Source organism: Podarcis gaigeae (assembly GCF_964106915.1).
Source record: "Podarcis gaigeae genome assembly, chromosome: 15".
NCBI lineage: Eukaryota > Metazoa > Chordata > Lepidosauria > Squamata > Lacertidae > Podarcis > Podarcis gaigeae.
Genome location: NC_139692.1, coordinates 30,687,646 through 30,918,803, shown reverse-complemented (window position 1 = coordinate 30,918,803; position 231,158 = coordinate 30,687,646). Strand labels below are relative to the sequence as shown.

The window sequence follows — 231,158 nt, the reverse complement described above, 5'->3', positions numbered from 1 at the left end:
TGCCCTAAAAAGCCTGAAGTCTTCCTGCTAGGAATTATGGATAACGAAATTCCAAAAGAGTTCAGGAAAGTATGTATGTTACAGTTGCTGCCAGAATTTTAATTGCAAAAGGCTGGAAGGGAGAGGATATCCCATCTAAATCTGACTGGCAACATAAATTAAGAGAGTACGCTGAACTGGCGAGACTATCAGCAGGGTTACGAGACGTTACAGATGAAAAAAGTATCAGAGAGTAGGACACATACAGAGTTTATGTAGAAGAACGTTGTCAAAATATCAATCCGTTGGCAGGTTTTGATTGAACTTCTGTGTGTAAATAGGATAATTTTATAAAATTTAAAGTTGAACAACATGGAGAAAATAAAGTTAAGTGCGTATTCAAGGAATCTAATTTGGGAACATAATGGGAAGATCGGAGGTCATATCAAATTTAATTACAAAATCATGTACCAGTTAAGGAATGAATGACTGTTTATTTTTTATTTTGTCTTTAACATCTATTGATCATTTTTGTTATACAGTTTACAATCAATAAAGCATTTGAAACATTTTTTTTTTTTAAGGAAAATGCTTCATTCCACACAAACCCACTCTCTACACACCCAGATCTGTGGGCTGCTGCTTCTCAGTACTGTTTGAACAGCACTTTGTACATGCTTGGTTGCACTGCCTGTATGTGGAGGAAAAGTGTATGTGGAGGAAAAGTGGAGACTGAAAGCGAGAGATTGAAAGAGGGGTAATAGGATGGCAAAGACCCTGGTATCCAAATCTGATATTTTCCTACACTCCTGCAAATCCTCTGGAGAGCTCTTTTCTTCTTTCCTTTGGAAAGGAAGAGCGTGAACTGCTTTAAATATGAAATTTCCTTGCCTTTTCATTCACTACATGTGTGTGTGTAGATGTATATATATTAGGACCCACCCTATTTTTGTAATTTTGTTTAAAGCTGTTTTTAATATTGTGCAATTTTGTGCTTAAATATTAATGTGTTTTAATTGTTGGAACTTGTCTTGGGGTTGGTGTCTTAGGGTAAAACAACAACAACGACAACAACAACACACATATATCATGCGCTCTGCAAGCTTTTGAATTGTGCAGCACTTTTCACGCATATATGTATAGATAAATGCCAGCTTCTGAAAGACAGAGCATTCTTTTATTTTAAATAGAGGAGGAGCGCTGCTCGATTCTGAAAGCTGCAGATCACTCAGTCGCCAAACTGTATTAGACGCCCTCTCGCTGCTCTCTGGCTCCCCCTGGCGGCGCATGCCTGCATCCCTTCTCGAAGCGACACTAGGGCAGTGTTTCCCAACCTTTTTTGGGCAAAGGCACACTTGCTTCATGAAAAAAATCTCGAGGCACACCACCATTAGAAAATGTTTAAAAAATTAACTCTGTGCCTATATTGACTATATATAAAGTAACTCTCTTTAATAGGCATCAAATAAACACAAAGAAAGTATTTTATAATTACTTACTGTATCTTGCAGGATACAGATTCTTCTTTAACTCTGCAGGTGGCGAGATTCCTGAATGCAGTTATCTCACACACAAAAACCACCAAAAAACAACAACAACAAAAACTAATCGGACAGTTATGATGAGAGTGCACGACGGATCTCGTCTCCAGTTCTCCTTTCTCTGTGAACCGTCCCTCGGAACTTTCTGGGCCCCAAGCTGTTATTTGTCACTGCTCAATGTCCCACTCTTGCATCGTGGTGTTCCTCTTCTGTCGTTCGATGTATTGGTTTTTATGCTTCTGTGCTTTTATGTTTGTACATATTTTATGGGCTAATAGCCGTAAATAAATATAAGATAAGTTACTTAATTATGAAATAGTAAGTAAACAGAAATATGAAAAATTATAAAATACTTTATTCAGTGCGCAACCTGGGCCTGTTTGGCTGAACACAAAGCTGATATTCTGGCTGGAATCGAAGAAAGACACACACGTAGCTCTTCGTCAACAGCTCTCAGTCTCTCTCTGTTTTTAGTTTTTATAGCAATCATGCTTGAAAAGCTCAACTCTCAGAGATATGTAGTGGAAAATGGGAGCAATGTCAAAATAGCTTTGTTTGCCAGAAGGGGGAACTCCTTGGCAGTTTCCAACCAAAAACTGTCCAAAGGTAGATCAGCAAATCTTAGCTTGAAACCACGATTTTGTCTCAGTTCAGTTAGTTCCTCCTGCTCCTGTAAAGTCATGTCCTTTCCACCAACTGATGCTGAGCTATAAGGGTCCCTAACCCAGTCAAGGCATTCAGTGGAGACTGAAGAGAAATAAAATGACAACTTCCCCTCGAGAGTTTTTAAATGTTTAGCTATTATCTCACACAGTGCAGCAGTGTGAACACCTTGCCATTGCTTGGTGAGTGTGAACATTTCAAGATTGCCACTTTCCACGTGTTGATGCCAGAGTTGCACCTTTGCACGGAATCCATTTATTTTATCTGTACTTGTAAGCAGGTTTTCATTTCGGCCTTGCATTCGTGTGTTCAGTTCATTCAGATGATGAAATATATCTGCCAGGTATGCCAGCCTTGCACACCACTCATCACTTGCAAGCAGTTTTGCGTAATCTGACCTCTCATTTGTCAGAAACACTTTAAGTTCCTCCCGCAGCTCATACACACGAACCAAGACCTTGCCACGCGACAACCACCGGACCTCCGTATGAAACAGCAAGGTTTTATGCTTCGCTCCCATCTCCTCACACAAAGCTGCAAATATGCGACTTTTCACGGGTCGTGACTTTACAAAGTTTACCATGCGCACAACATCATCAAACACATGAACTAGGTCTGCTGGTAAAGTCTTGGCTACGAGGGCCTCACGGTGCAAAAAACAATGCGTAACAATCACATCTGGATTTCTTTCTTTCACTCTGCTTACAAAGCCTTTGGTGTGCCCGACCATGGCTGCAGCTCCATTGGTGCAGACACTTGTGCAGTTTTCCCACTTAAGTCCTCCTTGTTCAAGGTATTCTGATGTGACCCGAAAAATTTCTTCTCCTGTTGCTTTTTCTGGCAATGCCTTGCAGAAAAAGAAGTTTTCTCTAATTGCATCACCATCAACAAAACGCACATTGGCCAAGAGTTGAGCATGTCCGCTGATATCAGTAGACTCGTCAAGTTGTAATGCAAATTTCTCACTGCTATGGATCTTTTCCAAAACCACACTTTCAATGTCTGCAGACATGTCATTAATACGTCTGGAAATTGTGTTGTTTGAGAGAGGGACTTTGGCTATTTCCTTAGCTGCTTCAGGTCCGAGCATCTCCTCTACAATAGCTTTGCAGGCGGGAAGTATTAATGTCTCTGCCACAGTGTGCGACTTTTTTGACTTGGCTATAAGTTCAGCAACGTGATAGCTAGCTTTAAGACCTCTTTCATTTACCTTTGAGGTTTGTCTCATGAAAGTTGCCTGTTTCTCCGTGTTTTCACGCAGGCGAACAAAATAGTCTTCATTCTTGTTTTGAAGCAAAGGGTGCTTCGTTTGGAGATGGCGTTTAAGTTTGCTTGGGACCATAGCACTGTTAGCTAGCTTTTGACCACACACCACGCACAGTGGAATTGGTTGGCTTGCATCTCCGGTGAAAGTAAATCCAAATGAAATATAGCTTTCGCTATATAGCCTTGTGCCAGAGGATTTGCTTGAGCTAACCATCTTTGCTTTCTTTTCATGCCCACTCATACTTGGGCTCTCATCTGGCTCCAAATTTTGTTCAGAGTCCAGTTCTTTTCTTTTCAAAAACTTTTCCATCACTGCAGTATCCGGCCTCTCTGCAGTGCCGACTCCCGCTGAGTCCTGGTCTCTGTGCTCGGGAAGGAAGTCGGAAGATGATGTCCTACTGTGATAGGTCCAGGCTGGAGTCCGGACCTCAATGCAGCGGCTCCTTTCTGCAAAGGAAAAAAAATGGGTTTAGATGGGGGGGAGAGGCGGGGTAGTCGTTATACAGAACAGTTTTTACTGCCTGTATTACGGGCACGAATTATACATGGGAATGGCGGGAAGAGTGACGGCAGCACACGCAAAAGCGGAAGCCACGAGGTCCCCGAGGGCCTAGTGTGCCGCGGAACAGCGGTTGAAAAACACTGGATTAGAGAGGGCAAGAGCAAGGCAATTTCCATTGAGCTTCATGGCTAAGCAAGGAATTGAACTTCCAACATGGATGTCTTCCCCAGTTTACAGAAAACCTAAAAAGGTTGAAAAACACTAACAGCGGTTGAAAAACACTGTAATAAGGCCACTGTCTGTATACGATGTTAAGTTTGTGAGAAACAGTTTTTGCTATCAAGCCTGCTTGGACATACCTAAACCATCTTTCCCAAATAAATTTTATTTATACCCCGCCCTCCCCAGCCAAGACCGGGCTCAGGGCGGCTAACAACAAATAATAAAAAACAAGTCGATTGAAATATAATAAATAATAAAAAATAAGTCGATTTAAATAAAAACAATAATAAAAAACAAGTTGATTGAAATATAACTTAAAAACAAGATTAAAATACAACATTTAAACATCAAAATGCGGTTGAGTTGAAGAATTCTGCAAGCAGAATAAATTCCACAGCCCCGATGCATTGGCACCTCGTGCCGTTTGAGTGGCAGAATTTATTCAGCACGCAGAAAATGGCCTTTTGGGGGGGTGAATGTGGATGAAGCAGGAAGAGAACTTAAGAAAAAAAAGCTTGCTGATTTCTCTGCACTGTTGTTCCTCGATCCCAGAGGGCACCCACCCGGGGATCAGAAATCCGTAATGGGAATGGCACATGCCTTACACACGCGCATATATATGGGCCATGCAAAGCTTGAGTGTATCTGAAGTGTGCATGCACACGAAAGCTCATACCAAGAACTGACTTAGTTGGTCTTTAAGGTGCTACTGGAAGGATTTTTTTTTGTTTTTTTAAAAAAGGCATGCATGAAATCTAGCCCCAAACACACACATGCACACTTTCCCACATGCTTCTAAAATGCACATTAAATAAAACGAGAGAGAGAAGTGCACGCATTTACCTGCCAGCCTCGGAGCTGTGGAATGCAGCGAAATGAAGCAATCTGTGTCCTTCCAGGCGCCAGCTCAGACCTGCCGTGCTGTTTCGGTAGAGGCAGGACGGCCCCACTTCCTGCTGCCGCCCGACTCGCCCGCTCCGTCCAACGGCACAGCAAAAAGCAGGGAGGTAGGCTGCTAGGCGCGAAAATGTAGCAAGCGGTGATGGGAAGCGCGAAAACTTCGCGCATGCGCAGGCCCAGCAGCGAGCGGCAATGGGATGCAGCCGCTACACACAAAGGCTCGGAAGCACACAAAGGCTCAGTAGCGAGCGGCGAAGGGAGCTCGCTCGCCGCCCCGCGTGTGCTCGCCGCCGCCGCCCCGCCTCTCGCCGCCCGACTCGCCCGCTCCGTCCCACGGCACAGCAGGGAACGTCTCGCGGCACACAAGTGTGCCGCGGAACAGGGGTTGGGAAACGCTCCACTAGGGAGCGGAGCCTCCACACAAAGCTAGAAGAGGCGGGACTGCTGCCTGCCACTCTTCCCTGTAACCGTGGCAACAGACCGGAAGTGATTCTGTGGCCCCGCCCCCTCCGCTTATTCGCCGCTCCCCTGTCTCCTTGGTGACCGCTAAACCCGCCCAAGGATGCTCCGCGCTCTCTCCTTCCCGAGTTTCCCGCCCCGCTGGTCCCGGCTCCATTCTTTTCCCCGCCGCCGCACAGGCCCGGCCCGGGAAAGGAAGGGCCTCGCTAGCCACGCCGTGACGTAAGCGCTCCGGGAGGGGGAGGTGAAGGCTGAAGGACGCGGCGAGGGGGGAGAGAGAGCGGCTTTACGTTTTCCGAAATCCTCCGCGGGGGGCCTAGCCGTTGCTCGAAGCCTGCATTTGCCCGGATGTTGAGACCATAGAGTTGAAAAGCCTAGGTAGGCGCTGCGTGTCCCCCGTTGGCGCTCAGCTGTGGGCTGTAGGTTCCCGGATGGAGCCACCATTAGAGATGTGTGCGCTCCATATTTCTGGATAGTCTCTATACAAGGAACTGAAAGACATCGCCCCCTCTTGGGCCGATGGAAGCAAGACATCCATTTTTCGTGCTTGAGCGCGAACACACTCAAGATAGGTATTAAAGGCTTAGGACAGGCATCCCCAAACTCGGCCTTCCAGATGTTTTGGAACTACAACTCCCATCATCCCTAGCAACCCTACCAGTGGTCAGGGATGATAGGAAATGTAGTCCCAAAACATCTGCAGGGCTGAGTTTGGGGATGCCTGGCTTAGGAAATGGTGTGTTGCATAGAGAAAGCGGGTGCAGGAGAGAGATCCCCACTTTGCTTAAAATTTGCTTAATAACTTCTCCACGCTGCCTCCCATGGCAGCGAGTTCCATAGGTCATATGTGCTGCGTGAATAAGTCCTGTATTTTTTCTTCCCTGAATCTTCCAACGTTTTGCTTCATTGGATGTCCACGAGTTCTATTGTAATGAGAGAGGGAGAAAAACGTTTTAACCACTTCCTCTATGCCAGTGTTTCCCAACCTTGGGTCTCCAGCTGTTTTTGGACTACAACTCCCATCATCCCTAGCTAGCAAGACCAGTGGTCAGGAATGATGGGAACTGTCGTCCAAAAACAGCTGGAGACCCAAGGTTGGGGAACACTGCTCTATGCCATGCATAACTCTATAAATTTCTATCATGTCACCTCTTACTCACATTTTCTCCAAAATAATAAGTCCCAAATGCTGCAACCTTTTCTCATAGGGGAGACGCTTCACCCCTTTGATAATTTTGGTTGCCCTTTTCTGAACCAGAAGACGTCAGAATAACCTGCCACAATTTAGACAAATTTAAAACATGATTGAGGAGCATCTGTGGCCCTCTTCCAGCTGTTGCTGGGCAGCAGCGCCCAGCAGCCCTGGCAGCCAGCATGGCCAGTGGTCAGGCTTCATGAAAGGTAGGGTCCAGCAACATCTGAAGTCTAGGATGACTAAATTTGCTCTGATCTAAGCAGAGCTCTTTTTACAGCCCTATACCAGTGGTGGTGTTTTTCAGCCTATAGCTGTTTGCTGACACTTGTGGCAAAGTCCAGACATCCCTTTCTTGGAAGGAAGGCCTTGAGGCTTTTTCCTTCACATGATCTCTCTCTCTCTCTCACCTCTGTTTGTAGCCCGGTGCCTGTGTCGTACGCAGTGTTTGATGGACCCTCTCCCGAGCCCCCGCTCGTTTTCCTACATGGGCTGTTTGGAAGCAAGACTAACTTTGCCTCCCTGGCCAAGAAACTGGTGCTCCAAACTGGCCGCAAGGTGAGTGAGAATTGGTTTTGGGCTATATTGGGGAGGTGATTGCTGCTTGTTTGCATGCAGAAGGCCCTAGTTTCAACCCCTGGCATCTCCAGGTAGGGCTGAGAAGGACTCCTGCCTGAAACCCTGGAGACAGTGTTAGAAACAGCTATATAAGCTAGGTGCCAAATGGCACCTTAAACCTAAGTTATGGTCTGCACAACAGACCAGGGGGTTGGACTAAATGACTCTCGTGGTCCCTTCCAAAACTACATTTCTACAGTTCTATGATCCCAACTGCATTGCTTGACTATGGCTTGCTCTTACGACAATTCACTTGTCCTGGTATACAAGAAGGAGAAACACACACCATGGAAATGGTATTAGCTATGAACTAAGGCAGAGATTTTTAGACTGTGACCGCAAACCTGGCACCCAGAAATCTCCATGTAGTCGCGTTTGGACCCATGCCAGTAGCAAAACGTGCCTGAGGGATTTTGAACACTGCTTGGAGAACTGCTGCCAGTTGATGTAGAATAATACTGAGCTAGAGGGACCATTGCCCTCACTTAGTAGCATCTTTTTGCCATCTGGCCGGGCCTGCTTGGGGGTCATTTTTATGTAGCCGGGTAGAAATCCTGGGTGCTCAGGATGAAGCTGCGGGGCCCCTCAAGATTTCATATTGCATCATCCAGAGCCTTTGCAAAGCCAACCTTGTGCCAACCCACTGCTGTCCCTCTTCTCCTGCCCAGTTAGGTGCTGACGGTGGACGCCCGTAACCACGGTGACAGCCCCCACATCCCACTCATGACGTATGAAGCCATGAGTGCCGACATCCACCTCCTCCTCCGCCAGCTGAACCTCAGCAGGTGTGTCTTGATCGGGCACAGCATGGGCGGCAAGACAGCCATGGTGATGGCGCTGCAGTGGGTAGGTGGAGAGTCTCTTGGTGGCCCTTCCTGTGTTCTGTTGCCGGATTCCTGCCGTGGGAGTGGGGCAGACAGTGGCTTAAGGAGCAAGCGCATCTCCTGGGCTAACTGGGAACTGGTGGTGGGGACCGGTAGCTCAGAGATGGGGAAGGTGTGGTCCACAGGCATCCCTGCTTGTACCTGCACCTGATGCTTTTTCTGACCCCTTGGCTCCTTTGTCTTTCCTCTGCACCCCAGCCAGAGTTGGTGGAGCGCCTGGTGTGTGTCGACATCAGTCCTAGCGAGACGACAGCCATTTCAGGCTTTCAGAACTTCATTGCTGCCATGAAGGCGGTGGACATCCCCCGAGGCATCCCTCGTTCCACCGCACGCCGGCTGGCAGAAGAGCAACTGCGCCCAGCCATTCAGGTAATGCCCGATCACCACCACCTCGGAGGTCCAACATCACATGGGCCAGACCCCAAGCCCCGTCGTTCTTGGACAGGGAAAGGGAGAAAGCAAGGGCCACCAACCTAGATGGCTTTAAAAGAGGTTTGGACAAATTCATGGAGGAGAGGCGTATCAGTAGCTTCTAGCCACGATGGCTGTGCTCTGCCTCCACAGTTGGAACAGGGTGGGGTGGCCTTTATGTGATTCTTTGGGGGCTTCGGTTTAATTTTGGTGGTGCATCATTTTTTCAATTACATTTTTATATTTTGTTGTTAGACCTTATTATAAATTACAAGGCAGGTGTTTAGCTTTATTTAACTTTTCTTAACAAGAAGTTTTCATTAACTTACTGATTATTTACATTTTGTTAAATTTCCTAACCCGTTAATGAGTCTGCTCTGAGCAAGGCTTAGTTGGGCACAGCTCTAGCTAACTGCATTATATGAACTGTAAATTGAAAGAAAGGGACGCGGGTGGTGCTGTGGTCTAAACCACAGAGCCTAGGGCTTGCTGATCGGAAGGTCGGCAGCTCGAATCCCCGCGATGCTGTGAGCTTCCATTGTTCGGTCCCAGCTCCTGCCCACCTAGCAGTTCATAAGCACATCAAGTGCAAGTAGATAAATAGGTACCACTCCAGCAGAAAAATAAACGGTGTTTCCGTGCGCTGCTCTGGTTTGCCAGAAGCGGCTTAGTCATGCTGGCCACATGACCCAGAAGCTGTCTGTGGACAAACGCCGGCTCCCTCGGCCTATAGAGCGAGATGAGCGTGCAACCCGAGAGTTGTCCGCGACTGGACCTAACAGTCAGGGGTACCTTTACCTTTACCTTTAACTTGAAAGATAGTGCGCTTGAGCTTGCTTTCCCCTCCTCCCTCCCCTTCCTTTATCCTTATGTGCTGTGTCTTTTTCCAGTTATGAGCCTGGGGATAATAACTGTCTTAGCAATATATTTTGTTAGTACCTCTGAGAGTTCTTTTTAACAGAATGCCATAGATAAGAAATAGTACAGTGATGGACCGCAACGCTCCAGGGTTTCAGGCAGGAGCATACCCAGTCCTACTGGTAGATGCTGGGGATTGAACTAGGGCCCTTCTGTGTGCAAGGCAGTCACTCTACCACTGAGCTACGGCCATTCCTCTGGCATACCTCGGGGGTTGGGGCAGGGGTTTCTGGGGCACAGTCAAAAGGGGACTTGCAAATCCCAACCCCAGATTCCATGCTTACAAGGTACACACAAAGTGCCTGTTGCTGGATCCTGTGTTTCCCCACGAGCCCCTTCCATCTTCTTTGCTCAGGAGCCGACTATCCGCCAGTTTCTGCTCACCAACCTGGTGTATGCTGAGGACCGGTTTGTGTGGCGCGTGAACTTGGATGCCATTTCCCAGCACCTGGGCGAACTGATGGGCTTCCCTCGTTTCCAGGTGGACTACCCAGGGCTTACTCTCTTTCTCGGGGGCTCCAAGTCCGGCTATATCAGGTGAGCTCTCGCAAGCAGAGGGGTCTGCACCATCTCCTGTGCAAACCCTTTGGAGAGCCGAAGGGTCCCTGCCGTGTCCCCTTCTCAGTGTAACATGAAGCAAAATCCTGTACCCAAACTGCCTTGTTTCCTTTTCCCATCCCTCTGGCTGAGCTTTGCCTTCCCTCCCCTTCTCTGCAGCTCTGACGACTACCCTGAGATCGACCGGCTTTTCCCGGAGGCAGAGATCCAGTACGTCCCTGACGCTGGACACTGGGTTCACGCGGATCAGCCCCAAGAATTCATTGCTGCCATTTGCAACTTCCTTCGCTTTCTTCCACTGTAGTTTCCAGCTGGCCTCCCAGAAGAGGAAAGACAAGCAGGTCCCTCTCCTGACACTAGTCAGGATACCCCTCCTTTTTTGCCAACTTTACTCCTGTGAACGGCTCCCGTTCTCCAGAACTGGCTTCCCCAACTCAAGACTGGCACATGCTCTTTGTCAAGAGCCCTCCTGCCCCAACCCCCGGGAGGCCTGCATAGCTGCCATGTGGAAATCCTCCCACTGGTGGCTGGGATGCCACTTAACTCCATGCGGCTCCTTCACTGTACAGTATTTAATATTAAATAAAATGGTGTTTCCTTTTAAATGGGTGATCTTTGACCTTCCAGAGAGCCAGGAGAGAAAGAAACAGCCAACAAGGCATCTGATCCAGAGAGGAGTGGGAGCCTGGTGAGTGCTAGTGAAGGGCGATAATATTGGTTTATTGTCCCAAGCCGGTTTGAGGTTTATATTGTGATAACAGTTTTGTAATGTCTGACCTGGCAATATATGGCAAAATGTGTGTGTGTGTGTGTGTGTGTGTGTGTGTGTGTGTGTGTGTACTATGCAAAAATCACAATGTAGGAAAAAAACCATGAAGCCAGCCAACGCCTCTACATAGCTCCATCCTTATTTCAGACATCGTGATATATCGGTATGTTGCTTTTTCCTTGCTTTAATGTGTCCTTGGTGATGCCTCTTGTTTGCTTGGACGGAGGAGGGAAAGGGGTCTGAGTGTGCAGAAGCCTCTTGACTTCTGCATGGCTGGAATGCATCCTGTTCTACAAAGGTAGACTCCACACCTATTGTTCCACCTGGTACTGGCATGCACTCTGCCCCCTGCCAGATGGTTGCCCACAAAAGAATGTGGCCCCCATCAAGATGAACAAGCTTGTAATAGAAGTAGGAGAGAGAAGTGGAGGTTGCAGATAGGAATTTATTTCTGTTCCAAGGACTTTGGCCAAGTTGCAGGAGGAGATGGGCACCCACCCAGCAGAAAAGGCAGCGGGTTCTTTTGAAGGAAAAGGGGTGGTGTGACTGTGGAGGGGTTCAAAGGCGCGGTAAAGGGAAGGTGCCTCCAGACTGCAGCTGAACATGATCTCCTGTTCACAGCAGCAGCCAGGGCCAACGATCGCCACAGAGGACGCTGGCAGAAGAGAGAAAAGGAAAAGGAATTTAGAAATGCCTGTCTTACCTGCCACAGTCTCTTCCCCACATTAATACTGAAGGCGCAACATCTTACTCAAGTGACCTTGAGGGTTCTACCCTGTATGGCACTGGCAGCTGTGGGGAGCCTCTGCCCCTCCAGATGTTGCTGCAGGCAACTCCTGTCAACCTGGGCCATTGGTCCCGCTTGCTGGGGCTGGTGGGAGTTTTCATTCAGCAACATCTGGAGGGCCAAAGGTCCTGCATAGCTGCTGTTACGAGGACAACAAACCTGTATACCCCATGCTGGGTGCCTTTGTGGTAGAGGAGAAATTGGAACTGAAGGCTTCCAGATTTGTCACTCCGAAAACTTAGAAGTCTTCTTACCAGCAGATGGTATTGAGAGGTTTCCTACCTCTGGCAATGGAGGGATGCCTGCCCCTTTTATCGTTTTAAAAACTTTTTTCAAGCTCATAAAGCTGAAAGTGCACAAGTTAAATGTGTGAAAGTTGTGGGCTTGCTGTATTCCAAAAGGATCAAGACATTCCTCGCATCCATGCTCTTCTTTCTGCACAGGATGGACTGGATATACAGAATATGCCTTTGGTAGCTGGTTCACTTTTAGTGTCCACTTTCCTGTAAAAGTTTGAAGTGACAGGAAAAGAGTCTTTAGCAAGGTGTGCTGGGAAGTGGGAGAGATGCCTTGGGCTGCACTGCTGTGGGGGACAAGCCCCACCTGAAATGACCATGCTGCAAGATCTGGACTCCCTCCATGCAGACTGAAGATGTAAATAGGTGAATAAACCATATACACCCCCCAAAAAAAACTGTCACTGGGTTTAGCTAGAAAAACTCTGCTCATTCTCCCTGGCTGGCTCTATGATTCTATGACAGACTCACCCTTTGAAAGGATAGTTTATGGAGACATTAGATGGGTTTAGCTGAAAATGAGTAGATTCCTTGCTATCACATTGCACAATGTTTTGTGTGAGTGTAGATCTGGCAGAGAGGATTTCCCTCTTGCACAGTCTACCTTTCCTGGCAAAATGCTTTCCACATAAATGAAGCAAGAATGAACCTTTGGGGTTCATACCTATTAAGACATAACATGGGCAAGACTCTGCCCATTCTCCTTTGCTGGTTCTGAGGAACCTTGGAGAAGATCTTACTGCTTAAGGAAGAGTGTGTAAAACATCAAATAACTTACGGTAAATCCCAAGATACCACTATTAGGTTTTTTTTTGCAAGACCTTAGTGAAGGTACTGTACACCGTTGCTAGTACTTGTGCATCACAACTCTTCCGTTTCAGAGGCCCAAATCCCATACTGATGGCAGTTTCCATATGCTTCATGGTTGTGACAAATGGAATGTTGCACATGGCTCTTTCCTGCCAAGAAACCCTCTCATATTCTAACCCTTCAAAGCTTAAAGGTCCACTGGAGTCAGGAAGAGCTGAACCTTCTCGTTCCATATCTAAGAAGCACCACCTGAGCTCCCATGAACCTGATCAGCAACCTGCTTACTGAAGTAGGTTTCTCAAGTCAGAAGAGGACAATCCCACCCTTGGAATCACTTGCATGCTATATTATGGCCCTCTTTCCTTAATGCTGTTTGCAGGTCCCACAATCCAAGCACAATGTGTTTCTGAGAAATGGTTTGTTAGGCAAGCATTCACATTATAAGGTTATGATTTCCATTTAGGGAAAACCACAATGCGTTCCTGACCAAGAAGAAATGACAACATCAATAATAAATATATGGCTCTCGGGTCTCGCTGCTTGCCCCTTTCCCCAATTGCTTCCTTTAAAGTTGCCATTTTTTGCTCAGATCAGCATTCCTTACTGGGCTTCTTTCCACAGTTGCAACTCCATTTGGCTGTTGACCATTCTGCCTTCGTTGCTTCTTGGGTGCTCAATCTCTTTCAAGAGCCACACTGGTTGAGCCTCCATCAGGTAGGAAAAGCAGCAGAAAATCTCCCTGCCAGTTTTTCCCTTCTCTGCAAGGAGCTGTTAAACTACTGAACCGTGCTGCCATCTGGTGGACTTTTGTAACGCATTATGAACAAATAGTAGTGATGTATGGAAGTGAGAGCTGGACCATAAAGAAGGCTGATCGCCGAAGGATTGATGCTTTTGAATTATGATGCTGGAGGAGACTCTTGAGAGTCCCATGGACTGCAAGAAGATCAAACCTATCCATTCTTAAGGAAATCAGCCTTGAGTGCTCACAGGAAGGACAGATCGTGAAGCTGAGGCTCCAATACTTTGGCCACCTCATGAGAAGAGAAGAGTGTAAGCTCCGTTGTGCAAGTGGAAGTCATTCTGCTCACACAATTATTTAGTTGAATATGGCCCAATAGTTTCATGTTGCCACACCTGTTCATAGTTTATATCATCATCATCGACTTTTATTGCACAGTAATTGTCTCCTGCACGGCATAGTTCATAGCTTCTCTGAGTTATTCAAGCCCCTTCACCATGGCAAGGCAGTGATCCATAGTCCCATGGACTGCAAGAAGATCAAACCTATCCATTCTTAAGGAAATCAGCCCTGAGTGCTCACTGGAAGGACAGATCGTGAAGCTGAGGCTCCAGTACTTTGGCCACCTCATGAGAAGAGAAGACTCCCTAGAAAAGACACTGATGTTGGGAAAGATGGAGGGCACAAGGAGAAGGGGACGACAGAGGACAAGATGGTTGGACAGTGTTCTCGAAGCTACCAGCATGAGTTTGACCAAACTGCGGGAGGCAGTGGAAGACAGGAGGGCCTGGCGTGCTCTGGTCCATGGGGTCACAAAGAGTCGGACACGACTCAACAACAACAAAATGAACACATAACGCCTGAAACCACTTCTTCCTGGTAAAAATCACTATAGTGGGCAATATTAATAATTTCCAACTTCACATCCTTTCCTTTATTGAGTTCCCGAGATACTCCCTTCCTGATGTATTGCCTTCTGCTTTATCGTCCATGCTTCTCTCCTTTCTCCTTGCCGCTCCCTCTGTGCTGACGGCATGTTTCAAATCTAAACACATTTTAAAAAAATTAAAAAGGGAGAGAGAGACACATCAGCTGCATCTTCCTTCTGGAACGTACAGCGGGCACAACTATTTGCGCGGAAAGCATCCCAAGTCCCACAACTGGGCAAGCAAAGGGCCTCTCCTCAGAGCAGGCTGGCTTTGCAGAGCTTGTTTGGGTGATGCTGATGCAGATGTGCTTTTGGAGATTGAGTGGTCAGAGCCGGCATCCGTCAATGCGTCATGTGATCGATTATGTGGAGTGGGGCTTATCTCCCCCCTCCCCGCCCAATATCTTATTCAAGTTGGTACCTCTCTGCCACCAGCTGCATCTTGTGCTTTAGCACCCCGGGAAACTGCCTGGCCCCTGGGATAGAGAGGCAGGCCGGACCACGAAGAGACCTCCCTGTAGGGCTGCTTTAGCCCGGGGGTGCCAACTTAAATAAAATATAGTGTGGGGGGGGTTAAGCCCCGCCCCACAAAATCAATCACATGATGCGGCACAAGCATGACATTTGAATGGCAATGCCCATCAACTTGGGGTGGTGCTCAAATATTTTAGGGGGGGGCGAAGGGACCTCAGTCCCAGGAGCTGGTTCCTATGTTTCATTTTTTAAAAAAAATAATATTTATTAAGTTTTACAAAAAGAAATTTACAAAACAAAAACACACAAACAAACAAAAAGACAAAAACCAAAATTTAAAAGGAAAAAATAAAAATCTCTTTCAAATATTGTACCACTTATTTTCATGACTTCCTCGCACCTCCCTTTTTTGTCTTCCATTTGAAAATTTGTTCAGCAAATTCATACCCTCTTAATTTACCCTTAATTATTTATCCTCACATATTATAACTTCTAACCATATCGCTAGAACCACTTCGTTTCATTCCAACGTCATTAACATTCAAAAATTTTGCAGTTTCTGTAAATAGATTTTAAATTTCTTCCAGTCTTCTTCCACCAACTCTTCTCCCTGGTCTCGGATTCTGCCAGTCATTTCCACCATCTCCATATACTCCATTACTTGCATCTGCCAGTCTTCCAGAGTGGGTACATCTTGTGTCTTCCAATGCTTTGCTATGAGAATTCTTGCTGCTGCTGTTGCATACATAAAGAAAGTTCTATCCTTCTTTAACACCAATTGGCCGACTATGCCCAGGAGAAAGGCCTCTGGTTTCTTAGGGAAGGTGTACTTAAGTACCTTTTTTAGTTCATTATATATCATCTCCCAGAAAGCCTTAATCCTTGGGCATGTCCACCAAAGGTGAAAGAATGTACCTTCAGTTTCTTTACATTTCCAACATTTACTGTCGGGCAGATGATAGATTTTTGCAAGCTTGACTGGGGTCATGTACCACCTATACATCATTTTCATAATATTCTCTCTTAAGGCATTACATGCCATAAATTTAATCCCGGTGGTCCACAACTTCTCCCAGTCAGTGAACATAATGTTATATCCTATATCTTGTGCCCATTTTATCATAGCAGATTTTACCGTTTCTTCCTCAGTATTCCATTTCAACAGCAAATTGTACATTCTTGACAATATCTTAGCATTGGGTTCTAACAATTCTGTCTCTAACTTTGATTTTTCCACCTGGAAGCCCACTTTTTTATCTTGGTTATAGACCTCTCTTATTTGGAAATAATGTAGCCAGTCTCGCACCTTATCTTTAAGCTTCTCGTAACTCTGCAATTTCAATTTGTCACCTTCCTCTTCCAAAATTTCCCAATACTTTGGCCATTTAGTCTCCATATTAAGTTTTTTCAAAGCTTTCGCTTCCATAGGTGAGAGCCACCTTGGGGTTTTACTTTCCAAAAAATCTTTATATCTCGACCATACATTGAACAATGCTTTCCTGACAATATGGTTTTTAAAAGCCTTATGTACTTTAACCTTGCCGTACCACAAATATGCATGCCATCCAAATGCATTATCATAACCTTCAAGGTCTAAGATATCTGTGTTCTCAGGAAGTAGCCATTCCTTCAACCAGCAAAAGGCTGCTGATTCATAATAAAGTTTCAAATCTGGCAGGGCAAATCCCCCTCTATCTTTAGTATCCGTAAGTATCTTAAATTTTATTCTGGGCTTTTTGCCCTGCCAGACAAATCTAGAAATATCTCTTTGCCACCTCTTGAAACAATCCATCTTATCAATAATTTGCAAAGATTGAAACAAAAACAGCATTCTCGGCAATACATTCATCTTAATAACAGCAATTCGGCCTAGCAAGGAAAGCTTCAAGTTTGTCCAAATTTCCAAATCTTTTTTCACTTCTGACCAGCATTTTTCATAATTATCTTTAAATAAATTAACATTCTTAGAAGTCATATTCACCCCCAGGTATTTTACCTTCTTTACCAATGTTAAATCTGTCTCCTTCTGAAACCTTTCTCTTTCGATCGGGGTCAGATTTTTTTCCCAAACCTTAGTTTTTGTCTTGTTTAACTTAAATCCTGCCACTTGACCAAAGTCCTGGATTAGTTCTAATGCCCTCTTAGTGCTAGCTATTGGCTCCTGTAATGTCAAAAGCTTTAAGTTTGTAATGTTTAACTCCGACCTGAATGCCTTGTATCAAGGGGTCCCTTCTTATCATGTTAAGCAAAACTTCCAGGGCTGAAATAAAAAGTAATGGGGAAATTGGGCAGCCTTGTCGTGTCCCTTTCTCAATCCTAAACTCTTCTGTCACCACATTATTAGCTATCAGTTTAGCCTTTTGCTCAGAATAAATCGCACCTATACCGTTTTCAAAGTTTTGTCCTACCCCCATCCCCTGAAGATTTTTCTTCATAAAACTCCAAGAGATGTTGTCAAATGCTTTCTCCGCATCTACAAATATCAAAACTGCTTCTGTATTGATATTCACTTGTAACTTTTCTAAAATATTAATTATATTCCTCATATTATCAGATAATATGTTTCAGTCACTGGCTTTCCCGGCATCTCCTCCACCAGGAGGCAGCCGCTCGTCTGGGCCAGTCCCTTCCCCGCCCCTTGCTAGCAGGACTTTGTTTTACTTTCACAATCGCGATCAGAAAAAGGTGCGGTTCCTTCTCGCAGAGGCGCTGCCCTATGTGTTGGCTGAGCCTTGAGGGGCCATGGCGGGTAAGATCGCGCAAACTTTCCCCCTCTTTCCTTCTGCTAAAAGGGGCGATCGGTCACTACGGAGGGAGGCAGCGTGGGGACCAGGCTGACTCCGTTTTGTCTTTCCCTCCCTCCCTCCCTCGGCATCCTCCAAAAGATGCTCACAGCAGGAAGGAAACTTGATCCGCTGGATCCGTTCCTTTCCAGGTTTGGCGAACGGCGGCGTTGCTCTCAGCCTGGACTGACAGCGCTCTCTCTCTCCCTCCTTCCCCCCTCCCTCATTTTCTCTCTCTCTCTCTCTCTTTCTCTGTGTGTGTTAACGTTAACCTCCTCTTCCTTGTGCACCTTTCCCCGTGTTCCTGAAACACATCGAGGCGATGCTCTGCTAGGAAGGGACAGACGTGTCACACGTGTCATTTAACTTTCTCGTTTCTCCAGTCTTGGCTCACCCCATTTCCCCATACATTTTGCAGGTCAAAGCAAGAACCAAAAAAGCCTTGGCATGAAAGTACATTTCAGTGCATGTTTCCCCCTAATATTTTCTGGGGTGTTGCAGCTGGCCAGGGTGGGCAATACTGAACTGCCTGGACCAGCGATCTGACTCAGTATAATGCAGCCAACTTTTAAAAGCAGCCGTTGATGTAGAGTCATGAGCAGGGGCATAGTGGGAGGGGCAGGCGGGCTGTAGCCCTGATAGCATGGTTTGGGGGGGCACAAACCAGCCCCCCCAGTAGGGATTCCGCCTTGCCTGCTGCCAGGGGTCTCTGGGCCCTGGAGCCTGGCCTTGCCACTGCATCCTGGGTCCCCTCACTGAATGTCCACCCAACCAGCTTTGGTGGGGGGGGGGATACACCCACCAAGGGCTGCGCAGCCCCATGAACCTTCTGTGCCCCAAGTCTGCCCAGTGGCTGCGAGAGTTAGCCTGGCATGGTGGTTTTTTTACCCTGGGGAGCTGCTGCCGGCCAGTGTAGACAGTACTGAGCTAGAGAGCCCTATTGGTCTTGCTTTATACAAGACAACTTCCTACGTTCCTGCACCTCGGGCCAACTTTGGTGACCTGATTTTCCTTGCAGATGAGAAGCTGAAGAAAATCCGCAGAGAGTTTGTGACCTGTGCTAACAAGTCTCTCATCAGCCAGCTCCTCGATAGGCTTCTCCAGGAAGGAGTCCTGAACGAGGAGGAGGCGGATGAGGTGAAGGAGAACACGAAGAAGCAGGACCAGGCAAGGATCTTGATTGACCACGTGAGGATGAAGGGGCCCAAAGCCAGCCAGATCTTCATCCAGGCCCTCCGGTGCCAAGACAGCTTCTTGGCTGAAGAACTGAGGTTTCAAGACCCTCTGCCAGGTGCTTATTTAAATAACCAGTTTCGCAGTTCATAGAATTGTAGAGTTGGAAGGGACCCTGAGGGTCATCTAGTCCAACCCCCTGCAATGGAGGAATCTTTTTGCCCACAGACATCCTTGGGTGGGCTTGAACCACCAACCTTCTGTTTTGTTTTTTTAAAATAATTTTTATTAACAGGCCAATCACATCACATTATTCAGATCACATTGGTTCCGAATTATACAGCCAAATTTTAAATTTTTGAAGATACCCATATATCACGCTCCGCACAAGTCCAAAATTCCGGATAAGTCCAGACATCACTCATTTTACTGCATTAATTAATCAGTTCTATCCAGTTCAATCCGGATAGTCCTTTATTACTTTCTTTCTCATCTTGTTGTAGTGATATATTCCTTTCTTTGCGATTAACCACCAACCTTCTGGTTAACAACCAGACGCGTGAACCAACTGTGTCACAGATTTCTCTCCTTAGATTGTTTATGCAGATATTTAAATTTTAAGAACTACAGTCCAACTAAATTCAATTTAAATGCATTGTTTAAACCAGTGGTTCCCAAACTGGGTGGTGGTGCCCCCTGGAGGGAGAGAGGATTACCCAGGGGGGCAATAAGAGGCAAGGGGGGGGGGGGAGACTAACAGACTTTGAAAAGGATCAACCGGGTCAAGTTTACCCATTTAGTTGAATTAATTAAATAGCTTTAATTGGATTTTGAATAAATGCGCAATTGGTGGTTACTGTTTGCATTTTATTGCATTATTATCTAGTGGGTCATGTAAACTGATGTCCTGCATAATGCTTTTCATAGGGTAGGAGGCATTGGGGATGAGTGTATGGAACTGAGGGGGGATGGTCCAAAAACATTTGGGAGTCACTGTTTAAATAATAAATAAAGTGTGACTTGATTTATTGATTTGATGATGACATTTATACCTGACCCTTGAAGTCCAAAAGGCTCTTGGAGTCACTTTCAATGTCCCAATTGAAAAAGGCATGATGCATGAGGAAAAAGAGAGGAGGAGGGAGGAGGGGAAGAGCAACCTCACGCACAAGTTCATAAACTTGCAGTTCATGCAGCTGATGCGACTGGCAGTTCTGGTTCTCTTGCCTTGGATAAAGGCCAGACATTCCCCCTTACAGTGTATTTCCCCAGCCACCCTCAAGTCCCTTCTCTGCCCCAATTTTCTTAATGAGTCTGGCCAGTTTTGGGGTGGGGGAAACCGATGATCAGTGTGGAAAGGAAACCTCAGCACAAGTGACATTTCCTTTTGGTCTTTTCTGTATAGCTACTCGCTCTTAGGAATGCACCTCTACCTATTGAACTATCGAGTCCCAGTCACACGAAATGCAGCCGCCTTCCCTATTTCAGTTGCTTGTGACACATCGTCTCATCCTATAGGTACTCCCTTTTATTCCCCCCACCCACAGATGGGAGGCACGAAGCAGCTCTGCATTCCCCCCCCCCCCAAAAAAAAAAACTCTCTAGTGTCACTGACAGGAAGAGGCTCCATCTGAGTCTTTGGTAGAAAATAAACCTTGGGAAATCAGCCTGGTGTTTAAGAATAGAGGGGGGTGGTACTCAGACTGGGCGTAAAAAAGCACGCTCTTTCTCTCTCCACACACACACACACACACACACACACGTTTGGAACCAAAAACCAGGCAATGTCACACCAAAAATCGTGTTATAGTCCACCATCTTGATCCAAAATGGCACCCAAACGTTTACAAAGACCACCTAGCTCCCACCTCAGGAGCTCTGATGTAGAGTTTGATGGCAATATCTTGAGAGGGGGCCAAATCCATAGAGAACAGATGGCCAAATAGACAAGCCACTTAAAAATGTATATAGTAGATTATTATTATTATCACTATTACTATAATCTATATTATTATAATTACTATTGCATTCTGTTCTCCTTCCAAAAGGAGCCAAATGATGTAACCAAATTCAGAATATTTACAGATACTTTCTGTGATCCTCAACAGCATCCAAAGGTTTAACCCGGTACCCAAATTTCTCTTGTCCCTAGAGCAACAGGCTCATTTGCCAAACCAGGAAGTCGGCCCAGGGGCTGCCGCCCCAGCAAAAGCAGCCCAGCTGCAGGAGACCAGCAATGGGCTCACGCTTTGCCCCCTGGACCACTTTCAGAAAATACAAGCTGAGGAAAAGGATGAGGTGAGAAAGGACCAAGTGCGCAGTCACAATGAGGTGTGGGCAGACCTGGCTAAATCCAGGTGCCATTTCACTCCCTGTGCTCTTGCTGAAGGTGAGGTTTGTGGGTTGGGGGACTCAGGCCAGAGAGTTGAATGCGGCCCTCGAGGCCTCAGACTCTCCCCAGGCCCCTCCTCTCACCAGCCCTGCTCTGTGCTCCTCTTGAGTGCTTTGGCCTAGCTCGAAGTGTGATAAGGCTCCTTAACCCAGATTTCAGTGAGCCTGACTTTTCTTCCCTGGCAGATCTACCCGATCAAGGACAAAGAGACACGTACCCGACTGGCCTTGGTCATCTGCAACATTGATTTTGAGCACTGTAGCAAAAGGGAAGGAGCCGAGGTGGATCTGGCCCAGATGAAGCTTCTCCTGGAAGGGCTGGGATACAGAGTGGAAACCGAGACCAACTTATGCTCACAAGTAGGTGGTTGTGGTGGTGGTGGGGGAGTTTTCCAAGGCGCTTTCAGTTTCCATCCTCCAAAAAGCCTGTTAACCGTCTCTTTACCCCAGAAGCCTCTTCCCTTTAAATCTTTAGGTTTCATTTCCCTTTAGCCATCAAACTTCCTTCCTGAAAACTCCCTGAAATTCCTGCTCAAAACAGCCTCCAAAACAGAAGCCAAACATTTTATAACAACCAAATAGCACAGCAGTTTTGTTCTTACACACACAGAGACACAAATCCTGAGGCCCGACGGAGAGTCAGAAACCTTGTGGTGATACGCAGAGCAGCCAGAACAGAGATGCAGAAACGGTTCGTAATACAGTGGAACCTTGGTTTTCGAGCGTCTCAGAAGCTGAATGATTCGGAACCCGGACGCCGAAAACCCGGAAGTAATTCCTTCTGTTTTTGAACGCGCCTCAGACGTCGAATGGCTTCTGAGGTGTGTTTCTCCATTTTTTCAATGGATTTTGCTGACCACCCATTGATCCTCTGTTTTCGAACATTTCGGAAGTTGAACAGTCTTCCGGAATGGATTACGTTTGAAAACCAAGGTTCCACTGTATATATTCTATTAATATATTCTAGTATGTCACAGAGCTGGAAAGTACCTTAGATACCACTCAGTCCAACCCCCTGTTCAATGCAGGATAAACATAGTAGAATAAGCACATTAGGGTCCCTGTACTTAAATCCTGGCAGTGTGGTGTAGTGGTTAGAGTGTTGGACTAGGACCTGGGGGAGAACCAGGGTTCAAATCTCCATTTCACCTTGTAGCTCACTGGATGACCTTAGGAGTCAGTCACTGCTTCTCAGCCTAATCTGCCTCACAGGGTTGTTGTGAGGATAAAATGGGGGCGTGTGTGCCGCTTTGAACTCCTTGGAGGAAAGGGGGGGGGAATATAAAAAACATACACATAAATAAAGGAATAAATTTTCAATCCCGCCTTTACTCCAGACATAAGGCAGGGATGATCAGTGTGGTGCATTAAAGATATTATCTCACTCCCAACTGCTGAGAGTTGGAGCCAAGCAAATCTGCAAGGCAGCCTTGGTCACTTCCCTGGACATGGGGGGGTTTTCGGGGAGTAGAAGCTGCCCCTCTTCTTCCCTTTTAGCTAAGAAAGCTGCCCTTTTGCTGCCGACCCAACACCCCCTTCTCTCTGCTTGCAGGACATGGCCACGTGCTTAAAGAGCTTCGCAGCCCAGGAGGAACACAAGACGTCCGACAGCACCTTTGTGGTGCTCATGTCTCACGGCCTCCGGGAAGGCCTATGTGGGGTGAAGCACGAGGACTTGTGCCCAGATCTTCTCTCCGTGGACACTGTCTTCTCCACCTTCAACAACAAGAACTGCCCGGCTCTGAGGGGGAAGCCCAAGGTCATCGTCATCCAGGCCTGCCGTGGCGGTACGTGGGGGGTGTTGAACCCGGGATTCCCTCCGCCTGCCTGGGATGTAGCGCAAGGCACCTCTGTGGTTAAGCAGGAAGTAGTGGTGGCCTTTGGGACTGGTAGGGTGGAAGGTAGGGAGCCAGAGGCAATAATGAGCAGAGCCAATCCCTGATTGGCGGCCAGGAGGAAGGTGGTTGGCTGAGGGCAGACTGGGGTTGATGGGACAGCAGCATGTTTTCTCTAGCAGACCAATTCTGTTGGGGGGCACTGACTGTTTTATTGGGTCCTGGTCAACAGGATTGAAAGAATTGCCCCTGAGTCCGTTTCTGTTTCTGCATGCGGTAACGTGGGGAGTGGGGGCCTGTATTAACTGGATTTAATTAATTTATAGAATAAATAGCACCATATCAGGAAAATTAATGCAATGAAGCCATTCTGAATCTCCCCTCCCCTCCTGTAATAGGGAAGAGTAGATAGATTCCGGGGCAATTCCTCACATGTCTCTCTGGTCTCACTGAATGGTCGCCAATAAAAGGCGCAAAACCAGCAAACAGGAAGCTTTTGATTAAAGGCACAGCAGCCCTTCAGCACCTTAGCAGTGCTCCACGCTGCACAAGCCAACCCCGCAATTGCATTCTGTCACAAATAAACCGCTGACAGGGCCAGTCTGCCCATGAGGCAAGATGGCAGGATCCACAGGGACAGCTGATCCGGCCTCCAGGGAATGTTTCGTCCGCTGCTGCTGTCGCAGTGCCAAGAACAATTTCAGCAAGGCTCCTTGGAGGCCCCCTTCCTTGGCAGCATCCCCCCCATGCCGCCTCCAAACCAGCCTTTTGGTGAATAGGAGGCACTTCTGTTCTCCTCCCGCTCCCTGTTACTGACGTAGAACTTTACTCCCTCTTTTTTTTTTCCTGGTGGAGAGAGCACCGTTTTGTGGTTCGCCTCAGAGGACCAGGTGTGGAAAGAAGTCGGGGTGTGGTCAGAACATGTAAAACACTGGGAGATGACCTCAGGATTCCCTTACGAAATTTGAGCAACAGGTGGTGATGATTCCAGAAAAGAGGGGTACTGTAGAGTCCTGACAGAGGCTCTTTCCTTTTGTTTCCCCAGTGAATAAAGGATTTGCATTTGTGAGCGACTCACCAACACCTTTGGCCACCCCCCTCAGCCCTGTCCAGTGGCAGGAAGAAGACTTTGAGAGCGATGCCATTCACAAAGTACACATGGAAAGCGACTTCATCTGCCTCTATTCCACAACACCAGGCAAGCGGCTCTGGTGGTCTTGTTTTTTTAGTTTCATAAATACACTGCTTGATTGAAAAACACCACCACCTCTCACAGAGGTTTACAAAGAATACAAAAAAATACAATTACCAAGAAGAAAAATTAAGAACAATAACTTAAATGCTTTTGAAGAGTTAAAATAACAAATAGACTAAAAACAGATGAAGCCCCGCATCAGCTTACTAAACACCTGGGTAGATTTGTGCAAACAAAAATGTTTTTAGCGGGTGCCGAAAAGAGTACAGTAAAGGCGCCTGCCTGATTATCAAGAGGCAGGGAGTTCCAAAGTGGAGGTGCTGCCATACTAAAAGATCAACTTTTTACAAAGGGAAAACAAGTATTATGTAGCACTTCTCTAACAGTGCCAGTTCCATCAAAGCAGTGGAGTGGGCAGATAATGGGGTAAGGTGATTTTGTAGGTAAACTGGTCGCAAGTTATCATCTAGCCCTGTTCATTGGCAACTGGATAAGCTGCCCTGGTCAGCCTCAGATGCTGTGTTAGCATTAGCCGCCCAGAGTTGCCGGCTGACAACTCTTAGGAAAATGAGGAACTGAGATAAACCAACAGTTCAGAGATTCACCTAGCCCTAAGCATCATACGTTCATGTTTCCTCACCAGATAACGTATCCTGGAGAAGCCCCCAAAATGGATCTCTCTTCATCATGCAGCTGATCAAAGATATCAAGAAACATGCTTGGAACTGCAACCTGGAAGAGATCTTCAGAAAGGTATGCCCTGCTAAGGCCGTGTCCTGCTCTGACCCCAGGCAAGGCAAAGCTCCCTCTTCAGGGCTCAAGCCGGAGAGCAAAGCTCTGATGTTGCTTCCGCCTTTCTTAATTCTTATTTTTCAGCCAGCCTTAATTAATTCTTATTTAATGTAAAATAAATAAACTAGTCTTTTTGCAAGAGTGCATGGAAATTCTAGGAGCTAGTCCTTTCTCCAGCTGGACAGGGATACTATTCCCCCCCCCCTTTTCATTTCTTTATTATTATTGTTTTGGAGGAATGACCTGCTGTGAACTCTCTCCACCTCTGCATTGCAGGTCATGCAGTCCTTTGAAAAAAAACCGTACCAGATGCCCTCCAAGGACCGAACCACCCTGACCAAAAAGCTCTACCTTTTCCCGGGGCACTAAAACTTGAGTAAGTGCCTCTGCTTCCCCTCTTGCTAACTGGATTTGCCAGGGTGGGTGGGTGTGTTGGGGCAACAGTGTGAGGGACAGGCAAGTCTGGAGGCTTATTAGCCAGTATGGTGTAGTGGTTAGAGTGTTTGTTCTGGACCTGGGAGATCAGGGTTCAAATCCCCACTCCACCAAGAAGCTCACGGGGTGACCTTGGGCCAGTTGCTGTCTCTTACTTAGTCTAACCTACCTCACAGTGTTGTTGTGGGACTAAAATGGGGAGAACTCTGTATGCTTTGGAGGAACGGGGTATAAATGTAGAACTGAATAAAACCAAGTAAGAAACATTTCTGTAGTGTGGCGAATAGGCAAAGGCTGTAATCCTGACCCTATTTACCTAGGAGCAAGACTCATTGTATTCAAAAGGATTAACATCTGAGTGGGCCTGGTTAGGATTGTGCGGTGTGCTATATAGCAGGGGGTCCCCAGTTCCAGTCTCTGCCCTGACATCATTTGGTGTATTTAGCCAAGCCCCCCTATCTCAGTCTGAGGAGTCCCCATGGGAGGATATAACACTGGCCTACTTTGCAGGGTGGTTGTATCCACACAGGGCTGCTGAGCACCCGGAATCACCTGACAAATGTTGAGCCTTCTGTATTATTGTGGAGAATGGCTGCAGAACATCAGGAGGTGTTCCTCAATTTCTTTTTCTTCTCTCTCCTGCAGGCGATGGGGCAGCATTCTGAATTGAGTCCCTCCCAGCTGCCGTGGACAATCATATACAGTGGAACCTTGGTTTTTGAACATAATCCATTCCGGGTTTTGAGAAAGCATTTTTGATGTGGTTCCTAATGTTACAAGTCCATCATAGAACCCAGATCTGGCTCTGGCCTTCTGTCAAGTGACACAGATCTAGACTGTTCCCTTATATCCATAAGGACCTCCTTGCCTTGCTGCCTGTTTTAGAAATCACCTCACAAGTTAATTGTGATCCTTTTGACCAGGTCGGGTTCCCATATCTCAGCTATGGAGACGGAAGCGATGTCAATATTAGGCTGACTTGCAGAGAAGCTGTGTCATGGCTGTTTGGTGATTCTTTCAATGGTGGTGTCCCTGCTCAGTTTTTCTTTTTGCTTGTGTCAGGAACCGGAGATAGGTCAGCAATAAAACACCCAGCGTCAGTGAAGTTAACTCTTTATTCAAAGAAACCAAAACAGTGCAGGCCTAGTGATCACAGCAACTTTTCCCAGTAGGTCTTGCTGCACTGAGGCAGTTGTGGGGACATCCCAGCACTCTCTAAGTCTCCTCCCTAGGTCCTTCCCCAGCAACCTGAGACTCCTCCGTCCTACTTCTCTTTGCTCTGCTCTTTTCATTCCTCTCCATTTTCTGGGAGACCAGCGGGGAGGGAAGCTGGTGACAGCAGGAGGGGGAGACTTGATTTTTCAACTACCTCTTTACCCCTCTCCTCTCCAGCCTCTCCTTCAGCCTCAGAATCTGAACTGCTCTCTGCCACAGTCTCTTCCTGCTCACCAAGCCCTGTTACCTCTTCAGCTTCCGATACCTCTACATCCCAATCTGCTCCGTCTTCTCCCTCCAGCACATGTGACTGATGTAAGCCTGACACACACTACAGATTTTGTTGAAATTGATCAGTGTAACTTTATTATTAAACCAATAAAACATTCCACAAAAAATAATTTTTTTTAAAAAAAACAATTTTTAAAAGCACAATTAAATAATTTTTATTAAGGTTTATAAATACAACTTATTATCTCTTTTACTTCTTTTTAAACCAAACAAAGACTTTTATATAGATACAATAAAAACACAAAAGGTGTGGGTGGGTGGGTGGAGAAATAGAGAAGGGAAAAAGGAAGAAATAAAAAAAAAAGTAGAAAAGAGGTTAAAAGAGAAAGATTGAAAAATAAGATTCAGAAAGTAAAGAACTTCCCATTCTTCAACCGCCTGCTATATAAAAACAGTATTCACTTTGTCCGATCCAATATAACACCCCGCAAAGCCACTTTCTATAAACAAACATTATCTTCAATCCTCAAATCCAGATGTCATTATTTTATTTTACTTTTCATGCAAAAAGTCTATGAGAAGTTTCCAGTCGTTAACAAAATTAACAATGACTTTTCTCTGATTATACGTATGAGTTTTACCATCTCAGCTAAGTCCGTTAGTTCCAACAGTCGTTATTCCATTGTTGGTAATAATCTTTGTGCATACAAAAGTCCCGCAGCCGTAATTATATATTGTAACAAAGTTCCACCGTCCTTTTCTAACTGTGTATCTATAAGTCCCAACAGAAAGCATTCCAGTTTCAGTTGAGTATTTTCCTTATTTCTTGACAAACTGTTTGGTTTGTACCTGTGGCCATGTCTTTAAATATCTTCCATGATTATTTCATGGGACTGAATTATTCCACATATTTATTTCCCACATTTATAGCCCATAGGTCCCATGTTGGAAATGCATAACAAGAACAGCATTTTGAATTGGGCCTGGAAACTAATTGGCAGCCAGTGCAGTTGCCCCATTCTCCTTGCCCCGTTCTCTTTGCCCCATTCTCCCTCCTCCCACTGCTATTCCCCACACTCAGTTTATCCCTGAGTTCCACCCTACCACCACAACCCCCATCCGTTAGAAGAAACACAATTCACCTCAACTGGAAGAAGGCCTCAAGTGACTCAGGTGCCCCCAGGATGTCCTGAAAGAGCAGATGAGAAATCTCAGGTCCCTCTTAGGGCATCAGGAGAATGGTCCCAACCCCAAACTCCAGGCTTTGCTTTCCACAGAAATGGGCAATTCCATGCCCTATGCCTGCATGGTCCTCGTTTCAGACAGACCCACAAAATGTTCCCCAAATCCTATCCCTGGCCCTCCCACCCACCTCACCGTGAGGGTAACTTACACAACTTTGCACTCACTAGAATTGCCTTGGCAGCCAGTTGTTCTGAGCTTTCTATGTTCCGGAAGCTCCTCTGAACATCTGCTTGACAGTTCCTGATTATCTGGACCAAGAAAAGCCATGGCAGAAGTCAGGCTGACAGAGGTGAGGGCTTCTCCGCATCAGAGACTGCAGAATTGGGGGCAAAGACCACGGGCAGCGGGTCTGAGGAATCCAGTCCCTACTCTTTTGTTTCCCCCAGTACTAACCTCAGGCTCCGGAAAAGCCTTGAAGAGCTGTGGCACAACTGCAACAAGAGAAGGACATGGGGATAAGTTAGTTCATTCCTTAGCAGCTTCCAAGATTATTCCAAGAGGCTTCTCCTTAATTTCCCTGCTTCTACTCTTATTAAGTAGACACCTGTAGACACACAATGGACACCTGTAGTTAGTGGCTTTTAAGGGAGAAGTGAGAGATGTCACAATGGAGGGCAAATCATTGTTACCACGGCAACCCACCCACTTTGACCCTGGGCCAATCTTGTTTCTTCAGAACTTTGAGGCACCTGCTGTTCCGTCTGCAGGTTTGCTGAATTGTCTCTCTTCAGGGTTCATTTCATATCATTTTTCATTCAGCCACATATCTAAAGGGAGACAATCCCAACACCCCTTTAAATGTAATAGAAGACTCCCAAGTCTAGGAATGTCCATAGCACAGGATTAGACAATCTGCTTGAGCTGTGATTTCCTGTGTTGCGGGGGGCTGGATGGTGACCCTTAGAGGAGTACATTTCTGCGATTCTATCTACCATTTTAACCAGGAAAAATGATTTTAAAATGTATTTTTTGTGTGTGGAACTATTTCAGAAGGCCTCTCAAAAGTATAGGAATAAATTGAGCATGCTTTGCTAATTATTTTACCCAGGAGCAAAATGAACTGGAGGCGTTCTAACAACATAAGGCATATTCCACCAATTTCTTCATGTTCCTGGCCAGGCTGTTGCCATATAATTATCACTGCCAAACTAACAGTGCTGAAACTTTGCTGCAAAGAAACTGCAGTTTCATGAAATGAGGACACATTATTATAACAATTCGGGGATTTGCTAAGTCTTCATTACATTGATAACCAGTTATTAAATGTCTTTAAGAAGCTTCAGTTTTTCACGAAAGATTCCAATACTTTGAAAAAAATTGCTTATGAGAACTCGCATCACTTAGAAACCTGTGGTGGGCGATGGACTTCTGAACCGGAGGCAACGTGGAACTGAAGAGGAATTAAAAATGAGGAATGGGAATGAGAAAGGAGAAACTTAACATTTTCAATTTCTGAAATAAGAAAGGCAGGTGCTTAGCCGGCAATGGAATGTATGTTTTATTTTAGAAAATGTCTGTTCCACCTTTCAATTCAAAAAAAGCCCCCCTCTCGTTGGTGGTTTCTAGAATCCTCTCCTACAAAAATACAGTTAGAATAAGATAAAAGTGATTAAGAATTATAAAAACAGCTGCAAGAGGGGCATGAAACAATTGGGTCTGTTTCTGAATACAGCGGGGACGTGGGTGATGCTGTGGGTTAAACCACAGAGCCTAGGATTTGCCGATCAGAAGGTTGGTGGTTCGATTCCCTGCGACGGGGTGAGCGCCCGTTGCTTGGTCCCTGCTCCTGCCAACCTAGCAGTTCAAAAGCACGCCAATAAGTGCAAGTAGATAAAAAGGTACCGCTCCGTCGGGAAGGTAAACGGCATTTCCGTGCCCTGCTCTGGTTTGCCAGAAGCAGCTTAGTCATGCTGGCCGCAAATGCCGGCTCCCTCGGCCAATAAAGCGAGATGAGCGCCGCAACCCCAGAATCGGTCACGACTGGACCTAATGGTCAGGGGTCTCTTTACCTTTACCTTATGAATACAGCAGCCTTGACAGATTTAAGGCACTTCAGAATAAAAAATATATATGTCAACCCCCCAAAATCAAGAGAGAGATGGTAGCCCTCTTTCAGAAACTGCCTGGGTGATGCTACCAATAATACCCCCCTTTCTGTGTCCTCATCAAGCTCATCTCCAAAGCTGGTGTTAACAGAGGAGAGCTTCAGATTGTTATGAGTTTGCAGGGTCAGGCTGGATCACAGAATCATAGAATTGCAGAGTTGGAAGGGACCCAAGAGTCATCCAGTCCAATCCCCTACAATGCAGGAATCTCAACATTCTGCTCCTTGAGCTTAGGAACCATGATGCAAAATTTGGTTATGTTGCCTTAATTCAAATGCATAGACCCAGATCCTGCCCCAAATCTAGACGGAGGTCAGCCCTAATGTTTAGAATTCAGAAAAGTGCAGATTTAAAAGGCTGGTCATATTTCGTTTGATGTATTTCTTGGAAACTGTGACTTAGGTTGGTTTGCCTTTTAATTCACTGAATTGTAATTATCCCCACTTAGAGTAGAGCCACTGGAATTAATGGATCAAAATTAGCCATGTATGTTAATTTCAGTGGATCTACTCTGTGTCTGACTAACGAGATACAACCTAAAGATCGCTTTTGTTTTGTCAATAAATATATAGTGTTTTTCTTAAAAAATGTTTAAGGGTACTCTCTTTTTCCTACTCATATTGAAATACAGTGGTACCTCACAAGACAAATGCCTCGTAAGACGAAAAACGCACAAGACGAAAGGGTTTTTCGTTTTTTGAGTTGCTTCACAAGACGATTTTCCCTATGGGCTTGCTTCGCAAGACGAAACGTCTTGCGAGTTTGTTTCCGTTTTCTTAAAACCGCTAATACCAGGGTGCATCCGTGCTTCGCAAGACGAAAAATCTGCAAGACGAAGAAACTCGCAGAACGAATTAATTTCGTCTTGCGAGGCACCACTGTACTGCCCCTCAATGAGGCCAAACTTAGATTCACAAAATGTTTTGGGGTCTGTGTACCCCTGTGTACCCCCAGAAAAAAGCACTGAATATATATGTTATGGGGGAAAGGCAAAACTTTCCTGATGAATTTGGGAGCATCTGCATGCAAAGTGCTAAATCATCAAGCACCCATCCTTTGCTAGGCTAATATTCATGAAATATTAGCTTATTAAGTTCCTCAGTCATTATCATAATCATTTCAATTTTTTATATACTGTATGTGTTAATACTATAATACTGTAAATTTATCTTTAAATTATACTGAAAGTTGCTTGGAGACTGCTGAATAACAAGAACAGTAATAATATAATAATAGAATCATAGAAGTGTAGCGTTGGAAGGATCCTCAGGGGTCATCCAGTTCAGCCCCCTGCAAGAATAATAACAAATAATTAGCATTGTTGCAATTGTTGAATACCCGTTGTTATTACTGCAGCTGTTGCGTTATCTGAACTCACACCAGGGTTCATGCCTCCGATTAATATGCAAATGAACGAGGGCACGGGCCCCACCCACGGAGGAGCACCACCTGGAGGGCAGAGGTGACAAAGGAGAAAGGGAGCGCCACTCTCACGCTTCCTCGTGCTCCGATTGGTCCAGGCAGAACAGCGCCCCGCCTCGTCCTTTGATTGGACTGAAATGGAGGCGTCGCAGGGGCGTGGCGAGGAGGGCGCGCGGGCGTGGCCAATGCTCTGAGGCGCTAAAACAGTTCCGGAAGCGCCTGCCCGCCGAGAGCTTCCCAGGCGCGCCTCCCCGTTTCAGCCAATCAGCCGGCGCCTCACTTTCCTCCTCCTTTTCCTCCTCCCTTTCTTTTGACAGCGCCGAGCAGAAAACGGACGTGGGCGCGCCTTTTTCTCTTTTCCCCTGCTCCTATTGGACAGCGGGAAGGACGCGCTGTGATTTCTCATTGGCCGCAGCGGCCCGCCCTTTCCCATTCCTGTACGTCCCTCCCCCTCTCCTCTGTCAGGCAAGCAGGTAGGGAGGGCGGAGAGCTGCGCAAGGGTCGAACGACGGGAGGGGGCGGGCCAATCGGGGCTTGCGCGCCGAGAAGGGCCCACCCCCTCCCTCAAGGCGGGGCGAGCGCCTGCTTCAGGATTGGCCCTCCACTGCGTTCGCTGATTGGCTGCGAGGCGGGAGGGGGCGCTGCGAGGCCGGTGGGCGGGAGCGGCGCGCGGCGGCAGCTGAGGTGGGAGCAGCGCCGTCGGGAGGGAGGAGCGCAGGTGAGGAGACCCCCGCCGTCGCGCCCCCGCCCCGTCCCCGCCCTGAACCGCCCGCCCCGGCCCCTCAGTCGCAGCAGGCCCACGGGGCAGGCGGGCCGGGTGCAAAGATCGCAGCAGGCCCGCAGCAGGCCGCGCCTCAGGCGTAGGAGGAGGCCCAGCCCCAGCGCCGCCAGCCGCCAGTGGGCACGGAGGGAGCGAGGGAGGGGCCTCCACATACACACACGCACCTCCACACCCGCGCCAGGCCACGCATCTCCCTGGGAGCCCCCCTCTTAAGCCCCGCCCATTTCTGCCCTCTGCACATGCTCAAGGGGCGTGCGTGTGTGCGGAAGTGCTGGTCGGCACAGTAGGCATCGTCCTCCTGCGAAACGGGTTACATTTCCCCTCCCTTAGAGCATGGGCAGAGTGATTTCTCCACCCACCAACGTTGGCACTGGCAGTTTCTTAAGATGCATCTGCAGCCCCCTCACTCTGACCATGTGCCGAGTGATTTCTCTCCCTCTTGCCCCTCAACAGCGGTACTACCTGTTTCTAGGAAGGCTCTGTAGTCCTTACTCTGAGCATGTGCAGAGTGATTTCTTCCAGCACCCCCAGCATGTGCAGAACGATTTCTTATTTTCTCTCTCTCATCCTCCTACTAAACTGGTTATATCCCTTCCCTCTAAGCACATGCAGAGTACTCCCCCCAGCCAACTCATCTCTTGTCAGTTTGTAAGGAGCAACTGTAGCTATCCTTTTCCAAGGGAGGTTTCTGGACTCCCAACCCTCTGCAGCCAGCATAGGGCAGTGATTAAGGGTGATGGGAGCTGCAGCCCAAGAACATCAGAAGAGCCTGTGCCTGGATCAGGCCAAAGGGTGTCGCTTTAATCCAGCATCCTGTTTCCCACAGCAGCCAACCAGATACCCCAAATGGGAAGCCTGGAGGGTCACAGATTGTCCCTGTCCCTGTCCATGCAGTGATCAGCTAAAAGGAAAACTGATTCTCATATGACTCAGCCTTATGGCAGCCTGATGTGCCCTCCAGATGTTTTGGGCTCCAACTTCCATCAGCCTCAGCCTGAGTGGCCTTGCTCCCATCAGCCCCATCATCACATGGCTGTATTGGCTGAGGCTGATGGGAGTTGTAGTAAAAAAAAGTATTGAGAACACTAGGTTGGCAAAGGCTGATTTAACTGATACATACAGAGACATTTGCCTGTTGGTTCTAGAATGCCACCAATGCCAGGCCCCAAATCTCCAAGTGTCCCAGCTCCAGGGCTCTGCCTGTCCTGGGCACGATTCCAACATCAAGGGAGAAAGTAGAAGGGGCAGAAAGTAGAAGGTCCAGCATCTTGGGGAGAGATGTTGCCCCATGTCCTTTTGAAATGTCTGGCTATACTTCGCTTTTAATGGCCCATAACCATAGCTGTCAACTTTTCCCTTTTCTTGCGAGGAATCCTATTCGGAGTAAGGGAATTTCCCTTTAAAAATGGGAAACGTTGACAGCTATGCCCATAATCCCTGCCACTCTTGCCCCAAATACCACTTGGAGTGGGTGGGTGAGTGCGGGCGGAGAAAGCAAATTTAGCAGGTGGATTCACAGTCTGGGTTTATTTGGTCTCCGAGCTTCGGATTGGTTTGGCTACCAGCTGAAAGGGGTGCAAACATTAAAAAAAAATCCCATGGGGGTTCTCTGAGTTTGGAGGTAACACTGGGGTGGGGGACATCTGTGGCCCTTATATCACCCCCAGCCAGCATGACCAAGAGTGGGGGCTGTTGAGAACTGTAGTCCAGCAGCATCTGGAGGACCAAAGACTTCCTACCCCTGCCATAAGGTTATTTCTTAAAGCAAGTAGAGCTCGTGTCTCTTTTGGTCCTAGGAGCTACACCATGTCCATGGCACACAGAATTCTGAGTAAGCCCCAAGGTGGAGGGAGAAGGTGTTTTGCCAAGCAGGCATGGGTTCCATTGTTTGGTCTCCCCCACCCCCACGCCCCATACATTTAAATATGTTACATCTCACTCAGCATGCTCAAGGCAGTTTTGCAATGTAACATAGTAGCTTTTGGTTAGGACTGCAAGTTTTAGGTGATCAGTCTTTAAGCAATCCATTGAGAAAACTTTCAATTGAGTCCCAGTTAACTAGGCCACACTTTTAAATAGTTAATTGTTTTTAATAATTTTCCTTAATGTTTGTGTGAAACTTGCTGATGTCTTTTTCAGAAAGAAACATTTTTCCCTCAGAGAAGTGAAGGCCTGTTGTGATATGATTATTTGCACTCCACTGTTTAAAAACAATGGGGGTTTGTTGTTGTTCTAAACCGTTATTTTATTTGTATGCAAATTTAGGCAGATTTAATTGAACAGAAAACATTTAAATGGCAGTTCTAAGGATGTTTACTCAGAAGGCAGCCCCACTGTGTTTAGTGGTGCTGCTCAGAGCTGAAAAGATGAAAAAAGAAAGCTGGCATGTCAGGGTAAATGCCTCCTTTTTTCCATGGGATGATGTTAGTTTGTGCATGAAGGCATAGTTGGCAGTGTGAGCTCCCCACATTTGCTGTCTGAAGTGGTGGGGTACCAGAAAACAATATTTTGTCATTCTCCTCCTCTCCGGTTTGTGAGAACTAGACCATGGCTAACTGACTGAGAAATACATGTTTGTATATTTCTTACATCACCACCATAATCACTCCTATTACTGATATTATTACTACACCCACCCACCCACCCACCCACCCACCCACTCTTTCATTTCAAGAAGAAATACTTCATGGTGCAAGTACAAACAGGAGTATAAGGAACAACCAATACAGTGTTACCTCGGGTTAAGTACTTAATTCGTTCAGGAGGTCTGTTCTTAACCTGAAACTGTTCTTAACCTGAAGCACCACTTTAGCTAATGGGGCCTCCAGCTGCTGCCAGAGCACGATTTCTGTTCTCATCCTGAAGCAAAGTTCTTAACCCGAGGTACTATTTCTGGGTTAGCGGAGTCTGTAACCTGAAGCGTATGTAACCCGAGGTACCACTGTATCTACATTCTGCATGCACCCAGAGACTTCTTTTCACTTGTTGTAGGGTTGAGCTGATGCTGTAATGTCACAGGAAGCTAGCTGATACCAGAACAGCACTCTGTCTAACCCGATAGTGTCTGCTGCTGTAGTCTGGCAGTTTTGGACTGAGTCTTTTACATCATCTCCTCCCTGATACCTTCTAACTGGAAATCTTGGGGGATGAATCTGGGACCTTCTACTTCCAATACTCAGCAGTGCCCCCTACCCTTGTACCCTTGTCCAGGTAAACTGTGACACACACTCAGCTTTCCTGGTGCAAATTATCTGTGGCTTAATGAGGGCCCTGTGGTGTGATGAGGGTGCACTGGGTGCTCACTTTCCAAAAGGAGAGGACTTGAAAACACTCCCCCCGCCTTTCCTTCCTCAATCCTAGATGCAGCTGTGTGGGAGGGATGCACTGTACACACTGTGAGGTGCTTCCACTTTCACTCTGCCATTTAATACACTCTTGGATTGAGCTACAACATTAAAGGGAGAGGCCAAGGCCTTCAGAGTGTGTGTCTGTGAGTATGAGCTTAATTTCTAAAATCAGTGGTAGCTGGGCAGGCCACATGCCCACGTTCCCCGAGGCATGAGGGACGTGGGTTTTGTATGGTTGCCTGCTCAGTGATGATTCAGGAAAATTGCTTCATATTCTTAGAGCTGCTTTTGCTATCGCTCTGGCAGCTTTCACTTCATGCGTTCCAGGTCTGATTCCATAGTGTTCAAAACAGATTCTAGGGTGGGGTCTGACTCTGTGTGGGTGTATGCAGAACTCTGTGCCTATTTTCTAAAATGTGAAGTGCTTGGAAACGACACAGTGGAATCCTTGCCTCTAAACACAGATATGTGCCTGGGACTAGCTGTATTTCTTGTGTTTATGAGGGAAAGGGTTCTTATTATCGTTCAGGGATGACCTTTTATTATGAGAATTATAGAACTGGTAGACTGGAAGGTCCTGAGTAGGCAATTCACATGCATCTGATGAAGTCTGCTCTATTCCAGTAACATTTTTGCCACAAAAGATCTGTTTTGTGTGTTTGCTGTAACATACTCTCTCACACACCGTAATGTATTCTACATTTAAAGACTTTGTTTCAGTTTCCAGTTTCTTAGCAAAACCTTCTGAATAATCCCGATCTTGCCTTACCAGATCCTTCACTGCTGCCTGACTTCCTTATCCCAACATCACTATTTATTGCCATCATCCACCCTGTCTTGTCCAGCTGTCAGGCTATGCTGTTTATTTTTTATTTATTTATTTACTTGCACCATTTATCCCACCCAGATAATTTATCTGGATGGTGAACAATACATTCTACAAGCCATGGTGGTTTGTGTGTGGGGACGCGGGCAGCGGGGGGGACGGGACGGACTTCACAAGCAAACAAATAATCAAAATAAAAAATAGAATTAAAGCCACGAGTAACAAACTTTATAAGGAGTATTAGAAAGCACTAAAATATGAGTTTAAAATGCCTGGAAAAATAAAAGGCACTTAACCTGCTGCAAAAAAGGATCCTAGCATTGGTTCCCGGAGAGCATTCTTGGGAGGACATTGTGGAATGTGGCACCACCACTGAAAAGACCCTTTCTCCAGTAGCCATCCATCACACTTCCTCATCTAGCAGGCTGCTCAGAGAAAAGGTATGGGTGGATAGATGTGGGAGGAGACAATCTTTCAGGTAACTTGTTCCCAAACTGTTGGGGCTTTAAAGGATAAATCCAGCAGATTGAAATGAGCTGGGCACCAGAACATCTGGAGAGGATGTTTGTCCCTTGGTATGCTTCTGTGCAGCTCTTGTCCTAATCCTTGATGGATGTGTGTGCATGATTGTGATTATTCATTGTAAGTCGAAAGCCTGTGCTTGCCGTGGCGCTCCTTCTTACTTCACATGTTCTGTTACTGAATCTGGATGTTCAGCCAAGATCCAGGGTTGTACACGAAATGAGTCTTGTGTGCAAATTCTTTACATTATTTTAAACACTTGAAAGTTTGAAATTCCCTCTCAAATAAAATTCATCTTCTATGCTTTGATAAATTATGCTGTTTTTCCAGCTCACATGAATTGCCCCAAGCGGCTTAAAATTCATATGTTAAAAGCAATCAAACACAATTAGAAGATAAGATATACGCAAGACAAACATTCCAGGAGGAAAAGAGAAAGAGAAGGAGAAGGACATGTCTATTTTATCTATTGTAGCTTTCATATCCACCCTTAGTGATTGTGTCTTCATGGAATCTTCTTGAAGGAAACATAGCCAATCTTTCTTCTTATTACAAATGGTTCACTAATATTCTTTAAGTAGTCCAGCAAATGATCCTGCAAAAGCTACTTGCCCAGCTGCCCACCAACCACTGGAAATCATTCATAGCACATTGAAAACATGAAAGGAAAAAAGGGGCATGTCTTTTCCAGTTTGTAAGTCTTAAGTTTTCACTTCCTGGTCATCTGGAGCCAATTCCTGATTGATACAGGTGACTTCTGTGGACATGCTTCAGCTTGAGAATAGCTTTTTGGTGAATCAGATGCTCATTGGGGCTTCTAAATTTCTTTTTACTGTGCCAGCGCCTGTTGATATGATGAGTATGCATGTTTCTCTACAGCAGCTGAAGTTGGCCCTGTATTCCATTTTTAAGTAATAGGTTTTTGTTTCATGCCGTCTGCTTATAAATTCACTTACCTGGAAGTGCTTTACGTATCAAGGCAGTGCATTTAGTATTGAGCTGAAAGTAGTGTTGACACCTCAATCGCACATGTTTCAAATGAGCCGGCCACCACAGGTAACAGCTTGTCTCTTATAACAAGGATTTAACAGTCAAGGTATTTGAAGGGGTTTTTGTCACCCACACTGAGCTGGACACATTGGGAGAGCATAATTAATCTTTGCCTGTGAAGATAAGCAGTGCTGTGGCACCTTAAAAGCTATGTGGCTTCTTGTGGTGTGGCCTTTCTTAGGTTGGAGTTGGTTCCACCAGATGCATCAATTTAGATTTGCAATCTGGATTTTCTGCCTGCACCTTTTAATCTTCTGCTGTATCAGGAGACGAAGCAGCCATCCACGTTTCTCCTGCATGGTTTCCCACCCCCAGGCCCCAGTCCTGTTACACTTGCCCCCTCCCACATAGCTGTATGGCACACAGAAAGTCTTGCTCCATATGGCAGGCTGAACAACACAGCCGGGGGGGGGGGGATGGAAAGAGATAACAGGGCTGTCTGCCTCATTTCCTTATTCAGTGGTAGATTTTAAAGGTGCACCGGGAATCTCTAGGCTGCAGCCTGACAACCCTCCCTGGCAAGCCACATTAAAAATAAAAATACACTGTGAAGCTGGTAAAGCTGCAGAAAGGCACAACCAAAATGATCATGGGGGTGTAGGCTGAAGGAGGAAGAGAGGTCGATATGGGAGAGATGGGGTGCAGCATTTTCAACCCCAGGGCCTCATTCCCTTCAGGACAACCTTTTGAGGTCTGCATACCAGTGATGGGCAGGGCCAGAGGCAAAAGTGAGCAGAGCAATGAATGCAGATTTTGCCTTTGTGCAGTAGGCTAGTTTCTGCACTCCCACACCCTTCTCTGCTTTCCATTCAGGCAAGCATGATCAGAGTTCAAGGAAACATTCCAGCCAGGTAAAAACACTCAAAGAAGGGTGCAAAGCAGGGGTTCAACCTGGGGTCTGTTCTGAGGACCAAACACAAGGGGTCAGAGGACTTCATTTGGCCTCAGGCCTGAAGCTCTCCACCCTTGGCTTATGGCAATTAGCCATAGTGGCTGTATGGAACCTCCATGTTTAGAGGGAGTCTTTTACTGTATGCTAGTTCTTGGGAAGCAACAGCAGGAAAGGGCTGTTTCCCTCATACCCTGCTTCCAGACTTCCTGGAAGTATCTGACTGGTCACAGAGAAACAAAATACAGTGGTACCTCGGGTTACATACGCTTCAGGTTACACACCCCACTAACCCAGAAATAGTGCTTCAGGTTAAGAACTTTGCTTCAGGATAAGAACAGAAATTGGGCTTCGGCGGCGCGGTGGCAACAGGAGGCCCTATTAGCTAAAGTGGTGCTTCAGGTTAAGAACAGTTTCAGGTTAAGAACGGACCTCTAGAACGAATTAAGTAGTTAACCCGAGGTACCACTGTATATGCCTAGGCTGAACCTTGGTCTGATTCTGTTCTTACGGAATTGGAAAGCTTTGCATATTGCACTCACACACTGATTATGGTATACTGGGGGGAAAATAACGCAACGAGAGCTCAGTAAAATGGGACTTTTAACAAACAGGCAAAACACATCCTGACAGAGGAAGTTGTAGGTGTGAAATCTTTATTTGGCCTTAATGTTTGCTGGAGCATCAAGGCATGACCATAAAAAGTTGATGTAGCTTCAAATGAGCAGCAACTCTTTTGTGATGCAGAGGGAAGGAACCTCAATTATAATATCATCTGACCCACTCTTTCGTGAGAAATGATGTCAGATTTCTTATTCTTGGTTCTGCAGTTTCTTATTTAAACTTCCTTGATTTTATTTTTATTTTTGGTTAACTTTGGTAAAGTTATGGACAGATTGGCTTGAATGTTTGTGGTAACTGAATTGCTTGGGGAGAGATTTGTGTGTGCCAATGCATCAACCAGGAATTTAAGAAGATGCTTTATAGTGAGCGAGACCATTGGCCCATCCGGGTATAGGGCTGTATATAAATTCAATAAATAATAATAATCTAGCTCAGCACAGGGCAGCTTTACGGCATCCAGTTTGCTGGACTCTTCTTTTCTCAAACCAGGTGGAGTGTTTCAACAGTGAAGGGAGTTGGTGTGGCATGATTTATTAGGGAGTTGCAAGGATAAAGCTGTTGTTGTCCTTTGGTATTCTTCCCCACTCCCTTGATTTCCATTCACTTTTCTTCCCTCAGGAAAATGTCTGTTTCCAGTACAATCGGACGCCTGCGAACCGAGGAAGACTGAGACTTTACAAGGTACTTTTAATGGCTAATGTCTTCAGTTCTACGTTTCATTTCTGCATTTGCTGAACAAAGACCCAGGTATAATTTCTCCTAGCATGTTGTAAATTAGCTCCATTTCCCTCAAACTAGGCATTAAGTGGCAAGCAATTATTGGTTCATCTTTTGGGGTAATATTTGAACTTCATCATTGCTAAGGGTAGAAGAAATATCCTGCTGGGAAATCCACTTAGTTCAGAGTAATCCCATTCAATGTACCGTTCTATCAGGCTGAGATAGATGTGGAACTTCAAGGCCTCTCTACAGGCTTTGCTGAAACACCTGCTGCATCAGGCCCCTTCCTCATCTGTGGCTAAGGAGGCGGGAGTAATCTTCCAAACTCAAATTCCAAAGTGGATTCATCTGATTCAACCTGGGAAAATCATGACCCGGATTGCATTGTGGGTCCTGTGGATTCCTTTATATGACAGTCCAGTACTATCTCTGTTCCTCAAAGATAATATTTTTCCTTTACAAAAAATATTAAAACCTGTCATCCACCCTGGAGCGGCTAGTGTGGAAGGTTCCTTTCCACCATGTATTTTGCATGCAAATACAGCAAGTCCCCCCTGAGAGTGACAGGGCCTTGCATTCCATCACCATTAGGGGGAATTGCACAGAAAAAGCATGCCTGTCCCAATGTCTACCTGGGCGTCTGTCAGATTGTTAGCCCAAGATCAGGGATTGTCTCTTCACTGATATTTCTAAACTGCTGCAGGAGATTTTTTTGGCTGAAAAGCAGGATAAAAATGCTAATGCTCATAATATGACTACACTGCCAGTTTTTTATTTATTACATTTACATCTGATTTTCCCCCCACAATTGATCTTGGGGTGTTAGAAAGCAGTTTCCCAGGCAGTCTCCCATCCAGGCAACAACCAGACCTGGATCTGCTTAGCTTTTCACAAGGTGGTTGCATCATGTGCCTTCAAGCCACACGCTGCCTTGTTGGAGTAATTTTGTGCTTCCTGCACAACCACTTTGAGAGTTCATATAGCATAGGTGAAAGTGCCTGAGTCCCTGTTTACATTTACTGTATAACCTAAATGTAGGCCAGAACTATGTCAAATTTGATTTGGCCTGTTGCAGTGTGCTGTTGTTAGCAGGACCAATGGTCAGGGATGTTGTAGGCCAGCAACAGCTGGGGACCCAAGTTTGAGAAACACTGACTTACAGTAAATTGAATACATCCAGGAACTGGCACAGGCACCATCAGAAGTGCTTTTTTTGTGAAATGCATCTCAATTCCAGAGGCTGCATTTCAAAATGTTTGAAAACTACAGCAATGATAAGAAGAGTGTAATTTTTATAAAAAGGGGAGCCAGAACCCAGTTATAAATGAAACAAGAAATCTGCTCATACACTTTCTCTGACATACACATGCATACACACCATTGCATAATAGGTAGAGACTACATATTTGGAGAAGGTGTTGGGTGTGGTTGATATGTCAGATGGGTCCAGTCAGCCTCTCTGTGATTGATTAGGAGGCTGGGAGGCTTCCTCTTTTCCCAGCATGTTAAAAACATAAGAAGAGCCCTGCTGGATAAGGCCAGTCTATGTTTCATCTTGTCCAGCATCCTGCTTTCAAATAGATGCTTCTATCAAGTCCACAGTCATGAAGGCAAAAGCCCTTCCTCACTGTTCCCTAGCCCCCAGAAACTGGTAGTCAGACATTCACTTCCTCAGAACATATATCCATATATATACCATGACTAACAGCCTTTGTGGAAATCTCCCCTAATTTGCCTAAAGCCCTTTGAACATAAGAGAGAGAGCCCCGCAGCTGGATGAAACCAAAAGCTCTTCTTGTCCCACAGCAGCCAATAAGATGCCTCCAAGAAACTCATCGGCAGGGTAATCAGACAAGTTGCTCTTGCAGCAGCCTGTATTCATAGATAGACTGCCTCTGAATGGGGTTCAGTTTAGTCATTGGCAAGTGATAGTTGTCGCCCTGTCCATGAATTAATCTTATTTTCATACAACCTCACAAGGCAGCCATCTCTGCACATTGTGGTGGCCATGAATTCCATGTTTTGCATCATTTGAAGAAATTTTCTTTCATGTTGCTATTTTTCTGTAGCCCAGCCTTTCCTTGGATAAATTTCTGGGTTTTTTTTTAAGGTTGTATCATTATTTTAAAAACAGTTGTACCTTGGTTTTCGAATAGCTGAGTTCTTGAACGTTTTGGCTCCCGAATGATTGAAACCCAGAAGTGACTGTTCCAGTTTTCGAATGTTCCTTTGGAAGCCAAACATCAGACGGGGCTTCTGCGGCTTCCAATTGGCTGCAGGAGGTTCTGCTTGGAAATTTTAAATATATACAGTGGTACCTTGGGTTACATACGCTTCAGGTTACAGACGCTTCAGGTTACAGACTCCGCTAACCCAGAAATAGTACTTCGGGTTAAGAACTTTGCTTCAGGATGAGAACAGAGATCGTGCTCTGGCGGCGCGGCGGCAGCTGGAGGCCCCATTAGCTAAAGTGGTGCTTCAGGTTAAGAACAGTTTCAGGTTAAGAACGGACCTCTGGAACGAATTAAGTACTTAACCCGAGGTACCACTGTAAAGCAGTTTACAAATGCTTTTAAATCAACCAATAAATATTTTGATACCAAATGTAATAACAATTCAAGATGATTTAAAAAATGGATGTGGAGGTAGAATCCTCCCAGCCCCATACTTGAACTGGTCAAGTATGAAACAATTTCCATGATAGTAAAACAACCCCGCAGCGCTACCCTTTCCTAGCTAGTTCTCTCTCAAATGCCTTGGACTGTGACTCACATCAGTCGTGACCAAAAAGCAGATGTTGAGTGCCAAGTATCTTGAAAAGAGAATCAATATTTCTCACAAGGTTACTCCAGGTCTGCACATAACAGACTGTATTTTCCCTGCTAATAGAATTTCCATTCTTGGCTTAATTTGTATAAAAGCCTTGCTTGCTGTGGTGTCCACCCGGTGTTTTGCAGTCCAAATCGCCCTCCCAGATTGGGCAGGGCTTTGCTATGCAGATATGGAAGACTAGGATTGTTCCCCCTTAAATCCTAGTTGTTAGTAGCCTGGATGGCAAGACTGGCTGAGCAAGCATTGGGCAGTCAAGGGCTAGGGGCAGTGGTTCCCAAACTTTTTGGGGCCACTGCCCCCTTGATTTCATAAACCTAATGGGTTTGCACAACCTGCTAAGGAAGAGAATGATGCAATAACATTCAAAACAATTCATTGCACATTTATTGAAAATGCATTTAAAACTATTTTGTTTAATCAATTCAACCAAACTGATGAACCTGATTCAGTGTTACCAGCTTTTCAAAGTCTGATAGTCAAATAAACCTCCAGCGCCACATTCCCTCCTCTTAGCATTTTAGGTAATCTTATTGCCTGCTTTGGAAACCACTGGGTTAGAGTGACCTGGGAAGCACCTCTTCATCACATCAGATTGAGACCAAAGCTTTTACATATACAAAAGGCACACAAAATGCATTCTATAGTGGACAGTGATCTTCTCTTTGCTCCAAGGCACCCTCAAGATTCCTCTAATGTTGCTTATCTGGGCCTGCAATGTCACGTTTCCATACCGGAAGCACCTGCTAGGAAGATAGGCTAATATGTGGACTTTCTTCTACATGGATTGTAAAACGGTGGCGGGGGTGAGGGTTCCAGGATAGACATTCACTCTCCTTGTGTGCTTTCTGAGGAAGCTTTGGTACTTTGAGTCTGGGTGCAGTGCTCCTTGCCAGCCTCTTCGCATTCACACGGTTTGGCACTTGGTGTTTTTGTGTTAAGGAGCATATGAAGGAGGCCTTTGTAATAGCAGGCCCAAGCCACCATTGCTTCTGGTTGCAGCCAACACATCCAGTTCCTACACAGGCTTCCTTTTCTCAAAAATATAGGTGGATCTTCAGCAGCTCCGGAGAGAGAACCGACATCTGGAGAACGACCATGGTGAGTGGGCTTTCTGTTCTACCTTGTCTCCATCTCACCCTGCTGCAGATTTGTTTTGAGGTTCACTCTGGTGGTGGCTGGAGGCTGCCGGTTCTGTGCCTGTATGGCTTCTTGCAATAAGAGCTGAAGGATGCAGAAATGCTGTGCAGAGGGCTAAGGAGAAGCTGATCCGAGATCAAGTGCTTCAGAATGGAGGCAGCTGTAGGATGCTTCTCTTTGCATAGGAAGGTCTTGCCCAGCTTTCTTGCAGCAGTCATTTATAGAGGGACATGATTCCTCTTTAAAGAGCTTGGGGGGCAGGAAGGGCAGGTCAGTCTCTACCTGGTTTCATGTGGCTGGAGTCCAGAGGGAATGTCTGTGTGGTGGGGAGAAGCTGAACTGAGTGGAGAGAGGAAAGAAAAAGGGGAAAGAAAAGTCCCTTGCAAGTGATCAGTTCACATGTCTTGGGGGGGGGGGAGAGGGTTGGCCCCACCCATTGCCACCTTTGTTCTGCCCACTGCCAGCATGCTTCTCTCCACATAAAAATGACACCCCCCCCCTTGCTTGATTGTCTTTTTAAGACAAGATGTAAGGAGAGACCAGGGGCTGGCGAGTAGAGGGCTTGGGAGGGACAGCTCTCTGCCCAAGGCCTTTAGAAGGAGGACCCTAGACTGTCAGCTTGTGGGCAAGACTCATTTTCTATCCTGGTACAGCCCTTCTCTATAAGTGCCTAGCCAATAATAATTCTTCTATTCTTAGGCCAGCTAGAAGCAGATGTGCAGGCTTCTTTGCTGCTATTCCCTGACCCGTACGATCGGACCCTGTTTTTATGTGTTCGAATCCCTTGAATTCCTGGTTTTGTTTTTTAAAAAATACACTTTTATATTATTGTTTTATTGGTTTTTACTGTGTGTTTTAGTGATATTGTTGGTTTTTTACATTGTATACTACTTAGAACATTTTCAACTATTAAGTGGTTTATGAATGCTTTTAAATGAAATAAAAAATGAAAATTGTTACTGTCCTGAGATCACAGGCAGGAGGGGAATAGAACAGGTTTTTCAGAGATAAAGTCCCAAGGTAAGGCTCTTGGCATCTTCAGATCTTCTGTTCCAAGCTACGTATGATGTTAATCCCGTGGTCTACCTTTTATTGGAGGTGTATTCTTTCCAATAAAGTTGGGGTGATTAGGAATTCTAGATCAGACCCTAGCATGTGGAGGAAGAAAGGGCTTTAACCTTTGCTTTCTGCTCTCAGTCCTGAAGGGGCTCCTGTGCCTGCTATTTGCAGCTGGGGAGCTCCCATTAGAATAAATGGCAGGTGGGAGGGGAGGGATTAAAGCCCTCCCCATCCCCTATAGAGTACCAGTCCAGATCAATGCTGGCTGTTTGTGATGAAGGAACCCACCACTCAAGGGCAATCTACCTGATGGATGCCAGGTATAGTTTGGCGTTCAGATAGCCAAGCTGGGAACAACCCCTGTCTCAAGGCCTCTGTGAGCCACAGGTGAGTGGAGATGGCTGCAGGTGGTGAGGACAAGTGACTTGATCTCTTCTAGCTGTAGAGGAGCTAGAAGAAGCACACTAGAAGTGTCATCACACCATGCAAGTTCTTCTATGGAAGGGTTTATGAGATGGGGGATTGGCATCTGCACACGTATGTGATGTGTCGTCGTCCCCCGCCCCCGGTGACAATGTAGGCTGGCTGTTGTCTGGTGGAGGGTCAAATTAGAAGTACGGGTGTGTTCAATGAAAAATATAAATCTATTTGAGGATAACTACAAAAAAATCTGGACTGAAGTAAAAAGTGATATGGAAATTTGGACAAAACTGAAATTAACATTATGGGGCAGAATATCGGTAATAAAAATGAATATATCAATATGCAATGAATGAAACTTATAGAGTAAAAAATTAAAAAGAAATGGGTATAACATGAAATAGTCAACAATAATATTGATAAGACAGCGAAAAGAAGAAAAGAAACAAAGGAAGCCACATCTAGGTGGAGGGAAGTCAAGATTTATGTCTGTATGTTTAGTTTCATTGCATTTGAGCAACTGCTAGGCACAAGCCCCGGTTACCTCTGACATAAGGGAGCTCTTTTTCCATTGTGCTTTGGCTTGTTGTTGCTTTAAATTGTGATGGTATTATGATTCTTTGCCCACTCTTTGCTTGCAAGATCTCAGGGCGGCTTACAGCAATCCAGGCACCTCAAGCAGGAAGCCTCTGTCAAGGGTTCTTTAGTGAGGTAAAACGTGAATTGAGGTGAAACGACATGTCTACCTTACGTTCCTAAAGTTCCCTGAGATGTTTTATAGAAGCCTCACCTTTCCTGGACCCAGCTGTGATCCCTGGCCAGTGCCACCCCCTTCCCAGTCAGTTTCCTCCTGCACTCTGGCAAGGCTCCAGGACCTGAAATAAAAGCAGTTGGGGGGTGGGAGTGTTTGCAGAGAGAACCAGTAGGCTGGTAAGAGTTCGAATGAGACAAATTGGAACCGCTTCAGAGGAGGGCAAGAAAGGAGGTCACTGGCATGGAAAATAAGTCTGATGGGGGAAAGATTGAAGTGACTGGGAATGTTCAGGCTGGAGGAGGGTAGGCAGAGAAGGGAACTTGAGTATAATTTTCAACCCCCTGAAAGGCTGTCCCAGAGAAGAGGACAAGCACTTGTCCTGGTAAGAACAGCTTGAGGAATGGTGGGCTCTCTCCCTTGTTGGAGACCTTCAAGGCTGGATAACTAACTCTCGGGGATTCTCTGAAGCATCTCCAGCAGATAGGTGCTTCTCCAGTTCTTAGAGGAGATTCCCTTCTCCGGTTCTTTGATTCTAAATAACCCATTTCCCCTGCATATATATGCCCCACTCCCACCTTGAAAGAGGCAAGCAGAGAGCTGCAAATAGGACTGTTGCATAACACCTAGATTTGTCCTCAGCACTGGGCTTGCGTTGCCTCGTGCTGGAGCAGGACCCTACTTCCCAAGTAAGCAATGCCTGATCTAGCAGGGGACCTGGAGACGAAATAACAAGGCAGGACCAACATAGTCCTCTAGTTATGTCAGCGGAGGACTCAGGCTGCTTAGCAACATCTTGATCTTCTGCCCAAGTTCTACCATTATTCAGCATTTAACCGATTGCCGCTAAGGTAGGCTGCAATAGAATCACTGTCCCCCAGATTGCCCCATGCAGAAGAATTGTGGTGCCTTTCAGTTTGGGCAGAGTTAATCTTTGAATAGGTGGGGTTTATATTTTGCCTGGCTTTTTTCCTTTATTTGGGGTATTTTTAGATGTTTTATAGTTATAACCTACTTGATTGCTGACAGTGTGTGTTGAGGGCTCATCATACCAATATATTTAAGAAGAGGATGGTATAGCATGTTGTTCTCCAGAAATGGGAGAGGCATCTACTCCTGAGCATCTGACTGAGGAGCTTAAGGTGGTTTGTCACCCTCTCACAGAATGTGGCTTTGTTAGTTCAGAAATCCCACCCCCCACCCCCTGGCAGTGTTCATAGATTAAGCGAGCAGTTATTTGTTTGTTTTATTTATCATTGCATTTTTATCCTACCGTTTTCTCCATGGAGCTCAAGGTGACTTACTTGATTTCCCCCCTCCCCATTTAATCCCCATAACAACCCTGTGAGGTTGGTTAGGCTGAGTGGCAGGTCACCCCCATTGAGCTTCATGGCTGAGTGGGAATTTGAACCCTGATCTCCCAGGTCCTAATCCAACACTCAAACCTCTACACCCCGCTTGCTCTCTCTCTTGTGCTCTCACCCCCACAAAAGCTACTGCTTTCCCCCCTAGCTTGTGACAAAATAAGATTCCCCTTGTGGCCCCTTGTGGCTTGGGCAGCGGTCCCCTCAGTTTCCACCACCTGTCCAGAGAACCCCGCTTCTCCTGCAATCAGTGCAGTGATCCCTGGGGAATTCCCCCACCCATTTTGTGCTGACTTTGTTGCCCAGCCTCCCTTGGGTGCTGAAGAGGGCAGCTCCTTTGGGGCCAGAACGAGGTCTAAGCACACTCCCTCCTTGCCTCGCTTTGGCCTGAGTCTCTTGTGTTGTTGTGCCTTATTGCGAGGTGTGCGTCTTCCTGAGATGTCAACCATGTAGTCTTTGGATCCTAGCCAGAGGAGACTGCAGGCCCCGGGTAGCCGTGCAGCAGAGCTGGCAGGCACGGCAGCGGCATGCCCCTTTTCTGCTCTCCTGCTGCTTGGCTATCCTGCATGGACTGGACGTGAGCTCCGAGCGGAATCCTGGCCGGGTCTTTCTCCTGCCGGAACACACAAAGCCAGGCTGCCACTGCCGCTGCTGCTATTGTTCCCTGTGCATTCCCGCACATGCCTCTTGGCCCCTTTCCTTTCCGCCCCTGTAGTCCCAGGACAAAGGGGGCGGGCAAGGGTTGCCGAGCCCAGAACCCTGCTGTAAGGGACTCCATTTTCTGTGCTTGGCTGTCAGGGAGTCCCCTGGCATGGCAGAGCCTCCTCTGGCTTCTATCGGAGAGAGGTGGAGTCTCTCTCCCTCCTCCTCCTCCTCCTTCTCCTCCTTCCCTCCCCTCCCCTCCATTGTCAGCAGCCACTGAAGCAGCCAGCGCACCTGCTCTGGCAGCAGCGGCGGCAGAGATGCTCTAGCCCTTTGCATGTCTTGGCGCGCCTGCCCGCCTGCCTGAGTCGTTAGGGGGGCAGGGGGAAGCGATGCCACTTGCCTGCCCCCCAGCCGGCGACCTCCCCGGGAAGCGACCATGACTCTACCGGGCCGTGTCTCATGCTCCATGCTCAACTGCTTTGTAAGTGGGTCTCTTTCCCCGCCCCCACCCCTTTTATTCTCCGTTCTGTCTGCCTACCTGCAAGGCTGCTTGTCAGTCTGGATTTTTCTCTTCGTGTCTGATATTGGGGGGGGGGCAGGCGGGAGGGGTAGGAGGTGTCTGGAAATGGAGCATCTTGTGAACTGCTTGTCTGAAAGCATCTGGCCTTTCCGTACAGCTCTCTCTCAGCCTAGTACTTGGGGAGTGGCTCTGCTATCCCACCTTCAATTCTTCACTCTCACCTTGATCCGGTGGGCTTCCCCCCCCCCCCCAGCATTTACCTCATCCTCAGCTGGAGGTTAGAGGTCACTGTTCCAACTGGGGTTGCAAAATGGTTGCATAGACACCCCCCTGCCCCCCGCTGAGCAAAGCAATAGGGGGTCAAAGATGCAGGCAGGCAGAAGTTTGATTTCCTGCCTGAGCGGTGCATCCACCCAGCAAGAGTAAATCTCTCTTTCTGGTGGTTGTGGGTACTCATGCTTTGTACTTATCTCTAGGTCATAGCCACATGGTGGCTGTTGAGGGGGCCTGGCTTGCTGAGACACCGGTCTTCTCCTTAGAATCCCCCTCTTCATGTTGATTGATACCAGGAGAGGCTCACACTGACTGCTGCTTGGTTGCAGAGGGGAAATGAGAAGGCGGCCTGCTTCACGCCCATCTTCTGCTGTCCTCTGAAAGAGATTCCCACTCCCCACCCTTCATGAGCAGCAGCTGGCTGCAGCTCCAAATGCAGTTACTCAGCATGGCGGCACAGTAACCTCCCTCCCGGCTCCCTGAGTGCATCCTCCAGCCTGCTGTCTCTTGAAGGAGTTCTGATGGAAAGTCACTTGGACAGATTGTCCCCGAGAAGAGTAGAATGTGAAGCCAGCCCAGGGGGTGGGTGTGTATGGTGGCTCAGAAGCCAGTTATCCCCATGTAGTATCATGCAGTACAAGTTGTGCAGCAGGGGTGCTAACTTGAGTAAAATATTGTAGGGGCCGAGGCAAGCCCCGCCCTGTGTAATTGATCACATGATGTGGTGCACACACACCATTTGAATGGGAATGCCCATCAACTTTGTGGAGGCCCGGCCCCCCTTAAATATTTTATTGTTGGGACCGAAGCCCCCACGGCCCCTAGGAGTTGGCTCCTATGTTGTGCAGTTTTACATGTTGTTGTCGTGACTGAATGATGCTTTGTTATCACACACACAGGTGCCTGTACCTTGCAGGTGTGTGTGTGTATGTGGGGAGGGCTGTTAGGTGTGCAAACATGATAACAGGTTAGTCCAGTGGGTCAAGTGCTTGCAGACATGGGGGCCTGTGCAGAATTAGGTGAATCACAATGTGCCTCTTGGCATATTATGAAAATAGTTGCACACAGACAACAGGGGGGAGGGGAGAGAGGAGAAGGCATTTCCTTCCCCTGAAAAGCTTGCAGCTTAAATTTCCCAGGACATGGTCCATGAAGGCACATATTGGTGTGAATCAGGGCCTGGATGGGAGACTACCTGGGGTGCCTAGGAGCATAGGAAGCTGTATTATCAGACCATTGGTCCATCTAGCTCACTGCTGTCTATACCGCCTGACAGCAGCTCTCCAGAGTTTCAGGCAGGAGTCTCTACTAATCCTATCTTCAGATGCTGGGGATTAAATTTGGGACCTTCTGCATGCAAGGCAGATGCTCTACTATTGAGCTTCCGTCCTCCCTCTGTGCACTGCCTTGAGTTCTGTGATAGAAGAAAGGCAGGCTCTCAATATAACAGATGATTTTCAGCCTTTGGGAAAGGACAACGGGGACAAAGTGAGCAAAATCAGCTAAGTGTGCTTGGACTTTCCCCAACTTAGTGCCCTCCAGATATACAGGGCTACAGCTCCCATTGGCCTCTGCCAGCACAGTTGCAGGATGCTGGTGTATTTCAAAACAACTGGAGGACACTAGGTTAGTGAAGGCAGTGTTAGGGAGCAGAATAAGGGTTTGTACCAAAAGCTTCTTGGAAGAGGTGGTGAAGAATGTTATATCCTTGATCCATGTTGTGAGAGCGCATGTGCACATGTACCTATAGTTGGCAGTTGCCTAGCACTATTCATCCTGTGGCAGACACTGGTGTGTGCATGGAGACAAGCAGGGATGAGGGTCATTCCAGCGCTAATTCCTAAGGATAGGGGAAGGGCAAGCTGGGGGGGGGGAGGGTGTAATTGCATGTATTGCATCTATATCCCACTCTTCCCCAAGTTGCTCAAGGTAGTGTACATTCTCCCTCCTCATTTAATCCCCATACAACCCTGTGAGCAAGGTTAGGCTGAGATGCCCAAGAGGCCCAGTGGACTTTTTTGCCGAGTGGTGATTTGAGCCCTGGTCTCTCCCAAGTCCTAGTTCAATACACTACCAATACACAGCACTGGCTGTTTGGTTTACGGGAGCAGCCAATGTTTGCTGTTCCGTACATTGCACTTTGCACTTAGCACTGGCAAGCAAATGTTGAGGCTACTTTTTTTCCAAAGCCATTCAGTGGTTTGTGCCAGTGGATTAATTTTTTTATAAGCCTGTCTATAAAGATGTATGTCACAGATTTCATTTTGGATCCCAGAGTCTTTAATTTGTGGGGATAAGCTGAATTCCCATTGATATTACTATCCATGTTCAGATTTTGCTGTTATAGTCAGGGCAAAGCGCTACTCACCACTGAGACCAAGATTGCTTGCCAGGTCCTATATGGGTGCATAGACCACCTTCCCCCTGCTATCATGGAATGACTTATGCATGAATTTCATAACTGGGCATCCTCTCCAAATTGTATGCTGCCCCATTGAACATGACCGCAGGTACATGGTACATGACAACCACCCTCTGTCTTCTTCTGGCTCATGTGTGCACAATGACCATGAATGGCACCAAGGATTATTTGACGCTTGGTTGTGGGAAAAATTATTCTGACTCAGAAACGATATTTCCTTATTTAGCTAATTTTTATACTGCTTTGTACTTTAAAGAAGCCGCTGAGGGGTTTACAGCATCTGAAAAAAAACACAAATAAGGTAAAATAAAAGTTCCATATTTTAGTGCAGCAGAAAACATGGAGTCGTAGAATTGTAGAGTTGGAAGGGACCCAAAGGCCATCTAGTTTAACCCCCTGAAATGCAGAAATCACAGTTAAAGATAGATAAGTTATCCTTAAATGTCAATATAAACCAAAACAATAAATACCGTAGATGGGGGCTGCAATAACTACTAGCGGACCTGAAATACAGCAGAGACAACCAGCCCCATCTGCCAAATACACAAGCTTTTATTTATAGGTAGCAGCAACACTCTCCTCTCTGCTCGCTCCCCACCTTAAGCTGGCACAAGAAGGGGGTGGGGTGGGAATGATACACTTCTCACCCCACCCTTGGAATTCCCTGCTGTCATCAGGGAGCACCTCTTTGAACACCAGTGAGGTGCAGTGTTTAGAGTGCTGGACTCTGACCTGGAAGACCAGGATTCGAATTGCCACTTGGCCACGAAGCTCTTACTGGGCGGCTTTGGCCAGTCACTGCCTATCAGCCCAACCTACCGCACAGATCAACCCAACCTGCCACACAGATGTGTTGTAGGGATTATATGAGGAGAGGGAGAACCATGTACACCTTCTCAAGCTCCTTGCAAGAAAAGGTGGGATATACATGTAAGAAATAAATAAGTTCCTACCCTGTTAAAAGCTTCGTTCAGAGCATGGGAGAAACTTCAGAGACTGCCTCCTCAGCCTCCAGACTGAGGAGGTAATAGCTCCATCTTGGCCTATATTTATCATGGGCTACATACACAGCCCTGTCTTTTTTTAGACTAGCAAAAAAAGAAGAAGTCATTTTCCAGGTATCTAATTTGAAGAACAGTATCTCTCTGGGAAACAGTGAATGCTCAGCCCCTGATTGAAGTTGCCTCTGAAGAAACTGTTAACTAGCTTCCCTAAAATATTTTTCTCCTTGTCCTATTAAACGTCTCCCCCCGCCCAATCACCACCACCTTCTCGGGGGAAGATAAAATGTGTGCTTGATAATAGGTGAAACAGCTCATATTGTGAAGTTTGAAAGCAAGCAAAACCTAGTTTGGTATATTTAGAAGAGCCTGGTGAACTTGAATGTCTCAGTGCTGAATTTCCAATGAGGGATGATGTCATTTTTCAAGGGAAGAAATTGTTTTAATGCATCCTAGAAATTCTGGTCTTTGTCAGTGTCTGAAGGCAGACCACAGTCATTTAGTAGATCAAGAATAGGTAAGGCTGTATGTCTAATTGGATCAGATGTTGGGGCATCCAGAATCAATATCTCCTGAGCTTAAAATGGATTTTTGTCATGGGGCCAAAACATTTTTGGGTGGGTGGGAGAAATGCTTCAACTTCACAAGGCTTTCACATCATTAAAAAGCTTCTCCCGTTTTAATTAAAACTAGTTTCACTGCAGTCTCCTTGAGTATTACTGTAGGCGGGTGGATTCTAGATTTGACCAATAGTATTGAAATATGTGAACATATGATAACTGCCTTTATGTGCCAGACCATCCTGGTATACATCAGGATGAAAATGCTCCCATGAACACAGAAAGCTGCTATATTCAGAGTCAGGTTAGTGGTCCACAATTTCAGCTTCTCCCGACCTGCAGTTTTGGACTACAAATCCCATCTGCTCCAACCAACCTTCATCATGCTAGCTGGGGCTACTGGGAATTGTAGTCTAACAGCTTCTGGAGAGCACCAGGTTGGGGGAACCTGATCTAGGCCAGTATGCCTTTTCTGACTATCAGTGGCTCCCCAAAGTCCCTAGCAGAGGTTCATCCTGGCCTGCTGCCTTATATCTGTAAAATGGCCATAGAACCTGAGACCTTCCAAATGCAAAGTGCATGTTCTGCCTCTGAGCTCTGGTCCCTTCCCAACATTTTAATAGGCTCAGTGCTAGGTCTGAAAACTCAGTACAGTGTCCATGACCCTCCCAGTCCAAGCTTTGAAACTGTGATGTGTACATGCGCCAGCCAGGCCCAGATCATGAGATAATATAAGAAAAACCTGGCTGCTGGGATCAGACCAGAGGGGGTCAATCTAGTCCAGCATCCTGTTCTCACAGTGGCCAACAAGATGCCCCATTGTGAAGCCCACCAGCAGGACGTGTGGGCAGCAGTGCTATCTACACTCATGTTCCTCAGCAACTAGCATTCAGAGTTCTACCAACTCAGACATTGACGGCAGAACAAAGCCATCATGGTGAGTAGCCTTGACAGCCTTATCCACCATGGATTTGTGTTATCTCCCTTTTAAAGCCATCAAAGCTGGTGGCTATGACTACATCACGTGGGAGCAAATTTCATAGCTTAGCTATGTGCAACTATGTAAGATGCCTTGGTTTATTGGTTTCTGGGGAAGAAGTTGGATCACCCTCCTGCTTTCTTCAGATTCTTCTTATGCTTCCAGTTGAGATGAGGGAACAAAACACAATCGGGAAAAGATCAGATAGAAAGGGTGGGGAGAAATACCCTCCATTTCTGTCTGATGGCCTTTCAGAGTGAAAATTAACTTTTACGACTGATAATGGCTGGGAATTGTAGCTCTGTGACAACTTTCAGCACCCTTAACAAACTACAGTTCCCAGGCTTCTTTGGCAGGAAGCTATGACTGTTAAAGGGGTATAAAGGTGCTTTAAGTATATGATGTGAAGAGGGAGTTGTACTGGCATTGACAAGGTCATTTCTAACTTAAAAAAAAGTAAGCTAACCTCAGGACCGGAAAGCCCACTTCGCCCTGTTTCTTCATTTCTTACAAGAATTTATGCTGGTTCCTAGGAATTTGAAATATTTTCCTCTTCTGGTAGTTCCTGACACTTAAAGACGTGGGCATCCTTTGTGTAAAAAATGGGTTTAAAATAGAAGAGGGGTCCCTTCTCTCAAGAGAATGTGGAAAAATTATTTATTGTTCAGAAAATGCTTAATTCCCCATTTCTTTTGTGCAGATAATTTATGGGTAGATACCTTGAAAAGGGGGGGGGGGGCTTAACTACACAGCAATCTTTATTTCATTTATTTACTTGACAGGATTTATATATTGCTTAATGAATTATTATGATCTCTAAGCTGTTTAATGGTCATTGCTTTGCACTGAGAGTCTGAGGCTGTTGTGTTTCTGTTGATCACAGTGGCTTTGTGGAGCCTCCATGTTCAGAGGCATTCTGCTGCAGGATTCCAGTTGCAGGTGACCCTTGCCTTTGTTCCCTGTTGATGGCCTCCCCCAAAGTGTCTTGCTGACCACTGCATGGGGGGGGGGGAACACTGGACTTATTTGACCTGGCCCTTGTGGTCTCTTCCAACTCTATGATTCTATGACCTGGCTTTTTCTTCTTATAACTCGTGATTTTTTTTCAGACAATTCTCAGCATCTGCACATAACTTCGTCCCAGATTCCCTGGGCCACTTTCAAACTGATTTAGTGAAGATGGGGCTGGAGAATTTTTAGAGACTGCATGCAGAATTTGATTCTAAGAATGCTGGGATACTGAGATGAGCCTGGGAGTTGAACAGAAGCTATCCAGACTGCAGAGGGAAATCAGGAGAGGTCTTATTTTTAAGAGAGACATCTCCCTGCTTGGTTTTAAAACAGGGGTGTGCTTAGTTTAGGAGGTGGGATCTAGATCCGGTCCATATCTTGGGAAACACACACTGGCTTGTGATGGAACGCAAGGACAGTGCTTCTATACAAAGGAATTAGGAATGTTTCCTCCTCTACATTTTTGGAATTTTTGTGCTGACCAGCCTATTCCTGGGCAAGGGGGCAAGGGGTCTTACTCTGATTTGTAGTGGTTGCTAACTGGATTGTGAGTGGTTGTATTGTCAGCTGTTTGCCCCCAAACTGATTATGTTTTATTCTATACCATATTTTAGGATACATTTTAGAGAATATTAATGGATGTTTTAAAAATCTGGTGCTGCATAAATCTACTGAGTAAAAAATAAATAAATTTCACCCTGGGCAGAATTGGGGGCAGCAGAAAGGGTTATTCCCATGTATTCTGAGTCCTGGACTATAGCAGATGGTTCAGTATCAGTGTGTCAGTATTATAAGCCTCCCCACAGTATGGACCCTGCCTGTCCTCTTCTTTGGCTCATCCCTGCACAGGAAATCGGTGTCGTTTTGTGTTCTTGCAAAGTTACATGCTGTATGTAGGCAAAAGAAAGATTGTTTTTGGCTTGTTGGGTTTTTTTGCAGGGGAGAGGCAAAGTGTGACAGTGTAGGAGGAAGTGTGCAAGGGGTGTATCTGTGTTGTGTTTGGGATGTGCATCCCGTGGCGTTTGGGCAAATGTCCTGTGCCCCTCTGAGCATTTGCTCTTGTGTTTGGCATCCAGGGTGAAGAAGGCCCGCCCAGTCTGGAATACATCCAGGCCAAGGACTTGTTCCCTCACAAAGAGCTGATCAAGGAAGAAGAGTCTTTACAGGTAAGCTACCTGGGGGGCTCTGGCAGGCTGGATGGTGCTTGGTGCGATTCCTTATGGCCGGGCAGGAGGGGTGAGGACTGCAGGTGTGTAATAAATCTCCCTCCAGACTCCTGGAAGTGAATGTTTCCTGCAGCCGGAGTGCAAAGCTGTGTCACAGCTGCTGCTGCAAGGACACACTGTTATCACTCTGGATTCATTCAGACCTCGGTGAGTCCTGGTCCTTTCCCCTGCTCCTCAGAGCTAGTTCTCAGTCCCTTCCAGAGCTGCACCATATTTCTTCTGCTTTGCGAGGGAGGGACGGGGACAGTCAGAGTAGCACACACAATCTGCTGGAATGTGCAATCTCCTGGAGACTTGTGACCACCAAAAGAAAAGAAATAGTGGGAAAGAAACTGAAAATTCAAAATGTCCTTAATGACCCTGAGTTTTTGTTTTTTAATGTGCCAGTGTAAGCCACTCCTGGCAATGAACTGGGACAGTGAACAGCCAGAAGCAGAATCTCTTTAAATGTTGCAAATCTGTCTATCAGCTGCTGATAGCCAAGAACACAACTACCTCCAGTACCTAAGCTGTCAGGCTGGGCTGGGCTTTATTATTACATTATAGCTATTGTCACAGTAAAAGTCACATTGGGCTCCCAGAATGAGAAATATGTAGCAACAGAGGTCACAAAGAGTCGGACTCGACTAAACAACAACAAAAGCTTTTACCTTATCAAGGGCTCAATCTTTGGGTTACAGAGATCTTTGTGAGTGTTCAAGGCTGAAGAAAACGGCTACTGGGCTAGACTAGCATTGACCCCAGACATGTTTGGTCACGTCTTAAAATAGTTGTACAGTTTTCTGTGCATGCCTTTCAAAGGGCCAACCAAGCCTTGGTTTCCTTTTGTCTGTAAAGGCGTTTGAGAAATTTCTATGTTGACCTGTGATAGTTCAGTTGGTAGATCATGAGACTCTGGCGATCTCAGGGTTGTGGGTTCGAGTACCACATTGGGCAAAATTTCCCTGCATTGCAGGGTGTTGGACTTAATGTTCCTCATGGTCCCTTCCAACTCTACAATTTTATGGTTCTGGGAGACTGTTAATTCACTGTCCAAGTTCCCTATGCATTTATAGACTGTAAGGTGTTGTGCATCTTAGAAAGGGGAACCTCCACAATAGAAGAGGCCTTCTGAGCGGAAGCTAATAAATAGAGAATGTAGTTGCACCTGGATTTCAACATGGGCTATGCAATTGGGCAATGTAATTGGAATGTCATATGAACAAGATCTTGTCTGGTGAACTCGGTGCAGATTTAAGAAAAATCCCAAAAATACCACTTCTGAACACATTTATTATGTATTGGATTAAAAGGGATTGGGGGGGGGGGGTGATAGCTAAATATCCTTAGGGAAACAGAGCCCGCACAGAGAGGAATTTTCTGTGGCTCCCCTCTGATGCCGCCTCCTTTCCACCCAAATACTCTGAGGAGGACTGTAATATTTTATTGTTTGGGCCAGCTATTGGCATGGGAGGATTACACTTCCAAATATGAGGCTGAATTTTTAGCATATATTTTTCTTTGCCTTGATTTTTAAATTGTGTGCATTGACACACACACTCTCTAGATCTTAGAATATTAAACTGAAACAACCAAGTAAAACAGAGGGATGCTGCATATGGAATTGGGGCTCCCTGTCTTCTGTGTGCTCATACATATATTTTATCATGGTTATCCATGGGGGCAGTGAGAACAAATTTCAGGAGGAGGCTTTTGAGAGTATGCCCTGTGATTTGCTTCCTGTGATGTGCCGGTGTGCCTTTGAGCCTTGTTCAATTTTGCTGTGTCAGTGTTGCCACAGAGAGTTGTAACGGGGGGGGGGGGGGGAGGGAGAGGCAGCCTGGGCATCCTGCTGCACGATTTCATATTCTCCTTCCCCCAGGGAATAAAATCACATTTCATAAAATCTCAGCGGTGTTTCAAAGACACAGGCAGCCAGCTCTGAACGCTTTCTTGTTCCTTGTTGAAGCCCAGAACTTAAAAGGCCAGAGTGAGGCAGCGAGGCGTCCCTTTTTTTATGTTGCCAGCTAAATTGCACTCCAAACCCTCCCCCTCTGATTTCCACAGTCCTGTGAGAATTTCACATCCCCTGCACAATTTCACACCAGCCTTCAGGTGTTAAGCTTCCCAGTTAACCAGCAGAAAGGGAAAAAAGAGGAAAGGAGGAGATCTATATTTAAGCATGGGAAGATACCCCTTGATGTTTTCAGGAGGAAACAAACACAATTTAGCAGTTCGGTTCAAATGCAGTACAGACCAACAGTTCAGAGGATCATCTCTTCCCACACCTTTGATGGGGGGCAGGGGAAAGGGGGGGTGGAGAAAAGCTCTTAAAATGTGGTTGTATGGTATTTGTGCAGTATGTATCTTAACATATTAGGGAGATACAGTAATTGGGAGGTAACTTTGGTTGGCTGGTCATATTAGGAACAAAGAAGCTGCCTTATATATAGAATCATCTAGTGTAGCAAGTGTAGACTTGTGGGGGTCTTGCTCAGCCTTCCTGAAGAAGCAGGAGTGCCATCTCACCCTCAGGATTGTGGCTGCCTGCTGCCATAACGCAAACTTGCAACATCACATGCACACGCCTGCACGTGGTGTGTGTGACATCACACACACAACATGCATCATTGCGTCACATTTTTGGAGGGGGGCTCCTCCAAAAATGCAACATGACGTTGCGTGCTTTGTGTGTGATGTCACATGCACCTCATCCAGGTGTGTGCATGTGATGTCATGCGGCCAGTGGCGGTGGCTTTTTCCTCCTCCTCCTCCTCTCTGCAGCCAGTGAGGTTTCTAACTCCTCATGTTCCTAACTCCTTACTTTAAAAGAAGAAGAAATGCGAGGGTGTATTTTGAGGAGATTGAAGCCACTGCTTCCATGCATCTCTTGGGACCTGTTCCCACTGCAGACACCCAGAAGAGTGCTGGACTGATGGCGGGAACTGTAGAGCCAGGAACAGGCTTAGTGACCTTGTACCTTGAGAATTTTCCAGCTTGTTCCCAAGTGGAAGTCCTCATGGACTGAGAAGTCATTATTTCTCTCTCTCTCTCAGTCGCCTGTTCAAGTCATGCTGGTGGGTGGTGGCCTCCTTGGAACTTCAGCCAGAAGGTTTTAACACTCCTCCTTTCCCCTTCCAGGTTCCATTTTCAGTGCTACAGGGAGAGGGTGTGGAATATTTGGGCCATGCGAGTGACGCCATCATTGCCATTTCCAACTACCGGCTCCATATCAAGTTTAAAGACTCTGTAATCAACGTACGTCTGGGGCTACACGTCTGCCTGTCTGGGCAGAGTCTGCAATGTCTTTGATTAGGTCGTTCCCCCCTTACCATTGGAAGAGTCCTTTATTCTCTCCTTTTCAACCCTGCTGCCAAAATGGTCCTATTTGGGTGCTCCTTGCTCCCCTGTCCCCCTGCATTCCTGATCAACCCACTCAGTCCGGGCTGTTTGTTCTTCAAGCAGCCCCAGGTGACTCAAGCAAAGGGAGGGAACAATCATACCCTCTGGAGGAAGATACATGCACAAACACCCTTAGAAAGATCACTACCAATCTGACATTTGTGGGTGAGGTTCATGGAATTCCCTCTTTAAGGATTCACTGAAAATTGTAACACAATAAAATGCAAATATAGGAAGTAAAAGAAACAATGGAAATGTGATGAAAAGTCAATACGAATGCCTTTGGACCACCTGGGTGAAACTTGTGGGCAACTGGTGGTATACAGGTAACCTTTGTGTTAGAATAATACAGATGTTGTTGTTGTTAATGCTGTGGGGACTCTTTAATGTGACATCCCTTTGGACCTCAGCATATCTTAATCTGGGATATTAGAAATGTGGGAAGTTTTGTTAGGTCTCTGCCCGCAGAGGCTGGCATTTGCCTGCCTCGTTAGTTAGTTAATTTACTTATTAATTACATTTATATCCCACCTATCCTCCAAGGAGCTCAAGGTGGTGTACATAGTGCTCTCTTCCCCCTTTATCCTCACATCAACCCTGTGAGGTAGTTTAGACTGTGACGGGCCCAATGTCACCCAGTGAACTTCATGGCCGAGCAGGGATTTGAACCCTGGTCTCCAAGGTTCTTGTCTGACACTCCATAACCACTACACCACACAACCTCACACTGATTCACTCATTCCTTGTCTTATGTTCTAGGTGCCTTTGAGAATGATGGAAAGTGTGGAGAGTCGGGACATGTTCCAGCTTCACATTGTCTGCAAGGACTCCAAAGTAGTCAGGTGGGTGCTACCTGATGACAACCTAGGGTTACAGCAGGGGGGTGACTAAACTAAATGAGGGGGTGGGGGAAACTCCTTCTGGGTGAAGGGTCACATTCCCCTTGGAAACCTGTTGTGGTTATATATTCCAGTTTTGGGTCAGACCAGACTCACACTTCTGTATGTTGTGTTGTGACCTGCCTTGAGATCATCTATGAGAAAGGGCAGAATATTAATGTTATTAGATAAACAAAAATTAATGCACACCATCACACAAACCTATTTCCCATGGAAACAGATGCATGTATTTAATTCTTAGCAATGCCACTCACGTTTCACGTTTTTCTTCGTCAGTCCTTTTTTTTTTAACACAGAGATTATAGAAAAAGCTCTTCGACATCCTTTATCCTGGCTTTGAAAAAGGCAAACTCAGTAAATCCCCTTGGAAGAATGCAAATAACTTCAATGCACACAGCTGAACTACAAACTCTGCCTTACGGTTTTTGTAAACTTCAGAATGCTGCTGCATCTCAGAAATTGCACACATGCAGTTGCAAAATGCATGGACTCCTTTTTGCATATTTGCAAGTGTTCTGAGTCTGCCAAGACATTTCCAGCATAGAAAGCCGCCTTGCACTAAGCCCAGACCTTTGGTCCTTCTAGCTCAGTATTGTCCACATATGAACTGACTGCCAGAGGCCCTCCAGGGTTTCAGACAGAGAATGTTCTCAGTCCCACCTGGAGCTGTCATTGGTAATTGAACCTAGGACCATCTGTACCCAAAGCAGATGCTTTACCACTGAGCTACGAGCCTTTCCATGCTTTGAACTTGTAATGGGCAGAGCTGCCATTGCACGCTGCATGGCATCAAAACCCTCTTCCTTCCTCAAAGGCACAGTTGAAATCTGGCTGTGAGCTGAATGCAGGGGATTCCCCACCACTCCTCTAACGTATGGTGTTGGTAGTGTGGTCTGTAAACCAGGTCCCCTCACCAAAACATAAGAATTGCCTAGGTGAATTTGGCCAAGGTTAAACTTGTCCAACATTCTCTTTCCAACGGGGAGCAGCCCAGAAGCAGTTCGTGAAGGCAGCAGTGCCCCCCCCCCATTTATTTCCTCCATCACCATCTTTTATTCAGAGGTAGACTTCCCCTGCAAATGGAAGTTCAGTTTTCTGCCCTGGTTAACAGCACCTTGCAAGACCTCTCCTCTACAAATTTGCCTTTGGGGCCGCCAACCCTGATGACTTTAAAAGAGGATGAGACAAATTTATGGAGGAGAGGGCTAATGATGGCTACTAGCCATGATGGCTATGCTCTGCCTCCATAGTCAGAGGCAGTAATGCTTTTAAATACCAGTTGCTGGAAGCCACAGGAAGGGAAAGGGCTCTTGTGCTTGGAATCTGTTTGAGGGTTTCCTACAGCCCTCTGGTCGGCCACTATGAGAACATGCTGAACTACACGGGCCTTTGGCCTGATTCAGCAGACTCTTCCTATGTTCTTAAGTGGTTTTTTAAAAGTTGTATTTATATGTATGTTTTAAAAAGCAACAACACTAGGAACAAAAGTGGTTAACGGAATGGGGGAGGTAAAGGAAAAAGGGAGTTCAAATCTTGCTGTTCTTAGGTACATGTCACAGGTCCAGTAGATGTATCATCCCATTATACAGAGTTTTTGTTGTTAAATGTTTTTATTGAGTATCTAAGCTAGTGGCCACAGGCCGTAGACATCAAAGGGATTGTGGGTGCTTATGTCTCCTTTCATTCCTGTAGTTCAGTTTGTCTGTCTTGCTTTTCTGAGTGTTACAAAGTGCACCTGTACTCACCTATGTCTTGCAGGTGCCATTTTTCTACTTTCAAGCAATGCCAGGAGTGGCTGAAAAGGCTGAGCCGAGCCATCGCTCGCCCTACCAGGCCGGAAGACCTGTTTGCGTTTGCTTACCACGCCTGGTGCTTGGGGGTTTGTGCTGATGAGGAGGACCAGCATGCCCACCTCTGCCGCCCTGGTAGGTCAAAAGGGACACCTTCTAAGGCAAATCTAAGAGGGGCCTCTAGCCGCCGTTTTTCATGCCTCACCATGCTGGGCCCTTTTAACCCCTTGTCACCAATTTAAGACAGAGCTGTGCTCTGACAGCCTTTGCTAACCTGGTTTCCCTCCAGAGATTTTGGGCAACAGATCCCATCAGCCTCAGCCAGCACGACTGTGCTCCCATCTTTTGCAGCATCATGTGGGAGTTTTGACAGGGAATGGTGGGAGCTGGAGTCCCAAACTTCTGAATGGCACTTGGTGCTTGAGCTGACTTTTAAAAAACTGCTTATCCGTTTGCAGGAGACCATGTGAAATACCGCTTTGAGATGGAGCTGACTCGGATGGGCTTTGACTTGCAAAATGTGTGGAGGGTTTCTGACATCAATAACAACTACAAGTGAGTCATCCATTAAGGCTTCACCATCTTCAGAGGCAAAAAGAATCTGCAGCCCCTCACCCGCCTTGTCCAAACTAGGCATTTCATTAGCTAGGCATCTATCCCTTTAGAACAGTGGTTCCCAAAGGGTGAGATTACCTAGGGGGGTGCTGGAGGTGGATATGAGTACTAAACTTGAAAAAGCTGGCATCACTGGATCAAGTTCATCAGCTTTGTTGAATTAATTCTTTAATTGGATTTTGAATAAATGTGCAATAGATTGTTACTGCTTTGAATTTTATTGTGTTATTATCTTCCATAGTGGGTCCTCCTAATGGCTATTCTGAATAATGCTTCATTTAGGGTGGGACACTGGGAATGAGTTTATGGAACCCAAGGGGGCAGTGGTCCAAATAAGTTTGGGAACCCCTGCTTTAGAATATAGGAACGTGAAACAAATAATATAGGAACAGAGACAATGCCTCTTGCTGGTCTGGATGGAGAGAGGACGTGTGTACACATGTGTGTGTGTGGTGTGTAGAAACCCACAAAAATTCCAGTTTTGTGTGATTGGAATACATCCTGTTGTACAAAGGTGAAAGTCACATCTTTGACCCACCCACTTTTGCCTCTAGCTCCGCCCATCACTGGCATGCAGCCTTTGGACGTTTCCCCAGGTCCGAAGTGCTGCCCTTGGGCTGAAAAAGGCCCCCTGCTCCCGCCCCACTTGTGACCACCTAAGATTGCCTATCCCTTTTCTTCCCCTTCTATTTCTATTTCCAGTTGAAGAGCCCGTTGTTGTTGTTGTTGTACATTTCAGAAGTTCTTCTTGGTGGTTCTCCAGACATGTACGGCCTTGCAGGTTTTTAAATAAAATTAGGTCTGGAATTTGCTCTCATTTCTTTCACTCCTGTCCCATGGTCAGCTCCCTGTATCTTTTCTTTCTTAGGTTGTGCACCAGCTACCCGCAGAAACTCCTGGTTCCTGTTTGGATCACTGACAAGGAGCTGGAGAACGTGGCTTCCTTTCGATCGTGGAAGCGAATTCCAGCAGTTGTGTATAGGTACGAAAAAGAATGCTTAAACTATAGAAGGTTGCAAATCCAGTGGCAGCTGAGGGGAATCACAGGGATTCTGTGGGTTGAAGGCTGCAAACCATGGTCCTGCTTACATCTTACCAGCCAAAGATTGATAAAATTGGATTATTTATCTGTTTTTAGATATAGGCTGTCCTCCCTCTGGCCAAGTAGACTAGACGATCTGTAGGCTCATGGCCTGATCTACAATTCTGTGTTAACCCTTACCATTCTTGTTGCTGTCTGGTTTGGTTCTAGAGTTGCTATGGGAATTTTTTTGTTATTTAGTTGGTGTTGTACGTACAGAGCCTTTGCAGAAAGAGAGTTCAGGGCTGTGTACCCTCATCTGCAGCACATAGTCTAGTCTTTGACACATAATTTACCTTCTTGATAATTTTTGCATTTTCATAACTCAACTAACAGGGAGGACCTTTTCCACAAGTTGCTTTGCAGATCTTTCTCTCTGTCTCTGTCCTACAACTCCCAGCATCCCCAGCCAGCATAGGCCATGGACAGGGATCATGGGATTTGTAGTCCGAAACATCTGGAGGGTACGGCATTGTGGAAGGTTGCTGCAAACAAAGGAATTGTAGAGTTGGACGGGATTCTGAGGGTCATCTAGTCCAGCTACTAGATCATACATGCAATATGGAATAAGGCTCCATATTCTTTCATGGGATCCTGGGAAATGCTACTTCTCCCTGACCCCCTGATCAAAAAATATCCTTATTATTTGGCTGAGAAGCTGTGGCTTCTTGAGATGGGTCCATGTACTCTGGGACTAGTGGGCTTCCTTGATTTCTCTTCCAGACATTTGCGTAACGGGGCGGTGATTGCGCGCTGCAGTCAGCCGGAGATCAGCTGGTGGGGCTGGCGCAACGCTGATGACGAGTACCTCGTAACCTCCATCGCCAAAGCCTGTGCCTTGAACCCTGGACAGAGGCTGGCAGGGGGGACCCCGCACTCTGGGCTCAGCGATGGGAACGAGGCCTGTGATGCTGGTTTTGGTAAGTAAGGCAGGCATGTTGTCTTCTCTCAACTTTTGCTGCTTAAATTCTGTATCGCCCTTCGGCAGATGGTCCCTTGACCATGGTAGCAATGGGCCTGGCCTTACTTCTAGTGTCTTCTTGAAGAGTGTGGTTAAAATTGTAGCCCTGGAATTCTCTTTAGTCCACTCCCTGTTCCACATAGGAATTGTGCAAATAAAGCCACAAGCTGGTTTTCTGCTGAAAGGTTCTAGGAGGGCAGCTACTGCCAGAAGCTGGAAAGAAAGACTCCAAGATTATGATCCCAGTTAGCCATCTAAAAAGCAAATCAAGAGAGCTGCTAAGTAGTTTCCCCCCCAGCTCTGCTTTGAACACACTGCAATTGGGAGTGTTGTGAGAGCACAGAGAGAAGGCTGCAAGCCAACCTCTTGATTCCCTATCAAAACAGCTAATGGCCAGTGTAATGCCATTAATGGTTGCGCCTACAGTTTTTGTTTAAAGAGTGTAGTTTGTTGTCATCTCTTGTTATGCCTCTGACAGACTTGTGGAGTGCAGTTATACCCTTTCCTCATTACTTTATCCCTGAAAGCTGCTCTCTGTTTGCCACCCCCAATTTCTGCTTGAATTTCTCCTCCTTGAACACTTGTTCACAAGGCCCAAACCAGAAATAGTATTCTAGATATGGCATAATGTAAGAGAATTATGACTGCAAAGAAGGCAAAGCCTGCTTAGTTATCCTTTGTTGGTGCTTTTGTTCAAGTTCACTCTGAGGCCGCTTTTTTATTTTTCTTCTGAATTCCATATTGCTGGGCAGGTTGCATAGAATTAGGACATGGATCGGGAGATGGGAGACTGAACTGTCCTTTTTGCAGATTCATCTCTGACTGCGTGCTCAAGTGTGGAGAGTTCAGCGACACCTCAGAAGCTGCTGATCCTGGATGCCCGGTCCTACACTGCCGCCGTCGCCAACCGAGCTAAGGGAGGTGGCTGTGAATGTGAAGGTACGAGGGGCATTTGAGCACACAATAGGGGCGCATGAGTCAAAGCCCCTAAGAAAAGTGCTGGTGCGACTTTCTGCTCCCCAGCTCTGTGGTTGACATGTCAGGAAGGGATGGGAGAGGAAAGGCGCATGTGCCCAGGGCGAATCCAACCTGTTTTGCCACAGCTGAGTCACAAGGTGTCCTTTTCAGAAAAGTCTCTGCTGCTATTCATTTATTCACTCACACACGTGCTATTCTTTGTGAGTGGGTTGGCTGTAAGGCAGGTTGGATGTGCTGATGTGTGGTCAGATTTTAAGCATTCCTCCCATTATTCATGCCTCGTTGTGGTTGGGTTATATAGACTCATGTTAAAAACTTTGATATACGTAATTGCAACTCTGTAATTTGTTTTTTATACCAAATATGTTCCGTGTATGGTTCTCTTACTGTTTACAGGTTTATGTGTTAGTTTGTCAATAACAAATAGAATAAGATTTTTTTTGCTGTGAGCTATTTCCTTTGACAGCCAGCATTAGCTTCCAGCTGACCCCCTCCCTTTCTGTGCTGTGTTTCAGAGTATTACCCAAACTGTGAAGTGGTGTTCATGGGGATGGCCAACATCCATTCCATCCGCAACAGCTTCCAGTACCTGCGGGCTGTCTGCAGTCAGATGCCAGACCCTAGCAAGTAAGTTCCAATCGGCATTTTCAGTTGGTTAATGGGACTGATAGCTTTTAACTCCAGTTTGGGGTGAGGTTTCTTCCCAGGGCCTCTTGATCAGGATGGGATAACACAGGGGCACAGCCCAACACCTCCCCACCTGTGTTCAACCAAAGGCAAACTGTTCCAGAAGCTCTGCAAACGCCATCTTGGTAGTTAAGATCACCCCATAATTAACTGGTAGTTGTTGTAACGGTGAGCTCATATATGTCTATATTCACTTGCTTTGATACAGGTTAATTGCCTTGCTTTGAAGTTCTCCTTATCTGGGCGGTTTGGAGTGCTGGGCTCTGAGCCCAGAAGGGAAACTTACCTGTAAGAGTTGGGTATTTGCCACCTATGCCCTCATCTGGTCAGGTGAAGTGATAAGAGGTCCTTTGGCACGGGCAAGGCATCTCCTTGCTGAGATGTCTGTCCCACGTCTGTAAAAGGTTGGGAGACCTGGCCGGTTGATTTGCTGTAAGTCTGCACCTTCTTTAATAAAGCCCTAGAACTGGCTGTTCTGTTGTTTTTTGACATCCTTCTTTGGCTATCCCTGCACCCAGCCACTCCTACAAGTCCTCCTTTGGGCTTGCAGTTCAGAACATCACCCCATTCATCCTTTCAGCAACCATGAGAATTTGAGAGGAGGTGATTGTTCCAGGATCACATGGTGAGCTTCATGGCTGAGCATGGATTTGAACCCAGGGCTTGACAGTCTCTCCAGTATGTCTCAGTGTCTCTCTGGGTTTTTTGTTGTGGTTTTTTGTTGTGTTTTTTTTGCAGGGCAGGGGGATCTGATCTGGCCACTCTCTTCCTAGCTGCTCCACTTTCTCTTGCCTCCTTTCCACCCCACAGGGCAATGACCTCAATATTGATAGCTGCTCTCTCTGCCCCTGCCTTTTCTGCTGTGTCTTTTTAGGCCAGCTTCATCACATCACTCTTCTTTTCCCCTGTTGCCATGGAAATGTTTCCTCCTAGCTTATTGAGGGCCAGCAGTCTGAAGAGCAAGAGGGAGCTTTCTCTGTTTCCTTGTGCTGCTGCTGGTTGCCAGCAGCTGCAGCAAGTGCATGCCATGTCCTTGGTAAGGAGCTTTCTCCTTGGAAAAGGTGGCATCTGCTGTTGATCTCTCTGCGGATCCTCACTTTCCAACCCTTGAAGCAGGGGAGGGAAGATTCAGGTTGGAAGGTGTGCAACCTTCCAAGGGCCATATGCCAATTGGGGGGCGGGGACAAATTGGAAAGTGGGTGGAGCAATGAATATAATTAATACCTTTGTACAGTAGGGAAGTGTCTAAACACACTTCCACACCTCTCTCCATCCTCCACCCAGGCAAGGCAAGAGGCATGAACAGGGAAGGGCAGGAATGGGCTAGGATAGCAGTTCAGGGTGTAGGTTGGGGGGAAGCTAGTTAAAAAAGATCAAGACTGGTGGATCTGATGCAAGGCCATTCCGGTCCTGCATCTGGAAACCCACCCCTGCGGACAGCCAACTTTGTGGGCTCTGATGAGGGTGCTACTGATTGAGAGAGAAGAGGAGGCATTTCTGGATGAAGCAGGTCATGGAGACAACTGATAGGACAGGGCTGAGGGGTGGTTGTCAGCCAGAGCGCCACATTCCCTTGTGAGCCACATTCTGGGGGTCACAGCCCAGTGGTGGCTGGGAGCAGAGGCAGAAGTGGGTAGGGCAATGGATATGACTCTTCCCTTTCTACACTAGCGGCTTCCAGCCATGCAACAGCCAGAAGCAGGATCCCAGTTCAAGGACATGTTCTCTTTGGGCAAAAGCAGCCAAGGAGGGAGAGGAGCTGGGCCAGTGATGGAGGGTGGCTGTGTGAGAGGGAGTGTGGCTGAGAAAGAGAAGGGGGTAGCATGGGGAGAGTGAGGGCCAAACTGAGGGGCCTGGAGAGCAGTTGCTCCCTGCCCCACCCCTGGTCTGAGGTTCCCCACAGCTCCCTTAGATCTGTCAGAAGCTTAATGTTCTCCCATTCCTGTGTCCCTTTCCAGCTGGCTGTCGGCTCTGGAGAGCACCAAGTGGCTGCAGCACCTTTCTGTCATGCTGAAGGCAGCTGTGTTGGTCTCCAATGCTGTCGACCGAGAGGGGCGCCCTGTGCTGGTTCACTGCTCAGACGGCTGGGACAGGACCCCACAGATTGTCACCCTGGCAAAGATCCTTCTGGACCCTTACTACCGGACAATGGAGGTATCATATCTCTTTTGCCTGTTGACATAAGATGAAAGGGCAGTTTTCAGGAGAACCTGACCTGGGCGGGTGGGGCATTCTCTTGCTTTGGCCTCTTTATATAATAGTCCAAAGTGGACAAAGCACAACCTATTCTCAAGCTTCTCCCAAGTCCTCTGCGTCTCTTTTTTCCAACTGATAGGGCAATCTCCCACAGGAGGCAATGAGCTTTCACCTTGTTATCTCTTCCGGAACAAGCTTGTGCCTTTCTGTGAAATTAAAAAGAGTGTTCTTTTTTTATTTTGGAGTGTTACCCAATCAAGAAAGTAGGACATCATCGGCCATATAAAGTTGGTCGGATAAATGGTTCTTCAAATTATTTTTAGATAGGCACACAGCACCTTACAGAATGAGAATACAGTAGTCAGGACCCTACCCTCAAGGAGCTTACAGTCTAAAACAAACAACATGGAAGACAAAAGGAAGCTGGTGGGGGAAGGGTAGATGAGGACAGCAAGGGGTGAAAGTGGGCAAATACAGTAACATGGAGTTAGACTTCCTACATTTCAGGGAGTTGGACCAGATGGCCCTTGGTGTCGCTCCCAACTCTACAGTTCAATGAATAGGTGAGTTTTGAGTTGGGATCTGATGAGTGAGAGAAGGCACTGCACAATTTGCCTGGGAAAAGTGTTCCAAGCATACAAAGCAGCAAGGAAGAATGGATATTGTTGTATATGGAATCAAGGGATTTTTCTGGTGGCCACGCTGGGACTAAAGGTCACAGGAAGCGATCTAATGGAAAGGAGAGCAGAAGAATGGGGTAGAGCAAGGCTGTGGAGACCTTTCAAGGTTGGAAGCTGCCCTATACTAAGTCAGGACACTAATAGTATTGTCTATTGGCAGTGGAGTTTCAAACAGGGAGTCTCATCCAGCCCTACCTGGGGATTGAACCTGGGATTTACTGTGAGTGCTCTATAGCCGCTGAGCTAAGGCAAGAGGTTGTGCTGGAAACACCAGTGAGGGGACATGAGGAGGAATGTTACAATCTGAGGAATGACTTTGGCAGCCCTAGAAGCTTCCTTCCCCTTTATTGCAGCCTGCCCAGTGGGTCTACGGCGGTGACATTTCTCTCCTTCCTCTTGCAGGGTTTCCAGGTGCTGGTTGAATCAGACTGGCTGGATTATGGCCACAAGTTTGGGGATCGCTGTGGACACCAGGAGAAGGCGGAGGATCAGAACGAGCAGTGCCCCGTTTTCCTGCAGTGGCTGGATTCTGTCCACCAGTTGCTCAAGCAGTTCCCCTGCCTTTTCGAGTTCAATGAAGCTTTCTTGGTAAGAGAGAGCCTGCAACAGCCTAGGGAGGGGCAAATCACAGTAGACCCATCATTTTATCACAGGCTGGTCTTTCTAATGGGAGAGTCAAGATGGCTCACAAGAGCTTAGTTTGAAGAATAAATCATGCATTCATTCATCATTTTATTTGTACAGCATCCTGCTTTTGTTGGAGAGTTTGGAAGAGAGATTTTTATTCTTTCATAGCAGAGTTAGAACAATGGTGATTGCTCCAAGGACGGTGAAACTTGCTGCCCTTATCCACCTTTAAATAAACAATCCCCATGAGAATACTTAGGCTAGAATAAATCAGACACTTGGCTTACAGAGTTTCCAGAAGGCCCTTCTCTAAGTCCCACCACCTTCACAGGCATGCCTGGTGGGAGGGAACTTTCTCAGTGGCAATTCCCAGGCTTTGGAACTCCCTTCCTAGAGAAGCCAGAATGAGTCTGTCATTGTCCTTCCCCAGCAGCTGAAGACTGTTCCATTCCAACAGTCCTTTGGGAACTGACTGGTTTTTCAGGAAAGGGCCTTCAACAGTGCTGTGCTCTTTTACTACCTGTATTTTAAGAGATTAAATGTTTATATTCTTTTAATTCTATTAGAGTTTAATTACCTTTTAACTGTAATTTATATGTATTTAGTTGCTTGTATTTTATCTGTGTTCTTTTCATTTGTGTAAGCTGCCTTGAAACCCTATCCGGGGAAAAGACAGGCTAAATAATAATAATCAAAGAATATCAGTTATTAATAATAAAAAATAATTTGAGAATGAAGAGTTCAAATTGTGTAAAATAGTACATCACAGTTTTCCCTTTCTTCATGCAACACACTTTCTCTTGCCCTTGACAGTAGGCAGGCTGGTCCAGTCATTAGTTTCAGTTATACTTTAATCATGAGCATCTGAAGTGTGAGCGCACAGGGCCAAGAATACTCCAGGTAGTTTCCAAATATAAGTCTATAAACATTTATTTCTCTTATATATTTATTTCTACTGACCGTGTCCTGAGACTCCTTGCAGAGTATAATATTTTTTTTAATAACACAGAAACATGAAAAGAGTTCTTCCGGAGATGGGCTCATGCAAGCTTTAACCCAAAGCCCTTCCTGTCATCTCCTCCAGGTGAAATTGGTGCAGCACACCTACTCCTGCCTTTATGGGACCTTCCTGGGGAACAGTCCCTGTGAGCGCGAGATCCACAACATCGCCAAGCGCACCTGCTCGGTCTGGTCCCTCTTGAGAGCCGGCAACAAGAACTTCCACAACCTGCTCTACATGCCTGGTAGCGAACAGGTGAGTGGGATTCCCACCCCTGGTGCTGGAGGAGGGGAAGGGGTCCTGCCCTGACTGAGCTGGCTTTTCTCCACCTTCCATGGCAGGTGTTGCACCCCGTATGCCATGTGCGAGCACTGCACCTCTGGACGGCTGTGTATCTCCCGGCATCCTCCCCATGCCCCCTTGGAGAAGAGGGCATGGACCTCTACCTGCCTTCTGGATCCCAAAGCCAGGAGTTTAGCAGCAGGTCTCTTGACAGGTAGGATAAAGTGCCCCTCGTCTTGTGAGTTGCACCAGGGTTTCTAAGGATGCCTGCTTGCATTAGCTGTGGTTTCTGCATTGTAAAGGGTGGGACCAGATGACCCTTTGGGTCCCTTCAAACGCTACAATTCTATGATTCTAGGTCTAGAGCATAGCTCAAATTTTGCCATATATTTTCCGTTTCCACTATATACAGAGGGTCTTGTCCAAGGGAAGGTTCTGGTGCTTTCAACCTACTTTGTATTCCATCACATTATCCACTTGTATATTCTGACGTTCCCCACTGTCCTAAAAAATCTTGGAAGAGTTGTTAATGTCAGTGCTTATCAGGAACCTGACATTTAAATCTAACAAACCAAAAAGGATGCTTCTACTTATATGGTGATTTCTTTACTGATTTTTTCAAAGCTTTGGAGAAAGGACCGTATAAGATATATTTTGAAATGCCGAGGTGCATCGTAAGGATTGAATGCCTCTTATCCAAATGGTTGCTGATATTCAGAGGGTCCCCTCAACCTGTTCAGGTTGTATTTCATTCTGAGATACACAGTCTTAATTGCTGTGTACTGAGCATTAACATCTTAGAAAGAGACCATTAGAAACAGTGAGGCATATCTAGGTTTTTCTCCATTGGCCATAAACACTTGACGTGGGGCCATAGACTAGTTGGCAGACTGTCAGGTAGTGGGGACAGGCTCTGGCCACTTGGCTGCTTGCGTCCATGCTGAACCCATATCCTGTTTCAGGCTCTACAAGGGCCTCCACAGGCAGAGAGAGATCATTCTCTCCAGTGCCTAAGGTTGCCTTTTGTGGTTCCAGATTACCAAAGACCAGATCCATGGACGATCTTCTTTCTGCCTGCGACCCCAGCAGCTTGCTGACCCGCACATCAAGCGATCCAAACCTGAACAACCACTGTCAGGATGTCAGGGTCAGCCTGGAGCCCAGGCATTCTGGTGCTGAGGAGACGGCAGCTGGCAAAGAGAGTGGGGGAGAGGAACTTCCCCAGGTGCCTCCACAGCAGCAGGAAGAAAAAGAAGAAGTGCACCCCTTGCCTGTTGCCAGCGATGGAAACTCTGACAACAACAGAACTGAGCAGCCACAGACATCACAAGACCATAGAGGGTCTCAGCAATTAAACGGTGTATCTCCCAAGGTAGAAACTGTAAGCAGAGCAAGTCCAGAAGCAGTGGAAGGTCCCTGCCCCGCTCAAAACGCTTCTCAGCTGAAGAAGCCTTTGGGGGACGTGACTGGAACAGATGAGCAGCTTGGAAAGTCCCTCTGCAACCATGCAAAAGATGTTGGCCTGGAATCTAACGGCCCCTTGGACCTTGCAGAGCCCTGCTGCCCTGACACCTCCCTCCAGCCTTCAGTGGGTGGCCCCCGTTGGATTCCACCAGCTCCGAGTGTTCCAAGGCAGGATGCTCCTGGATGCCGGAACGAGGAGGAGGATGGCAAGAGTGGCCGCGTCAGGCATGGGGAAGAGGGCAGCCAGACAGGGAAGGCTCAGCCGGAGTTGTGGCGGAAAGGGATCTCTCAGAGCCAGACAAGCGAATTTTCTTTCCTGGGAGCCAGCTGGGACAGCTTTCAGGGAATGGGGACGTCGCTCCCCGGAGGCGACGTGGGTCCCCGGCGGCTCCTCTCTTATGGCTGCTGCAACAAGAGGCTGAGCAGCAGGCACTTCTGGGCCTCTGGACTGTGCCTCAGTGGCCAGTGGCCTTTGAAAGAGAGTGCAAAGCCCCCTGGCTGCTCCAGCCACTCCGGCACCCACTGCACAGGCTATGCTGGGAAGTCCAGCAAGGTGTGGCTCCCTTGCCATCTGAAGCAGGCCCTCGGCTCCAAGCACGCACCACCGAGCAGCCCCTCCCCAGTGCCTCCACTCTACCTAGACGACGACGGGCTCCCCTTCCCAACAGACGTGATCCAGCACAGGCTGCGGCAGATCGAGGCCACCTACAAGCAGGAGGTTGAGCAACTACGCAGGCAAGTGCGGGAGCTGCAGCTCAGGCTGGACATTCGCCATTGCTACCCGCCTCCAGCTGAACCGCAAATGGACTATGAAGACGACTTCGTAAGTGACGGCTTGCGGGTGTGGTTTCTCCAGCAGCCCCTGGGGAAGGCACGCAATCATTTAATTGTAGATGGGAGGAGTTGAAAGGCCATCAACAACACACCTGCCTCAGAGGCATCTCTGTCTCCTAGTGCGTTCCAAGCAGAACATAGCTACAATGCTGTGAGGTTCTGGTGGAGCAGATAAGGTGTACATGCTGCCAGATTCCATTCATGTAGTTCTGAGAATCATTTGTTCCTTGCTTGCGTCTCCTCTTGTCTCTCCCTCTCTTCCTGTTTTCCAACAGAGGCATTCCAGAATTCCCCAGTCTCCCACTCTTCCGTTCTGTTGGTTGAAGAGGGTCTGTAGCTCAGTGGGGGAGCTCATGATTTGCATGTGGAAGTCCCGTCCTAGGTTCCATTTCTGGAAACTCCAGTTATAAAAAGATCAGGCAGCTGTTATGGGAAGGAGCCTCTGCTTAAGACTCTGGAGAAGTGCTACTGGTTACAGTAGATACTGGGGTAGATGGGACAGTTGGCTTGACCTGATACAAGGCAGCTTCTGATGCCCCTGTGAGAGTAATTATTCCCAACTCACTATTAGGGGATACTGATGTTTCAGGGGGAGGTGGAAATGTGTGTGGTATGTAACAGATTAGCTAATGGCTGTCGTGGCCTTCCTTGCAGACCTGCCTCAAGGAATCGGATGGCAGTGAAAATGAGGACTTCTACTCTGATCACAGTGAAGACTGTCTATCTGAAGCAAGCTGGGAGCCTGTCGATAAAAGGGAAACTGAGGTTTGTTGCATCTCCTTAGTTGGCTAGCATGACATGGGAAGCAGTTGCATGGTTGACATGGGTAGCATGACATGGGAAGCTCAGTATTTCTATTATTATTATTATTATTATTATTATTATTATTATTATTATTATTAGTGTCTGCTATTGCCCCATCCTAGATCTGGTGTTACAAACTCGCTTGCATTTCACTATATCTGGATGTATTAAGGGTTTAATGAACTGTATGTCTAGAAGTACCCCTTATTGTCTACTCTGGACTTCCTAACTGAATGTCCTTCCTATGTTTTGGACTGCAACTCCTATTATCTTTGACCAATGGCTGTGTTTACTGGGGCTGATGGGAGTGCTAGTCCAAAACTTGTGGAGGGCACCAGGTTGGGGAATGCCAGTCTACTCCAAGGAGCAGTTATTCTCTGACATCCTTTCTGATGCTTGAGAACTCAGCATTCTTCCTAGTTCTAGAGAAAACATTCATTTTATCGTTTGCTTTTCCCCATCTTAAACTGTCAATGTGGCCCCTTTCTGAATTGTTTCCTGTGTGTCAAACACTTTTCTGAAACGGAAGTGCTGGAAACACAGAACTCCAAGCAAAGCTATCAAATGTGCCAAGTAAATGCTGCTCCCTGACTCTGTATACGAATATCCTTCTAACTAACAGATACACACTGTGATTTCTCTGCAGGTCACTCGCTGGGTTCCAGACCACATGGCCTCACACTGCTTTAACTGTGACTGTGAGTTCTGGTTAGCCAAACGCAGGCACCACTGCAGGTAATGCTTATCATCTGCTATGACTTTTCCTTGCCAGTTGTCTGTTTTATTTTTCTTCTCAGTTCAGTAACTACATCTCAAATGTTCGTGGTGAATGGAATTTTGAGAAGGATTGGGCAGCAAATTCCCCACTGGAGAGCAGGAGGAATAGTTTCTTTCCTGGCAAGGATGGGACGGTCGGCCAGTGTAATTGCCAACTATTTGCTTAAATGCTTGGAAGAGTGTAGGGTGTTTGGCTCTCAGGAAATTAACAAAGATGTTCACTACATCAGTATTTTTAGATTACATCCTTTATACTTAAAACTTGTATAAACAGTTTGCCTGATGTTATGCTTTTACAAGGAAAATTTAGGATTCTGAGGATGAAAAATTGGATAATGAATATTCCTAGAAAAGCCATTCTTAAAACTCTGTGGGATTACAATCCACTAAGTCCTTTTTTTGTTTTTTGCTGATGACAGCATTTTCCTGAAAGTACTAAATCAGTGCCTTAACAAGACTGTAGTATTAATAACCAAGATAAAATAATAGGTATATAAGAAGGGAGCCCCGCTGGTTCAGACCTAGGGGTGGAGGGATGTCTGTGTCTGTTTTTCATGTGTTCATTAATAAGACCATTTTGTCCTTCTTTCCAAGCAGTTTTGTCTGCTGCTTTCTAGACATGGGTCCAAGTGGTTTTGCCTTTGCCTCACGGCTTCCCCCCTGGAAAACCCACTCCTTTAGTGTTAAGTTAGAACAAATGTTTGTTCTGATTCAGCGATAAACCACAAGTTTCCCTGGGGGGAAGTGGTGGGGCACACGGCTGTGTGGCTGAGCCCCTAGCACCAAATGTTGCAGCCTCTTCTCAAAGTGGAGTTGATCCATCCGCTTGATCAATTTGGTTTCCCTTTTCTGAACCTTTTCCAGTCCTTAAATATCCTTCCTAGGCGTGGCGAACAGAATTGTGCACAAGCGTTCCAAGTGTGGCTGCACTGTAGAATTCCATAAAGTATTACAATATTGGCAGTTTTATTTTCAGTCCCTTTCCTAATGACCCCTAACATAGCATTCACCTTTTTCACAGCTGCCACACACTAAGTCGACGTTTTCATTGAGCTATCTACTACAACGCCAAGATCCTTTTCCTGGTCAGTCACCTCTTGCTCAGACCCCATCAGTGTATATAGAATCATAGTATTGTAGGGTTGGAAGGGACCAAAGGATCATCTGGTGCAACCCCCTGCCATGTGTAGTTAGGAATTTTTTTGGCCCAATGTATAGAAAGTACAGGTACGTCAGCATACATGAGGAAGCGAAAGGCCTTACAGAAAGGGAAAAAAAGATGGAATTCTGTGAGGAGATAGTGGAGTACTGTAAGCAGAGCTGAAATGGAAAGCTTGGAGGACAAAATGAGAGTGGGGATGAAAGGTTTCTGAGCAGGAGTTGTGGGCTAAATCAGCTGTCAGTGCTTTAGCCCAGCTTTATGTGAACATATAAAGCGGAAGGTCTCTCCCAGCCCCACTGAGATGCCAAGGACTGAACTTGGCACTTCCTGCATTCAAACATGTCCTCTGCCGCTGAGCTATGGGCAGTCCCTGCAAGCAACTGTTCTTCCATTCCCACTTATAAGCCAGAAAGTAGTGCATAGCAGATGTAAGAAGCTCTGGTTAATTCATGCTATATTCCCAGTGCCCCCACAGGAGAGTCTGTTCCTTAGGCCACAGGGGCAACTGAAGAACCACAGTGCAGCAGAATACCTGGGGTTGCTTGGATGACATTGTCTGATCCATTACTGTGCCAAACAAGATAACAGAAGTCCCTTCTCTTTAGACAAGAGCCTCCCCACACGAGACCACTTTGGCTCCAGGGTCACAGCTGTCCTTGTGTTCTTTTACTCCTTGCCCAGGAATTGTGGGAACGTGTTCTGTGCCAGCTGCTGCCACCTGAAGCTGCCCATTCCTGATCAGCAGCTCTATGACCCGGTCCTCGTCTGCAACACCTGTTACGATCACATCCAGGTATCCCGTGCCAGGGAACTTATGAGCCAGCATCTGAAGAAGCCCATTGCCACCGCTTCTAGCTGAACGCCAGCAGAGGAAAACTTGTCAAGGCCTGGCCTTTTCAACTTGCAGACTGGAAGGAAAGGGGAGGGGCTGCCTCTGCTGCAGCTGAGGAGGTCGGGAGCGCAGCACTTGATCACCAAGCCTTGTATGCACTGTTGGCGATTTTCCCCACTTGGTGCCCCATGTATTGGAGATGAGGAAATTGGATTAAAGAGTGTGATATGGCCCACCTCATGGTACTGTTTGTGGTCTGAAGACCTGAGGCTAAATTGGAGACCGCGGTGTCTTTACTTCAGAGGGCTGGCGAGGGATGTGGTGCAGATTACAACTGCCTTGTTCCCAAAAGCAATAGGAAGGTATGATCAGAACCAGACCCTCTTCTCCCCCACCTCACAAAGGCAGGCAGGTTGACTTGTGCAAGGAAGAAGAAGACTGCAGCCTCAGAGTTGTACATCTGCAGGAGCTCACTCTGGCTGTGTCTGTCACGTCTCTGTTGTGTTCGGCTTGCCAACCACTTCCCTGAGTGGCTCAAGGCCAGCACTAGTACAAAAAGCAGGAGCTGGGGCGGGGACTTCCATACTAAGCAGAGCATCTCTCTCTGCCCCTTCCCTGTGTCCCTTCAGGGAGTAAGACTCTTTGCCCTGGCAGCTGGGCTGTTGCTTGTGGAAAGCAGTTAAGTTTGGCTTGCTATACACTTCCTGCCCTCTGTGGGTTTTGGGCAGCCAGTTCCCGCCTGGCGTCTTCGCAGGAGACACCTCGAGCCTCCCTCGATCTACACCACAGTGTGTCATTCTCCTCCACTCCTTACTGCTGCACTTGTGTCTATTTCTGGTTGCTCTTTTATCCTGAAAACCTGGTGCCTGGAGGGGGCAGTCTGTGTAGGTTTTCTTTACCTCCTGGAATGTGCTGTTTATAGTGTGCTTGAGGGTTTCAGTCCAAAATGCTGCTAATGTTATTTCTCTCTGCACTTAAAAACTGTAGTCTGGAGAACAAAAGTGGGGGGTGGGGTGGGAGGGAGGGAGGGAAGAATGCCAATTTCGCAAATGGGAGGCGGCAAACACTTGCAGACAGGGACTTCCTGTTCCTGTCACTCAAGAAGCTGCAAGGGGTAATATAAAAGGCCATCATCATCATCACCACCTTCACAAAACTGCTCTCCAGCTCATTCTGACATCAATAAACCCCCTTGTTGGAAATGTCTCTCTTGATTTATAGATGCTTCACTTCAGTGACTGTATCAATTACTTTTCCCTAATACTTTCTCTTCCATCCAAACGAGCACTTACATGCTTTACAAAAGGGGAGTGAAATGTAGCCAACATTTCCACAGCTTTTCATGAGCGCAATGTTCATGATCACTTTATCCTGAAGTGTAGTACATCTGCAGGGGGGGCTTGTAGAGTGAATAGGATTGTGAGGGTTTCTTCCAGCTGGTCCAAGAGCTCTCAGATGCTCCACAAATAGGCTGGGCCAAGACATAGTGTCTCAAGAATGTGAAAATACTGCCCTCTCCACACTCAGATTGCATTCTTGTCAGCAGTCTGTTCCTGGCTGATTTTTTTTTATATATAAAAAAAAACTTTCAGTGAAGTTGGTGGTTCTGTCTACCTTATTCTTTCTTCCACATTTCAGCTTGCTTTTGGTCATAAGCCTAAAAGCCAGCATCATCCTCTGACATTGGATCTCCTTGAGTTGCCCTGTGGCCTCTTTCAAGGAGCAAAAAGAACACACCACACACCTCATATTGCTAAAAGGTGGGATCTCCGATTTTGCCATATTCTGAGCTTTGTCCATGTGAAGTGATGGAAGTAGGAGGAAGAGTTCAGGTTTGGTTCCAACTCATTTGCACAGATGTTGAACAAAAATCCGAAAACAAAAGTAGAATAAGACCCTCCCAAGTCATGGTTAATCAAAACTGCTTTCAGCTCTCATGAATTTGTGTCACTGTCTTCAGGCAAAAAACAACTCCAAAATCAGATCAATAGCTTTGTGACAGGCAATGTGCTGTAAGAAATTCAATACAGTTGAATAAAATCTCTATATTAGTGCTGCTTTGTTGGACCGTTTTATTCAATCATGAGTGAATGAATGATCTTCCTTGAGGAGGATATAACCGGGGCTGCTCTGTTTCTCCTAGGTGAAAAAATGGCTTTTCAAAAGAAAAGGTTAGTGGTTAACAGCTTGGAGAGGGCCCTTAATTTATCTGTGTCAAGAGCAGGCTGGGGGCAGTGCCATTATGGACTCCACAGCACTTTGCAGAAAAATAATAATCACAGGACCCTGGCTTGAGAAATTTCCAGCTGAATATTCAACACATGGCAGGCAATGTTTTTATATGGCTTTTTGGGCAAAACAAAGCCATTTAGATAAAATCATTCAAACAGCCTTTGACAACCTGGTGCCCTTCAGATGTTTTGGATAATTGTTCCCATCAGCCCCAGCCAGCTGGTCCAAGGTCTGCATTCCCTCACAGGGCAACGTTCCAGGGGCTGTATGTATGCCAGTGTTGGGCAGGGCCACAGGCAAAAGTGGCTGGAGGAACAGATATGACTCTTCCCTTTGGACAGAAGGGAAGCCATGTAAAAGTCAGAATTTCCACACAGACACATGCTTCCACCCCAGCAAGCAGTCACAGTTCAAGGGCGTATTCCAGACATGCAAAAGCACTGGGAGGCCATTGCTGCAGCGGCATTCTTACAGGAGAGGTTTCCTAACCCATGCCACCAAGCCTGAGTTGACAAATGACTAAAGCATATTTTGGAAAAGCCATCTTAAAATATCCCCCTTTTTTAAAGTGTGGGGGCTCAGACCTACTTGGGAACCCTGCTGATTGTAAGGCCACCTGCAGGGCTCTGTGCATTTCATTCATATAAAGCACCTAGTATATTTTTGGCACTTACATAAATTGGGGTGACAATTCTAAGAGCATGGGGCAAGGTTTGTTAGTTTATTAGTGGAAAGGGGAAAAGCTCTGTACGTGCACAGAACTACATTTATTACATTTAATTATTTTCAGATTTAGGTGGCAATTACAGTTAAGGGTGGGTACCACTAATGTGATGTTCAGACACTATGGTTTATGTATATGCATTTTTTGCATAAGTTGGGAAAGTGTCCTGAACACATGCAGTTCTCCCTCAATCACCAAGTTTGAGAATGAGGAACATAGGAACCCAGCTGCTGTGTTTGGCCAAAGGGGACCCATCAAGTCCAGCATCTTGTTCTCACCATTGATGGTAGCATCCTCTAGGAAAAGCCAGCCAGCCACCCATTCACTGGCTCAGAGCACCCTTTTTAATTTGTAAAAGTTCTGGGACTCAGGCTACGTACACCACATTGAGTTCCTTGGAGGAAAGGGGATATAAAGGTAATAAAAATTGTAGTATCCATGTCAAGTTGTGAGCCAACAGGAATTTTATTCATGTGCTGTGTGTAGTGTATTTTTAGCCTGTTTATGAAGGTGATTCCAAGAGTGCAGAATCTTGTGCTCTTGAGGTGAGGGCAAAGCATCCTTTGTACAGAGGCTCATTTGTTACAACCTATACCAATTTGCTATATGTTAACTATTTCCATGATGCGCATTTGTGTTTATATAGCCAAGGTATATATTAATTGTTTTTGTTTTTTAATGACATTTGCACATGATCTCAGGGAGTAAAAGGGAACTCTGAAAACTGAGGTGATTATTTTAAAAGATGCACTTGTTCAGTTTGCAGAAATAGCACGCGAACGAAGCAAAGAACTGCGAGATGCGGATTTGGGGGCGAGGGGAGGAAATGGATGAGAAAATCCGTAAGATTTTCGCAGGTATCGTAAGACTCCGCAACAGGAACTTTTTGCAAGTAGCCTATCCCAAAGATAGCCTGGCAACACAGGAGGCGCGTGCCGCCGCGCGTGCGATACGTTATCGTTACTATTTATTGTTTTGTCAAATTATTATTGTTGTCTTTGTGTCTATATTTTTATGTGTTTGCCCAATCGCCGTTGTTGTGGGGGTCGGTTGTGCGGTTTTGGCGGGAGACGAGAGCAGCCTCGGCTCGTGCCTCGCCCGCCCGCCCGCCTCTGCCTCGACTGCAGCGGCGGCCCCGCGGGTGATTGACGGCGGCGGCCGTTGGGGGTGGGAAAAAAAAGCCGCCGGTCCCTCGCGCCGTCCGTCCGTCCGTTGGGCAGTCCTGAGGCGGGGGCCATGGGGGCAGGAAACGAGTGAAAGGAAAGGGGAAAGAAGGAGGGGTGTCTCGCTCTGAGGTGCGCGCGAGGCCTCGCCGCCCGTTTCTTCCTCCTCAGAAGCGCCATGGAGGACCCGCTGCTGTCGGCGGCGCCCATCAACCCCAACAACTTCCCGGCCAAGCTGTGGCGGCTGGTGAACAGCCCGCGCTTCCGCTCCATCCGCTGGGACGCCCGCGGCGAAGGGCTCCTCATTGACCAGCCCTTGTTCGAGGCGGAGCTCCTGGGCGCCGGGGGAGGAGGAGCAGGAGGAGGAGGAGCCGGGGGAGGCGCGGCGGCGGTGGCCGTTGGGGGAGGCGGCCCAGGCGGCGATGGAGGCGGCGCCTCGGCCTCGTCGTCGGGCGTCCCCTCAGGGCCGCCCGCCTCCCCGGAGCTATTCAAGACCACCAACTTCACCAGCTTCATCCGCCAGCTCAACCTGTACGGCTTCCGAAAAGTGGTGCTGGGGCCGCCCGGAGGGGGAGGCGGAGGAGGGTCGTCCTCGTCTTCTTCGGCCTCCTCGGCCTCCTCCTCTTCCCCGGCTTCGTCGTCGTCCTCGGCCCCCGGCGGCCCTCTGCACCATTTCCACAGCCCGCACTTCCGCCGTGACCGGCCCGACCTGCTGGTGCACCTCAAGCGCCTGACCAGCGCCAACAAAGCCAAGCTGGCCGCCGGGCTGGAGGTCACCAGCCGCCCTCCCAACCGCTTCCAGCGCCTCCTCAGCACTTCCCTGCACGGCGGGGAGGCCCTCCTGGCGCAGCAGCACCAGCACCACCAGCAGCACAACAGCCCCGCGGGGCAGGCCGCCGCCGCCGTGGCAGCAGCAGCAGCCGCCTCCGCCGCCGGGGCGGCCGTCAAGAGCAGCGACAACAAGCCCGGTGAGAGAGACGGCGCGACGCAGCAGCAGCTCCTGCAAGACCAGAAGGCTCTTGAGCACGTGCAGAGTAACCACAGCCTGCCAAGGGGAAGAGGGGCCGTCGAAAGAGCCTCCAGGGTTCAACCTCACACCCCCAACCACCCACAAAAAAAGCATTTAGTTTCTTGAACAAGGGCAGCAAAAAGCTTTGTGGCACCCATTTTATGGATCTCTTTAGGCAGCAGTCCTAGCTCTACTTACCTAGGAGTGAGCTCTGTGGGATTCAGTAGAGCTTACTTCTGAGTAGACATTTAAATTGCTTACAGCTTTAATAGTTAAAAATCCCAGTGCCCTGTGCAAAAGAATAAAAAGCATTCAATGCACGTTTTAAAATCCAATATAAAATAACAGTGTAAAATAACAGTTATCTGTCACCAGTAATATATAGGCCGTGTAAATATATTTTTAGCATATGTAGTTGGCATGTGCCTTATTTCCAAATATGAATTAGCTAAAGATGAGGCTTAAAATTGAAAAAAAGGCATAAACATTCTGCTTCAACAGAATCACCAAGTGTTATCCACAGTTGACAGTTCTGTCTGTGTGTAGATTACACATATGTATATGGTCACACAGGTTCGAAGTTCATGTCATAATAAATGTACTAGTCTTTAAGGTGCCACAAAACTTGGTCTGCTGCAGAAACAACACATAGTGACCCCCCCTGGTTCTTAGCACCCCTTGCAAAGCTGCTGCCACTCAAAATACATAGAATTGGACTGTATGTTCATGGCCCCTTACAGCAAAATTCACTTTCATTTTTACATGGAAACTCCTAGTCCCACATAACGGTTGATTGTGTGAATGTGGCTGCAGTTACTCAGTGCTGATGTGGAATGCATATGACAGGCGCGCACCAGAGTTTAGTTCTAACATTCAGATTTAAGCCCCCTATGAACACCTCCCACAAGTTGAAAGCACCTTGGTACCACATGTGGGCATAGTTCCATTCATACACTTGCCTCTCCCCAATTTCCTAGGGTATGAAAATAGACCCTGTTGAAATCCATCTAGCCTCTTTTCAAGTAATCATGCCATTCACCTCAGTTCTAACATTCTCTGAAACAGCCTTTTGCTCCAGATTAAACCTCATCCTCCGGATCTATAATCACAAAAACACTTGTTTGAATCTCTCACTGCGTCTGTATGTACTGACTCAAAGGGCAGGAGGAAAATCCATTTTGTTACCATCTTAAGCTATCCAGCTTCTGAGCACCATAGGGAAGTTCAGATACCTCCACAAGCATCTAGTTTATATTAACTAAAATTAAACACGCAACCTCAGAAAACAAGATCACAGGATATTCACAAAGTCATACTCCAGAAGGTTGCTGGTGGTAGCAGGTGCTCTTATCTGCTCCCCTCTCCCACTCCACGTGTTTCAGTTCTGTAATGCCTTAGCTGAGAAGACTCCTCCCACCACAAACTCCATCTACATTACTGTTGCATTCATTGCAATAGAGATGTGGGGCAGGATTCTCTTCTATTGCAAATCAGTGCAGAATAACTCCCCGTTCATGATACTGTCCTATTGCATAATGCATATACTGTAAATTTCAAGTTTGCTTTCCTCAAAGGACAATGGAAAATAAAGAACTTGTGATCCTAGTCAGGGCTGCAATTTATTTTTATTTTTTTAGGAGAGACAGGTGGTTAAGTGGACTGAATTATGCTTCGTAGATATGCCCACAAATATATTTTATCTGCTCCCGACCTTTAGGGCAAGTGTGCACCAGCTCATTTTGTACACTAGCTGTCGCTATATACTGCAATTAGCTGGTGCAGTTTGCATCTTATATCACGCGGTGTTGCCCCCCCACCAAGAAAAAGTATAGCACCTTTATAAAGAAGAATTGACTCCTACAATGCCCCATGAGCAAATCAGGTGTTGCTAAACAAATTGGACTATTTCTTATCCTAGCCATTGTCTCACTCTTCCTTTACTACTTTCCTCAGCCCAAGGAATAATGATATTTTTATAGACGCTACAACTAAGCAACATTCACAAGCCTCTCCTCTTTTGCATACCCAGTAGGTTCAAAAATGCACAGTATTTTGAGCCCTAGCCCCAAACCCAAAGAGGAGGTTGTGTAGCTGATGGTCTTACTAGGTTAATGAGACAAAAGGAAAGGAAACAGGAGGCAAAACATTGGGTTGGAGATTGCCCTTCCTCCATTTTTAACACAATATACATTTTTAATTGATATCTATCCTCCCCCCAGCTCAGCCTGAGGAGGAAATGTATAAACATCAATAATGGGTAAAAGTACTGCTAACCTCTGCAGGGATATAAAGAAAGGCTCACCCTTTAGAAGAGCAGTGCATTTGCCTGAGATATACATCTTATATACAGGGACTCTTCACACAACACACAATTCCTACACAAATATCACATTCATACAAGAAAAGCCCACAAATACAATAGAATGTGACAAATAGGAAACTGGTCTATGCAGCTCAGTATTGTCTGCACTGACTGGCAGGGGCTCTCCAGGGGTTCAGGCAAGGAGTCTCTCCCAGCCCCTTCTGGAGTTCTGGATGTTCGGTATTGAACTTGGGACCTTTTGCATACCACTGTGCCATGGCCCTTGTTATTTTCTTTTTAAACAAATTTATTTAAAACATCCACTTATCCTCAGTTTAGTTCAGGGAAGTGAACAACAATGAATTAAAGCAATGTTAGCTGTTTTAACTGTTTTAACAGTGGAAATGCTGAAGCAGCAGGATATAAAACAAATTGCCATTAAAAATATTTTATCTAGAGATCCTATAGGAATAAAAATAAAAATAGAAGGACAACTTCTCATGGTCAAAAAACTTTCCTGAAGAGGGTTTTATCCATCAGTAGAAGTCCATTAAAAAGCAGGAAAAACTAGCCTTTCAGAGGTAGTTCCAGGGTGAGTGCAGCCACTAAAAAGACCCTCTCCCTGGTCACAGCTAAGCAAACTGGGAATTTTGAGGTGAATACGAGGCTTGTGTAAGCAGACAGGTTTTTACAAGAGAAGGCAGTTGTGCTAGTCCCAAATCATGAACAGCACATTGATTTGGGTCCAGAAATAAATTGGAAGCCAATGCAATTGTTTCAGTAAAGGATTTATGCCCTCCCAACAGATACAATCCCCTTGCAGCCACCCCGGTTAACAACCTGGCCACAGACGTATGGTAGTTTCCATGCACTTCTCAAAGGCAGCTTCAATAATCTAGACATGATATAAGTAAAGTATGTGTCATCATGGCCAGCTCTGCAGTCTCAAGGAACAGACGTAGTGTATCAGCTGACAGTAATTTACCTATGGTTTAGACTACTATAATGTATTTTGTGTGCGGTTGCCTTTGAAATAAGTTTGGAAACTCTGGTTAGTTTTAAAAAACCAAACAGCTGTGAGTATGCTAACTGGGACAGGGTTATAATAAGAGCTCTGCCTCATGAGACTGAAAGCCTATCTAGTCCAGCATCCTGTTCTCACAGTGGCCTCCTAGATGCCTTTAAGAAGCCCACAAGCAGAAGATGAGGGCAACAGCACTTTATTGATTTGTGTTTCCCTGGCAGCCAGCAGTTGGTATTCAGGGACATACATAGTCTGAATGGCCTGGTCTGTTTCTAGACCCAGCTCTGCATACTGGTGCTTACCTTTAGAGCCCTTCAGGGTTTGAGACTGTAAATAATAATAATAATATAGCAAGTGGCAACCAGAGAAAGGGATGATAGTGTCCCATTTCCAAGGTATGCCTACTAAAGATGCTCTCCTGGCTTTCCACGCTGATGCTGTTTTAGTGTTAGTTAAAGCTCTTTCTTAGTTATTTTAATTGTGAATATTAATTTCTGGTTAGTTTTTTATTTGCTCTCCTGTTTCTTTTAGATTTTATTGGGTTTTCGTTTCTTAATTTTAGCATTTAATAACAATAGTGTGTATATTTGTTATAAACTTCCCAGGGATCTTTTTGGGGTGCAGGACACAAATACCTTAATATATAAATGAAAACTATGCAAGGAGCCCCCATCACACTGCACTCCTCCAGTTTCAATTTGCACATATAATTCAAAAGAGTTTGCAACAATGATGTGGCAGTAAAGTCAGGCTATTGGCATCATAGTCCTGCCTGCTATCTAAATGGCATCTTCTGATTCTGAACTGGAAATTCAGGCTGTGTATCCCTCTAAAGTTTAAACTTTGTAGTGAGATTCTGGGCGTAGTTTGATGCGAAAACAGTAAGGGCTCACAGTTAAATCCTGGATCAGGGCTGTACATATGGATGGATAAATATGTCAATTTCAGTTTCTCATTTTTCCAATCTTAAATCCAGTTCACATTTCTGCAGCATTTTTTTTTTATAATCCTCAAGAAAATGTGTCAGCTATTAATGTGAATTTCTCACAATAAGCACATTTCTGCATGCAGTTTTGACTATTTTTTGCAAGCAGTTTCCCAGATGCAGAATATGTTTTTTGTATGTTATTTTCAGTAATCAATGCATTTTTGTGCACACTTCCCCCAAACTCAGCAAATACAATAGAAATAAAAATCATTAAAATCTTTAAATCAGAAATAATTTAAAATGCTTGCTGAAATAAAAAAAGTCTTGCTCTCTGTAGTATTTTAATTATAGCTAATATTGAGGTAGCAACTGTTTTATGCTTGTTAATAATCCAGTGAATATTTTCTTTCCCTCCCCCTATGCAGCACCGCTGACTTTAGGACAGTTTCACCGGTCTTTTCGGCGAGATAATTTATCTCCATACTCATACCTGTCACCATCATCTCACAACCAAAATACCTTCCCACTGAAAGGTTCAGAACGGACTCCTCTTCCTCCAAGAACATGGCAGAACTCCCTTGGGATGCTCCCAGGGCAGGTGGAGACATCAACTTTTTCTGACAAAGGAGTTCCATTTCCTGTGCTCCAGAGGTTTCCAACTGAGGTAACTTACACTCTGCAGCCCAGCGCTACCTCAGTGCACATTCAGCAAGGACCACAGACGATTGCTGCATCATCCCAGAAATATACCAGTTACGCAGCTTCAGCACCGTACTCCCAAGCTTACTACCCAACAGGTAATCTGATCTAGGTATTTCAGAAAACAACAACATACAAGTGTGCTTTAATGCAGGGTGGGCAGAAAGCAGATGGTAGATAATGGATTATTCAGAATAGATTGGGAAGAGTTTCTGACTCCCAGTTGTTTAACAATAGCAAGAACAGACTGCCGCCCCCCTCACCTAAAAAAAAGCCTGTTAGAAGCTTTGATCTGTAGCAATTCAGATATAGAATGATACTTACATAGGGTATTCAAGTGTAGGGCTCATGGATTATAGGGTAGACCATTTACTCTGCCCATGGGCCACTATTTTGAATCTGGCTTCCTTCACAGGCACAGTTTTGTAACTTTATCCACTTGCAGGACATTCATTTGGTGGATTTCTCATCAAAGTAATTCCACAAGCCTAATTTCTGTCCAGGATGGATATATATTATATATAGTGGGAAGAAGAAAATGTGGATTATTTTTAATCTCATAGTCCCATCCACTGTCCTCATTATATATTTTGGAAGGAAATTTGTGACACTATTGTAGGGCATTTAGTGTGGAATCACCATTCCTCATTTTCTATTTTTTAGCTGTCCATCCACACACGTTACCAACCCACACGTTACCAATCTTCTTATTTTCCTGGAGGCTTTTCTTATGGCTATTTGAAAAATGGTTCATAGTGCTCCTTTTTCATCTTTTCAAAATGTGTGGTTTAATTGCTTATAGTGGGCAGAGGAATCTATCACCATTTTTCATATCTGCTGCAATTGTTTTCTGGTGTATGGGTTGGGAACGCTGTATTGGTGCTGCTTTCCCAGCAGGGAGACAAACTTCAACTGATCAGTGTTCCTGGATGTATTCAGATCTTACCACAATGGCGCACAACCAGATTCAGAAGAAGGAATATATAAAGTGAAGTGACCTCTGAAATGCAGTGGACATTATGTGAATAATGTTGTGCATATACAATATAATACGTTACATATGGGTAGAGAGACAAAAGTATGAAGTTAACAAAAATATCACAACAGAAGGACAGAAAAAAATTAGATACCTACTCTAAACAAAGTGTATGCCCACTAAGGAACAGGCATGGCTTATGGCTCTTCCTTTGTTCACCTGAAAATTATGTTACAGTACTTCCCACCTTTGCCCCCCATTGTTTAATTCATTCATTCAACATTGGGGGAAAAGTTTGTATGCACAGATCAGCTCTTGTGGGAACAAAAAAAGGATGCTTCACTTGGAAGAGATTCATCTGCTAATTGGAAGCATACATGCAGAACAATCTGGCTTACACATCCCTCTGCAGCAGGCTTGTTTGGAAGAGTCCCAAGAAGAGCAGCAGGTACGCAGCCGTCTCTTCTTGTGGCTTCCTTGCTAAGATTGGGTTTTAGGTACCATCACTGGAGCCAGGTTGGGACAGATAGATCTGACCTATGGGACACAATTTATTGTAGAAATATTGTGCAAACCAGCCCTGAGTCTGGTTAATCACCATTCTTGGGCTTGGAAGGTGATTTTCTGGGTCATATAGAGAGGTAACCCCCATGGGGTCTTTTTTGCCAATATTCAGAGCATGGTGCTTGGGCTATCTACATGAGGTTTTACCTGCAGCAGGCACCTCTAGCCTAGATTCATTGTTGTTGTTGTTTAGTCTCATGAGGTGGCCAAAGTACTGGAGCCTCAGCTTCACAATCTGTCCTTCCAGTGAGCACTCAGGGTTGATTTCCTTCAGTATGGAGAAGTTTGATCTTCTTGCAGTCCATGAGACTCTCAAGAGTCTCCTCCAGCACCATAATTCAAAAGCATCAATTCTTCGGCGATCAGCCTTCTTTATGGTCCAGCTCTCACTTCCATACATCACTACTGGGAAAACCATAGCTTTAACTATACGTACCTTTGTTGGCAAGGTGATGTCTCTACTTCTCAAGATGCTGTCTAGGCCTGTCATTGCCCTTCTCCCAAGAAGCAGACGTCTTTTAATTTCATGGCTGCTGTCACCATCTGCAGTGATCATTGAGCCCAAGAAAGTAAAATCTCTCACTACCTCCATTTCTTCCCCTTCTATTTGCCAGGAAGTGATGGGACCAGTGGCCATGATCTTCGTTTTTTTGATGTTGAGCTTCAGACCATATTTTGCGCTCTCCTCTTTCACCCTCATTAAAAGGTTCTTTAATTCCTCCTCACTTTCTGCCATCAAGGTTGTGTCATCTGCATATCTGAGGTTGTTGATATTTCTTCCGGCAATCTTAATTCCGGCTAGGGATTCATCCAGCCCAGCCTTTCGCATGATGAATTCTGCATATAAGTTAAATAAGCAGGGAGACAAAATACAGCCTTGTCGTACTCCTTTCCCAATTTTGAACCAATCAGTTGTTCCATATCCAGTTCTAACTGTAGCTTCTTGTCCCACATAGAGATTTCTCAGGAGACAGATGAGGTGATCTGGCACTCCCATTTCTTTAAGAACTTGCCATAGTTTGCCGTGGTCGACACAGTCAAAGGCTTTTGCGTAGTCAATGAAGCAGATTCATTACTTGCCTCTTATCTGAAGTGCATTTCAGCCTGCCATGCCAGCAGTGAACTGATTTTATTTTCATTTGGATGAGACAAGCAGTTCTTTAAATTTTAGAGCTTTTATTTACAACACAATAAGTTTGCAATTGCCACTCATTTGTTGGGAGAGTATGGATCCTGATATATCTTGAGGGTTTTTCCGGTCCTAGTTACAATAGTAGGAAAATGTAATTGCCCCTTGAGCTAGTACCACACTTGTGAACATAAGTTGGTTGCCAAATTACAGCAACTGCCCTGTGGGAAGGGGCCTCTGATGCCTGCTCCTGCTCCAGTGAGGCTGGTGTAGTTCTTGGGTCACCTCCAAACTGTTAGTTTTCTGAAGGGATTCAAGCACATACCAGAAAATTTTGGTTTGCACAAGTAAAGTGGATTAAAGGGCTCTCTTGCCCCAGTGAGAGAAATCCACTTAAAAAAAATAAATAAAGCTGACTTGTTGCAGTTTGAAAAGTGATGGGAAAATGTGTGGGATGAACACGGGATTAACAGGCAACACCTCACAAGCAGATCAGAATGAATTTTCAATGTCGTATAGCCTCTCTGCAAAATCAGAACTCATGACCAATAAACTTGATATAGTCTAGCCTCCATGTAAGCTTTGTGCAAGCAAATGTGGAAGAGCTCTGTTGTATTTTATAAGTGCTGTTAGGCACCTTGAGGACACTAGTGAAAAAGCAACTAAAAAAATAATACATGAGCGCAGCGTGGAATTTATTTGTTTAACAAAATTTATGTAAAACCAAAGAAACATCAAAGTGGTTTACAAAAGTGGAATACGGTTGCATGATTGTTATATACCTTTTAAAGTGTGCTTTGTAAGATCACTACGAAAAGCAGTACAAATCCATACTCACTCATCCCACTGGCTGATGTTCTAAATAAATTTTATCATTTATGTTCATGTATGGTGTGAATGTCTTCTAAATTAAGAAAGAAAACTGGAAACAAAATAAGATAGACATTTATTCATACGTCAAAATCTAGACATTGTTGAGCAGGGCCATATACTTTTCAGTAGAGCATGGGATTTTTAAAACGGAAATAGTAGCAAACATCAGCAAAGCTATTCTCTCTTTTGGCAAGAGTACCCTGCTATTTTTGAAACCCTGTGTTTTTGCTTTTTATGTACGTCTTTGCCAAGCTGCGCATTCCTCCTCTTTAATACCTCTCTGAAACCAGGCTGTTCCTTCTCCATTATGTGCAGATAGAATATTGCATTTTTGTGCTAGTTTGGAGCTAGTAGAACTATAGTATGTATTTAAAAATACAATCCAGAGAGGTTTATTAATGGTTGGGAAAGTTTATTATTATTATTTTACCTTTTCTTCCCCTTTCCAGCTGTATTACAGTGTTGCTCTCCACCTACCCACATGGATCCCTTAAGTGGCTGTGCTAGTCCTACTGCCTCAACCTATACACACTGCAGTTATTTTCAGGTGAGTCAAATGAGCAAGTACATTGGCCATGATCTAATAAGCCACTTCAGGCATACCTAATGCAATATTTGACTTTGAAGAGCAGACTCTTTTGATGTGCGCATTGCAAACTGTTTTTGAAGTTCTCCTCTGTTTCAAAAGTGGCTTGCTATATGCCAGAGAGGACCTGCAGATTGAGAAACACAAGACCAAAGCTTCCTTAGTCACACAGAACAAACTGAACATGTATTTGGATCATAGCCCATGGTTCGCTACTTCAGCTACATATCAATGCATAAGAAGCGTTGTTTTGCAAAATTGAAAAATAAATGGAAAGAAAACACTTCATATAGTCAGAGAGCTGGAAGGGACATTGTAGGTTATCAAGGCAATGGAAGATCTGCAATGGAAGAGACAACTACAGCATCCTTGACAGGCATCCATCCAGTCTCTGCTTAAATAATTCATAAATGAAAGAATAGCGTGTGAACTCTTTACATTGTTTTGGAGCCAAATGGATTGATATAAACAAGTACTCACAAATAACTATTTAAGTTTCAAAGAGAAGTAAAATTACTTTTCCTTTTAAAATCATTTTCTTCTAAAATCATTTTGCCTTACAAAAACCTTAACTAAAACTGTCTTTTGTTTTAGAAACATTTTGTCTGAGGCCTTGTTATTCACCCCATGTCTCATTGCCATACCACTTTACCCAGTATAGGGAGTAGGATGGGTCAGTTAAAGTCCAGAAGGCTAAAGGGCTGTTTAGTGGAGGCAGCCAGAATACACACACACACACACACACACACACACACACACACACCTGGAGGGCTTGGCTTGGCTTGACTGTTTACCTCTCTTCTCTCACAGTACAGGCCACAATCCTTTCCATCTGATGTGTTCATGGTATTGAAATAAAACATTTTTGTTTTTAATGAACATAAAAAATGCAGCAGCTCAGTGGTAGAATACCTCATTGAAAAGTTATCAGGTTCAATCCCCAGCTTCTCCAGCTAAATCTTTGTAAATCATCATCATCATCATCTCGATACACCAGGGTATCTGACATAGTATAAGAAGCTTTCCATGTTCATATGTTCCTAACCCAAAAGGCGTTAATAATGCTTCATGCCCCTTGTCTGCTCCATACTTATAAATTACACCTCATTAGACAAGGCGTATTGTTCATTTGGTTGGACAAATGGAAGTGTTTGAATTATTAAGCCAAACCAGAATGATAATGTTAACATGGTTTTAATGCATGTTTATATATGATTTGGTGGCATTTAACATTGTTTGTGGAGGGCCCAGTTGGCATTGTTGAAAGAGCATAACGTATATGCCAAAAACAAATAGATAAATGGAATAAATATATTTGTTGCCTTTACCTTGCCAGAACCCACCAATGCAATCTTCATACCCTGTTGAATTTCTACCTTCTAACTGGTCCTGCAACACCTCTGATGAAAACAAGAAGACAGAAGTAAACTTGGAGGCTGTCTTCCAGATTGTAGATGAGATGCATTCATCTCCCAAGTTGGAAATGGTGAAGGTGGAACCAGTGGAGAGCCAGTGTCCAACTTCACAGCCAAACCGAGGCCAGCAGTTACTAGTTAATCCGGGGAACAATGATGCACCTTCTTCAGGCCAAACTAGCCACCTAGAACCTCTGACACCTGTGGGCTCAGATATTACATCCTTTGTGGTGGAATCAGAGCAAGCTATAGCATGCTCCTTGCCGCAGTCTCCTGAGTTTATTTACACTATCCACACCACTGAACCAGTGGAGAATACTACAGCGCAAATAGTGCAGCAGCCTGCAGCCACGCAGCCAGCAGCAAAGCTGAAAGAACAGCTGAACCAATCTTCAACACAGTCTTCCATGGTGTTTGTACAGGAGGAAATTCCCTTCAGTCAGCCGCAGGTATGGTGTAATGCAGTGCAAAGGGGTACAACATTCTGCAGTGCTAACCTAGCCTGAATCTTTTTATGTGACAAACCAATATTTATATTACTGCCAGTATAACTTATATTTATAGCATTGTTCATTTTCCAAAGTTATAAACATAAATATTCCATACTGCATGTCACATAGACTATTTAGATCACTGTATAGGTTTTGCTGAGAGACGTAATTCAGAAAGCTAGTATGGTACAGTGGTTAGTGGGCTAAGACTGGGGAGACTTAAGTTCAAGTCCCCACTCAGCCAGAAAGCTCTCACTGGTTGACCTTAAGACAATCCTTTTCACTCAGTCCAATCTTGCTCACAAAATTCTGAGTACATATAAGATAGGGTGTAGGGAAAACGCTGGTCACTTTCTTGGTCTCCTTAAAGTAAGGGCAGGATAGAAATGTTTCAAATAAATAATATGGTGTAAAGTAACATCTTCAAGGGACTGTTAAAAGGACATGTGAACACTTCATGGGGGATTTTTTTGTGCATTTTTTAAAGGAGGATCCCAGTATCAAGTGTCAGACAAATCCATCAGAGACAGTTGTGTCTTCAGAGCAGATAGGATTCCTCCTTTCGGAGGTGGGTCCTCTCAGCAAATGTGCCAAAGATTCAGTTTCCTCCATCCAAACCAAATGCAGAGAAAGAAGGAGCAGTTCACAGAAGGGCAAATCCCCTGGTAAGAATGGCAGGCGTTAAGGATTTGTTGAAACAAATGTATTGTTATGCGCCATCTCAATCTCTGAGCTGTGTGAAATTCCTGGGCTTCCAGGTGCTTACCCAGGGGTTGTGCTTTCTTTTGGGAATGAGGCACAGCAGAGACTGAAGTGTCTTTATGATATATGGTTTATTTACACATATATACAACCAGAGCCTACAATGGAAGGGTTAACAGTATTAGCACCCCAAGAGGTTTTTGTTTCTCCCATAGCCACAGGCTTGGATTCAAACAGACACCAAACATTGCTTTGGGCTCTCTTACTAGCTTGCTGCTTTTCTTCTAGGTCACACCCCTCCTAAACTCTAAATTCATTTGCTGGATATAGGGATTAATGGGATCTGGTACCCATAAACTTAAAGCAGTTTTTATACTAGGAATGTGTACCAGCCATAAGATTTGACTGTTGCTTTGTGTCTCTCAGGACTGAATTAGATTTGTTAAAACTGAGGGTGTTGTGTTCTCCACATTCACTATAGTGTCACCTCTAAAAATGGCTATACCTTTCCCCCTGTTTTCATTGAACTGAATAAAATTTGCACGCATAGCAGATCATCCAGGGGTTTTGTGCAGAGCACCTTTAAACTTTCATTTTTTAAAACAAAGGGAAAGTCTACATTTTCATTTTCTGTCATAGTTGAATGCAATTTGCAGGTATGGTCACCCCTTCTGAGGGAATGGAGCCTGCCTAATTTCACAATGATGGCTGTAGTGATTCTCCTGCAAGGACAGAATTTACCATTTTGGGGCGGGTCCATAGGGGATGGAGTGGGATGGTGGTGGAAGAAAGAGCATATATCCCTAGGAATGGGGTGGGCATGTATCACACCCCAGCAAAGGCTCAGTATTAAAGATGGTTAGCACTAACAAGAGTTTATTCATAATCAAGGTGTGAAGTTGGTTCATAATCCTGGTTAGAGAATGCATCATGATTAACCTTGGTTCCAGTGTAACCTTTAACAGTGCTCAGAGTGACTGAGGAAGACATTAAACATGAGAGGCGAGCAGGTAGGGGAGGGAGTGTAAGATCTGCTGACCTTCTGCTGATCTCTGGACAATGATTAAGGGACAGAGTTAAATCTCTCTTCGCCCTGTCAGTAATACATTTTTAACATGAAGCACATTGTAGATGAGTAGGGGAGAACTACATGTTACATTACACACTTGTGTCATGAAATCCTGATCCTTTGCAGAGCAAACCCTGGAAGGCATGCACTGCACTAGACAAGGGTTTGGCAAAAAGGTAGAGCTCCATCATTCTCTGGGACTCTGCTCGTACAGAAGTTGTTGTTTAATTTATGAATGACCTTTTGCAAGTGTTTCAAGGCAGTTAATAAATATGCCATAAATACTGCTAAACAAATTTAAACCACACAAAACAACAAAATATAGATTTTAAAATAATACAAACTGGACAACTGGACTGAGATCTTTTCATTCAGAAACAAAAATATCTTGAAGTGTTTCTAGATTGTACAGACCCCGCGTACCTCTTGTGTGCTGTTCCACAGAACAGGGGCAGCCACCCTGAAAGCCCTGCTCTAAGTTACTACTGAGTGGGCTGGCTGGATAGCTCAGCTGGTTAGAGTGTAGGCTTCTGTTACTGCTGCCAGTGCTCTGGAACCATTTTAAATTTACTGACATGGGGCTTGAACCTCCCAAGGATAAAGGCAGGTATTGGTGGGTGAGTTTCATGTGGAAAGTAACTGCAAGGGAAGGCTTGAGCACTCATTTCTGCCTCTTAAGATGTAGCATGCATTTCCAGTGCCCTCCAAAGCAGATATTGAATTGCCCTTTCCATTCTTCCTAGATCTACATCTGCTAGTGGATGTGGCTTGCAAACAAGAACATTTTCCAAAGGAAGAAGAATTAAGGGAGTGAGAACTTGGTGGAAAGTGTGTGCAAATGCTGAGTAGTGGCCAGCTGGGGAAGAGCAGTGCCTTTCACTCCAAAAGGACTTTGGATACTTTTCCTTCGTTATTAACAAAACACTCTCCTTATCTGGTCATTTTTGTTTCACATGTAAATAGTCCCGTCATTGTTTTTATTATACCTCTTTCATAGGTTTAAATATTTTTTCTGGTCAATTTCTCCTGATCTATTTGCCCAAACTCTTTAAAAGTAGAAAACATGGTCTCTTGATAAACAGAAAAACTTAACATTCTCAGGGAGCTGTTCCAGTTGCAGAATGTTCTTTGTTTTGCACTGGAATGTCTTACACTGTGTTGTAGCAAACAGCAGCAGCAACTTCTCCCACCCTTAGGACTGTTTAAAATTCATTTGGAGAGCATTTAAAGGTAGAGGGTTTTCCAAAACGAACAGAACTCAAAGGAACTTGAGGTCTCAAAATCTGAGGTCCAAATCGGTCTTTAATTCTAGAAAGGCACTCAGAATGATGAGCTCATATTCTAGGTGATTGCACAAGGAGTTTTCTTCTTTTTTGCATTTGTTCCTTTTCAACAGCAAATATTATCTTGTCTAAGAGAACAGCTGCTGCATATTTTATGTTAATGTAGCATTCTTGGGTTTTAATAATTTCCTCATTCTAGAGGCACTTTATAATAATTAGTTAAGGCAATTGTTGTTTTACTATATTGCTTAGTTTAAATATATCTTCTCAGGCTATTTTAACTTGTTTAACGTAATTATATTTATTGATAATATATGTTAAAGAGCCATGTCTTTGCACTCCTATTTATTTGTGTTGTAAGTATATTGGAATATGTGTGTGTGTGTGTGTGAATGATGTAGCACGATGAGAATGTGCTTTAAGCTAGTTCACTCATATTTTCAGTGTCAAATTCTGCAACTGTGAAAAATGCACAAGAAAGTACTTGAAAAAAGCAGAGAGAACAAACTTAACAAACAGCTTATTGCTCTCTTACATTCGTTATCTCCCAGTACCCATGTGAACAGCAGGATGAACCAAGGTCAGATGTACATACTCGGCTGGAGCCTCATATTAGACAGAGATCTTAATGTTATGTCTTTTCCTTCAGAAATGCCATTGCATATCTTACCAGATATTTTGAATACTTTGAGATAGCCCTCAATTAGTCTTCTGCAACCTTGTTTGTCCATCTTGAAATTCAGTATTATTTTAAAACAAGCAGGTCAAATTGAGCTGGGAAATGCTATTGTAATCAGGGATTATCTAGCAAGGTCTCTGAGATGCTGAAACTGAATGGTAAGAGTTGTAGTAGTCATGTTGCTTGAATCCAAAATAGCTTAGCGATGGGTGTTTGGCGCCAGACTAGTATTGATCCATATTAATGCAGGCAAAACTGATTTTTTGACATTCCTTCATAGGATTATTCTAAAATATCTCTAGTAGTCATTTATGAGCAATCAGTAAAGTAAGAGCTTTCACATGGGTCTGTAGTTTTAAAGCGGAATTAGGAAATTGTATTTATCATCTTTCTCCTGTCCATGAGCTAATTGAAACAAAGAGGCCAAGGAGCTGGATCTCCTGCCATATTTATAGGCACAGTTATTTAATTTTACTGGCTCTTGAGCATTTGTAAGATAGCAAAAGAGAAAGACATTCACATTGTCTAAAGAAATCTGCATAGAAATCTGCACAGTATCGCTGAAACTAATAGAACAGGGTTAACTCTCCAGAACAGGTCTTCTCAGTGTTTCCACAGTTTTAGCCCTAATGTATGTAGTCAATAAACAATAAAGTGCCCACTCCAAAGAAGTCTACAGTTTCATAGTTTGTTTTAAACTGAGTAGTGAATTACAAAAACATCCCACCCACTAAGTGTGAAAGGAGACTTGCATATCCATTGAGTTGTAACCTTCTACTGTAATGGTACAATTCTGTCTTAAAGATCCAACAGCCAAGAAGCCTTAGGAAGTGATGGAGGTATTGTTCTGCCGCTGAAGACAAAGCCACACCAGTGGAATGACTGGCAGACCTCCCCTAGTATGTTGGTGGAAGCCTCCGCCAGTGTGGATGATCTGGAGTGGACATAAACAGGGTGTATTGTGGGCATAAAATTGTTACTCTGTATTGCTCCTCTTTATTTAAAGCAAGAATTTAGAAACCATCGTACATAACTTTCAACCTAGATAATGTCAGATAATTAACTAACAGAGTTCACAGAACTATAGTACTGTATCCATATTCAGCTTGCCACAGTTGTACAAAAGGTGAAGCTGGCTAAATGTTTGGATTTTGGCAGTTTTCCTTCTTTTATTTCAGATGATATAGTTTTTCTCTGTACCTAAACTGATTTTATTGAAAAAATAGATTTTGTCACAAGTTTCTGTACGTTGCAGGATACTTGACTTTCTAGTAACCTGAACACTGTAACCAGTATATCACATGTGAAGTTACAACTCCCACTTGCAAACTTACTCACCTCTTAGTGATGTCAGAGGAGAATAATACAGTAGTTGAATTCCAGGTCTCTGACATCAGCATGACCTGAAATCTTCTTTGCAGTGGCTACGGCGGGGTGGGGTGGGGTGGCAGCAGTGGTGGAAACATCTCCTGAATCAAAATTAACAAGAGCTGAAGAAAAACTGTGGGATACACAGTTCTCTCGGCTGTGAATTGCTTCTTGCTCCTGTGTGGAAGTGACTTACAGATACTAGCCTCTGTGCTATTTAAAGCGCTACAGTGAAGCTGGTTAGTCTACATTGGCAAATGAAGGAGCCCTAACAAATTTTTTGGACTGAACTCATTTGACTTTTAATTTCCATCTCTGCTCTTGTTGCGTGCAGTTCTTTGGAAGGGAGAAGTGAGCAAATCTGGCTTGCATAGAACAGATGATTCGGTTGTCAGAAGCGAAGTGAAGGCTGTACTTGAATGCAGTTTAGCCGTGGATCAGGAGAGGGAGTCTAGGAGCTCTGAAAACCAGATTTAGGGGGTGGGGTCGTTGCCTTTGGCTGCTCCACCCTCACTTTGTGTCAGCAGGTAGAAAGTGCTTGCAGTCCCAGGGGAGGGAGGCAGAGAGCAGAGAGTACAAGCTACGAGCCACAGGTTTTTTTTGGAAGGGTTTTTGCCTCCCAGGAGCTGATCCAGTGGTGCTGTTCTGGAAAGGAAGCTCTCCCACGACCTCTGCAGAGCTGCCCAAGTCCACTCTACCCCACGGGTCCCTGCTACTCCTTTGAAGAACAAGATCACATTCTCCCTTAAAGCAACCTTCCGAAGTTTGCCGCTGGATTTCTGCTGTTTGAAGCAACTTCTTTCCTGCTCCCTGCTCAGACTTGCTTACTGTATCTGCTGAAAGAAGGGGAGGTTGTTCTGCTCAAACTCAAAAGGAGTTTTCAGAAGTGCTCCTGGATTCCTAGCAATATTTTTTTAGGTTGCTTTGGAAGCTAGATTGTCGCCACGCCTGGCCCACGAGTCTTCAGCCTGGAGTCAATTTTTCCTTCTGATTCAGACTGGAATTTCACATTTACCTGTATAGAATGTCTCTGCAAGTCTCCTCACTCCCCCCTCACTCCCTGAAATCTGTAAGTAAGATTCAGCACACATTTTGATTGATTACTGAAATATTTTTTTGTCCAGGATTTGTAGTGAACCTTCCAGCTGTTACTTAAATCCATGGATTCTCGGAGGCAAACAACATACCAGGTTTGCATGCCACTTAAAAAAAATATTTTCCCTCCTTTACTTGACTGAACAAACATTTTCACAGATAAATGTCTATGACTTTGTGCAGTCATGAAGATTTCCGGTGGATATTTTTTTTCTAATGTTTAGGATGCCTTCTTTCATGTTTTCAGTAATGAACATCTAAAAGCGGATATATTAATTTCGAGATTCGTATAGGAATGGAATGGAATAAAACGCACAGGTGTTTCTCTCTGTAGTTGTTTTTCCTGTTTGGGGCCTTTTTAAATTTCCGAGATCTGAAAAACATCTGAGCAATGTCTTGTTCCTTTCATGAATTTAGGGAGTTGCAGATTATACCATCTGGATTAAAAATGACAAACGGGTGGAAAATTCCAACCTAGAAGATTGATTTTAATACCCACAACCAGGTGACTGAGGTCTTGGCACCAGAGGCAGGTGGAGAGAAATAGATGAAGACATAGCTGATGACAGTGATCTTAATTTAACATGAAAAAAACTGGTTGACTGTTCTGACTTCTAAATGGAGCCCCTTTCCAGTCACCATTGCCTGTTCATGTGTGGCATGAAAAGGAGAGAGAGACAAGAATAGTTAATGTTCTTGGAGAGGAGTAGATGGGAAAAGTAACTCACTGGTCAGAAGTCAACAAGGGCTGCTAAGGCCATCTGATATCAGGAGATTGGCCCTGTTTGCCATCCTAGGATATAAGAGCCTAAAAGGATTTGGGAAGCAGAGATTGTCTTTCCATGGGGAACTGCCTCTCTCCAACCACCAGTTCTGACACCCTTCCCAGAAGAACCCAAGAGCTCTTTGTACCCTACGCTCCCCGAGCCCCCTTGGTTCTGCTTACAACGTCTGAGTTCATCTGGAGAAGGAGGAGGAGGAGGACCTGACCTGATCCTTGTAATCTTGTGGAGCTTGAGGCCTTCATACACGTGGCACGGAGAAACCCTCCTAGCACGGGGGAAACAAGAAGAACCCGGAGGTAGGGACGGCAGGTAACCCTGCTCTGTTTTTTCCTCTGACCCATTGACTGCCGCTGCCACACGGAGGGCTTCTAATCCTCAACAATTTTTGCCTGTTGTTGGAACCTGCTGACGGGGTGAGGACACATTCCTGAGCAGTATGTGTGGCCGGAGCGCACTGCTGCACCTGGGAGCATGAGTGTTGGCCCCCAGCTACAGCTGGCAGTCCTCTGGCCTTGGCTGCTAATGGCTACGCTGCAGATACGCCTGGGCTACTCAGGACTGGCTCTGGTGGCGGCCATGGAAGCCGAGCGCTCTTTGGCCCAGAAGGCAATCATCCGGGTGATCCCTCTGAAGCTGGAGCCCCTCACACTGGAAGGAGTCTTCGCAAGTGTGGCTGAGGTCACCCCAGCTGAAGGGAAACTGCTGCAGGTAAGAGGACCTTTATTCTGCTTCCCCCCAGCCCCTCTCCCTGCCCCACATCTGTCCAGTGGTTGGTCTGTTGACTACAGGGGTCTTCCATTCCACCAAGAAACTAAAGCCTCAGAGTTTTCTTTCTTGTGGAGGTGCCCACCTGTCTGGTTTTCAGTTTTGTTTTTTTCAGAGTGATAGATGTGCTTTGAATTACTCCTCTTTCGGCTGCTAGGCAAGCATAAGGTTAGGGACATGTGGCTTCCATGCAAAAGTGTGAATTCTCTTTGTGAATGAAATGTGAAGGCACCAAATACCCGAGGCTCTCTCTCTCTCTCTCTCTTGGATGCATCATTTTGGTCTTCCTCCATTGCATCCAGAAACCTTTCCTTCCATTTGGTTTCTTTTGGTGACAAGGTGCTTTCCCAAATAGTCACCTCCAGTGATCTGCTCCCTTCTCCTGTCCCAAAGAGCTGTGTTCTGAAGTGATGGCCATGTACCTTCTGACCATGAGTTTCTACTATGACTCAGAAACCTCAGTCATGGGTCCTCTTGTTTTGGTCATGAGAGGGAGAGATGCACGAAGGGGCTTCTTGCAAATGGGAAAACCCAACGCCCCTCGTTGTGCAGCCCAGTCTATTGTGATGGAGCACAGCTGCTGCTCTGCGTTCGTGTGCCATCTTGCCTCGCAACCTGTGACTCACCTCGCAGGGTCCTCACATGACTTGAGTTCATTGTTCTCAAGGCAAGTAGTACAAAGCCCAGCCGATGCCCTGTAGTTTACAAAATCCAGTTCAGAACCCTTAATGAGTTGGAAGCTGCCGACAGTGGTTGAATTTAACTGGGCTGAAACCAAAATTGTAAATGAGTTGGAGCAGTTGCATTGGATTGAACTGGTTTGAGGGGGCTACTTGGGAGACAGAGAAGAAACAAAAAGTGGCAGATTTATTGGGTGGTTTATGAATGCCCATGTGAACAGAAGAAGATAAGAAGAGCCTGCTGGATCAGGACAACGGCCCATCTGGTCCAGCATCCTGTTGTTACAGTGGCTGACCAGATGCCTGTGGGAAATGCACAAACATAAGAGCACTCCTATGGCTCAATGGATCAAATTGTTGAGGTCCAGGAGTTGAGGGATTAAGAATGCAACTGCCCACTAACATGTGAGAGAACATGAGTCTTCTCTTGGGTTCCTGTGTCTTGTCTTGGTGGCGTTGGTAGAGCATCCATCTTGCATGTGGAAGGTCCTTGCTTCTTATATTCCTAGCATCTCCATCTCAAAGGATCTGACGTGAGTAGAGCTAAGAGCCCTGTCTGTGACTCAGAGAACCTCTGCCAGTCAAAGTAGAAAATGTTAAGCGAGTTGGACCAATTTTTCAATGTAGCACCAGGCAGCTTCATATGATTAAAGGAACATGTACTTGTTTGGGGCAGGCCTATTTAAATGTGGAAGAGCCTTGCTTCATTGCTGACATCACTTATTAAAGGATCTCAGGTAACAGGCTGGGAAAGACCTCTCTCTGCATGAGATCCTGGCTGCCAGTCAGAGTAAGTGATACTGGCTGCAAGGAGCAGCAGCACAAGGCAGCTTCGTACATTGCATTGGATTTATTTACTTTTCGGCAATGTTCACTAGATGTCTGATGCTGACATCAGTCAATCACAGCTTAGATGCTAGTAGTGATAAAGTTGGCTCTGGATACTTGTTCAGAGAGTTTTGGGCAAATGATTACCTTCTGGAGATGCAGAATCTTATCTCGCAGAGCGGAATTAGATGGTTCTGGAATAGAACATCTCTGATAATTGCAAACGAGAATAAAGCTGCCTCCTGCACGCTTCCAGAGCAAAAGAATGTCCCGTCACCTTGATCTGACTATCTCAATCTTTTTTAGAATTCTAGAACTGCAGAATTGGAAGGGACACCACAGGGTCAGTTAGTCCAACCCCCTACAATGCAGGAATTACAGCTAAAGAATCCATGCAAGAGTAATATTAATATTACTCATAGTTCTTGTATCCCGCCTTATTTTGTCCAAGGCTCTCGGAGAAACCTATATGGCATACACAGTAATTTAGCTTATTTTATCTTCAGAACAACCCTACGATATACATTATTACTGAGAGATAATAAATCGCCCAAGGTCCCCTATTACATATTTATTTATTTTCATGCCACCGATATGCTTGGAAGTCCAAAAGGACCAGTCCCTGCCTGATGAAGGAACATAGAGGAATTTGACAACAGGGGAAGTGGAGGCAGGGAAAGAATGTGCAATTATTCCACTAATTTCTTAGATTTATTTCCTGCAACTTTCTCCAGCATGTATGCATATTTAGGCTTGGTGACAGACTAAGTTACAGTATAGCATGGTTGTGCGGAAGACTTCTTAGAAAAGTTGGGTATTAAGGGGGAATTTGAAGGAAGTGAGAGATGGTAGCATCCATGCATTGTGGGGGAGCAGGTCCAAGCAAAGGAGAAAAGATGGGGTCATATGAGAGAGCTGTGGGTCCCATCCATCATGTGGCTGATTCAAGGCCCATATTTATTTATTTATTTATCTATTTATTTATTTATTTAGTCTGTGGCACCAAGTACATCATACCGGCTTTCAAACATCTTGTCATGAGCTGAAAGGCCCCTGCTGGGACCCGGTGCTAGAGAGAGCATGATTCTGCAACTGTTATTTGTGCCTTTCATAACTAACAGGTTAGGGTTGCTGCTATGTGTTCTGTGTAGAACTGCCTTTAAAAATGGCAGTGGCTCACATAATGATGGTCAATAGCCACAATTGCACTCTGTGTGTTCGGTATGAACTGTTTATTGTTGTTGATGCTGCAGGCAAATTTAATAAAAACTTTTTTTTTTAAGAATAAACTGCCAGAATGTTATCTGAGCCTATCATATGGAGCCTACAATTTAGAGGGCTGGCTTTAGCCTTTGGAGCTGCCAGACCCAAAGTGGGCTATATTGCCCCTTCCGGAGGGGGCAGTGTGATTCCCTAGGGGACTTGAATTAACTAAACTACATAGTGTTAACGGGATTTTGAATAAGCATGCATTGAATTGTTGCCATTTCATGTTTTACTGTGTTTATTCTCTTCCTTAGTGTGTCATGCAAACTGCTATTCTGAATAATTCTTTTTATATGCCTCATCCACACTATATATCGATTTCATACCACTTTAACAGTCATGGTTTTCCCCAAGGAATCCTGGGAACTGTGGTTTGTTATGGGTGCTAGAAAATGTGAAGTGACTCCCACCTTTCTCCCAGGACTATAATTCCCAGAGTTCCCTGGGAAGAGGGATTGACTGTTAAACCAGTTTGGCATGGATGTGCCCTATAGTGTGTGGTAAGGGGCATTCCGAATGATTGTATGGAACCAAGGGGATGGTGGCCCCCCCAAAAATTGGGAACCACGGATTTAGAAATCTACTCTGAGTGGGACTAACATTAGATACAACCCATAAGCTTTTCCATTGTTGGCACTGATATTATGCAACACTCTCCAAGGGACACCAGTCTCCATCACCTTCTGGCTGGCAATAAAATTCCAGTTATTCATTGAGGACAGGGAGGCATTGAGATAGGGCAGGCTGATTGTGAGTAGCTTCCTTTTGACCCATCTGTTGGCTGCTGCTATTCGTTATTCCTGCTGTGTTGATTTGACCTCCTGCCCGTTATAAATTGCTTTATAATCTTTTTATTGTGGTAGTCCACCCCAGGAGGTCTTTCATTTGGAAAGTGTTTGAAGTCAATAAACAACAAGGAACTTGGGAGCCCACAGTGATACCTGGAGGCCAATTGCCGCAAATAACCTCTAGGTCAAAAGCTCAAAATCTGGCAGCTACACATCTGGTAAGGCCACCTCTGAATCCATTGTCCAAGCAAGGCAAGGACTCAGTGGTGACTGTTTTTTTTTAGGGTAGTGGCACCTCTCAGCACCTCTCTTCTGCATGTGTCCAGGACTTCAAACAGGCTGATACCTTCTGTGCATCCTTAGAATCCAACAGGGCCATTGCTGGCTGCACCACATGTACCAGCAATCTTCAAAATTTACTTTTGAGTGGACGTACCCATGTTCCCTTGAGATAAAGTGGGTACTGAAATGACAATAATAAAACCAATTTTTAAAGAAAGAAAATAACTATATGCTAACATATCAACTAATCAAAAAGGAAGTCACAAAAACACACATACAAAATGTTTCTTAGCTTTAACAAAAGGTGAGGAAAGAGGCATAATTCCTCTGATCTACAGGAATGTCCTTGTTCCACAGTATCAGGGCCACAGCTGCTAAGGATGTGCTTCTAATTCTCAAACTGCACAGGTAGATGGTAGTTGAAACAAGGCCTGTTTTGATGAATAACAATGGCAGGAGGGTTGATGCAAGGAGATGCAGTCTTTAAGATGGGGGGTCTCAGCCAGTGCTGGTAAAAAAACCCCAAAACCAAAACCCCAGTCCCTTGAATTGTGCACAGAAGTGCACGTTGCCAAGGCTGCTAAGGACAGACTGAGCACACTTCCTTTTCCTGAGCTTCTTGTGCTACCTGAAGCACTTCCAACATCTTCAAGGGCAGTCCAATAGCAAGCACATTGCAGCAGTCCATCCTGAAGACTTACACATTATGTTGCACAGATCTGTTTCAAGGGACAAGCACTTGATCTTCTGAGGGATTCTTTCAACACTGGGGGTGGGAGGGGAAGCTGCCATTCAGGCATCCTGTCTGAATGGCAAAAGATGCACAAATCCAGGGCAGAACCTGCCAGGTTGAGCTTCTGCAACATCTGCTCAAAGACAGAACAGTTTTAGAAAATCAAAAGTCGGTTTAGGTTAAGGGGATGGATGCCCACGCAGCTTGAGGACAGGAGAGGCCTTTAGGTCGTTCTGAGTTGGAATTGAAGGTGTGGGCAACATGGAGTAATGCCCTGACTCTCATATTCAGGAGGGTCAAGTAGCGGAAATCAAGGATAGTGTAAATGCAAAAGGCTGATATGAGATGAAGCAGACAAAGAGCCAAAAGAGGTCCCTCTCAGGAGGGAGGGAGAAAACCCTGCTCCGCACATAGATCTGCCACTCTAAGCCCCAATCCAGTGCCAGAGGGTCTGTGTGGAGAGACTGAGGTGTGTAGCGCTGTAAACCTGGGGTTTGCCTGGTCAGGTGAGGGAGCGGGGTGGGGGGTGGACTTGCTTGTCATCCTCCACTGGCCATGCTCTGTGTGCTGTGAGCAGGAAGGAGCATGACGCTGGGAGGTGGTCAAAGGAAACAAGCAGGAGGCGAGGGCGTCAGAAGGGGGCTCAGTTTCAAGCCAGAGTTCTCAAAGTGAGTTTGGTAGTGCTCAAACCCCCGCCCTGCCCAATAATTGCATTTTAATCTGGGTTGGTGATGGTCCCATGTAACACTAGATCAGACAAGTGGGGGGGGGGGGAGGCTATGTCATGCCTAAACCCCGATTGTGGCCATGATTCAGAAGAGAACCCAATCCCATCCCATCCCCCCTTTTAATTTCACAAATGCCAGCCCCATTGTCCTAAATAGTTTTGGATTAAGAGTGCTTAACCAGATAGGAAGCTTCCAAGACTGGAGGCTCACTTCCTCCTTACATTAATGCAACCTGAGAGCGAATTAGAAACCTACAAAGGTTTAAACTCAAATCACTCCCAGCTTGGCTTTTGCATGCATATATTCACATATATTTTACATATATAGATTGCATACTCTGAAGGGCCTCAATGCTACAGTAACCTCAGGGCAAAAAACAACTTTCTGCCATAGTCTTAACCTAGTGTTTTCATTTTAACCCCTTTGAACTGTCCCATTTTCTCTCAGTACCGCATTTTATTTCAGTACCCCATCTCTGTTGACCCCCTTGCATGCTGTAACATTTGCATTCTCCATCTTCCGATAGTCTCTTTTTTCTTCAGTCAGGTTTTCTTGTTGTCTTTCTTTTTCTTAATCCCCATCTCTTTCTCCTCCCTGCCTTCACATCTTTCCCCTCCTCCTTGCACAGCTCTGCAGCAGAAGCACACAAGCCTTTCACACTCCCAGCAAGTCACTCTGTAGGAAGGCTAGGGTGTCTTGTATGGCAGGTTTGTTGGTTGCATTTGGCTGAAAATATTCACCGTAGTTCCACTTCACTTCTAAATCCAGGAACAGGAAAGCAGCATTTTTCCATTTTGGCTGCAAAAAGTAGGTGCCTTACGTGGTGCAGACCTTGCTTAATTAAGTGATATTATTCTAGAGGATTTGTTCTGGACTAACCACTGCTTTTTCTTTTATTTTTTTCAATGGGAAAGGGAGTGAAACTTCATCCGGATCAACATTCCTTTGCAATATCTATAGCTGTGAAGGAAGTGGCCTGTTCACTGCGCTCTTGAATTTAGCAAGAAATTTAAGTGCGTAGTGAACACCCAGCTTCCTTCATGGCTATAGATATACCACCTGCTTGCTTTCAAGAAAATAACACAAGCAAGACAGGGGGACACCTGATCGAAATGTGCAAAATTCAGGTGGTGCAGCCCCTGCATGGGGACTGCATTACCACAAGTTTCACATTTGGAACTTTCCCCTCTCTTTGCTGCCGTAATATACATTTCAGTCTTTCAGTTGTGCTCCATCTTGAAACATGTAGATATGATGAGCTGCCAGCATGTACCTGTATTTCTACCACCACAGAGGAATGATCGGTGACTTGTGAGGCATGTTCACAGTTCACACACAACAACCCCAAGACCTGTCCAGCACCCTGTTTGTGAGCTAACGGTGTGCCCTAGGACTGCTCACATCCCCATAATTCTTTGCAGCGTATAAGGGCTCAAACGCAAAGCTCATTGGCAGCTGAAAACATTTTGACAGTTTTTCCTGAAGGCAGGAGGACTGATCTCTAACACCAGGGTAATAAGCAGGGCTGCTATATGTTCTCCTGGTTGGCACTGGCATGGAGAGAGAAAAGTGTAGGATGTAGAATGGGGTACGTAAACTTGCTTTCATTGTGTTAAAGGTACTAGTCCTCATGGGTGCAAAACTCCATATTTGGGAGGATGATATTTAGCATTGGGGAGCACTGGATGCAGTGACCAGATTCGGGGGTGGGTGTGACACAATTGTCTTAGTACAGGAAATCTCACTGAATTTGGGAGTGAGGAGGCAAGTAGGAGACACCATACATTTTTTGCTTTTTAAACGTTCATCGGCATTCATTTTCTGCATAGTCCATATCCATTGTGCTAAACATCCAGTTCCTTTGATGATCCGTGTGTGTCGTGAGTTGACATTCCTGCTACCTGATAAGATCACCCCTAGTTTCTTAACTCATGAAAAGATTGGTTAACCACAGCCCCATGACTGGTTTAGCATGAAAAGCTACCCTTCAGAGGCTCCTAGCTGTAGGAGGAGAGCAGCAGTGAACATGGTACGTTTGGGTGAACTCAAGTCTCTGGGTACCTGGCAGCTTCTTGCTCCAGAACTGATGAATGAACTTCCCCAGAGGCTGAGTACAGGTGTTAAACAGCACCAGGGACAAGATCTTATCTTGCGGTGGTAAAATAATTCCTAGGGGCACAGCAGCAGTTGCCCAACACTGCCTTTGAGGACCGAACCCCTCAGGTAGGAACAGAAGGGAGTGCTCAGCAGTTTCCCAATATCCTTTGAGATTGTTCAGGATGAGTTGATGGTCAGCATTGATCGCTATAAAGAGAGGCCAGGAGAATAATCAGATTAACATTCCCCTCCAGACACAGGTCGTTGCCACGTTTATCTTTTTATTTATTTCATAAAATTTATACACTGCATGACTGTAGAAAACAGCCTCAAAGTGGTTTATAGAGAGAATAAAACAGTAAAATTATCAGTAAAAGCAACTCTTTAATACATTCAAAAGATAAAATAAGCAAGAAACTAGAAACAGATCAAAACATATATACACATTCTACGTATCTGGGGAGACTTGCCTAAACAAAAATGTTCTTAGCAAGAGCCAAAAAGACTACAGTGAAGGCGCCTGTCTGATATCAAGAGGCAGGGAGTTCCTGAGTATAGGTGCTGCCACACTAACACATCAATTTCTTATAAATGCGGAATGGGTATGATGTGGCACCTGCAGCATTGCTTGTTTCGCCTCAGAAAACGGGATCCCTTCTTTCAAAGAAGACTTTAAACTGGTTCACCTCCACACACTTAGCTGCCTTGCCTTCAAATGGTTACATGAGCCAGTTGAGAGTTCCCTACAGGAACTGGAATGAATATACTTGGGGCTGAAGATCCTGCCCAGCCTCCCGACTCATCCCAGTGAAGCCAAGAGCAGAGGCCTCAAAATTGGTGTCTGGCCAATCCTGAACCATGACTGATGCCTGGAGTTGGAGGCAGTGATGCATCTGAAAACCAGTTGCTGGAAACCAAAGGAGGTGGGAGAGCTCTTGCATTCAAATCTTGCTTGTGGGTTTCTCATTGGAGTATCTGGTTGGCTAATGTGAGAACAGGATGCTGAACTAGATGGGCCACTGGCCTGATCCAGGAGGCCCTTTTCCTGTGTTCTCATATTAGCATGGCCATATGATGCTCTAGAACAGAAGGGAGCACAGCCATGCCAGCTGAGGGGAGTTGTAGTCCAACACATCTGGAAGCCTGCAGACACCAGGCTACAATTACCATTGTAAGCTGATGGCACTGCGAAGTTGACCACTGCTACTTATGAAATCTCCTATGCCTGATATTGAAATACATCCCAGTTGCCCCGAACATGACACAGGCCATAAACTTTCAAATGGGTATCTTTGGCTTCCCTCGTCCACATTTCCTTACTGCTGATTTGTATAATTATTAACAAATCAGTGGGCTTTGGGGCACAAAGTGCAATTGGCCTATGGGGAAAGTGCTTTGAAATGATGCCGCCGTGAGGCCAGACCCTCCATTCTCCAGCACACACACACAATATACTTATAACGATTGTATACCATTAACAGTCATGTATACCATTTCCACCAAAGAATCCTGGGAACTGTAGTTTTTTGAGGGCTGGGAATTGTTGGACGCTCCTTCACAGAGCTACAATTCCCAGAGTTCCATGGGGAGACGGATTGACTGCTAGACCAGATTAAGTCTGCGGTGTGGATCTTCCCTGATATGAATGTATTTGGCATGGGTGCAGCAATCGCTGGCAAACATCCTTTAGCTTACATAATAACTATGGATGCAAGGCATTGTGGCGGCTGATAGGCCACTTAAAAGCATACGGAAAAGCAGGTGAGATGTCCCCACCCTCCCAAGTTAAAGGTGTGCAATTGCAGAACGTTTCCCTTGAGCTTATTTCTTATTCTATTTATTGCATTTATACCCCATCTTTTTCTCTAAGGAGCTTGAGGTGGTGTACATTTGCTCCCCTCCACATTAAATCCCCACAACAACCCTGTGAGGTAGGCTAGGCTGAGAGGCAGTGACAGGCCCCCGAGGTCACCCAGTGAGTTTTTGTAGCCGAGTGGAGATGGGAACCCTGATGTCCTAGGGCCTACTATGCCACACTGACACTGAGTTATGGGAACAAAGCACTTTCTTGGTCTCTTGAGAGAGATGCAAAGCACCGTGGGAAGCTCCTGTTCATTTTACTGGGGAGGCCTTTCCACCAGATTGTCCCCAAAGTGACTGGGTTAGAGAACAGCAGAGGAAAGGGAAATGTGGCTTTCTTATGCTTGCATTCTGCCCCGCACCCTCCCACTCCATAAAAACCAGGTGTACACACACACACTGTACACTATGAGCTCTTATCTTAGTTTTTCCAACAGTACTACAAGAGTAAACATGGAGCTCTGTTTCCACCTCTTGCTTCCCTTCGCTCTTCAAAGCTGCAAAAGACTCAGCCTTGGATCTCAACTGTGCCTGAGCACAGCCTCTAGGCTGTTGTTGTTATCATCCTCATCATTAACATAAGAAGCGTCCGCTGGATCAGGCCAGTGGCCCATCTAGTCCAGCATCCTGTTCTCACAGTGGCTGACCCCAGATGCCTCTTCCTAGGAAAGCTGCAAGCAGGACCAGAGCCCAAGAGCACTCTCCCCTCCTGTGGTTTCTAGCCATCCATAGCTCTCTCCTCCATGAATTTGTCTAATCCTCTTTAAAAGCCATCCCAAGTCGGTGGCCATCACTGCATCCTATGGAAGCGAGTTCCACAGTTTAACTATGCACTGTGTTGATACGTAATAGTTGCTGCTGCTGTTATATTTATTTATAACACACCTTTTTCCCATGGCGGCTTACAAAACAACCCAGATAAAATGCAAAAAGCTAAAAAGCACATAAAAGATAATCACTTAGTTCTAACTCAAGTAGAATTAAAAAAGCAAATATATTAAACTGCAAATAATTAAAATAGCCCAGCCCTAATTAAAAGCCCTTTCCTTAAAAAAACACACACACACAACCAGTCAGTTCCCAAAGGCCTATCGGAACAAAACTGTCTTCACCTGCCAGTAGAAGGACAGCAGGGAGGGACACAGTCTGGTTTCTCTAGGGAGAGAGTGCCAGAATCTGGGAGCAGCCACTGAGAAGGCCCTCTCCTGCAACTCCATCAAGTGTGCCTGGGGGCAGGCGTCCCTCAACTCACAAAAAAGCAGCCTTTTGTGTTATTATTTTATTCTTATATCCCAAGGAGCTCAAGGGGGGCACATGTGCCTTGTCCCCTTCCTGTTTTATTCTCACAACAACCTGGTGAGGTAGGTTAGGCTGAGAGGCAGTGACTGCCCCAAGGCCACCCAGTGAGCTATATGGCTAAGTGGGGGTTTGAACCCAGATCTCCTAGCCCAACACTCTAACTGGCACACTGGCTCTTGATGTGAGGATCGAACCTTAGGTGGCATCAAGGTCTTTTTATTTGTGCACCCCATCAAAAGAGTCTTGATAACAACTGTATAACAACCATATCTGCTGCACACTAGGGTTGCCATATTTCAAGCTTTTTTTGGCGAAGTTTTTGAGCTTTTTTGTTTTTGGCAAAATCGCAAAAAAATAATAATGCTGTTTTTGAGCTATTTCTATGAAAAATTGGCAAAAACGACATGGGCTCCCATACATCTGGATTTCCCCGGATATTTGTTTTGGCCAATTTCTGCCCAGATATTGCTGACAACTGCAGTATTTTGGATATGTCCAGGAAATTCCAGACATAGGCAACCCTACGCACACCCCTAGCCTGGTGCTTTCTGTGCGTTTTAGACTACAGCTCCAAATTCTAGGAATGATAGGAGCTGTAGTCCAAGATATCTGGAGGGCACTATCTTGGGGAAGACTGGCAAATGGAAATGTGGCAAGAGTTGTTGTTTTGCTGAGTTTTGTGCTTCATGTGCAGATAGCCATTTATAAAATTACTCATGGCATGGAGAAATTTGATGGAGAACACTAGAACACCACTGGTAGACATCCAATGAAGCTGAATGTTGGAAGATTCGGGGCAGATGAAAAAGGAAGACTTTTTCATGCAGCTCATAGTTAAACTATGGAACTCCCTCCCCCTGGAGGCACTGATGTTCACCAACTTGGATGGCTTTAAAAGAAGATTAGGCAAATTCATGGAAGAGAGGGCTATCGAAGGCTACTAGCCATGATGGCTTAGCTCTGCCTCCACAGTTTGAGGCAGCAGTGTAGAGTTGGAAGGGACCATGAGGGTCATCTATAGCTCAGCCCCCTGCAATGCAGGAAAGCTTTGCCCAATGTGTTGCTCAAACCCATGACTCTGAGATTAAGAGTCTCCTACTCGATACCAACTGGGCTATGCCTGCTCTGAAGTTCTTAAGGTAGCAGATGCAAAGGAGTCTCAAGCTACAGATTTCAGAGATTAAAAAATGGAAACGTTGAGAATTCCTAATGCTTGCTTGCTACTTTGGAAGCAAAGGCAGGTGAGCAGGAACTCCCAGATCGGCAGAGAAATCCAGGAAGATTTATAGAAGCATCCCTTGGTGCAGAACATGAGAGCGAGTTTTAAAAGGATGGTGCCGCCGCCGCTGTTACGAAAACATGAACAGGCACGCACAAATATTCCTCGCATTTTTCTTCTCTCTCTAACAATTATTTCTTTTTCTTTTTTTAAAAAAGGCACAGGGTCTCCAAATTAGATTCCATCTTCTTTGAAGTTCCCAGAGATGCCTCCTTGCTAGGAACATGCTTGAGGTTGGAAGGTCAGCAAGGAGGGGACCGCGGTAACTGCTTAAGAGAGCTGGGGAGGGCAGGTCAAGAGTGTTTTCTGCATCTTGGGCTGCGACCCTAAACACTCACGGGTTGGGAGAGAGAACCTTGTAGAGTTCAGCGAGACTCACTTGCATGTTAAGACGCACAGGGTCCTCCTGGGTACGGGATTATAAACACAGAGAACACAGCTGGATCAAGCCAATGGCCTCTCTGGCCCAGCATCTGGTTCTCACAGTGGCTGACCAGATGCCTCTTTTGGGAAACCCTCAAGGAAGAGCACCAGAGCCCTCTCCCCTCCAGCAACTGGTGTTCGGAAGCATTACTGCCTCTGACTATGGAGACAGACCAGAGCCAGGATGGCTAGTAGCCATTGACAGCATTACCCTCCATGAATTGGTCCAATCCTCCTTTTCAGCCATCCCAGTTGGTGTCCGTCACTGTCTCCTGTGGGAGCGAGTGCCATAGTTTTAACTACGCACTGTGTAAAGAGGAATTTCCTTTTATCCATCCAGAATCTCCCAATGTGCAATTTTATTGGATGCCCCTGATGTTTAGCCACTGGTGCGTGATGAATTTTTTCATAGGGGAACATATACGGCCACAGGCGCAAGCTTGCGAGGGCAATCGGAGGGGGTGATGTCATATGTGTGAGCATTGCCCTCCCTTCCTAAGCTGGGCAGAAGCTTCCCAGGCTTTGGGAAGGGGACTAGCCTGCCCCCCCCCCAGTCCACTGACCACACACTGCTGCAGTCTAGCACTATGAGAGAGGGAGAAAAACTTTCTTGCTGCATCACCTAGTCCTGGGCATATCTAATCACCCTCATGAGCACGAAGCATAAGAGCACAAGAAGAGCTTTGCTGGATCAGGCCAGTGGCCCATCTAGTCCAGCATCCTGTTCTCACAGGGGCCAACTGGATGTCCCACTGGAAAATCTGTATGCAGGACTCAAGCACCAGAGCCTTCTCTCCAGCAACTGGTATTCAGAAGCATCACTGTCTCCAGCTGCGGAGGCAGAGCACAGCCACAGATGGAAGGGACCTTACGGGGTGCCCTAGTCCAGCACACATCTCAGTGCAGGATCCACAATATACTGATAAGCTGCAACCTCCTTGGCAGGTGGCGGTCCGTCCTCTGCTTTAATGCCTCCAAGGAAGCAGAGCCCACCTCCCTAGTTAGTCCTGCTGTTGGACAGGTTTCAATGTTAAGAAATGCCTCCAGATGTTTAGCTGCCATCTTCCTCTATGCAATTCCCCCCCCCCCATGCTCCCAGCCATGAGGCAACAGAGAGCAAGCCTGATCCATCTTCTATTTGACCAAAATCCATCAGATACTTAAAGGTCCTTATTATCCCATCATAGCCATACCTTCTCCAGGTCTTTTGGTTTCCAGACTCCATGCCTTCCTGGACACCCTCAACTAGGTGTGCTCCAGTTTAGCAGTGTCAGGTGCTGCCCTAGGCTGAGTTAGACCATTGGTCCAGTGTTGTCTGCACTGACTGGCAGCAATGGCTGTGCAGGGTTTCAGGCTGGGGGCATTCCCTGCCCTCCCTGGAGATAACTAGTCAATTAAGCTTTCATAGAATCATTGAGTTGGAGGTGGCCCGGGGTCAACCCCCTAGTCCAACCCCCTGCAATGCAGGAATATGCAGCCGTCCCATATGGGAATCAAACCTGCAGTCTTGGCATTATCAGCACTACGCTCTAACCAACTGAGCTATGCCAGAGATTGAACTTGGAAACCTTGTGCATGCAGAAGAGATGCTCTCCCGGTATAGCCCTTCCTCTAAAACCAGCCCAAGGCTCCAGTCCTCATTGTTATGAATAAAGCTCTGGTTTAAATAGGAGTCTAGGAAGCTGATCTATATGGAACCAGACCATTGTGGTCCATTCTGCCAGGAATTGAACCTGGATGTAAAAACAGATGTTCTGTCACTAAGATACAGCCTTGTCCCTGTGCATAAAGCAAGAGTCGTGGTTTGGAAGAAAGGGCTGGTTTAAGCAGGAATATGGGAAGCTGCCTAATACCAAGTCAGGGCGTTGGTTGATTGAACCCAGTATTGTCTACACAGACTGGCAGCAGCTCTCCAGGATTTCAGACAGGGAGGGAATCTCAGCCCTAGCAGGCGATGCTGTTGGAGACCTTCTGGATGCAAAGCAGGTGTTCCTCCACCTTCCCCAACAGTCTGCCAACTTCCTTAAAGAGCCGGGCGCCATACTTCAGATGCATTCTGAGCAGGTCACCCTCCTTTGCAGAAAATAGACTGCATCCAAGAGCAGTGGGTGGGATCTGTGCTGTGCCTGCACAGCTGGAAATCAGAGGCTTGGACCGGAGCAAATCCTCTGCCAAGGAAGGTTGCAGCATTTGGTAATGTGGAAGGGAGGAAGACACAGGTGTACTGTATAAAATAGTGCCCAGTGTGAAGGAAACTTGGGAGATTTTTCTCCCTTGTAATGCTAGAACTTTGGGTCATTTGCAGAAATTGCCCTGCAGTAGGTTCAGGGCAGATCAGAGAAAAGACTCCTTCACACAGTGTGTGACTGAATTAAGGAACTGGCTACCACAAGATGATGAGGGGCTGGGATTACTGCATTGCAGGGGGTTGGGCTAGATGACCCTCGGAGCCCCTTCCAACTCCACAATTCTATGATGCTTTTAAAAGGGGATGGCAGATTCATGGAGAAGAAGGAGACAATGCCTCCTGGGAAGTGCAAGGGTGCTGGATTTGATGGAGGGCATAACAAATTAAAGAACGGAAGTCCAAGAACTGGGCTTCACATCGATTTCACAGGTGGCTGGCAACTCTGATTTTGTTGTGGCTTATTGTAAGAAGGGACTCATCTACTAGAACCCGTTTAATCCCGTGTGTGTAGTTTGCTGGGAACGTAAAAACGAGCACAAGAGCCTTCTGAACCAAGACAATGACCCATCTAGTTCAGCATCCTCTTTTCACATTAGCCACCGAGATGCCTCTTCTGGGAAACCCCGCAAGCAGGATCCAGGCACAAGAGCCCTCTTGCCTCCTGAGGTTTCCAGCAACTGGCATTCAGAAGCATCACTGCCTCCTACTATGGAGGTAGAACATAGCCGCCATGAAGGGGAGAGGAGCTCTTACAGTCAATTCCTCCTTGCAGGTTCCCCACTGGGACATCTTGTCGGCCACTGTGCAAAGATGTTGGGCTTGATGGGTCACCAGCCTGATCCAGCAGGCTCTTCTTCTGTTCTTAAGAAGGGACTTGTTTCGATTAATGTCTGCAGGAGGCTTTGTGGGTATTTAAGTTATAATTGGAAAAATCTTAATAATTATTCATAAAGGAAACAGCTTATAAGAAGTAAATAAGGAGGCCAGATACAGGATAAAGAACATCTTTTATTTGGTTGTTTGTATTGTTGTATGTTATGTTTATTGTATTTCTGTATTGGGGGGGTGGGGGGGTTTATGTTATGTTGTAAATAAAATTTCCAATAAAAATTATTTTAAAAAAAGAAAGAAAAAAAGAAGGGACATGCGAGGTCTTGGATCTGTCCCAGGGCTCATACTCCAAATGTGTAAAGCAAAGGTGCAAACAACCAATAATTTGAGCACGTGCAGAGTGCCTCTCCCTCTGATGCTGAATTGGCACATGTGGGATTAAGGGCAACAGGGTGTGATTGGCAGGGTGTGGCGGTGATGACGGCTACTGGCTTAGACACCTTTGAAACGGGGATTAGACAAATGCATCGAGGAGGAGGAGGAAGAGGAGAGGTCCATCGCCAGGTAATTAGGTTGCGTAGAGCTTCCATGTTCAGGAGCAGTCTAGCTCCAAATATATCACACAAGGCAAGGCGGGTGCCTTCATGCCTCAGAGAGCCCTCTGGTTGGCCACTGATGCAGCTGGCCTCTGTGGGCCACCATCCGATCTTCCTTGTGGTTTTTTCCGATCCCTGGAAAGCAAGTGAAACATCTCTGCCCCCCACCCCAGGTTCCCCCTGGGTGTGTGCTGGGCCCTTCCTTCCTTCATCAGGGCTGGGGGAAGAGAGAGAGAGAGAGAGAGAGAGAGAGAGAGAGAGAGACATTCCAATCCCTTCCTTTGCCTATAAAACCATTTCTTTTGTCGGTGGGAAATTTTTGCAGGGTGTGATCACCCAGGCAAAATAAAGAGCTCCTTTGAAGTGCGGGCAAGTTACTTAGTGAGCGCCTGGGGGTGAGAATCAGATTCCTCCCTCTCTGGAGCAGGGCAGGCCTGTCTGTACAAGCTGGAAGGCGAAGAGCAGCGAGCGAATGGCCCACAGCGAAAGAAGAGAGAGAGAGAGAGAGAGAGAGAGAGAGAGAGAGAGAGAGAGCGCTAGCAGGGTTTTCAGTGTGTGTGAGAGAGCACATCAACGCACCTGCCCCCGGACTCCTTTAAAAGACCCTTCCCTGTCTGGAATCATAGAGCTGCAGAATTGGACAGGACCCAAAGGGTCATCGCCCTGTCTCAGCCAGCCTCTCCGCTAGCTGCTGTTGTCCAGGCTTACAATTTGTGGTGAATCGCTGTAGGAGCTTTGTCAAAAGGGTGTCTCAAGAGGCAACCCAAGAAGAGCCACAAGCAGAGCTTACAAGTGGGGGGAATGAAGGCTGCCACCTTCCCTTACTCCATGTGATATTCAGAGCTAGACTGCCCCTGCACATGGAGGTTCTGCCGGAGCATAATAATCTGATGATAAGCTCTTCCCCTCTATGCATTTGTCTAGTCTCAGGTTGCTGGAGAAGCCCTCTGCTGTGTCAGAGCACCATCAGAAGAGTCCTGTGCAGCTGGATCAGGGCAAAGGGGGGGGGCATGTAGTCCAGCGACCAATCAGGTGCCCCATTGGGAAACCCACAAGCAGGACCCGAGTGTAGTAGTGCTCTTCCCAGTGAGTGGTTTGATTCAGAAGCTCAGTACATGGGTATTGTTGCTAGAAGCTAGCCATGGATTTGCTTTATTATCTGCCATGAAATTGTCTAATTGGCTTTTAAAGCCGTCCAAACTGGTGGCCTTCGTGTGGGAGCAAATGATACCATGGTTTCAACTATGTGCTGTGCAGAGAAGCACTTTTCTTTTGTCTGTCCTGAATCATCTTCTTCTTCTTCTTCTTCTTCTTCTTCTTCTTCTTCTTCTTCTTCTTCTTCTTCTGACTTTTTAGTTTGGAGAAAAGGCGAGGAAGAGGCCACATGGTAGAAATGTATAAAATTATGTGTGGTGTGCAGACAGGAGCTAGAGGACAGCTTTTTCTCCCTCTCTCACAACACTAGAACTTGTGGATACACAATGAAGTCCTGAATGTTGGAAGATCAGGTCAAATTTAAAAGAGGACTTTTTCACGTAGCGCAGAGTTAAACTGTGGAACTCCCTCCCACAGGAGGCAGTGATGGCCACCAACTTGGATGGCTTTAAAAAGGGTTTGGGCAGATTCATGGATAAGGCTGTCCTTGGTGACTGTCTTCTCTGCCTCCACGGTTGGTGGAAGTCATGCCACTGAATACCAATTGCTGGAAATAGGAGGGAAGCGTGCTCTTGCGTTCGAATCCTGATTTCTAGTTTACTTATTTCGTAAAACGTATATACTGCTTGAGTGGTTGGCCACTGGGAGAACAGCATGCTGGACTAGATGGACCATGGGCCTGATCCAGAAGTCCCTTCATAGAATCATAGTCGGAAGGGACCATGAGGATCATCTAGTCCAACCCCCTGCAATGCAGGATTATACAGTTGTCCCATACAGGAATCGAACCTGCAACCTTGGCGTTATCAGAATCACACTCTAACCAACTGAGCTATTTGACTCCTTACGCTTTTGTGCTTTTGCTGATGTTTATTAATTTTATTGGTCACTTTTCTTGCTACCGCAACTCAACGCATTCAAAATAACACATGCATATATTAAAACCAGCATTAAAAAGAAAAAGCAGTCTAAAACACACACACACACACACACACACACAAATTCAAACCCATGTAAACACATCATGGATACTTTAAAGCCCAAAGGCCTGATGAAAAAGGAATGTTTTCACCTGGGGCCTAAAGATATGGAGCAATGGTGCCCAGCAAACCTCTCTGGGCAGATCATTCCACAAGTGGGGAGCCACCACCGAAAAGGCCCTGTTCTTTTGGAAACCCCCCCTCCATTGAGTTCTGGAATTTTGAGGGGGTGGGGAAATCTCCCTAATTTGATAATTTACAATGACCCATTTTGTATGCCTCCCTTACTTGCCTTTTATCTAAACTAAAAAACAAAACTCCACATGTCGTGACTATTCCTTGGAGGAAAGTTGCTTCAGTCCCATAGAAGTATAGAATTGTTGAGCTGAAAGGAACCCCAAGCGTCATCTGGTCCAGCCCCCCACAATGCAGTTCCATTTACCGGGCGCTCAACTAGGTTTCCAGTGCTGGGTTTTTAACCCACGTTTACATGGGCTTATCCCAAATTCAGGTTTATCCTGTCCTTTCTTATAAGGATACACCTGTTTGATGCTGATCTTTCTCAAGCCCAGCTGGATCCGCCCCAAAGGGGCCCATCCAGTCCAGCAATCCTGTTCTCCCCTTGGCCAATCAGATGCCTCAATGGGAAACTCACAAGTAGGACCTGAGTGCAATAGCAACTCTCCTCCATGCAGTTTCCAGCAACTGGTATTCAGAAGCATCGCTGCCTCCGACCCATCTAGGTCGGTGGCCATCCCTGTCTCCTGCGGAAGTGAGTTCCAGAGTTTTAACTACAGTGGTACCTCGGGTTACATACGCTTCAGGTTACAGATGCTTCAGGTTACAGACTCCACTAACCCAGAAATAGTACCCCGGGTTAAGAACTTTGCTTCAGGATGAGAACAGAAATCGTGCTCCGGCGGCGCAGCAGCAGTGGGATGCCCCATTAGCTAAAGTGGTACCTCAGGTTAAGAACAGTTTCAGGTTAAGAACAGACCTCCGGAACAAATTAAGTTGTTAACCCGAGGTACCACTGTACTTGGTTACCACTCTTCCAGTGATTCCAACTAAACAATAGGAAGAACTTTCTGATGGCAAGAGCTGTTTGACAGCGGGACAGGCTCCCTTGGAAAATGGCGGACTCTCCTTCACTGGGAGCCTTTAAGCAGAGGTTAATCTGTCAGGGATCCTGTAGCTGTGATCCCTGCATTGCAGGGGGTTGGGCTAGAGGACCTTTGGGGGTCCCTCCCAACTCCATGATTTGACGAGGTCCCCAGTGGCAACTGGGCGCTCTTTTCCCCCTCCTGCCTAGGTGCCCCAGCCTCTGCCAAATCCCGCCGGATGCCCATCCCAGGCTGGGACTTCTCCCTGGGCCTCTGGAAAGAGAGAGAGAGAAAAAGACAGAGTGCTAGCCAGTGGCTCCTCCCCGAGCCCAGGCGGCTTCTCTCTGAGGTGTGTTGGACGGGCTCCAGGAAAGCATCGAAAGGCTCTTTAATAATATCTGACGGCCGGGTAAGAATTCGGGCAGGCGGCCAAAGCACACAGAGCTTGTAATCGTTAACTCGGTCTGTAAACAGTTCAAAACGGCACTGCAGAGGCCATCAGTTATTACATGAGCCAGGCGGCTTTTCATCTCTCCCGCTCAGCCAGGCAGACTCACGGCTCCCCCCCCCTTCCCTTTTTTGTTGCTCCTGCCTCCCTGCCACAGTGGCTGTGGGACCTGCTAGCAGGGGTGGTGTGCAGCACCCAGGTAGGCCCAGCCAGACAAAGGAGCTCCAACTCCAAACGGCTGACCTTCAAAGCTGCGCCGAGCCGAGGGCGAGTTCTGAACCCGGTGGCGGGCCTGGAGGAAGCAGGCAGGGCCCCTGGTGCTGAATCAGGCCCCCAGGGTCCATGTGGCTCAGTGTTGCCAGCACTAGCTGGCAGCAGCTCTCCAGGATTTGAGAGGCAGGGTTCTCTCCCATCCCTACACTACCTGAAGTGAGCCAGTGTGGTTTTTGTGGTTAGAGGCTTGGACTAAGGCCCAGGAGAGACCAGGGTTCAAATCCCCACTCGGCCATGAAACTCACTTCCTGACAAGTTTGATGTGGAGTGACAGAACCACATATGTCCCTTTGAGCTCCTTGGAGGAGAAGGTGGGATATAAACACAATATTTTTTTTAAAAAAAGATGCTGCCAGGGTTTGAACTGCATGCTTTAAATGGCTGCTGAGACTTAGCTCCAGCACCTATTTTCAGTGATTATGTTCAAACCTGGAACTCATTATTCTTGTTAATTCCATCCATTGTATGCTATTATTGTTGTAGTTATTGCTACTGTAATCATCCTGGAACTTGGTTACTTTCCCGATTAATCCCCCCAATGAAATATCCTAAAAATTAGTACTAAGCTCATTCCACAGGTTCAAGCATTGCAAACATTTCTGCTGGCCCCAGATGGAAGGACTTCCCCTCTGCCCATCCCCAAGTAATGTACACAGTTCTGGGGGTTCTCCTGACCACCACCCCGAGCTGATTGGGGAAACCCCTTGCCCCAGTGGGACTCGTTGCATGGGCTTACGGTCAGTGGCGTAGCTTGGGTTGTCAGCACCCGGGGCAAGGCAAGTAATTTGCACCCCCTAACCCGTGGATTTGCGCCCCCTAACCCGTGGATTTGCACCCCCTAACCCTAACCCCCAGATGTTGCACCCGGTGCGGCCGGCCCCCCCTGCACCCCCACGCTACGCCACTGCTTACGGTGCTCTCCCCAATTTGCAAAAGGACCAGAGCCCCAAAAACCCTATAGAGTTGAAAGAGGGATTAAGAAAGAGCATCATTTTTCTAACTTCCTCTTTCAGCCCTTATGTACTTTTCCTCTTTCAACAAGCCTTTTTAATGAGAGATCTTTCCCAGTCCACATCTGTCCTGGGATTGTTGTGATATGTCGCCATTGCTTTATCTTTTGTGTGTTTGCCAACCTAGGCTCCTTCTGGAGGAAAGAAGGGATACAAATTTTAATAATCATTTTATTGAAGGAAGAAAATGGGAACCACCTTCACCATTTCATCACCAAGGGGGAAGTGTGTGGAAGTGGGGGAGGGGGCTCAGAGGCCTTGCAAACATCAGGGAAATACCTCAAGGATGTCCTTGTGCCCATGGGAGGCAGAGTGAGGACCCCTGCCTCAGACCCTGCCCAATACAGTGGTACCTCGGGTTACATACGCTTCAGGTTACATACGCTTCAGGTTACAGACTCTGCTAACCCATAAATAGTGCTTCAGGTTAAGAACTTTGCTTCAGGATGAGAACAGAAATCATGCAGCAGCGGTGCAGCAGCAGCAAAAGGCCCCATTAGCTAAAGTGGTGCTTCAGGTTAAGAACAGTTTCGGGTTAAGTACGGACCTCCGGAACGAATTAAGTACTTAACCCGAGGTACCACTGTAACATGGCTCAGACTCTGCCCAATAACCAGCCCAATAGCTTGCCTCAGACCCTGCCTAATAACCTATGGTTAAAGCCTCCTTTAGCCATCCTTCCTCCATCTTTGGCATTTTGATGTCCTGATTCTTTTCACTTACTGACATGTTACTGATTGACCTCCCCGGCCCAATCCTGTGGGCATCAGTGCCAAGGTGGCCGCTGAAAATATCAGATGGAATTTGTCCCCTCATGGTACCACTGGATTTTGATTTTGACATAATTCCCCCGACCCGTTGTCCGGCCTCAAACATTCAACCTCAGTTTCCCCTCCATGAAAATGGGCACTCTCAGTTCCGAAGTGCATTCTGTATCTGGAAGGGTGAACCTCAAAAAACTCAGTCTCTGTGAGTTCTGATGCAATCTGACCAGATTTGGACTAATGTGAAAATCGGGATGTCATTTCCTTTTCACACGCCTGCAAATGTTGCAATAATAATAGTAATAACAATGCATTTTTACTGTTAGCTGCTCTGGGTTCTCATGAGTGTATCTTGTAATTACCTTTTCACACTTCTGCAAATTTGGCATTATGATTATTAGTAGTAATAATGCTGCACTTTTACTATTAACCACTCTGGCCTCTCATAAGCCGAAGGGAGAGGAAAAATAAACTATTATAATTCCTTTTACTCAGTCAGCCCTTCCTCTCATGAGAGCCCAGGGCGGCTAGCAGTAAAAAATGTGTCATTAAAACAAAAGTAGAATATACATTAAGAATCTGCATTGCATTATTCAAATGGGTTAATTCCTATTAAGTCCATGTGTGAAAATGCTCTTTTAAAAGACATTTAAAGTGTGTATGTTAGGTTGAAATACATTTAGGAAGGCATATACTGAGATAAAATACATAAATGTGGGTTGAAACACATACCGTATTTTTCGCTCTATAAGACGCACCAGACCACAAGACGCACCTAGCTTTTGGAGGAGGAAAACAAGAAAAAAAATATTCTGAATCTCAGAAGCCAGAACAGCAAGAGGGATCACTGCGCAGTGAAAGCAGCAATCCCTCTTGCTGTTCTGGCTTCTGTGATAGCTGTGCAGCCTGCATTCGCTCCATAAGACGCACACACATTTCCCCTTACTTTTTAGAAGGGAAAAAGTGAGTCTTATAGAGCGAAAAATACGGTATTTCAATATAGATTTCTATGCAGATCTTTTTTTGTTAAAATCAGATTAATGCAGAAATGGAACAGGGGAGGGAGCAATTTTTTAATGGACACATGTAGAAACGAGAGCCAGCGTGGCACAGTAGTTGGACCAGACCAGGGAAAGACCAGGGTTCGAATCCCTTCCTCGGCCACAAAGCTCACTGGGTGACCTTGGAGGGCCAGCCGGCCTACCTCACAGGGTTGTTGTGAGGCTAAACATGAGGACGAGAACATTGTTCACCACCTTAATCTCATCAGAGGCTTATTGCATATAAATAAATAAATGGATACGAAGGAGTCCTGCTGGTTCAGGCCAATGGCCCATCTACCCCAGCGTCTTGCTGTTATAGCTGCCTCTCCCACTGAGGGGTGCCAACTTGCCCCCGCATTGAGGGGGCACGGCATCATGTGACATGTCTGCCCCCACCCGCCGCACCAGCAATCTCCCAGCAACATCAGGGGGTAGGGAACGTGGAGCGTGATCTTCACCCTCCATGCCACCCTTGCCTGGCGCATGAGCGCTCTCCTGGCAGTGGCAGGGCATTGACAGCCCCCTCAATATTGGGGGGGGGAGCTCAACCCCCCTTGCTCACAAATATTGAGGGGGCTGAAGCCCCTTCCGCCCCCTATAGTTGGCACCCCTGTGCCTGCCAGATGTCTATGGGAAACCTGCAAGCAAGATTTGAGCATCAGAGCCCTCTTCCAGCTACTGGCATTCAGAAGCGCTGCTGCCTCTGACTGTGGAGCCATCCATAGCCTTCTCCTCCTGCCTTGGTGTTTACGGAGCCTGAGTCCAGCCCCTTCATGTCGCAGATTGCATCTCCACTGGGAGTGAAGATAAGCTGTCCACTCGGAAGAGCTCCTCTATAAAAGCTTGTGCCAGTTTCCCCTTAACCAACCATGGAGCGAGGCGGGAGAGGAGAGCGGTGCTATCAGGCTTCCAGTGGAAGAGAGATATCCCTTGATCCTTTGCCAAGGTCCTGGAAGCAGGTGCGAGCTCACCTTTGGTCTAACAGACAAGGCGGCCCAGGAAAGCAGATGTGAGGCAGATGGCCCCTGCCCCCAGCATCCATTCATTCATTCATTGACAGTGTTTGTACCCAGCTCCTAAAAGTCTTTGAGAGCAACTGACGTACAATAAAAACAAGAGAGTCCCTACTCTGCAGGCTTATAATCTATAAAATAAATAAATACATGGCACACGAGGGAAGAGGGACAAGGAGGGAAGAGGAAAAATCAAAAGTTGGGTACTGATTTCTAAATAGTTGCTATAATGTCTAGCTGGCACAGTTTGGGGGCCAGGAGGTGCCTGATGGGAGCTGTGTCTCCAGCAAAGTTGATGGAGTGGGTCTCTTGCTTCCCATCTCTCCCACTGAGGCAGCAAGATGGACTGACTTCCCCCAGGTGACAGGTGAGGGAGAGGAGGTCTGATGAGCCTGGCATCTTCTGCAAATATTTGGGGCTTGGGGGGAGGTGACCGATGGAGCACCCTTTCTCCCCACCCATTTCTTCTTGGTTTTGTTTCCTTTCCGGACTCCGGATACCCTAGTGAAGACAGAATTGACTGATCGATGGATTGCATTGATTGATTGATAGACTGGCTGTGGTGTTGGTTTTCTGGATCCCTCCCCCACTAAGCAAATTCAGGGAATTTGTATTGGGGGGGGGGGTTTCCCGTGCTCTAGCCAGCAATCTAAATTAGTGTGTTTATTTTTCTTGTGTTTAGTAAACAAAGGGGGAACCTTTGAACATGGCCACACTTGCCTCAGATTGAATTTGCAGCTGGCATTTTGCAAATGGTTGCTAAAGAACTTGTGAAATGGAAAATTTTCCGTGGAAAAAACAAAGGGCTGGGAAGAGGTTCCATTTTGGAAAAGTTTCTGCCCTCCATCACTACATTACTGGATACCTGTGGCTTATTCCACCCTGAAGGGGCTCGGCAACCTATGTACATACTGAACATTTTGCATTTCCAAACCCCCACCCCCAAAACGAGTAGAGTTGTAATGATCATAGGAGCAAATCTCCCACCCCAAGTAGCCCACGCCCTAGAGATCAGGGGGGCGGTTTTGGTGCAATGGTACAACATCTCAGCAGCCCTGAGTCTTCCAGACAGCTTGGATTCTGGACCCAGCTCTCCTTCCACAGGGCAAGTAAATTACTTTCAGGGTTGTTGTTTTACAATCAGTCTTAAAATTTGTGAAATAAATAAGTAAGTGCACTTTGGGATGAACTTGCAAGCCCTGAGGTGCTTAGTCAAAGCCATCTCTGTCCAAGGAAGAATGGGACAAGAAATTCCAAAGTGTCCATTATGAGCACTTGGGAGAAACTTGCACAACCAATGGCTTTGAGTTGCAAGATAGGAGATTCCAACTAAACATCAGGAAGAACTTTTTGACAATCAGAGCTGTTCGACAATGGAATGGTCTCCCTTGGGAGGTTGCGGACACTCCTTCCTTAGAGGTTTCTAAGCAGAGGTTGGATGGCCATCTGTCAGGGGTCCTTTAGTTGCGATTCCTGCATTCCAAGGGGGTTGGACTAGATGACCCTTGGTGTTAATTCTACAATTCTATGATTCTAACCTGAGATGCTAAGTCAAAACCATAACCATGAGATGATGTCGTCCTTGTCGTCTGGGTGGGTGGGTGACTTGCAAACAGTTACCTCATCTGCAAAAAGAATTCTCTATGTGGGCTCTGTCAAGAAAATTCCCGTAAACTGGATTATTTTGCTCATTTATTAAAAAATATTTGTGCTCCGCCCTTCATCCATTACTAGGATCAGTTAAACTGGAAGTGAGTTCACTCTTTTTCTCCCTCAGGCTTTTGATGATGACCAACTGTTACCAGATGGTGTTTGGATTCGCAGCAACAATTTCCCCTCTAAGAGTGGTTTGGATGCCCTGCCCTCAGAGGCGGATGGAAACCATAGAATCATAGAATTGTAGGGACCCCAGGGGATGCCCCTGCAAGGCAGAAATCGCTACTAAATAATCCCTGGCAGATAGCCATGCAACTGCTTCAAAATCTTCAATGCAAGAGCGTCCACCACCTTCTCACGTAGCCCATTCCACTGTCAAACGGCTCCTACCGTCAGAAAGATCTTCCTGAAGTTTAGTCAGAATCTCCCTTCTTGTCATTTGAACCCATTGGTTCAGGTCCTCCCCTCTGGAGCAGCGCAAAACAGCCTGCCTCCATCTTCTGTGGGACAGCCATTTTAATATTTGAAGATGGCTATCTTATCATATCAAACCGAGCTGTTCCTGGGAGAAAGCTGAGGATCGAGTCCTGGTTTCGCTATGGAATGGAGAGATGAAACAGGCAGTCGATAAATTGCCTCTGAGCACCCTCTGCAGCGTGGTGAGAGCCCAAGTGGCAAATTTAGTATTATGGAGAGCTCTGGGCGATGAAGCAAATGGCTCAAGTTGCGCTCCAAAGCTGACTGAACACAGATTAGCACACATAAACCATGCCTGCCATGTGAAAATGGCTCATTTCGTGGCTTGCACTGCAACCTCTTATAGCTGGCCAGCAGAGTTATTTTGGACGGTCTTGAGGTTTACTGACTCCCACTGTGAGGGAGGGACCTCTGGAGCTTCCAAGGACCTGCTGTGACCAGCTAGCTAGGAATTCCTGGGCTAAAGTAACTAATCTTTGGAGAGACCTTGAGTCCTCAGTCATTGCTTCCAGCACATAGTGGAACGATGGAGCAGTGGAACTCTCTCCTGCAGGTGGCAGTGATGGCCGCACACTTGGATGGCTTTAAAAGAGGACTGGACAAATTAATGGAGGCTATTGATGGCTAATAGCTCTAATGGCAGCAATGCTCCTGAATACCAGTTGCTGGGAGCCACAAGAGATTGGATTAGTGCAATCCACTCTATGTGAGGCCTTCTTTGCGCGATCTGGAAGCTGCAGTTAGTACAGAATGCTGCAGCGCAATTGCTGAAGAGACCGAGATCCTATCAGCATATAGCACCTCTGCTCAGAGATCTGCCCTGGGTGCCTATTTGCTAGTGGGTCAAGTTCAAGGTTTTACTCTTGGTATGTAAAGGGCATAACAACATGGGACCATTTTGCCTGTGAGATTGTCTTACCCCATATACACCCAGTTGACTGCTTCAGTCTGCGGAACTGGCACTGCTGCAGGTGCCACATAATACCCGTTCTGTCTTTGTAAGAAATCCATCTTTTAGTGTGGCAGCACTTATACTTTGGAACTCCCTGCCTCTTGATATCAGGCAGGTGCCTTCATTGTACTCATTTTGGTGCCTGCTAAAAAACACTTTTGTTAGGGCAAGCCTACCCAGATGTTTAGAAAGTCAATGCAAGTTTTAATCTGCTTTTTGTCTATAATTATTTTAACTTTTTGCAAGTTTTAATTTGTTATTAATTATTCCTATTGATAATTTTATTTTTTACCTTTTTTGTAAACCACAGTGAGGGCTTTTGTCCAATCAAGTGAAGTATATATTTTATGAAAGAAATAAAAGAAGTCTAACTGGTGCCCTCCAGATGTTGTTGTACTACAACTCCCATCACCCCATATCATTCACCATGCTAGCTGCTGGAGCTTCTGGGAGTTGGATTCCAGTCACGCCAAGAATATAAACAAAGCCATGGTATATAAACAAAGCCATGGTAGACATTTTGACAAAGCTCTAGGTCAAGCCTGTTACATTGTATACTTAGTTGCCTTTGAAGTGTTGCTGCATACCTCGTGGCTTCACCTAATACTGCGATGCAGTTTTCACTGCGGCATCTCCATGGTGATTCCCCCTTCCTTTCTCTCTCCGCAGTTCCACCCCCTGTCTCTGTGCAACACCAGCGAGGATGAACACACGGTCCCAGGATTTGTCTCCATTGTCAAACTGGAACGGCCTGAGCGAGATCCCCACCCCTGCCTGTCCTTGGCCAACAAGGTATGTGTGTGCATGTCGTTGCAATCAGAGCAGACCTGACAATCTCCTTTCCTCCCACTTTACAAAACTTCGTGATCAGCTTCCCACACTCCTATATTGCCAATCAGGAGCGCAGCGGCTCCAATCTGCATTCCATTTCCATCTGCTAAATTTATATGCATAGATGGCTCTGGGTAAGTTAAGACGGCAGAGGCCCAGGGTCCCTCCAGCGCTGCCCTTTGTGGTATATCTGGCTTCCCTGTAAGCAAGGTAAAATAGCTCTCCAATTCTTCATAGGCTCTGTTTCCTTGGGATTTCTGCTGTGAAAAGGCAGTGCAATTTGGGGCAACATCCCTGATGGAGTCCCTGATCGGTCCTTCGTTCCCAGTTCATTGCCAGTAGCTGGAAATTGCAGGATGGGAGAGCTGCTGCTGCTGCTGCATTCAGGTCCTTTCGGGTTTCTCATGGGCACCTGGGAGACCACTGTGAGAACAGGATGTTGGGCTAGCTGGACCCTTGGCCTGATCCAGCAGGCTCTTCCTATGAACTTAAGGAGCTCCCTCCCACTGGAGGCAGTGATGGCTGCCACCTGGCATGGCTTTCACACACCTTTGTTCTAGGTTCCTCCTCCTTTCCTGCATGTGAGGGGAGCACCCTGTTGCAACAAAGCAATAAAGATCAGGCTTACTAGCTGCTTTGCTTCTCAATATTCTCTGGTTGGCCTCTGTTATTTTCTCCTACCAATAGGGAACCTACTAAAGGACTATATATGGGCTCTTGGATACCCCATAAGGGAAAAAGGGCAGATTTTTGTTTACAACACAATAAGGCTATCGATGGCTACGATAGCTATGCTCTGCCTCCATGGTCGGAGGGAATAATGCTTCTGAATGCCAGTTGCTGGAAGTTACAGAAAAGGAGAGTTGCTGTTGCACTCAGATCCTCCTTTCGGGTTTGGCCACTGTGAGAACAGGATGGCGGCCTAGATGTGCCCCTTTGGCTACGTCCAGCGGGCTCTTCTTATATTCAGTGGAACAATCTCTTACGAACTTTGCACCTGCAAAAAGGCTCCGTGTAATATTCTACAGGAATGCTGCCTCTTTCTTCTCCTGCTAAGCCCCAAGAGCGGAGCTTAGTGGATCAAAGGGAATGTGCTAACCAGCCTACCTCATGCAATTCGGCGCAGTTCCTCCGAAAGGCCTATTCCCCTGCGCTTTGCAACACTTTGCAACAGCCCTTTCCCTGGCCCCTACTGCCTGCACAAGCAAGTGTAAGAGTTCCTCTCCTATTAAACTGAGCACGGGTTTGATCGTGTGGCCAGGAAAGGAAGCTGTGGGCAACCAGTTGTGCCCCCGGCGGCTTGAGAAGAGAAGTGGGAGACCTGCTTTCGGCAGCAAGCTTGTTTCTTGGACGCCTGCAGGACCTCACCTGCCGGAATCTGCGAATCTGCAGCTGCAGGATAGCTCAGCTCGAAGGTCTTGCCAGTTGCAAGCTGGCCAAAAGATTTACCTGCACCGCTGGTGGTTCTTTAAGCGTTGCTGTATGAAGACTCTGTTTGGGGCAAAGGCAATTTGGATGTAAGAGTGGAGACGGGGAGTGGAGACTTTCCGAGAAGTGTTAATCCACCCTTTGGGGGATTTTTAGTTGCTGGTAGAAAAGGGCCGCGGTCGTGTGGGTCGCTTCATGGCAACCTTGAGCCTTCCGTTGTTTTTTCATGAGGGTGGTGTGGTTCTTTCTCCGAGGGTAACCCTGGAGCCCGAAAGTGCCGCCTCCACCTTTGATCTCCCAGCTGGGAAACTCTGCTGCTGACCTCCGACCCCTTTGCTCGAGGCAGGCTCTGCAACTGCCAAGCCAGCTTGCTGGAGTTATTCTGGCAGGTACCTGCTTGCACACGCACTCCAAGGAAGCCCAGATCAAAGGCAGCCGGCAGAGGCATGAGCTAAGATCGTTCAGGCCCTGCACTTTGCTAATCAGACTTCCTCTCTTCCTTCCTAACCAGGCAGCAGTTAACTACTTCAATCCCAGGATCTGGGCGTGAGACTGTGTGGAGCTTAGAAAGGGTGAAGAGGGCGCTCTCTCTCTCTCTCTCTCTCTCTCTCTCTCTCTCTCTCTCTCTCTCTCACACACACACACACACACACACACACCCCGACCCTCCGCTGGCTGAGAGAAAGCTTTCTGTACTGTGCATCGTTCTGGCTGCCTCACCTCAAAGAGGATATGGCACGGTTGGAAAAGGTTCCGAAAAGGGCCAGCAAAAATGATCCAGTGGAGATGAGGGGATGAGGAATGGTTGCAGCATTCAGGACTTTTTAGTTTAGAGAAAAGGAGAGCCCGAAGCAGCATGGCAGATGCTTATAAAATGACAGGTGGCATGGGGGAAAGAGGCCAGTCACTGCTTCTCAAACTAACCTACCTCACAGGGTTGTTGTTGTTGTGGGTATTAAATGAGAAAGGGGAGAACCATGTAAAGCAAGTAAAGAAATAAATTTCCTGGAGTGGATGGGCCCTCTACTAGGTTGCTGTTTCTTTCCACAACACCCTGGGAGAGTCACCTAGACAGGCTGCAAAACCCAATTCATTGCATTTTTAAATTGCGTTCATATCTCTCCTTTTTCTCTCTCTGGAGCTCAAAGTGGAATACATTGTTCTCCCACCTCTTCCTTTAACACCTCCTCACAACAACCCTGTGAGGTAGATCAGGGTGAGAAGCAGTGACCAGCTCCCAAAATCACACGCAGTGAACTGTCAACTGGGTACATGACGGGATTTGAACCTGGTCTCTCCCAGGTCCTAACCACTGGCTCTTTCCTAACTCTGGCAGCAGAAAAGTTTCTGGGAAACAAATTGGGAGGCCCTTCTGGGCTTCAGAGTTCCCTGGGTTTGGGAAGAGAGAGGAGCTGTTGGGTTAGCTGCGGTGTGTGTCTAATTGCAGGGAGGGCGTAAGCCAGGAGTGCCACCCGCCAGCCTCTCTCTCTGTCTCCCTCTCAGATGGGTCTGGCACAGCCCAGGAGAGGCCCTCTCTCTCTGCCAGCATTTCTTAGCAACAAGATCTGGGCTGCTCAGTTCCTCCTCGCCCTCCTTCCGAACCCCCACCCCTTTCCATCTGCAGAAGAATGTAGATTACAGGCTGCCCTTTGCATTAAATTTCCCCAGCGGAGAGGAGGAGTTGCCACGTGTCGTCCCACGGAAGAGAAGGCCCAGTGCAAACCACCAGTTGTCAAGGCCTGGGAACGCCGTTCCTAATCTGAAACCCCATCCCTGTAATCCCCCCCCAAAAGGAACAGCTCTGAGCCTTGCAGCAGCATGGTCTCCATCAGTACTCCTGAGCATGTGCAGAGAGCATCAGCTCTAGTATCAGCATTGGGCACTTCCATCAGGGCAATGTACTTTGATGCTGGATTTAAATGTGTTTTCATGCCTTTTTAACTACTGATTCTACTGCTTAGTGATGCCTCAGAAGTTTGCCAGCTGCCTCAAATCCCAGTTTCGGAGATGAGTGGGCTATAAATGTATTAAATTTATTTATTATTGCATTTATACCCCACCTTTTTCTCTCCAAGGCGCTCAAGGCGGCCTGCGCACTGTTCTCCCTCTTCCTCATTTTAATTTGCACAACAACCCTGTGAGGTTGGCTAGGCTGAGAAGCACCTAGTGAGACCACGTATGAGCGGGGATTCAAACCCTGGTCCCTCCGGCATCGTGGCCTGACACTCTAACCACTACACCGCACCACTATTAAGAACAACGATAACAACGATAACCTGCCCTGTGTGCCCTGCCTCCGGTCATGTTCAGAGTGCCCTATGCCTTGAGACACGGCTCTGCTCCAGAGCCGACTTTTCTGTTCCTGGAGATCCTAGAGTGAGCAAAAAAAAACCACCTGTGAGTGTCTCTGAGCACGTGCAGAGGTTCCCTTTGGTGGGCCCTGAGAAGGAGGCTTGAGGCAGAGTTGGGGATCTGCGGCAGGCCTCTGTTTCGTTTGCTGCCTCCGTCTGAAGGCAGGTCTCCCGCCCCGGCTCCCTCTCCGCACCAGGGCTGGCGAGAGGCCCTGACGGAACAGCTCAGGCTGCCCCGGGCTGCGGCGAGGCTGGCCTACGCTTCCCAATCCCCGGCTTTGATGTGGAGCCAAGCGGGTGGTTTCTCTGGGGCCTGGCGGGGATCCAGTGCCAATGGGAGGCGGGGGAGGGAGGCAGGTGAGCCGGCTAGCCAGGAAGGGCGGAAGGGGACTTGAGGTAGGCCCAGGAGTGCCAGGCGTTTGCAGGGTGAGGGCGCTTTGCTCCACCAAAGGCAGGAGCAGCACAGAGCAGTCCTTTGTTCCTGCAGACAGGGCAGGGCAGGGAGCGGAGGGGAGGGGAGGGGGCCGGCTGGCTGGCTGGCTGGCAACAACAGCCCTCCTTGGAACACCGTTGTCGTTGCCACACCTGGCTAGCCCTCAGTGAGGGGTGGCAGAGCTCTGGCCCACCAGGAGGCAGGGAAACGGGCACCGCTCTCTCCCTCTTGGGGTCTGCTTTGTGCATTGCACAGAGACGGAGAATGGTGGCTTTCCTACCTTTCTCCTGCCAGATGAGAACCAGAAAATTGTAGAGTGCAAAGGGATCCCCCCAGGGCCATCGAGCGCAACCCCCTGCAAGGAGAAAATCACAGCAAAGGCTTTCTCTCTCTCAACCCAAGTTGGCTGGGTTCAGCTTTCTGCCCAGGGGGGAAACAGCTGGGGTGGGAGTCAAGTTCAACCCCTGACCCCACGGCTCTCTCTTTTTCCTATTTGAACATTTTTAAACCAGTGTCATAAGAGAATCAGGGTCAGAGAGGGGAATAAAGGAAAAACGACCCTACTATTTTCAGATTATTATCATTCTACCCCAAAGCCCCACAAGAATAATAAACTGTGCCTTGAAGAATGCATCGTTGGGAATATGTTGAACATTTTTAAACCAGCTAGCATGGGGAGGCTTGTTCGCTAGCCCGTCCAGCAATTCCGCAGTTGTATTACGTATATGTAAAACAAAGCAAATGACTTCATTAGCCTGGGAGAATCAAAGAACCGACTTGCTGGGTTTCACCAAAGCCCAGTGTCTTGTTCCCAAGAAAGGACAGTATCTGGGAAGCCCTTCATGAGGAGGGCAGAGAGTCAAGAGCCCTCCATGGTTAAAACCATGTTCAAGGAGGCTTGCAACACGAAAAGCTTTCCATGACTGCCAAATTATAACAAAAGTAGCCGCGGGCGATAAATAAAAGCACTTCAAAATGTACGCGGCGAAATTAAACCATCCCCACATAAGTCAAAATGAGATATTAAAATAAGGAGACCAAAAATTAATATCCGTAACAGCAAAATCAACATCTCCAAAATTAGATATTGACCCCAACGGAAAAGAAATCCTAGGCAATACGCCGCTTCAAGGGTCTGCAGGCATCCTGAGAGGCAGGTCTTGAAGGACTCTGAGCAAAGATGGCGTCTTTCAGCTGACTGGCTGCCCTCAGGCATGCCAGGGGATGCTGACCAGTTGCCAGCACTGAAGAAAGAGGCAACTTGGAGTCTGGCTGGCTTCTGTTTGTGGAGTGCAGCTGGGAATGTGGCAGACTCAGGCGACAAAGTGTCTTGGGCTGGCCCAGGTTCCGCCTGACACCAGAAGAGCATTGTGGGTGGGGGGAAACGTCAGGCCCTTCAGGACTTTGTATGCGGCCCTCAGGTATCTCTCCTGGTCACACCTTACTTGAGTGTTTTTGCCTGCCTGGGATGTGTCCTTCAGCTCTGGCTTGCTTGGAAGGAGGACACAGAGGGTGGGTGGGTGTGAGAGAGGAAAAACACACCTGCTGTACAAAAGCAAACTTCACATTCGCTGCTCCACCCACGTTTGCCTCCGGCGCCAACCATTCCTGGCATGCGGCCCCCATAAGGCTGCCAAGAAGGGAATGTGGCCCTCGGGCTGGAAACATTCCCCCCCCCACCGCTGCTGCTGCTCAGGCCGTGATACACTTGCCCAGGGGACCACAACCACTCAGCAGGCCACCTGCGCCCTCCCTGTGAGTCCTGCACTGCAGGGGGTTAGACTAGATGCCCCTTTGGGCCCCTTCCAACTCTTCCGTTCTATGATTCCCTAATTCCCCTTTGCTCTCTTTGGACAGGCCAAGCTGGCGGGAGAGAGAGGAGCTCGCGCAGTCCTATTTGACATCACTGATGACCAAAGTGCTGTCGACCAGGTAAGGAGTCTGCTGTCTCCCTCTCTCATTTTTCACAGTTTTGCCAGGAGGCCAACAGCAGGTGGCGCCAGAACCAATGGCAGGCAGAGCCAACTAAGTCTAGTGTTGTCCCCATCCTCTTCTCTGCTGAGATCTACAAGGGGCAACACTAAGACTAAGACTAAGGAGGAGGAGGAGGAGGAGGAGGAGGAGGAGAGGCTGGGTGAGGGCTGGATGAGAACAGACTATCCTTTTTGAGCAGCTCCCTGTTCCCCCTGATGAACCTTCCCTTACTGCTGCTCACCAAGGCAAGAGTCAATGGATTTTGGATTTTCTGTTTGCAAAATGTTCCTGTTGTTAATCTTCTGTAATATTTAGGGCAGATCCAAACTAGCTATGTACTGTATATTCAGCACGTGTTTAAGGCACATGGCTTCCCCCAAAGAATCCTGGGAAATGTAGTTTGCCTCTCACAGAGTTGCTGTTTGGCAGCAACCCTAAAAAAAAAAAGGACAATTCCCAAGACTGGTGGGGTGTCATGTGCTTAAACCATAGGATTTCAGAGCTGAAAGGGACCCCAATGATCATCTAGTCCAGGGGTCAGCAAAGTTTTCAGCAGGGGGCCGGTCCACTGTCCCTCAGACCTTGTGGGGGGCGGGACTATATTTTGAAAAAATATATGAACGAATTCCTATGCCCCACAAATAAACCAGAGATCATTTTAAATAAAAAGCACACATTCTACTCATGTAAAAACACCAGGCAAGCCCCACAAATAACCCAGAGATGCATTTTAAATAAAAGGACACATTCTACTCATGGAAAAACACGCTGATTCCCAGACCATCCACAGGCCGGCTTTAGAAGGCGGTTGGGCCGGATCTGTCCCCCGGGCCTTAGTTTGCCTTCCCATGATCCAATCCCCTGCAACGCAAGAATACACAGCTCTCCCATATGCAGGTTGAACCTCCAACCTCGGTGTCATCTGTACCACACTCTAACCAACTGAGCTACCAACGTTGACGCAAAAGAAGCCCCAACTTTTCAAACCAGTTGGCTTCACGAAAGCTCTTTTGTTCCTGCCTTTGGACCTGGTATCTTCCTTAGCTCAGGCATTGCTGCTCTGTTGTGTCGCTGCAATCTGCCTGTCCACCTTCTCAGCTCCTTTGCTTCTGGGTCTCTTTGCCCTGAGATTCTTTGTCCTTTCCCGTGACGGTGTGTGTGTTGATTGCTAGACATGCAAATAGATATGAGAAGGAATGGCATGACAGCCCCTGAACAGAAAAGCACAGATCCCGTAAGCTAGGGAAAGCTGTGCTGTTGTTATTATCAGTGTATTTATTTATTTATTGCATTTATATTGCACCTTTCCCTCCGTGAGTTCTCCTCATGTAATGCCCACAAGAACCCTGTGAGGTAGGTTAAGCTGAGAGGCAGTGACTGGCCCAAGGTCACCTAGTAAGCTTCAAGGATTCGAACCCTGGCCTCCAAGATCCTAGTCTGACACACTAACCACTACACCACACTGACTCCCAGTTCCTAAGGAGAGGGAGTGTTTCTTCTGAATGATGGATGACTGGTTTGCCAAGCTCAGCCTTTTAAACTTCTGCTTGTGTGAGCAATGAGGATCCAGAGGAGATGGTAGGCAGACCTGCCCAAAACATTTCACCGCCCGAGGCACAGAAGTCCCTATCCCCAGCTTTCTCACCCCCCAGGCAGGGAAAATGTAAATGAAACCACTGACTCTGTGCCTCCCACACATGGCAGTGCCCAAATTCTTCCACCTAAGGCATGCGGCCTCGTTTCGGTCTGGCCTTTTCCTGTAATGAAACCCGGCGGTGTGTGGGAAGCACAATCTCCAGCTCTGCAAGAACTGCTGGGGCTCAAATATCCCCAGGTAACCATCAGGGAATTTCCACTCCAGATCCAGATTGTGTGGAAAATTCGAGACACACACACACACACACAGAGAAACCTGACTTCTTCATTCAACACTTAGTTACGGTAACTTGTGGAACTCCCTGCCACCGGAGGCAGTGATGGCCACCAACCTGGATGGCTTTCAAAAACTGGAGAAGTTTATTGGTGGCTACTAGCCATAATGGCTATGCTCTGCTTTCATGGTCTGAGGCAGCAATGCTTCTGAATGTCAGTCGCTGGAAACCACAGGAGAAGAGAGGGCTCTTGTGTTCAGATCCCGCTTGCTTCCGAGTGGGATATCTGCTTCACCGCTGTGAGGATAGGAGGCTGGACTAGATGGGCCCCCTCTTGGCCTGATCCAGCAGGCTCTTCTTATGTTCTTAATTCTCGGCCTCAGGCATAAAAATACATGGCAGCTGTGGTTCTCCTCACAAAAAACTCCCAGGTTACCCATGCAAGCATTTTTTTGCTGGGTTGGGCAAGGCCACAGCAGAGCTTCGAATCTCAAACCCAGGCCTTGCCTGGGCTGTTGGCTGGATGGATTCCTGGAGTTCTCCTCAAGCCTATCAACTGGGGTGTGGAGTGGGGTTCCCAGTGCCCAACACATCGATCCGTGGCACCTGGTGACATGCAGCTCTCACCTCAAAGGTTGTCTCTCCACAGCTGAGAAATCCGCGAGGGCTCAGTCACCCCGTTGTTTTGATTTGGGGCCACGATGCCGAGCTGCTGATGGGCGTGGTGAACAACAACCGAGAAGCCCACGTGAAGATTGAGGTGAAGGAGATGGCGGCCTGGGTGAGTTCTTACTTAGCCTCACTGCTGCACCTCTCTCGACCCCACTCTGCGCTGGGCCAAAATCAGCCTTGCAAGAAGTGGCGTCCTCTTGTGGGCTCCAGGTACATGAGAGTTCCAAAGCTTGGGTGCAGCCACCGAGAAGGCCCTCTCCCGCATCCCCACCAAGTGGGCTTGTGAGGGTGGCGGGATCAAAAGAGGAGCGTCCCCCAAAGATCCCAGAGCCTGGGCAGGCTTGTATGGGAGAAGACAGTCCTTCAGATATCCTGGAGCTAAACCAGGTAGGGCTTATCTAACCTTTTCTCTCTCCAACAGCCCGACTATGATGTCTGGATACTCCTCACCGTCATGAGCACCGTTCTGGTGATCGTTTTAATCTTCATTGTCCGTACTCGTTGTCAGCCAAGCAGAGATCGGGTAAGAGCCCTCGGACAGATGCCAGTCCTATTCTGGACACCCCAAACTGCTTCTCAAGAGCCCCTATCTATCTGTGCCAATATCCTTCATGCCTTGCTCAGATCAGTGACTGGTAGAGTCCCAGACCCACCTGCCTGCCTGCTGTTGAAATAGGTATCTGTTAGTCCAGGCTTTTGAGACATGAATGTTTACTGAAATTTCTGCAGCTGGTATTGCTTTGTATTTTTGATTTTATAAATGCATTTTTAAAGATTTTATTTTAATACTGTTCCCTGCTTGGAGCTCCCATGGGAGGAAGGGCAGTAAAGAAATGGAATCAGTCAATCAATCAGCGTATTTTCAACAAGGCAAGAGTCAATGAATAGGGGATTTTGTGTTTGCAAAATGTTCCTGTTGTTAATCTTCTGTATTATTTAGGGCACATCCACACTAGCTGTGTACTGTATATTCAGCACACGTTTAAAGCACATGGCTTCCCCTAAAAAATCCTGGGAAATGTAGTTTGCCTCTCACAGAGTTGGTGTTTTGCAGCAACCCTTAAAAAAAAAGGACAATTCCCAGGACTGCTGGGGTATCATGTGCTTAAAATGTGCAGTGGTCCTATTAGTATAATATAGATGCTATTTGTATATATTGGAGTCATTTAGCTTGCTGTTGCAAGACTCCTGGAGTATGTATCTTTGACCCCAAACAAGAACATGCACATACACATACATTTCTGCAAACATCGTCAGTGAACAGGACAGAAACTGATGTTGTCATTCTGCCTGTACAGTGGTACCTCAGGTTACATACGTTTCAGGTTACAGACTCCGCTAACCCAGAAATAGTACCTTGGGTAACTTTGCTTCAGGATGAGAACAGAAATTGTGCAGCGGCGGTGCAGTGGCAGCAGCAGCGGGAGGCCCCATTAGCTAAAGTGGTGCTTCGGGTTAAGAACAGTTTCAGGTTAAGAACAGACCTCCGGAACGAATTAAGTACTTAACCCAAGGTACCACTGTACCAGGGATGGCAAACCATTGGGCCCTAAAGATACCACTGGACTCCCATCATCCCCCGCTGAGGACCCGCCAGGCTGGCCACTGGAAATTAGCATCCAAAAACATCTGGACAGCAACAGCTACCCCCTCCCTGTTACGAACCATCATCTCCTAGCCTGCTGCCATGTGTCATGGCACCAGCTTGTGCAAGAGGGCACCCTCCAAATTCTTCTACCTCTCTTTTAAATCAGAACCAGTGAGGGCGGTGAAGGTCCTGTGTGAGTGTCTGGAGGCGGTTGGAGGATGGATGGCGGCTAACAGATTGAGGTTGAATCCTGACAAGACAGAAGTACTGTTTCTGGGGGACAGGAGGCGGGAAGGTGTGGAGGATTCCCTGGTCCTGAATGGGGTAACTGTGCCCCTGAAGGACCAGGTGCGCAGCCTGGGAGTCATTTTGGACTCACAGCTGTCCATGGAGGCACAGGTCAAATCTGTGTCCAGGGCAGCTGTTTACCAGCTCCATCTGGTACGTAGGCTGAGACCCTATCTGCCTGCAGACTGTCTTGCAAGAGTGGTGCATGCTCTAGTTATCTCCCGCTTGGACTACTGCAGTGCACTCTACATGGGGCTACCTTTGAAGGTGACTTGGAAACTACAACTAATCCAGAATGCGGCAGCTAGACTGGTGACTGGGGGTGGCCGCCGAGACCATATAACACCGGTCTTGAAAGACCTACATTGGCTCCCAGTATGTTTCCGAGCACAATTCAAAGTGTTGGTGCTGACCTTTAAAGCCCTAAACGGCCTCGGTCCAGTATACCTGAAGGAGCGTCTCCACCCCCATCATTCTGCCCAGACGCTGAGGTCCAGCACCGAGGGCCTTCTGGCGGTTCCCTCATTGCGAGAAGCAAAGCTACAGGGAACCAGACAGAGGGCCTTCTCGGTAGTGGCGCCCGCCCTGTGGAACGCCCTTCCAGCAGATGTCAAAGCGATAAACAACTACCTGACATTCAGAAGACATCTTAAGGCAGCCCTGTTCAGGGAAGTTATTAACGTGTGATATTTTACTGTATTTTTGGTTTTATGGAAGCCGCCCAGGGTGGCTGGGGAGGCCCAGCCAGATGGGCGGGGTATAAATAAATTATTATTATTATTATTATTATTATTATTATTATTATTATTATTCCAGTATGTCATTGTTGTGAGCCTGGCTCCTAGTAAAAGGTGACTCATTAGCGATTTGAGCAGTAGGTCGGTGTTGTCGCCCCTAACAAGATTGTGCAGAGCCAGTTCTCATAAAATCATAGGTCCCTTGGCTTGGATGGGTCATTTAGCCCACTTCCTGCAATGCAGGTTTAACCTCGGTTTAAGGAGGTTCTTGGTGGTTTGTCTTGCAGTTACAGTGGTACCTCGGGTTACATACACTTCAGGTTACAGACTCTGCTAACCCAGAAATAGTGCTTCAGGTTAAGAACTTTGCTTCAGGATGAGAACAGAAATCGTGCTCCGGCGGCGCGGCAGCAGCAGGAGGCCCCATTAGCTAAAGAGGTGCTTCAGGTTAAGAACAGTTTCAGGTTAAGTATGGACTTCCGGAACGAATTAAGTACTTAACCTGAGGTACCACTGTACTTGGATTTCAACAAATACCTGAGCCACTTTCCTGCCTGTTTGCCAAGTAGAGTCATAAAATCATAGAGTTGGAAGGAATCCTGAGGGCCAGCTAGTCTGATCCCCTGCGTATGTTGGCTCCCTTACATTTCCGCTCCCTCAACTGTCCGATTTGCCCCCGCAGACTAATGCGCAGGAAGAGACCCTGCAAGCCATCAACCAGCTGGCCACGCGGAGGTATCAAGCCCGCTGCCGGCAAGCCCCCACGGGGGACTCTGTCAGCACCTGCAGCTCGGCCCCCGTCTGCGCCATCTGCCTGGAGGAGTTCGCTGAGGGCCAGGTAAAATATACATTGTTTTAAAAAACCAGAAGCATTTTTACTTGGTATTATAGGTTAGGACATCAATAGGCAAGATGTTAAACTGTTTTTATATGCAACAACTGCGGCAAGAGTATTGTTAGCCCAGAAATGGAAACAAGAAGAAATTCCGACGAAAGAAGAATGGCAGACGAAATTAATGGACTATGCAAAATTGGACAAAATGACAGGAAGGATTCGAAACCTGCGGGACCAGAGATTTACAGAAGATTGGAAGAAGTATATGAATTATTTGAAGAGCAACTATAATCAACAAATTATGCTAGTAGGGCTACAAGAAGTTTTGTAAGGAGAAATATATGAAGTGTTACAAAGTAGAAAAAGATAGAGAGATTAGTTATGAGTTTGAAATGTAATAGGGAAGATAAGAAATGCATACTAAGAGATTAGATTGGAAAATTTTCAGACAGGATTGATGGAAGTCAAAAATTTGAATAAGATGTAAAAGTATGTTTAATTACTGTTGAAAATGATATGTTAAAAAAAACTAATTGCATATATAAACAAAAACACCGACCCTTCCACACTCTGTGGGATCAATGTCCCCAGTGGGTTCTCGCAAATGAGCTTTTCCACGGGGAAGATGAGGTCCCAGTCATCTCCTTGGGGAGGCCCAGTTTAAGCAGTTTGCAGTGGTGGCGCCCGATTCAGGTGGCTTTACAAGGGGAGTAGGCAAATTCTTGGAGGAGAGGACTATCGCTGGCTACCAGCCATGATGGCTATGCTCTACCCTCTATGACTGGAGCAGTTATGCTTCAGAATGCAGATTGCTGGAGACATGGGAGGGGGGAGAGTTCTGTTGTGCTGGAATTCAGCTTGCTGGTTCCCCATGGTTAGCTACTGTGAGAACAGAATGCTAGATGGGCCATTGGCCTGATCCAGCAGGCTCTTCCTAGGTTCTTGTGTGAGGTTTCTGATCATCACTACCCAGGCAAGGCTATCACTTCTCCAAAAGGAATTCCAGTGAGATGTGCCACTGGAAATCAGACAGTTGTACAGCCCAGATCAGAACAACTGGTACGGCATTTCCCCTTGAGCTGGCAGCATTTCTCCACTCTCCCGCTGACTTCCCTTTCTTTGCAGGAACTCCGCATCATCACCTGCTTCCATGAGTTCCACCGGCACTGCGTTGACCGCTGGCTCCTTGAGCGCCAAACGTGTCCACTGTGCATGTTCAACATCATTGGTAAGATGGGGCAGGGGAAATGCAACCTCTGTGATGGGTGACGTAAGAGTACAGGAGGACACTTGCCTGATCAGGCCAAAGGTCCAAGCAGCCCAGCATGCTGTGGTTGACCAGAGGTGTCTGGAAGGCCAAAAGGAAAGCAGGAGGCAAGAGCCAACACTTGCCCACTAATGCTCCCCAACAAGTGGTATTCAGAGGTATACTGCCTCTGAAAAGGGTGGTTCTAGTTTTGCCCAGTGAGCCCTTTCAAAGCAGTATCAGCACATGTCTCAGCCACTGGTTCAGCCACAGAGCCAAGGTCTCAGCCATTGGTTTAGCCATAGACACACACAGAAACATACATCGCCCCAAAATGATCAAAGGGGTGCAGCAAGTCCCCTATGAGGAAAGGTTGCTGCATTTTGCACTTTTCCATCCAGAGAAAAGGCAAGTAAGCGATGACCTGATATAATTTTGTAAAATTATGCATGACATGGAGAAAGCGGATGGAGGAACGTTTCTCTCTCTCTCTCTCTCTCTCAACGTACCAGAACTTGGGGACATGCAATAAAGCTGAATGTTAGAACATTCAGGACAGATAAAAGAAAGCGGGGAACTTCGATGGCCTTAAAGGGGATTGGACAAATATTTGGCGGAGAAGGCTTTTGGTTGTGACGAGCCATGATGGTTATGTTCTGCCTCCACGGCTGGAGACAGTAATGCTTCTAAATATCAGTTGCTGGAAACCACATTAAAGGAGAATGCTCTTGTGTTTAAATCCTGCTTGCTGGTTTCCCAGAAGAGGCATCTGGCTGGCCAGTGTGAGAACAAGATGCTGGGCTAAATGGGCCATTGGCCTGATCCAGCAGACACTTCTTATGTCCCTAGGCTGGAAATGGGGTGTTGGATTTGTCAGGCTGGTTTATGCCCATAACATGGCTTTTCTGCTTAAGGCTATGTTTCACTGGTCTGTTTCCATGGGGAGAAACTGACCTCCCCATGCAGCCTGGGTGAAGTGTATCAGCTGTTCCCAGTATATCCTGGGGACTGGAATGTATCATGGGGCAGGGGGGAGTTAACTAGCGGTGATGTCCCCTCCCTTGGTTACGGATTCCCATGGAATCACTTCAAGAAAATTTGCCATGGTAAAACCTCAAATTCCAAGTGGGTGAGTGGGTGGAAATTCTTCTTGCTCTGAGCACAGAGCACATCCCTTCCCTTAAATGAGAGTCACACAGACATATCTAAAGATAACAGCCCCAGAAGCAAATACTGCTATGCAGAAGATGATATGATGATGATGATGATGATGATGATGATTATATTAGTTTTTTGCTAAGGCAACTCAAAACAACTTACAAAAAAGCATACATGCATTAAAATCAGGGAGGTGGAAATACTTAAAACACCCCACCCACTCTAAAAGGTCACAGATAGTTAAAAGCAAAAGGGCTGGTTAAAAAGGAATGTTTTCACCTGATGCCTGAAGATTTGTAATGATAGTGCCAGGTGAGCCTCCCTTGGGCAGCATTTTACAAACGGGGAACCACCACCGAAAAGGCCCCATTCTTGTGTTGCATCCTCCAGAACTCCCATGGTAGGGGCACATGAAGAAGGGCCTCAGATGATGATCTCATGGTCTGGGTAGGTTCATATGGATGGAGGCAAAGAAGGAAGTTTATATATACACGTATGAGCCTACTTTTCCTTCAATTAGCTTCAATTTCCTTACTGCTTTCCTTACTGTCAAACATCTGCTTGCTAAATTTCCTTCAATTACACGTATTTTTACACGTATGAGCCTACTTTTCCTTCAATTAGCTCAAAGCTCCCCACTTCATCCTCACAAGAACCTTGTGGGGTAGGTTAAGCTGATAGAGAATGACTGGCCCCAAGGTCACCCAGTTGAGCTTCATGGCAAAGCAGGGATTTTAATCCTGGTCTCTCAGGCCCTACATACATGCATATTTTTATCTGTATGCTGAGTTTCCATGCTTAACATCATGCTGAAAGTGGCTTACACCATAAAAAACACATAATTACGAACATAACAAAAGTAGTCACAAACAATAAATCAAACATCAAAAAGTACACCACCAAATTAAACAATTTCCACAGAAATCATAAGATCTAAAGTAAACATTAAAAAAAAACGATATCGAGAACAGCAACAACACACACACATACCCTGGCAACAAAACCCCCTAAACAACACCCCAGCCCTTGCTTGTGAAGAGATTCCATTAGAGCAGGGATGGGGAACATGCAGTCCTTTGGATGTTGTCGTGTTCACATGTATTCACTCCTGTGAACCCCAAACAGGGATGGTGGGAACTGGAGTCCAACAACATCCGGGGAATCACAGTTTTCCCCATGACTGCCTTACAGCAATATGGGAACTGGGAAGACAGTGCGCCCTTCCTGTATTTCTGCCTAGCCCTTCCCCTTCTGCTTTGCCATGGGATGGAAGTTCTGGCCTAACTGCTGCAGCACATCAGAGGCATTCCCTGTGCGTATATAAGGGCTTGATGGCCAGGCACCTGGGGAGAAGTAGGTGGAGAAATGATAATGATAATAATAATAATAATAATAATAATAATAATAATAATAATAATAATAATAATAATAATAATTTATTATTTATACCCCACTCATCTGGCTGGGTTTCCCCAGCCACTCTGGGTGGCTTCCAACAAAACACTAAAATACAATAACCTATTAAACATTAAAAGCTTCCCTAAACAGGGCTGCCTTCCGATGTCTTCTAAAAGTTTGGTAGTTATTTTTCTCTTTGACATCTGGTGGAAGGGCGTTCCACAGGGCGGGTGCCACTACCAAGAAGGCCCTCTGCCTGGTTCCCTGTAACTTGGCTTCTCGCAGCGAGGGAACTGCCAGAAGGCACTCGGCGCTGGACCTCAGTGTCCGGGCTGAACGATGGGGGTGGCGACGCTCCTTCAGGTATACTGGACCGAGGCCATTTAGGGCTTTAAAGGTCAGCACCAACACTTTGAGTTGTGCTCGGAAACGTACTGTGAGCCAGTGTAGGTCTGCCTGGTATTACTTATTTCCTGGGGGAAGGAACTTCTTGGTGGGATTACTCAGTTGTAGGGAGAGGGCTTGTTGGTGCTTAGAATCCCTGATTGAAGTGGTTTCCTTCTCTCCCTCCCTAGACCGGGATCCCTCCGCCTTGCCCAGGCATTCCCACGAGGACCCCCATAACTCAGGACCAGGACAGAGGCCCCGCTTCTTCCGGCAACACCCTGGGCGTGCCTTGTACCACTTCCCGCGGACGGTCCCTCAAATGCCCCCTGGAAGCTGCTCTTCGACGCTCCCCCACGGACACCCTTTCTTCCACTCCCCAGAGCTCTCCCAGCTGGATTTGGGGACCATGCATTACTTGCCCTATCGGCCGGTGGGCTTTGAGCCTCCTTGGTGTAGCCGCCAGCCCTCCCGCACGCGAGGCCTGCTGGTTCCTCAGCGCCAGGACTCTCTGGGCTGTGAGCCGGGCCTGCCCTCCCACCGGACCTGCCTGCTGCAGCACCAGCCTTCCTGCCGAGGCCTCCGGGGGCCCCTCGTGGCCAAAGCGAGCCGTGCCATTCCTCCGCACCGGGGTATCCGCCATGGACGGCATCATCACCACCACAGCAGTGGCTCCGGGGAGAGTTACCTCACGGAGCCCAGCGGGTACCTCCCTGACGGACCCGGGAGTGACTCCAGCTCAGGTCCTTGCCATGGATCCTCCAGCGATTCCATGCTGAACTGCACAGACGTGAGCCTCCAGGCCATCCACGGAAGCTGCTCCACTTTCCGCAGCTCCCTGAGCAGCGATTACGACCCATTTGCCTTCTGTGGCTCTGAGAAGTCGGCCGCAGAAAGCTGCCCCACGTCCTCTCCGGCGTGGAGGGACCCACGGCCTCCGCCGGCGGACTCGGTGGCAGCAGGCCGGCCGCCGGTGACCAGTAGCCATGTCCATTACCACCACCACCTCCACAGGCACCACCATTACGGACGCTGCCCCCCAGACTGTGCCAATGGCCAGGAACCCGGTTTGCGGAAGGCAAAACCTCCAAGGGCCAAGACAGGATCTCATGGCGCCCAGGCGCAAAGACGGACAGAGAAAATGCCTTCGCCAGAAGGGGGGTCTGCCTCCCTGGAGGCCTCTTCAGCCAGACAGCCCCCTTGCTTGCCGCAAGGACAGCCAGAGTTTTCCACAGCAGACAGGTCAAACCTCAAAGCAGCAGACAGTGGTGCCGTTGGGCCATGGACGTCTCAGAAACGCTGTTTGCAAATCCATCCCAGTAGAAGGAGATGGAAATGCCCCCTCAAGGCTTCCCCATCCTCTTTGCCCGAAGACTCAAATGTGCCCCCTGTCTGCAGCGTTCCCCACCCTCCTGGTCCTGCTTCTGGAAGCTGCTCCTCCTCTGCAGAGGTCCAGCCTCTCTTAGAAACTGGTCCCTCGGGGCATCATTTTGCAACCTCGCCACACTCGGCCACAGAGCCTCAGGAGCAGGCGGACAGGCTGGAATGCAAGGCCATGTGTCCTGGGGAATATCCGAGGCTGGACACCATGGGAAATGATGCCAGCTTTTACCTCAGCTGCCAAATTCTGCAAGAGCTTCAGGGTAAGCCTCAGGTCTGAGGGCTGGGCTGGGGAACCTGTTGGACTCCAACTCCCATCAGCCCTAGCCAGCACAGACAGTGGTCAGGAATGATGGGAGTTGGAGTCCAGCAATGTCTGGAGGGGCACAGGTTTGCTATCCCTCCTTTAGGGTCCTCTGTAATCTTGTCTTCCATCAGCAGTTGTAAACCTGACCCAACAGAAAACTGGTTTAGGGCCTCAAATATCTGAAAGACCGCTTTCTTCCCTGCATAGCTTCTTGGGTGATAAGAGGAGGCCTTCTTAGTAGTTTCTCCACTCTCAGAAGCTTTGGGGGAGGGAGGTATGGTGACCCTAGAGAGGGCATTCTCTGGGGCAACCCCTAAGTTGTGGAATTCCCTCCCCACAGAGGTGTGTCTGCTACCTTTACTATGCAGTTTCTGCCAGGTGCTGAAGGTGCACCTCTTTACCTTGGCCTTTGAACACCTGAGAAGTATATATTAAAAGCACTCTTATCTTTATTGTAATCTCATTTTAACTGTCTTAATATTGTTGAAATCTGCCCTGGGACCTCATGCTGGAGGGTGGCTAAGAAATAATAATTTAAAATAAAATCACCATCACCACCATCTAGCATACAAATTGAGCAAATTCAGTGAAGATGATAGCATCACAGTACAACAATGAAAATTGATCCATCAAAGATAAACAACGTGGCACATTCTAGTGTGGTTGCTCACCTTAATTTTCTAATTGCAGGGTCTAAAGACGATATCCCAGATGTTTATGAACATTCGGTTTGACACGAGGTGAACTTATTTGCTGTATTAGGCAGCTGCAGAGAATTCAAAAAACAGCGCAGAAACTCAGCAAAGAGAATGGACTTTCTGACTTGCCTTTCCTGTCCGCGGTGTGGTTGTCAGTCATAAGAAGCTCCTTGTCCACACAGCCCCTGCTTCACCCACTGTTAATATCAGGGTTACGCAGCTTGCTCCCTGCCTGCCTAATCTGTATGCAACATTTGACAAACATAAGCTGCCAAGGTCACTTGCCTGTTTTCAAAAAAGCTGCCATCTTTCTGGGGTAGGAGGAGGCTTGGTCCTTTTGTTCCTGGTGTCACGAGGAGCCAAATCCTTTTGAAGTTCAAGGGCGGAGAAAAAAACAAGGTGTCCCCCCCCCTTCACTCTGCAGCTCTTTGCAAGTTTGGTAATCTGTGTACTGCTGAACACCAAAATGAAAACCCCAGGTAAATCCACTCCCCACACAAATCAGGCATGATACAGTGCAGTTTTGAGGTCATGCAGAGAGATCGGCCCATCCTGGTCCCTCTTTCTGCCATCTTGTGTGGGATGGGGCACCCAATGAGGTTCTGGTTCAAAGCAAACGTAATTTGTAAGGATCAAGCACACAATTCCCTCTCACCAACCTGGCTAAGCTCCTGCTCCTGTCCACTTGGGGATGTTCTTCATCTTTTCAGTTTTGCACCAAATCAGATGCATGGGAGAAACTCACCCAAGCTGCCCTGCCAACACTCTGGAAATTGCAATGGTGGTACAGGAGAATTTCAAACCTGCATTACACTTTTGAGTTACATGGGACTCTCATCAGTCTCATTGTGGCTGAGCCAGCCTCTGCTCAGAGCTTATTTGAGTTGCAAATATCAGATGCACTAACTGAGTGTCAGCTTTAGGGAGGCTGGATCCATATACCGCTCAAAGCTTGAGCCAGCGATACCCGGACGCTTCCTAGCTGATTTTGCAGATGCCCCAAGATTTCAGTTCTTCACAGGGTAGTCCCACACCAAAGATTTAAATCCTGTTAATTTTGCCTTCCTACCAAAATATTATGCAAGCTCCCTCTTATACTATTGCCCACAGGGAGGAGCTTTTATTTCTTGATGTCCAAGCACACATTGGTGAAAAATCCAATCTACTGCAGAGTATTTATATTCTGCTTTAACTGAGGAAGATAAGGAGTTGAACTTGGTAGTTAGAGCAAAAGTTTGCATGTTTATGTTTTTTACATGAGGACTTATTGCAGCTACGAGGGAATACAAACTGGTATTTAGCAAGCAGTAACACATCCCCATGCAAACAGCTGCTTGGCTGGAAGACTTTCATCTCGACACAACCTGCTTACTCAGTGGCACAAAAATGCTGTGGTATTTTACCAGTTCATAAATGATTGTCTGTGTTCACACAGAATGTTTGGGAATGTGGACAACATTGTTATAAATAATCTCATGTGTGGCAAAAAGAAGCACAGCCACGGGTTTTTCGTCACTGAGAAATGAAACCTGAAGGGTAATATATCTGTGGTCACACCTCAGGGCATGTCCACACCACAGAATTAAACCAGTTTAACAGTTACTAAAACTGTGGACTGTGATTCTGCAATTTTTCTCGCTGGATTCTCTGGATTCTTCATTCCTGAGATGCATTTAAAAGCATCATCTCGTGGAATAAAGGCTTGAGTTGCTTTTGGCAGAGGGCATCTGAATTTCTTGGCTAGGAGACAAGAAGAGGGTGGCCTGATCAACATTTCAAAAACAAAGGAGCACCCTAGAGCAACAGGGCATGTGGTCTATGGATCAATCATTGCCTTCATAGTGAAGTTATTTGAAAACCATTGCCAACCTGGTGCCCTCGTGTGGCTGATGGGAGCCATGGTCCAGAACATCTGCAGAGGGTCCCAGGTTGGCAAAGCCCGTTCTATGGGGTGGCTTACATTTTTGCCATGCTAGGAGTACCTGTTGAATGGAGCACAATTTATCTCACGTTTAAGAGGGAAGTTAAAATGAGTACATCTTTCCTTTCCGTTCTGTTAGGGTTGCTCTGATACTGGAAAATATCTTCAGAGCCAAAATGTGGCAATACAAAACGGCAGAGCTCCTTCTGATGTTTTGAAATCTTCTCTCGAAGGAGTTGCAAAGCACGGGTGTTATTTTGACTTCAGTTCTGTTTCAGTCAAAATCAAAACACACACTGTTATTAAGGGGGAATAAAACTACAGGATACAGTCTAGAGCTGATAGCTCCAAAGTTAAAGTTATTACAAATGGGCAACCAGCGAAGGGGTTGGATGTTGGCACCCTTCCCCCAAGATGCCTTCAGCTCCTGGCAGTCTGCTCCTTCCTCCTGGAAACCTCAGACCCTTTGAAATGTGAACGAGGAATTTATTTTTGTACTTTTTAATTACATTTCCTGAGTCTACATTGCAGGCACTTGGGTACTTTTGTAAACCAAAAAAAGGAAGAAATAATGTTTATGTACATAAGTATGCAAAACGATATATTTATGTTTAAGAGATAGAGATTGTTTGAATATGGGGATATGCTCAAACCTATTTATTTTGCTAATATATTTATCCACATGTGAAGCTCTTCATGTGGCTGTTATTTTTTTCCTGTATAAAGTCACTGGGTGCCTATGTTCAAGAAGATGCCTCTTCCTCATTCCTCAGAAATAAATTATTTTTAATCTCTGTACATTGGCTTCTAATATGCATGAGGTAAAGGGCTAAAAATGGATCTGGGATTGGTTTGGTCTTGTGTGAAGAGGGCGGGGGGACAAAAAGAAATCCTTCTAAGGCTTCCTGTGTTAGCAGCACCCTGAAACAGCGCCACCTCTGCTAAATATCCTGTTCTGCTGGGGATTTGGGGCCCGGAGGGCAAGTGGTCAGATTAACAGAGCCTCATTCAGGGTGAAGCTGTCCATCAGGACCTTGGCCAGCTCCCAATGGGCCCTCCTAGCTGGGAAGAGTTGTAGGGACCCCAAGGATGATGGAAGAAGCACCATGCTCTGTAGAAGTCGGTGCTGAGGGCTCCTCCTCAAGTGGGGCATCATCTAAATCAGAGTCCACCTCAGGCCAACAATGGGGATGCTGGGAGGCAGAAGACACGACTCTATAAACAGCACACAGCTAAATCTCCTGGTGCACAGGGTTGCACAGTGATGCTCCTGAGCATCTCTGTTTGCATCATTGGGCCATAAAGGTATGGTTACCAGATGTCCCCATTTCCACGGGACAGTCCCTGGATTTACAAATCTATCCGTCCCCGGAATGTCCCCAGATTTTATTTAATGTCCTTGGATTTATATTTTAAGTGGTGTAGATTTATTGTTGCGTGCTTGGTTCAGCGGCATAAGATACATCATATGGGGACTTCCGGTGAGGCAAAATGGCGGGCGCCATGGCAGTGAGCAGCTCCTGAAGCCAGCCAGAGCCAACTGCACTACCAGGCTGGGTCTGGGCTGCTGAGACTGCTGCTGCCACTGCCAAGGGGGAACCGGGGACGCCCGGCACGTCAACTGGGGGAACCGCTGACACCCCCCCTCGTGATCCAAATCGAGCTGGGAGCGAGACTGCCCAGCCACCTGGCTGACTGCCCAGTGGTGCTCCAGGGCCAGTAAAAACCCCAGAGCTGATGCAGGGAGGAGGAGAGGAGAAGGAAGAGAAAGAGGAAGGAGAAAAAAGAGGGGAGCCCTGACTTTGCTGCGCCACTGCCACCGCTGAGAAGGAGAGGTAGGAGAGCACCGGGAGGGCAAGAACATGTGGCCGAACCCAGGCCTGACCCGAGCCTACTCCATGGCAGCTAGCGCTCCAAGAGAGCACGCCCAGAGGAAGACCGCGCGACAGAGGAGACCACAGAAGAGAAGATATTACTTATTTTCTTTTTAATAAATTTCTCTCTCTCTCTTTTTTTAAAAAGCGTCCCCGGATTCTTTGAAAAAAATCTGTTAACCTTACATAAAGGATCATATAGAAAGCTGCCTTACATTGAATCAGACCACTGGTCCCTCTAGGACTAGGTCACTATTGTCTGCACTGATTGGCAGCAGCTCTTCAGGGTCTCAGATGGAGATCTCTCCCAACCCTACCTGGAGGTGCCAGGGATTGAACTTGGGACTTTCTGCACACAAAGCAGATGCTCTGTCACTGAGCTACAGCCCTTCCCATTTAACCGCATTGGCCAGATCTGACCCTCTTCTAGCCTGGTGTTAAGAAAAACCCCAAATTCTCCATCCAAAACCTTGCTTCTGCTGCCTCAGCTATTGGGCCGTCTTATTCTTCCAGTCCAGCCCATGTGTCTTTATTCAGGAGTAGGTTCCACTCTGTTCAGTTTAGTATTACAGCTAGGTATCCCCTATTTATCTTTCCAAGCCCCAAGAAAGTGTGTGCATGCAATCCGTCTGCTTACTTAGAAGTAAGCACCACTGAACACTGTGGAGCTTACTTTAGAGTTAGTGATATGTACAGGGGTTCTTTATGAGTGTGTGAGGTATATATGCATCAAACCATTTTCTGTTTTCTTAGATAAATATTTTTTTGGGAAAGCGGTTTCAATTTTATCACAAAATATCAACATACAAAGTTGGGGGCAATAACAAATGAAAATCTTTTTTTAAAAATAGCATTAAAACCCTTCTCCATCTTTTTTTTTACAGTTTGCTTCAGAACATCTTTATTTAAGCTGGTCTGGAGTTCTTAATGCACATTTATAATATGCATGCATATTCTGAGTTATGTGGGGAAAGGTTTTTTCATCTCAAAACATTAAGTTTCTCAACATACAAAAAGTGGGGGGAAAAACAACATGAAGTTATTTTTAATAATAAATACAGCAATGGCGATGAGAGGATTCCCCCACAAATTCACATCAGGGCCATTTCTAGTGTTGTTGTTTTTTTTTAACTGATTTCGAATATCCTACAAAATAGAATTTAAAAAGAGGTTCCAGCGCTGTGCTTTCATTTTTAAGGCGATACAATTTCTGTGAGAAAACTTCCGCGGAGGAAACACTGCTGAAATGTTTTTATTTTATTTGGGCGCGAATCTCCTGTCCCCTCCCCCGCCTCCGCCTCACTTCACAACCACAAAACGGTCGCTACACCCAAGAAGGCGCACGCGCGAGAGCCGCCGTCGAATTAAGCGACTGCCGCGCGCCGTCGCCAAGACAACAAGGGAGGAGCGATTTCGCCGAAGCCTGCCAGCTCGCGCGAGGAGCTCCGCGCGTGCGCACAAAGAGATTAGGCAGGCTTGAGTGTGTGCAGGAGGGGAAAGCGATGGAACCATAGAGTGTCTGTTGGGTGGGCAGAGGCGGCGGAAGTCGTGTGTCGTCGCAGCAGAAGTGACGCATTCCGTCACTCCACCCCTTTGTTTATTTCTTCCTTTCTAAAGCCGGACCCGCTCGCCGCTGCTCGGTCGGTCGCCGCCATGGCTCTGGAGACGGTGCCCAAAGACCTGCGTCACTTGCGGGCCTGCCTGCTCTGCTCACTTGTGAAGGTGAGTGTGTATGTTGTCCGGTTCCACTTCCGGATAAACCGGAAGTCCCTTTTTTAATTACGGGGAACCATCCTGGAGGGAGCCAGTGTGGGTCCTTTGCCCCTGGGGATCTCCCTACAAAGCAGGGGGGGGGGGGCTTTTTTTACCCCTACCCTTGTTGCCTGTTTACGGTGTGCTTCCAGACCATGGAGCTACTGATTTAGCCATTGTGGCTCATGGCAGAAGTTGCTAGAGTTATTACTGTACTGTATTTATTTATTTATTTAATTAAAGTAAATTAAAAAATTGTCCAGTTTTCCCCCAACACCTTAGAGACCAACTAATAAGTATTTAATTACTTATTGTGTTGAATGTATATGTCACTTTCTCTTACCAACTAATAAGTATTTAATTACTTATTGTGTTGAATGTATATGTCACTTTCTCTTCCAAAGTTCTCAAGGGGGCGTACATGGTTCTGCCCCTCCTCATTTAATCCCCACAACAACCTGTGAGGTGAGCTAGGGTGAGAGGCACTGACTGCCTCCATAGATTACCCATCAAGCTTCATGGCCAAGTCAGGGATTTTAACCCTTGTCTCTAAGGCTCTAGTATGACCATGACACCACCACTGGCTCTCAGACTTAACACTCTCTTCTGGGGCAGGACCTTGAGACTCTTTGGAGGCCAGTTCCCCAGTCCTGTCAGCACCTGATATCCTATCACTATCGAGCAAAGATTTTGAAAATTTTATTTTGACATTTCTTTAGCCTGACTTGACTTTATTTATAACTCACCTAATAAGTGGATAGATGTATGAGAGGTGTGGGTCATTCATAATTCATTTACTTATCAATAAAACAATCACAATAAACCAAGCGCCCATATAATACATTTTGATTTGGCCACAGTGTTGGCGTCTGGATTGGTTTTTTTGTGCTTAATTTTTATTTATTTTTTACAAGTTTTAGAAATGAATTTACTTATAATAATTCTCATTGGTTGCATTGTGAGGAAATGATGGAATGATTCCTTGAAAAGGTTGTGCTCCAGCAGGTTTTTTTTGTTTGTTTTATTCAACCTCTAATTGTAGAAGCTTCCTTTTGAGTTCCTTTTCCTGATTTAATTTCATCTTGTTCTTCAGACCATTGACCAGTTTGAGTTTGATGGTTGTGACAATTGTGACTCCTACCTTCAGATGAAGGGGAACCGTGAGATGGTTTATGATTGCACCAGCTCTTCTTTTGATGGGTGAGTCTGCTTACTATTATTAGTTATTGGATTTCTTACACCTGCTTGACCAGAAGAACCCAATGCAGCATATAACAATACAATCGCACCTTGGAAGTCGAGTGGGGTCCCTTCCGGAAGTCCTTTCGAGTTCCAAAACATTCGGAAACCAAATTGCAGCTTCTGATTGGCTGCAGGAATCAGCTTGCAGCCAATCAGAAGCCGTGGAAGCCCCGTTGGACATTTGGATTCCAAAAGAACGTTTGCAAACTGGAACAATCACTTCCGGTTTTGTGGTGTTCGGAGCCAAAACATCTGAGTTCCAGGGCATTTGGGATCCAAGGTACGACTGAATAAAAATGCAGTATTTACTCACTTAAAAGAACTTATAGAAATCCCTCCCCAAAAAGATTGTCCAGAGCAGGGGAAACCCATGGGCCTGCAGTCTTCTCTGGCATTCACATCATTCTGCAGTGGATTTTTTTCAGTTAACCACACCCATTTGTGATGCTTTAAGGCAGCTTTGCTTGGTTAGAACAACAGCAGCTGCTTGGGAACCCAAAGAAGTCCATAGGCCTATAAGTTACATGGGCTTATATAGAGGCATTCTGTTTACACATGTGTAGAAATTAAGTCATGTAATAAGCAGAGGTTGCAGTTAGCTAACAACCCTATCAAAAGAGCAAAAGTAGCATCGGAGACATCTTGGCTCTTACAACATCCTTTCACCCAATATCCTCTTCACACTGCCTTCACATCTTAGGCTATCTATCAATACCTTTTTCTACCACACTACTCACCCCTTGCTGATATTAGGCTTGGGGCAAGCATTAAATACACTAGGTTGCAATGTGTGCTTGGCTGTGGTGTGGCACCCACAGCCATTTTTCTGGTAAGGTTTTTTGGTCATTTGAGTGTAAGCAGCCAATGACTTGTGTTTTTTGACTTGTGTCTCTTCATCCAGCTGAATGATCATAGAAATGATAGCAGGGCAATTATCCATGGTATGCAGTGTTAAGTAGGAAGCCAAGTTCCTTAGAGATGCAAGATGTTGGAATGAGCTGGGCTCATGTGCAAGGGAAGGCAACTGACACAGGCAAAGAGGAGCAGTTGCCTGCCTCTCAGCCTAATAATTCTCCCCACATGTGGATTATGTAACTGAGTCCCGTGGCCTCTTGTGTGGAACAGGAAAAGAATCAAAGAGTTGCCCTCTCCTCTGCCTAGAAATAATGGACAAGTTCAGGGAACCAGTGAATTTCGGTATGAAAAGATGATGCTACTGTTTTCAAACTTCAGTGACGGTTTCCAAGTCAGAAAAGAGATTTTGCTGTTGAACTACAGCACCCATCTTCCCAGGGCAATGGCCATGCTTTCCAGGGCTGATGGGAGTTAGAGGTCAGCAATACCTGGGGGGCCAAAGATTCCCTACATCTGCTTTAGACACATAATATAGTAGTAGCCTTGTTAGTATATTAGGCCCAAGAAGGCAAGTTCCCAAGAAGGCTGGAATACTGGTTGCTTTTGATCATTCTTGGTGCCTTTGTGGGCAGTGGATGTATGCAGTGAGGAGAGAACGGGGCGTTCATTGGCAAAGCATGTGCTGTGAAAATCTCCAGATAATGAGCAGGAAATTACTTTTGTTTAAGACCTCCTGAGAGTTGCTGCCACTCAAAATAAACAATGCTGGGTTAGATGGGCCATAGTATAAAGCAGCCCTGTACATTCAAGGTGAACAAGCAGTGTTATCTGTGGATGAGTGAGGTGAGGGATCCCTTCAGGCTGAAACCCACAAGTGCATCGTCCTCAGAGTAAGCCTAGTTGGTGTGACGTGTTCCTGCAGTTCTAACTCTCCTTGTCCTCTTGCAGCATTATTGCCATGATGAGCCCTGAGGACAGCTGGGTCTCCAAGTGGCAGAGAATCAGTAAGTCCACCCCCTTGTGTCCTCTCACACTCCGCCTTCAGCATAATTATGGCAAATGAAAAGGCAGATCAACCCCATTTCTCTGGAACTGGCTGTAAATCTTCAGGCGGTTTGTTGTTTCCTCTGCGTTTCCCTTTTGGTCTGCTACCATTTGCAATTGAAGCAGCTTTTTATAACCTCTTCCATTGCCCCACACACTTGGGGACCTTCCACCCCCCCCATCCTATTATTACTTTCTTTAAACCCTTTTTGCAGTGGTTTGATTCTCAGTTTTCCTGACAGCAACCCTACAGGTTTGCCAAGGTGGGGAGTAATAGTGTTTTCGTCCATGTTTCTTCACTGCTATTCAGGATGGCCCAGGCTCCCTTTTCGTAAAATTGTTGGTTTAAGGAGTGATAACCAGAATGTGTTCTCTTTCCCCAGGTAACTTCAAGCCCGGTGTGTACGCAGTGTCTGTGACTGGCCGCCTACCCCAAGGTAACTTGCCAGGCTTTTAGTAAGAATTAAAAGTCTTTCCTTGCTCACAAAGATAAGCTGCTCAGTCAGACCCAAGGGGACCCTTTTAGTCCAGCATCCTCTTCTGGCCACCTAGATCCCCTAATGAGAAGCCAACGAGCTGGACATGAGGTTAACCTGGGTTGATAACCTTAGACATTTCCACCTTTTTTGCTACTGAGCCTGTGCTCATCTGGGCATTTCTGTCTTGAGGGGAAGAGCTTTCATAATATCACTAGAACTCATGGACATCTAATGAAGTTGAATTTTAGAAGTTTCAGGACAGATGAAAGAAAGTCCTCGTGCAGTTCATAGTTAAACTATGGAACTCACTCCCACAGAAGGTAACGATGGCCAGCAATTGGATGGCTTTTAAAAAAGCATTGAGGAAAGGGCAATCTGTCTACCATCCATGATGGCTATGCTCTGCTTTCACAGTTGGGGGCAGCGATGCTTCTGGATACCAGTTGCTGGAAACTGGAGTGCTCTGGTGCTCAAATCCTGCCTGAGGGTTTCCCAGAAAATGTGCCTGCTTGGCATTGTGCAAACAGGATACTGATCTCGATGGGCCATTGGCCTAATCCAGCAGGCTCTTCTTATCTTAGTTTATGTATATAATGGGGGAGGAAAAGGAAGAACTAGGCTCACAGAAAGATTAACCTTGCAGCTGGTTAGGAAATTTGCAGTTTCACGATGTGATACTTACACACAGAGATGTTGATAAAACCCACTATGACAAAGCTTTTTTTTGGATTTTGCTAATTAGCTAGCTGCAGGGTTGCTAATGCTACATACCTTTTCCTTTTACTTCCTTGCCTCTTCTCCCCACCCCTTAAACATACGTCATGCTTTTTATTGCTGCAGGCATCGTCCGGGAACTGAAGAGTCGCGGTGTGGCCTACAAGTCTCGGGACACAGCCATAAAGACCTAAGGAGGAGGCGTTCCCACCCACCCCTCAATGGATGCCCACACAGGCCTCCATTTCAGAAGAGACTCCTGCTCAGAACTGGCCTAACGTTAAGAAACAAAGATCTCTTTGTGGGTGTGGGGTCTTTGTCTGGGGATCAAGAGTGGACTGTCTGCACCATCCTCCTCCCTGCTAGCTGAGCTAGAGAGGGGCCTTCCTGAGAGGCTGTAAGTAGGAGCAACAGAAGTTTAAGTGTTGACGATTTGTGTAAATATTCCTAATAAATTTGGTTATGGTGTCAGAAATTCACATCCTGACGTTTGCTGTTTCCCTTGCTATCTGCAAAACATATAGAGCTGAAAGTGGGGTGGTGGGGACTTCTGTTAAGCATGGACTTAGGCTGCAGGTTTTGTTCTGATATGGATGTGCTATTTTGGGGCCAGGGGTGTGTGGAAAGTGGCTGTCTAGATTGCTGGACTGCACTCCCATCAGCTGTAGGCAGGATGGCCCATGGTCCCAGAGAATGAGGTGTTGTCCAGCAGCACCAAGAGCCTCTACTTAGTTTAGGTGTGCTGGGGAGGGTGACCAATGATAATTGAGGGCCTGGAAACCAAGCCTTATGAGGCAGGGTTGAGGGAACTGTGTATGTTTAGCCTGGGGAAGAGGTGAGAGGATAGCCATCTTCAGTTATCTGAAAGGGTGTCACGTTACTGCTGTTCGGGAGTAGAGAACCCAAACCAGTGGGTTCAAATGACAAGAAAGGAGATTCCGATGAAACATTAGGAATAACTTTCTGATGGAGCTGCTTGGCAGTGGAACAGGACCACCTCAGAAGGTGGCGGAATCTGCTTCATTAGAAGTTTTAAAACAGAGATCAGATGTCCACATGTTAAAGATTCTTTAGCTGTGATTCCTGCATGTAGGGGCTGGACTAGATGACCCCTGGGGGTCCATTCCAACTCGAACAATTCTATGATTCCAAGGTTTTAGTCTTGTTTTAAATGTATTTTGCTGTTTTTGTGCTGTTTTAGTGTGCAAATCGCCGTAAGACAGTTACTTATAGAAGATGATAAATAAATTGGTGGTGATGATAATGATTTAGGAATCTTGAACATGGCAAGAGACATTGGGAAATGAGCATAAATTGGAATAGTTTGGGTAGAAATGGATGCATGACCAGCACTGTATTTCTAATGATGGCCACTAGGAGGCAGTGCAGGACTGTTCCTGGGAGCAACTGTCTGTAGCAGGGGTCAGCAAACTTTTTCAGCAGGGGGCCGGTCCACTGTCCCTCAGACCTTGTGGGGGCCGGACTATATTTTTTGGGGGGGATGAATGAATTCCTATGCCCCACAAATAACCCAGAGATGCATTTTAAATAAAAGCACACATTCTACTCACGTAAAAACACGCTGATTCCCGGACCGTCCAAGGGCTGGATTTAGAAGGTTATTGGGTCCACGGGCCTTAGTTTGCCTACCCATGGTCTGTAGCCTTCCAACCATAAACCCATTTTATATCTTTATCACCCACAGTGACCCTTGGCCCTTGAATTCTTCTGGTTTTTGAAGAAGTTATTACGGTCATTACATTGCACAGCTTCCAGCCGTATCTGTGGAACAGGAGTGGGGAGTATTGCAGCCCTCCAGCAGTTACCAGACTCTAAATCTCATCAGCCCCTTCAGCCAGAATGGTCAGGAATGATGGCAGTTGTAGTCCAGCAACATCTAGAGGGCCCCAGATGTTCCCCACACCTGCCATAGAACTTCTCTTTGACACAGTATTTCATAACTTTTTCCCCTTGGGGAGGAGATCATTGCTAAACTCGCTTTACAGGGCAGGCACCCAGCTGTGAGTGAGAATAGACCAAGGCCACATAGTTTCATTTATTTCTAAAAATATTTATATACAGTAATGGTATACCATCAAAAATATGTATCAAAGTGGTTTACAATATTAAAATCCAATAAACTGTACAATAAATCCTTAAAAAGAGTTGAAAACACACATCAGTTAATTATTGCGGAAAGGTGTATTCTTAATTGCCTGCTTACGCCTGAAGGAAAGAGAAGTTTCCATCAAGTGTTTTAAAAGTTGGCACAGAAGGCACCTGCTAAATCTTTGTTCGTAGTGTGTTCCACAGGACTGGACCAATGACACCAAAGGCTTAGTTCTTTGTTACTGTCAAATGAGCCTCACCAACTCAGGAAATAAGCAATGATGCTCCTGCAGATAATCTGAATGATCAAGCTCTGGGGTATGAGGGGTTCAGGCAATCCGTGAGGTATTGAGGAAAACAAGTTTGTGGGGAGGTGGGACTTGGACCTTGAACCCTGGCTCTTACGGTCATGCACCCTTTTGCCCACTGGTGTCCTCAAATTGGTCCTCCTGAGCTCTGGAGCCTTTCCTTGCCCCTATTCTCTCTCAGTCCAAGCACTTATCTACCCTGGTGATTCAGCGAGGTCCCAGACGTTGCTGAACCCCAGCTTCCATCACACCTGGCCATTGGTCAAAGTGACTGAGGCTGATGGGAGTTGGAGTCCAACAGCATTGCCCCACTTCTGCTTAAAAAGAGAAGAGGGGAAAAGGAATTGAGAAATGGATATAAAGTGGTACCTTGGTTCTTGAACCTAATTCATTCCGAATGTCCGTTCAACTCCCGAAACGGTTCGAAAACCAAGGTGCGGCCCGATAGGCTGCAGGAGCTTCCTGCACTCAATCGAAAGCCACGTTGGACGTTTGGCTTCCAAAAAACGTTCATAAACCAGAACACTCACTTCCAGGAGGCTTGCAGTGTTTGGGAGCCAATTTGTTTGGGAGCCAAGCCATTCGAGTACCAAGGTACCACTGTATTCCCTGGAGCATCCTCTGGACTGGTGACAGATCAGAAAGATCCACACTGCGTTGCAGCTATGGGGGAAGAGGTGCATGGATCAAGGAACTCCACCCACTTAGCATCATGTTGGTGGCAATAACTGTCCATGCACCAAGGCATTCTCTGGTCAGGCACTGGTCCATCTAACTCAGTTTTGTCCACACTGACTGGCAGCAGCTCTCGGGATTCGGGCAAGAGCCTCCAGCTCAAGTGTGCTGAAACCCAGGACAGAGGAATAGGGGTCCTTCCACATTTGGGTTCCTGGAAATTCATTCCAAACATTATCCTGGTTCTCATGAAGTGCAAATTAGGTGATAAGAAAATTACCGTCCTGGACTGGTCTGCTTCATGGCACAGAGCATGTCTTGACTGCTCCCTCATGCAAAATGAATCCTAGTATATGTGAACTCCAGGCTGGCTAGAAGGGTATTTTGAAAGCTAGTGTGGTGTAATGGTTAGAGCATTGGACTAGGACCTGAAAGACCAGGGATTCAAATCTCCACTCAGCTGTGAAGCTCACTGGGTGACCTTAGGCCTGTCACTGTCTCTCAGGTTAACCTACCTCACAGGGTTGTGGGGATTAAGTGAGGAGTGTGTGTGGGGGGGGGGGGGGGAGAACCAGGGACAGCACCTTGAGCTCCTTGGAGGAAAAGGTGGGATAGATATTGAATAAATAAAATATTTGGTGTGGAGTTGCTCTCAGCCACTGTATGTGGTGCTGGGAATCCAAAAGAGTTTTTTTTTACCAGTTCATTTAAGAAGACAGTGATCTAACTCCAGGGCCCAGGTGGGGAGGGGGGATCTGTGGTTTCCGCTAAGTATTGCTGGACTACAACTCCCATCATTGCTATTTTATTTTATTTTATTATTTTTTTAAATCATATTTATTGAAATTTCCAAAAAGTCCAAAACATGAAAAAAAGAGAAGAGAAAAGAAAAAAGCATTTACATTTAAGGCCTTACTTTCATTAACATCTTTCCAGGACTTCCCCACCCCTCCCCCTCTTGTATGCCATTTCCATTAGATTAGTTCCACAAGTTCTTACCCCAAATTTTAAACTTATTATATTTAGCCCATTATTCAGTTTAGTTCATCTTATATAACCACTTTCCCTTTATATTCCACCGTCTTTCAACATTAAAAAGATTTTTCCCCCCCTAAGGTCGACCCCAGTTCCCTTCCACGAATTCCCCTTTTTAATACACACAGCAAAACGAAATAAAGAAATAAAAAAACTTCAGAATATAGTTTTACACCCTTTGGATTCCAAATCTCCCTCCCCCCTTTCCCGGTTTCCGTCCCCAATGTCCATCAATCTATCTGCTATCAGCCTGGAGGCCTCACGTCCATGTCCAAATCTCTCTCGGCTCAACTTTGCCGGCTTTTTTGGTAATCTTTAGTTTCAGACACCCAATCTTGGAGAAGCTCTATCTCAAGAAAGTCCATTTTTCTTCCATCCAGACCTCTATATTTAAGAGTAAAACTCGAATTCTGTTTCTTAATCCTTTTAAGTCTGAATGTCCCAAATGCTCCAACTTCCAGCTTAGTCCAATTCTTGTTTTCCTTTATCTCCTCCCTGACAGGCCTTTGGCCTTCCTTGGTCTTCTACAATAATATGGCTCCTCTTTCATTCTCTTCCAGATCATCATAAATCCCTTGTTCTCTTTCCTCACTTTCCTCAGGTTTCTTTTCCTGTTCCGCTGCAAAAACATTCTAATTCAAAACTTCTAGTTCCTCTACAGAGGCTTTATTTGTTCAGGAACAAAAACTTGCGTCAAGTCCCTTCCATTCTTCAATAGATATGTCTATTGTCTCCTTTAGTGTAGAAACCTCTGTAGACAAAATAATGTTTCGTTTTTGCAGCTTTCCCAGGAGATAAAAAGTCCTGTTCAATTCCATGAGAATTTTTCCACTTACAACCATTCTTGCAATGTCCCAAAACCCCCTCTAGAGGGATTATGGTAACTTAGTTTCCTTCCAGATCACACCCAAAAGTCAAGCTAACTTGCTATCCCTTGTTTTCAACAATTTATATCCAAATTGTAACAAATCTAACCAGCAAAGTCATCATAACAAAGTTCTCTTTTTATTCTCCAACTTTGACAGCTACTTTGACAGCTGTCAAAATCTCTATATCTCTTCACCAGGCTCTCTCATGGATCACTCCCGGTTCCTGGGGGGGTTGCACTTTAGCGCTCACAATCCACTCTTCTCCTCCAGCACAGTTACTTGTGATTTCCCATCGTGAAATTAATAACTTTTGTCAATAAAAAAACCAGTCCATTAACTTGGTTTGCCATTCTTCCCTGGTTGGGGTTGTCTCTTCCTTCCATCTCTGAGCTAGTAGCGTCCGTGCGGCTGTTGTCGCGTATATGTTTATCATTGCTGACTATTGACCATACTGGCTGCTGGGAGCCAGAGTCCAGCAATCTCCAGTGGGAGCACCAGGTTCACTTTCGCTGCTGTAGACAGAGATAGTGGAATCCTCAAAAGAGGAATCATAGAGATGGAAGGCCACATGGGCCAGCTTGTTTAACCCACTACCATGCAGGAATCACAGCCAAATGATCCCTGACAGGCAGCTATCCAACCTCTGTTTAAAAACCTCCAGTGAAGAAGAGCCCACCACCTTCTGAGAGAGTCCCTTCCTCTGTGAAACAGCTCTTATTATCAGAAAGGAGATTGATCTAACAGCATATAAAGAACCCATAAGGCCAAAGTAGGAGATACTGTTGGGAGGGCAATAATGAATTCTCTCTCTGTGTGTGTGTGTGTGTGTGTGTGTGTGTGTGCAATACTTCCTCTTGGTCACCCCACCTAACTCAGAGGATGGAGAGGATGGCCCAGGAGGGGGCATTCTCTGTGGTGGCCCCTGAGTTGTGGAACTCCCTGCAGAGCTGAGTCTGGTACCTTCACTATACAGCGTTGGGCAAATGTCACCGTTCTGCTTCAGTCTTTGACAGCCAAGACGTGTGTTTCAGGACCCACCCTGCTCTTGCAAATCTAATATACTTCAACTGCTTTTAATCCTAAATTTCATATTGTAAGATTCCCTGGGACCTGTTGGTGAAGGGCAGGTAATTAACTTTATCATAATATAATATCGTCTCGTAATGTAATGTAATTCACAGTGGTACCTTGGGTTAAGAACTTAATTCGTTCCGGAGGTCCGTTCTTAACCTGAAACTGTTCTTAATCTGAAGCACCACTTTGGCTAACGGGGCCTCCTGCTGCTGCCGCACCACCAGAGCACAATTTCTGTTCTCATCCTGAAGCAAAGTTCTTAACCTGAAGCACTATTTCTGGGTTAGTGGAGTCTGTAACCTGCAGCGTATGTAACCTGAGGTACCACTGTAATGTGATACAGAAATGTTTTCACTTCCAGTTATTGTAGTTTCCAAATCTCAGGCACCTAATACGTACACCCTGACTTCCCTGTTTTGAGAGGAAAGTAGATCAATGATACATATTCCATGACCTAGTAGTTGCAATTTGATATTTCTTGGTTTCCTGTGTCTGTGTTTGCCTAGGAACACTCCCCTTGCTAATCATTTTTTGGACAGTGCCTGCAATGGACTCGAACGTTCTTCTGTTACCATAAGTACTGGCGCCTTGTTTTTGCGAGGGAGGAACAGCAAGCTGATATTTCAAGATGCTGCATTGTGCAATTAACTGGAGGGCGAATACCATCAGGATACCAAGTCTGCTCATTCTTATGCTTTGGAAGGCAGCAAGCCGAGCACTTCAGATGCCAGATCTGTGGCTTGTGTGATCATGCGCATGAGCAAGGCATTGGTGTGTCTCGTTTGCTCACGAGCCTTTGTCATTTCCCCCTTCTTCATCCTGTGGCCTCTTTTCCCCCCTTGGAGGTGAAGCAGACAAGCTTAATTACTGGATGCTGTCTCTCTGTGTTCTGCTGCCAGGCTGTGGCTGGCTTTTAATTTTGCAAAAGGCGGGCGTGAGGTTTGGTTGTCTCTGGCTCATCCTTGGCTGCTAAGATGCTCATTTAACTCTTGCCTCCTTGACGAGGCTGGCCTGAGGGGCCTGTCATGTCAGCGCTTTCACGCCGGGCTGGTTCTGAGGGTTGACTGCGTCACTTCCCATTTGACTCTCTTCTTTTCTCCGAGAACTTAATTCCCTTCACCCTGCAGGTGATGGCTTGAAGTGAAAAGGCACTGTCATGTAGTGGGGGCTTGGCAGGTGTCCCCCCGGGACACGTTTATCAGGGGATCTGCCCTGATTTCCTGGAATCCAACCCCGGTAATTCATTTTATCCTTTCTCTCCATTTTACCTTTTAAAAACAGAGCTTATATTTAAAATACAGCTTGTATTGCAGCTGCTACCCAGGATGGCTAGGCTCTGCCTCCATGGTCAGAGGCAGTAATGCTTCTGAATACCACTTCCTGGGAACCACAGGAGGGGAGAGAGCTGCTCTGGGGCTTGGATCCTGCTTGCTGGTTTCCTACACGTATCTGCTTACCCACTGTGAGAACACAATGTTGGACTGGATGGGCCACTGGCCTGATCAACAGAGCTCTTGCATGCTTTATTTAATTTTTACCCCACTATTTCCTCCAAGGGACACAGGTGGCACTGTGGCTTAAACCACAGAGCCTAGGACTTGCCAATCAGAAGGTCGGCGGTTCAAATCCCCGCGATGGGGTGAGCTCCCATTGCTCGGTCCCTGCTCTTGCCAACCTAGCAGTTCGAAAGCACATCAAAGTGCAAGTAGATAAATAGGTACCACTCCGGCGGGAAGGTAAACAGCGTTTCCGTGCGCTGCTCTGATTCGCCAGAAGCGGCTTAATCATGTTGGCCACATGACCCGGAAGCTGTACACCGGCTCCCTCTGCCAATAAAGCAAGATGAGCGCTGCAACCCCAGAGTCGGCCATGACTGGACCTAATGGTCAGGGGTCCCTTTACCTTTACCTATTTCCTCCAAGGAGCATGAAGTGCTGTGTTGCACTCAGGTCTCCTTCAAATGCTAAATTCCAGGTGTGTGCAAAATTGTGTGTTTGTTTGTTTCTATAATATTATTGCTTTCTTCATGCAAAACCTTCTCTTTGCAAAACCTTCCCTTTTAATTTTTGCCAGCAGTGATCCTGGCGCTCTCTCTCTTTTTGGCCAAAGGATTTGGGGAAGGGAGAATGAGCACGTTTTAAACGCACATCATCTAATGCGTCTGCATGTCAGAATAGCAGGGAGCAAGTGACCTATTTTACTGCAGTGTTTGAACTGCAGGCTTCTTCCACCCTCCTGCTTGTCTTCACAGATCCAGCCCTGCGCAGCTGCCTGGGGCTTAGGCATGCAGCCAGTGCTTCTGAGAACGAGCAGAGTGTTTCTCATGCCCCTGCAATCAGTCTCCACGCTGGCAGGGTCCGGGTTCTGATGATCTCTAGGCTGCTTTTGAGCCCATCTCGTTTCTTTTTAAAAGTGGAAATGTTGACAACTTAAAAATAATAATAATCTTGCTCTTCAATCTTTTAACAGCTATCTGGCATACCAGAATTTAGCAGAAGAGTCTTTTTTCCATCGCTCATATCTTCACAACTGGCAAAGTGTAACCTGCTTAGTTTCTGTGTCAGGCAGCTGGTAAAAGGCACAGTTTCAGGGTAAAAAAACCAAAAAACTACCACGTGGCAATGCTATTTATAGGAAATCTGGGCGCAGGGTAGAGCAGCTAAATTGCTGCCCTTATTTTTTTGCTTTTGGGGATGTCTTGTTCCAGCTTTGCCCTCTTTCTGTTCTCATTCTTCTAAATCCAGATGGCTTCCCTGAAACTATCTCTAACAAAGAGCGTTAAACAAATTTCTCCCCACACCCCCAAATTCAGCCAAGTAATCATGCAAGGAAATAGAGAATGCAAAGTAAAAAATGCAAAGTTAAATGCTGGATAAATCATGGGGATTTTCTGTAATGGCCTATTTGACATGTCTTAGATTTGGTGAACAACAGATTTATTCTCCCTTATCACACGAAATTGTCATAAAAACCAACATATAGGAACTTCACAGAAAGGTGTAGTGGTTAAGAGTGTTAGACTAGGGCCTGGGAGAACAATCCTCACTCAGCCTTGATGCTCACTGGCCTTGTGAGCCAGTTGCTGCCTCTCAGCCTAGCCTACCTCACAGGGTTGTTGTGGGGATAAAATGAGGGTGAAAATGATGTACGGCACCTTGAGCTCCAATGGAGGAAAAGCTGGGATATAAATGCAATAAATCTGTTGAAAAATATAGTTAAAAAATTGGCTTTTTGCCAAGCTTAAACTATGGGTTTACAATGCTTTAAGAATATGTAAAAATCAATGTGAGGTAAGGTAGGTTGTAAAAACTAGGTCATAGTCGGAGTAAACTCATTGAAATGGATAGACCTATTAAGCATGTCGCTTAATTTCAATGGTTCCACACTGCGTAGGACTAACATCGGATTGACCCTAGCTTATTCTAAATGGAACATTAACAGCACATTTTGGCCCTCTTTTATATTCCTAGTTAAGTTCATACTTGGTGCCATATGTTGTTGTTGCTGGCATCCACCTGGTTTAAGAGACAATGGAGTGCGCCTCCAGGGGTTGAAGTCAAACTGCGTTAGCAGCACCAAAGCCTGGGCAGCGTGGATCGAGGTCCTGGACTGCCCAGACAACAAGACCCCGCTCTCGGCCTCACTGATGTGGCCCAAAGGAAAGCTGAGCAATACATTTGGCACCAGCTTAGCTGCAGGAGTTGCTGGAAGGAGGTGTACAAGTTGCCATCCAACCATCTCAGGGACTCCACTCCACATTTGTGCAGGTTTTACTGCTTAATATGAGTTTCCTGTTAAAACAGTCATTGATTGTTAATTTAGCACTAGAAAAAATGCCTCATCTGAAACCCTGGGGAGCTGCTGCCAGCCAGTGTAGACGGTACTAAGATAGATGGGTCTGACTTGGTATAAGGCCACTTCTTATGATCTGCACAAATTGGTGTGTGGTGTCTCTACCTTCTGGGCACACCCGCCATATGGCCCTCAGAATGTTGATATGGCTGAATTTAGCCATCAGTCCCAAGAAAAGTAGCCAGCCCTACTCTTGAAGTTAAATTCCTGAGGGATGTGTGTGTGTCGCATCACATCTCTAATAGCCTGGAAGATTATGAATGCAGAAAGACTTGGAAGCCTAAATAGTAACAACTGGTTACTTTTTATTATATGTTATTGTTGTTTTTATTAGATGTTTATTTTCTGTGATTGCATTTTTGTAATTGTAAAAATTGCTTTTTTAAAATAAATACCATTAGAGTTTATACAGGAAAATACAAAGATTATTGTCACCCTTTTCTTTTTGTCCAGACTGAAACATTAATCCAGAGGCAAAAATGAGAGAGAAGAGAAAAAGACAGAAAGACAGACAGAAAGAGGAAAGGATAAAAAGGAATTAAAAGAGAGAAAGAGAAGAGAGAGAGAGAAAAGGAAAAAGAGAGAGGTTAATAAGCTTCTTAAAAATTGTTTTTAATGCTGTATCTTAAATAGATGTAGCCCGCCCTGGGAACTTAGGGTGATGGGCAGGTGATAAAACACAAAAAGCACAAACAACAAGGCACCACCCAGCACCTTTCATTTCATGTGCTGGAAAGACTTTGTTTTGGACTCGCTCACAGACTCACTGTGCTGTTGTTTTTCTCTCCCTTTTTTTGGCGATCTTTTAATAATGGACTGCAAGAGCCAGAGCACCTTGGGGAGAGAATTGACTGCCCTTAATTTCACCTGGGAAATGTTGGACAGGATGCAGAGCCTGTCATTTCCACCAGATAAAATTGGGGCGCTCTTGGAACACCCCCCTCTGTCCTCACCTTGAGGCTCACAGCTGCTTCCTGACAGCAAGCCGGGCGCTTCAGTGTACCTGCGTGCGCATTTACCATGTGCCAGTTTACAGCCAAGATGCACCAGTGGTTTGACTTCTGATGTGAGGGAGGTGGAATCTAAAGTTCATGGAGTCTCCTCAGGGGCCATCTAGTCCAACCCCCTGCAGTGCAGGAATCACAGCGAAAGAATCCCTGACAGATGGACGCCCAAGCTCTGTTGATAAACCTCCAACGAAGGGGAGGGTGTTCGTTCAAACAGCTCTCCTCATCAAAAGTTCTTCCTGATGTTTATATGGAATCTCCCTTCTTGCCATTTTAATCCATTTCTCCGGGTCCTACTCTCTACAACAGCTTTCTCCATCTTCCGTGTGTCAGCCCTAGAGATATTTGAAGATGGCTATCACATCTCCTCTTCTCCAGGCCCAACATACCCAGCTCCCTCAACCGTTCCTCATAAGGCTTGGTTCTCAGACCCTTGATCATCTTGGTCATCCCTCCTCTGCACATGTTCCCGTTATTAAACTCTGGTGCCCAGAACTGGACGCATGACTCCAGGTGGGGATCTGACCAAGGCAGAATAGAGCAGTACTATGACTTATCCAGAAAGGTAACGGTAAAGGGACCCCTGACCGTTAGGTCCAGTCGTGGCCGACTCAGGGGTTGTGGTGCTCATCTCGCTTTACTGGCCGAGGGAGCCGGCATACAGCTTCCGGGTCATGTGGCCAGCATGACTAAGCCGCTTCTGGCGAACCAGAGCAGCGCACGGAAACGCCGTTTACCTTCCCGCCGGAGCGGTACCTATTTATCTACTTGCACTTTGATGTGCTTTTGAACTGCTAGGTTGGAAGGAGCAGGGACCAAGCAACGGGAGCTCACCCTGTCGCGGAGATTCAAACCGCCGACCTTCTGATTGGCAAGTCCTAGGCTCTATGGTTTAACCCACAGCGCCACCCGCGTCCCACGACTTATCCATATCTGCACAAAAAAAGCATGTTTTTAAAAGTCCTCCCAAATTTCTGCAAAAGGCTTTAAGAAGAGTCAGAATACAGACTGCAGGGATGGGTGGGGAGGCAAAGTTCCATTGCTTGGGATACATCACATTTTAATCTAGCCTGAGACTGGTTGAACTGTCATGGCTTCTGTCCCCAAAAGGATTCTGGGAATTTTCCAGCAGCATACACCCCCTAAGGCCTGCCTCACAGAACGTTTTTGCGAGTCTGCGATGGCGGGGTGTGGGGGGGGATGGCGTTCTACAAAGAGCTCTTTGTACTGTGGGACTGCACCCGATGCGTCGTCGAGAGCGGATCTTGGAGATTATGATGGGATGCAGGAAAGTCTCTTGGGTATGTCGAACAGAACCTTTACACATCAAACCTCAGTGCCTCAAATTATGCCTCGGAAGAAGTTGGTGCAGCAGCAGCAGTGGAATAACAGAACGTGCCCCGGGGCATGTGCAGAGTGCCTACTCTTCCACGCTGCAGCTGAGATGAAAGGGAAATGGAGATGTGTGTGGCTTCTAGATATTAATGAATTATGATATGGGAGGGGGGGAGGGGGAGGGGGGAGGGGAAAGGGTTACGGTGCTTTCCACTAAAGCTTCAGAGCTGATCAGCAAAGCTGTCTGTCTTGAGAGGAATACCTCCAGGCGCCCTCCACAGCAGCGTGTGTGTGTACAGTATCTGACTGGCTGGAACTGCAACTGCTCCACAACACAGACAGCCCTTTGTTCTAGCTAGGTGTCATTCCTGCCTTATTTTTTCCTCTTCGAAGCAGAGGATCGTAGAGTTGGAAAGGACAACAAGGGTCATCTAGTCCAACCCAGTGTTGTTGACACTGACTGGTAGCAACACTCCTGGGCTTCAGGCGTGGTTCCCTCCCTGGAGATGCCACCAGGGATTGAACCTGGGACCTTCTGCATGGAAAGCATCAGCTCTGCCCCTGGGCTGCAGTCCTTTGAAATTGAAGCAAGATTCTAGTCCTCAAGGTTCTGAATAGACTGAAAGAGGAATATAGGAAGCTTCTTCATCCTGAGTCAGGCACTGGTCCATCTACCTCATTAATGTCGACACTGGTTGGCAGCAGCGGCACTCCAGGTTTCAGGAAGGGGATATTCCCAACTCTCCCTGGAGAGGCCTCTGGGGAAATGAACCTGGGAGCTTCTGCATGCGAAGCAAGGGCTCCGCCACAGAGCTGCGTTCAGAACATGGCTCCATCTAGCTCAGTGTTGCCTACACTGACTGGCAGCAGCTCTCCACGGATTGGAATCTGGGACCTCTGCACTCAGGGCAGGTGCTCTGCCACTCCGCTGCAGCCCTTCCCCCAAGCAGAAGTAAAGGCTGGCCCTTCACACTGCCTTTAGCATCCTCAACTCCTTCAGCACCTTTGCTAATGGCAGGGCCGGCCCTGGGAAACGGGGATGTCAGGTGCTCCAGAGAGAACGGAGAGGGGGGAAAGCGGTGGGTGGTGGCAGGAGAGCGGAAGGATGGTGATGGACGAAGAGGAGGAGGGAAAGAAAAAGAAGAGGGGTTTCTTGCAAAACTGCCCATCCCAGCAGCCGGGGGGTGGGGGGTCGGTGGGGTGGGGGTTCTAGGCTTCTGCAAGGGGAAGGGGGGCGTAAACCTGCCAAGTCTCCAGGAGGAAGGAGAGGTGGCCCCTTAGGGAGCAGGGCACGGATGCCCATTCCTTGGGCCAGCGCTGCACTGCGGTGTCTGTGCCACCCCACCCCACCCCCAATTCCTAACCTCGAATCAATAGGCAGGCAGCACCCACCGCACTCGTCTCCCTCCCCGTCACCGAAGCACCATTTCCATGGAAACAGCCTGAGAGCGCTTTGCTTATTGGAGGTCTGGCTCCATCGCTGCATCTCCGAGGCCGAGGGGAGTCTCTCTTTCACCCCCCCCCCCCCCGTCTCTCAGAAAAATCCCGATTATTACTAATATTGCAGATCGGGGAAGGGGAGGGGGCGGCGGCTCCCTACCCACCCGCAGCCCTTCTTCTGAGCCAGGATCGGGCCCCAGCTGCTTCTTTGGAGAGGGGGGACCCCCGCCCCCCCCATATCCCCGCCTGGTGACAGCAGCGCCCGCCCTAGGCAGCCGGATTCGCTGCCCGCATCTCCTTTTGTATGCGGTGAGGGGCGGGGAGGCGCTAGCCTCCGCCCCCGCCTCGTTCTTCCTCCTCCCTCCTCCTCCGCCTTCCTCCTATGCTAAGCCAGCGCCAGGCGAGAGCCGCTCGCCAGCATCTCCGGCTGGCCAGTCCTCTCTCGCCATCCCTGCAGTGAAAGGGCCGCCCAGGATGCCTTTTCAGCTGTGATGCCCCCCAGCAAGCGGCTGGTGGAGCCCCCTGGTCCAATCCTGGCAGCAGCATCAGACACCCCCGGATTGGTCCCTTGGGTGCTGCCGCTGTCTCCCCGACACCCAAAGGGATGAAGAGACGAGAGGAGCCCTCTGCAGAGAGCCAGCAGGGAGCCATGCCGGGCAGCGGGGGTGCTGGCAGGGGGGAAGGCGTGAGGGCAGCCCTCCAGGAAGAGGAGGAGGACGAGGAGGTCCCAAGCTGGGGGTCCTCGGAGCAAGCCCCCGCAGAAAGCGCCGCGCTCGGGCACTGCCAGGTGCCCGCATCACCCCAGGTAAGATCCGCCGGCATTTGGGAAGGAGGGTCTAGCATTGTGATTCTTTTAGGATCCATGGAAGAGCCTCCTCCTTCCAAGGCAGTCTATCTCTATGTTCCTGAAGGCAGTGAGAAACCCGGGGAGGGTCGCGTTCCGTAAGCACCTGCTGTCCAGCATTAGAAACAGGTTACTGGGTCTTTGACATGCCCATGGAGTGATAACATCTAGCTGAGTCTTGGGAATGCACTGGAATAGTTAGATGTGGTGGTAGTTCCTCCTCTAAGGGTTAGACAAATTCACCGAGGATTTACCTTCTCAGTCCATGGCAGTATACCTTCATGCCAGGTGCTGGGAGGCAAAGAGGAAGAAGAGGAGGCTGTTTGCAGCATTATTATTATTATTATTATTATTATTATTATTATTATTTAATTATTATTTTGTATTTTCCTTCGGAATATCCTTAAAGGATCTGGCTGGTGACGAAGCTTTGCGTCTTGGTTTCCACAGACAGTCTCTTCCTTATTCACTCCTTGATGGACTCTGACCAGGCTGCAAAATTTAAAATCATGCCGTTTTTAAATGAACTTATAGGCATGCATTTAACTCAGAGATCACCCATTTTTGTTTAAAAAAAAATGAAATTACTGGCAGAGATCACCCATATTATAATTTTTAAAAAAATTAAATTAATGGCTTGCATTTAACTCAGAGATCACCTTAGATAGATAGATAGATTCCCTATCAGGAATATCTTTCTCCCCACAAACCTGTAGCTGACGAATGAGGGATGCAGTAAAGTCTCCTTCTTCATAGCCATGAAGGAGGAACCATGTTTTCCCCACGTTGTAGCTGAGCTGCAGAGACACTGACGGTTTTAAAAATCCTGTTGCAAAGGCAGGCGCCCCCTCCCCACACTTCCCAATTGGGGTTCACAGCCAAGCAGTAAGAAGCTCTTGGTTGAGGGCTCTGGGGCTCTGGGCTCCCTTCCCTTCCGTGGAGGCAAAGGAGAAAACTGCAAGCCACGCTGCCTCAGTGGAACACCCATCTCCAGAGACAGTATACCTGTGAATCCCAGTTGCTGACGGCCAAATAGGAACCTAAGATGGGACTTCTGGATTCGGCCAGTGTCCCATCTAGTCCAGCATCCTGTTCTCACAGTGGCCAACCCGATGCCCAAATGGGAAAGCTGGAAGCAAAACCTGAGCCTTCTCCCCTCCTGTGGTTTCCATCAACTGGTTTTCAGAAGCAATTGCTGCCTCCAGCTGTGGAGGCAGAACATGGCTATTGTGGCCATCAGCCATTTGTGGGCTCAACTCCGCATCTCCTACTTGTGGGCTTTCCAGAATAGGCATCTTTGTGGCTACTGTGAGAATAGAGTGCTGCACCGGACAGACCTTTCACCTGGGCTTTTTTTATCCGGCAGCTGATCATAGCTAGGTATCCTTGGACTCCAAGCTCTCATCAGCCCCAGCCAGCAGGACCAATGGTCAGATGTGATGGTAGGAGGAGCTCACAGCTTCTGGGTGGCAGCATGGTGACTATCCCAGACCTGCTAAGTGTCCAAACAGGTTTGTGAATAACCACCCATACGAGCCTAGTAATAACTGGTTTGGGGCAAGCAAATAGCCAGGGTTCCTGCATGAGGCTATAATGTTCCTGACCCCCCAGCTGTTGGCGTTGAAATGATTCATGTTTCTATAAATGACCTTATGGACTAGTATATTTTTTTTGGAGGGTGGGTGAGGCTGGAAGCTTCTATGGACATCTTTGCAAGTTTACCTCTCGCATATTTGTCCTCCATTATCCCAATAACCACTTATTTGATAGAAGGCAGCTGATGATCTTAAGAGTCATAGAATTGTAGAGTTGGGTGGGATCCCAACCCCTTGCAAAGCCAGAATCACAGCTAAAGAATCCTGGACAGATGATTTTCCAACCTCTGCTAGGAAACCTCCAGTGGAGGAGAGTCTGCCACCTTCTGAAGTTATCTTACTATCTGCTAATGGAACTTGGGGCACAGAGTCGTCAGAGGACAGTGGCTGGTTTAAGGCCAGCTGGTCAAGCTGAGGTGCAAACAGTGTCCCTTTGCAGCTCTGGATGTGTAGCTCAGTGGCAGATCGTCTGCCTTGCATGCAGAAGGTCCCAGGTTCAATCCCCAGTGGTCTCTCCAGATAAGGCTGGAAATATCCCCTGGCTGAAACCCTGGAGAGTTGCTGCCAGTCAGCGTTGGCAGTCCTGAGCTGGATGGACCTGGCTGAGGATGGGCCACAGCTCAGTGGCAGAGCATCTGCTAGACATTCAGAAGGCCCCAGTTTCATTCGGTTGTATTTTTAAATAGGCCCCCTGTTTGCAACCCTGGAGAGCCACTGCCAGTCAGTGTCGACAATACTGAGCTAGATGGGCTGACTATAAGGCAATGTCTGATGTTCTGCATACCCATAACCATTATACAACACTTCCTTTTGGTTGTGGCTTCTGCTCCCCCCCAAGCAGGAAACTGAGGGCAGCAGCAACCCCTCCCCACTTTGAAATCCCGGGAGAGGCAAGGATTCAAGATGCTATTCAGCCAGGAAGCTCACTGGATGACCCTTGCCTGGGCTAGTCAGCATCTCTCAGCCTAACCTACCTCACAGGGCTGTTGTGAGGGTAAAAGGAGGAGGGGAAGAGCCATGTGCAAAACCTTGAGCTCTTTGGAAGAAAAGGTGGCGTATAAATTTAAGAAGTTGTAGCTGCTACTTCTGACAGTGGAGGTACACAGCCGTCGTGGCTAATAGCCATCAGCAGCTTCCCTCATGAATTTGATTCATAGCATTATAGAGTTGGAAGGGACCCATATGACCATCTAGTCCAACACCCTGCAAAGCAGGAATCTCAACTAAGGAATGGTTTCCAAGCTGTCCAAAATGAGGAAAGGGTGTCTGTGGCTACTAGCCACGATGGCTCTTCTCTGCCTCCACAGTCGGAGGCAGCCATGCTTCTGAATACCAGTTGCTGGAAAACACAGGAGAGGAGAGGGCTCTTGCGCTCGGATCCTGCTTGCTAGTTTCCCAGAAGATGCATCTGGTTCACTGCTGTGGGAACAGGATGCTGGATTCAATGGGCCCTTGGCTCTTCTTCTTAATGCCCTTTTAATCATTCATTGGTGACTTCGCCCCTTTGCAATGGGGAGTTCGGACAGAAGCAAGAATCTTCCTCTCTCAGGCCAAGCTCCTTTTGCGGCTGTTGCAGCTCTGCAACGCTATACAGCTAAGCTTCCATTCTCCACCCTGGAGAGGCAAGAGATGACAGCCTGTTCTTTCACCCTGCCGGCTGGCGAAATCTCCGCTCCACCGGGTCCTGTTTTTTGGGGAGAAATTGGGCTGGTTCCTTCCCGCTGCATCCCTGCGTCAGAGCGAAGGAGGCAGGGCCTGCGTTGCTCTTTCCAGAACAGACGCTTCTCCCTCACCTTAGAATGGGGTGATCTTGCAAGGAAGCCTATCAGCTGTATGGGAAGAGCACCCCACCTCCCCAAACATCTGATTCTTATTATGCTAAAGTCTTCACACACACCTCATACAAATCCAGGAAAAAATGAATATTTTTACTGCTGAAAAACTGGTCTTCTAGAAGGTCCAGGGAGGGGATAACCTTGCCACAGGTTTTGAGGACCTCTGGTCTTAGGAGCACGGGTCAGCCACCCCCTCTCTGGACTGCTGCCAAGTCTCATTTTGGAGGAAGTTCTTTCACTCTTCCATATCCCAGGGCTTGCTCGAATGGGGCCAAACTGGTCGAAGGCACATAGCAGACCCTCCAAGTATCCCTATTTTCCATGACAGTCCCAGATTTACAGAAACCATCCCGGTTTCTGATTTGATCCCAGAATGTCCCACTTTTCCACTGGACCTCTCTATTTTCATCAGAGAAATGTTGGAGGGTATGGAGACATCTGAACCACCTGAAGATAGTTTTTTAATGCTTAATTTTTATTATGCATTTATATATGTTGGAAGATGCCCAGAGTGGCTGGGGAAATATAGTCAGATGGGCAGGGTATAAATAGTAAAAGAGTAATAGTAACAGAAGTAGTAGCAGACACTCCGTGTCCCTATTTTCCAGGGACGTCCCTGATTTAGAGAAACCGGCCCGGTTTCTGACTTGATCCCAAAATGCCCCACTTTTCCTTAGGATGTCCCTATTTTCACTGAAGAAATGTTGGAGGATATGGAGTTATGAGACCTCCTGAGCGAAGGAGATAAGTAACGACACAAACTTTAGAAGACATCTGAAAACAGCCCTATATAGTGTATAGGGAAGGGTTGTTTTTTTAATGTTCAATGTTTTATTATGTCTTTATATATGTTGGAAACTGCCCAGAGTGGCTGGGGCAACCCTGTAAGATGTGTGGGGTATAAACAGTAAAATTATCATTATGGAATGGGACATTCCTATTTTCATCAGATAAATGTTGGAGGGTATGACATAGGAGCTCACTGGAAGGACAGATCGTGAAGCTGAGGCTCCAATACTTTGGCCACCTCATGAGAAGAGAAGACTCCCTGGAAAAGACACTGATGTTGGGAAAGATGGAGGGCACAAGGAGAAGGGGACGACAGAGGACAAGATGGCTGGACAGTGCTCTCGAAGTTACCAGCATGAGTTTGACCAAACTGTGGGAGGCAGTGGAAGACAGGAGTGCCTGGCGTGCTTTGGTCCATGGGGTCACGAAGAGTCGGATGTGACTAAACGACTAAACAACAACAACAACAACATGACATAGGAAGATGCCAGATGCTTGTCTCATCTAGCTCAGCATTGTCTACACTGACTGGCAGCAGCTCTCCAGAATTTCAGGCAGGGGACACCCCCAGGCTTACCTGGAGACTTTGGGGGTGGAAGCTGAGGTCTTCTGCATGCAAAGCTCTGCCAGTGAGCTGAGAACTAAGTAAGATTCCAGTCGTCCTGGTTCTGGAGAAAAGACATTAAATGGGCACCTGCCTTCTCCTGAGCGCCACGCTGGTTGTCCTTTTTTATTGTGTAGTCATGATTAATTCTACTCATCATGGTGTGGTGATATTAGGGTGGTTAAGCTCTATAGGATCCCACTTTCAATACTGTGAAGTTTCTGGCGTAAAGCTGAAGATTTTTGTTTGTTTTTTTAGGGAATGAGGGGGGTCTGCCACTGTTTCAGATTTCTGCATCTCTTCAGCTTATATAATACAGGCTGGGTTGATGATTGGAGCCGGGAGGTAGGTTTGTGTGTGTGTGTGTGTGTTTGTGTGTGTGTGTTGGAGCTTCTCTTAAGATATGCTTGCAGAGAAGGTAAGCCTTAAAGCAGTGTACATTTCAGTGCTTCTGGGTGTTGCAAATCTGAGGGGAAGAAGGGAGGAGAGGTGATTTGACCTCATTTTCTAGGGAAATGGTGGGGGAAAGCAATTGCGTTTGTGTGTCTCCCTTGAGCATTAAAACTCTCAGAACTGCCTTTCTGGTTGTGGCTACTGAGCCTACTTCTTTGTCTGACGATGCTCAACCAAGGAGACCCGAGTCAAAGCTGTTTTGCCTGTGCCTTTGGTTATATCAAGGGGATATTATTATCACTAATTTATTAATTGCCTTCTACACAATCATCTCAAGGTGCTGTATGATGCAAACAGAGACACCAAAGAGACAACTTTTAGTGTGGCAGCACCTACACTTTGGAACTCCCTGCTTAGTGATAGCATACAGATATCTTCACTGTACTATTTTTTGGTGCCTGATAAAAAAAAAATCTTGTTTAGAGATGCCTCCTACCCTGATATTTAGAAAGCTGGTGTAGTCCTGATCTGTCGGTTGTCATTTTAACTTTTTGAAAGTTTTAGATTATTGCTGTTATTTTTTTCTATTGATAATTTTATCCTTTAATTTGTTTGTTTCTCTTTTACAATCCAGTGGCATATAAATTTTTATTAAATAAATAAATAAATAAATAAATAAATAAATTTGTTATTGATGTGTGTTTATCTACCAGCCGTCTCCAGTCCTGCTACCCTTCTCCTTGTGTTTTGGACATAACACTTTCTATGAACCCGCCCCCCAGGCAGTATGTCCCAATTTTCACAGATGTTGGGAATTATAGTCCAGCAACATCTGGAGGGCCAGAGATGTTCCTCACCCCTGATACCTAGCCACTCTGCAGATGGTATCCCGACTGCTATTATGACAGCTGCTGTGCTGATATGACCATTTGCGTGGTTTGAGCAATGTGGAACTCCTTGCTACAAGATGTGGCAATATACAAAATGAGATTAGGCGGGTTAGTGGAGGAGAGGCCTGCCCACTGCTGTGAGTCGTGATGGCTGTATGGAAGCAGCTTCTGAGACACCCTATCCCTCAATACCCTGTTTCCCCAAAATAAGACAGTGTCTTATATTAATTTTTGCTCCCAAAGATGTGCCAAGTCTTATTTTCAGGGCATGTCTTATTTTTCCATGAAGAAGAATACGGTACACATATTCCAGGGAGGCCTTATGTTTGGGGGAGGCCTTATTATTGGGGAGGTCTTATTTTTAGGGGGATGCCTTATATTACAGCAAGAGGCAAAACTGGAAGTATGTCTTATTTTCGGGGATGTCTTACTTTCAGGGAAACAGGGTAGTAATTGTGGAAGAATAGCAGCAGAAGAAGGCATTGCTTCTGGTCTACCCAGAGGCATCTGCCTGCCTTGGGAAGCTGGATGTTGGGTTAGATGCATCCCCTTGATCTGATCTACCTGGACCATATGGGATAAAGAAAACTAAAATGAGCTGTTGTTTTTCAGATTTGCAACACTCAAACACCTGTTCTCTATCAGCCAGGAATAGGGGGGGGGGGGGAGGATCCTGTCCAACATTGCCACAGGAGTAGGAAGGGACTCTAGCTCAGTGGGCACAGAACCTGCTTTGCATGCAGAAGGTCCCAGGTTCAGGCCCCAGCGTCTCCAATTAGGACTGGGAATGTCCCTTATGTAAAACCTCGGAGAGAGGTGCTGGCAGCCAGTGTAGGCAATCCTGAGATAGCTGGATCAATGCTCTGATTTTGCACAAGAAGCTCCTATTTATTTCAGTCTTTTCCGCAGGACATTGAGAACTAGCATCTTACTAGAGAAAGTGGGCACATGGCTCAACGTGTAGAGCATCTGGCTTGTATGCAGAAGATCTCAGGTTTAGCCCCCTAGGTAACCCCCTCTTCCCCTGGAGTGGTACCACCCACTTTGGGAATCATGGGATTACATGGCTTGGAAAGAGATCACATCCACACCATACATGGAGAACACATTACTTTCCTCCAAAGAATCCCGGGAACTTGGGTTTTGAAAAGGTTGCTAGGAATTGCAGCTCTGCGAGGAGAAAACAACTCTCCATCTTGCCCCAGCATGCATAAAATAAATGCATTTTGGGACACATTTCTTGGCTGGAGAGCAAAATGCAGATAAGTGCAAATTTTGAAGAAAGGATGTTTCTCACTCTGCATATCTGTGAATTAGGCAGGTCCCTTAAATGTGAACTAACTCAAACTTTCCCCCTCTCCATCATTCTCCCTTCGTAGTTGAGGATCTGAGGGCAAGGATGAGCCGCTTGAGCTCTCTGCCTTGCGCAACCCAGATAGCCCTGCTGCGTTTCCACGGAGGCCCTGCTCCACTTTCAAAGGTTACCTTGCCCTCCTCGTTAAACGTTTGCGCCAGATTTGTAGTCTGCGCCTGTCACTTCGAGTCATTATCCTCGAGATGCCTTCTGGTGTCACCGCTTCCCGGAATCAAATGGTCCGTCCTGTCACAGGAGCCTGCGCCAATTAGTTTTCGTTCAGTGAGGTTCGACCTTGAGCGCCGGAGATGCTTTTGAAAGCACTCGGTCATTTCACAGGAAGATCGTCTCTCACCAGTTTAAAAAGAATTCAAAGAGGCAGTTAAGTGCAGGAGAGAAGTTGCAAATGGCAGAAGCTGTTAGCACAGCCTTTCCTGGAATGGCACATTATTTTCCATCATTTGAGGCTGCTGCTGGGTTTTTGTTTAATACAGTGGTACCTCGGGTTACATATGCTTCAGGTTACATACGTTTCAGGTTACAGACTCCGCTAACCCAGAAATAGTGCTTCAGGTTAAGAACTTTGCTTCAGGATGAGAACAGAAATCGCGTAGCGGCAGCAGGAGGCCCCATTAGCTAAAGTGGTGCTTCAGGTTAAGAACAGTTTCAGGTTAAGAACGGACCTCCGGAACAAATTAAGTACTTAACCTGAGGTACCACTGTAAAGGTAATAGAATCTTAGAATTGGAAGGGATCCCCAAAGGTCAACTAGTCCAACCCCCTGCAACGCAGGAATTGAAGCCCAAGGATCCCTGCCAGGTGGCCATCCAACGTCTGCTTAAAAAATTCCAAAGAAGGAGAGTCCAACACCTAGCGAGGGAGTTTGCTCCACGGTGGAACTACTCTTACCATCAGAAGCGTATTCCCAATGTTTAGTCATAATCTCCTGTTTGCAATTGTGTGGGTTTTTTTAAAACCGTTTTATTAGCAATTTCAACATAACAACATATCAAAACATATCATATTCAATCCCCCCCTTTCCCCCCCACCCACTCAAACCCACCCGTCCCCTCCCCCAGAGACTTCCCTCAGCTCCTCTCTCTGATTTCTCAGCACATATTATTCTCTGCATGTGATATAATTATACAAATCCTTACATTATCTGTCTACCATGTTATCAATCAATAAATTTGTGTATGTTTATTCAAAACCTGCCAAGGAGTCCAATTCATTTTGTTGTTTTTTTTAAGTAATGTGTGAAAAGTTCCCATTCTTCTTTAAAGTCACAGTTGTCCTCATCTTGCAGTTTGTATGTCAATTTAGCCAGTTCTGCATAGTTCATCAATTTCTCTTGCCACTGTGCTTTTGTCGGGGTTTCCTCATTCTTCCATCCTTGTGCTATCAAGACTCTTGTCGCGGTTGTTGCATACACAAATAAATTCTTTGTTTTCCTTGGCAGGTCTTGTCCTACAATCCCTAACAAAAATGCTTCTGTGGTGTTTTTTTTGCAAATGTCATTTTAAACATTTTCTTCAATTCATTATATATCATTTCCCTTTTTTAAAAAAATTCTCTACATTCCCACCACATATGAATCTCCTGTTTGCAATGGGAATCCATCAGTTTCGGTCCTCCACTCGATAGAAGCAAGCTTGCTCTATCTTCTCTGTGATGGCCCCTCAGATATTTGAAGATGGCTCTCATAACTCCTTTCACTCTTCTCTGTATGTGGTTTTCTGATCTTCTTTTCAGTTTGCCACCGGATTACAACAGTAAACAGAATCTTACAGCAGCCTCCCTATCATGATCCTCCAGAGGTTCCGGACTCCAATTCCCATCAGCCCCGTTCATTGTGGGGAAATACCTGTCACTCAGTGGCAGAAGATCTGCTTTGCATGCAGAAGGTCCCAGGTTCAGACCTCAATGACATCTCCACATAGGACTGGAGATGTCTACTGCCTGAAACTCTGGAGAGCCACTGCTAGTCAGTGTAGACAAAACTGGATTAGGTGGATTAATGATCTGACTTGGTGCAAGGCAAGGATGATGGGAGTTGTAGTCCAACATGTCTGGAACGCATTAGCTTGGAGCCAGGTGCCATACTGGAATTCATATATGTCTGTCTTGCATTCTAGCAGGGTGGATTAATTCTGTGCTGTTCTCTCAGCCACTGCCCAGATTCTGGTCTGCTTCTCTTCCCTTGGATTACCAACTGTCAGGTGCTTGAACTGAAGATCATTCAGTAGCCTGTTTAATAAACCTGCCGTGCTAACAAGATCCGGGTGGAACCTCAAGTTTAGATAGGCGACAGCTATTTTATTATTTATGCACATATAATTTTGTAACAAGAAAAAATAAATAAAGAGAGAATTTTTTTAGGTAAACTGTTTAGAGGTCATTTGTTCAAGGAAACAGTAAATACATTTTGTTAAATAAACAATAAACTGAAAAATTGAAAAAATAAATTCTGTGTCAATCTAACATTTGACAACAGGACAGTTACTGGGTGTCGTTCCTTTGGTTTATTAAATGCCCTTCAGCAAAAGGTCCCCGCAATTCTAAAAGACAACACTAAAAACATTTAAAGACATATTACAGTCGCAAGAATAAGGCAGGTTCTAAAATATGTATATCATTGTCAGGTGTCAAAGTCCAGGGTAAAAAAGGTTTCCTGTCTCAGTGGAAATAGGTGTGGCCAAAGGAAGAGGGGTGTGGCTGAAGAAAAGGGTGTGGTTAGAGAAAGGGGTGTGGCCAAATGAATTAGGGTGTGGCTAAATATGTGGGTGCAGCTAAAAGAAGGGGTGTGGCTAAAAAACTGAAGAAAAGTACATTCAAGAGATCTTTCTAAAACATGTCTGCCACACTCTCTCTCTCACTTCCCAGTACGGTGTGAGTTACCGTTGTCTCCTGCGTCAGAACCAAGTCCTCCTTACAGCGCTGGAGGAGCTGCAGTCCCGCTGTGCCGCCCTGAAGAAGGAGAACAGCCTGCTGGTGAGGAGGCGCTTGGGAGCGGGAAACCTTCCAACGAGATCAGGCAACACCAGTCTTCCCCAAACGAGTGCCTTCCAGAGGTTGTTGGACTACAGCTCCCATCAGCCCAAGCCAGCATGGCCATGTGATGCTGAGGATGATGGGATCTCTTGTCCTAAACATCTGGGAGCCACCAGGCATGTTTAGGGGAACATCCTCCTGGTTGGCTGGAATCCCACAGTCCAGATCTTCCTCATTTTCTGACTTAAAATACTTTCACCCCACTTTATAGCAAGCTTTATTCCAGTTGGGGGTCACACATAATCTGTCAGGGGTCACCAAATGATTGTGGAATGGGCTTAAGTTCATAGTGGGCAGGGCCAGGGCCAAAAGAAACACCATCTATGCTCCTTAGGCTCACTCAGCTGGAGCTGCTGCCTGTCAGTGTAGACAGTACAGTGGTATCAGGTTACATATGCTCCAGGTTACAAACTCCACTAACCCAGAAATAGTACCTTGGGTTAAGAACTTTGCTTCAGGATGAGAACAGAAATCATGCGGCAGCGGTGCAGCGGCAGCAGGAGGCCCCATTAGCTAAAGTGGTGTCTCAGATTAAGAACAGTTTCAGGTTAAGAACAGACCACCAGAACGAATTAAGTTCATAACCCGAGGTACCACTGTACTGGGTCAGACAATGACCTGTCACCTGACTCAGTTTAAGGCAGCTTCCTTGAACCATGAGGACTGGGATCTTAGCTCAGTGGTAGAGCATCTGCTTTTCAGGGGCTGGGAATGTCTGACACCCTGGAGAGTCTCTGCCAGCCAGGGTCAATGAACTAAACAGGCTAAGGGTCTGCAACCTCTGCCGCATGGCAGGGCCAGCCCCAGCAATTGCTGCAGAGGACTCAAACTTCCTCCCTCCCTCCCTCCCTCCCTCCCTCCCTCCCTTCCTTCCTTCCTTCCTTCCTTCCTTCCCACCCCTTCCCCTCTCTCAGCACAAGAGCTGCTTCCCAGAGACTCAGGAGAAAGTGAGGCACCTGAAGAGGAAAAATGCTGAGCTGGCCGTCATCGCCAAGCGCCTGGAGGAAAGGGCACGGAAGCTCCAGGAAGCCAACCTCAAAGTAGTAAGTGCGGGAAGAAGGTGCCTTGTGGCAGACATCCCCCACCACTGGGGTAGAAAACATAGAGGCAAGCGGACCATAGATTTGGTTTAGTAAAAGGCAGCCTCTTGTGCCCGTATCTAGAATCATAGCATGGCAGAGTGGGAAGGCACCCCAGAGGTCATCTAGCCCAACCCCATGCATTGCAGCTAAAGAATCCCCAACAGACTCCGAACCCTGCTTAAAAGCCTCGAATAAAGGAGAACCGGCCACCTTCCCAGGTAGTCTGCTCTACTGTCTTGTTCTCTTTCTGCTGCAGGTCAACACCCCGGTTGCGGTGAAGGGCTCCTGTGCGGGACTCTGCAAGAAGGCCCTGGCCCGCCAGCGGGCTATGGACCTGCGCGAGCAAGCCAGTGTGCTGCTGGCAAAGGACAAGCAGATCAACGCCCTGCAGCAGGAATGCCAAGACCTGCAGGCCAAAATCACGTCGGGAAAGGTGAAGGTTCCATGCAGAGATATCTTGGGTTTGCAGAGGGGTGCGGAAAGTGTGTGCGGAAAGCAGCCTGGTGCATGGAGGCCCCCGGAAAGTTGGGCCAAAAATGGTTCAGAAAGCAGCTCTCTGCGGTTTCAGACCAGGGGACTTGGCAGCCCTTTGTAGAGAGATGCTGTCAGGATTGGGCTTTCTGCATACAAAAAAAGATACCCTACCCTTTCCCCAAACTTGACTTAATTCCTTTAAAAAGGCTTAATTCTGTTTGAAATGATTTTTATACAAAGTACCGAACAGCAGGCAGCAAGCGCTGCCTTTACAGTCCTTTAATGTGGAGAGGGATGCTTATCGTACTGTGTGGAGTTCTGGTCGCCTCACCTCTAAAAGGATATTGGAAAAGGGCCACCCGAATGAGAAAAGGGCCACCTGAATGACCGAGGGGATGGAGTGACTCCCCTATGAAGAAAAGTTGCAGCATTTGGGACTTTTTAGTTTAGAGAAAATGGGACGCGGGTGGCGCTGTGGGTAAAACCTCAGTGCCTAGGACTTGCTGATCGTAAGGTCGGCGGTTCGAATCCCCGTGGCGGGGTGAGCTCCCGTCGTTCAGTCCTGGCTCCTGCCCACCTAGCAGTTCGAAAGCACCCTTAAGTGCAAGTAGATAAATAGGGACCGCTTTATAGCGGGAAGGTAAACGGCGTTTCCGTGTGCTGCGCTGGTGCTGGCCACGTGACCCGGAAGTGTCTGTGGACAGCGCTGGCCCCCGGCCTCTTAAGTGAGATGGGCGCACAACCCTAGAGTCTGTCAAGACTGGCCCATACGGGCAGGGGTACCTTTACCTAGTTTAGAGAAAAGGCGAGTAAGAGGTGACGTAGAAGCTTTTTAAAATTATGCATAGCATGGAGAAAGTGGATTGAGAAAGGTTTTTCTTCCTCCCTCGTAACACTAGAACTCGTGGGCACCCAATGAAGTTGGACGTGGGAAGATTCAGGACTGATAAAGTACTTCTTCATGCACTGTGTGGTTAAACTATGGAACTCCCTCCCACAGGAGGCAGGGATATCCAACGACCTAGACACCTTTGAAAGAGGATTAGACACATTCATGGAGGAGAGAGTTTTTATGGCTCTTAGCTCCAATATCGATGCTCTGCCTCCACCGATTACCTTCTGCTGGAAACCACAGGAGGGGAGAGTTGCTCTTGCGTTTGGATCCTGGTTGCTGGTTTCCCACAATGGGCATCTGACTGGTCACTGTGAGAACAGGAAGCCAGACTAGATGGGCCAATGATGCAATGATGCAGCAATCTCTTATTATATTCCCTTGTTCATTGAGGAACTGATAAACCAGCTGAGATTTCTTCAAATCTAGAAGCAACCCTATAGGTGATGGTGATGGTTTGTGTCTTCCTAGGAAGCTTCTTCTCCTTGCCTCCCCCTCCTGGACTTCCGCCACCTGCTCCGAGAGTCGCAGAAGGAGGTGCTGCGTCTACAGAGGCAGATCGCCCTGAAGAATTTCAAGGCATCCCTAGGCTCTCACAGCCAGGGGTCAGGGGACGCTTCCTTGGCATCAGTCATGGGCATGGGTTCCTCTGCACCAGCCCTGCCGGCCTACTCAAATGGCTTTTCTCCTTCAAGGGTCTCACGGCAGCGAAATGTGCTGTCCTCTGCAGTGGAGGCAGTGAGGAAGGTAAACTGCTTATAGACTTGCACTTCAAACTTCTGTGCTTATTGTTAAGTCCCGCTCGTTATCATCACATTAGATGCAAGTGTACGTCCTTTCTGGTTTGCTTTGTAAATAAGACATTTGGCCAGGTTTCTTGCAGGGGGACATATATCAAGCATGTACATTAAGCATGCAATGAACGTTGGATGATTAATTAACTGAATTTGTATACTGCCAGATACCCACAGGTCTCAGGTAGTTCACAAGATAAAATCACAATGTAAAAACATATAATACATAATAAAAACAAAACAAAAACAACACAATAATCCCCCCCATTCCCAACACATTTTAAAAGAGGAACGTTTTTGCCTGGTGCCTAAAGGTGTACTGTATAATGAAGGTGCCAGCTGAACCTCTCTGAGTTTTTATGTAGCTGTGGCTTCTGCCCTGAACTGCTAGATCCAGCGGGTGCTTTTCAACTAAGTTTTACTCAGAGCAGATGTACTGAAATTAATGAACATGACAAAGTTAGGCCCGTTAATTTCAGCAGGTGTACTCTGAGTAAAACCGAATTGAAGGCTGCCCAGCATCAAAACAAAAGGTACCCTCATCAGGTCTCTGTCTTGCATAAATCTAAACGTGGTGATCATTATCACAACAAGAGAAGTAATTTATCATTCTTATTACAATTAATTTATTAAGCCACCGCCTCAAGGCAATTTACACACGAAACCACGAAGAACAGTTAGATTTCACCATTGCTTTGCCCTAAGGTAGAGTCTAAAGATGCTATCGTGGTCGCTCGGTGTGCCTGGGAACTCTGAGACACGTGAAGCCGCTTGAAGAACGTGCGAATGCTAACAAGGGAGGGAGGTTACGTTGTGGGGTGGGGAAAGGGCTGCCAACCTCGCCTACTAGCTCCACTGATGCCCTCGGGCAGCCCTTTCCAACCCCAGCCAGGACCCGCAGGGCCGGGATGTCCCACTGCCGGCGGAGGGGTGGAAGGAAACGCGGAGGCCCACCCTCCCGCTTGCAGCCTCCCGAGAGCGGCTCCTCCTCCCCCTCCCTTGGCGGCGAAGTGGTTCAGCCCAGCCGACCAACCCGCCCAGCCGAGGCCGAGCCAGCGCGGAGCTCTCCGTGGTGCTGAAATTGGGAGCAGCAGGTAGGAGTCCGGCGCTGTCCGGCCGGCCAGGCCTCAGCTCCCGCTTGGCCGAGCAGGGAGGGGAGATGGGGCTGGAAAAGGACCCCGGAGGGAGGAGGGTGGCTGCAGCCGGCCCTCCTGGCCTTGCGGGCGGGCTCCCTGCGCAGCCGGCTCCTTCAGTGCCGTGGGACGTCATCATGGAGTCCTCTGAGCGTTTGCAGAGTGCTTCCCGCAACCACCGGGAGGAGGCGGGAGTCAGAGAGGGGCGGTTTCCAGGCGTGGGGTGGGTGGAATAAACTTTTAATAGCGCTATGATGTTTTTATCGATATTTTTAACTGTGTTTTGTATTGAGGGCGCGGTCTGGGGGGAAAGGTAGAGCATAACCACAGCAGCAAAACAACAGCAGCAGCAACAACAAGGAAACGCACTGCAACTCCAGTTTTGACTCTGGGTTACCCTCTCCCCTGCAGCTACCAAGGGCTTTGCTCGCCTTTGACTTGCTTCTCCATCAGGTCCCTGGCAGAATCGGGGCCTTTGCTCCTCCTCCTAGCCCAGATCAGAGTTTTAGAGAAGCGGCAGGGCAACCCCAATTTTTTTTCATGCAGAAGGGTCTGCGGGTTCAGTCCTGGCATTGCCCATTTATTTTATTTATTTAGCAGAATTTATATACATCTTGATTGTAACCAACCCTCCATGCGGTTTGCAACAGATACTAAACTGATCAATAAATATAAGTAGGTGAAAACATTTGGATAGCCATCTGTCAGGGTTTATTTAGGTGTGATTCTTGCAGTGTGTGTGTGTGTGTTAGCAGTTATGTCCAACGCTACAATGCTATTATTTGAAAGATAATAAAATTCAACAGAACACTAGAAAGAGATTAAAACACACACCAGCATTCTACATATCTGGATAGGCTTGCCTGAACAAAAAGTGTTTCCCAATTCCCTCTGAATCCCTTTTCTTTTTGTATTGTGTCTTTTAGACTGTAACAACCATTGGCATTTGTAAGCTGCTCTAAGAACCTTTTTATGAATACATAAGCACATAGCTCAATTCCTTAGCCACTACACTATGCCAGTGCATAAGAGAGACTTAGCTTTATCCCTGAAAGACAAAAGTGCTCTGTTGTTGTTGTTGTTGTTGTTGTTGTTGTATGTCAGAGTAGGACACGGGAGACCAGGGTTTAAATCCCCACTCAGCCATGAGGCTCACTAGATGGTCTTGGGTCCAGTCTCTCTCTGTCTCTCTCTGTCTGTCCCTCTCTCACACACAAACAACTTAATCTACCTCGCAGGGTTGTTGTGGGGATCAAAAGAGGAGGAAGAAAACCATGCAAGCCGCCTTGAGCTCCTTGGAGAAAAGGGCGGGGTAGAAATGCAATAAAATAAATAAATAAATAAATAAATAAATAAATAAATTCACCTTCCACACATGACCCTGGGCGATGTACAGAAGATAATAAAAACAGCTTTAAAGCAGTTAGAAAAACAGAAGAAGATGAGTTTTAAACCCATGACAGAGACTTATTCAGCCAACTGGGAAAGCCTGCATGGAATTATAGCCATCAAAGCTCTACTCAGGGTAGACCCCCTTCGATTATTTCTATACCACTAATCATATAGAATACTAATGCAACGTATGTATATACACCCGAGAGTGTATACAAGCCAGAAATAAACGAACCTGAGTTAGTCATGTCCATTAGTTCAATTGGTCTACACTGAGCATGGCTATAACATTAGATACAGCTCTATTGGGGGGGGGGTGTTAGGTACCACTTTCAAAGATATCCCTGATACCCACCCAACCTAACCTCAGAGGGGTGTGGACACTAAGAGCAGGATCCTGGAACAGGATCCTCTTCTCTTGTACAACCAATCTGTTCCAGGATCCTGCTCTCAATGTCCACACAGACAACCTAAAAGATGGTACCCCAGGGGAACACCTTTATGTATTCATTACCTTTATATCCCTCCTTTCCTCCAAGGAGCTCAAGGTGGCATACATTGTTCTCTCAGCTCCATTTTATCCCCATGACAACCCTGCGAGGTAGGTTAGGCTGAGAGATTGTGACTGGCTCCTGGGCTGCTGTCAGAGCAAACTGGATTTTAATTTCTGGTTCTGAATGTGTTTTGATGTCTTTGCTTTTAGCAAGTTTGTTTTCATTGCTTCGTATTTTATAATGATGCTTTTAAATGTTGGAAGCTGCCTTGAACCCCACTTGGAAGAAAGGTAGACTATGAATACATTAAATAACAACCACCACCACCAGGTTCTTAGCCATGTAGAGCTTTATCTGTTAAGGAGAGCCCTTTGGCTGCAGAATGGATGGTTGCCCGTGGCCCCACTTCCCCCTTGAGTCTGGCTGAGATTTCTCTCCTTTGCAGAGGGGCCCCAGAGCCCATCCTCTGGCACAAGTGCATGATGGGTATGAAACCCTCCCTGTGAAGAAGGGGGGCGCAACTTCTCCCGAGACCAAACGGCAGATCCAGCAATTGGTGGGTTCCCCTCGCTGTTACTTTGAATCTAGCTTCTAAGCAGTTGGCAAAGTATAAGAATCCAACTACTGCCACAAGAATGGTAAAAGTCAGTTTGGGGGGGGGGAGTTTCTGGGAATGGGGAACAGTCAATGGGCAAGATCTTTCGGGGTTTCAAATCTCCTTGGAACTATGATGCCCTGGCACGGAATGCGTGGGGTGGTGATGGTGGATCTGGCCTGGCCAGTTTCCGCACCTCATCTCCTTCCCTCCCCCCTTTTTCCGGTAGGAGTCTGAGCTCAGAAGAAAGCGGAAACAATGTGAAAACCTTGAAAATGAAGTGAGGAAGAAGCACAAGAGATGTGCAGAGCTTGTGAGTAGCATCCCGCACCCAGAAGCACTGTTGGAGGTGCATCTCTGCCCCCATGCTAACCTCCCAGGCCGAATTTTGAGAGGCAGATCAGCCAACAGCATGCAAAGTGTTATGGATGGTGGGAACTGTAGTCCAGCAGCATATGGAGAGTTATGGATGAAGGGAGTTGTAGTACAACAACACACAGAGGGCCACACGTTTCCTATTCCTGCAATTAAATGGATTGTGTTATGCCTGCTCCTGTCCCTTGGTCACCTCTACGTGTTCCTACAGATTCCCAGTTTCTCTGTCAAAGGAGGCAAATCTTCTTCTATTTCCCAGAAAAATCTGCTTTTTTTGTCCCTGTGCAGGAAATCCAACTGCAGGAGGTGCAAAACAATAATGTCCGGCTGTGTGAGGAGAACACTCTGCTTCATGGGCAATTGGAGTGGACAGAAAAGGTAAGTAGTGATCTCCCAACCACCACCAATGCCTGATAACCATTGAGGGAGTAAAAGCAAGCTTGGGGGCAGCAACTGCCCCCAGCCCCAAACTGCGAACTTTCAGTGCAACTGAAATGGAAATTGATCCACAGTAAGTTCAGGGCTGTCAGGGGTTCAGAAGGAGAGACACAGGAGGGGGAGCAAATGGAGAGTGAGGAGGAGGAGTACGAGGGGGGCGCAGGCAGTGACAGTGGCCAGAGTTATTCCACAAGCCTCTCTAGCGAATCGGAGGACTCACAGAAGGGAGCGCCGGTGGCCAGAGCGAAGGGGGGTCCAGGGGGGAAGCCCCAGGAGGAAGGGGCCAGCGGGGAGTCCCTGAGCAGCAGCTGGAGATCAGGACCAGCGTCTCCACCAGAGCGCAGTGGGGAGGGGGAGTCCCAGGAGTCGGGACCAGTGTCCTCACCACCAGAGGGAGGAGAGGAGTCAGGTTTGGCAACACCCACATCAGGAAGCGGGGAAACGGTCAGAAGGAAAGTCACCGGCTGGGCGCGCGCGCCAAGTTCAAATGTACAGGAGCGCAGCACAGCGGGGAGCCCGGGAAGGGAGCCAGGTCCTAAAGCCTAAAGCCCGCCGGAGGGAGGGGCAAGACTCAGGAGGCTCAGCGTCAGAGGAGTCCAGGAAGGAGGGAACCCCAGAGGGCAGAAGGACCCAGCGCAGGAGCAGCGCAAGAGGTGGAGCCGGGCTAGAATCTTAAACTGGTGTGGGTGGAGCAGTGAGTCAGAGGGGACTTAGCCGGTCTAGCGTCGAGACGTGGGTCTGCGCGCCCAGAGTTTGGAAATGGAAACTAAACTTTAATAAAGACTTTTGTATATAACATCCACTGGGCGTTGGTCCTCTGTGAGCTGGGACCTAGCGGCAGTCCTGACAAGGGCAGACAGAAGAAAATAATTTTTCAGGCAGGGGCTTCAAGTAGGGGCTTGAAGCTGGGACAGCAGAATAATGGGGTCATAGAACTGTAGAATTAGAAGGGACATCAAGGACCATCTAGTCTGACCTCATGCAATCCAGGATGCATGTGCTTTGCTGCTGAGCAACCTTCCTTCTCTCCCTGTGCAGGTTGAATCTGAAAATGCTGACTTGAGGTTGCAGGTGGCTGTGGTGACCGAGGAACGGGATTCTGCTCTCCAGAAAACCCAGGAGCTCCAGAACAGGCTGGAGAGTCTCGGGCAGGCGCTAAAGGTTGGTCAGATCCAGGGTTGTGATTGGAAAGGGGCATCTCTTTGAGTAGCTCTCTGACCTGAGCATCCTTGTTAGGAAGCTGGGATAACAGAGGAGGCAGATTTGGGAAACCGGTTCCTGGTTCCCAGTTCAAAAATTGGTAGGGTGTGTGTGTGTGTGTAGACGCCAGCTCCTTATTCTTGCTGGCTGTGCTCTGGTGTTGAAAAAGGGAGCTGGAATCAGGAATGGGGAAGTGGCTTCTGTTCAGGGATTTGTAGCAGGGAAGTGGAATGCCCTTTTCTGCACAGTCTGAATAAAGCCCTATACAGCTTAGGCCCAGGCTATTTGAAGGACCACATTATCCTTTACAAACCTGTTTGGGCTTTGCAATCTGCAGGGGAGGGCCTTCTCTCAATCCCACCACCTTCACAGGCATACTTAGTAGGAACATGGGGGAGGACCTTTTTGCTGCTTCCAAGCTTTCAAACTCCACCCTAGAGAAGCCAGACTGTGTCCCTCCTTGCTGTCCTTCTGCTGGCAGATGAAGATCATTTTATTGCAACAGCCCCTTGGGAACTGACTGGTGTGTGTTTGTAATAGCGCTGTGCTGTTTTTATCATCTGTATTCAAATAGATGTTTTAAATATTGTTCTATATTGGCTAACTAATTAGTTGGAGAAGCAAAGGAACCAGGTTTGCCCCTTTGCTCTCAGGGGATACCTCCAAGGGGACCTCAAATCCCAGAGAGAAGTGTGAGAGGAGGAGCAGGAAGTTGTAAACAGGATGCAGCCTAAAATGTATCACTCCAGACATCAAAGACATAGAAGTCAGCGTAGAGATAAATGTACAGGGAAGTCTGCACAGCTGGAGGTCTCTTACTCCCTGTTTTAATCCCATGCAGACCTTCTAAGCAAACAGAAACTTTTAAAAAAAGATACTCTTCTCCCTCCATGGGCCAAAATATGTTTTTCTTTTGTCTGGATGGCATGGGCTGCCTCTCAATTGTCAGAAGCTGCTATACCCCCCTTCTTGAGAAGAGGGTCCCCATAGCCTGGAAGGAAAACCCTGAGGTGCTTGCAGGGATCATCATCACTCAACTCTGCTCTCATGCACATCTGGTTTCCCTAGCACATGAGAGATGTTGCGGAACGAAGGCAGCAGCTGGAACAGGAGCATGAGAGGGCCCTGCAGGCCTTGCAGAAGAAACAGGAGGAAGTCAGGCAACTGCAGCAGGTGAGAGATCCACCAGGGAGACCGCTTGCATCCTTCCCTTCTTGGTTAGTGCACCCTTGAGAGAGCTCTTCCATGCGCTAGTAACCTCCTGATTAAAGCAGGGGTGGCTAAACTATGGTCTTCTACTTCCATAATTCCCTGGTGGTTGGTCATGCTGGCTGACAGGTGTGTTATTTTTATTTATTTATTTATACCCCGCCCATCTGGCTGGGCCTCCCCAGCCACTCTGGGCGGCTTGCATAAAAACCAAAAATACAGTAAAATCACACGTTAAAAACTTCCCTGAACAGGGCTGCCTTAAGATGTCTTCTGAATGTCAGGTAGTTGTTTATTGCTTTGACAGCAGCTGGAAGGGCATTCCACAGGGCGGGCGCCACTACCGAGAAGGCCCTCTGCCTGGTTCCCTGTAGCTTTGCTTCTCGCAATGAGGGAACCGCCAGAAGGCCCTCGGCGCTGGACCTCAGCGTCCGGGCAGAATGATGGGGGTGGAGACGCTCCTTCAGGTATACTGGACCGAGGCCGTTTAGGGCTTTAAAGGTCAGCACCAACACTTTGTTAGGCACCCAAGACCTCAAGAAATAGGATTGGTGACCCCTTAACCTCTTTTTTCTTCTCCTCTTGCCTTCAGGCCCAGGCTGAAGCAAGGAAAGAGCACGAAGGAGCCGTCCAGCTCTTGGAGGTAAAGCAGGGAGAAAATCAAGGAAGACAGAGCGAAGGCATGCGCTTCAAGCGCACGTCTTACCCTCTAAAAGAACCCTGGGAACTGTAGTTTGCTAAGGGTGCTGGGAATTGAAACTTTGTGGAATGATAAGCCACGGTTCCCAGGATTCTTCAGGGGGAAACCCGTGGGCTTGAAATGCACTGGGTGTCAGCAGCCGGGAAAAAAGTCAATTGTGTGGTTTTGTTTATTAAATGGATTTTTCAGCAGAGCTGATGTGCTGCAGGATTTCATAGAACCATAGAATTGTAGGGATGGAAGGAATTGTAGAGTTGCCTTGGAAAAGCAGTTCCTGGGAAACATCAGTAAGGGAGAGTTTCTGTTGAACTTGGGTCCTGCTTTCGGGCTTCCTACTGGGACATCCGGTTGGCCAATGCGAGGACATGCATGTTATGGAGAAAGTGAAGGAGAAAGGTTCCCCCTCCCCATCTCATAATGGTAGAATGGTGGGCATACAATGAAAGAGGCAGTGATGGCCACCAACTTGGATGGCTTTAAAAGAGGACCAGGCAGATTCATGGAGGAGGAGAAACTTCTCAATGGCTGCTAGTCATGATGGCTCTGCTCTGGCTCCATGGGTGAAGGTGGCAATGCTTCTGAACACCAGCTACTGGAAATCTCAGGAGGGGAGAAGGCTCTTGCCCACAGGCCCTGCTTGAGGGCTTCTTCAAAGAGGAATCTGCTTGGCCACTGTGAGAGCAGGATGCTGGACTTGATTGCCCATGGGCTTCATCCAGCAGGCTCTTCCAATGGTCTTATGGAACTCCCTCCTACTGAAGGCAGTGATGCTACCAACTTGGATGGCTTTAAAAGAGGATCAGACAAATTTATGGAGGAAGGGAAGGTTATTGATGTCTACTAGCCATGAGGGCTATGCTCTTCCTCTCCGGTTGGAGGTAGCAATGCTCCTGAATACCAGTTACTGGTACTTGTGCTTTGGTCCTGTTTGCAGGTTTCCCACAGGCACCTGGTCAGTCACTGTGAGAACAGGATGCTGGGCTAGATGGGCCCCCTGTGGCCTGATACAGCAAGTTCTTATTAAGTTCTTAACAGGATGCTGGGCTAGATGGGCCTTTGGCCTGATCCAGCTACAGGACCCTTATGCTATTCTCACACCTGTTTCCTAGCCATTTCTCTGAAATCTAGATTCCGCATCAGGATTATTGTTTCAGGAAGATGCCTGGGTGCAGTTAATCATTTTTCCTCTGCTCATTTCCTTCTTCTTTCCTGACAGAATTCCTTGGATTGCATGCAGGTACTGCTGATCTCACCGTGTTTAGGAAAATGTCCTTCCCAACCAAACCTGGACTGCTTCCCAGAAGGAGTTTGGAATGGAGAAATACCAGATATCAACCAATTTTGGACTGGGGTGGGGAGACAGCCAGAGAAGAACAGAAGGGATTTCAGGGTTTATTGGTCTCTCCATTCCAAATGAGCAGCTGTGCTCATCCTACAAAACAAGAGCAAGGTTTCAGGCCCCAAGTTAAACAGCCAGAGGTTATATAGTTATAGAATTGTAGAGAGTCATCTAGTCCAACTCCCTGCAATGTAAGAACCACTGCTAAATATACACACGAGCCCTTGGTGACACAGCAATAAATGTGGGTGTTGGGGGGAGAGAAGGAATTTTGCCTTCTAGGGAAATTGGCTGGTGGTTTTGGAGCTCCCCCCCTGCAGTTATGATGACATGCAAATTGGCTCACTTACTTAAGTGCCCTACATTGCTAGCTGATGCAGTCTTCCCTTAGCCAGGCACCTCTTACTGAGAATGTCTTGCTTGCTCTTGATCTTTGTGGCACAAAGGGATAGCAGTGTCATGCATTTGCTGTGCTGGCAAATAGTTAGAAGTGTGCTGTGGATGTTGTTATGTGTGCGAGTATCTGGGCACGTGATGACACCAGTCCGCTTTCCCCTCTGGTGGCTTGTTTGGTTGTGGCTGCACTAGTCCTAACAGAGCCATCCCTACCCTTAGGCAGGTCGAAGCAGCTGCCACAGGCTGGAGATGCTGAGCTTGGGGGGCGGATAGGTGCTGGAGGGCAGACATCATGCCTAAATGGCTGCTCTCACTCAACAGCCTTGTTTTGCTGTGGGGATGGGAAGCGATGTCTCAGTGGGGCATCCAGCTTGAGAGGCAGTCTACCAGATTCCGTAGGAGTCACCTTGGACTGATCCATCAAGTTCCTTCTGACATTCTTCTGGAATCAAAGGATCCTAGAATTGTAGAGTTGGAAGGTGCCCATTAGGTCATTTGTCCAATGCAGGAATCACAGCCAAGTTATCCCTCTTCCTTAACTTTCCCCCACCCCAGGCCCGCGTGAGAGAGCTGGAGGAACAGTGCCATAGCCACACGGAGCAGTTTAATTTCCTCTCTCAAGAGCTCAAGCAGTTTCGCCTCCAAACTGAGAAAATCGGTCTGCCGCCCTCCTCCCAGGTGACGTCCGAGGTCACCCTCACCACTTGCCAGACTTCTCTGCAGCTCCTGGAGGGACTGAAGGAGAAAGGTGACTATGGAGAAGGAGGAAGCCCTCTCTTTGCTTTCATTTGTGCCATTAGAATAATCCAGATGCCATGGTGTTCCCAGATTCAGTAACTGTAGAGTATGATTTGCTTCTTTAGAGTATGAGAGCCAGCGTGGTTTAGTGGTTAAGAGCGGAAGTCTTGTAATCTGGGGAACCGGGTTCGCATCTCCACTCCTCCACATGCAGCTGCTGGGTGACCTTGGGACAGTCAGACTTCTCTGAAGTCTCTCAGCCCCACTCACCTCACAGAGTGTTTGTTGTGGGGAAGGAGGGGAAAGGAGAATGTTAGCTGCTTTGAGACTCCTATGGGTAGTGATAAAGCGGGATATCAAATCCAAACTCCTCCTCCTCCTCCTCCTCCTCCTCCTCTTCTTCTTCTTCTTCTTCTTCTTCTTCTTCTTCTTCTTCTTCTTCTTTGGTGGTGGCAGAGAATGCAGTACCAAACATGCAATATAACAATCCAGTTAGAACAACACAGTAATTAAAACAGGGGACTGGAGGTAAATCTGAGTCAAACCTGTTGCCTGAGGTGGGCTTTGAAGTGCAGCATTGTGGCTCTCTTGGCTGTCATTCAAGCTCCCCAGTTCCAGAGTGTTCCATTGTCCCTGCACCCACCACTTTGCTTGGCATCTCTGCTTGGCATAATGTATATACTGTTCGGTTTCAGATCCAGAAATTGCCACCATCTCTCCCCGGTGCAGCCAGAAAGCTCAAGATGGAGGGCTGGAAGGAATCTCCCGCCTTGCTGAGCCTGTGGTGCCCGCTGTGGTCAGAAGCCCAGGTGCAAATACCCCTCCGCTTGCCTCGAAGAAAATGGTCAGGAAACTGGAGTCCCAGTCCAGCTCCTCAAGATCCGAGTCCATGCAGAACAGCCCCAAATCCTGCCCTACCCCTGAGGTTAGTCCTGGGCTAGGCTGCTGCTTCTTTTCTTTCTTTTTAAGCAGGCACCCAAAAGAGTACAGTGAAGGCAGACTGCCTGGTGTCAATAGGCAGGGAGTTCCAAGGTGTAGGTCCTGCCACACTAGAAGTTCAAGTTGTTTCAAATGTGGAAACAAGTATTATGTGGCACCCATAACAGGGCTTCAAACGGAGACCAGAATTGGTGACTGGGTTCAGATGGACTAGCTCCTTTGCTCTGTCCTTCCCACAGCAGAGGTGGTCACAGTCTTCTGTCGTTTTCATTAGGTGGACACAGCCAGTGAAATGGAAGAGCTGGATATCGACACGATCTCACTAATCCCAGAACCAGAGAACCAGGGTCCAGTGAAACTCCGAGTCTTCTTAGCTCGTTACAGGTAGGGTCTCCATGTTGGTGGGAATGAGGAGGCTTGGGATCTGAATTCGCTTCTCTCACATTCTTAAGGTAACTGAGGTCTGCCACAATTTAAGGCAGGGTGGAGCTATTCCAAACAGCTGTGTGGCTTTTGCCTCATAAGAAAACAACATACCTTCTGACACAACAAAGGCAAAAACTATGACGCCATCTTCTGGGACTCCATCTTCCCTTTTTTTCTTGCAAGAGGATGGCGGCCATTTTGGTCGCTGTGATCTCATGCAGTTTCACGCTGTGATTCCCCCCCCCCCCAAATAAGCACTTTGTTGGGGCATGGAGCCCAAAAACACATGCTTTGGGGTTCCACATGAGGTCATGGCTCAGGGAGAAGTGTTTTTTCTTGGGGGGGGGGGAAATCATGGCATGAAATTGCATGAGATCACAGTGCCCAAAATGGCCACTGTCCTCTCGCAAGAAAAAACGGGATGTCCCAGTTTTTCTGGGACACTTGTGGTGTATGACATAAAAAAAGCCCTGCTGGACCAGACCAATGGCCCACCTAGTCCAGCATCCTGTTCTCACAGTGGCCAACCAGATGCATTTAATGGGAACATAAGAAGAGCCTGCTGGATGAAGCCAATGGCCCATCATGCTCCCACAGTGGTACGAGCACGACAGCAACTCTTCCCACTTGTGGCTCCCAGTAACTACACTCAGAGTCATAATATATGTGGTTCATAGCTATTGGTAGCCTCAAGACTTGATTCCTGCAATGCAGTTTGTGTGGGTCTGGAAGCTCCAGCTGCTGCAAAATGCTGTGGCTAGACTGTTGATAGGGATAGACTATCACCAGTGTACAGCAGTGAGACTTCAGAGCTTGTACTGGTTGCCTATACATCCAGTGTCTTGCTGACTTTCTGACTGTCAGCTGCCTAGCGTCACTCTTGACTTTTCCGTGTAAAAACAATTCCTGTTGTTCCCATTTCAGCTACAATCCATTTGCCGGCCCCAATGAGAACCCTGAAGCAGAACTCCCGCTGACGGCCGGTGAGTACATTTACGTCTACGGAGAAATGGACGAAGATGGCTTCTTTGAAGGTATGACATCCTCGTCTTTTGAAGATTATTTGTAATGTTCTTGCTTATTGAAATAATTATTGGTGGGGAGTCCAAGAATTCTGGGGAGCAAGCAGTGCCAACCCAAAGAACAGAAGATTTTCTCATCATTACCACCAGCAGCATCCTCATTTGCATAGTTAAAACCATGCTGTTCGGCATATTGCTAATTACTGCGGTGTTTTCTTTTTTCAAATATGTAGAAGTATTTGTTAAACCTCAACAATATTTTGCTGTGCTCACGTTCCATGTCTGTGCTGCTGCTGCAAAATACATTTTCCTGTCCTTTTTTCTGGTATCTTCTCTCCCTCTCTTCTTTCTTTCTCATTTCCCCTTCTGTACACGTTTTAAAACTCTAATAACTATTATATGGGGGACGTGGACACAGTGCTGGAGACACAGCACCAAGAGATTTACAGTCAAAAAGATAACGATGGCAGTCATATATATAAAAACGCATCAAAGCACACACAACAAAATTAAGCATCTGTCCCTTCATCACCTCTTGACCTTCACTTCCAGGGGAGCTGATGGATGGGCGGAGAGGCCTGGTCCCCTCCAACTTCGTAGAGCGAGTTTCAGACGAGGACCTTGTGACGTTCCTGCCTCAGGAGCTCCACGATCTCTCCCAGAGCTCCCCTCTGGAAAGGAGCTCCCTCAGCACCAGCCTCAGCAGCGCGGAAAGGAGCGACTGCTCCACCGAGGAGCTCAGCGCCAGCACAGCACCCTCCAGGCTGGAAGAGGACGAGGGAGCCATACCCACGGTAGTGCCCCCCCTTATACATTAAATTGATTTTTTTGTTGCATACAGAAAGGTGTAGGCACCAATGAAGCAGGCAAGCAAGAGGGGGAAAGAAAAATAAAAGCAATACAGGGAAATGAAATAAGAACAGCAAACCAGTATACCAATCATGCTTCACTGGGGTGGTATTTAAATTATTATTATAATCAGTGCTGTTTTTCTAGAAAAAATAGGTGCCGGAGCTCATCATGAACTTCTCCCTTGTACTCTTAGAATGGTGCTGGAGCTGAGCTCCGAAGAAAAAGCCCCGATTATAATATTTATTTATATCCTGTCATTCTCCCCAGTCGGGGACTCAGGTGGCTTACGATACGATAATCTTTATTGTAATTGTCCCATACAGAACAATGAAATTGAAAAAGTCTACATCAGACATTGAAAACCAACAAGCCTGCTATCCCGGCTATCCCAGCCTGGTTAGCCCTCTAAAAACTCTGATACCACATAATTAAATACAATATACTCCCATAGAGACTACCTTACACTGTGTTTAAAACCAAAATCGCATTTGGATAGAAACTGTTTCTCAGACGGCTAGTCCTAGTCTTAATAAGCATGTACATTCTTCCAAAACACAGATAAAACAGAGCAAAAACATAGAAGAGGCAATCATTAAAATGTAATTAAACAGGAATAGAATTAAAATGATATCTGTGTGATATTTATATGTGGTGGAGGGGTCAAAAGAGAAGATCACCCAAGAAGGGTTCGGGAAGCAAGTTTTGTCGAGTCACATTTGAGATCAAAGAAAATACCCAGGGTCAAAATGGGTTTAACCACCTTGCACTCCCACCACATGTGCAGGAACGAGCCTCGCTAGTAGTGCCTTACCCCAGGAAGGTGACCCTCATCAAGCAGTTTGGCAGCAGCCTCTTGGTGGGATGGGAGCCCCCCCTGCCCACCCCCGGCTCCTCGGAGATCCAGAGCTACAACCTCTATGTGGATTCCGAGCTGCGTCAAACCGTGAAGGCTGGATCGCAGACGAAGGCTGTCGTCGAGAGGCTGGACTTGAAAACGAGAACCTACCGCCTCTCCGTGCAAAGCGTCTCGGAGGCCGGGAGCTCGGACCGGCTGCGGTGCACTTTCCTTGCCGGGGGCGGGTTTGCCGTGGCCCCCACCCAGCTCAGGGTGCGGAGCGTAGCAGCCACCTCAGTGCAGATCTCTTGGGTGCCCAGCAACAGCAACTTCCCACACACCGTGTACCTTAACGGGGAGGAGCACGAGGCCACCAAGGCGGGAGTCTATTGGTACACCTTCCGGAACTTGAACCCGAGCACTTCCTACGTGGCCACAGTGGAAGTCCAGCCGCAGCAGCAGGCGCTGGGGGAACCGGCCCCGGAGAAGCAGGGTCAGCCGCTTTCCGCAGAGATCCAGTTCACAACGGCATCAGCAGGTGAGTCTCAGTCAAGAAAAAGCGTATTCGCGCGGCACAGAACATAGATAAAGAATGGAACTCCCTGTTGCAGGAGGCAGTGATAGCTGCCAACTTGGATGGCTTTCAAAAAGGGTTAGAGAAATTCATGGAGAAGAAGGCGGCTGCCTAAGGCTGCTAGCTATGATGCCTATACTTTGAAATTCCCTGCCTATTAATTATCAGGCAGGTGCCTTTCCTGTACAGTGGTACCTCGGGTTACATATGCTTCAGGTTACATATGCTTCAGGTTACAGACTCCGCTAACCCAGAAATAGTACCTCGGGTTAAGAACTTTGCTTCAGGATGAGAACAGAAATCGTGGCGTGGCAACAGCGGGAGGCTCCATTAGCTAAAGTGGTATCTCAAGTTAAGAACAGTTTCAGATTAAGAACAGACCTCTGGAAAGAATTATGTATGTACTTAACCCGAGGTACCACTGTACTTTTTTTTTTTGGCGCTTGCTTGCTAAAAACATTTTTGTTTAGGCAAGCCTGTCCAGATATCTTGAATGCTGATTTGTTTTTAAATCTGTTTTCAGCTTCCTGCTGATTTTAAATTATTATTATTAAATTATTAATTTCTTTACTTATTACAACATTATTTATACTGCCCATCAACAAAGTCCTCTGGGACATTTTAAACAAAAAGTTGTGAATCACTAGAATACGACGTCGCAATCCCTTTTAAAAATATATAATTGATGTTTTAAACTTTTGAAAGTTTTAAATTGTTGTTAATGGTTTTTACGGATAATTTTATTGTTTTACCTTTTTTGTAAATAGCTTTGAGGGTTTTAACAATCAAGTGGGATATAAATTTAATGAAATAAACAAAAGGGGGGGAATGAAATTAAAGAGTGAGGATAAAAGCTGTTGAATATTAGCGTTCATTGGTTATCAGTTAAGAGTTCCTGAACTGCGAAGCTTTGTGATGAGGGTTGCCTTGTAAGTGATGGCTCCATTGTCTATGTAACAAAGGAATGCCAAATCATATAAAAAGTGCCTAGAAGTTTGAGTCCTTGTTGAAATCTCAAATTATGATGCATTTTCTCCGTTATAGCTATATTCTGGAGTGGGTGGTACCAATTGTCCAGGGTAAGATTCTGACTCTTTGAGCTGCTACAATCATGTGTAACTTGCCAGCAGCTATTTGCCTTGTTTTTATGACATTAAGCCACAAAAAAAATTAACCAAGAGCAGAAAACTAGACATTGCAAATGGCTTGGAACTGCTGCTCTTGATGTGTGCCCTCTTTGCCTTCTGAACAGCACAGATTCCCCTGCGCTGTCACCAGTGCAGTGAATTTTGCCACTTCTCCAGCAGTGTGCACAGGGCAAGGTCCAGAGAGTAATCAGAGTGCAATTCATTTGAAACTCACCCCTTACAGGGTCTCCAGATGCTCCCCTGGATGTCCGAGTGGAGGCTGGTCCCAGCCCTGGGATTCTGGTGATCAGCTGGCTGCCTGTCACCATTGACGCAGAAGGATCGTCCAATGGGGTGCGAGTCACCGGCTATGCCGTGTACGCAGATGGGCAAAAGGTACCCGCTTTGCGCTGGACGAGGATGAAACACACGGGGCAGAATATTATTATTATTATTATTATTGTTATTATTATTATTATTTACTTATACCTCATCCATCTGGCTGGGTTTCCCCAGCCACTCTGGGCGGCTTCCAACAGGAGATTAAAAATGCATTAAAACAGAAGCATTGTTTTGTTGAAATTGTCGTTGTTATGCTTGGGTATCCAGCTTTAGTCATACTCAAAGTAGACCTGTCGAAATCCACAAACTGTCACCCATTGTTAGCTCCCGAGGAAGGGTGGGATTTAAATTCAACAAGTAATGATCTAACTTTATATACAATTCATTTTTATTAAGTGCTGGTCTTGACCTATAAAGTTACTTGGTCTCCATTTGTTGAATTTGTTTTGTGACAGCAAGGAGCAGGCCTTCCCCCAGATCTTCAACATTCATTATGGGCTGGTATTATACCTTTAAAAAAAATGACCTTTAGCCTAAAAAACTATAAATTACTTTCTTTGGTTTTCCAGATTGCTTTTTCTACAGCTTACCTGTTTTTGTGTAATTCCAGGACTGAGTTCACTGTCAACTTTTGTTTTGTATGATGTGTTCTTCATTGTGTGTTTCTGATGAATTTTTCTGGGGAAAATTCATTAAAAATAAACTAAAAAAGAAAATAAATGCTGTTTTTAATGTGTCTATGTGTTAACATGGGCTTAAAACATTGTAAGTTACTCTGGGTTGTCATGACAAAATAAGCATTTAATATAAGTAATAATAATCATAACAATGATTTTAAACCACCTTAAATCAAGGGTCACCAATAACAAATTTGGTGTTGGATTTGCTTCTTTTGCCTGTCCCCCTGGTGACCCCTTTCTGCAGGTGATGGAAGTGACCTCTCCGACAGCTGGCAGCGTCCTGGCTGAGATTTCCCAGCTCCAGATCCTGCAGGTCTGCCAGGAAGTCTCCGTAAGAACTGTGTCCCTTTACGGCGAGTCAGTGGATTCGGTGCCTGCTCAGATCCCCTTGGCTCTGTTGGGAGACGCCACCAGCTGTTCCTCTCCGCTGGAGTTTGGCGGTCCTGCCGCTCAGCTTCCGGGCAGGGAGGGCCGGGACGTCCTCGCCACCCAGACCTCCCAGGCATGCGGGACGGAGGACACCCCTGCAGCCGCCGCAGCCGATTCCTTTGCCAAATCCACCTCCCAGCCTAGCGTCAGCAGAAAGAAGTCTGGGAGCGCCTTGCTGGCGGAGACCTCCCCCAATGGGTCCACCTCTCCCACCGGGGCTGCCTTGACACATGTGCCGCAGGGCTCACCTCCAGAAATGGGTCCTCTACCTAGAGGCGAAGGGAATGCTTTTGTGCCAGTGACTGAAGGCAATGCAGCCGTGCTCAGGAAGGAATCTGAAGAGGGCGACCAGGTCAGTGTGGGGCCTTTCTTTTTGGGGAGGCCGGGGAAAGGAAGCAAGGCTGCGGAAGGGACTGTATCTAGGGCAACGGTGTGGGGCAGTGTAAGGGCAGGCTCCTTTTGTCAGGGAAACTTTTGGGGGCCGCATACCAGTGGTGGGTAGGACTTAAAGACAAAACTGTGCAGGGCAGTGAATGTAACTCTCACCTTAGTATTTTCTGTGGGAAGAAGGTTGGAGTTTGGACAGGGGGGCGAACTGGATTTGGATTTTCCTTCACCCATGAAGGAAATGGGGTAGCCTGGGGCCAGTCATAGAATCACAGAATTGTAGAGTCAGAGGGGAACCTGAGGGTCATCTAGTCCAACCCCCCCCCGCCATGCAGGAATCTCAACTAAAGCATCCATGACAGTCACTCTTTCTTACTCTATAAGTACCTTGCAGGGTTGCTGTGAAGATTATGTGGGACCTTGAGCTTCATGGCAGAAGTGGGGTGTAGCATGATACATGACGCTTGAAAAGGAAGCACTTCACGCAGCACAAAGTTGAACTATGGAACTCCCTCCCACAGGAAGCCACAATGGCTCTGCCCTGCCTCACAGGCAGAGGTAGTGATGCTTCTGAATAACAGTTGCTGGAAACTCTTGTGCTCAGGTGCTGCTTGCTGGCTTCCCACTGAACCATCTGGTTGGCCAATGGGAGAGTAGGATGCTGTTCCAGCTGGGCCATTGGCCTGATCCAGCAGCTGCTTCTTATCTACTTCTATATTCCGGACTCTTTTTTAAAAAACAGCCCAGCCAAAATGCAGTGCAAGCTCATTTTAATTTTGTTTTCGTAAGTTCAGCTATTTGCATCCACCCATCGGACATGTTCCCTGGTGAAAATACATAGATGCCTCAGTCTACCTGGCTGACCTGCTGGCCCCTCTCTATTAAGCCCTGCTGACAGCTGTTGGGTTTAGGGTTAGGGCCCTGATTAGATCATAAGTGATAGCTATCCATGTCAAAGGAAAGCCAAGCCCACCATTGCAAATGTTGCTTTTCTTGGTGTCTGATCTTTCTTGCTGCAACCGTTTCCTTCCCAGCAGCCCCTGCTGGTGTCCAGAGCGCAGGAGGCAGCGAGCCGAGGGGAAGCCTGCTCTGCTGATCTGGGGGCGAAAGAGCCCCCACCCGAAAGGGGGGCAGAAAGCGATCCAAGTTGCCTGGGAACGAAGCTGTTGCCACCCGGCAGGTCTTCCCTGCAAGGCGAGGACAAGTCCGGCAACTCAGGGCAAAGCGAGAGGCGACCCCCAGAATCTGTGGCTGGATCTTCCGGGAGGCTGAAGATGCAGAAGGAGATTCCCAGGGATGACTCCTTGCTGGCGCCCAGGGTCAGAAGAGAGGTCCGTCTCCTTTGTACAAAGGGTTTTGATTGGATTTGGTTAACTCCAGGGCCAGTCAATTCCCACAAAGTGCTTTGGGACACAGTTGAGCTGAAATGAATCTGCGCTGCAAAAATCCGTCTTTCAGTTACAAAAGTTCATATGCAAAATGTTCAGGCGTGTGTGTTTTGATGTTATTATCAGGTGTCAACATGCACACACAGATTTTGTGTATGAACATTTGCCACCGAATGATAGATTTTCACAGTCCAGATGCATGCCAATGTTCGATGTCTTTGATAATTGACATGCAATGGTAGACAGCATTAGACTATGCTTGATAGTTGACATTCAGTGGTAGCTCACACTTGATTCTATCAGGTTGCTCACCTGCAATTGTATTAGTATTTTATTTCAGTTGGGAATTGGCATGCAATGCCAGTTTGCTTTTGTGCCGGACAGCTGACATGCAACAGTGGTTACCTTTTGATAGATGACACACAAATGGTATTTAGAATGGGACAACTAACATTTTATGAGATTTCACAACTGTTGCTTGCTAAACTCAAGCCCAAAGCATCCCAGTTTGCAAGGTTAAGATCAATGTAGATTAGAACCTGAACATTCACGTTCAAAACGTGAATGTGGATTTGGAAACTGGGCAGTGTTCCGATACTGAGTTTGGCCCCTGGGTTAATTTTGTGGGGCTTAATTCTTCACTGACAGCAATATCTTTTAAAATTTCTAATTTTTCAAATTTTCGCAGGGAGAGAAAAGGTCTGATGCAGGAAATCGTCCGGTGACTCTTCTGACTGACCACAGCCGCGGGTCAGACCTGTCTGATATCATGGAGGAAGAGGAGGAGGAAGAAGAGGAAGCAAGTCAGCAGCCTGGCAAGGCAGGAGAATCAAAATGGGCTCCAAGTGAATGCCCTGGCAGGGAAAATGGAGAGAAGGTAATCTGTTGGTTCCCTTAATCACATGAGTAGGGAACCTTTGACTCTCCAGGTGTTGCTGATCTATAACTCACATTAACCCCTAGCAATCTTGGCCAATGGTCAGGGATGATGGGATTTGTAGTCCAGCAACATCTGGTGCCCCACAGGTGCCCCACACCTGCTTGGAGAAGCTAGAGGTGTGGTCAGTCAGTTGGGTTCATCCAGAGGAGCATTTGTTAATAACCAAGTATATCATTATCTCCTTCTCCAAATGATGGGGTTCAAGGCAGCAACCTGTCCCCATCTAGATGCTGACCATGCCTAGATCTGATTAGCTTCAGCAGACTGGTTCACCCCAAACCAGAAATGAAATGGGGTCCACTGATCACTTGCTTCAGGAGGTTCCCCTTGTTTGGGAGAGTGCTTAGCCATGTCCCTCAGGGAGAGCCCAAAAACGGAAGCAGCTCTGTTGATCTGGGACCATGTTCATCCCACCACACAGCACATAGCAAAATATCAGTTTTATTATAAGTACAGCATAATGACAATCTTATGCATAGTTTCTTCCTGGGAATATGCTCCATTGAACTCAGGGGCTTTCACTTCTGACCTCACAGGATCAACTTGTCAAATCCCTTTTCCCCAGAGATCTTCAGCCACCTGAAACACATCCTTTAGCTATGGCAAGCCATCTCATTAAGGAATGGCAAATGGGTGAGTTGGGGGAGACGTTAGCACCCAGCAGCAGTTCTGTTTAGTTGATTGCAGCTTCTGGAAGCTCATGATCAGGATTTGTAAACAGGAGCATTTGTGAGGGTGTTTTGAGTGCTGTCTCCTGGTGTGTGCAGGACCAAGAGACATGGACAGTGAAGGAGATGCTGCAGTGAGCTGCAATACCTGTGCCAAGTTTCTTTTCCTGTCTGAAAATGTGCAGAGCTACTTCTATAGCAGTGCAAACTGGTTGCCTTGCTGGAGAAGAAGGTACAGCAATTTGAGGCCTGCCTATCCATACTACTGAGCTACTAGGCAACATCCAGAATTTCTCGATAGAGCAGAATGGACTGTATTGGAACAGCAACACAGGTGAGATGCCCCTACAGAGGAGGAAGATCACCCATTGCAGGAGACGAACCCCTGGAGGAAGGCGACGCACAGAAGCAGGACTGTCAGGAGCCACTCTGTGTCACTGGAGCTGCTTGTCTTTATGATACAATGGTTAATCCGAAGCAAGATTCTACAGCAAATTAATTCTAAGGAGGAAGTGCTTACAAATGTTGAGACATGGGAAACCATAAAAATGGATGGACAAATGGACAGACAGACAGATATGGATTACTAGGGGCTGCCATCCCTGCTCACATTGCACACAGCTTCCCCCCTTCCCCCCACCCTCTTGCTACAAATCCTCCAATAGGGTCTGTGTTCTGACTTCATGCAAATCCAGGATTGTCATGTGGCACTGCAAACCCTCCTACGTGATGACAGCCTTACATTTATATATATATAGAAAGATACCCCATTAAGAGTTGTTTGGAGGAAGACAAGCCTTGTGTTCCACTAGATACCTGCAACATTTTTTCAGCCAGACTGCACAGATCATTGAGAGAGGGTAGATCAGGTAGACAGACCTATGGAAGAAGACTTGAAGAGCCAAGCAGGAAAAAAGAAAAATCCTTTCTGACCTGCTAAGGTTGCGAGACGTTTACACAGGATGAAAATGCTGGTGTTTGATGCATCGCTGAGCCAGTGCCCTGGGTCCAGATCAGAGCTGGGATACTGGCCAATTCTTCCGCCTGGATGTTCACATACACACACCCCTCCATATCCCTAACTTCTTTCTATGCAGCTGGACTCCTCTAACTTCATAATGTTGGTCTTCGCAATGGATTTTGGCACAAGAAGAGCCCTGCAGCCACAGGATCAGACCAAAGATTCATCTAGTTCAGCATTCCATTTGCTACAGTGGCCAATCAGATGCCTCTGGGGAGCCCATGGGCAAGGCAACAAAGGCAGCAACCCTATCCTGCTCTTCCTCAACCCTCCCCAGTAACTGGTGTTCTGAGGTAGATTGCCCCTGGCTGTGGAGGCTCCATTTAGCGACCACAGTTAATATAGCCACTGATAGATGTAGCCAGCCTCCTCCACGAACTTGCCTAGTCCTCTTTTATTGCCATCCGAAGGATTGGTGGTAGGTAAGTGCTGTTCCCCCATCCCTTTTAACACCTATTTCCTCTTTCTCTCTCCTTCTCCCTTGCTGGCCTGTTCTCCGGGGCTGGAACACAGCTGGACCTTGGCGACACCGATAGCGACGAAGAGATTCTGGAACGGATCCTGGAGATGCCATTGCAAAAAAACTGCAGCAAAGCACTTTTCAGCATCCCAGAAGTAACGGAAGAAGAGGAGGAGGAGGAAGAAGATTGGGACCGCAGCCTGAACAGACCAGTTTCACCCCCTCTGGCAAGGAAGTCTTCTGATGACTTCCGGGATAGGTCTCCCTACAAAAGAACAGAAGTTCCTCCCCTTCCTGTGGATGCTCCACTGAAGAGGAACCAGGTTCCATCAGAGGAGGAAGTCTTGCTGGATGTCCCCGGGAAGTTCAGGAGAGAGGGTGTGAGTGAGATGCCAGCTTACCCTGGGAACTGGGAGTGGGATTGCCCTGAGATTGCTGTGGAGAGGAAGTCTTCCCAGTGGGGAAGGCCCAGCCGTTGCAGAGAGAAAGGACTTGCTCCATCCCAGGGAAACAGGAAGAGGAAGGTGGATATACAAGAACGGCCCGCCCGTTCCCTGCTGAGCAATTCCCACCAAGGCGGAGGAGGCCTCTACAGGGCCCGGAGCCTGAAGGAAAACTTGGACGTGATCACCAGCCTCGGGGTGGAGGACGAGTCGGATCTGTGCAGCTGGGCGAGGCAGAGACCCCGCCAAAGGAGGATGGTGCCCCTCGAGGCGGCGGGGGAGGAAGACGGCCCCAGAAGCCTCTCCCGCTGCCTCAGCCCGGAGAGCTTGGAGATCAACATCGAGTACGACTCCGACGAGGACATGACGATCACGTCCACCCCGGCCAGCCAGCTCAGTTTGGACGGGAGGGCCGACGGATCCCCCACGGACTGCGAAGAGGGGTGGAGCGACTCCTCCAGCCGCTCGGGGTCAGTCCAGTCCAGCGGGCCGAGGGAGCTGAAGAGGTGCAGCAGCTTGGAAGAGGAGAGTGGGGATTGGAGCACGTCCCCCAGCCGTTCACCCGGGAGGCTCTGCTGGAGGAGGAGGGCCTCCACGGGCGCCTCCGAGGAGAGGAGCCGGAGTCTGGAGAGAAACCCCTCTCTCTGGAGAGGCGGGCTGGAGCGGCCTTGGAAGGATGTCCTTCCATCGTCACACCCACGGGTCTGTGAGCTGCCCCCTTCCCCTACCGCTATTGCCGCAGCTTGCCGCAACCCTGACCGTGCTTTCTCTCCCCAGCTCCCAAGCTTGCTTGCTTTCTGATTCTTGTGCTGAGTGCTTTGCTGGAAACAGAGGCGCCTCCTATTGTCCTGACAGCTGGAGCTTGTGGTGCATTTGTGGTGCTCCTTTGTGTGGCTTTTCTTATGTTTCACTCCCAAATCAACTTGGCTAGCTGGAGGCTTCCCATGCAGTATTCCTCTTCCCAAAGGGAAACCCTGCTGAAGAATCAAACGTTTTCAGAATTCAAGGACACATTCCAGCCCTCTCAGCGAAGGGTCAAAGCTGAGTTGGTGAGGGGTGTGGCCTAAGGCGAGGAGTGTGGCTGAGGAAGGGGGTGTGGCTTGTGGTCCACGGACCTGATCTTCCCTCCCACTACATCGTGGGTTTGGGGACACGTCAGAGGTAACTTGTACCACAACACCAAACATAATGGACTTTCCCAAAATCTTCTTGGGTCCAGATTCCACAAGTTTCCAGAAGAGGAATATTGCATCTTGTAGCTTTGCATATGTGCGTGTGTTTGTGTGATTCCGCCCTGGCTATAAATGTTCAGATCTTGTGAGGATGGATCAGGGACTAATTCTGCCAAGGGTTCTCTTCCAGGTGTCGGGCAATGGCAACCTTGAGCTGCTGAACTCAACCTCTTGGCAGGTCCCTACCAGGAGAGGCAGGCGTCCCCGAAGAAGGCGTCAAGATGTAGCAGAACCTCCCGACACAAATTCCGGTAAGCTGCTTAGAAATATAGAAATATAGAAATATAGAATTGTAGAGTTGGAAGGAACTCTGAGGATCATCTAGTCCAATCCTATGCAATGCAGGAATATGCAGCTGTCCCATACAGGGATAGATCCTGCAACCTTGGCATTATCAGCACCACTCTCTAACCAACTGAATTATCCTAGAAGGGTTTTTTTGTGAGCGGGGAAAGCTACAAGGAGGGATCCAGCACCAGTCTTAGGCATTCCTGGGGAGGAGGGAATAATCAGGGCCTGGGGATCAACCCAGTGCTTTGCTGGGTCCAGGACCTGGCCCAAGTGCTCTGGGCTGGCAGACAGACTTAGAACTGGCCTTGGTCTAATTCAGAGTTTCCCAAACTTGGGTCTTCAGCTGTTTTTGGACTACAACTCCCATCACCCCTGACGACTGGTCCTGCTAGCTAGGGATGAAGAAGAGAAGAAGAAGAGTTTGGATTTGATATCCCGCCTTTCACTCCCTTTAAAGAGTCTCAAAGAGGCTAACATTCTCCTTTCCCTTCCTCCCCCACAACAAAAACTCTGTGAGGTGAGTGGGGCTGAGAGACTTCAAAGAAGTGTGACTAGCCCAAGGTCACCCAGCAGCTGCATGTGGAGGAGTGGAGACGCGAACCCGGTTCCCCAGGTTACGAGACTACCACTCTTAACCACTACACCACACTGGCTCTCTGATGGGTGTTGTAGTCCAAAAACAGCTGGAGACCCAAGCTTGGGAGACCCATGTCTAATTGCACCCTTTTGTGTGTGTCTCGGGCAGACTCTTGGAGAAGCCCTTCCCCTGAACCAATGGACTCCGGGGGCTCAGCCCGACTCTTTGTGGCCCTCTTTGACTATGACCCTCCCTCAATGTCTCCGAACCCCGACGCAGCTGAGGAAGAACTCCCCTTTCAGGAGGGACAAATCCTGAAGGTAAGAGAAGAGCTAAGGAGAAGGTGGACAGTTCCGTTTCCCCCAGGTTATCAATTTATGTGGGGATGTTCAGGGAGGCAGGAGAGGATATATTGTTTAATGATATCCTCCCTAACTTGCGTTAGCAAGTTCTATATCTTAGCAGAGTTTAAACATTCTCCTTTAAAAACACAGCAGTTTGCTTGTTGCACGCTCATCTGAGCCTCTCTATATAAGATTCCTGGTAAGATCCCTTCTCGTCCCTCTTAAAAAGAATAGACACGACAATCTTATTAAAGTCAATATAAAAGTAATTTACTCACATTCATTCAGTTCACAGTTGGATCCCTGAAGGCAGACTTAGGTTACAAAAGTGTATATACATGTGGAACTATCCCATACGGGAGTTAGTCCCAAGTGACTGCCGACAGAAAGACAAAATGGAGAAAAAGAGCAAAGTGAGAGCTGCGCAAAGCGGGACAGAAGCCATGTAAGCGGCTCTTGCCTTGCTTGCTCCCATCCGTCCCTCCTCCCGCTTCGCTGCGAAGCCAGCAGAGCAAGAGGTGCTGTACTGCTCTCGCTGAAGCCAGCAGAGCAAGAGGTGCTGTACTGCTCTCGCTGAAGCCAGCAGAGCAAGAGGTGCTGTACTGCTCTCGCTGAAGCCAGCAGAGCAAGAGGTGCTGTACTGCTCTCGCTGAAGCCAGCAGAGCAAGAGCAATAGCTGCACAGCGGCTCTTGCTCTGCTGGCTTCAGAGCGAAGCAGGGGGAGGGACAGAAGGGAGCCCTTATACGGAGCTCCTTCCATCCCTCCGCCAGCCTCGCTGTAAAGCCAGCACAGCAAGAGCCGCTGACACGCTCTCTGCGGCTCTTGCTTTAAAGCTGACTTCATAGCGAGCGATGGACAGGAGCCATGGCTCCAGCTGCGGAGGCATCCCTCAGCTCACGACTGCAGTAGTAGCCGAGGGATCCCTCTGTTGCTCTGTTGCCCAATGCATTCGCTCCATAAGATGCACACACATTTCCCCTTACTTTTTAGGAGGAAAAAAAGTGTGTCTTATGGAGCGAAAAATACGGTATGTATGGCTTGGAGAGAGTGGGTAGAAAAATGTTTTCCTCTTCTTTCATGACTTGTGGGCATCTAATGACAGTCCTTCTTCACGCAGAGCACAGCTGAACTGTGGAACTCCCTCCCACAAGGAAGCAGTTATGGCCACCAATTTGGACGGCTTTAAAAGAGGATTAGACAAATTCACAGAGGAGGAGAGTTCTACTGATGACTATTAGCCATGATGGCTCTGCTCTGCTTCCATAGTTAGAGGCAGCAATGCTGCTGAATAGCAGTTGCCGGAAGCCACAGGAGGGATGCTCTTGAGTTCAAATCCTGCTTGCAGGTTTCCCATTTGGGCATCTGGTTGGCCCCTGTGAGAACAGGATGCTGGGTAGATGGTCCCTATTTGGCCTGACCCAGCAGAACTCTTCTTCTGTTCTCACGTTTGTTTGCTGGTTTTATCACACTGATATCACACTTTTTATCTTCCCATCTGCTGAAGGTGCCATTCTGGTCAAAGGTCATCCAGAGAGCTTGAGTCCTTTTGGTCACCTCGGGAGGAGCTTTTTCACTGTCTCCCCTCCCCCTCTGAGAAACTCTGCTTTGGTGGTGCTGATAACAAGAGGAAGTTCGATTCTGCAACGTTCCTAAATTAAGCAACAGTTTGGGGGCCTGTAGTGGTTTCTCTTCTGTATCAAGACTCCTTACGAAATTTTGACCACTTTGCTTTTCTAAATCTGCTTATGGGAAGAGGCGAAAAACTCGGCCACTTCCCAAACCCTTGTCACCATCCTCTACTGTGAACCTTTTTCAGCACCCTTGTGCACAATTTTTAAGAGAGGGAGAGAGAACTGTTTGCTAGATTTCCTTTTTAAAAATATATTTTATTGATTTTTACATAAAATTTCCAAAAATCATACAACATATTTTCTTATCTTATACAATGTTTTGGACTTTCATCAGCCACATCTGAAGATTTTTCAGTCTTTATCACTTAATCATTAGTTTCAGTATTACTTTTAATAGTCTTTCACTAATAATTCTCTTCATACGTTTTTCTGCAATATTTCGCATAGTGCTCCTTACAAAACTTCTTGCAATCCTACTAGCTTAATCTGTTGATTACAATTGCTTTTCAAATAATTCACATATTTACTCCAGTCCTCTGAGAATCTCTGATCCGACAGGTTTCGAATTCTTCCTGTTATCTTATCTAATTCTGCATAGTCCATTAATTTCGTCTGCCATTCTTCTTTCGTCGGTAATAGATTTCCAGATACAAATATGCATTTCAACGGTGTGCTCCCTAGGAAATCTAAATACGTACTTAAAATGCCTCTTTGCAAATATGGTTTGAAGATCCAGCAAGGCTCTTTTTACGTCCTTAATATCTCTCTGACTGCTCCCCCAAAAAAACTCTCTTTCAAACTATTGTCCATCTTTCTCATTGTTTCCTCCTCCTCCAGGTCTATGGCCACAAGGATGCTGATGGATTCTACAGAGGAAAATGCGGGGGGAGAACGGGCTATATCCCCTGCAACATGGTCTCTGAGGTCCAGGTGGACAGCGAGGCCACCAGGAAGCAGCTCCTAGAGGAAGGACGGATCCCTACGGACATGCTGGTGGAAAGTCTAGGTGCTCTACTCTGACCCGTGACCTCAGGGTGGGATGGGGAACCTCAGGTCCAGGCCCAAATGTGACCCACCAGAAAACACTGGCCCACAGACCATTCAATCCCCAGCTCACCCTCCCCTCAAATGCTTTTGCCTGCCTGGAAGGTATCGTTGAATTGTGGTCATGCCCCTTGCAAGCCAGGATGCAGAGAGTTGCGTATCTCCAAATCCGGACTCTATACCACAGTGATTGAGAGCTGAATCCACCAACTGAAATTAATATTGCAAAAAGATTTCTTACATTTCGTTATCTTGCAGGTTGCTAATTCGCTTGGGTTTTGTTTTGGGTTTTTTAATGCAGATAACGGTGTGTTTTCCCCGCCTCCTCATCGCCTCACAGTTCGCCCACCAAAACCTCGGCGGTCCAAAAAAGGTCTGTATCGTGTCCGGGGTGTTGATTGCCTCTTACAGCCCTCTCAAGTCCCATTTGAAGAGATTGTCACAAAGCTGAGAAACAAAAAACACAGTCCATACACAAGATGTGGGGAAGGGCTTAGCTCAGTGTTGGAGCACCTGTTTTGCCAGTGGAAGCTCCCATTTTTGAACCCCAGCATCTCCAGGGCAAGGGAAAATACCTGAAATCTTGGAAAGCCACTGCCAATCAGTGAAAATGGTCCTCCTGAACTAGGCAATTCAAGAAAAGGAGCCTATGTTCCTACTTAAATCAGCCCCTTTATTCAGAACAATGAGGACTAGAATCTTGCTTGATTTTTAAAGGAAGAGCCACTGCTCAGTGGCTGGCCACATGCATTGCCTGCAGAAGGTCCCAGGTTCAGTGGGGAAAGCCAGTGTAGACCAGCAGTGGAGAACCTCAATTCCAGGGGCCAAATCTAGCCCTCCAGGTTTCTCTGTCTGGTCCTCGGGACTGTCTCTAGGAAACACACCCTTCTGGCGGTCAGACAGAGAGGCCTGGACGGCTGGATTTGACCCCAGGGCCACACCCTTCACCAGCCTTGCTTTGCACCCTGCTGGAGTAATTTTACCTCGTTAGGAGGTGCCCTTGAACTCTAAAAATGTTTCTTGCTTCTATAGATGGAGGAGGATGCTTTTCCACAATGACTTTGTGTGTGCTGTGGGAATCTGGGTTTCTTAGAGCTGGCAAACAAACACAGTCCATTCACAGGGTTGTAGCTCAGGGTTGTAGCCAGGACACCTGCTTGGCAGGTAGAAGGTCCCAGGTTCAATCTGTAGCATTTCCAGCTGGGGGAACAGAAAAGATCCAAAACTCTGGAGGATACCCACAGGCTTAAAGGCATTCCCCACCCCTGGTGTATGGACCATTTTGAACTAAGTGGGCCAAGGATCTAACTTTGTAAGAGACAGCTTCCTGTGTCTCGTGGGCTGGTCAGGGTGATGCATATGGAGGCACTTCTTGATACGACGTATAGTTAAACTACGGAACTCCCTCCCACAGGAGGCAGTGATGGCCACCAACCTAGGTGGCTTTAAATGAGGATTAGATGAATTCATGGAGGAGGAGGAGGCTACTAGCCCTCAATGGCTTGGCTAGGCCTCCACAGTCAGGGGCAGCAATGCTTGTGAATGCCAGTTGCTGGAAACCACAGGAGGGGAGAGGGCTCTTCTGCTCGAATCCTGCTTGTGGGTTTCTCACGGGCATCTGCTTGGCCACTGTGAGAAGAGGATGCTAGACAAGATGGGCCACTGGCCTGATCCTGCAGGCGCTTATGTTCTTATGAGGATGGCTGAGGACTCTACAACATTGTTTTTGAGCTGAGGTGACCAAGAGAGGGTTCCACCTACTAAGCACAGCAAGATATCACAGGAACACATGCAACCTTTAGACCAGGGATAGGCAAACTGAGGCCCGGGGCCCAGACCTGGCCCAATCGCCTTCTAAATCCGGCCCGCGGACGGTCCGGGAATCAGTGTGTTTTTATATGGGTAGAATGTGTACTTATTTAAAATGCATCTCTGGGTTATTTGTGGGGTGTAGGAATTCATTCATATATTTTTTCCAAAATATAATCCAGCCCCCCACAAGGTCTGAGGAGCAGTGGACTGGCCCCCTGCTGAAAAAGTTTGCTGACCCCCGCTTTAGATGATCCTGCCCCATTCCTCCATGTAGGATAGCAAAGGGGTGTGATAGCATCAGCAGGGGTGGCCTGTGGTAATATGGTGTCCTGAGCAAGGACAAAACTTGACATCCCCTACCTCCCAAATATTTCTTATTTTCACAGTAATTACTTTTTTATTTCTTATTGTTTTGAACCCCCCTCGGCTCGTCAACAGATCAGAACCCAAAGCTCTGCCAATTAGAGCACCTGCTTTTCTTATAGCTGCATTTAAGGTTAACCATTTGCTCTGGCTGTTGGGCCTCAAACCAGCAATTTGGAAATAACTCTTGGCTAAGTCTTTGTTCTTCAGTAACGGGACGGACGGACACACTGCGTTTCTATTTCAACTGGCTCTTCTGTCTTTCATCCCCACAGTGGAGCAGGAGAAGCAAGAAGAGAAGAACCCTTGCTTTGGTGAGCATTGCTTCGTCTTCCATTAGTTCAGTGATTCCCAAACTATTCGTGGCGCATAGTTAAAACGATGGAACTCCCTCCCACAGGAGACAGTGGTGGCCACCAACCTAGGTGGCTTTAAAAGACGATTAGGCAAATTCATGGAGGAGGAGAGGGCTATGGATGGCTACTAGCTGTGATGGCCGGGTTCTGCCTACCACAGAGGGAGCTCTTGTGCTCAAATCCTGCTTGCGAGTTTCTCACAGGCATCTGGCTGGCCACCGTGAGGACAGGATGTTGGACTAGATGGGCCACTGGCCTGATCCTGCAGACTCTTCTTATGTTCTTCTGCTCTGGGCGGCAGGCTGAAATAAGGAGCTGTGACCGCATGTTTCCTTTTCTCTGCTAGATGCACACGAAGGTCAGGATCTGAGCTCTGAGGATGATGCCCCAAGGACTATGGTGGCCATCTTTGACTACAACCCCAAAGAGAATTCTCCCAACCTGGATACGGAGGTGAGCAAGAGCGGCTGGTCACCTAGTATTTCCTAGGCTAGGAAAGCACTCAAAGGTTCTTTGGTGGTGATAAGCAAAGGCTAATCAGTTTTAATAGCATTGGGGGCAATTCTGTCTCACCCTGGTAAGCCTCTGAGCCTCCCCACTCACTCTGCATACAGTCGTGAGGGGGCAAGAGGGCTTCTCTTAACATCATGTTTTCCCTGATACTATCTTCACCCTTCAAAGTAGGTGAGGCCAGCCTTCCTCAGATACTTCTGCAGATCAGCCCTGTCTTCACACACATTTCCAAGGTCACTCTCCCACCCAGCCCCCAACTTTCTCATTGGCTTCGCTGTTTTCCTTCTAGGCAGAGCTGAGGTTTTGCGCTGGGGATATTGTCACTGTGCTCAGTTCCATGGACGACGATGGGTTCTATTATGTAAGTACAGAATCCTTTCTTTTTATCTGAACTGTTCAGGCGCTAAATGATGTATCTGAATAAAATCAGAGGAGCTGCTGCATCGATATGGGTTTTGCCAACTCTTCCACTTAGTCTTAGTCCACCACTTTGAAAGCTCTGCCATCGTTGACCTTCACCGGGTTTCCTTATAAAGAGTTGTTGGCAATTAAGAGCTGCAGACCCGTCATTTTTTTCAAGGCAGCTGAGCTGGTCCACCACTTAATTAAAATAAGCTTTGGGGAACCTGATCGGTTCGATCAGAGATGGATGAAAACTGGCTGGCCGCTAATACACGACATTTGCACAAGACGTAATGGACATGAGGCACACACTGCCACAAAGCAGGACAGTGGTCACGAGTTTGGGTCAGAGAGGACTGACTTAGCAAGGCCTATCAAAGATGACAGCTATATGTAGAACCTCCATGTACAGGGGCAGTCTATCTCCAGCATCTGGTACTCTGAGGTTTAGTGAACAAGAAGAAGAAGAGGAAGAAGAGTTTGGACTTGATATCCCACCTTTCACTCCCCTTAAGGAGTCTCAAAGCGGCTAACATTCTCCTTTCCCTTCCTCCCCCACAACAAACACTCTGTGAGGTGAGTGGGGCTGAGAGACTTCAGAGAAGTGTGACTGGCCCAAGGTCACCCAGCAGCTGCATGTGGAGGAGCGGGGAAGCGAACCCAGTTCACCAGATTACGAGTCCACCGCTCTTAACCACTACACCACACTGGCTCTCACTCTGTGCCCCTCACTCTGAATGGCTTTTAGGTGTCCACCAGGGAGTTTCATTTACCTTGTGGGCTATAGAGGCATTTCTCTTCTTTCTCTGCAGGGGGAGGTGAATGGGCAGAAGGGCCTTGCACCATCTAACTTCCTGGAAGCAATGTCCTTGGATGGAGAGCTACCTGCGGAGCCCAGCCTTGGAAGGCAGGTAAGGGGGGTGCCTTGCTGGATCGGGGCCTAGCTGCAAATGCAGGCTTTGATCAAGGCTTTAGAATAGTGGTTCCCAAGCATTTGGGGGCCACCACCACCTTAGATTCATAAATTCATCCCCACTGCCCCTACCCTAAAAGCATTATTCAGAATCACAGTTTGCACAACCCACTAAGTAAGATAACAACACAGCAACATTCAAAAGAGCAACAATTAATTGTGCATTTGTTCAAAATCCAATTAAAACTATTCAGTGGATGAACTTGGCCCAGTGATACCAGCTTTTCAAAGCCGCTTGATGGTCGTTGACACCCCCAGCACCCCACTGCTGCCCCCCATGGCTCTTAGCGCCCCCTAGGTAATCCCGCCGGTACCACCCATTGCTCTAGTCTAGAACATCAGGAAATGGGCATGTCGCTTCCTACCCAAACACCCCACAACCTGGATTTCAGCAGGCAATTTGTGGCATGCTCCCAACTGCTCCAGTTTAACCAGAGACAGTCCAAAATGATCTCGGTCCCCATTTGGGGCATTTGGGGAGTTCAGAGTTTGGCCCCATGGGGGTTGCAAGTCTCTGCTACCTACTGACTCAACCTCCTTCCCTAGAGACTGCCTAGAGCAGAGCTTTCCAAACTTTTCATGTTGGTGACGACAATTTGTAGACATGCATCATTTCATGACACAGTAATTCAGTTTTACTAGGGTTGTCTTGCTTCCAAAAGTAAAAACCAGGACACCAGCTGACCCACTAGGATCAGCTGCCTGTGGGAGTTCCCAATGGGAATTTTGCCTGGCTTTGAATATTCCCAATGGGGAACTCCCAAGGGCAGCCGACATGGCTCAGTCCAAGCGTCGATCAGCTGATTGGTGCTGGGAGAAAGTCCCTTTGAAGCCGTCATGATGTCAAAAGACTGACAGATGGCCAACCCTGCCCACTTACCAAAATTGTCTCTTTGGGCAGAGAGAGGTAAGGATCCAAGCCAAAGGCTGGATCTAGTGTTCCACACTTGATACAAATGCACACCCACATAGCCGTTAAGACAACATTGCAGTTCACACCCTGAACCACTGGCAACCAACTATAGGACAATTATATTTTTCTAGTGAATCTGTAGCGAAATGAACTGCTTTTTCAATCAGTGGAGAATGGGCAGTGAGCAGGTCTTTATTTTTCTATAATGTTGGACAGCATATTGTCACCATCACAGAATCATAGAATCACAGAATTATAGAATTGAAGGGACGCCTCCCCCCAGAGTCATCTAGTCAAACCCCCTGCAATGCCGGAGTCACAGCTAAAGAATCCCTGACATTGTTTTATTTTGACCCCACTTTCCCATTTGTTGTAAACTAATTCTTTATTTGCCTGGCTTTGCACGTCCAACGGTTGGTTGCGTCCCTCAGAGAATGAGAAAGCGGAGAGTCCAGTGACACACGCCAGGCAGGCAGAGGGAGACAGAACGACGGAGAGAAACCATGTAAGCAGCCTTTTCAGAAAATTCACAAGAGCAGCATTTCGGCTTAGGTGTCACAGCAGCAGCTGGCAGCCACCAGCCATCATGGGCCGTTCAGCAAATACCTTCAGCTAGCAAAACGGAAAGTCAAAATCACTTCCTCTTAATGCCAAACTTGGGCAGTGGGTGCAGACAGAAATAGAGGGGAAATGGGTTTATTAGGAAACAAGAGGGCAGGAATCAACATGCTCTTGAGGGAATTCCAAGGTTTACAGAAGTACATGTGTGTTGGTGGAAGCGAAACAAATGAACTGCCAAGCAGCCGCATCCCAGTGAGGACTGAGCATGCTCAGTGAACATGGAATGTTGAGTGTCAGTTGGAAAAGAAAACAAGAAAACTGGGAGAAGGGATGCAATAGGGAGAAGGGATGGAATAAATTAAAGGGGGGCAGCTGTCTGGAAGCCTGAAAAAGGACCAAAGCAATGAGGGCCTATTTGTGTATCCCTACAGATAACATCATCTGCCTTTTCTTTTTCTTTGCTGCCATCTTCCCTTCCTTTTCCTTCAGCAGCGGCATTCACCAGATTGTGAGGCACAGCCTTCTGTCTTGGGGTAGCAGCTAGATAGCTCCACTGCATCACACCATCTCAGTCAGATGAGAGCCTTTGACCCATGGGCCTCTCATGCTTCGGACGTATCAGCTCGAAAGAAGGAGAAGATAAGCTTATGTGGGTCTGAGCGAGGCTGGCGATGACGCAGAGCTGAGACGTTGCAGTGCAAGATGAATTCTGCTTACCAGAAACTTAAGCCTTGCTGGCATTTCACTTCCAGGAACTGAGGATGTGCTGGTCGCTCTGTGAACCGCTCTAGAAAGGGACTCCAACAGGAACATTTGCCATTTTAGTTTACCTTTTCTCCGGTGTGTGGTTTTGGCTGTGATGTTGTCCGATGGATGTTTCCCATCTCCATTATCTGAGAAAACGTTCCCCTTGGTTAGGAACCGAAGCTCCTTTCCCTAGGCCTGCATGGGGTGGGGTGGGGACTCTCCACCAGTCCAGGATTTTCCTTGAGGCCTCCCACTGGCCTGTTGGGGATAGATTTTTACAGCAGGGGCATCTGAGAAAAAGACGAACAGTGATCCCACCAGGGTGTATGTGTGTCACGTTTTCTGAAAGCTGGAATAGATTTTACTTGGGATTCCCACCCACTGGCTATTCATGCAGATTCACACTACAGGCCTCGTGCAATTTATAATCCAGATCATGGAAGATTCTAAATTGCTAGCGATTGTGGCAGAGTTTTCCCTCTCACACTAGGATCACCATTTGAGGATTTAATGCCAGATAGGCCTAAGTGGATGAGGAGACACCTATGGTCATCCAGATGTGGTCCCCCAGCAGCCACCATGGCCAATGATCTGGGATGATGGAGGAGACGGTGACTTGCCATGCAGGTTGTTCTCTGCCTCCTTGGTCAGAGGCAGTAATGCTTCTGAAAACCAGTTTTCTGGAAATTGCAGAAAGGGAGGATGCTCAGGTCCTGCTTGCGGTCTTCCCAGAAGAAGCATCTTGCTGGCCACTGGGAGAACACGATGCTGGAGTAGATGCCTTCAGGGCACTTCTGAACTCCCTCTGAATGAGGCAGCAATGGCCACCAACAGTTGCTGGAAACCACAGGAGGAAAGAGTTGCTCTTGCGCTTGGGTTCTGCTTGCAGGTTTCCCATCCCACAGGCACCTCGTTGACCACCAGACTAGACGGGCCTTTGGTTTCATCCATCAGGCTCATCATATGTTCTTATGACTCCACCAACATTTGAACAACCCAGAGCCTCTGGGTAATTTTGGTCACAGTGACTTAGCAGTCTGGGAGCCCTCGTCTCCTCAGAGTCCTTTCACATTCTTGCGCTGGATCAGATCCTGAGGACCATTATAGTTCTCTTTGCCACTGGGCAGGATGTTTTAAGACAGTCAGCTGAATAAGTTCCTCCCCCCTACTCTTGAGGATTTTCACTTCATATCTTTTTACAGTCCTTGAAATTCCTCAAGTGTTTCCCTCAGTTCAATACCCCAAATATCGGGATTTTACATTCTGCAAAATTCAGCAACAACTTCACAGCTCTCTTTTCTTAATAGCTTTCCTACCTCACCAAACCTACCAGAACATGCAGGTGACATTTGGCAGGACCCATTCCATGGATTTCTGGCTGCGTGATAAAGACAGCCTTGCCTGGTGAGACCAAAGGCCTGCCTCAATGGGCTCTATCCTGTTTCCCATATGCTTCCAGGAAGCTCACAAGCAGAGCAGGGGAAAAACCTTTAAAGTATTTTCAGAACCAAGTGTTTTGATAAAATCCAGCACCTTTCACACATTCCCACATATCCAGGGTGAAGAAATCCCCCAAGCGGGTTGGTCAAGCGTGGGACTATAAAATAGGCCCAAAAATTCTCCTTAAATGAAATTTCTTCTTCTGTAGAAACTCTGGAGAAATTTCTGAAAAACAAAAAAAGGAAGCAAGAGCTTTGATAAATACACGGGCGTGTGAGTTCTTGTGGTGATGGAGAGAGGCAGTTTGGCCCTCATCCCTACATCCCACTGTGCCAAACAAATATGGCAGCCCCAAAGGGCCATGTGACCCTCTCCTCAGGTCTGCCTTATGTGAGCTGTCAAGCACTTCTGCCTGGGGAGGGGGCACAGTGCCAGCAGGTACACCCAGCCTGAGGAGTGTGTCTCTTGTGTTGAGGAGAAGCCTGTATTCCAGGCCAAGGGGTGTTTTAAAACTATAGACTAATAGTGTGACTCTCATTCTTGCCACTGATGTTCCTCTGCATGTTTTTTGGGAGGGGGAAATCATGCTCATCTTGTTCACTCTGGGCCACTGAGTGGAGGGTGTCGGGGTTTGGATAAACTATGTTTTTATTTAAAAGAAAACTAATTTATTACATTAAAGTCTATTTTCACACAAAAAAGGAGACTGTTGCCATTAGACGTTTACTTCTTTCTATGGAGGGGTTTGCGGTGACCTAGCGTGAAGCCGTGGAAAAGGCAAATTCCATGCTAGGGATCATTAGGAAAGGAACTGAAGGGAAAACTGCTAATGTCATAATGTCATTATGGTGATACCTCACTTGGAATACAGTGGTACCTCGGGTTAAGTACTTAATTCGTTCCGGAGGTCCGTTCTTAACCTGAAACTGTTCTTAATGGGGCCTCCTGCTGCCACCGCACCGCCGGAGCACAAATTCTGTTCTCATCTTGAAGCAAAGTGCTTAACCTGAGGTACTATTTCTGGGTTAGCGGAGTCTGTACAGTGGTAACCCGAGGTACCACTGTACTGTGTACACTTCTGGTCGCCTTGCCTCAAAAAGGATATTGCAGAGTTGGAAAGGGCTCAGAAAGGAGCAACCAAAATGATAAAGGGAATAGGATGACTCCCCTATGAGGAATGGTTGCAGCGTCTGGGACTTTTAGAGAAAAGGCAAGAGAGAGGTGACATGACAGAAGCTTGTACAATGATGCCTGGCATGGAGAAAGTGGGTAAAGAAAAATTTTCCTTCCTTTTCTCAAAACACCAGAACTCATAAACATCCAATGAAGTTGAATGTTGGAAGATTCAAGGTAGATAACCAGAAGGACTTTTTCATGCAGTACAGTGGTACCTCAGGATGCAAACGGGATCCGTTCCAGAGCCCCGTTTGCATCCTGAACAGAATGTAAGACGCAACAGCGCGTCTGCATGGGTCGCATTTCGCAGCTTCCGCGCATGCGTGTGACATCATTTTGAGTGTCTGCGCATGCGCAAGCGGCGAAACCCAGAAGTAATGCGCTTCGTTACTTCCAGGTCGCCGCAGAGCGCAACCTGAAAGCACTCAACCTGAAGTGTATTTATCCCGAGTTATGACTGTATAAAGGGACACAGGTGGCGCTGTGGGTTAAAACACAGAGCCTAGGACTTGCCAATCAGAAGGTCAGCGGTTCGAATCTCCGCGACGGGGTGAGCTCCCGTTGCTCGGTCCCAGCTCCTGCCCACCTAGCAGTTCAAAAGCACATCAAAGTGCAAGTAGATAAATAGGTACCGCTCCGGCGGGAAGGTAAACGGCGTTTCCGTGCGCTGCCCTGATTTCGCCAGAAGCGGCTTAGTCATGCTGGCCACATGACCCGGAAGCTGTACGCCAGCTCCCTTGGCCAATAAAGCGAGATGATCGCCCCAAACCCAGAGTCGGCCATGACTGGACCTAATGGTCAGGGGTCCCTTTACCTTTACCTACGACTGTATAAACTGTGGAACTCCTTCCCACAGGAGGCAATGATGGCCTCCCACTTGGATGGCTTTCAGAAAGGATTTGACAAATTCATGGAGGAGAGGGCTATCCTTGGCTACTAGCCATGATTGCTCTGCTCTGCCTTCACAGCTAGAGGCAACAATGCTTCCGAATACCAGTTGCTGGAAACCACAGGAGCTCAGAGGGTTCTTGTGCTCGAATTCTCTTTGCAGGTTCCCCACAAGCATCTGGTTGGCCACTGTGGGAACAGGATGCTGGACTAGACAGACCCTTGGCCTGATCCAGCAGGCTGCTCTCATGAGGTGTTTTTGGAGCTCGCTTCCCTCTCCACACCTTTTTCTTCCAGAACATCTGGCCCGCCCCCCAGCTCACTTCCTACTCATTTGCAAGACTGGACTGTGGAGTCTGGTGGGGAAGGCTGTGTCAAGAGAGCGGAGGCCCACAACACAATCTGTGAGTTGGCAACAGAAAAGCTAGAAATTCCCCTATAGATGCTGATTCCACCCACCCAGGCAGAAATTCAGCGAGTTCAGAAAAGCCAGTCAATGATTTAAAAATAATTTATTGCTGTTTGAAACACTTCCCCATTCATTAGGCTGATGGCACTCTTAATATGGCTAGGGTGTGTGCGGAGGCAAAGCCGATCAACATCACAGCAAGGTCAGACACATTTATCATGGTTCAAAGTCCAGAGATGCAGGCTAAGGGGAAGTTGCCTTGCATAACTTCTAACTGTAGCTGAAATTTCTCATGTGGCCCAATCAACCGTTGCTTTGCAGGGAACTGAAAATTAAATGTTGCAATTGCTATGAATCAAGTGCATTTGCTCTGTCAGGCTCTTGATCCAACGGGTCTGTTATGGTCTTCTCTGAACACCACCAACATCTCACAAGGGTTTTGGGAAGAGATCACTTCCAGCTTTGCAACATGGGCTGGACCAGGGGCTTCCCACTGGCAAAGGAAATGCCCTTGGAATGGGATGCCCTTGCATTTGAAGGTCAACACTCCATCTCTGAAACTACTCACCTGACTGTTTTGGTCAAGCCATGCGAATATGATGTCAGGTGGGGAACGTGTGAAGCTTTGGCTAGGCCCAAAGGAGGTAGGGTGGCAATCCCCAACAATCATCTAATTGGTGGGGTTGGCAAAGCACAGTCCCTTTGCCCACATGGTTTCACTGATTGATTGATTGATTGATTAGGTCAGATCTATATTGCACCATCTTCTCCAACAAGTTCAAAGTGGCGTGCATGTTTCTCACCTCTCCTCATTTAATCCCCACAACAACCCTGTGAGGTAGGCCAGGCTGAGACACAGTGGCTTGACCAAGGGTCATGCAGTGATCTTCATAGCTGAGTGGGGACTTGAACCCTGGTCTCCCAGGTCCTAGTGCAACACTCCAACCACTGTGCCACACTGGCTATCCAAACTTCGTGGGCCACCTGACATCATTGTGATGCCTGGTGATTGGCTGCTTGGCCTCATCCACCTGACCCACTTGGCCATCAACCCATCCAGGTATCCACTCCAATATTAGACTCTTAGGTTAGTGTCATTGCCACCAGAACCAGTAGTCAAGGGGGCTGACGGCTAAAATGGTGCCATGATTTGGAAGAGCAAAGAATGTGTTCCATTGGTGCGCAATGGAAACAAAGATGTTGAGGCTGAAGATCTGTGCTGTGAACGTACAGCAATAGCTGAAAGTCTTCCAAAGACCATGCCACTACAAGGAACACTTCATATTACTTCTTCTTCTTCTTCTTCTTCTTCTTCTTCTTCTTCTTCTTCTTCTTCTTCTTCTTCTTCTGTATTACATATCTTTATATTACAACATGAACTCCTGGATAATCCGCCTAATGTTTCTATTGCTCTAAGGATCCTTCTCACACTTCCAGTGCCAGTGGTGAAAGCCATTTCTCAGAGCCCAAAGTGTAAAACCTTATGTACGCTCAGCAATGTTGCTAAAGAGACTAGTTGGCTTGGCAACTATATCCACTGAACATGTCCAAACATCACCACCTGACCTGAAGGAATTGGTGACGAAATTTGCAAAGGAATGGGCACACAAAATAAAACCGAATCTTTTAAGGGACTTAAATTTTTTACATCACAATTCACAAGTTATTCAACGTGATTTACGTGCTGAAACATGTTATTTTGTATTTGAGAAAGATAATCAAAGATTGTTGCATTACTTATTCTTGCAATTTAAAATAAATTCAGCAACTTCGACTTGAATGCTTTTTCAATTTTTCTATGACATTTGTTTTAGAAAACTGAAGTCAGCAGTTATTTTGGAGGAGTGTGAGTGTTGCCTAGGATGCAAAATTGCCTGGTACTGGCACTGCATGCACAGCCGTACAAAGTAAGAAACGGCATTATCTAGTTATAAATCTCAGTACATGATAATATATTATGTTGTTTTGCTTGCCTTTTTAAAAGAAAGAACTCAGACTGATGATGGAATGAGACATAGTGAGAGAAGGAGAAGCTAAAAGACAGTGTTGCCATCTGAATAGAAAACACAATTTAACCTGCTCTTGTGCTTTCAATGTGTAACAAAAACAAAACCCCTGTGTTGCAATACAGAATAATCTGCTCAAATACAGCCGCAATACGGTAAATGTATTAATATAAGTAGTTAGAATATAATCCAAAATTTAACAATCATAAACTTCATTATGCTGGGAGTGTGCTCTGGTGACTAACCAGAACTGCATGTGCTATAACTGGATCCAGCCCAAATGACTTGATTATTGCAATTAATTAAATAATTTTAAATTTTAAATTTTAATTAATTAAAGCAATATGTCATTGCTTTAAATTAATTAAAGCAATACATTGTTTTGGATGCAATCTTGCAGCAGAAATTCATGTGGCAACTCTAGCGCTATGAAATAGCAATGGAAAGGTGCCAATTGAGGCTTGTGACAATTCCCTGTATTCAACGAACACCTGTGCAATAGAATATGCTGCAAAAGTCGGGATATGGCCTGGGGGAAATGGCTGCTTAGACTCCAAGCTCCATTCCTGGATAGAGCTTTAATCCTCCCAAAATGTATTATTACAGCTACTTCAGGGTTGAAGTAGCTTCAGGTTGAGCGTTTTCGGGTTGCACTCTGCGGTGACCCAGACGTAATGGAATGTGTTACTTCCAGATTTCGCCATTCTCGCATGCGCAGATGCTCAAAATGACATTATGCGCATGCACGGAAACGGCGAATCGCCAGGATAACCCTTTGTATAACCCTATGAAGGCCATCTTCAGGAGAGTTTGTATTAAAGAAAAAATATTGTAAAATACGGAGCGAGCGGGGGAGGCGCAAAAAGGAAGTCACCCCCCCCCCCCCGTTGTAGAGGAGCTAAAGCAAAGGATTTGACATCTAAGATCGAGTGCAACCCTATTTTTACAAAGATATTAATTTCGCGACGGAAAACTATAAGACTGAGCTGGAGGAGAAAAGTGGAATGATTTAAAAGTAACCCCCCCCCCCCCGGAACCCTGGGAGCGTTTTGCGAGAGCGCCGGGAGAAGACAAAGAGAGGTTTTGACAGCTGTCAAAGAGCTGTCAAAGCAGAAGAACAAAATGAGAACTTTGTTACAAGGACTTTGCCGGTTACATTTGTTATAAATTGGATACAAATTGTTTAAAAACAAGGAATAACAAGTTATTTGGACTGATTGGGGTGATCTGGAAGGGAACTGAGTTATTGCAACCCACCTAGAGGAGCCGAGGGATATTACAAGTTGTTGACATGGAATTTGAATAGAACTTTCTATCTCCTGGGAAACTGCAGAAATGGAACACTATTTTGACTACAGAGGCTGACATACTAGAGAAGACAATAGACTTATCTATTGAAAAATGGAAGGGACTTGGCATTATGTTTCGTTCCTGAATAACAGAGCCTCTGCAGCTGAATTTGAAGCTTTTGGAATTAGAACATTTGTGCAGGAAAACAGGAAAGGAAAGAAAAAAAAAGAAAAGGAGAGAGATCAACAAGAACAACAAGAATAACAAGAATAACAAGAATTGGATAAAGTTGGAAGAGGGAACATTTGGGACATCCAGATTTGAAAGGTTTAAAGAAATAAAATTGGAGTTTTTACTCCTAATGTATAAAAATCTGGATGGAAAAAATGGGCCTTTTTGAGACAGACTCCTTCCAAGATTGGACATTCGAAATTAAAGATGACTGGTAAAGGACTATGGCTTAAATAATTGTGGGAGCTCCAGGAAGACATCAGATGTTGATAAATTTTGGGAACGCAACCGGGAAAAGGGGGAGGGAAATTTGGAATCCAAAGGGTGTTAAACTACATTTTATTTCATTATATTTTAATTTGTAATGTATGTTAAAGGGGGGAACGCGTGGAAGGGAACAGGTCGATTTTAGGAGATGGGAAAATATTTTTAAATTGGGTCAATGACAATAAGTTCAAAATTTGGTATAAGAAATTGCTGAATTTATAAGTAAGAATTGGAATACAAGAGGGGGAGGGGAGGGGAAGTCCTGGAAAGATGTTATGGAAAACAAGATTTTAAATTTGGATGTTTTGTTTTTTTATTTTGTTGTTATTGGAAACTTTTAATAAATATTATTTTTTAAAAAAAGAAAAAATATTGTAAAATAATCATAACTAAGATCAGCCACAGGTACTCAAATAGACGATTTTTGATCTTACAGAAATGTACAAGGTTGCTTACTGGCTCTCAACAATCTACATATAAGGAACTGGAATGTAAGAGGAGGGAATTAAAAGGCCTGGAGGTGAATTCATAGAATTATAGACTTGGAAGGGACCACGAGGGTCATCTAGCCCAACCCCCTGCAATGCAGGAATCTTCAGCCCAATGTGGGGCTCAAACCCACAACCCTGAGATTGAGATTCTCATGCTCTACTGACTGAGCTTTCCTGTTGGTTTCAACTGGTTAATTTATTGCATATAAAACAGTGTTTCACATTTGGTGGGAAGGGTTCTTAGCTGATGGCTAACAAAATATGTAAACAGGAAAATACATCTAGAACAGTGGTTCCCAAATGTTTTCAAGCCACTACCCCTTGGTTTCTTAAATTCATCCCCCGTGCCCTCTACCCTTGCCAACAAAAAACATTGTTCAGAAGAGCACTTTGGACAACCCTCTAAGGAAGATAATAACACAATTATAATTCCTTAAACTTTAACTTCAGCTCAATGTCTTTTTGTAACTCAATCAGTTCTTTCTTCACCACCTCCACTTCCTCAGTATCTGAAAATTGAATGATTTCATTTCATGATGATGAATTTTCACAAATCCGAAGCAATGTTTTTTAACATACCTCTGAAGGTTCGAAATGATTTTTCTCGATTTCTCCTAGCTGGAAAGAGTTGTTACTTGGGAACTCTGCTATTATTTTAAACTGACATGGGTTGCATAAGGTAGGGGCACATGCAGGTGTACGAAACATTTCTCTTCATTTTGATGCATGCCACATTATTGTGTATAATACTTAAAGAAATTCCTTGACCCTCCTGCAGGGGTAGGCACCTAAGGCCCGGGGACCGAATGCGGCCCAATCGCCTTCTCAATCTGGCCCGTGGACGGTCGAGGAATCAGCGTGTTTTTACATGAGTAGAATGTGTCCTTTTATTTAAAATGCATCTCTGGGTTATTTGTGGGGCCTGCCTGGTGTTTTTACATGAGTAGAATGTGTGCTTTTATTTTAAATGCATCTCTGTGGGGCATAGGAATTCGTTCATATTTTTTTTTCCAAAATACGGTCTGGCCCACCACATGGTCTGAGGGACGGTGGACCGGCCCACGGCTGAAAAAGGTTGCTGACCCCTGACTTAGACCCTTAGATCCTTTTCACGTGTACTACTGGCAATTCAGGTGTTCCCCATCTTATATTTGAGAACCTACAATACTTCGCCTCTGTCTTCACCCAAAAGGAAAGCAGTGTCCACCCTGGTGATTACAGAATAAATGATACAAGGAGGAAACTGCAGCCCAACACAGGAAAAGTGGGGGCAAGGGAACAGCTAGCTACTTTAAATGAATACAGAACTCCAGAGCCTGATGAGCTGCACCCAAGCGTACCAAAGGATACTAAAGGAGCTTGCGGGTATAATCTTAGAGCCTCTGAGGTCCAGCTCCGAGGACCTTCCGCCGGTTCCCTCACTGCGAGGCTACAGGGAACAATACAGAAGGCCTTCTCGGTAGTGACGCCTGCCCTGTGGAACGCCTTCCCACCAGATGTCAAGGAAATAAACAACTATCTGACTTTTAGAAGACATCTGAGGGAAACCTTGTATCAGGAAATTTTTAATGTCTACTGTTTTGCAGTTTTTTATGTGCTGTAAGCTGTCCAGAGTGGCAGGGTATAAATAATAATTCATTTATGCATATTATTATTATTTCTTTAACATTTAATAATTATTGAAGAACAGATGAGGTCCCTGCTGACTGGTGACTGGCAAATGTCCCCATCTTCAAAAAGGGGGAGATTTTTGTAATTTAGATCGAGTAGACCCGCCTTATTTCTTTAAAGTTATTAAAACCATTTTTAATATTGTGTTTTAAATCTTGTAACCTACCCTAGGACCTTGGGGTGCAGGAAGGGTAATAAAGTGTCGTAATAACAATAACAGTAGTAGTAAGGTAAAGGTAAAGGGACCCCTGACTGTTGGGTCCAGTCATGGCCGACTCTGGGGTGGTTGCGGTGCTCATCTCGCTTTATTGGCCGAGGGAGCCAGTATACAGCTTCCGGGTCATGTGGCCAGTATGACTAAGCCGCTTCTAGCGAACCAGAGCAGTGCATGGAAATGCGGTTTACCTTCCCGCTGGAGCGGTACCTATTTATCTACTTGCACTTTGTTTTTTTTTTAATAAAATTTTTATTAGGGGTTTTTACAAAATAAAGTACAAAGATAAACAACCTTTCTTTTATCTCAACAGAGTTTCATAACTTCTTTGGACTTCCTCACATCTCCCGCTGCCATTTTCATCATCATAGATTTTTCCATGCAATTTATCATCTAATTTGCAAATTTTATAACCACTTATTTAAATATAATCCTCTGTAAATTAATTTCTCTTAATCTCACTTTACATCCCATTCCGGTCCGATTTTGTGGTGGCCAATTATTTATGATCAAACATCCTACTTAACTTTCCACCAAATCACAATATTTTTGTAAATAAGTCTTAAATTTCCTCCAATCTTCTTCAACCCTCTCTTCTCCCAGGTCTCGAATTCTGCCAGTCATCTCAGCCAGTTGCATATAGTCCATC

General features: G+C 46.7%; 7 protein-coding genes and 2 long non-coding RNA genes across 19 annotated transcripts; 7 read left to right on the top strand and 2 right to left on the bottom strand.

Moving 5' to 3' along the window:
- Positions 1-5,575: 5,575 nt before the first annotated feature.
- On the top strand, positions 5,576-10,718 carry ABHD11 (abhydrolase domain containing 11). 2 transcript variants are annotated; one of them, XM_083714816.1, is made up of 6 exons: positions 5,576-5,754; positions 7,147-7,282; positions 8,015-8,188; positions 8,425-8,595; positions 10,037-10,092; positions 10,273-10,718. In XM_083714816.1, the coding sequence occupies exons 1-6, from the start codon at positions 5,636-5,638 to the stop codon at positions 10,415-10,417; spliced, it is 801 nt and encodes a 266-aa protein (XP_083570942.1). In that variant the 5' UTR covers positions 5,576-5,635; the 3' UTR covers positions 10,418-10,718. The 2 variants fall into 2 exon arrangements, with proteins under 2 accessions (XP_083570942.1, XP_083570941.1); XM_083714815.1 differs by having other exon boundaries at positions 5,582-5,754; positions 9,911-10,092.
- Positions 10,719-11,307: 589 nt separating this feature from the next.
- On the bottom strand, positions 11,308-12,180 carry LOC310832752. The gene is made up of 2 exons (XR_014558407.1): positions 12,058-12,180; positions 11,308-11,537 (listed from the first exon to the last, which is right to left on the bottom strand). It is a non-coding gene; the product is annotated as an uncharacterized lncRNA (long non-coding RNA).
- A 5,293-nt stretch (positions 12,181-17,473) lies between these two features.
- Positions 17,474-29,699, top strand: LOC310832617 (caspase-1-like). 2 transcript variants are annotated; one of them, XM_083714723.1, is made up of 9 exons: positions 17,474-17,668; positions 18,721-18,993; positions 21,028-21,173; positions 21,453-21,626; positions 22,819-23,053; positions 24,147-24,299; positions 24,940-25,049; positions 25,365-25,464; positions 29,543-29,699. In XM_083714723.1, exons 1-8 carry the CDS (start codon positions 17,662-17,664, stop codon positions 25,455-25,457), a joined length of 1,191 nt encoding a protein of 396 aa, XP_083570849.1. In that variant the 5' UTR covers positions 17,474-17,661; the 3' UTR covers positions 25,458-25,464; positions 29,543-29,699. The 2 variants fall into 2 exon arrangements, with proteins under 2 accessions (XP_083570849.1, XP_083570848.1); XM_083714722.1 differs by lacking the exon at positions 29,543-29,699 and adding an exon at positions 26,169-26,262.
- Positions 29,700-31,558: 1,859 nt separating this feature from the next.
- Positions 31,559-36,896, bottom strand: LOC310832770. The gene is made up of 3 exons (XR_014558424.1): positions 35,474-36,896; positions 31,698-35,257; positions 31,559-31,609 (listed from the first exon to the last, which is right to left on the bottom strand). It is a non-coding gene; the product is annotated as an uncharacterized lncRNA (long non-coding RNA).
- Positions 32,369-79,803, top strand: MTMR4 (myotubularin related protein 4). 3 transcript variants are annotated; one of them, XM_083714364.1, is made up of 20 exons: positions 32,369-32,459; positions 40,399-40,461; positions 44,379-44,430; positions 56,551-56,640; positions 59,821-59,937; positions 60,841-60,923; positions 62,739-62,905; positions 63,229-63,325; positions 64,254-64,367; positions 65,190-65,386; positions 66,238-66,366; positions 66,921-67,032; positions 69,051-69,246; positions 70,371-70,556; positions 71,680-71,850; positions 71,937-72,091; positions 72,913-74,164; positions 74,830-74,940; positions 75,626-75,714; positions 77,600-79,803. In XM_083714364.1, the coding sequence occupies exons 3-20, from the start codon at positions 44,428-44,430 to the stop codon at positions 77,775-77,777; spliced, it is 3,447 nt and encodes a 1,148-aa protein (XP_083570490.1). In that variant the 5' UTR covers positions 32,369-32,459; positions 40,399-40,461; positions 44,379-44,427; the 3' UTR covers positions 77,778-79,803. The 3 variants fall into 3 exon arrangements, with proteins under 3 accessions (XP_083570490.1, XP_083570491.1, XP_083570489.1); XM_083714365.1 differs by lacking the exon at positions 32,369-32,459 and adding an exon at positions 35,888-36,012; XM_083714363.1 differs by lacking the exons at positions 32,369-32,459; positions 40,399-40,461; positions 44,379-44,430 and adding an exon at positions 48,973-49,189.
- A 2,032-nt stretch (positions 79,804-81,835) lies between these two features.
- HSF5 (heat shock transcription factor 5) lies at positions 81,836-98,269 on the top strand. 2 transcript variants are annotated; one of them, XM_083714525.1, is made up of 6 exons: positions 81,836-82,903; positions 87,558-87,929; positions 91,823-91,920; positions 93,296-93,823; positions 94,353-94,530; positions 96,380-98,269. In XM_083714525.1, exons 1-6 carry the CDS (start codon positions 82,048-82,050, stop codon positions 96,448-96,450), a joined length of 2,103 nt encoding a protein of 700 aa, XP_083570651.1. In that variant the 5' UTR covers positions 81,836-82,047; the 3' UTR covers positions 96,451-98,269. The 2 variants fall into 2 exon arrangements, with proteins under 2 accessions (XP_083570651.1, XP_083570652.1); XM_083714526.1 differs by having other exon boundaries at positions 81,837-82,837.
- Positions 98,270-98,729: 460 nt separating this feature from the next.
- On the top strand, positions 98,730-150,661 carry RNF43 (ring finger protein 43). 3 transcript variants are annotated; one of them, XR_014558335.1, is made up of 10 exons: positions 98,730-101,554; positions 129,033-129,155; positions 135,264-135,338; positions 137,901-138,032; positions 138,345-138,446; positions 141,219-141,374; positions 142,497-142,599; positions 145,749-147,200; positions 147,935-150,140; positions 150,209-150,661. XR_014558335.1 is itself a non-coding variant. In XM_083714474.1 (9 exons), exons 1-9 carry the CDS (start codon positions 101,318-101,320, stop codon positions 147,976-147,978), a joined length of 2,424 nt encoding a protein of 807 aa, XP_083570600.1. In that variant the 5' UTR covers positions 98,730-101,317; the 3' UTR covers positions 147,979-150,661. The 3 variants fall into 3 exon arrangements, 2 of the variants coding, with proteins under 2 accessions (XP_083570600.1, XP_083570601.1); XM_083714474.1 differs by having other exon boundaries at positions 147,935-150,661; XM_083714475.1 differs by lacking the exon at positions 98,730-101,554 and adding an exon at positions 120,951-121,136 and having other exon boundaries at positions 147,935-150,661.
- Positions 150,662-153,195: 2,534 nt separating this feature from the next.
- SUPT4H1 (SPT4 homolog, DSIF elongation factor subunit) lies at positions 153,196-158,302 on the top strand. Its single transcript, XM_083714915.1, has 5 exons — positions 153,196-153,459; positions 154,583-154,689; positions 156,535-156,590; positions 157,014-157,067; positions 157,950-158,302. The coding sequence occupies exons 1-5, from the start codon at positions 153,391-153,393 to the stop codon at positions 158,015-158,017; spliced, it is 354 nt and encodes a 117-aa protein (XP_083571041.1). The 5' UTR covers positions 153,196-153,390; the 3' UTR covers positions 158,018-158,302.
- A 13,426-nt stretch (positions 158,303-171,728) lies between these two features.
- TSPOAP1 (TSPO associated protein 1) lies at positions 171,729-220,746 on the top strand. 4 transcript variants are annotated; one of them, XM_083714273.1, is made up of 33 exons: positions 171,729-172,332; positions 182,715-182,822; positions 183,797-183,925; positions 184,221-184,397; positions 185,802-186,077; positions 189,589-189,699; positions 189,968-190,051; positions 190,402-190,491; positions 191,590-191,712; positions 192,820-192,924; positions 193,553-193,603; positions 194,877-194,897; positions 195,951-196,143; positions 196,829-197,058; positions 197,347-197,456; positions 198,423-198,532; positions 199,073-199,314; positions 200,157-200,745; positions 202,153-202,304; positions 203,175-203,711; positions 204,784-205,077; positions 205,823-206,011; positions 208,277-209,368; positions 210,029-210,149; positions 210,935-211,086; positions 213,580-213,748; positions 214,088-214,159; positions 216,237-216,275; positions 216,664-216,770; positions 217,120-217,191; positions 218,045-218,143; positions 219,550-219,623; positions 220,169-220,746. In XM_083714273.1, the coding sequence occupies exons 1-32, from the start codon at positions 172,132-172,134 to the stop codon at positions 219,574-219,576; spliced, it is 6,072 nt and encodes a 2,023-aa protein (XP_083570399.1). In that variant the 5' UTR covers positions 171,729-172,131; the 3' UTR covers positions 219,577-219,623; positions 220,169-220,746. The 4 variants fall into 4 exon arrangements, with proteins under 4 accessions (XP_083570399.1, XP_083570398.1, XP_083570397.1 ...); XM_083714272.1 differs by having other exon boundaries at positions 204,781-205,077; positions 220,172-220,746; XM_083714271.1 differs by having other exon boundaries at positions 171,730-172,332; positions 204,781-205,077.
- Positions 220,747-231,158: the final 10,412 nt, after the last annotated feature.

What these genes read in the sequence shown, in the direction of transcription:
- ABHD11 (XM_083714815.1), top strand. Translation starts at nt 5,636, where the DNA reads ATGCTCCGCGCTCTCTCCTTCCCGAGTTTCCCGCCCCGCTGGTCCCGG. An exon ending in CTCGCTAGCCACGCCGTGAC is followed by an intron (nt 5,755 to 7,146) that starts GTAAGCGCTCCG and finishes CTCTGTTTGTAG; the next exon opens with CCCGGTGCCTGTGTCGTACG. An exon ending in AACTGCGCCCAGCCATTCAG is followed by an intron (nt 8,596 to 9,910) that starts GTAATGCCCGAT and finishes TTCTTTGCTCAG; the next exon opens with GAGCCGACTATCCGCCAGTT.
- LOC310832617 (XM_083714723.1), top strand. An exon ending in GTTTCAAGACCCTCTGCCAG is followed by an intron (nt 18,994 to 21,027) that starts GTGCTTATTTAA and finishes TCTTGTCCCTAG; the next exon opens with AGCAACAGGCTCATTTGCCA. An exon ending in AAGCTGAGGAAAAGGATGAG is followed by an intron (nt 21,174 to 21,452) that starts GTGAGAAAGGAC and finishes CTTCCCTGGCAG; the next exon opens with ATCTACCCGATCAAGGACAA.
- MTMR4 (XM_083714363.1), top strand. Translation starts at nt 49,145, where the DNA reads ATGACTCTACCGGGCCGTGTCTCATGCTCCATGCTCAACTGCTTT. An exon ending in GCTCCATGCTCAACTGCTTT is followed by an intron (nt 49,190 to 56,550) that starts GTAAGTGGGTCT and finishes TTTGGCATCCAG; the next exon opens with GGTGAAGAAGGCCCGCCCAG. An exon ending in AAACGCAGGCACCACTGCAG is followed by an intron (nt 75,715 to 77,599) that starts GTAATGCTTATC and finishes CTCCTTGCCCAG; the next exon opens with GAATTGTGGGAACGTGTTCT.
- HSF5 (XM_083714525.1), top strand. Translation starts at nt 82,048, where the DNA reads ATGGAGGACCCGCTGCTGTCGGCGGCGCCCATCAACCCCAACAACTTC. An exon ending in GGCTCTTGAGCACGTGCAGA is followed by an intron (nt 82,904 to 87,557) that starts GTAACCACAGCC and finishes CCCCCTATGCAG; the next exon opens with CACCGCTGACTTTAGGACAG. An exon ending in CCAAGCTTACTACCCAACAG is followed by an intron (nt 87,930 to 91,822) that starts GTAATCTGATCT and finishes TCCCCTTTCCAG; the next exon opens with CTGTATTACAGTGTTGCTCT.
- RNF43 (XM_083714474.1), top strand. Translation starts at nt 101,318, where the DNA reads ATGAGTGTTGGCCCCCAGCTACAGCTGGCAGTCCTCTGGCCTTGGCTG. An exon ending in CTGAAGGGAAACTGCTGCAG is followed by an intron (nt 101,555 to 129,032) that starts GTAAGAGGACCT and finishes CTCTCTCCGCAG; the next exon opens with TTCCACCCCCTGTCTCTGTG. An exon ending in GTCAGCCAAGCAGAGATCGG is followed by an intron (nt 138,447 to 141,218) that starts GTAAGAGCCCTC and finishes TTGCCCCCGCAG; the next exon opens with ACTAATGCGCAGGAAGAGAC.
- SUPT4H1 (XM_083714915.1), top strand. Translation starts at nt 153,391, where the DNA reads ATGGCTCTGGAGACGGTGCCCAAAGACCTGCGTCACTTGCGGGCCTGC. An exon ending in TGCTCTGCTCACTTGTGAAG is followed by an intron (nt 153,460 to 154,582) that starts GTGAGTGTGTAT and finishes CTTGTTCTTCAG; the next exon opens with ACCATTGACCAGTTTGAGTT. An exon ending in GACTGGCCGCCTACCCCAAG is followed by an intron (nt 157,068 to 157,949) that starts GTAACTTGCCAG and finishes TTATTGCTGCAG; the next exon opens with GCATCGTCCGGGAACTGAAG.
- TSPOAP1 (XM_083714272.1), top strand. Translation starts at nt 172,132, where the DNA reads ATGAAGAGACGAGAGGAGCCCTCTGCAGAGAGCCAGCAGGGAGCCATG. An exon ending in AAGTCAGGCAACTGCAGCAG is followed by an intron (nt 192,925 to 193,552) that starts GTGAGAGATCCA and finishes TCTTGCCTTCAG; the next exon opens with GCCCAGGCTGAAGCAAGGAA. An exon ending in ACCTCGGCGGTCCAAAAAAG is followed by an intron (nt 214,160 to 216,236) that starts GTCTGTATCGTG and finishes TCATCCCCACAG; the next exon opens with TGGAGCAGGAGAAGCAAGAA.